Source organism: Mobula birostris, chromosome 8 (genome assembly GCF_030028105.1).
Source record: "Mobula birostris isolate sMobBir1 chromosome 8, sMobBir1.hap1, whole genome shotgun sequence".
NCBI lineage: Eukaryota > Metazoa > Chordata > Chondrichthyes > Myliobatiformes > Myliobatidae > Mobula > Mobula birostris.
The window spans coordinates 21,792,253-22,080,610 of record NC_092377.1 but is presented as its reverse complement, the minus strand read 5'-3'; the positions used below and the strand labels follow the sequence as shown (position 1 = coordinate 22,080,610).

The following is a 288,358-nucleotide window of genomic DNA, read 5'->3' as shown; positions in this document are numbered from 1 at the left end:
AAATATCATCTCTACAGGCTTCAGAGTACAGTGTCTGTTTCATTCCCTTGCTGTCTTCAGGCAGATGGCATCCGGTTTGACTGTGCTACCTTTACTACCTCATGGACATACGTAAAATTTGAAAAATACTGGTTTATTGATGAGAAAGTAATTGATTTATCATTATAGCCTAATTGTTGTTCTTGCTTTACTAGCGGCATTGCTATTGCTATGAATGTTCTAATGGTGTTTTTGATCTGAGAGTTCAAACGCATAATCAAAAGGAGTATTAGGAGGTTTATTAAATAAACAGTTACCTAATATTAGTACTTGGATTGTACTGACAATTACATAGTTGCAAAAGGTTATATGCATATTCAGCAATAACTTGGTGATAGAAACAGTGTTTTTTCTAAAACATGTTCAATGCCACTTTGAGGAGAGTCCAATCCAGGAAATCTTCATGGGAAAAGAAGTTAACCCCAAAAATGCTGGAGCTTAAGCAACAAGAGGCTTCTCAGAGGGAGAGTAAATTCATCAAGCTACATGAAAGCTGGAAACAGCAAGTTAGAGCTACACGTACCAAACTTAAGGATGAGTGCTCCAACCAAGACTTAGGGGACATGATGGATACTGCTGAAGGGCTGGAGACACAAGTGAGAGATGTGTATGAAAATATACGATCTCAATCAGCACCTTCTACTGAGATTAGAAGAAAGATGGATTCCTGCACAGCAGTAACAACAGATTTGATGGGGCTAATAAAAGTACATACGAGTGAAGTGGGGCAAGAGGAGTTTGATGCGAAGGCAGAAAACGCAAGACCTTGTATGGTGCTCGATAGAGAGTATGCCCAGTCAATATTTGGGACTACAATCTCCAAATCCACTGTTTCTAGCCACCACTCAAGCTGTTTATCAGAACAGCAGAGCATTACAGTGAAAACAGCAGAGTGTGCTGCACAGTTTGCTGCAAAGCAGGCTGAAATGGCGATGGAGGAGGTTATTGCTGTACAAAGGCAAGAACTTAAAAGACTGGAAAATCAGAGAGATCTTTAAGTAATCGCCACAAAGCTGAAGGCTTACTCTGAAGCTGACTCAGGTGAGGCCTTGGAATAGCAAGCAGTGAGCCGGCTAATTGTCCTCCAATACCTTATAGAGAAATTAAAGGGGAACAAACACATAAGAACAATAATAATGAACAAACAAACAATATTAGCAATGAAACATCATTAGTACAAACCCTACATGACACAATGGTTTTCACCAGACTTCCTACACCCGAGCCCTCAGTCTTCTCAAGACCCACTTAGGTTCTTAAGGCCAATTTACTTGTGTGTCAAATCGATGCTGTAGGTACGGCGTATCCTACATCATGCCCTACGCTGTAGCCTGAGGCACACCTCCCCAAAAATGTAACTGTGCGTCACGGCGATGCAGACCGCAACAACTGTGATTGGTCAGCTTGGTAGCATCGCATTTCCTCCTACGCTGCAACAGCTTCCCATTGGGCGACTGAAGGGCAGGGAAGGAACTCTGGCTGCAATGCTTTCCATAAAGCTTTACAGGCCTCCGAAATTATGGAGGACCCTGTGCTTGACGCCAGTTTGTAGCTAGCTGCTACAGCCTGTTGACTTCCACCTGAAGCTAAAACTCGAATGGTGATTGCCAGTCTCTGAGTATACTGTGTGTACACTGATGCGAAATAAATGGTTGAAGATGATGAACCAAATCGTCAAATCTGCCTGCCGACATGCTAAAATATTTGAAATGCACCTCTGCATCCATGTCTCTCAGTGGCTGGACAAGCACAGAAAATCCGCCCTCCTTCAGTTTCAGTCGCCATTGTTTGAAGTTTGAGTTTCTTCGTGTTGAGTTTCAACACGAAGAAACTCAACACAGTGGCATAGAAACCCCACCGCCAACTAAGTGTTTTGGCGGTGAATTGCAGAGCGACGCAGACACACCAACGCACAAGTATAAATGCTCAAAACGGCGTAGCCCACTTGCGTAGGCTACAGCGTAAGCTAGTACACACAAGTATAAATCAGCCTTTAGAGTGGAGCACAAGCTTTAAGGCATTGATGGAACGGCGATGCACAAGTCCAGCTGACAGGTTGTTCTACCTACAAAAATACATCAGTGGTGAGGCTCGATCTGTATCGAAAGGAAGCTTCTACAGAATGAATGATGAAGCCTACGACCAGGCATGGGAGGGTTTGAATGCTCGGTACGGCCACTCCTCTGTAATCCAGTGTGCATTTAGAGAAAAGCTGAATAACTGGCCAAAGATTGGCTCAAGGGAGTCAATTAAACTGAGACAATTCCGAGATTATCTGACGGCCTGCAGCAATGCCATGCCATATATCAAAGGGCTTCAGGTGTTAAATGACTGTGAAGAGAATCAAAAGAAACTCCAAAACCTCCCTGATTGGGTGACCTCTTGCTGGAACCATCATGTCACAAAGCAGTTGTGTCAAACGTAGGAATTCCCTGATTTCAAGGAGTGTGCTGATTTTGTGGCACCACGAGCAGAAATTGCATGCAATCCTGTAAAATACTTTCATGCCTTGAAGCCTACTGAAGAAAATTCATCTAAGGACATGAAGCACACAAAAGCTAACGCGTTCATCACAAATGTGAAAGCGTTGGATAAGTCAAGTATAGTTATCGAAACATACAGTGTCGTGGAGAACAGCTCAAAGGATTCAAACAGATGAAAGAAGGTAAACACTTTGTTTTCACCTTGAAACCCAGTCACAAGCATGTGCTGTGGGGAAAACCACCCCATCCACAAGTGCTAGAAGCTCGCCAAGAGCCTGCAGAGGACAAGCAAAGGTTCATATTGGACAATAACCTGTGCTTTGGTTGTCTTAGGAGAGGACACAATTCAAAGGATTGTAAGAGCAACACTACTCATGAAGACCGTCCTTCTGCTGCAGCAGACACATCTTCTCATGTTATGCAAGCGGAAGAAAACACATCTTCCCTTTCTTGCTGCGTAAACAGAGGTGATGGTGGGAGCACATCTATGATAGTGCCTGTATGGATTTCTTCAATCACCACCCCTAAAACAGAGACCTTAGTGTATGTCCTGCTGGATACACGTGGCCAAGTGGTTAAGGCATTGGACTAGCGACCTGAAGGTCGTGAGTTCCAGCCCCAGCCGAGGGAACATGTCGTGTCCTTGAGCAAGGCACTTAATCACATATTGCTCTGCGACAACACTGCTGCCAAGCTGTATGGGTCCTAATGCCCTTCCCTTGGACAACATTGGTGTCGTGGAGATGGGAGACTTGCAGCATGGGCAACTGCTGGTCCTCCATGCAACCTTGCCCAGGCCTGCACCCTGGAGAGTGAAGACCTTCCAGGCACAGATCCATGGTCTCGCAAGACTAACGGATGCCTTTGCTTTGCTTTACTGGATACACAGGGTTGCAACACTTTTGTAGACCAAGAAGTATGTGAGAAGATAGGGGCAGGATTAGAGCCAGTCAAGTTAAAGTTTACCACTATGATGGGAAAAGATTCCGTTGTTCAGAGTGGAAGAGTTAGTGGGCTTAGAGTTAGAGGGTTTTCCTCGCAAAGTTTTATCAACTTGCCACCTACCTATACCAGAGATTTCATCCCACTCGAATGTTCCCACATTCCGACCCCTGAAACGACCAAAAGGTGGAAACATCTGAATAGAATAGCACAAGAAATACCAGAGCTGATGCATTGCGAGGTCAGACTTCTGATAGGCTATGACTGCGGGAGAGCATTAGCACCATGGCATGTCATCACAGGAGGTGACGATGAGCTGTATGCCATCAAGACTGACCTGGGTTGGAACATTGTCGGCAGCTCACCACGGGTCACAAAGTCGACAGAAGCGACAGGTCTGTGCCATCGTGTATCTGTCAAGGAACTTCCACCATTGACACCAGCCACTGTCATTAGAGCCCTTGAATCAGACTTCAGAGAGACAAACCCTGGGGAAAAGAGCATATCACAAGATGACATACAGTTCGTGCAATTAATGAATGAAAGAATACACCGGAATGCAGATGGGCACCTGGAAATGCCCCTCCCCTTTAAGATATGCCCTCAACCGCCAGAAAATAAGCAGCTGGGTCTGGTGCGGCTGAAGCACCTGAAAGGGAAATTTGAGAAAAATCCCAAATTCAAGGATGACTACATTAAATTTATGGAAGGTGGCTTCAAGGATGGTGATGTGGAGAGAGCTGAAGATCAAACCAAAGCAGGAAATGTGTTGTATATTCCTCACCAAGGAGTCTATCACCCTAGAAAGCCAGGAAAAATTAGGGTTGTGTTTTACTGCTGTGCTAAGTACGATGGCACGGCTCTGAATGATCACTTACCAGCTGGACCTGATCTCACAACTGGGCTGACAGGAGTGCTCTGCAGATTCCGCAAACACCCTATCGCAGTCATCTGTGATGTAGGAAAAATGTTCCACAGGTTCCATGTAGGCCAAGAGGACAGAGATTACTTACGGTTCCTGTGGTGGGAAAATGACGATACAAATTCAGAGCAAAAAGAATATCGCATGAAGGTCCAGCTTTTTGGAGCAGCATCCTCCCCTGGCTGCGCAAATTATGGAATGAAGTATCTTGCGAGCCAAAATGAAGAAGAGTATCCAGCAGCAGCCAACTTCATCAGAAAAAATTTCTATGTCAATGATAGCCTCATCAGTGTCGTATCTGTGGACACAGCCATCAAACTAGTGAGAGAAGCGCAAAATGTATGTGCAAGAGGGAGATTACACCTCCACAGGTTCATCTCCAACAACAGAGAAGTCTCGGAGTCAATTCCGGACAGTGAACGAGTTAGTGGAGCTCAGGATTTGGATCTCAGTTATGATGAACTCCCAGTCCAGACCGTGTTGGGAGTAAAGTGGAGAGTAATCAGTGACACCTTCTCTTTTAAAGTCGCCCTAGATGAGAAACCAGCAACACAGCAGGGAATCCTCTCGACTGTAGCCTCTGTGTTTGACTCACTAGGCTTCCCAGCTCCCTTCCTCCTACTAGGAAAGAAGGTACTACAGGAAATTGGATGGGACGAACCACTGCCTGGGGAATTAAAGCCACGATGGGAGAGCTGGCTGAATGATCTAAAGAATCTACAAAAACTCTAGATTCCAAGATGCTTTGCTCCTGAAAACCTAGGGAAGGTCCAGAGAATTGAACTGTATCACTTTTGAGATGCGAGTAGCCATGGGTACGGTCAGTGCTCATATATCCGAGTACTGAGTGAAGACAAAGTGCATTGCTCCTTAGTCATAGGTAAGGCAAGGGTTGCATCCACAAGAGTTGTAATCACACCAAGGCTGGAGTTAACGGTTGCAGTGGTCTCCTCAGAGGTCAGCAGTATGCTAAAGGGGGAGCTGGAGCTCAAAATTGACCAAGGGTATTTTTGGACAGATTCCCAGGTAGTCTTGGGCTACATTAATAATGAAGCCCGAAGTTTTCACGTTTTCGTTGCAAATCGAGTCCAAAGAAACAGAGAAGCAACTGATCCGGCACAGTGGTATTATATCGACACTGATCAAAATCCAGTGGATGACGCTTCCAGAGGCCTCAAGATGGCAGAGCTGATTGGTACAAATTGGTTTACTGGACCCAAGTTTCTGTGGAAAAGAGAGATTGTCACATCCAGGTTAACTCCAGAGCTTCTGGCAGGCGATCCTGAAGTCAAAATGACACAAGTACTGCAAACAATGGTGGTAAAAGAGGACAATTTCTTGGAGAGACTTAAACGGTTCTCAAAATGGCATATGGCATTGAATGTGGTTGCCTAGATCCAGCAACTAGCAAAGAGAGCCAAAACAGCAAAACCCAGAAATGTCGAAGACAGAAGAAAGACCAGTCTTATGCTTGTAAAATTGGCACAAAGGGATGCTTTGAAAGAGGAAATGCGAATACTGAGGCATGGCAAACTGCCGCACAGCCATTCATTGTCCCAACTGGACCCAGTATTGCTAGATGGTGTTCTCAGGGTGGGAGACTGATTAAAGAAGGCTTCCTTACCTCTCGACTTGAAGCATCCAGTAATCCTACCAACAGACGTTGTCATCTATTCTTGGACGTTCTATTCATAAATCAATTGTACTTGTAGAAAACAACTAAAATGTGTTCTAATGGAACTAATTTCTAAACACCTACCTGTGTGGAGAGTTTAAAGTATCAGTCTTTATCTCAGAGTTTGTTGCAAATACCAATTATTTGGTTCTGGAAATTACTAGATTTATTCAAATATTTGTATAAAAGTTATCATAAATCTGGTGGGATTTGGTGGGAGTGTAACTGTCTCAGAGACATGTTTCATTGAGATGTTTATTTTATATGTTTTTGTCATTTATGATTTCTTAAATCTTAAAATAATACTTGATTAAAAATTTTGTGCTTTTTATGTAAGATTTTATTTAATGTAGAGTGTAACGGGTCACATGACCAGAGTTTAATAAGAGCGTGACTGTGGCATTATGGGTCAGAACCAACATGGAAGCAGAGAGGGACATATGGCCCTAAAATAACCTTATTCTGCATATGGTCCAAGAGGCGCACACAGTAATTGTTTTCATTTGTTTTATATTGTGTATAATGTTGTTGATGTGCCTTTACATGGACAGTGTGATACGTTTCTAGTGATTTTATTTGATTTCAGCACACTTCTGTTGTGCTGACATGTTTTGGGCCTGTTTATCGGCGGACACTAGCTTGTGAGACTTTAAAAGACTGAGAGATATATGTTTCAAACCTTTTATATCTTTTATTTTCTTGTAGTGGACCCGGATCTGGGCCATACCCTCCAAATATTCAGACCTACCTCTCAGTTTTTGTTTTGTACTACCTTACTTTCCCTTTTTTTTTCTATTTATGATTTATAATTTAAGTTTTTAATACTTACTATCAATTTGTAATCCAGCGAGCATGAAGCGCAGAATCAAATATCGCTGTGATGATTGTACATTCTAGTATCAATTGTTTGGCGACAATAAAGAAAAGTGTCTGCTGAAGAAAGAGAGAGAGGTAAAAATAAATCTTCGAGGACATCTGTATGATGCGTGGCCATTATTTCATTGGGCCAGTGCAGTTACAGGGACTGTTAGTCTGTTTTTCTCTCAGGGGTTTGAGTCTATGTAACTCTCCTCCTCGCAGGGAGGTGGAAGTGGAGTTTTCAATTGTTTTAAGGCAGAGGTGGAAGCATTCTTGATAGTCATTCGGATGTAAGGTTATGTTGGGTGGGCAGGAATGTGAAGTTGATATAATAACCAGATTACCTAGGATCGGTAGAATAGGTTTAAGGAGCCAAATGGCCTACTTCTGTTCCTAATTCATATATTTGGTGTACGTACTTCTTTCCCGAGTGCAGAGCTCCTAACCTTCATTATGTCATGGACCCCTACCATTAACCGATGGATCTGTGGAGCACAGGTTGGGAGTCCTCTCCCCTAATTCCTTGGGCAAATCTTTTACTAATCTGCCCTTGTACCACGATGATATTCTTGTGCATCAACTTAGACCATTTTGCCACAGAATATGTGCGAAATCAATAGACATTGTCCTACTTGTAGAGATAGGTTTCTGACTTAATGATATTGGTTAAGGGATAATTGTTGGTTGGTCACAGGGGAAAATTGCTTTATTCTTTCTTGAATAAGTACCATGGGATAGTTAATGGCCACCCAAGAGGGCAGGCACGTTCAATATCTCAATCAAAAGGCAGCCGTTCCAACAATGCAGAACTCCTTTGATACTACACAAGTCTCCAGTGTGTTGGTGTTTACTCTGGGGCACAAATGCTTCCACTGAAGGCAAGGCTGACACCTACTGACTGTTTACTTAAATCTGAGTGACTTTGTGTGCCAGCTCTTTGAGCTCATTATGCTGGAGATAAAATAATTAAGATTTCATAACATAAGTTTTGAGTAAAAAAACCACAACTGAGTGGACTATAATTGCAAGCCATGACATTATTTCCTGATATAGAAGCTAAAATGCTGGAAAAACTCAGCAGACCAGGTGATATCAGTGAAGAAACAGAGCAAGATTTACAGGATAACTCCCCTTATTAAATATAAGGTTTTCAATTGATACATTGACTCTGTTTCTCAGTCTGTAGGTGTTGAATATCTGCTGAATATATCCAGCATTATCTGATTATATTTCAGGTTTTCAGCATCTGCAATTATTTTTGCCATTTATTACTTCCTGGTTGCAATCAATTTTTTGTTCATCGAGCTAAAACTGTTGGTGTTGGAAATCTGAGATAAATACAGTAAATATTGGAAAAAAGCTCACTATTTCAGGTTGCAACTGTGGGAAGAATCACATTTAATATTTCAAGTCAAAAACCCTTCACCAGAACTCGGACCATAAGAAATGGGAGCAAAATTAGGCCATTTAGCCCATCAGGTATGCTGTACCATTGGATCATGTCTGAATGAGGAAAGGTGCAGCTGACTCATTTTGTTTCATATCGCTAAATCATATCGGTACCGGTCCGCTGCCCAGTGGTTGGGGACCACTGCCCTAGACTACATCCATGTCATCAGTGTGTTTTTGTACAAGTTCCAACTGATTATCTAAAATTATGAGAGGCATAGCTAGGCCAAGTGGTTAAGGTGTTGGTCTAGTGATCTGAAGGTCGCTAGTTCGAGCCTCAGCTGAGGCAACGTGTTGTGTCCTTGAGCAAGGCACTTAACCACACATTGCTCTGCGACGACACCGGTGCCAAGCTGTATCAGCCCTAGTGCCCTTCCCTTGGACAACATCGGTGGCGTGGAGAGGGGAGACTTGCAGCATGGGCAACTGCCAGTCTTCCACACAACCTTGCCCAGGCCTGCGCCCTGGAAACCTTCTAAGGCGCAAATCCATGGTCTCACAAGACTAACGGATTGCTATTAATTTCACTGGGTATATCTTGCTCTTAACTTCGAGAGTCTTGTAATCCTCCATGGACAATAGATTCACCTGAGTTCCGATATCAAGCTTGAATGGAATTACTGTCTCATTCACAGTCACTGGAACAATCCATTCTGTTTTACCAGCACCAGCAGTCTATAGGGAATCTACAAAGATTTTATCTATTTCTTCAGCAACTGTGTGCACCTTCCTCATGGTAGCCACAGTTTTGCAGCACTTTGCAAAATGTTCTTCTTCCCACAATTATTGCAGGACACATCTGTGGGATGTGCCTACCTTCACGTTTGGTGTTTGAACCTTCTTTTTTGCTCTGCCCTTGCTTTTGGAAATGCCTTCTGCTCTACCCTCTGCTTTCACGGCATGCATGTACTGTTGTTTCTGCTCTATGCAGCTCCTTAGCTTGAGATCGTGTTGTCTCTACTACCTTACACATATCCACAGCCTTTTCCAGAGTCAAATCTTTTTCGCAGAGCAGTCATTCTCTGAGCCCATTATTTGAAGTTCCTCAAACTGTTTTGTCTCTATCTGCTGAGTCTCTCAAATTTCCAAACTCACAGGACTTAGTGTGTGAAGCTCAGCTAAGTATTGGTCAAAGCTGACACCTCATTTTTGGTCTTAGGAAAAGAACACATGTCTATTAAACATGATGCTATACCTTAGGACAAAATACTTCTCAAATTTTGTCACCAGAGTGTCCCATGTCAAGGCTGTCTCACCAACTTGAAAGCTGTTCTAGCTGTCTGAAGCATCTTCACCAATTACACATAGAAAGATAGATGCTTTTAATTTTTTCTCCACCTCCTCACCTCTACTGGCTGCTAAATATATATTGAATCGCTGTTTGAAGCGTTTCCAGTTATCTATTAAATTGCCGATAAACTGCATAGATACAGGGGGACCAAGGTTATCCATTAAGGGGATTTTCAGCATCTCTCAGCTTAATCTCTTGGTGAACTTCTGGAACAATGTGCTGTGTCACCAAGCTGTCTGCCAATCTCACTTGCTTCTAGTGCAGTCTTTTTTCCTCCATTGGAACTAGAGTCTCTTTCTTAGTTGCTCGTGGTATTCATTTACGCTCCGTGTTTAGACCGCATGCTGACTTAGAAACATAGAACATAAAAACATAGAAAACATACAGCACAATACAGGCCCTTCCGCTCACAAAGCTGTGCCGAACATGTCCTTACCTTAGAAATTACCTAGGGTTACCCATAGCCCTCTATTTTTCTGAGCTCCATGTACCTGTCCAGGAGTCTCTTAGAAGACCCTATTGTTTCTGCCTCCACCACCATCGCAGGCAGACTTGTGACATCATGTTATGTTTCTTCTTGATAAAAGGCAGACAGCATGGGTACAAATGCTAACACATATTTATTTACAAGACAGGTTGGTAATGCTCTCTGCTCCACATGAGTGTGTGTGACCTGCTCCTGGCTTCAGCTTGACCCAAACACGTGCACCCAGTTCCCCAACGTCACTTCTGGTTCTGGTTGGGCCACCTGCATTGCACACTGGCAAACGAAGTTCACAATAATTACCACAGTAAACACAGCATTGAGTGCAGCAACAACGGAATGATGCAAAGTATATTAGTGCACACTTTGCACCATTCAGTTGTTTTTGTACTTGTTATAAAGAAGTGATGAAATCATGGCCATCGTTGGAGTGGACTGAGTCAGAGTGGGATGGCTTTGGCTCAACAGGCTTCGGCGAGAACAGGCAGAGGCCAGGGTAGGTTCCAGTAAGTTTTTTGTTCAGATTGTTTAGAGTAGAGAGAATGCCAGGCAGGATGTTGGAATGCTCCTCTTGCAGGATGTGGGAAGTCAGGGAGCCCTCTGGTGTCCCTGACAATGACACTTGCAAGAAGTGCATCCAGCTGCAGCTTCTAACAAACCACGTTAGGGAACTGGAGCAGGAGCTGGATGACCTGAGGATCATTCGGGAGAATGAGGAGATTATAGATAGTAGTTACAGGGAGGTACTCACACCAAAGGAGCAGAGGACAGGAAATTGGGTCACTGTCAGGCGAGGGAAGAGGAAAGAGCAGGCAGAGCAGGGTTCCCCTGTGGCCGTTCCCCTGTGGCCATTCCCCTCAAAAACAAGTATACCGCATTGGATACTGTTGGGGGGGATGACTTACCTGGGACAAGCTGCTGTAGCCGGATCTCTGGCACTGAGTCTGGCTCTGCAGTGCAGAAGGGAGGGTAGAAAAAGAGGAGAGTGGTAGTGATAGGGGACTCGATAGTTAGAGGTGCAGATAGGAGGTTCTGTGGTCGTGACAGAGAATCCAGGATGGTTTGTTGCCTCCCGGGTGCCAGGGTCAAGGATGTCTCTGATCGCTTGCATGACATTCTGAAGTGGGAGGGTGATCAGCCAGATGTCGTGGTGCACATCGGTACCAATGACATAGCAAGGAAGAGTGAGGAGGTCCTGGAGAGTGTGTATAGACAGCTTGGTAGGAAGTTGAAAAGCAGGACCTCAAGGTTGGTAATCTCAGGATTGCTACCTGTGCTATGTGCCAGTGAGGGTAAGAATAGGGTGCTCTGGAGGATGAACAAGTGGCTGAGGAACTGGTGTAGGGGGCAGGGTTTCAGATTTCAGGATAATTGGGACCTCTTCTGGAGCAGGTGGGACCTGTACAAGAGAGACGGGTTACGCTTGAACTACAGGGGGACCAATATCCTTTCAGGGAGGTTTGTTAGTGCTATTGGGGAGGCTTTAAACTAGATTTGCAGGGTGATGGGAACCAGAGTGCCAGAGCTGACAGTGTGGCTGGGGTGGAAATAAATGATGTTAAAAGTTCAAGCAAATCCTCTAATAGAAAGGCTGTGAGTGGTGGTAAAAATCTTCTGAGGTGTATATATTTCAATGCTAGGAGTATTGCGGGGAAGACGGACGAGTTGAGGGCGTGGATTGACACGTGGATTTATGACGTTATAGCAATTAGTGAAACTTGGCTACAGGAGGGGCAGGACTGGCAGCTTAATATTCCAGGGTTCCGATGTTTCAGATGTGATCGAGGCAGAGGAATGAAAGGTGGGGGAGTAGCATTGCTTGTTAGGGAAAATATTACAGCAGTGCTCAGGCAGGACAGATTAGCGGGCTTGTCTACTGAATCCTTCTGGGTGGAGCTGAGAAATGGGAAAGGTATGGCCACATTAGTGGGATTGTATTACAGACCACCCAATAGTCAACAAGAATTGGAAGAGCAAATCTGCAGAGAGATAGCAGGCAACTGCAGGAAACATAAAGTTGTGGTGGTAGGGGATTTTAATTTTCCATATATTGATTGGGACTTCCATACTGTTAGGGGTCTAGATGGTTTAGAGTTTGTAAAGTGTGTTCAGGAAAGTTTTCTAAATCAATATATAGAGGGACCAACGAGAGGGGATGCAATATTGGATCTCCTGTTAGGAAACAAGTAAGGACAAGTGACGGAAGTGTGTGTAGGGGAGCACTTTGGTTCCAGTGATCATAACACCATTAGTTTCAACTTGATCATGAACAAGGATAGATCTGGTCCTAGGGTTGAGGTTCTGAACTGGAAGAAGGCCAAATTTGAAGAAATGAGAAAGAATCTAAAAAGCGTGGATTGGGACAGGTTGTTCTCTGGCAGAAATATGATCGGTAGGTGGGAAGCCTTAAAAGGAGAAATTTTGAGAGTGTAGAGTTTGTATGTTCCTGTCAGGATTAAAGGCAAAGTGAATAGGAATAAGGAACTTTGGTTCTCAAGGGATATTGCAACTCTGAGAAAGAAGAAGAGGGAGTTGTATGACATGTATAGGAAACAGGGAGTAAATCAGGTGCTTGAGGAGTATAAGAAGTGTAAGAAAATACTTAAGAAAGAAATCAGGAGGGCTAAAAGAAGACACGAGGTTGCCTTGGCCCTCAAAATGAAGGATAATCCAAAGAGCTTTTACAGATATATTAAGAGCAAAAGGATTGTAAGGGATAAAATTGGTCCTCTTGAAGATCAGAGTGGTCGGCTATGTGCGGAACCAAAGGAAATGGAGGAGTTCTTAAATAGGTTTTTTACGTCTGTATTTACTAAGGAAACTGGCATGAAGTCTATGGAATTGAGGGAATCAAGTAGTGAGACCATGGAAACTGTACAGATTGAAAAGGAGGAGGTGCTTGCTGTCTTGAGGAAAATTAAAGTGGATAAACCCCTGGGACCTGATAGGGTGTTCCCTCGGACCTTGAAGGAGACTAGTGTTGAAATTGCAGGGGCCCTGGCAGAAATATTTAAAATGTCGCTGTCTACAGGTGAGGTGCCGGAGGATTGGAGAGTGGCTCATGTTGTTCTGTTGTTTAAAAGAGGATCCAAAAGTAATCCGGGAAATTATAGGCCGATAAGTTTAACGTCGGTAGTAGGTAAGTTATTGAAGGGAGTACTAAGAGTCAGAATCTACAAGCATTTGGATAGACAGGGACTTATTAGGAAGAGTCAACATGGCTTTGTGCATGGTAGGTCATGTTTGACCAATCTATTGGAGTTTTTCGAGGAGGTTACCAGGAAAGTGGATGAAGGGAAGGCAGTGGATATTGTCTACATGGACTTCAGTAAGGCCTTTGACAAGGTCCCGCATGGGAGGTTAGTTAGGAAAATTCAGTCGCTAGGTATACATGGAGAGGTGGTAAATTGGATTAGATATTGGCTCAATGGAAGAAGCCAAAGAGTGGTAGTAGAGAATTGCTTCTCCGAGTGGAGGTCTGTGACTAGTGGTGTGCCACAGGGATCAGTGCTGGGTCCATTGTTATTTGTCATCTATATCAATGATCTGGATGATAATGTAAATTGGATCAGCAAATTTGCTGATGATTCAAAGATTGGAGGTATAGTAGACAGTGAGGAAGGTTTTCAGAGCCTGCAGAGGGACTTGGACCAGCTGGGAAAATGTGCTGAAAAATGGCAGATGGAGTTTAATGCAGACAAGTGTGAGGTATTGCATGTTGGAAGGACAAACCAAGGTAGAACATACAGGGTTAATGGTAAGGCACTGAGGAGTGCAGTAGAACAGAGGGATCTGGGAATACAGATACAAAATTCCCTAAAAGTGGTGTCACAGGTAGATAGGGTCGTAAAGAGAGCTTTTGGTACATTGGCCTTTATTAATCGAAGTATTGAGTATAAGAGCTGGAATGTTATGATGAGGTTGTATAAGGCATTGGTGAGGCCGAATCTGGAGTATTGTGTTCAGTTTTGGTCACCAAATTACAGGAAGAATATAAATAAGGTTGAAAGAGTGCAGAGAAGGTTTACAAGGATGCTGCCGGGACTTGAGAAACTCAGTTACAGAGAAAGGTTGAATAGGTTAGGACTTTATTCCCTGGAGCGTAGAAGAATGAGGGGAGATTTGATAGAGGTATATAAAATTATGATGGGTATAGATACAGTGAATGCAAGCAGGCTTTTTCCACTGAGGCAAGGGGAGAAAAAAAACCAGAGGACATGGGTTAGGGGTGAGGGGCGAAAAGTTTAAAGGGAACATTGGGGGGGCTTCTTCACACAGAGAGTGGTGGGAGTATGGAATGAGCTGCCAGACGAGGTGGTAAATGCGGGTTCTTTTTTAACATTTAAGAATAAATTGGACAGATACATGGATGGGAGGTGTATGGACGGATATGGTCCGTGTGCAGGTCAGTGGGACTAGGCAGAAAATGGTTCGGCACAGCCAAGAAGGGCCAAAAGGCCTGTTTCTGTGCTGTAGTTTTTCTATGGTTTTCTATGGTTTCTATGGAATTCAGTAGGTACGTGGAATTTAGAAAAATAGAGGGGTATGGGTAACCTGAGGTAATTTCTGAAGTACTTGTTCAGCACAGCATTGTGGGCCATAGAGCCTGTGTTGTGCTGTAGGTTTTCTATGTTTCTATATTGAGGGCTATGGAGATATGATACAGATGAGATCATACTGAATGGCAAGCAAACCTGTGAAGGCAATAGACAATAGGTGCAGGAGTAGACCATTCGGCCCTTTGAACCAGCACTGCACGAGGGGCCTAACCATACTCCCACCCCCTCGTGTACTTATGTTCTGACAAATAATACCCAGACGACAAAATTAAGTCTGACTTGGATAAAGGAACATGATTTACGAATGACTTTATCCTGTTATTTGCTTTACCTACAAATTCCTCTTTGTCTCAGTCACTTGATACAAACTCTCACTGCATCAATCAAATGCATTCTTGAATTCTGTCTTAAGTGTAAAATGCCAAGCCATTTTTTTCCCCCAATGAATACTTCCATGGTCCTTGTTTAATCTTAATAATTAACTCATTTCGGCTCCCAATGTGTAAACTTAATGTGCAGGCTTATGTTAAGTGAAATCTTTTTTCTTCTAAGCATGTGTGTTATGTTATCTTCCACAAGTCTGCTGTCAGCAACTGACCTAATGGAAGGTAATCCTTTTTTTAAGAAAAATCAAAGAAGACATTGCATCTACTGTGAATACTGGTTGAGTTGTTATCCTGAAAGTACTTGGTTGCATACAAAAATAATTTAACGGAACATTCTTTTCTGGAGTTAAGACAAACTCAGTCTTCAATCCCAACATAGCTGTTAACATCCACTTGTATTTCCAGAGAACAAGTTAGGCAAACTTAGTCTAAAGTGGTGATTAACTGTGGTAAAAGATTCATGATTTATTTTTAATTTTGTACTTTGATTAGTGAAATGAAATCAGCTTAAATTCCAATCCGGTCTTGATTTCAAGCTGTTTGCACTCTGTAGTACTGAGATATGTGTAATTTGTGTGAATAATGTGAATGTTGTGGGCACAATTAGTAAGTCTGCAGATGACACAAATTCAGGTGAAGTTGTTGATAGTATAGTAGATAATCTTAGGCTGCAGAGAGATATTAATGTCTTGTTGAGATGGGCTGAAAAATGGCAGATGAAGATTAATCTGTAAGATAATGCATCTTGAGAGCACTAATGAGACTAGGAGATTCACCATGACTGGTGGGGTCTTAGGAACAGAGGGGGTCTTGGATTATAAAACCATAAGTCACTGAAGGTGGCAACACATGTAGATAATGTAGTTAGGAAACTATATGGGAACTGGCCTTCATTATGAGCTTTGACTAGAGAAGTCAGGAAATTAAACTGCAACTTTATAAATCCTAGTCAGACTTCAGCTGGAGTATTGTGTGCAGTTCTGGTCACCATGCCATAGGGAGGGTGTGATAGTGCTGAAGAGGGTGCAGGGGAGATTCAGAGATACTGCCTGGGATGGAGTAGTTTAGTTAGGAGAGACTGGAGAAGCTAGGTCCACATAGGTTGCAGAAGGTTCCCCATAGCTAAGGTAAACAAAACCTATATTCATAGAGTTCATAGATTTTGGGTAAGAGGGGAAGAATAGGGAATATGAGGGGGAACTTCTTCACCCAGAGAGTGGTAAGTACCTGAGAGAGTGGTTGACGCTGGGTAGCTGACAATATTTAAGGAATGCCGAGATGAGCAACTGCATTGCAGAGAAGTGGAGGCTTGGGCCAAGTGCTGGGAGAGTGGATCATTACAGAAAGTGTACAGTATTGGCATGGATGAATTGGGCTGAACAGCCTGTTTCCACCTTGCCTGATCCCATTACTCTGTTGGTGGACGATAAACCCTGGTACACATATAAAGCTTGTCCTCTTCTTCAGGTGGTTATCTAGCATCCTCCTCAACGTCCCTAAGCCATTTGTCTCAGTCACTCAGTTCGGTGGAGGTGTTGGTGGGTTTTCTTGGTCAGGACATCAACGTGGTTGAACAGGACAGGCTAGTGCTGATGTTCACTCTAGGAGCTTGAAACACTCGACCATCTCAATCTCAGCACAGCTGCACGTGCACTGCCCTCCTTTCTGAAGTCAATGACCGGCTCTTTTTTTTTTGCTGACATTGAGGGAAAGTTTGCTGTCATGACTAGGCTCTCCATCTCCTTCATGTACTCTGGCTCATCATTATTTAAGACGGGGTGGCCAACCTTTCATATTCCATGCGTCAATTTTTTCACTCATGAATTCAGATGTGCCATACAACTATTGTACCCCCATTCAATTCTTGTAAAAATATGTTAATATAGAACTCGTGTGAGAAAAAATCACATCTGAACTCGTGTGTGGAAAAATTGAAGCATGGAATATAAAAGGTTGGCCACCCCTGATTTAAGATGTGGCCCAACTGCAAGCCTGAAGACAGAGTTAGAGCAGAATCTGGTGACCACTCGTTGGTGAGTGTACAGGGAGCAGGGAGCAGAGGATGCAGTCCTGTGAGGTGCTAGTACTCAGAATAACGACGGTAGAAGCATTGCTGCCTATTCTTAATGATGTGGTCTGCTCATCAGAGAAATCAAGGAGCCAGTTGCAAAAGAAGGTGTTGAGGTTCAGGAGCTTGGAGATGAGTTTGCTTGGAATTAGTATTGAAGGCGGAGCTGTAGTTAATAAGCAATAATCGAATGACGGTGTCTTTACTGTCCAGCTGCTCCAAGGATGAGTGCCCCGCCAGGGAGATGGCCTCATCCTGCAGTTTCCTCCAGGCACTCCGGCTTTATCCCACATTCCAAAGACATATGAATTAGTAAGTGTTTCAGGAAGCTGATTGCACACTATGTTGGAGTCTGAAGCTTGGCAACACTTACTGGCTGTCCCCAGCCCATATTCAGACTGTGCTGGTCATTAAAGCAAGTGACAAATTTCCCTGTATGTTTCGATGTTTCAATGTACATGTGAAAAGAAAGCTAATCTTTATCTTGATTTATTTTCCTGAATTTTCATCCTATTTATGTTTCCTTTCCAGACATTTATACCTGTTCAGGTACCGAGCATCGGCAGCTCACTTTATTAGATTAGGCACTATACCAATGCTCGCTTGACTGTAGTTCTCCCTCCTCTTACACCACACTTTAAAACCTGTCCGTTACTCACTCATATTAGGCATACTTTAACTCTGTAGTGGAGACCACTGCTGGCAGCATGTCCTTAGGACATGTACTTAATGGACACAAAGCACTCACATCCACACTACATTGAATTAAATTTACCCTATTTTTATACACGGGGGAAAAAGTCATGGTTAAGCTCACAGCAAGCACATAAAATGCTGAGGAACTCAACAGATCAGGCAGAATCGACGGAAAAGATTAAACAGTCAACGTTTCGGGCTGAGACCGTTCATCAGGACATTTATGGTTAAGCTCACAACCTATTCCTCAGCTCTCTATACAACATTCCTCTGACCTTTTAACCTTGCCTTTAGTTGTTTCCCCCTGCGGGATCCCCATTTCTTCTCTCACTGATATGTACCCTTTGACCCTGCCCGTTCTCTCTTGCTCCCCACATTCAAAGCCCATTCTGTCTCTGCCATAGGAATATGTAAACTGGAGAGATGCTGCCCTCTGCTGTTGGTTAGCTCATGTTACAAGTACTGGCACCTGTTACAGAAGCAGTGCATTTGGTGCAGTTTATAAAATACAAAACAGGCTCATCGGGCTGCTTTGCACTGCTAACGAAGTGCTCAGTCTCTTACAGAACCCACCATGTCGCTCCAGCATGAGTGTGATAGCATTTTCTGAACGCTCATGCCTGCATATTGCAGTGTAAAAGTCTGGAGCATACCGGATGCCAGATCTGATGGAAAGTTAATTGAAGTGCTTTTTAAAATTTTATTTAAATTAATGCATTTAGTCCTTTTGTTCCTCATCAACAACTTTCATGACCTTGATTACTTATTTTTTAACTGTTTCTACTTGCCTATGATCATTAGAGATGTTTTAAATACCTTAAGCTGTAAGAAGCCTATCAAGCTGTGTTCCTAAGTGTCAGTTCCTACCACTTTTGCTGCCAACTTCATTCCTTGGTTGACCACAACAGTGATGTTGGTAGATTATTTGGAACCACAAGGCCACATGGTGTAAATGTGACTGCAGGACCTGGCATGGGAAAGCTGGGAGGGTGGGGAGGGTGCGGGGTTTGATTCAGCCCATTACTACTTCCTTGTAGTTATCCTGAAATCCTGTAGTTATACTACTTTCTTGGTAGCTTAATGCTTAGACTGAATGCAGAAAATTTAGCAAATTGAAATTTTCAATTTGATCTAAGAGTGGCTAATCAGAGCAATAAATCTGAGACCATTCTCAGAGGAGTAGCTACTTGTTATGTAAAATGCCAGACCTACCAAAGAAGCAATCGGTAATCTCATTAGACTCTGTCTGGGTTGCCTCATTTAACTGGTTTGGACCAGTCAGAGTGTAAAGATACAAATGCACAAGGAGTGGGCACAGCCATGAAACAATGTTGGCTGTAGCCGGGTACAATGACCAGCGAGAAGGTGATCCAGCTAGATCAGGTGACCTTGAGCCAATAGCTTGGAGATCCAACAGTTCGATTGATGATGAACAGTATAAGACTCGGGAGCTCCAAATACGCAGGGGCGATACCTTTCCAGAGTGCAACCATCACAGATAAGGAGGACCCCACGGACACGTGGAGATCGGGACCACGAGGAATGTCTGGCCAGCGTAGACTCCTTTCGTGGGTAATACTGTTTCTCTTCATCCACTCTTCATGCAGGGTCAGGGGTTCTAGAAGGGTAAACACAGGTAGATAGACGGTGAACCCACATACTTTTTAGTTGAGACAATAAAAGTTACTTGTTGGTAAATACAGATTCTCTGGTGCCTCACTGATCATTATTACAAGGGGTGATTCTTGTTTAAAAAAAAACAATTAATCTTCTAATCCTTATGCCTTTTGGAATTTGGGGGACAATTGGATCACACAAAGGAAATCCACACTGTCATAGGGAGAATGTGAAATCCCTCGCAGAGTGGCGGAATTGAACCTGGGTCGCAGATGATTTGATTAGATTATGAGGACACGCAGTCCTCTTTTATTGTCATTTAGTAATGCATGCATTAAGAAATGGTACAATGTTCCTCCAGTGTGATGTCACAGAAACACAAGACAGACCAAGACTGAAAAACTAACAAAGACCACATAATTATAACATATAGTTACACCAGTGCAAGCAAAACCATAATTTGATAGAAGAACAGACCATGGGCACAGTAAAAAAAAGTCTCAAAGTCTCTCGAAAGTTCCAACATCTCACGCAGATGGTAGAAGGAAGAAAACTCTCCCTGCCATGAGCTTCCAGCGCCGCAAACTTGCCTATACGGCATCCTGAAAGCACCTGACTACAGTCCGACTTTCAGTCTGTCTGAAAACTTCAAGCCTCCGACCAAACCCTCCGACACAAAGCACCGAGCACCATCTCTGCCCAGCACTTCAACCCCAGCCCCGGCCGCCAGCAACAGGCAAAGCCTAGGATTTGGAACCTTTCCCTCCGGAGACTCTTGATTGCACAGTAGCAGTGGCAGCGAAGCAGGCGTTTCAGAAGTTTCTCCAGATGTTCCTCTGTGCTTCTCACGTCCGTCTCCATCAAATCAGGATTGTGCACAGCCCCTATTTAACAAATATGATATCATTTCACCGGAGAGGCCGCACGCGCTGCGTCGCGCCACCATCTTCTCCCTCCCTCCCCTAGGTAGATGATATGCTACCTTGTAGTAAATAAACCTGGCAGGTATAAAATCAATAAATTCCTCTCGTCTTTTTTGTTTTGCTTTTGGCTTCCAGATAGATTCTATAAAAATGAAAGTTCACATTTCCTGTTGAATTATTGCCAACAAGCAAATAGAACAAGCTCTTTTGGGTGCAGTTCACCTCAGTGAAAATATCATTCCTCATTAGTCCACGTGGTGACATTACCAATACAACCATTCCTTTCTTTCCAGTATTAATTCGCAGTGAAATAAGAGGCAAAGGATGTAACAAATCAGGAATCGTACTTGAATCAAAGAGTTCCCACTGGAACATTGTTTCTTCTGTTAACACCAACACCTCAATAGTCTCTTTCATTTGCTGATCCTTTCACCAGAAGTGGCAGCGTTTCCGCCCTGTGTACCTCAATGTGAGAAGCTTCAATCTGATGTTCTGATGACCCTCTCAGACAACGAAGTTTGGGACCACACACGGCATGGGGCACCACTGCACCATTTCAGAATGTGAAGCTTCTGCAGAAGATCAGAACTCCATTTCCCCACCCCATCCCTAACATTCCTCCCTCTTCCTCATTATCATCTTATCAACAATTACATTAAGCTACTAAAAATATACTGTTATTATCAAAGGGCAATGGAAACAGAGTCATTTTTAGGACTAAATTGATATGCAACTGGGTGACAGGTTATTGCAAGTAGCAGAGTCTGAGCAGTTAAAATTTGCTAGGAAGACCTGTCTAATAACACTACGCAGTGTATGTGGCTGGGCGTCATTACCGACTACGTAGAGGAAAACAGCGCCAACTGTGCCAGTGACGCCTCCCTCCCTGACGCTTTGAGACATGCAGCATAACGCTGGCCATGAAAGATATTCCCCCCCCTCCCTAGGTAAGCGTGTTTTGTCAGTAACAGCAGCAAACCTGGGAAGGTCTCTGCAGAAGAGTCAACACCCCCTCGTAAGGCAGCCGGCCCAGACAACATCCCAGGCCGAGTACACAGGGAGCATGCACACAACTCACTGATATCTTCATGGACATCTTCAACACTTCACTCATCAGGCTGCTGTCCCCACATGCTTTAAATCAGCCACCATCATCCCTGTACCAAAGGACTCCACACCCTCAGAACTAAATGACTACCGCCCGGTGACGCTGACGCCAATCATCATGAAGTGCTTTGAACGTCTGGTAATGGCTCAATCACAAACTCCACTCCTGCCACTTTGGAGTCTCACCTGTACACTACTGACAGAACTGCTCTACAATAGCACCTGTTGTGTACCTGGCATGGCCCTGACACACCTAGAAAATGAGGACTCCTTTGTCAGGATTTCAGTTTGTTATTCAACATTATTGTCTCACAGACCTTGGTGATAAAACTCCTACTCTTCAATCGAAATACATCACTGTGCACCTGGTTGTTGGACTTCCTAACTAATAGATCTCAGATGATCAGGACGCACAACCACTCCTCCTGTCCCACCACCCTCGACATGAGTGCACCCCCCCGCCACTTTGCATACGTGTAATCTCATTGACAAGTTCACTGATGACATGTTAGTGCAGGGACTCATCATCAACACCAACAAATGAGGAGGCTGTCTACAGGAATGAGGTGTTAAAGCCTGGCAAATAACTTTTTTCTCAATGTCAGCAACACAAAGGAGATGGCTATCCAGTTCAGCGGAATTTGCACCACTCACAGCAGTGGAAACTGCAATCGTTTTCAAACTCCTGGGAGTGCAAATCACACACAAACTCTCATGGTCCCAGAACATATTCTACACAATTAGAGGATATATCACCATCAGTTCTATTTTCTGAGGCTGAAGAGAGCTGGACTATGCTCATCTATACTCATGGCATTCTACAGTCGCACAGTGAAGAGCAGCCTAACAAGCTTGGAATGGAAACTTCACTGCAGCAGACAGAAAGGCTCCATGATGGGTAACCAAAACTGCCCAATGCATCGCCAGCACCAACCTACCCACCATCAAGGTCATACATACAGCAAGTGTTCGATGGACTGTTGGGTCTGAAGGCTGATAAGTCTCCGGGACCTGATGGTCTGCATCCCAGGGTACTTAAGGAGGTGGCTTTAGAAATCGTGGACACATTGGTAATCATTTTCCAATGTTCTATATATTCAGGATCAGTTCCTGTGGATTGGAGGGTGGCTAATGTTGTCCCACTCTTCAAGAAAGGAGGGAGAGAGAAAACAGAGAATTATAGACCGATTAGCCTGATGTCAGTGGTGGGAAAGATGCTGGAGTCAATTATAAAAGATGAAATTACGGCACATTTGGATAGCAGTAACAGGATCGGTCCGAGTCAGCGTGGATTTACGAAGGGGAAATCGTGCTTGACTAATCTTCTGAAATTTTTTGAGGATGTAACTATGAAGATGGACAAGGGAGAGCCAGTGGATGTAGTGTACCTGAACTTTCAGAAAGCCTTTGATAAGGTCCCACATAGGAGGTTAGTGGGCAAAATTAGGGCACATGGTATTGGGGACAGAGTACTGACATGGATTGAAAATTGGCTGGCTGACAGGAAACAAAGAGTAACGATTAAGGGGTCCCTTTCGGAATGGCAGGCGGTGACCAGTGGGGTACTGCAGGGTTCAGTGCAGGGACCACAGCTGTTTATAATATACATTAATGATTTAAATGAAGGGATTAAAAATAACATTAGCAAATTTGCAGATGACACAAAGCTGGGTGGCAGTATGAAATGTGAGGAGGATGTTATGAGAATGCAGGGCGACTTGGACAGGCTGGGTGAGTGGGCGGATGCATGGCAGATGCAGTTTAATGTGGATAACTGCGAGGTTATCCACTTTGGTGGTAAGAACAGGAAGGCAGATTATTGTCTAAATGGAGTCAAGTTAGGAAAAGGGGAAGTACAACGAGATTTAGGTGTTCTTATGCATCAGTCACTGAAAGCAAGCATGCAGGTACAGCAGGCAGTGAAGAAAGCTAATGGCATGCTGGCCTTCATAACAAGAAGAATTGAGTATAGGAGCAAAGAGGTCCTTCTGCAGCTGTACAGGGCCCTGGTGAGACCACACCTGGAGTATTGTGTGCAGTTTTGGTCTCCAAATTTGAGGAAGGACTTTCTTGCTATTGAGGGAGTGCAGCGTAGGTTCACAAGGTTAATTCTTGGGATGGCAGGACTGTCATATGTCGAAAGATTGGAGCAACTAGGCTTGTATACACTGGAATTTAGAAGGATGAGGGGGATCTGATTGAAACATATATGATTATTAAGGGATTGGACACACTGGAGGCAGGAAGCATGTCCCCACTGATGGGTGAGTCCAGAACCAGAGGCCACAGTTTAAGAAAAAGGGGTAGGCCATTTAGAACGGAGTTGAGGAAAAACTTTTTCACCCAGAGAGTGGTGGATATTTGGAATGCTCTGCCCCAGAAGGCAGTGGAGGCCAAGTCTCTGGATGCTTTCAAGAAAGAGATGGATAGAGCTCTTAAAGATAGCGGAATCCAAGGTTATGGGGATAAGGCAGGAACGGGGTACTGATTGTGGATGATCAGCCATGATCACAGTGAATGGTGGTGCTGGCTTGAAGGGCCAAATGGCCTACTCCTGCACCTATTGTCTAAGTGCAGGAAAGTAGCCAGTAACATCATGAAGGATCTCACCCACCCTGCTCATGGACTATTTGTGCTATCAGAGAGGAGGCTACATAGCATCTATGCCAGGACCACCAGACGCAAAAACAAGCGGTTCTCCCCAAGAAGTAAGGCTGATCAACACCTCCACCCACTAACCCACCTCACCACACCCCCAATAACCACTATTTTATCATTTCCTGTCAGTCACCTTATGTACAGACATCACTTTATGGACATATAATCAATATATGTATGTAAACTATTTCATGTATTTATAATTATTGTGTTTTTTTAAAATATTGTGTTCTTTGTGTCTGTTTTGTTTTGCGTTGCAGCCGATCTAGACAGAAAATTATTTCGTTCTCCTTTACACTTGCGTACTGGAAATGACAAACAATTTTGAGATCAGTCATTCATTATCTTCCTAAATGACGGAGAGATCTCAGGGGCTAACTAGCTCGCTGCAACTTCGTAAAAACTCAAATGGCATTATCAGGAATATTTATCAATCAAACGTCACTAATTGGTTCCTTCTAGTCAGACAGCATCTATAGAAGGAGTAAACTGTCGATGTTCTTCATCTGTACTGGAAATCATCTGCAAAAGCTCCCGAGTTCTTGATTCTTCCCGCTTCTCTCAGCCGCTGGGGTAGGATTAGTTCTGGAGCGGTGTGACGTCACTTTTTATGCCCACAAAAAAGATGGCGATAGGGTGGCTTCAGGGTTGGCGATTTAGACGTGAATCGGCCAGCGCAGGATTTCACACGGTTAATCTCGCGAGGTTTCGTGCCTTTCAACCGGCGTGGACCTCTTGCCCCGGCGGGAGCTTTGGGAGTGAATTGGACGGTCGGCGGCATGAATAGACATTAGTTGACCGAAGTGGGGCACAGATTCGTCGGCATGATGATCTCCGGGTTAATGCGCGTGTGTCGCCCGAGGTGTTGCACAGATTTCGGTTCAAGGGTAAGGCGGCTTTGCGGCCCAGGCGGGCACCGGGTTTTAAAGGGGCGAACAGTGACTGCAGCAACAGTGGCCTTTTGCTGTTAACGTGTTGTTCAGCTTTCCATCAAATCGAATACAACCGTCTGAAACGATTCCTTTTATCCCAGTCGGCTAAGAAGCGCCTCCAGTTCCGAGGTTGAGTGAGGGTTGAACATCAGTCCTCAAGCTCCTCCAACATAATTCCTCATTTGCTGTTCTACCCGCTGTTCCCCTAGCAGGTTGTGTTTTGCTCCAGATTCCGGCATCTGCAGTTCCTTATATCCTAATCCTTCCTATGTTGTGTGTCAGTCTGGTTCCCCTTGTCAAGTTTGGGGATCAGTCTTGATTTAGTGGACAGTGCAGGAGGACATACCCAAAGCAGTTCGAACTAATTTATAAGTACATATGTGTCACCATATACAATTCCATAATATAATCAGTGAAAGACTGCACCCAACAGGACAGACAACAACCAGTATGCAAAACGAATCCAACAAAATATACAAAGTGCAAAAATAAAGAGAAAAAAGTAATAATACATAAATAAGCAATAAATATTGAGATCATAAGATGAAAAGTCCTTGGAAGTGAGTCCATAGTTTGTGGGAACAGTTTAGTGATGGGGCTAGTGAAGTTATTCCCTCTGGTTCAAGAACTTGATGGTCAAGGGTCATAACTGTTCTTGAAACTTCTTCCTGATGGCAGCAGTGAAAAGGGAGCATGGCCTGGCTGATAGGGGCCCTTGATGAATGCTGCTTTTCTGTGACAGTACTCCATGTAGATGTGCTTACTGGAGGGAAGGGCTTTCCCACGATGGACCGGACCATATCCACTACTTTTTGTAGGCTTTTCCGTACCAGGCTGTGATGCAACCAGTATTATACTCTTCCCCCACATCTGTAGAAGTTTGTCAAAGTTTTAGATGATATGCCAAATCATCGCAAACTTCTAAGAAACTAGAGCTGCTGCCATACTTTCTTCATAATGGCATTTACATGCTGGACCCAGGACAGTTCCTCTGAAATAATACTTATTTTACTTTTTATTTATTGAGATAGAGAGCAGAATAGGCCCTTTTGGTCCTTTGAGCTTCATCGCCCAGTATTCCCTGATTTAGTTCTAGCCTAATCGTGGGACAATTTACAATGACCAATTAACCTGCCAACTGGTACATCTTTGGACTGTGGGAGGAAACCGGAGCACCCGGAGGAAACCCACACAGTCTACAAACTCCTTACAGGCTGCGGTGGGAATTGAACCTAGGTCGTTGGTACTGTAAAGCATTGTGCTAAGCACTGCATTACCAGGCCACCCCATATTTAATGACGCTCTTAAAGAAGCTCCAGCAAAAGAACTGCATGTGCTAAATCGGTATGCAATAGACCAGCAATCTTAGAACCAGTGGGTCAGATGCAATCTCTGCAGTACTTCTACATATAATTGTAAAAGTTGTTTAACAACTGTTGAGATAAAGAGACTGAAAGACTATCTTGAACTGTAATTGGACCTAACACCATCCCCTCAGCATTTCTGGATGGATATTGCAGCAGTGTTTATCCAGAAATGTTGAGAGGATGGTCGATTTCAGCTTCTTCCTGACAGAATCAGAGTCAAGTTTATCTTCACTGACAGGTGTTGTGAAATTTGTTTTGTGGCAATAGTGTTGGGCAGTACATAAAATGTACAATAAATTACAATAAGAAATATGTATAAATGATTTCATTATATAAAATAAATTTTAAAGTATTAAGTACAGTAGTACAAAAAGAGATCAAAAATAGGTAGTGTTCGTGGATCATTATCCATTGGGGAGTCTGATGGTACAGGGGAAAAAGATATTTCTGAATCATTGAGTGTTTGTCTTCCGGCTCCTGTGCCTCTTCCTGATGGTAGCAATGAGAGAAGGACGTGTCCTGATTGGTGGGGGTCCTTAATGATGGATGCCATCTTATTGCGGTATTGAGTTTACAGTCCTCAGCAGCTTTTTCTGATCCTGTGCAGTGGCCCACTCCATACCTGTCTGTTGTCACAGAAGGTGGACTTAAGGCAATTCAGATCACTCCATGTGATTGTCAAGAAGCCCGTGAGGGCGATGGCTATGGGATCTGACTTCAACACCACTAAGGTATGGCACTGTCATCTGTTCAACAATGGTAGAGATTGCCCAGTTACATCCTGTCCCATCCAAAATAAAACAATCTGATTACTGTTTATTCCCAATTATCAACAAAGGAATTTAAATTGTCAGTAGTGCAATGCTCACTCAGTTTAGGTTTTGTCAGTTCAACTTGGTACATTATCTCATCATAATGTAAACCAAAGAGCAGAGTTCAAAAGATGAAGTGAAAAATGGTTGCCCTTTACGTCAAGGCAGCTTTTGCCTGATTGTGGCTCTAAGGGGCCTCTACTATTCAGTGGGCATGATTTTGCAAAACTCTGCTTTAATTGTGTAAGGTTGACTCCTACGGTTCTAGCTCATTATTCCAACTCTAGGATATTATTGCAATAGTTCCTTTGGCAATGTCCTAAGGACGCATGGAAATACTACGAACTTGGGATTCCCCTCCAAGTTATAACCCATTCTCCCTTTAAAAAAAATTCCATTTCTCCATCATCAGTGGGTCTGTATCCAGAATTCTGATAAGGGAACCTGCAGCAATTCTAGGAAATGGCTTACCACCAGCTTCTCAGGGCAAGTAAGAATTGAGCAATAAAGACTTCTAACCAAAGGGGTTACAGGCTTATTCTCTCTTGCTCATATACGACTGTGGTGTCTTCTCTGGGTTCTATCCTGCTGTTCGGACAGGACTTAATTAGGGATTGTAATGTGATCGGGTGTGATTCTGTGAGCATGATTATCTTTTCAGTTTATTTATAAATGGTTGTTCCTTTATTTTAATATTGTGATTCTAGATACCACAGCTAACGGAAACATATACTTGATATTCAAATTCATGAGTCTTGCAAGATTTTGGTGTTAATGACTCCTCCAGAGTTCAGAACAAGAGATTAAAAGCCTAATCATGGTCTGATCAGGGACAGTCAGCATGGACTCGTGAAAGGCAGATCGTGTCTAACAAGCCTGATAGAGTTCTTTGAGGAGGTGACCAGGCATATAGGTGAGGGTAGTGCAGTGGATGTGATCTATATGGATTTTAGTAAGGCATTTGACAAGGTTCCACACGGTAGGCTTATTCAGAAAGTTAGAAGGCATGGGATCCAGGGAAGTTTGGCCAGGTGGATTCAGAATTGGCTTGCCTGCTAAAGGCAGAGGGTGGTGGTGGAGGGAGTACATTCAGATTGGAGGATTGTGACTAGTGGTGTCCCACAAGGATCTGTTCTGGGACCTCTACTTTTTGTGATTTTTATTAACGACCTGGATGTGGGGGTAGAAGGGTGGGTTGGCAAGTTTGCAGATGACACAAAGGTTGGTGGTGTTGTAGATAGTGTAGAGGATTGTCAAAGATTGCAGAGAGACATTGATAGGATGCAGAAGTGGGCTGAGAAGTGGCAGATGGAGTTCAACCCGGAGAGGTGTGAGGTGGTACACTTTGGAAGGACAAACTCCAAGGCAGAGTACAAAGTAAATGGCAGGATACTTGGTAGTGTGGAGGAGCAGAGGGATCTTGGGGTACATGTCCACAGATCCTTGAAAGTTGCCTCACAGGTGGATAGGGTAGTTAAGAAAGCTTATGGGGTATTAGCTTTCATAAGTTGAGGGGTAGAGTTTAAGAGTCGCGATGTAATGATGCACCTCTATAAAACTCTGGTTAGGCCACACTTGGAGTATTGTGTCCAGTTCTAGTCACCTCACTATAGGAAGGATGTGGAAGAATTGGAAAGGGTACAGAGGAGATTTACCAGGATGCTGCCTGGTTTAGAAAGTATGCATTATGATCAGAGATTAAGGGAGCTAGGGCTTTACTCTTTGGAGAGAAGGAGGATGAGAGGAGACATGATAGAGGTGTACAAGATAATAAGAGGAATAGATAGAGTGGATAGCCAGCGCCTCTTCCCCAGGGCACCACTGCTCAATACAAGAGGACATGGCTTTAAGGTAAGAGATGGGAAGTTCAAGGAGGATATTAGAGGAAGGTTTTTTACTCAGAGAGTGGTTGGTGCGTGGAATGCACTGCCTGAGTCAGTAGTGGAGGCAGATACACTAGTGAAGTTTAAGAGACTACTAGACAGGTATATGGAGGAATCTAAGGTAGGGGCTTATATGGGAGGCAGGGTTTGAGGGTCAGCACAACATTGTGGGCCAAAAGGCCTGTACTGTGCTGTAGTATTCTATGTTCTATGCTGTATGTTCTAATCCATGGATTGAATCTCTCTTCATATATCAAACTAGTCATCCCTGAAATCGGTCTAGTCTTGCCAAGTTGTAGATGATTGCATTAAGAGATCATTACTTCTGTATTCAAATCCAGTTGTCTTCCAAATCACCTGCTAAAACCTGTGTGCTGATTTATTTCAGTACTTGTGTATCAATACACCAGTATCAGGATTCAAACATCAACATTTCCCAATTTTCTCTAACTAGAGAAAGGTGCTGCTTTTCCTATAGAAGTGGATAATCTCCAATTTTTCCACATTATATTCCACTGTAAATTGCATAATTTTTCTAGACCGCAAGCGAAGTGGTTATTTCTGAGATAGCTGTAGAAATTTGTTTTTTGCCTGTTGCAGTTGCTGCACTATGTGGAATTCTTTTCAAGCAACTTTTTCTCCATGTTCTTACATAAAAGCTTTTTGTTATTCCTTTTCATTGAGTGTATTAGTAATTTACTCATTTTATATGCTGTAATTTTGTTTTTCTTCTGTTCTGTCATTCTTCCTATCCGTACTATCAATTACTGCATTTTTTTGTATTTGTTAATTATTTTTCCAACTTTCCAATGATAATCACAGTTTCTTTGTAAGTTAAGTTATTAACAAAGAATGACTTTCTGTAAGGAACATGCTTTACAGAAAGTCAGCATGGATTTGTGAAAGGAAAATCATGTCTGACGAATCTCAAAGAATTTTTTGAGGATGTAACCAGTAGAGTGGATAGGGGAGAACCAGTAGATGTGGTATATTTGGATCTTCAAAAGGCTTTTGACAAGGTCCCACACAGGAGATTAGTGTGCAAACTTAAAGCACACGGTATTGGGGGTAAGGTATTGATGTGGATAGAGAATTGGTTAGCAGACAGGAAGCAAAGAGTGGGAATAAACGGGACCTTTTCAGAATGGCAGGCAGTGACTAGTGGGGTACCGCAAGGCTCAGTGCTGGGACCCCAGTTGTTTACAATATATATTAATGACTTGGATGAGGGAATTAAATCCAGCATCTCCAAGTTTGCGGATGACACGAAGCTGGGTGGCAGTGTTAGCTGTGAGGAGGATGCTAAGAGGATGCAGGGTGACTTGGATAGGTTGGGTGAGTGGGCAAATTCATGGCAGATGCAATTTAATGTGGATAAATGTGAAGTTATCCACTTTGGTGGCAAAAATAGGAAAACAGATTATTATCTGAATGGTGGCTGATTAGGAAAAGGGGAGGTGCAACGAGACCTGGGTGTCATTATACACCAGTCATTGAAAGTGGGCATGCAGGTACAGCAGGCGGTGAAAAAGGCGAATGGTATGCTGGCATTTATAGGGAGAGGATTCGAGTACAGGAGGAGGGAGGTACTACTGCAGTTGTACAAGGCCTTGGTGAGACCACACCTGGAGTATTGTGTGCAGTTTTGGTCCCCTAATCTGAGGAAAGACATCCTTGCCATAGAAGGAGTACAAAGAAGGTTCACCAGATTGATTCCTGGAATGGCAGGACTTTCATATGAAGAAAGACTGGATGAACTGGGCTTGTACTCGTTGGAATTTAGAAGATTGAGGGGGGATCTGATTGAAATGTATAAAATCCTAAAGGGATTGGACAGGCTAGATGCAGGAAGCTTGTTCCCGATGTTGGGGAAGTCCAGAACGAGGGGTCACAGTTTGAGGATAGAGGGGAAGCCTTTTAGGACCGAGATTAGGAAAAACTTCTTCACACAGAGAGTGGTGAATCTGTGGAATTCTCTGCCACAGGAAACAGTTGAGGCCAGTTCATTGGCTATATTTAAGAGGGAGTTAGATATGGCCCTTGTGGCTACGGGGATCAGGGGGTATGGAGGGAAGGCTGGTGCAGGGTTCTGAGTTGGATGATCAGCCATGATCATAATAAATGGCGGTGCAGGCTCGAAGGGCCGAATAGCCTACTCCTGCACCTATTTTCTATGTTTAATAGAACATCTTTCAAAACTTCTCAATTAGCAGTAACAGTATGCTCCAAAAGTAGAGATAACTGTGATGTGGAAAATTGCCAATTATTTTGCACAGAGAATCCCACAAATAACAAATAATATTGATCTGTTAATTTGCTTTATGATGCTCAGAGTGCAGATAAGAACTTCCTTACCTTTCAGATCTCCAGAGCTTCTACATCCACCTGAGAGATTAGGAGGAAGCTTGGTTCAAGATGTCACATGAGAGATGCATCTCTGCTGGTACATTAATTTCTCAGGAATGCATTTTAGTGTCGAGCCATATTTCCTTGCACGAGTATCAACATTGAGACCTAACCCACAATATTATGATCCTGGAAAAATTGCTACCTTTGAGCCGTAGATGACACTTACCACTACATCTGGGGATATGATTAATAGTATTTCTAAGATTCTCTTCCTGGATAATTAACCCATCCATCACGTTGCAGAGAAAATGTTTTGAGGCAGAGGATAAGATCTATGCTTATGCAAGCACAATTGGCTGTCTAGACCACTGAAATTTTGCTTTGTTTTAAATCACTATCAGGCATTTTGACTATACATTGTGAACGGTACAACATATCATCATATCTTCAAAGTTCAAAGTAAGTTTATTATCAAAATACACAAATGTCACCATATACAACCCTGAGGTTCATTTTCTTGCGTGTATGCTCAATAAATCCAATAACCATAACAGAATCAATGAATTTGGGCATTCAGCCCATGGTGCAAAAACCAACAAACTGTCCAAATACAAAAAGAAAGAAATAATAGCAATAAATAAATAATAAATATCGAGGGCATGAGATGAAGGGTCCTGAAAAAATTTCAGGATGTATATTGTATACATTTCTCTGAGACTAAATGTACCTATTGAAAGTGAGTTGCGGGAACATTTCAATGATGTGGCAAGTGAAACTGGGTGAAGTTATCCCCCTTGGTTCAAAAGCCTGCTGATTGAGGGGTAATAATTGCTCCTGAACCTGGTGGTGTGAGTCCTGGGGCTTCTGTACCACCTTCCTGATGGCAGAAGCAAGAAGCGAGCGTGGCCTGTGTGGTGTGGAGAGTCCCTGATGATGGATGCTGCTTTCCTGCGACAGTGTTTTCTGTGGATGTGCTCAATGGTGGGGGAGGGCTTTACCAGTGATGGACTGGGCCACTACCTTGTTTAGGATTTTCCGTTCAAGGGCATTGGTATTTTCATACCAGGCTGTGATGCAGCCAGTCAATATACACTCCACTGCACATTTATAGAGGTTCCTCAGAATTTCAGAAGCCATGCCGAATCTTCACAAATTCCTAAGGAAGTAGAGGCGCTGCTGTGCTTTCTTGTCTGCTGGGCCCACGACAGGTCCTCCGATACAATAACAGAGGAATTTAAAGTTGCAAACCTTCTCCACCTCCGATCCTCCAATAAGGCCTGACTTGTGGACTTCTGGTTTCCTTCTGAAGTCAATGATCAGCTCCTTGATTTTGCTGACATTGAGTGAGAGATTGTTATGGCAATTCATATTATTTTGAGTTACAACTATGTAAATTGACACATCTATTAACTTCAGCCTCTCTCCTTCCTTCTCGTGATTCTCATTTTTATGTAGGAGTAAACTCCCTCTGCTCCCCTTCCCCGAAAACCATTCTACACTATTAAACAATTTTAAATTTTATTCAGGATACCCAACTCTATCCAATGATATTCCATCTGAGTGAAATATAACCTCAATGTGAAAACCAATGATCAATTTAAACTCCTGTATCACATTATTATCATATCCAATCTCATCAAAATTAATGTTTTTGATTGCAATTGTTAGAATCAAAGATGGGCATTAGACAACTAGACAAATATTTTCTGTCGTATACAGTGGATTCTGCTTATTTGGTACAACTCTTAAAGAACAAAATCTAATTGAGAAAATAGCAAGGATTCCCTTCGTTTATTTGGGGCACTGTGCTGCTTAATTGGGACAGAAGACTGCTGCCGAACAGTTTCTAGTTACCATCATTTGTATGCACCTGTGCGGTTGTTAGACACCACACCGTGCTTAGAGCAAACAGTTTTTAAATAGTGTCAGTCGCACATGTATGTGTTCAAAAAGCAGTGATCTTTGTCACTGATAGTTGGCAAGAAATAAGCAGTAAGACTATTCACAACTGTTTTGTTCACTGTGGTTTCAAGCATTCACGTTTGAAGATGCCAGAAATGGTGGAAGTGAAAATGAAATAATTTCTCTATTCCGACAAGTTAGGAACTATGAAGATTTGGAGAATCCAGTCATCGATAGCATTGTATGAAGGCAGTCCATTATCTGCATTAGGTGTCTGTGTTGATTTTGTTCATTTACAGTCAATCAAAAGAACATGGCAGCATACAGTGGATGAATTCCTCCATCAATAACTGTTAGCAACTAATACGGTTTTATACTACTGTCATAGTGTTCTAACTTGTTCTGTATTTCATTTAAATACTTAATTTGTTACTCAGTTAAATAGTAGTTTGTCATTTTTATATCTTTTTAACTATTTCCATGAAACTGGCTAATTGAGTAGCTGCTTGATTGGGCCAGAATGTACTAGTCTCAATTAACTGGAATTCACTTTTTTCAAACATCTGTGTAATCCTTTCTGGATATTGACACTTTTTCTCTATATTTTAAAATGTATGATATTGAAAACATTTTGGAATAAAATTACTTAATATTCTTTAATGTTTGCTTTTAGTCAAAAGCAACCTTATTTTTAAACAGTTCAATAGAATATTGTATGTCTGATGACAGTGGGGTGATATTTGCATGTTTCTGCTGGTTTATTTGAAGATGTTCTTTTGTTCCTCTTGAAATAGTTGATGTCCATTCTATCTGGAGGAAATGATTTGCCATCAAATCTCCGTCTCCAAGCAAACTTATTTAAGATTGAGAAGAAAGGTATGCTGTTTAATGTTACTTGAGCTAATTAAACTTAAGCACATGGTCAGATGAATATTGAAAGCAAAATAACACATGACAAATCTCAGTTTGATGCTCCTTAATTTGTAAGAATCATCTGACTTCAGTTCTGTTCCTTCAGTTAGTGAGGAGAAAATTACAAGCATCATCATGGATAGAGACATTTGCCTGTCTTTGTCAGATGGTCCTAGGTTTCCATGGCTGTTCCTTCACTAAGTAAGTGCAGCTTGGTACAGAAATTCCATCAAGGTGCTTGATGCATGCATCCTTTTTGTTTCTGGTTCTAAAGTATGATTCACTTTCTCACAGAGGTGGAGTACTGTTCAACGGTGTGCAATTTGTATCTGGATTGTGTTTCCCTGAATTTTGTCTGTTCATGCTGTGGAGCACACAAAACAGGGTTCTCAAATCGGCAGGCTGTTCCCAGAGATGCTTACCTTGCTCCAATCTTGATGATCTTCCAATACAATGAGATGTTGCTGACTGGCACATTGCACACTACAGTGCTTGCTAAGGGATCCACTATATTGGGGCAGGCAATGCAGAGGCTTTGTGGAGGATTGCAGTCTAAGGTCCTTCTGTCACTGGATATTGAGAGGCTAAGCCCCATGTAGAAGCCACTCAACCACTGGAAATTTGTAGCATCCCAGGAAGCCTCTTGAGAGCTGATAATACTCTATGCAGTTTGTATAGAACTGGTAACACTATAATGTATTGACTGAACAACACTGAGTATAAAGAAAACCATGTACTTTGGTATTGGTTACATATATTTTTATGACTAAAGCTTAATTTTGAAATACAAAATTCTCTCTTAGATGTTCAAGATTCTGTTTTATTCTCATATTGATCTACTTCATCTTAACATTTTCAAGTTCCCAGAATTTCTAGGCCCATGCTTACAAAAAAAAAGGTCTGCTGCGTGCAATAAGTGATTGATAGGAAAAAGTTATTCAAGATGGTAATGAAGTGACAAATAAAATTGGCTTCTTGAAGACGAGGGTTTCTGATTACAGTAACTTGGTTCTTAGTCATTTATTGTGGATAAACTTACCAGCTAAAGCTTAATTACTAGGGTACACTGAGATCAGCCTGAGGCAATGTGTATTTTTTCAGGTTCTTTCTTTCAAGAATTATTACAAAGATCAATTATATTCGACAGATACTATGCATTCAAGAACAGGTGTGGGCAAGATTACTATCGTACTCATATTCCACCTAATGTATTTCAGAACCATCCCCAATTGATTCTGGGGCGCCTGTTTTGAGAAAGTGTGAAATTGCTATTCCTTCACATCTAAAGCCCAGTCAAGCTTGGCTGGAATCTCTGCGGGGCTATGATGCTGAGAACTTAGGTATCGTTGAATTACATCCTGATGTCTTTGCAGTACATCCAAGGTATTATAATTAATACTTTTTAAGATTATAATGGAAATGTTAATTGTTTATGATTATCTTCATGCTGTTCTTTCATCTTCTAATGATAATTTTATTGTTTTAGTAATATTAAAATAAGACTTGAGACAAAGGAATTTCTTCTTTGAGGGTTGGAAATCTCTGGAATTCTCTGCCCCACATAGCTGCGTCCTAAGCCATTAGGTATATTCAAGACTGACAATATCATTGGAATATAAGCAAATATGAGTAATCAGAGAAAAATGTAGATGATGCTAATAATCAGCCATGATTCTTAACTGTACGGCTGATAGTATGAAATATATTAATTTTTTTTTTAAAACCTTGCATCTTTTAAATTTTAAATATTTCAGACTGTTTCAGGTATAATTATATTTCTGGCAGATGTTTATATTATTTATTTAATCACGAGGGGATGGGTGAAGAGAAGTGGGGATTTTATTAAATGCAGTATCGTGGAAAGCTGAGGCTTCCTTTTACATTCTGTAGATGGTTTTCTTTATTCTGCTTGTTGTAAAAGGTTACACATTGGGATATGTTGCCTAAAATGGTTAATGATTTATTTCAGTGGATCCTGGACCTTGAATCCACTGTACAAGTGTTTTGCCATTTAAATACAGTTTGCTGTTGTCTGAGGAAAGTATATGCTTAGGCTAATTGAATATGTGCTGAACAAATCGCTTCCTCTGTCTTTGAAGCTTGGGAGGGGAAGAATATGATAGAAAAAGTTGTCAAGGCAGTTCCATGAAAAGTAATACCTTTGAATGCAAACCTTGGAAAATGTCTTGAACATTGTATCTGAAGTAGCACCCTACCTTATGTGAAGTAATGTTGATCATTGTGTATTTACTGTTGCTTTTTAAGAGAAATTGATACCGAGAATTTTTATGTGCTTTTAAACAGAATTGACATTCTACATGAAGTTGCAACTTGGCAGAAAAACTTTAAAAGAATAGTAAGTAGTGTGCTTTTAATTATTTTTGTAAAATGCTGACTGTTCTGTTCAAAATCAGATTTGATCTCAAGTTTAAAGTGCTTTAGAAATAGAGGTGGGTTATGTAGCTCCTTGAACACATTTCATTGTTTAATTAAATTATGATTGATCTGTTCACTAATGTTACCTACTGCCTTTCTTCATATAAAATGTAACGGGCTTATGCGGAAACGGGCGAGGAAGGCTTGGCATTCATTTTCTGTTGTTATTTGAGGAGAGGGGCAGTATGAGTGTGAGGGCAGTTTGCTGTTCTCGGTGTCGGATGTGGGAGGCCCTGGAGTCTCCAAGCCTCCCGGACGTCTACATCTGCGCCAAGTGCATCGAGATGCAGCTCCTAAGGGACAGCGTTACGGAATTGGAGCTGCAGATCAATGACCTTCGTCTGGTCAGGGAGAGTGAGGAGGTGATAGAGAGGAGTTGCAGGCAGGTGGTCACGCCGGGGCCACGGGAGGCAGACAAGTGGGTCACGGTTAGGAGGAGGAAGGGGAAAAGTCAGGTAATAGGGAGTACCCCGGTGGCTGTGCCCCTTAACAACAGGTACTCCTGTTTGAGTACTGTTGGGGGGGACGGCTTACCCGGGGGAAGCGACAGTGGCCGTGCCTCCGGCACAGAGTCCAGCCCTGTAGCTCAGAAGGGTAGGGCAAGGAAGAGGAGGGAAGTTGTGATAGGGGACTCGATAGTAAGGGGGTCAGATAGGCGATTCTGTGGATGCAGTCCAGAGACCCGGATGGTAGTTTGCCTCCCTGGTGCCAGGGTCCGGGATATTTCTGATCGTGTCCAAGATATCCTGAAGTGGGAGGGTGAGGAGCCAGAGGTCGTGGTACATATAGGTACCAATGACATAGGTAGGAAAAGGGAAGAGGTCCTGAAAGGAGAATATAGGGAGTTAGGAAGGGAGTTGAGAAAAAGGACCGCAAAGGTAGTAATCTCGGGATTACTGCCTGTGTCACGCGACAGTGTGAGTAGGAATGCGATGAGGTGGAGGATAAATGCGTGGCTGAGGGATTGGAGCAGGGGGCAGGGATTCAAGTTTTTGGATCATTGGGACCTCTTTTGGCGCAGGCGTGACCTGTACAAAAAGGACGGGTTACACTTGAATCCTAGGGGGAGCAATATCCTGGCAGGGAGATTAGCGAGGGCTACTGAGGTGACTTTAAACTAGAATGGTTGGGGGGGTGGGAATCAAATTAAAGAGGCTAGGCGTGAGGAGGTTAGTTCACAACAGGGGGATGGGAACCAGTGCAGAGAGACAGAGGGGTGTAAAGTGAGGGTAGAAACAAAAAGTACTATGGAGAAAAGTAAAAGCGGCAGGCCGACAAATCCAGGGCAAGCATTAAAAAGGGCCACTTTTCAGCATAATTGTATAAGGGCTAAGAGAGTTGTAAAAGAGCACCTGAAGGCTTTGTGTGTCAATGCAAGGAGCATTCGTAATAAGGTGGATGAATTGAAAGTGCAGATTGTTATTAATGATTATGATATAGTTGGGATCACAGAGACATGGCTCCAGGGTGACCAGGGATAGGAGCTCAACGTTCAGGGATATTCAATATTCAGGAGGGATAGACATGAAGGAAGGGGAGGTGGGGTGGCGTTGCTGGTTAAAGAAGAGATTAACGCAATAGAAAGGAAGGACATAAGCCGGGAAGATGTGGAATCGATATGGGTAGAGCTGCGTAACACTAAGGGGCAAAAGACGCTGGTGGGAGTTGTGTACAGGCCACCTAACAGTAGTAGTGAGGTCGGAGATGGTATTAAACAGGAAATTAGAAATGTGTGCAATAAAGGAACAGCAGTTATAATGGGTGACTTCAATCTACATGTAGATTGGGTGAACCAAATTGGTAAAGGTGCTGAGGAAGAGGATTTCTTGGAATGTATGCGGGATGGTTTTTTGAACCAACATGTCGAGGAACCAACCAGAGAGCAGGCTATTCTGGACTGGGTTTTGAGCAATGAGGAAGGGTTAATTAGCAATCTTGTCGTGAGAGGCCCCTTGGGTAAGAGTGACCATAATATGGTGGAATTCTTCATTAAGATGGAGAGTGACATAGTTAATTCAGAAACAAAGGTTCTGAACTTAAAGAGGGGTAACTTTGAAGGTATGAGACGTGAATTAGCTAAGATAGACTGGCAAATGACACTTAAAGGATTGACAGTGGATATGCAATGGCAAGCATTTAAAGGTTGCATGGATGAACTACAACAATTGTTCATCCCAGTTTGGCAAAAGAATAAATCAAGGAAGGTAGTGCACCCGTGGCTGACAAGAGAAATTAGGGATAGTATCAATTCCAAAGAAGAAGCATACAAATTAGCCAGAGAAAGTGGATCACCTGAGGACTGGGAGAAATTCAGAGTTCAGCAGAGGAGGACAAAGGGCTTAAGTAGGAAGGGGAAAAAAGATTATGAGAGAAAACTGGCAGGAAACATAAAAACGGACTGTAAAAGCTTTTATAGATATGTAAAAAGGAAAAGACTGGTAAAGACAAATGTAGGTCCCCTGCAGACAGAAACAGGTGAATTGATTATGGGGAGTAAGGACATGGCAGACCAATTGAATAATTACTTTGGTTCTGTCTTCACTAAGGAGGACATAAATAATCTTCCAGAAATAGTAGGGGACAGAGGGTCCAGTGAGATGGAGGAACTGAGCGAAATACATGTTAGTAGGGAAGTGGTGTTAGGTAAATTGAAGAGATTGAAGGCAGATAAATCCCCAGGGCCAGATGGTCTGCATCCCAGGGTGCTTAAGGAAGTAGCCCAAGAAATAGTGGATGCATTAGTGATAATTTTTCAAAACTCGTTAGATTCTGGACTAGTTCCTGAGGATTGGAGGGTGGCTAATGTAACTCCACTTTTTAAAAAAGGAGGGAGACAGAAACCGGGGAATTATAGACCGATTAGCCTAACGTCGGTGGTGGGGAAACTGCTGGAGTCAGTTATCAAGGATGTGATAACAGCACATTTGGAAAGCGGTGAAATGATCGGACAAAGTCAGCATGGATTTGTGAAAGGAAAATCATGTCTGACGAATCTCATAGAACTTTTTGAAGATGTAACTAGTAGAGTGGATAGGGGGGAACCAGTGGATGTGGTATATTTGGATTTTCAGAAGGCTTTTGACAAGGTCCCACACAGGAGATTAGTGTGCAAACTTAAAGCACACGGTATTGGGGTTAAGGTATTGGTGTGGGTGGAGAGTTGGTTAGCAGACAGGAAGCAAAGAGTGGGAATAAACGGGACCTTTTCAGAATGGCAGTCGGTGACTAGTGGGGTACCGCAAGGCTCAGTGCTGGGACCCCAGTTGTTTACAATATATATTAATGACTTGGATGAGGGAATTAAATGCAGCATCTCCAAGTTTGCGGATGACACGAAGCTGGGTGGCAGTGTTAGCTGTGAGGAGGATGCTAAGAGGATGCAGGGTGACTTGGATAGGTTGGGTGAGTGGGTAAATTCATGGCAGATGCAATTTAATGTGGATAAATGTGAAGTTATCCACTTTGGTGGCAAAAATAGGAAAACAGATTATTATCTGAATGGTGGCCGATTAGGAAAAGGGGAGGTGCAACGAGACCTGGGTGTCATTATACACCAGTCATTGAAAGTGGGCATGCAGGTACAGCAGGCGGTGAAAAAGGCGAATGGTATGCTGGCATTTATAGGGAGAGGATTCGAGTACAGGAGCAGGGAGGTACTACTGCAGTTGTACAAGGCCTTGGTGAGACCACACCTGGAGTATTGTGTGCAGTTTTGGTCCCCTAATCTGAGGAAAGACATCCTTGCCATAGAGGGAGTACAAAGAAGGTTCACCAGATTGATTCCTGGGATGGCAGGGCTTTCATATGAAGAAAGACTGGATGAACTGGGCTTGTACTCATTGGAATTTAGAAGATTGAGGGGGGGATCTGATTGAAACGTATAAGATCCTAAAGGGATTGGACAGGCTAGATGCAGGAAGATTGTTCCCGATGTTGGGGAAGTCCAGAACGAGGGGCCACAGTTTGAGGATAGAGGGGAAGCCTTTTAGGACCGAGATTAGGAAAAACTTCTTCACACAGAGAGTGGTGAATCTGTGGAATTCTCTGCCACAGGAAACAGTTGAGGCCAGTTCATTGGCTATATTTAAGAGGGAGTTAGATATGGCCCTTGTGGCTACGGGGGTCAGGGGGTATGGAGGGAAGGCTGGGGCGGTGTTCTGAGTTGGATGATCAGCCATGATCATAATAAATGGCGGTGCAGGCTCGAAGGGCTGAATGGCCTACTCCTGCACCTATTTTCTATGTTTCTATGTAAACTGTCTTTAAACATTCATTTGACCCAAATCCACATCCTAGAGTTCTGGGTATTCACAACCCTTTTTTGGAAATAATGTATCTGCATCTAATCCACCCAAATGGAACTTTAAATTCAAGTGGTTGTAAGTTGCTATCAAAATTTATCAATGATGTAAATGAGGACTAGACAAATATTGAGTGGGGATAAATAAGGTGTATTCCTGGCCTGTTTTAAAATTTGTAGAGTCATGCTAAAGTGAAGACTCGAGCTGAAGTAAGAGGAGGAGGCAAAAAGCCATGGCAGCAAAAAGGAAGTGGTAGAGCACGCCATGGAAGTATCCGATCACCAATATGGAGAGGAGGTAATCTTCTATTACTTTAAGCAATGATACAGGGGCTCCCCAGTTTACAACAGAGTTTTGCTCTCAAGGTGGTCATAAAATGAACAGTTAGAAATGCAGCTGCCTGGCAATATATTTAATTAAAATCATAAACCAACCAACACTACTGTGTCAAAGTCTTGGAATCCCTTATTAGCAACAATCTTGAGTTCCTTCATTGGAAATCTCGTAATGGTCCAAGGAGACAGCTCCATCATCAATTTCTCAAGGGTGGTATTTGATGGGCAATAGATACAACTTCACCAGTATTGCCTGCATCTGTTACATAAAATAAATAATCAACATTTACAACACTGATGTCTTTTTTCACCATTGTTTTCAAGGGTATCTATTTTTATGTGGACCATTTCTCACACCTCCTCCCTCTTTGGATCTCTGTTTTCAACTCAGGAGACAAACTGTCCACTGACATTTATTATAAATTCATCAACTCCCATATCTACCTGGACTATACTCTTCCCACCCTGTCGCTTGTACAGAATGCCATTCCTTTCTTCAATTTCTCTATGTCAGCTGCACGTGCTCTGAAGATGAGGCTTTCCATGCCAGGATGTCTTAAATGTCCTTTTTCAGGAAATGTGTCTATCTTTCTACGGTAGTTGATGGAGATGTGTCTCTCATTTTCTTCATTTCTCAGACTGCTGTTCTCACCCCATCTCCCTATTCCTCACTTTTCACCCTACTGGCCTCCACAATCAGTACACCATTCTTAATCTTTTTCTCCAGCTGTAACAAGATCCCACCACTAGCCACATCATCTCCTCCATCCCTTTCCACAGATAAGCAACTCTACAGTTCTCTGCTTTTTCCATTTCCATGTAAGTTCTTTTACCTTAAAATTTGTAACACTGTTATTTATATTAAAACAATTTACAGAGGTTGGGTGGGTGGTTTGGGAAAGAACTGAGTAAGTGATAAACTGGACAAAGATTTGCCCCAAGCATAATAAGCATTGTTTTTTTTTTCCATAGGCGGTATTTCCCATGGTCCTAGAGGGCCAACTAGTTATTATTACATGTTGCCCATGAAGGTTCGTGTACTGGGCATGAAAGTAGCTCTCACCATGAAGTTTGCACAGGTAAGTGCATTTTTCATATCCCGATTTACAAAATTTGCATCTGCTTCTTCACTTGACTGTTTGTATATCTGGTGCGCTCTTTCTTTCTAGCTGTGACGCGGAGGTATATTTAACCAGAGTGATAATATTTATAATTACATGTTGTAGAGTAGTTCTTCTTGTATCCTGCTCACCCACTTAATGTACTGTCATTCATGTAATGTGGATTAATTAAGAAAGCACCTGACTTAATTTATGATACAACTTTTTAATAAAGGTACTGTACTTTTTGAGATAAATAATTTATTTTGCAAATGTTCTATAATAGTGAGATCTGGATGCATGCATTTCTTCTAAAAAATTATTTCTAATCAAGTAAATAATTAGAATCTGCACCAAACAATTCCATACATTGCAGTGATTAGATTTCTGACTGAAAAAATTAAGCTATTAAAACATTTATTCTAATTTCATAGAAATTTATCCTGGGTGCCTAGGGGCAACTTGAGTAGCAGCAGTACTATCAATGGATACAATTAAATACTGTCATTTCAGCCTGATACGGCTAAAAAGCACAACTGCTTCAATGGTCGGGACAGGCAACAAAGATGTCTTAATGTGTTTTAATGAACTTTTGCTGTTTAGAACTGATGGAAACAACACTGATTGTGGATGGAAGCGTGTCCATATGATTCCACGGAGGAAGCATGGCTGTAGATCAGGGATACAAGTGCATTTAAGGAAACGGGGTTTTGAAACTACCAGTACCGAATATCTTGCTGGCAAACATGTAGTCTCAGTGAATAAAATCGATGATCTCAGAGCTAGGGTGCTGAATTAGAGGGACATTGGGACCGCGTGTGTTCTTTGTTTCACGGAATCCTGGTTAACCCCTTCCGTATGGGATGCAGCAATTCAGATCGATGGGTTTTCTGTACACCATCGGGATAGATCTATAGAGTCTCTCAAAAGCAGAGGTGGAGGAGTATGCCTCATGATCAACTCTTCTTGGTGCACAAATATATCAGTGCTTTCCCAATTCTGCTCACCAGACCTGGAATATCTAGCAGTAAAGTGCCTTCCTTTTTACCAAGTGGGAATCTCCGGGGTCTTTTTGGTAGCAGTCTACATTCCACCTTAGGCCAATGTCAATCAGGCTTTAGATGATTTGAGCAATGGTATCAACATGCATAAAACAGCGCACCCCAACACCTTCATCGTTTTAGGGGATTTTAACCAGGCCAGTCTGAAAAAAATCACTCAGCAATTGCCATCAACAGATCACTTGCAATACTAGAGTAAACAACACACTGGACCATTGCTACACCACCATAAAGAATTCCTACCGTGCTATACCACGCCCTCAGTTTGGGAAGTCTGATCACCTGGTTGTACTTCTACTCCCTGAGTATAAGCAGAGATTGAAGACTGCAGCATCAGTAGTGAGTACCAAGAAGGTATGGATAAGGGAAGCACAAGAGCACCTACAGGACTGCTTTAAATCAGTGGGCTGGACTGTATTCAGCAGTTCACTTCGAACCTGGATAAGTATGCTGCAGTTGTTACTGATTTCATTAAAACCTGTGTGGATGAGTGTGTGCCTACAAAGACGTGTTGTACATTTCCAAACCATAAACTGTGGATGAACCAAGAGGTACGTTGTCTGCTGAAGGCTACATCTGTGACATTCAAGTCTGGCGACCCAGACCTGTACCAGAAAACTAGGTATGATTTGTGGAGGGCTATCTCAAGGGCGAAGCGACAATTTCGAATGTGATTGGAGGCAACATCGGATGTACGAGGATTCTGGTAGGGTTTGCATGACATTACTTCCTACAAAGGGAACACAATAGCATGAATGGCAGTGGTGCTTCACTGCCAGATGAACTCAATGCCTTCTATGCCCACTTTGAAAGGGAGAATATAACTACAGCTGTGAAGACACCTGCTGCACCTGATGACCCTGTGATCTCCGTCTCAGAGATATCTTTAAAGAGAGTGAACCCTCGCAAGGCGGAAGGTCCTAACGGAGTACCTGGTAAGTCTCTGAAAACTTGTGCCAGCCAACTGGTGGTAGTATTCAAGGACATTTTCAACCTCTCACTGCTATGGGCGGAAGTTCTCACTTGCTTCAAAAAGGCAACAATTATACCAATGCCTAAGAAAAATAATGTGAGCTGCCTTAATGACTATCACCCAGTAGCACTCTCATCTACAGTGATGAAATGCTTTGAGAGGTTGGTTATGACTAGACTGAACTCCTGCCTCAGCAAGTACCTGGACCCATTGCAATTTGCCTATCGCCTTAAAAGGCCAACGGCAGATGCAATCTCAATGGCTCTTCACACGGCTTTAGACAACCTGGACAACATAAACATTTTTGTCAGGATGCTATTTGTCGACTATAGCTCAGCATTTAATGCCATCATTCCCACAATCCTGATAGAGAAGTTACAGTACCTGGGCCTCTCTACCTCCCTCTGCAATTTGATCATAGACTTCCAAGCCAGAAGACCACAATCTGAGAGGATTGATGATAACATCTCCTCCTCGCTGATGATCAACACTGGTGCACCTCAGGGGTGTGTGCGTAGCCCGTTGGTTCTTGACTTGACTAGGAGCTTTCAGCCATCACATTACCAGCTCCTGTCGCCCTCCCCCAATCGCTGAAAGACTTAAAGAAGTGGCCCACAGAGCGAAGACACCAGTGCGTGTGTTTGTTTAATATGTACTTGATGTTGCACTCCAAGAAGCACACGATACTTCACAAATCAACCAACTGATTCCAGTGGCATGGAAACCACAACGATAGGAGCTGATAGATGTGTTACAGCCTTCATCCGCCTTCACAGCCGTTGAGTTTGAAGTAACTTCGTCCGCCTGTTCCACCGTTGAGGTCTTGGTTGGATTGTTCTTTGTCAGGGACCTCACCCTCGACCTTACTGCCATGGGTGACCCTACCAGGAACATAGCTCCAGACAGCATTGCTCTCGGGATCACAGGACCACACAAGTTTCTCTGCTGCGACAAGGTGACAAACCACGGAGAAGGTACTTAGCCCACTGCTCTACTCTCTATATACCCATGACTGTGTGGCTAGGGATGGCTCAAATTCTATCTATAAATTTCCTGATGCAAGCATTGTTGGTATGTCAACATTGTTGGTGGTGATGAGAGGGCATACAGGAGCAAGATATGCCAACTAGTAGAGTGATGTCGCAACAACCTGGCACAACGTCATTAAGACGAAAGTGCTGATTGTGGACTCCCGGAAGGGTAAGACAAAGAAACACATACCAATCTTCATAGAGGGATCAGAAGTGGAGAGAGTGAGCAGTTTCAAGTTCCTGGGTGTCAAGATATCTAAGGATCTAACCTAGTTCCAACATATCAATGGAGTTATAAAGAAGGCAAGACAGCGGCTATATTTCACTAGGAGTTTGAAGAGATTTCTATGTCAACAAATACACTCAAAAACTTCTATAAATGTACCATGGAGAGCATTCTGACAGGCTGCATCACTGTCTGTATGGGTGGGGCGGGGGGTCTACTGCACAGGACCAAAAGAAGCTTGCAGAGGGTTGTAAATTTAGTTGGCTCCATCTTGGGTACTAGCCTACAAAGTATCCAGGATATCTTCAAGGAGCGGTGTCTCAGAAAGGCAGCATCCATTATTAAGGACCTCTGGCACCCAGGGCATGCCCTTCTCTCACTGTTACCATCAGGTAGGTGGTACAGAAGCCTGAAGGCACACATTCAGCGATTCAGGGACAGCTTCTTTTCCTCTGCCATCCAATTCCTAAATGGACATTGAACCCTTGGACACTACCTCACTTTTTAAATCTATATTATTTCTGTCTTTTTGCACCATTTTTAATCTATTCAATATACGTATACTGTAATTGATTTACTTATTATTATTATTTTGTTTTTTTCTCATATATTATGTATTGCATTGAACTGCTGCTGCTGTGTTAACAAATTTCATGTCACATGCCGGTGATAATAAACCTGATTCTGATCTATCTATTTAATGACCATATGCCAGCTACTAAGTGAGATATCTTTTTGTCTGATTTAAATTGGTCATGTTAAATAATTTTAAACTTTTTAACTACCTGCATGGCTTTAAGGAATAACTTTAGAAAATAAAGGAATTATTTGCTGGCATAACTGGACTTGTGCATCGTATTCTCAGTGTTTCACCAGTTCATTCGCCTTCTGTTTTTATTTTAAATAACATCCACCATCACAATTCCTGTTAACTACTTATAGTTTGGTTTTTAGGATTACCTTCATATTGTTGATTCTTTGGAGATGCCCAGCCCAGATCCTCAGTATCTTCGTGACTTGGTATCACATAGGCACTGGGGAGATTCTGTTCTTATTGTCCATGTGTGAGTACTTTTTTTTCTGTTCATGATGTGAAGGTTAAATCTTTTACAAGCTGGAAGTTAATTTTAAGTCTTGAGTATTGGTACAAGTGTTTTAATCATATGAAAATGTTTGAAGCTGACCCCTTCTATGTATACATGTGCCAGTATCTGATTCTTTCATTTTGCCCTACTCTAACCCTATTTTGTCATTCCCAGAACTCCTATCTTGAATCAGACCTCTGCCCTGCCACAGCACCCAAGTGTTGTTATCAAAGTAGCTAATGGGAAACTGTAACTTGCCTCCCCCTTATCTCTCAAACTATCTGTTGATTGATATTCTTGCAATTATTATGGTTATACAAAAGTTACTTATTTGAGGTACACAGAAGATTGCACGTGCTGGGAATTGCAGCAAAAATCAAACTGCTGGGTCGGGCAGCATTTACAAAGGGAGAGTCGATGTTGCAGGTTGGGACCCTGTATTAGAATAGGGTAATTTGCATCCTGTTGTTGTCCCTGCTAATCACCCCCCCAGCCTCTATCATTATCTTCACTCTTCCCTCTTCTCAATCCCTCCACTTCTTGATCTGGTGCTCTGCTTCCTATTCCTCTGCCAAACTAGTATAAACCTTTTGAGAAGCACTTAGAGCTTCTTTTGAGAACCTCCCAGCCAGGGTGCTGCTTCCCCTCCAGTTAAGATGCAACATGTTACTCTTGCACAGGTCGCCCCTGCCTCAGAAGAGATTACAGTTATCCAGGAACCTGAAACCCTGCCTCAGGCACCCATTCATCTGTTCTATCTTTCTATTCCTACCTTGGCCAGCATGTCTCACCGGGATTAATCCAGAGATTACTGCCTTCAAGATTCTGGCTATCAGCCTTTTTCCTAACTCCCTACACTCACCGCATACAACCACTTTCCCCCTTTCAATCTATGTCGTTGTTGCCAATGTGCTTACCACATTGAATTCCATAAGAATATTCTGTATCTACTCTGAGATGGCTTGGACCCTGGCATTATTCCCATTTTCCTGCAGAGGTCTATATTTCTTCATTTCACTGTCTGTTTTATGTTCCGATCCAAAATAAGTACTTTGCATCAGTATGTACTAAGACCACCATGGAAGATAGGGAGACTAGTGTGTAGTAACACACACAAAGTGTTGTAGAAACTTAGCCTGGCCTGCTGAGTTCCTCCAGCATTTTGTGTGTGTTGCTTTGGATTTACAGCATCTGCAGATTTTCTCATGTTAGAAATTAGTGTGGTGTGTGCTAATATGCTGGGGAATTTTGAGATCAAAGCAAGAGGCAGTGTTTGGTTTCTTAAAGAACATTTTTGGGTGAACAAATCCCCAAGGCATGATAGAATGTACTCTGGGTTATTGAGAGAGGCACAAGGTGAGTGTGCTGGGGCCTTGACGAATAAATATCACAGATGACTAGCAAGAGGCTGAAGTTTCATCATTCAAGAAGGGAAATGGGGATAAGCCTATAAGTTAGAGACCAGTGAGTTTCGTATCAGTGGTTAAGGAAGTTATGGGAGAGGATTCTTAGTGATAGGATTTATAAGCTATGGCCTAGTAGGGACAGTCAGCCTAGCCAGGCTTTGTGCAAGGCAAATCATGTTTTATTAACTTGAGTTTTTTGAGTTCATAAAAGTGATTGATGAAAATGGAGCTGTGAATGTTGGCACAGCCTTAGAATAAAGCAGGGGTTCCCAACCTTTTTAATGCCATGAACCCCTACCATCGAGGGATCCATGGACCCCCAGGTTGGGAACTCCTGGAATAGAGGGATGTCCATTTAGAACTGAGATCAGAAGGAATTTCTTTAGCCAGAAGGTGGTGAGTCTTTGGAATTGATTGCCATGGACAGCTGCAGAGGCCAAGATATTGAGTATATTTAAAGTTGAAAAGTTCTTGATTAGTCAAGGCATCAAATGCTACAGAGGGAAGAGAATGGGATTGAGAGGGATAATAAATCAGCCATGATGGAATGGTGGGGAAACTTGACAGGCTGAGTGGCCAAATTCTGCTCTTATTATTGTAGGCTTATCAAGAAGATTAAGATGCATGGGAACCATGGTGAAAATTGGCCATTTGGATTCAGAATTGGTTTGCCCATAGGAGACAAGAGTTAATGGGACTTATCCTGGCTGGAGGTCTCTGACTACTGGTGTTTGCAGGGATCTGTACTGGGATCTCTGTTATTTGTATGTGATGTGGATAGCATAGAAGACTGCTAAAGGATACAATGGGATATAGAACAGTTGCAGGTATGCACAAGAATTAACAGGTGGAGTTTAACTTGGCCAAAAATGTAAAGGGACATTACACTGTTAATGGCAAGTCCATTAATGGTGTTGATGTTCTGAGCTCCAAAAAGTTGCTACACAGGTTGATAGGATATAAAAGACAGCATATGGCATGCTTGCCTTTATTAGTTGAGAGAAACTGACTTCAAGAATTGGGAGGTTTAGTTAAAGCTTTATAAACTAGTTAGACTGCAGCTGAAGTATTGCATTCATTTCTGGTTTCCCCATTATATGAAAGATGTTGCAGTTTTGGAGAGGGTACATAAGAGGTTTACCAGGAGGCTGCATGGATTAGACAAATTTAGGTTGTTTTCTGTGGAGCAGCAGATGCTCAGGAGAGAGCTGATAGATGTTTATAATATTGAGCATAGATACAGTCGACAACCGATATCTTTTCCCCCAGAATTGAGATGTCTAGTACCAGAAGAGATGCATTTAAGGTGAGCTTGGGTAAGTTCAAAGGAGATGTACAAGTCAAATTTTTTTTTAAAACAAAGAAGCAAGTACAAATAGAGGCTCTTATATAGGCACATCAATGTGTAAGAAGTAGAATGATATGGACATTGTGTAGGCAGATTGAGTTCAGATGGGCATTTGACTGCTAATTCAATTTGTTCAGAACAACAATGTGGGCCACGGGCCTGTTCCTGCGCTCTGTAAATAATAGCCTTGAAAATGTCATACTTGGTTCTTGATCCGAAGAAACATGTTTTCCACCCCATTAATACACAGAGGAAATCTATATGTTTACCCAACCTATTATATTTTAAATTTAGATGAATCAATTAAATTTTCTATATATTGTGAAATGGGTTAACACTTGTTTATTCCTTTAGTAATGAAGAAATGCCAGAAAATATTTTGGAGGCAACAAAAAATTCCAAAACTATAACAGTGATGCCTGTCTTGGGTAAGATTGTTACTTTAGTATTAACGTTGTTTGGTAAAAGTAATTTTAATTTGTTTCAAAAAAGGTGCAGAGGGAAGAATAACATAACACAACAGCTACCATATTCAGAACTCTCTTGAAGCTGAATTATTGTTTCCCAAATTGCACATCATCAAAAACAATTCATATAACACTTTACTCCAATTTTTCAATATCCATTCTAATTCAAAAGTGAATGGCGTTTTTAATATGTTGCCATTCATGCAATTTATTTTCCTAATTCATTTTGCGTTAGGTTTTCATCAAATTTTTTATATGAACAGTGTTAAAAAGCCTGCATTGATAGGCTAAAGATATTATGAAATCAGATTGTTTCAAGCAAAACCACAGGCTATAAATTTCATTGCAACATAGAACATAGAAAACCTACAGCACAATACAGGCCCTTTGGCCCACAAAGCTGTGCCGAACATGTCCTTACCTTAGAAATTGCCTAGGCTTACCCATAGCCCTTTATGTTTTTAAGCTCCATGTACCTATCCAGGAGTCTCTTAAAAGACGCTATTGTTTCCGCCTCCACCAGCAGCCCATTCCATGCACTCACCACTCTGCGTTTTTTTTTAAAAAAAAACAACTTACCCCTGACATTTCCTCGGTACCTACTTCCAAGCACTTTAAAACAATGCCCTCTCATGCTAGCCAATTCAGCCCTGGGGAAAGCCTCTATCCACATGATCAATGATTATTTCAATACTAATTTCTGTAAAGGCCTAATATCTGAAACTACTATCCATTTCCAATCTCAATTTTGAAAAGGGAGTGAGGGGAAAACTCATCTTCCAACTAATGTTCCAATAAAGATCATCTCATGCCATTTTAGATGGTAATTATCTCTGGAACAGGTTCTATTAATTAAAGGAAATGTACAGAATTCATGGCAAGATTTTGATCATTAATAGCTATAGGCTACTCCTGTATTACAGCTATTCAGATTATAGAAATTTGTCCTTGCGCACTTCCAAAATCACAAGCTAAACTTTTGAGATATGGAAAAAAATCCTGTAAGGAATTTTTCATGGGGAAGTAAAACATAAACATTAATAGATAATTGATTTCTTTCAACTTGCATTTTTGACACATCTGCAGATGATATTTGCTTTACAGAAAGTTGTAACAATACAATCTAATCCCTTCCCTCCACATCCACCAAGTAACAAAATGGCACATAATTTGTTTCTCAATTTTTTTTTTAACTTTGTCCCTAGCAGTTTTTACCAATTTAAAAAAAAATTCTGGTTGGATCAACTAATCAGAATTGTATGTGAGTAATCACAAGTCTTGTTGGCCCTAATTCAAAAAGGTGCATTGACCAAAATGGTCAGATTTCAGTTGCCAGACTATATTATTCAAAACAAAATTGTTACACATTGCCGTGAGCCCCAGGAAGTGTAATCCTGAGTGAATTTGGTACATTGAGGAGTATTATGTATTAAAACTTTTGCAATCAAGTCTGTGGGTAAGTTGTATATTACTACAAATTATGGCTTTTAGCAGTGTAATGCAAATTATATTTGAATTTGAGGTAGTTCAGAAATACTTAGAGTTGCCTATTTTTCCATTAATGTTTAATAATAGCCATTATTCCTCACTGTGCCTTGTGACACAGCAGGCAGCAACCTTGCCATTTCATTAGCATTTTGTCTTTTTTTTTAACGAGGCTGAGTTGCTAGCATGATGGTCAATCCAGCATGGATGGAAAGTATGCAAGGAGCTGGTCACATTCGAACCCAGGATCACTTGCCTCCAAGCCCCATGCTGATGCCATTACACCATTGGCTGGCTTAATAATAGCCATAGCCTGATCTAATTCGTGGTAATTAATGTGGTCTAATTCATTTAGGAAAAAAAAGTATGAAGTCTTGCTAAATATTTGCTTGCCTTTGCACAATATGCAGAATATTCTATTCTTACTTTTTTCCTCTTGTGCTCGCCCATTGTTGCACAAAGTTCTAATTGATAATAGCAGCTCATTTACAGTATTAAATGCCTTCTAGGAAATGAGATGCAGAACTGATCAACGTGCACAAACTCTTGTGTGCACTCCTGTAGTAAGCTTAGGTCAACCTGTGATTTAAGTATTATTATTGTAACATTGATTTAGCATACGTTCATAGTTTTCTGAAATTCTGCTGCATTCTCTTTCAGCGCTGAATGTTTACAGCATGCTGAAACATGAGACCTTGGTTCTAACATTGGATGCAGTTGGTTTTCTAGAGAAGAAGCTTTTGTGGCACGATACCAGATTCTCCCCCATCTATCCATTCAAACTACCTTACAGTGACTTTTCTTGAGAATAAAGTATAAAATGGGTTTTAAAAATAAGCTTTTATTTTATTTCAATAAAATAATTGAATTGATTGTCTGCATTTGTGCTACAAGGAGCAGAAAAACTTCTGGGGAATGGTTCCATTTGCCAACTCGTGTCTAATCTGCCATCGTAATGCAGATCTTTTCTTGTCCGTTGGTACAATGTAGTTATTGGGAACATAAATATGTTGAGGTTTCTGAAAAGCAAAATTCAAGAAGTGTTAGGCTTTTGATAAAGTGCTAGTTATCTAGAAGCTTGTACAAAAGCCAAATTAGCAAAAAAGGACATTTATTATAAAGCACATCTATAATGTGATTTCAATTAAATAACTTGCCAAGTGATATTCAAACATCTTAGAGACATTGAAATGATTGTGATTAGAATTCTATTACTTATTTACCAGATTTTTAAATGATGTAAATCAAATTATGACGACAATCATGATTCAAGTAAATTTGTCCTCTAGCAGTGATTGTGGAAAAATGATGCGGCAAGGCAGTAGGAAAATTAAAATATTACATACCTGAGGTAGTTGACTTTTATAAAGCATTTGTTCCTAAGAAAGAAAATTTATAATTGAGGTTTATCCAATAGTGCTGATGTTTTAGATATTGCTATTTCCTTAAGTAGGTTACATACCCTTATACCCCATCGTAATTCTTTCCTATCCTTTTCTCCTGGTGTTTTGAAAGTTTCCCAGTTTCGCTTGTATTCAAAATATCTGACAATAAAAACAGTGAAATCTGCCAGTAAGATCCATGTTCAGAATAGTTATGAACATTAGCTCTTAAATTTGTCCCCAGTTTATTTAAAAACTCAACTGCAGCATCATAGTTACACAAAAAAATTGGGTCTAAAGTTTGTATGAGTGAAAATGATTTGGATGAAAATGTTCCAACTCTGAATTTTTTCTGGAATTCTTTAGTAACATCATACTTATAGTCATGGTAGTCAGAATCACACGTGGAATCAAGGTGATAAGTACCAGAACAAACTATGAATTAATTTTACTGCAAAGTATATTGCATTCTTATTTTTCACAACAGTGGCTGTATAGTTAACAAATTTAATTCTCTCACCTTATCTACATTCATTTTCCTTTTCCCTCAGAGTCCCCTAACAATCATCTTTCTTCTCCTTACCAAGAAAATGGTGAAAAAGCTAACCCCAATTTTCAAACTCTCAATAAACAGCAATTAAACTTGATCTTTCAACTGTGACAAGTCAGGGTCAATATTATTTAAAAGAAATAGAACGTCGTGGTACACAAGATTGTGCTTTGCCTTACAGCTGTAGCAGCCCATATTCACTGCTGATCCTGAGTGCCATCTATGAAGTTTAAACATTGGCTTTATGACAATGTATGTTCCTGGAGCTTTGCTTTCCTCTAACACCCCAAAAGCATACTGGTTGATAGATTAACTTTCATTATAAAATTATCCTCATGACTGGTAAGAGAATCAGACTAATGGAAGTGTGGAAAAATAGGAGGTTGATAAAGTAGCCTAAAATGATACAAGGAAATATACTGAGAATATGGATTAAGAGTTCTTTGGCAAAGTAGCTGTATTTGGTCTTGGACACAATGCATCTGAACTACTTCATGAGAATGTAAATGACAGAGTGATGTTGGTACATATAACAACTGTCAAAAAGAAACAAATTATCCTGAATTGAATTATACATGGAATAGAAATAATTAATGAAGCCAACACTCACTTTGCTACAGGATCAGTTTTCTTTAAGTTTCTTGTGTGAGGATGGTCCATTATTGGTCTTATAACTGCCAGACATTGATTTTGAAAAGGGTAAATAACAATGAGCATTTTGGTTAGAAAGTATGAGTTTCCATCACATACTAATATCTGAAAGCATAGGTAACAAATTACCAACCATTTAAAGGTTTATTCTAAGCAATCTCCAGTTCTCTCAGTCCTATAAACCAAGTTAAGAAATGTTTGAAGTTTAATGGGATCTTATGCCCAAATAGCACTTTTCCCACAGTTCAAAGCCTCACAAAAAAATAGGACCACTGGCAATACTGACCTCAGTGTGCTCAGGCTTACAGAGAAGTTAAAGCTGGAGTTTATTTTTATAGGAATGTTACCAAACACTATTACAACTTCTATAACAATAGTTCCATGGGTCAATGAATACACTATACAGTTGAGAGCCAGATTCAGGGTGCAAGCAAAGGCAATAGCCTTATGGAGTGAAAAATAAAGCAAAAAAATAGAAAACTAATTCAATGTTTCTGATTACCTTTAAATTTCAATAATACTTATAGAAAACATCTTTTGACAATTTGTGACAAACAGGAAAATCTGCAGAAATCCAAAGCAACACACACAAAATACTGGAGGAACTCAGCAAGTGGGACAGCATCTATGGAAAAAAGTAAACAGCTGACATTTTGGGCTGTACCCTTCTGCATGAAAGGAAGGGGGAAGGAGTAAGAAGGTGGGGGGTGGGGGATGAAGAAGTACAAGATGGTAGGTGATAGATGAAAATGGGTGAGTTGAGTATTTGATTGATGCAAGAGCTAAAAGGCTGGAGAAGAGGGAATCTGACAGAAGACCATGAAAGAAAGTGAAAGGGAAGGAACACCAGAGGGAGTTGATGGCAGGTAAGTAGATAGGTGAGAGAGGGAAACAGGAATGGGGAACCGTGAGGGGAGGCAATTACTGGAAGTTCGAGAAATTGACGTCCATGTTTTTGATTAAGTAATTTTTGTTTACAAAAATTCATTACAGACTATATGCAAAAGTATGTGAATGGCATACATCATCACACCACATCATATTTGCACACCTCCCTGAAAAGTAAAATGAAACTAATGTTATCCCAGTGCTATGTTTTTCTTTCAATTAGTTTTATGTTCTAGAGTTACAATACATAAAACGAATTCCGGCAATTACCGGAGGTTCAAGAAATCAACGTTCATGCTATCAGGTTGGAGGCTACCCAGCCAGAATACAAGGTGGCGTTACTCCAACCCGAGTGTGGCCTCATCATGGCAGTAGAGGCGGCCATGGACTGACATGTCAGAATGGGACTGAGGAAATAGAATTGAAATGGATGGTTATCCAGAAATCCCACTTTTTGTGGCGGACGAAGCAAAGGTGCTCAATGGCAGTATCTCAATCTACTTCGGGTCTCACCGACATACAGCAGGCCACACTGGGAGCACCGGACACAGTGAACGACTCGGAAAGATTTGTAGGTGAAGTATCACCTAACCTGATAGGACTGTTTGGAGCCCTGAATGGTAGCGAGGGAGGAGATGTAGGGGCAGGTGTGGCCTTGTCCTGCTTGCAAGGATAAGTACCAGGAGTGAGATCAGTGGGGAGGGACAAGGGAGACATCTTTTCTTCCCCCAACTTCGCTTTCTACAGGGATGTCTTCCTACATGACTAACCCTTTCTCTTTCACCAATCAACTTCCCAGCTCCTTACTTCACCCCCTTCCCCTCTCCCAGTTTCACCTATCACCTGCCAGCATGTACTTTCTCCTCCCCTCCCCCACCTTCTTAGTCTGACTCCTTCCTGGTTTTGAAGGCAGCTGGAAACATCAACTGTGTACTTTTCTCCCCCATAGATGTTGCCTGACCTGCTGAGTTCCTCCAGCATTTTGTGTGTGTTGCTTTTGAGAATTTGTACTTTGTATAAGATTGAAATGTGCTTAAATTAGAAGCTAATATAGAAAACATAAAATGTAATCACTCACATGACTTTGGTGCATTTGAGAGACAACTGTAGCCTTCACCTCCTATAAGTTTTTGGGTCCACTACAGCAGAAAGAAAAGTTTTTTTTTAAGTGACAAGGCTTGTTAGTATGGTCTCAGCAAGCCTTGGAAAATTAAGTTCTATCAGCACAAAGTTCCTTTACCATACAAGTTTAGTACTAAATATACAAACATTTGTACATCAAGTTAATTGGGGTTTGTCAATACACTCCATAATGTCTCTCGCATCTCAAAAGTTATTTTCCAATACTCTTATTTATTTCTATATTGAAAATATTAATGATTAAATGAACATTTATAAAGTACACAAAAGAATTTTATCTTGCTCAGCTATTAAATGTACTGACAAATAATGTCCTTTCCCAAAAAAAACAAGACACTTCAAATTATTTACCAGATCTTTTGTGAAGAAGGGCTGGGCAGAATTTGGTCGCCTTCCAAGCACGCTGCTGAATTCTTCACTTTCTGTGTCAGACTCTGCTATATTGCTGAGGGGCTGAAATCTGTTCTGTCCAAATTCACTGCCTGCATCTTTTAAAGAAAGTTCCAGAACAAAAGTTACTTTTGAATTGAATTAACTTTATTACTTACATGAGGAGTAAAAATCTTTACATTATGCCTCCATCTAAATGTGCAATTCATAGTAATTTGTAATATATAGCCTGGTGGAAGAAGTTGTCCCAGAGCCTGCAGGTCATTTATTTTATACTGCGCGACCGTTTCCCGGATGGCAGCAGCTGAAACAGTTTGTGGTTGGTGTGACTCGGGTCCCCAATGATCCTTCAGGCCCTTTTTACACACCTGTCTTTGTAAATGTCCTGAATAGTGGGAAGTTCAAATCTATAGTTGCACTGGGCTGTCTGCACCACTCTCTGCAGAGTCCTACGACTGAGGGGAAAACAGTTCCCAGACCAGGCAGTGATGCAGCCAATCAGGATGCTCTCAATTATACCCCTGTAGAAAGCTCTTAGGATTTGGGGGCCCAAACCAAACTTCTTCAACCATCTGTTGTGCTTTTTTCACCACACAGCCGGTATGTACAGACCACTCAACCCCAGATCCATTGATCTTAATAGGGATTAGCCTGTCTCCATTCCTCCTATAGTCCACAACCAGCTCCTTTGTTTTTGTGACATTGAGGGAGGTTGTTTTCTTGACACCACCGTGTCAGGGTGACGACTTCCTCTCTGTAGGCCGCCTTATTATTTGAGACTAGGCCAATCAATGTACAGTCGGCCCTCCTTATCTGTGAGGGATTGGTTCCGGGACCCCTCGCAGATCCCAAAGAACGCAGATGCTCAAGTCACTTATTCAACCTAGCTCAATGCGGTGGACCTTAGGACCCAGCGGAACCCGGGACCTTATTTAACCTGTCTCAGTGCGGTGGTCATTAGGACCTGGCGGCGGAGCTCTGAATCCGCAGTGTTTCTGTTCACAAAAATAATCACGTTCGTGATTTAAAATAAAGTGGAAATAATAAAGTGATCAGAAAGAGGAGAAACGCCATCAGTCATTGGAAAAGTGTTAGGCTACAGTCGGTCAACGACTGGAACAATTTTAAAGAATAAAATGAGAAAGGCCCTGCCCAATTAAAGCAACAATTATTACGCAGCAACGCAGTGGTTTAATTTTGGGGTTTTGGGTTTTTGATCCTCCACATCAACCCAGCAGGGATGGACAGCGCGCTCAGGAGAGATCTGTCACTGGATCGAACTTTGGAACCATCTGTCACTGGATCGAACTCAGGAACTTCCGTTCCCGAGCCCGGCGCTGAATCATACGTTTCTTAAGTATCTTATTTGCATAGAAAGGTAAAATATATACTATATACTAACACAAACGTTTGACTAACTGATGCTAACTAATACCGGATGTACCTGTTCCGACTTACTTAGTAAGAGAACTTTTGTTTTTTTTTGATCCTGATCCACGATAACCTACGCACATCCTGCCGTATACTTTAAATCATCTCTAGATTACTTATAATACCTAATACAATGTAAATGCTATGTATACAGTTGTAATACTGCATTGTTTAGGGAATAATGACAAGAAAAAAAAAGTCTACATTTTCGAACGACAAGTGCTGGAAGAGCACTTCCGGGTTTTCTCGATTCGCAGCTGGTTGAATTCGCGCATGCGGAACTCGCAGATAAGGAGGGCTGACTGTAGTATCATCAGCAAATTTAATTAGCCGATTGGAGCTGTGGGTGGCGACGCAGTCGGTGGTATACGGAGAGTAAAGGAGGGGAGTTAGGACACAGCCCTGAGGGGCACCTGTGTTGAGGGTCAGAAGGGCAGAGGCAAGGGAGCCCACTCTTGCCACTTGCTGGCATCTGACAGGAAGTCAGGATCTAGCTGCACAAGGCAGGGTGAAGGCTGAGGACTCTGAGCACACTGATTGGCACATGATCAGGGAGACTGCAACCGATGGTGACTCTACCAGCTTAGAGGAGTACACGGCATCAGTGACTAGCTGCATCAGCAAGTGCATCAATGATGTCACTGTGGCCAAGACCATCACTACATGCTCTAACCAGAAACCATGGATGACCACGGAGGTGCGTGCACTGCTGAGGACCCGTGACTCCGCCTTCACAGTAGGCGACAAGGCAGCCCTAACAACAGCGAGGGCCAAACTGTCCCGGGCCATCAGAGAGACAAAGCAGCAAACGCCCAGCGGATCCACAGCCACTTCCAGCACACACAGTGCAGGTGGAAAGGCATTCAGGACATCACCAACTACAAGACAACACCACCTGCCTATGCTAGTGATGCCTCCTTCCCAGACGCGTTGAACAATTTCGACGCTCATTTTGAGGCGGAAAATGACGTGGCGGCGAGGAAGACCACCCCTCCTCCAAATGACCAGGTGCTGTATCTTACCGTGGCCGATGTGAGGAGAACCCTGTGCAGGGTCAACCCACGGAAGACTGCTGGACCAGACAATATTTCTGGCAGAGTGCTTAGAGAATGTGCAGACCAGCTAGCAGAGATTCTCACTGACATCTTCAATATCTCCCTGAGCAGCATCGTCATTCCTACGTGCTTCAAGGCCGCCACCATCATCCCTGTGCCGAAGAAGTCTTCAGTGTTCTGCCTCAACAACTACCGTCCCATCGCACTCACATCCATCATTATGAAGTGTTTTGAGAGGCTCGTCATGAGGCACATCAAGACCCTGCTGCCCCCCCTCACTGGACCCCCTGCAGTTCGCGTACCATCCCAACCATTCAACAGACGACACCATTGCTACCACCCTCCAGCTGGCCCTAACCCACCTGGACAAAAAAGACACATACGTTCGAATGCTGTTCATAGACTTCAGTTCAGCATTCAACACAATCATACCTCAGAAACTGATTGGAAAGCTGAACCTACTGGGCCTGTACACCTCCCTCTACAACTGGATCCTAGACTTCCTGACTGGGAGACCTCAGTCAGTCCGGATCGGAAGCAGCATCTCCAACACCATCACACTGAGCATGGGGCCCCCCCAGGGCTTTGTGCTCAGTCCACTGCTGTTCACTCTGCTGACCCACGACTGTGCTGCAACACACAGCTCAAACCACATCATCAAGTTCGCCGATGACACAACCGTGATCATCAGCAAGAACGATGAGTCAGCATACAGCGAGGAGGTGCAGCGGCTAACGGACTGGTGCACAGCCAACAACCTGTCTCTGAATGTAAACAAAAGAGATGGTTGTTGACTTCAGGAAGACTCAGAGCGACCACTCTCCGCTGAACATCCACGACTCCTCCGTAGAGATCGTTAAGAGCACCAAATTTCTTGGTGTTCACCTGATGGAAAATCTCACCTGGTCCCTCAACACCAGCTCCATAGCAAAGAAAGCCCAACAGCGTCTCTACTTTCTGCGAAGGCTGAGAAAAGTCCATCTCCCACCGCCCATCCTCACCACATTCTACAGAGGTTGTATTGAGAGAATCCTGAGCAGCTGCATCACTGCCTGGTTCGGAAATTGCACCATCTCGGATTGCAAGACCCTGCAGCAGATAGTCAGGTCAGCTGAGGTCATCATCGGGGTAAATGCCATTACAGACATTTATACCACATGCTGCATCCGTAAAGCAAACCAGCATTGTGAAGGACCCCAAGCACCCCTCATACAAACTGTTCTCCCTCCTGCCATCTGGCAAAAGGCACCGAAGCATTCAGGCTCTCACGACCAGACTATGTAACAGTTTCTTCCCCCAAGCCATCAGACTCCTCAATACCCAGAACCTGGACTGACACCAACCTACTGCCCTCTACTGTACCTATTGTCTTGTTAATTATTTATTATAATGCCTGTACTGTTTTGTGCACTTTATGCAGTCCTGGGTAGGTCTGTAGTCTAGTGTAGTTTTTGTGTTGTTTTAACATAGTTCAGTGTAGTTTTTGTATTGTTTCATGTAGCACCATGGTCCTGAAAAACGCCTCGTTCTTACTGTGTACTGTACCAGCAGTTATAGTCGAAATGACAATAAGAAGTGACTTGACTTGACTTCTTGTCGAGCCTTGAGGGAATTATGGTGTTAAATGCTGAACTGTTGTCCAAGGGCATTCTCACATAAGCATCCTCCTCCAGATGTGTAAGGACAGTGTGTAGAGCTGTGGCTATTGCGTCATCTGTCAATCGGTTGTGTCTGTATGTCATGTTTATATTAAAAACAATGCAAAAGTTCTCCAATATTTTCATAACAGGATTATAACTGACTGTGAGCAATAGTGAAGAACTCAAATTCCTCATGTACATGAAAGATCAACAGATGGAGATTATCTTTCCCAAAGAACCACCAAATTTTGCCTTTTCACTCTTAAGTGTTTAAATCCAGGCTGTTCTCAACAGAACTGTTTCATGAATTAATGCTTTGCCTTACGTATCTATTGCAAATTATTTGATATGAGACTAAATACTGATGATCATGTTTTGTGGCTACTAGAATAGTAGATAATAAGGCAGATTCTTTTTAAGGTTCACATGTCTACAATATCTCATTCTCCTAAAGGTTGCATATTTCACCACTTATGGCTATTTATCTGGAGGTTGGAGCAGAGGCATGAGGAGTGGGTTGTGTGCAGAGATGTTTTTGTCTAAATGTCTGTGTGACCAAACAATTCCTTCTGTTATTAATAGACAAGCAAAATGAACACCTAGCACAAGACGCCCCTCATCTTGGACAAAAAACTGATAAAAACAAATCTGACCATGAGGTTTGAATGGCTCTAAGTGTAGTATCCAAATGAGGTGACTTCAGCTAGGCAACAGGTTTCAAACCTGTGACTGATTGCAATGCAATGATCTTCTCTTACATTTTTAAACTTTTAAACACAAGGCATTTATCATTCTAAAGATTACCAAGGAGCTTGTAACTCATTTCAAAGTTAATCCCAAATTAAGGATACGTACAACAAAACATCAAATCTCCTCTAAATAAACAATGATTGTCTGTTTCCAGAAGGCAGTTTGAAAACTGATTCACGCTTATTGGGAATAAAATCCTGCCCAAAGCGATAGTAGTGGACATATTTTTAATGCTATTCAGGACAAGCATGAGCATCTGGTTAAAAGAACTGATTGAAGTATAGCTGGTCTGATCCTGTGAATTTATACTGTTTTGACTCAAAATATCTACCTCATGTCAAAAGAAACCCATTCCTTTTAATATCTCACGTACATTTATCATTTCAGAACATAGACCGGTACAGCATATGAAAAGGTTATTGAATTAGTAATCAAATGGCCAACTAAACTGATCTCTTCTGCCTACACAATGTCGATATCCTTCCATTTTCCTCACATTCATGTGCCTATGTAAAAGTCCCTCACGTATCAGCCTCTACCACCAGCACATTCCAGTAACCCACCACGCTCTGTAAAAAAAATTTGCCCCTCACACCTCCTTTGAAATTACCCCCTCTCACCTTAATGCATGCCCTCTGGTATTAGACACTCCAAACCCTGGAAAGAGATGCTGTTTACTCTATACCTCTCATAATCATACAAACCTCTATCAGATATCCCCTCAGCTTCCACTCTTCTAGACAATGTGACCAAAGTTTGTCCAACTTCCCGCTTAAGCACATGCCCTCTAATCCAGGCAGCATCCTTGTAACCCTCTTCTGCACCCTCTCCATGCCTTGACATCATTCCTAATAATAAAGCAACCAGAACTGTTTGCAATACTCCAGATGTAACATAACTACAGTTCCATAAAGCTGCAACATAACTTCCTGACTTTTGAAGTCAATGCCTCAACTAGTAAAGGCAAGCATGCCACATGCCTTTTTAACCACCCTATCAACCTGTGTAGCCACTTTCAGGGAGCTACTGTATGAACTTGGACTCCAAGATTCCTTTGCTCACCAACACTGTAAAGATAACACAAATTGTTCTTTCTTCTTGGCTCAGTTCTATAGTCCAAAACAAATATTATTTTTATTATCATTGCTCTTGTATTGATTTATATACCATTATTCTATTAACAATTAGACACTCAGTTTATTTTTTTAGTGACACCAAGCAACACATTCAGCAGATGGAGAGGCTTAGTAGCTCTTTCACAAGGAAAATAACAGCTTAAGAGGCTTACAAGATGATTTGAACGACTGAATTACTATAGATCCAAGACTTGAATGACAAGCATACAGTACCTTATTTTGGGCAATCTGCCTAACAGATTAACCTGCACTATAATAATGAGAAAGGATATGTGTTCACCAAGGAGAGAGAATGCAACCAGCCCATGGCACTTACCAGACTCTGTTTCAGTGATTGTCGACTCATCATAAACATGAAACTGTCCATTTTTCTTCCTGCAATGAATTGCATGAACAGATACGGCAATGAGTTTTCTAAGTATTCAACAGAAGTAATTTCATCTAATTCATGCAAATGCAAACTGAAACTCATATACAAAAATGAGAAAATGATCAGTTTCCATATTTTCATACCATTTCCTTTATGAGCAAAATTCCTCACCCTATTCTTACATTTTGCAGATTTTTTTTGAGGATGGGGAGGGGAAAGGAGACAAAAAAGAGAGAAAAAAGCCAAAACCATTTAAATAATCCAGAAATGGTATTTATAACGTGAAATTATGTATAATGCACAGCAAAAATTGTTTCCCTTTTTATCAAAAAGTAGTTGCCAAAATATGTATATTGAGAGATGTATGTAAGGCTGGCATTAATCGAAATATGTACCCAATTGCAATGTTTAGTTACTTTATGGAACCGTATATATGAATAGCCAGAGAACTACACAAATCTAGAATTGTGTTAATACTTAATACATCTTCAAGAGATTTCTTCGATGAAGAAATTGATTAATTCATTTAATATACTGCTTACAGAAACAAAATCATGAAAATTTCTACATTTGCAGAACAACAGTACAATTAGGAAGATTCCAAGAACATTTTAACTATGGAAATGATATATAGCAAGTTTTTAATTTGGAGATTCACAAAGAATTTTGCAGTTTCTTAAGTTTTATATGCACTAACTTTGTAAATTATTTAAATTCTGATTATTTCAGTGCTTCAATTTAGTTGGAAAATGTTGTTGAAAATTGTGAATCCAATGGTATGAAAATTTAAATGTCAGTTAAATATAAGAAATTTAAATACAGATCAATAAATCTGTTTTCACAAAATCTTTAATCACCAACAAAAATTTAATTGTCAGCTTACATACCGCAATACTTTCCTCTTAATATTAGGTCTTCTGTTGCTTTCAGGGAGTGTTTCAGGGCTGCTTGTCCTGCTGTTCTCAGATTGCATCTGACTGCTGTTACTCTCCTGATCTGGGCTTTTCTGAATAATTAACTTAGATGGTGCTGATGTGCTTCTGCACAGATTCGGGGCAACTGTATACCGGCTGTATGAGTCGCTCTGATGAAATTTTGAAGGGTAACCATGGAAAATATCCCTTTTATATGAAAGCTACAAGCATTAGAGAAGAAGATACAAATTTAAAAATATAATTTATGCATAACTGCATCATAAGCAAGTCACTGTACTCAGGTTCTATGGATTAATTCAGATCTCAAGACATAATCTCAACAAGCTGGTGCATTTAGACAGTATTAATATATAGTGTATATCTGGCGAAGTAGGCCATTTGGTCCCTTGACCGTACTCTGCTATTTAACAAGTTCACGGCTGACCTGACTGCAATTTCAAATCGTCTAATTTGAAAATATTCAAGGAACCTGTTTTCATTGCCCTTTGATGGAATTCAAAAGACATTTTACTTCATCTCTCTTAAATGGACAACTCTTTCTCCCCGAAAGACTCCCAAAGTATATTACAATTTTATATTCAGTTTGCTGATTTTAACAAAATTAAATCTATGTTCTCTCTCCTGTTCTTTTTTGCAGAAAGCAATATTATACTCACCAGATTCTCTTTTTCAGAGCTGAAATCTTGTTGCGATGTACACTGGGTGGCTAAAATGGGCTGTTCCAAGGAACTATTTCTCAACTGTGAAACTTGATAAGAAGTTACCACATCACCTTTCCAAAATAAAAAAAAAGCAGCATCCTTTCTTCTGCATATCTTTACCACTTAGTGAATTTAAATACATTAAATTATTACATATTCTGTCATTAAATACAAAATGGAACATTTTCTGTTAGGGATGAAATCCTGCAGCCATATAACAAAAACTTAAGATTAGATACAAGGGACATCAAAATTTACAAGTAAATTGGTTTGATTAATTAAATCTTTGCTTCGAAGTTTTTTCTCGGGCAACTTTATCATATTTTAGAATGCTATCAGGAATGATTTAAACACTATTGTGTATTAATATAAAAACACTTTTTTGAAATTGATGTGAAATTGGCCAAGAAACACTGGATGTGCATGAACATTCCAGATTTTGAGGAAAGCATGATGAAACAACAGTTCTCCTATAGCAACTGCAGTTTTCACACATATGCACACAAATGTCACTCACATTGTCCTGCTTCCATTCAGGGTTTCTTATGAGGAATCTTTAAATTGAAATGGGTGCAAACAGCTTAATCCCATTCACTTCATTAAAAGTAATGACAATAATTAATGCCTTACTAAATGTATTATTTTTATTAAGCATTTTCAATATAAATTATTGAATTAATTAAAATAAAATGTTTGAAATGCACAGCAAGTCAAGCAACATCCATGGAAAGAGAAGCAGAGTAATGTTACAGATGAAAGGCCCCTAATCAAATATCGCTGTGATGATTGTACATTCTAGTATCAATTATTTGGCTTATAAAAAGTACTAAATCTAGCCGGTTTCCTGTTAAACAATTTATATTATAAAGAGGAGACACAAGGGACTATAGATATTGGTTTAAAAAAAGTGAGCTGCTGGAGGAATTCAGCATCTATAAAGGAAAATGGACAGTTGACATTTTGGATAGAAATGCTTAGCTGGACTGAAAGAAGGGTGATTCGTAGTATAAAGATGTGAGGGGAGGGGGAGGAAAGAACTGGTCAACAATAAATGGATCCAGGTGAGGAGGGATTGACTGATAGATGGAGTTAGGTTGGGGAGATACAGACGGAAATTACAAGATGCTGAGAGGTGACTGATGGAGGCAGCAAAGGGCTACAGATGATAAAACCTGACAAGAAAAGGTGATGAAGAGAAATTAAACACGGAGGTTTTCTTATCCACCTTACAAACTTGCATGGCAACTATGAGGGAATCTAAGGAGTTGGAGCACAAGATCCCTCTGTTCCTCCACACTGTTAAGGATCTTGCCATTAATTTTGTACTCTACCTTAAAGTTCAACTTTCCTAAGTGTATCACTTCACTCTTCTAGATTAATCGCCATCTGCCACTTCTTAGTACCGCTCTGCATCCTATCAATGCCCTGTTGCAACCTACATCAACCTTCTCCACTATCCATAACTCCACCAACTTCTGTGTCATCTGCAAACTTACTAAGCCATGCTTCCACTTCCTCATCCAAGTCATTTATAAAAATCACAAAGAGCAGGGGTCCCCGTGGAACAATGTAAGTCAAGGATCTTCATGCAGAAATATTCCATATACTACCACACTCTGCCTTCTGTGGACAAGCCAATGCCAAATCCACACAGCCAAGTTTCTCTGGATCCCATGCCCCCTGAATTTCTGAGTAAGCCTGCCATGTCGAATGCCTTACTAAAATCCACATTCACTACTCTACCATCAACCTCTTCAGTCACTTCCTTGAAAAAGTCAATCAGGCCAGCGAGGCATGACCTGCTCCTCACAAAGCCATGTTCACTATCTCTAACCAGACTATGCTTCTTCAAATGCCTTTAAATCCTGTCCTTAAAAATTCTCTCCAATAGTTTGCCCATTATTGATGTGATCAGGAGAGAGAAAAGGACTCGTGAAATGACAGCAGTGGTACTATGGTGCACTAGTACAACGCTGTCTCAATCTTTATCTTAGGTGCATTTGTGCACAGTTTGCACATTCCCCCTGTAACTATATGGTATCCTTTGGCTCCTCAGCTTCCTCCCACATCTCCACAATGTGTGGGGTTGGAAAGATAACCAGCACTACAAATTGCCCCTAGTATATAGCTGAGTAATAAAATGTGGATACAGTTGATGAGAATGAGGCCCAAACAAAAATAGGATGCATGTAGCATAAATGTGCAACTGATTTTATCAGTGTTGAAGAACAGGTTTCCACATTGTACATCTCCATGACTAAGTAGTGTTACAATCTGCAGAATTCTAACTCCCACTCCCTTCAAATTATGGAATAACATACTTACTAATATTTTAATAATTCCTATAATTGTAATACCTATCCAAAGCAAGGAATGTTGATGGCTCATAGAAGTCCTTCCAACTTTTGATACTCTCAAACACAAAATTAAATCTATATTTAAATACAAGTTGAGAAGAATTTTTCACTATTTACTTTTTACTTACTTTATCTCAATTTGATTGACAAATAACTTTTTAAAAATCAAAAATAGAGATAAATTATGATTTCAACAAAGTGAATTATGGCTTTACTTTACCACATGATTCTGAACTGGCATTACTGGAGCCTCGAGGCTTTGAATACTCATGTTTGATCAGTTCTTCCAGATCTGAGGAAACGAAACAGCAATAACACATTTAACTGTGGCAACAAATTTTCTCTCTCTCCTTTTTCTCCCTCTGTCCCTCTCACTATACTCCTTGTCCATCTTCTGGGCTTCCCCCCTCCTCCCTAGGCCTCCCGTCCCATGATGCTCTCATATTCCTTTTGCCAATTACCTGTCCAGCTCTTGGCTCCATCCCTCCCCCTTCCTGTCTTCTCCTATCATTTCGGATCTCCCCCTCCCCCTCCCACTTTCAAATCTCTTACTAGCTCTTCTTTCAGTTAGTCCTGACGAAGGGTCTTGGCCTGAAACAACAACTGTACCTCTTCCTAGAGATGCTGCCTGGCAAACTACATCTCGTAATTTCATCCAAATTAAAAGAGGCACTGAACCATCAGTTTCTTGAAAATTGGTGGTCAACCTGTACTACCATATCTTATTAGCCTTTAGCTAATTGGTGGCAGAGTGGCATACACACCAGACTTTGAGGCAAGTGGTCCCAGGGTCAAATTCGGCAGCTTTCCATTAGCACTGGGTTGAGCATTGAGCTAGCAACTTGGCCTTGTAAAAATGTCAAAAATGCTGAAGAAATGGCAAGGTTGCCACCCAATGTGAAACAAGGTACAGGAAGAAACAACAATCAACCTTAATAGCGCAAACCTTAATAGCCTTATTTTACCTTAAAGAAAGATATTCCAAAATTTGGTGGAGGAGAAAAGCTAGGAATATTAATCATAGCTGGCACTGAACTTAATGGAGCTCTTCAGTAACTTAATAGTTCACAATAGCTGTTATAGTATAACAAGCACATTCTCACAAGACGTACTGCATTGTGCTTGATCTTAGAATCAGTTAACAGCACCTCATATTCCACTTACCTAACCTTCTGCAGTCAGGTTTTAAGCTGAATTTTAAACACCAACACAAATGATCCATGCAGACTTGGAATGACAACTTCTACAAGATCATATAATCTGCCATATTCCACTAATTATCTCCTTATTCAGGCTAGAATTAAAATTAGAGACCATCTCTAATTCACCCAATGGTGAATTTCTAAGGGTGTAAAAAGATTACTCATGGGAACAAAGTTATTGTGTACAACTACTGTTCAGTGTAATATAACTAAATTACCTTTCCTGAACTCTCGAAGTTGACGTTGTGGGACATTGTGATAGCCCAACAAACTCAACTGCTCTTGAATATCTTGATCAGTGAAGTTAAGTGCAGCCATTACTGAAGAAGAAACAAATAAGTTTTGACTTATTAGTTTTAGTACTTTCAGAATTAGAATTCATATCACTGCCATATGTAGTGAAATTTGTTTTGTGGCAGCAGTACTTTGCAACACCTAATAAAAATACTATAAATTACAGTGTATATATACTGTATATAAAAGAGAATTAAAATTAGAGACCCATCTCTAATTCACCCAATGGTGAATTTCTAAGGGTATAGAGTACTCACGGGAATAAACAACTACTGCTCAATGTTATGTGACCTGGAGGATCAGAGGATTGGGGCAAAGTCAAATTCCTGAATAAATTTTAATTAAAACAAGAAACTTTGGAAACATCTGAAGGAAGAAACAGGGGTAACAGATGACGATGATGTAGTATTTACATTAGTAACCGTGCATAAATACCACTGATTAAATTTCCTGCAGCCGCTTGAGCTGCAGATCCATCCCTTCTTTTAAATTGTTTAAATTATTTTTAAAAGCGTCGATTGCGTCAAATACCCAATTCAATTCATTTCCATAAAGTGATGGAATGTTGTACATTACAGCTTAAAAATCCTTCAGACGTCCCAACACATCTGTTTAAAATATTCATAATGCAAGCTTCATATTTAGAGCAACAAAACTTTGATGTTTCGTGACTTTGTTTGGATAGCCACCAGTGCTGATTGTGGACATCAAGATTCTAAATCATACTAGAGTTTAGTTTTAGCATTCACTGATCATGTCCTGAAGACCGGTTTCGGCCCGAAACGTCGACTGTTTATTCATTTCCATTGATACTTCCTGATCCATTGAGTTCCTCCAGCACTTTGTGCGTGTTGCTTCGGTTTCCAGCATCTGCAGACTTTCTAGGGATTATATTTTAATCGCTTTAACACCATCACCAACTCACCTCCGCGCCCACCATCCCAACACGACCCTACATAGCCACTTCGACCGCCCACCCTTAATTATAAGCACCACCATTCCTCTCTCACCCACCCCATCAGTACCGTCATCGACCATTCCGGTGACCGGGCCACCGTCCGCTCGCTCACCCACCGACTCCCGCAGGTTGCCCGCGGCTTTTCCCTCCCCACAAGACCCCCTGGCGGCGCGGGCCCAGCCGCGGGAGGGCACCAACCGTTCAAACGCCGACCGTTGAAACGAACCCTACCGCCGGCCTGTGCGCATGCGCCGCTCCCGCAGCTGCGCGTGCGCGGATGTGTTGCCACCGGCAACCGGACGGGAACGATTCGGTGTTACCGGTCACATTAGCTCCAGGCAAGTCTCCGGTAAAAGCATCTCATTCTTAATACGAGTAAAAAAAAATGTTGTCTAGGTGGCAAATAACTTCCACGTAGCGGGGTCATACAGACAGCAACTAAGGTCCTCTATCAGCTCGCCACTGCCTCAGAATACCACCACCAACGTTACCTCTTTTCCTTATCTTGCAAGTCAAGTCTCAACGAAGCAGGCATACAGTATAACCATATAATTCAAGGTTGAAACCCCAATCGGTGGTTTCCAGCCACTGTTTTTGGGGAACAATTGTTGGATCAAACATCAGAAGTCCGCAACTTTTCAAAGAACGCTCTAGTACCTATCACCTTAATTTTATTTGTAAATTGGGAGTTTAAATAACTTTTCCAAGACGTGCAACCATTTAGAACGAGTAATCCTAGAGTAATGCAGAATGGAAACGGGTCCTTCAGCCCAACACGACCATGGTGCCCTGCAAACTAGCTCCATTTACCTTCATTTGGCATATAACCCTCTAAACACCTCCTATCCATGTACTTACCCAAATATTTAATTTCCTGTAAATGCCTGCAAGAAAACAAATCTCAAGGTGACATATCGTACTTTGATAATAAAATTACTTTGATCTTTGATATTGTACCTGCCTCAACCACTGTCTCTGGCAGCTCATTTCACATACAAAGTTGCCCTTTGGGTCCCTTTTAAACTTGACACTTCTCACCTTTTATTCTACTTCTGAGGGGAATGGGGATTCACCCTATCTATACCCCTCATGATTTTGTCACCTTTCCTGTGTTCCAAGGAATAAATTGCCAAGACCAACCTCTCCAGATAACTCAAGCTCTTGAGTCCTGGCAGTAGCCTTGTAAATCTCTGCACTCTCTCCAGTGTAGTGCCACCTTTCCTGTAACAAGGTGACCAAAACTGCACACAATATTTCAAATGCAGCCTCATACAACAAAAAGTGTTTTACAAAAATTACAAATTGCACTGGCCCAAATAGTCTGTGCTGTTCTCCTCCCTTTCATTTATAAAGATTAGCTTTATTTCTCACATATGCATCGAAATATACAGTGAAATGTCTTGTCATCATGGATAACACAGCCTGAAGATGTGCTGTGAGCAGACCACAGGTGTCATCATGCCTTGGACACCAACATAGCATTCCCACAACTTCCAAACCCTATATCCTTGGAATGTGGGATGAAACTGGAGCTTTCAGAGGAAACTCGTGGTCACAGGGAGAACATACAACTGCCTTACATATAGTGGCAGAAATTGAACCTTGGTGGCAAGAACAGGAAGGCAGATTACTATCTGAATGGTGTCAAGTTAGGAAAAGGGGATGTACGAGATCTAGGTGTCCTTGTTCATCAGTCACTGAAAGTAAGCATGCAGGTACAGCAGGCAGTGAAGAAAGCTAATGGCATGCTGGCCTTCATAACAAGGGGAATTGAGTATAGCAGCAAAGAGGTCCTTCTGCAGTTGTACAAGGCCCTGCTGAGACCACGCCTGGAATATTGTGTATAGTTTTGGTCTCCAAATTTGAGGAAGGACATTTTAGCTATTGAGGGAGTGCAACGTAGATTCACGAGGTTAATTCCCGGGATGGAGGGACTGTCATATGTTGAAAGATTGGAGCGACTGGGGTTGTATGCACTGGAATTTAGAAGGACGAGAGGGGATCTGATTGAAACATATAAGATTATTAAGGGATTGGACACGCTAGAGGCAGGAAACATGTTCCGGATGTTGGGGGAGTCTGGAACCAGAGGCCACAGTTTAAGAATAGAGGGTAGACCATTTAGAATGGAATTGAGAAAAACTTTTTCACACAGAGGGTTGTGGTTCTGTGGAATGCTGTCCCTCAGAAGGCAGTGGAGGCCAATTCTCTGGATTCTTTCAAAAAAGAGTTAGATAGCACTCTTAAAGATAGGGGAGTGAAGGGATATGGGGAGAAGGCAGGAAAAGGGTACTGATTGTGGATGATCAGCCATGATCACAGTGAATGGTGGTGCTGGCTCGTAGAGGGCTGAATGGCCTACTCCTGCACCTATTGTCTATTGATCTATCAATCACTGGCGCTGTAAAGTGGTATGCTAACTGTTATGCTACTGTGCCACCTGGATGGGCCTTACGCTAAATACTAGCAAAACTAAGGTCATCTATCAGCTCGCCACTGCCTCAGAATACCACCACCAACATTACCTCTTTCCATATCTTGCAAGCCAACTTTCAATGAAGCAGACATCAAGGATGAAATTTGTTGTTTCGGCACGCCAACAAAACCATTGCTGTCAGACAAAAGGGTGCATGCACATTATAACATCTTCTCCCAGGCTAGCAATGTCTGCATCAAGGCCTGAATTGCACTCACCAGGCTTTGATGTGTAAGTTATATCATCATATCCCTTACTCCTAAATATGTCAATTAGATTTGAGCTTAATTAATTATCAATAGAGAATACCAGAAGGACAGACAAAACAACTCATCAAAGTGTAAACATGAAAAAATGTAACACACCTCTGAATCATGGGAATCTCTGGTCTATGGCTGTGTTGTGTTGAAACTCAGTGAAAATGGTAGGAAGACCCATTGACTTGCTCAGTGAAAATGGTAGGAAGACCCACCCGCTTGCCTCTTGTGACAGGATTTGTGCACACTGGCCTCCCTAGCCATGTCAGATCCCATAATACCAAATTAAAGGATTAGATTTTTGTTCTGATGTTTTAGAAGTAGTAACCAAACACAATTTGGTAAAGGATGGTAGGAGAGGGGAGCAGAGCAGATTTCTTAAGAAAACAAAGCAAATTGTTTTTATTTGTGATGTACTCCATTACAATGTAGTAGGAACAGAGATGTTAGTAACTTGAAAGGGAAATTGAAATAGAAATCATACAGGGCTATGAGAAAGGCCTCCAAGAGGACCACAATCTTTTCATAGTTTGAAGGCTTGCATGCTTCAATGACTTGGAGAGCTATGTTGGCTGGAGTCAGGGCCTTGTGCTATGGCCCTTATAGAGTTACTCAGGCCAAACATGTCGAAGTGTAGAGAACAGACTAAGAGTGGTTCTCCAGGTTTAGGGGTTCAGCTCAGGTCTAACAACACAGGCTGGTAAAACAAAATTGTTAGGGAAACAGCAATGAAGAATCCTTCTACATCTAAGTGTGACAGTATTCCTGAGTATCCCTGCAGGACTTGCATGACGACAGTAGTGAAAACTAAGAAGATGCTACTGAAACAATGAAGGAAACACCACTAGTGATGGCGAACCTTCATTGCTGCTCTAAATGCCTGCAGCGTTAGAGGCAGTAAGTATGGAGAAAGAGCAATACAATGGGATTAATTTGAAAAGCTGTTTTTAAGCCAGCACAAATACAAAAGCTTTTATGCTGCAAGGTTCTCTAATTTTATAAAGTCTGGTTTTATCATAATTTTGAATACTGTAGTATAGTATATAATAGAATCTATTTGACAGAATAAATGACTTGTACAAAAAGCAGGTTATTAATTAAACCTACATGGTTCAGGGGCAATACCAGGAATTATATCAGTTCTGTCTGGAAATAAACAATCTACTTGTAAGATAATTATGAAGCAGCAATCAGTACAATGAAGATAGTTTGCAAATAAACTTTAGAGAAGAAAAATCTATCTTTGCTCAACACATCTGAAATATATAATTTGATTCGTGAATTACTTGCTGGATTCTTTTAATATCATTGAAAATATCCAGCAAGTAATTCACTGGTTATGCTGGATACCTTCAATGATATTGTAATTATCACAAATATATGTGAATTACAAATATTCACATATATCAAATTATTACAAAATATGAATTTTAGAGTTTTAGTAAAAGGAAGTGCCTCACTGTGTAATACATTGTATTAATATATAAAATGATCGTACCCAATTAAGGTCAGGTAGCATCTATGGAGGGGAATAAACAGTTCAGATCCTTCATCAGGACTGGAAAGGAAGGAGGTAGAAGCCAGAATATTAAGTTTGGGCAGGGGGAGGAGTACAAGCCAGCAAGTGGTAGGTAAGATCAGATGAGGGGGACGATAGGTACAGCCTCTCTACATCAGTGAGACCTGACACAGATTGGGGGACTGCTTTGTTGAGCACTTTCACTCTGTCTATCACAAAAGGCAGGATCTCCAGTGGCTACCCATTTCAACTTGATTTCTCATTGCCACAACATGTTTGTCATTCTTACTGCACTGATGAAGCCAAACTCAGGTTGGAGGAGAAACACTTCATATTCCATCTGGGTAGTCTCCAACCTGACGGCATGAGTGTTGATTTCTCTAGTTTCTGCTGATTACTCTCCTCTCCCTCTTCTTTCTTTTTTCCATTCCCATTGTGGTTCTTCTCTCATCACTGCCCATCATCTTTCCTTTCTCTCATCCTTCCCTTTCTTCCATGGACCACTGTCCTCTATGGGAGTCTTTCTTCTTCAGTCTTTTATTTCTTCTAACCATCAGCTCCAAGTTTCTTACTTCCCCCAACATATTACTGACTTCATCACCTTCAGAGATCTCCCATCTACAACCTCTAATCCCATAGTTCCACTGCCCACACAACCACAGTTTACTCTGAGGAAGAGTCCCAGCCCAAAATGTCAACAGTTTTCTTCCCTCCATAGATACTGCCGGACTTGGTGAATTCCTCCCGTATTCTGTGTGTTTCTCCAGATTTCCAGCAACTGCAGAATCTCTAGTGTCTACAACTCTATAAAGATTTTTCGTTGAATCCAGAGTCTGACTTTAAATCGTGAGCATTGTTGTTGCAGAACTGAGTCACTCTCCTGTCATGATCCTTGAAAATAGTCATAGTCATACTTTATTGATCCTGGGGGAAATTGGTTAAAACAAAATCATATCCATAAAATAACATTCAAGATTCCTTTGACATCATCCTTAGGTTGTCCAGCCTCAACCCCTACCTTCTTCAAATTGACTTAAGATCCTATGAAATCTTTTATCTTGAAAGGAAACTTGGAATAGAAAATCTCTGCTGAATTCTACTTGTCATTTGCTCATCAGTAATCAGTTTGGATTAGAATAAGGTTTAATATCAACTGGCACGTGTCTTGAAATTTGTTGTTTTGTGGCAGTATTAAGAACTATAAACTGCAATAGATATATAATTAAATAAGTAGTGCAAATAGAGAGCAAAAAAAGTAGTGAGGTAGTGTACATGGATTCATTGTCCATTCAGAAATCTGATGGCAGAAGGGAAGAAGCTGTTGCTAAAACGTTGAGTGTGTGACTTCAGGCTCCTTGATGGGAACATATATTTTTTTCTCTCTCCCCCCCCCCCAACCCTTTCGCGAATCGGCCTGGACGAATCAGCAGGGCTGTCACAGCTAACGGTTTAAAAAGTTTGTCTGTTTGGCAAGGTAAGTGGGTGAGTAGACACATTTTTCCTGTTTCATTCGTGTAGAATTAGATAGCATGCCTGCAGGGTTAGTGCTTTGTTCAGGGTGTCAGATGTGGGAATCCTGGGAGACTTCCAGCCTCCCTGATGGCCACATCTGCGCCAGGTGCACCAAGTTGCAGTTCCTCAGAGATCGTGTTAGGGATCTGCAGCTGCAGCTTGATGACCTAGTGCTTATCAGGGAAAGTGAAGAGGTGATAGACAGGAGCTACAGGGAGGTAGTCATCCCTAGGCTACAGGAGTCAGTAGTCATCCCTAGGCTACAGGAGTCAGAACACTGGGTCACTGTCAAGAGAGGGAAGGGAAATGCCCGGATAGTGGAGAGCACCCCTGTGGCTGTCCCCCTCAGCAACAAATATCTTGTTCTGGATGCTGTTGAGGGGGATGACCTGTCGGGGGACGCCCACGGTGACCGGGTCTCTGGCACTGAGCCTGGCGCTGTTGTGCAGGAGAGAAGGAGGGTGAAGAGAAATGCGGTAGTCGTGGGGGATTCCATAGTCAGGGGAACAGACAGGAGATTCTGTGAGCCTGACAGAGATACCCGCATGGTGTGTTGCCTCCCAGGTGCCAGGGTACGGGATGTCTCGGATCGGGTCCTGAATATTCTAAAGGGGGAGGGTGAGCAGCCAGTTGTCTTGGTACATGTTGGTACCAATGACATAGATAGGACAAAGGAGTAAGTCCTGAAGAGAGATTTCCAGGAGTTAGGAAGGAAGCTGAGAAGCAGGACCTCCAGGGTAGTAATCTCGGGATTGCTACCTGTGCTACATGCTAGCGAGGGCAAGAGTAGTCGGATCAGGCAGATGAATGCCTGGCTGAGAGACTGGTGTAGGGGGCAGGGCTTCAGATTCTTGGATAATTGGGATCTCTTCTGGGGGAAGTATGACCTGTTCAAAAAGGACAGGTTACACCTGAACCCAAAGGGGACCAATATCCTGGCGGGAAAGTTTAATAGAGCTGTTAGGGAGGGTTTAAACTAATTTGGCAGGGGGATGGGAACCGGAATGATAGAGCAGAGGAAGGGGAAAACAGAAATAAATCTAAGATAGTGAGCAGTAAAGATGTCAGGAAAGACAGGTAGGTGATGGGGCAAATGTGTAGCCATTGGGATGAGTTGCAGTGCAAAAAAGTTGCAGTGAAATTAAAGCAAAAAGTATCAAATACTGGTCTTAAGGTGTTGTACTTAAATGCATGCAGCATAAGAAATAAGGTGGATGATCTTGTTGTACAGCTACAGATTGGCAGGTATGATATTGTGGCCATCACTGAGACCTGGCTAAAGGATGCATGTCTCTGGGAGCTGAACGTCCAAGGATACACGGTGTATCGGAAGGATAGGAAGGTAGGCAGAGGGGGAGGCGTGGCTTTATTGGTAAGAAATGATATTAAATCATTAGAAAGAGGTGATATAGGATTGGAAGGTGCAGAATCTTTATGGGTTGAGCTAAGAAATAGCAGGAGTAAAAGGACCCTGATGGCAGTTATTTATAGGCCTCCAAACAGCTGCAGGGATGTGGACTACAAATTACAACAGGAAATAGAAAAGGCTTGTCAGAAGGGCAGTGTTACAATAATTGTGGGGGATTTTAACATGCGAGTGGATTGGGAAAATCAGGTCGGCACTGGATCTCGAGAGAGAGAATTTGTAGAATGTCTGCGAGATGGCTTTTTAGAACAGCTTGTTGTTGAGCCCACTAGGGGATCGGCTGTACTGGATTGGGTATTGTGTAATGAACCGGAGGTGATTGGAGAGATTGAGGTGAAGGAACCCTTAGGAGGCAGTGATCATAACATGATTGAGTTCACTGTGAAATTAGAAAAAGAGAAGCCGAAATCTGATGTGTCGGTGTTTCAGTGGAGTAAAGGAAACTACAGTGGCAATGAGAGAGGAACTGGCCAAAGTTGACTGGAAAGAGACACTGGCTGGAAAGACGGCAGAGCAGCAGTGGCTGGAGTTTATGCGAGAAATGAGGAATGTGCAAGACAGGTATATTCCAAAAAAGAAGAAATTTTCGAGTGGAAAAAGGATGCAACCATGGTTGACAAGAGAAGTCAAAGCCAAAGTTAAAGCTAAGGAGAGGGCATACAAGGAAGCAAAAATTAGTGGGAAGACAGAGGACTGGGAGGTCTTTAAAACCTTACAAAAGGAAACCAAGAAGGTCATTAAGAGAGAATAGATTAACTATGAAAGGAAACTAGCAAATATTATAGAAGAGGATACTGAAAGCTTTTTCAAGTATATAAAGAGTAAAAGACAGGTGAGAGTAGATATAGGACCGATAGAAAATGATATTGGAGAAATTGTAATGGGAGATGAGGAGATGGCAGAGGAACTGAACAAGTATTTTGCATCAGTCTTCACTGAGGAAGACATCAGCAGTATACCGGACACTCAAGGGTGGCAGGGAAGAGAAGTGTGCGCGGTCACAATTACGATAGAGAAAGTACTCAGGAAGCTGAATAGGCTGAAGGTTGATAAATCTCCTGGACCAGATGGAATGCACCCTTGTGTTCTGAAGGAAGTAGCTGTGGAGATTGCGGAGGCATTAGCGATGATCTTTCAAAAGTCGGTAGATTCTGGCATGGTTCCGGAGGACTGGAAGATTGCAAATGTCACTCTGCTATTTAAGAAGGGGGCAAGGAAGCAAAAGGGAAATTATAGACCTGTTAGCTTGACGTCGGTGGTTGGGAAGTTGTTGGAGTCGATTGTCAAGGATGAGGTTACAGAGTACCTGGAGGCATATGACAAGATAGGCAGAACTCAGCATGGATTCCTTAAAGGAAAATCCTGCCTGACAAACCTATTACAATTTTTTGAGGAAATTACCAGTAGGCTAGACAAGGGAGATGCAGTGGCAAATGAAATATAATGTTGGAAAGTGTATGGTTATGCACTTTGGCAGAAGAAATAAACGGGCAGACTATTATTTAAATGGGGAAAGAATTCAAAGTTCGGAGATGCAACGGGACTTGGGAGTCCTCATACAGGATACCCTTAAGGTTAACCTCCAGGTTGAGTCGGTAGTGAAGAAGGCAAATGCAATGCTGGCATTCATTTCTAGAGGAATAGAGTATAGGAGCAGGGATGTGATGTTGAGGCTCTATAAGGCGCTGGTGAGACCTCACTTGGAGTACTGTGGGCAGTTTTAGTCTCCTTATTTAAGAAAGGATGTGCTGACGTTGGAGAGGGTACAGAGAAGATTCACTAGAATGATTCCGGGAATGAGAGGGTTAACATATGAGGAACGTTTGTCCACTCTTGGACTGTATTCCTTGGAGTTTAGAAGAATGAGGAGAGACCTCAGAAACATTTCGAATGTTGAAAGGCATGGACAGAGTGGATGTGGCAAAGTTGTTTCCCATGATGGGGGAGTCTAGTACGAGAAGGCATGACTTCAGGATTGAAGGGCGCCCTTTCAGAACAGAAATGCGAAAAAATTTTTTTAGTCAGAGGGTGGTGAATCTATGGAATTTGTTGCCGCGGGCAGCAGTGGAGGCCAAGTCATTGGGTGTCTTTGAGGCAGAGATTGATAGGTATCTGAGTAGCCAGGGCATCAAAGGTTATGGAGAGAAGGCGGGGCAGTGGGACTAAATAGGATAAAATGGATCAGCTCATGATAAAATGGCGGAGCAGACTCGATGGGCCGAATGGCCTACTTCTGCTCCTTTGTCTTATGGTCTTATGTCCTGAATGACATGTTGTTACACCACAACAACTGGAACTTAAACCAAAGTACATATGTCATTATTCTGCCATGGATGGCCCAAAGCATGGGTACAAAAGGAGGAGGGTGGGCATGGAGCTAGCAACCCCTTCCCCTAAAAACCTAGACCTACAGAAACACCAACAGAAGTTCCAACAGCCTCATCCCTGGGAGAAGAAGGATACATATGAAGATGGGCTACATCTGAAATACTAGCCCTGGAATGAGCTGGTTTTGGTGTCGTATGTCCTAGTAGGGTGATGGGCTTAAGAACAAGATAGATACCATCCAAAAATGAACAAAAAAGCCAAATTTCATGGCATGATCTTCAACAATTTTCCTACCATTAACCATCTGAAAGGTCATCATTGATGAGAAACTCAACTGCTCCAGTAGAAACACACACAAAGTAATGGATTAACTCAGCAGATCATGAAGCGTCAGTGGAGAGAATGAACAGTCGATGTTTCAAGGCAAGGTCCCTTCTGAATGCATTGCCCTCTATTTTCTCCTTCCTAATCCCAATATTACCATCAAACTCACAGATAATGATGGTGCTGTTGTAGTCTAGCAGACTGACCTCTGACTTGCTGAGGACAGACAGCAGCTCTTGGACATCTCCTCTTTCCCCTGAACCAGGAATCCACTGAGAAGCTTCAAGCAATTGTCTACTACACATCACTCATCACTTCTCTCTGTAGCCTCCAACATCAGTTCCTCTGCCTCACTGCCTGTTTCTGTCCCAGTCCTGATGCAGGGTCTCAGCCCGAAATGCCAACAGTTCATTTCTTTCATAAATGCTGCCTGACTTGGTGAATTCCTCCAAGTGTGTCTTGCTCCATGTTTCCAGCATCTGAAGTCTCTTGTGTCACTACTACTGTAGAATTTGCTGAGAAAGCGGTCATTTGTCTTTGATATCTAATTAAAATATTATACATAAAAATTATAAATAAAAACATAAAATATTATACTAAATTAAAAGCACTAAACTTATGGATTTCATCAGAACTCCCTGTGCAACTGGATCCTTCATCTCCTCACTGGCAGACCCTAGTTAGCACTGATTGGCAACAACATCTCATCCACACTTACCACAAGGACAGGTACACCATAGGGTTGTGTGCTTAGCTCCCTGCCACACTCATTTTATACTTATGATTGTGTGGTTAAGTACAGCTCCAGTCCTATGAGGGGTGAATGATAAATTCGTGGCCTAAGATAGAAGGAGTCAATTTTAGAAAAACCTTTCACATTTATCTTTCAACCTAGTCCCCTCCTACATATACACACTTAGTCCAGCGGTCGTGGAGCATACGGATCCCTTCTTTGTAGAAGTCGGCATCTTGGACCTCCAGAAAGTGGTCCACAGCAGGGGTGATTGATAAGTTTGTGGCCTAAGGTAGAAGGAGATGAGTTATGCAGCTCTCGTTACATGCACATACAGTTCAACTCTTTGAGTGATTATGCAGAAAGTTTGAAGTTAATAACTCATTTCCTTCTACCTTTCCAGAGGCTGTACTTGATCTTGTATTGGGAAACGAACCTTGTCAGGTGTCAGATCTCTCAGTGGGAGAGCATTTTAGGGATAGTGATCACAATTCTATCTCCTTTACCATAGCATTGGAGAGGGATAGGAATAGACAAGTTAGGAAAGCGTTTAATTGGAGTAAGGGGAAGTATGAAGCTATCTGGCAGTAACTTGGAAGCATAAATTAGGAACAGATGTTCTCAGGGAAATGTATGGCAGAAATGTGGCAAATGTTGAGGTGATATTTGCGTGGCATTCTGAATAGGTGTGTTCCAATGAGACAGGGAAAGGATGGTAGGGTACAGGAACTATGGTGTACAAAGGCTGTCAAAAATCTAGTCAAGAAGAGAAGATAAGCTTATGAAAGGTTCAAAAAAACTAGATAATGATAAGAGATCTAGAAGATTATAAGGCTAGCAGGAAGGAGGTTAAGAATGAAATTGGGAGAGCCAGAAGGGGCCATGAGAAGGCCTTGGCAAGCAGGATTAAGAAAACCCCAAGGCATTCTACAAGTATGTGAAGAGCAAGAAGATAAGATGTGAGAGAATAGGACCAATCAAGTGTAACAGTGGAAAAGTGTGTATGGAACTGGAGGAGGGAGCAGAGATTATTAATGAATATTTTGCTTCAGTAGTCACTGTGGAAAAGGATCTTGGTGATTGTAAGGATGACTTACAGTGGATTGAAAAGCTTGAGCATGTAGACATTAAGAAAGAGGATGTGCTGGAGCTTTTGGAAAGCATCAAGTTGGATAAGTCTCTGGATGGAATGTACGCCAGGCTACTGTGGGAGGCATAGGAGGAGATTGCTGAGCCTCTGGCAGGACAGGAGAGGTTCCAGAGGACTGCATGGCTGCAGGTGTTAGTGTATATGGATTTCAGCAAGGTATTTGATAAGGTACCCCAAGCAAGGCTTATTGAGAAAGTAAGGAGGAATGGGATCCAAAGTGACCTTGCTTTGTGAATCCATAGTTGGCTTGCTCACAGAAGGCAAAGAGTGGCTGTAGTCAGGTCATATTCTGTGTGGAGGTCGGTGACCAGTAGTGTGCCTCAGGGATCTGTTCTGGCACCCCTTCTCTTCGTGATTTTTATAAGTGACCTGGATGAGGAAGTGGAGGGAGGGTTTAGTAAATTCGCTAATGACACAAAGGTTGGAGGTGTTGTGCATAGTGTGGAGGGCTGTTAGAGATTACAGTGGGACATTGATAGGATGCAAAACTGGGCTGAGAAGTGGCAGATGGAGTTCAACCCAGATAAGCGTGAGATGGTTCATTTTGGTAGGTCAAATATGATGGCAGAATATAGTATTAATGGTAAGACTCTTGGCAGTGTGGCGGATCAGAGGGATCTTGGGGTCCGAGTCCATCGGACACTCAAAGCTGTTGTGCAGGTTCATTGTGCTGTTAAGAATGCATATGGTGCATTGGCCTTCATCAACTGTGGGATTGAGTTTAAGAGCTGACAGTTAATGTTACAGCTATATAGGACCCTGATCAGGCCCTACTTGGAGTATTGTGCTCAGTTCTGGTCACCTCACTAAAGGAAGGATGTGGAAACTATAGAAAGGGTGCAGAGGAGATTTACAAGGATGTTGCCTGGATTGGGAAGCATGCCTTCAGAGAATAGGTTGAGTGAACTTGGCCTTTTTCCTTGGAGCGGCGGAGGATGAGGGGTGACCTGATAGAGGTGTATAAGATGATGAGAGGCATTGATCGCGTGAATAGTCAGAGGCTTTTTCCTCGGGCTGAAATGGCTAACATGAGAGGGCACAGCTTTAAGGTGCTTGGAAGTAGGTACAGAGGAGATGTCAGGGGTAAGTTTTTTTTTTTAAACGCATAGAGTGGTGAGTGCATGGAATGAGCTGCTGGCAACGGTGGTGGAGGTGGTACGATAGGGTCTTTTAAGAGACTCCTGGATACGTACATTGAGTTTAGAAAAAGAGAGGGTTATGGGTAAGCTTAGGTAACTTCTAAGTAAGTACATGTTCAGCACAGCATTGTGGGCTGAAGAGCCAGTATTGTGCTGTAGATTTTCTATGTTTCTATTGTTCGTTTTACCAAAATGCATTATCATACATTTCCCAAGTTCCATCTGCCACTTTTTTGACCATTCTTCTAATTTGTCTAAGTCCCACTGCAATCACATCGCTTCCTCAGCACTACCTACTCCTCCACCTATCTCAGATCATCCACAAACTTTGCCACAAGCCATCAATTCCATTATCTAAATCATTGACAAACAATGTGAAAAGTAGTGGTCTCAATACTGACCCCAGCAACTCCACTAGTCACCGGCAACCAACCAGAAAAGGCCCCTTTTATTCCCACTGATTGCCTCCTGCCAGTCAGCCATCCCTCTATCCATGCTAGTATCTTTCCTGTAATGCCAGGGTTTTACCTTGTTAAGCAGCTTCATGTGTGGCAGCTTACCAAATGCCTTCTGAAAATCCAAGTAAATGACATCCACTGCCTCTCCTTTGTCCACCCCGCTTGTTACTTCCTCAAAGAACTCTAACACATAACTAACTATATGCTCCAAAGGATATTTAGTGATTTGGAAATTTTCTTGCATCCATCTGCTGGCTTGTGCTTTTCGTGGAGTTGCTTGGAGTGTTCTTTTTTTTGTCTTCATGGTGTGGTTTTTGCCGCGGTTCTGACTCATCAGCCATTGGACCTTCCAGATACAGGTGTATTTTTACAACAATCAATTGAAACAGCTTAACTGCACACAGTGATCTCCATGTAAATAATTATGTTACCTAAAACCAATTGACTGCACCAGTGATGATTTGGTGTGTCATTTTAAAGGGGTTGAATATGATTTATACTATCAATTACTTTGTGTTTTATTAATTAATTCAGATCACTTTGTAGAGATTTATTTTTATTTTGACAAGAAAGTCATTTTCTGTTGATCAGTGTCAAGAAAGCCAAATTCAATCTACTGTGATTCAGTGTTGTAAAACAGTAAAACATGAAAACTTCCAAGAGGGGTGAATACTTTTTATAGGTATTGTATTGTGACAGAGAAGGTAGTAGGTATACAGGAAATATATGTAAGTTCTAAAATCATTGATGTACACTTTTATGACGTCAACAATTCAGCCTTTGAAGTCATCCAATCATCTGCACCTTCTCACTTTCTTTCATCTTATTTCTTAATTTATTCTGTAAACTACTTAATACCTTTGCTTCTCATGTAAGGTGCACTTTGATGGTTACATACTAAAGTATTCTGATGAGAATCACACAATGCATCACGCATGACTCATTCTTTTTCCTTCTAATTGTAATCTTTTCACTGTTGTCTCTAAAATCATAATTCAACAAATTATTGTCAAAATAATTGTAAAAAAATTATCAAAATTGTCAAAAAATGACTTACTTTAGTAAGTCACTGACTAATTTAAATGAAGATATGGATCATATGCAGTTGTCTTTGTTGTTGTAGGAGATTCATTTACAGATATTTTTGTTAAAAATTTATTTAGATTTTCTACTTTATGCATTACCCTCAAACAAAGAATACAAAAAAGTATGCTAAAATTGTAATTTGCATCCATAAAATATGTTGCAATCTTTATCAAAAATGTTTAAACCACATTAAGCAGCAACAAACTTTTATGTATGTTAGTGCAGACAAATATGTGTGTGTGTGTGTACACACACGTGTATGGGTGGGTGAGAGGGGGAAAAAGGGGCTTGTTTCCCTGTAGTTCTGTTGCTTTTGAGATGTTCTCCTGAACAATGTGGGTATGCCATGTGTGACAATATAGGTGGGCTGCCCCACTACATTCGTAGGTTGTGTTAGTTGTTAACGCAAATTATGTATTTCACTGTATGTTTCAATGTACATGATAAATAACTAAAGTTTTGGAACGATTTCAATCAAATGCCAAGTTTCTCATTTTATTAATAAGTTCTTAAAACCGTGGTTATTATCTTAAGTCTACACCCCATTTGTATTATTGTTTATTTAAGAAAATGAGGGAAGTTTAGCAACTGTTTATTTTAAAATAGTTCTTTGGAAAAGATGCATTGAATCAAGTCATTTGTCAAGGGAGGATACATGATGGGTGCTATTCTGACTCATACTTTGTTGAAAACTTAACAACTAGGTGATGTTTTTCAACTGCACAAATCTGTTGGTAGTATTTTTCATAATTGAATACTTACATTATTCAAAAAGAAAACATAATAAACCATGTAATATTTAAAACTTCTAATTTGTAAACATATGAGATTATTTAATTAAATACTTTATCCAGTAAAGACATCATTATAAAGGACAATAAAACTCTTGCAGAATTTAACATGAGGATAACATTAGCTTTTGCAGTAGTCCACCAAAAGCACATTTAAAAAACAGCAAATAACCCTACATGGCTACATGGCTATGGATTTGTACTGAGGTAAATAAAAATGCATTTCAACAAAATAATCAATTAATATGTTCAAATCACAAAAAAATCAATTAAGAATTTGAATTTTTAGTCAAAATTGGTATCAGGAAATGTTACCATCACTCTTGTAAAATACATCTGGTTCACCAACCCTTTTAAATTTCTGCCTCAAAAGGAAACTTCTTAGCTTTATCTCCTTCTCATCTTTGTGATCCAGAGAAATTCTTCACGAATGAGGTTCACACTAACTTTTCCTCTGAGCTACTCAATTATATTAGAGCACTAAATAGAAAATAGGATACTTACTTTCTTGGAATAATCTTTAAAAGTCTGTGATTATCTAGTTTGAGTTAGGAAGATCATATTCAGTGGCTTAGAGTGGTGACATCCTAAATATGGATTTCTGCATTGGAGGATATCCAATGTGCCCCAACTTTACTAGAAAAGAGGCAGAGAGAGACACACACAAAGAGAGGGAGAAAAAGAGAAAGAAAAATAAGCATGGAACTAACACCTGTTAGCTTAACATTAGTACATGGGAATGCTGGAATTTGTAATGAGGTATAAAATAACAGAATGCCTTGAAGGATTGAATAGAGGCCAGCTAGATTCAGGAAGGGAACATTGTGTTTGATTAATGCACTGGAATTCTTTGAGGACATGACTATCAGAGTATATTAAGAGAGAACTACTGGATGTGATGCACATGCATTTCCAGATATAGGAAATGACTATTTCTCAGCTACTTATTGTTGAAGGGCTTCGTGATGCAGTCTGAGCTGGTTGGAAGAAGACCTTTGTCTTGAAAGTAAGGTCCATCCTCTCCAATGCTTCAGTGAACAACCTGACCATAGAATGCTGCTTAGCCTCCAAATGGGCAAAAAAAAAAATGACCTATTTGCATATTACATTTGACTACTGACGTTCTGGTGACCTGGGATTCAGAGTCCAGCCCCAATCAAAATGTGTTTCCCATTTGTTCTGAAGATGAGCTCTATTCTTGTGGAAAAATTGTTGAAAATAAGGTTGCAACATTATGGTCATAGCGAGTCAAAACTCAGTATAACAACGATTCCGCCATTCCCATTTTACACTTTCTCAGGACAAGTCTTTTGTTATTTTCACTGTCTATTTATCACCTCCATTTCCCTTGCACTTCCATCATTTTGCCTTTTAATCTCTCCCACTTCCCATTATACAATTTGAAAATGCTGGAAGCATTTTACAGACCAAGGAAACATGATGTTTCAAATCCAGACCCATGTCTGAACTGGAAAAGAGAGAAATTAAGTTAAGTTTTCATCAGCAGACAAGTACTTTTATATACGTATATTTTCTCCTACCTTCCAGTCTGTCACAAGCTCATTTTTTATTCTTTCTGTTTATTCTCCTTGCTTTCTAGGATTTAAAATTTCTCAGTCGTTGTCATTGAAACATTAATTATCCCTCCATATATGTTGCCTGACCTGTTGATTATTTCTAACATAAGTTCAGAGGTTATATTTCTGCTGTGGGCTTCGGTACGAAGGATTTTGAGCCCAAGGGAACGCGCACATATATTGGGAAAAATCTGCTACATTGGTATTTCAACAAACAACAAAATATGAAACAAAATGACTTGCGACAAAGATTCAGAACAATCCTAACTAACATCAAGCTAATTCTTAGGGTTCGTTCATTGACGGGATAAATGGACGAAGAGTATGTGGGCGAATTCCGTCTCAAGGTAGATTATTGAAATAAATATCAACGAAGACGTAACGGAAACTATTTATGCTTAAATATTGAAATCGAAATATTTGCGAGGGCATTACTTTCGCTCGGTTTTATAATTCGAGTTGAAGCAACAGCGATAGTTCGTGAGCCTCATTATATTCACCTGAATGACATAACCATAGAGAGCGCGCCGCGCGTCCACCGGAGTACCTCTCGAGAACACATTGCGCTTCGCACGATGAAATCCCAGGAAGTGGAGCCCAGCTCATTTACGCAGTGCTCCACACCCCCACTCTCGCTTCATTTCACTTCCAGCAACGCTCGCAACCGGCCTCTAAAGATCGCTCGCATGGCGACTCTTGATTCACTGGACGTTCAAGTGTCTGAAGGTAATGTTCACCTGTGCTGCAGCTGTTGCTGTGTGTGTCACGGTTTGATTTTTATCTTTTTTTAAAAAAGAAGGATAATGTGCACTAGCTACGTTATATTTTGATGGTTATGGTCTTACCTTAAGTCTGATATTTCAGTCGCTTTCCTTTGTAAGGCGTTTATTGGTGCTTTCATTCCAATGCGTAGAAGCATAGAATGTGATCACATTTAATTTGTGCAACGATGTCATGTCAATCGTCGTCTGTTGGTGATTATGAAGAAAAAAATGTGTTTGATTTGATATCGCACTTCCCCATTATCCGTTCTTGCAAGGAGGTGTTTAGAAGGTCCTTGCTTTCCAGCACTTACTCTTCTAATTAAACTCCTGCTCTGATAGAATAGAAATAAATTCCACTTAATTGCAAACAAAGCTTTCTTTTTTTACTTTTACTAAGTACTTTTACTAATTATTTTATATTGCTGTTACAGGCAGTAATTAACCCAATATAAAACAAATGTAGCTGTTCCCCAAGTTAAATATTTTGAGAACTTTAGCTGCAATTAGAATGTTCAAGACAATTTTGATTACAGTATGACAGAAAGCCAAAAGTTTGGTGCAGAAATGATTTAGCAGAATACATTATAGGATGAGGGATTTCATTCACTTGGATAAACAGGAGAAACAGAGTAAGCTGTATCTGTTTGGCAGATTGGCTGAGAATGAGAGGGCACATTTTAAAAATGACCAAGAAATGAGCCAGGTGTCATGAATAAATAACTTAATGGCCTGCAAGGGAAGCAGATTTAATTGTTGCTTTCAAAAGGAAATTGGAAAGATGTTTGAAGACGACAAAAAAAACAGGGCTTGTTGTTAAAAGACTGACTGGTTTGCTCTTGCAGGAGACTGATCTGGGGTTGATGGAATGAGTAATGTTATCTTTCTTAGTGCAGATTTTGTTTGTAGTACTTTTTCCACAAACTATATCATGTGAAAGTGCTAGTTTTACCTGAATTTTGTAGCAAAACAGAGTTGCCTTAGAGCATTTTTGGTTTTCCTTGCAGAGGAAAATAGGTAGTGACTTTTGAGGACCAAATATAGATAATTTAGATGAAAAGATTAATTCTCTTAAAAAGCTGTTTTGACTGTCTAATACAATGTTCATAGCAGTAGGATGTTAGTGATTTATATGAGGAATTAAAATTGGAAAATCTGGACATATTCAGTGGCATTGAAGCATATCTGGCAGAGTTGCAGCCCCACAGCTCTAGATAAAGGGTCCTGTGAAGGGTCTCAGGCTGAAATGTCAATTGTTTATAGACTCTATATATGTGCTTCCTGACATGCTGAGTTCCTCCAGCTTTTCATGCGTGTTCTATCTCCAGTGACTCAGATTCCATCCTGCCTCTGGTGTTGTCTGTACAGAGTTTGCACATTCTTTCTATAATTGCGTAATTTTTCTCTGGATTCTCTAGTTTCTTCCCACACCCAAAAAAAAACATGAGGGTTAACAGGTTAATTAGCCAATGCTAATTGTCCCTAGTATGTAGTTGAATGGTACAATCTGAGGGAGGACTTGTGGGAATGTGGCATTAATGTAGGAATAGTGTAGATAGACACTAGAATGTCAGAATGCATTGGATTTTGCTTCTCTGGTGTCTGATTCCCAGACTCAACAGTGTCTTAACAATGAGTATTCCCAGCATCTAGTATTTGCATTTCAAATTTCCAGTAATATTATTTTGTCTCAAATATATTATTAAATTGCCCAGAATTTTCTTGGGTTTGGAACTTTTCAAGTTAGGAGATCTATGTAGTATGGCCAGGTGTAGTTACCTGAAATTTTTGTGACAGATAACCAACATCCTTTCAGACTGGTAGTCAAATCTGCCATAATGGTCAACGATAAGAGCATTCACAATTACATTGTATCATAGTAAATAAATGGAGCTGATTTAAAAAAAAAACACAGGCAAAATCTAAACAAAAGACTTTCTGCAGATGATCGAAATCCAGAGTAATGTACACAAAATGCTGGAGGAACTCAGCAAGTCAGACAGCATTTATGAAAAGGAATAAACAGTTGATATTTCGGGCCAAGAACCTTCTTCAGAATTGGAAAGGAAGGGGGAAGAAGCCAGAATAAGAAGGTGGGAAGAGGGGAATGAGTACAATCTATGTAGATGGAGATCGGGGGGGGGGGGCGGGAAAGAAGTGAGAAGCTGGGAGGTAATAGGTGGAAAAGGTAAGGGGCTAAAGTAGGAATCTGGTAGGAGAAGAGAGTGGACCATGGGAGAAAGGGAAGGAGGGCCACTTCAGGTAAGTGATAAGCAAGTGAGAAGATAGGCAGGAGCCAGAGTGGAGAATGGAAGAAGAGGGCAGGGGATGAAATTACCAGAAGTTAGAGAAATCTATATTCATGCCATCATGATGGAGGTGTTGCTTCTCCAACCTGAGCGTAGCCTCATTGTGGCTTATCTCTGCAAGCAGAGGATGTGCCTCATCTGCCAGTTCACCTCCATTCAGGACCCAAAACAGTCCTTCCAGGTTAGGCAACACTTCATCTGCAAGTCTGTTGGGGTTGTCCACTGTATCTGGTGCTCCCGATGAGGACTTCTCTGCATTGGTGAGACCCAATGTAATTTAGGGGACCGCTTTGTCAAGCACTTCCATGCTATCCGCAACAAGCAGGATTTACCAGTGGCCAACTATTTTCTTTCCAATTCTCATTCCCATTCTGACATGTTGGTCCATGGCCTCCTTTACTGCCGTGATGACACCATTCTCAAGTTGGAGGAACAACACCACATATTCCGTTTGGGTAGGCCCCAACTTGATGGCAAGAACATCAATTTCTTGAACTTCCGGTAATTTCTCCCCCTTCTCCTTACCTCTTCTTCCATTCAAATTTAAGTTAAATTGTCATTCAATCATACATGAATACAGCTAAATGAAATAGCATTCCTCCAGGGCCAAGGATCTCAATATCCAACAGTGTATAGCAATTGTAACAAAGACATTTTGTAAAAATGTTGGACTTGGAGAGCCACTGTGAACTCTATTACCTCTTCTTTTCTCCTCACCTGCCTATCACCTCCCTGTGAGTACCCTCTTCCTTTCCTTTTTCCCATGGTCCACTCCCTTCTCCTACCGGATTCCTTCTTCACCCATTTATCTTTTCCACTTATTACCTTCCAGCTTCTCACTTAATTCCCCCCCCCCATCCACCCACCTGACTTCACTGATTGCTTTGTAGCTTATACTCCTTCCACTCCCCCCACCTTCTTATTCAGGTTACTTTCCCCTTCCTTTCCAGTCGTGATGAAGGGTCTCGGCCTGAACTTTGACTATGCCTCTTCCCGCTCTGTCTCCTGTAAAAATGCTATTTTTTTCCTCAGATCTTTCATCTCTGCCACATCTGTTCCTAGGATGTGGCTTTCCATTCAGGACATCAGAGAGATCCTCCTCCTTCAAAGAACTGAATATCTCTTCCTCCACCATTGATACTGCTCTCACCCACATCTCCTCCATTTCCTGGACATTCACGCAAACCTCATCTTCCCACTGCCTTAACAGTGTTGGAGTTCCTCTTGTCTTTACCTCTATGTCATGAGCCTCTGCATTCAACACATCATTCTCTGCAAAGGTATCTTACTAGCAAACATATCTTTTTCTCCCCAACCCCTCCAATTCTGCAGGGCTCCTTCCTCCTTGATTCCTTCGTCCATTCATCCCTCTCCACTAACCTCCTTCCTGGCACATATTCCTGCAAGCGGCCAAAGTGCTGCACCTGCCCATTCACCTCCTCCCTCCTCTATTCAGGGGCTGCAAAGTCCTTCCAGGTGAGGCAACACTTTACCTAAGAATCTGCTAGGATTGTCTATTGCACCTGGTGCTCCTGATGCAGCCTCCCCTACATTGGTGAGACCCGTCGTAAATAGGGGGAACGCTTTGTAAAGCACCTCTGCTCCATCCACCAGAAGTGGAAATTCCTGGTGGCCAAACATTTTAATTCCGATTTCCATTACCATTCCGACACATCGGTCTATGGCCTCCTTTTGTGCCACAGATTCTGTCTGGGTAGCCTCCAACCTGATGGCATGTATATTGATTTCACCCTTCCAGTAAAAAAAATTCTCCTCCTCCTCTCTTCTCCTACTCCCCACTCTGGCCTCTTACCTCTTCTCACCTGCCACTGGTGCCCCTGCTCCTTCTGTTTCTCCTAAGGTCCACTCTCCTCTCCTATCAGATTCCTTTCTCTCCAGCCCTTCTCCCCACCTTTTTATTCTGGCATCTTCCCTCTTCCTTGCCAGTCCTGAAGAAGGGTCTTGACCCAAAACATCGACTGTTTATTCCTTTCCATAGATGCCGTCTGACCCACTGAGTTCTTCCAGCACTTTGTGTGTGTTACTTCAGGCAAAATCTACTCGAATAAACACGTCTGAGGGTAAGAGGGAATTGTCTTGCTGTGTTCCAATTCTATGCTGTAGACAACTCTGCACTCCATGTGCCTAAAATATTACATGGATGACAATGAGCCAGGGGCACAAGGAAACAAAAACAAAAGATCCAGTTCCTTAGTAGGATAACTTTATGAGAGTAATCACAGCTGCAAACCCATCTGAAGTTGCTGTTTATATAGCAGTAAGTAGCTGCACCTTTACCACCTTACTTGCCAACAGTAAGAAAGTAATTTTCTTTTGAACTATCCCCTACAGTAAAGCAAGAATGCTGAGCAAGTATTGCTGTCTCAACAGGATTTTACCAGAAGTTGGTAACTGTGCATTGAAATTGTCATAAAATGATTGTATCTTTATCTCAGTTATTTTAGTATCACTGAATAGTGCTTACGTCCATGAGTTTTATTTTTATTTAACGATACAGCTTGGAGTAAGCCCTTCCTGCCCTTTGAGTCACACCACTCCAGCAACCCCACCACCCTGATTAAACCAAAACTAATCAAGGGATCAATGACCAATAACCTACCCAGTACTTATTTGGACTGTGAGAGGAACCCAGAGCATCTGGGGAAAACCTATGCATTCCATGGGAAGAACATACAGAGACTCCTTATAGAATGGCATTGGCATTGAACTCCAAATTCTGGAACAGCCTGAGCTGTAATACTGTTGTTCTAGCTGCTATGCTACCATGGTGGCCCATTCAACCACATTTACCTCTGTGTCACACTTTTCTGGAAAATAATGGACACTTTTGCTTTTAATCTTTAATATAGTAACAACAGAAGGTCACTTAACACCCAAGCCTGCTAATTTAGTTAGATTGTTCTTTTTTTTATTTATTAATCTTATTTATCAAAGATGATTCCATGCCATTGTCTATTTGCCTGACCATTATGACAAAATTTGATCAGTGTGTAATTTGGCATTGCTAGCTGGAACTGTCCTTGGCACAGCCTTGATATTTTTCAACATTAACTGGCTCATTTCCCCCTGCCTTTCAGTGAGTAGTAAAGGTCTTTTCAGGACAATTTGGATTTACCCGGTTAAGTAGAAGCAAATCCAAAGTGTGTAGTCAAACATCGAAGTCTGGAACTTAATCAACAACAATGCAGAACTTGCTCAACAGTGCTGAGCAGTGGATCTGTCAATATACTCTACAAATGGTCTTCACTGAATCCAGTGGCAAATTTCAATTTTAAGGTAAGTTCATAAGATATTGGAGTAGAATTAGGTTATTTGGCCCCTTGAGTCTGCTGTGCCATTTTATCATGGGGGATCCATTTTTCTCTCAGCTCCAATCTCCTGCTTTCTCCCCGTATCCCTTCATGCTCTGACCAATAAAGAATCTATCAACCTCTGCCTTAACTATACTTAAAGACTTGGCCTCCACAGCCACCTGTGACAACAAATTCCACAGATTCACCACACTCTGGCTGAAGAAATTCCTCCTCAGCTCCAATCTAAAAGGACACCCCTCTATTCTGAGGCTGTATCCTCTGGTCTTGGACTCTCCCACCATAGGAAACATCTTCTCCACATCCACTACATCAAGGACTTTCACCTTTCAATAGGTTCCAATGAGGTCACCCCTCAATTTTCTGAATTCTAGTGAATACAGGCCCAGGGTCATCAAGTGCTCTTCATATGACAAGCCATTCAATCCTGATTTTTATGAACCTACTTTGAACCCTCTCCAGTGTCAGCACATCCTTTCTACAAACTGTAAGATAAGGAGCCCAAAACTGCTCACAATATTCCAAGTGAGGCCTCATCAATGCTTTATAAAGACTCAACATTCTTGCTTTTATATTCTAGTCCTCTTGAAATTTAGGACTTGTATACTTTGATAATAAGTGATCCTTTGAACCTTTGAACATCGCACTTGCCTTCCTCACCACCGACTCAATCTGCGAATTAACCTTTAGGGAATCCTGCACAAGAACTCCCAAGTCCCTCATATTTTTGAATTTTTTTTGTCCATTTAGAAAATAGTCAACCCTTTTATTTCTTCTACCAAAGTGTATCTGCCACTTTTTTGCCCATTCTCCGAAACTGTTTGTCTTTCTGTAAGCACGCAGATGAAGAAAAGATGGAGAGCAATGTGGGAGGGAAGAATTGGATTGATCTTGGAGTAGGTTAAAAAGTCGGCACAACTACATCAGACAAAGGTCCTGTACTGTGCTGTACTGTTCTATGGTCTATTATTACTGACAATGCAGTGACACATGTAGTAGTGTTGCTGCTTCACAGCTCCATTGACCTGGGTTCATTCCTGATCTCTAGTGCAGTTGTGTGGGGCTTGCACATCTTCTCGGTGATCATGTAGGTTTCCTTCAAATGTCTCAGTTTCCTCCCATGTCCTAAGGACAGGCAAATTGGTAAGTTAATTGCCCTCTGTAAAATGACCCTAGTATGTAGGTGAGTGATAGAATCTGCAGAGAGTTGAAGTGAATATGGGAGGCAGGAATAGGCAGAGCATTTGGAGATGATGATCGTAATAGCATAACGTCACTAAAGTGATGCTTTGTATTCGGCTGTGTCCGTCTGATTAGAAGCTGAGAGAATTTGATATCAGGTCATGCTCCTCAGTCTGTAGTGAAACACACTTGCAAAATGAATATTCTGCAGTGACTTAAGAATAGGAAGTGTTCAGTGAACATTTTGAATGCCTAGTAGAACATCCCTGCTCCTTGTCCAGCAATAGTTGTGGGGAAAATAAATTTCCTTTAACTTCTTCTAGTCAGGCCATACAACAATTAGGACTGCACCATGTAAAGTTTTCATGCCAGATTATGGCTGTGGGTTTTGTGTGATTGAGGGCTTGGAAACTATTAGCAGCCTTCATTTTGGCAATGGGTTAAAGCATAATTGTCATTTATTTGCAGTTGCATGCTATTTGCTTGCTGCTTCCAGCAATGAGGAGATCGGTGATTCTCGCATTGGTAGTCTGGCATTGTGATGGATAGCAGTAGTCGTGAAACTTGTGGCGTTTTTCTGTGACTGGCCGTGAGGTGTTTTATCAAGGATATTGTTTCCTGACCTTTAACCCCTTGTGTCAAACCTCTGTTGAATATTGGTGAGTTAATGGCATTGAGCAGTTCCACAATGGCTTCTCATACTTAAACTGAGGCACATCACTGAAACCAATCTCCTCTACATGGATTCAGTCTACATTTCTCACTGCATTGGTAAAACAACTAACATAATCAAAGATCCCTCTCACCCCTGACTTTCTCTCTTCTTCCTCCCCTTCCTCTGGGCCAAAGATACAAAAGCATGAAAGCATAAACCGCCAAGCTCAAGGGCAGCTTTTCTTCCAGTACTGTAAAACTATTGAATGGTCCCCTAAGATGGACTTTTGTCCTTATGTTCTACCTCTTTATGATCTTGCACCTCATTGATTACCTGCACAGCCTTTCTGTTACTGTAACACTTTATTCTGCATTATGTTATTGATTTCTCTTGTACTATATACCTGAATGCAATTTTGTAATGAATTAATCTGTGTGAACAGTATGGAAGATAAGTTTTTCACTGTACATCAGTAAGTACGTGTGACAATAATAAACCAATTTACCATGGTTGAGAGCTTATTGGATTTGAAAGCACGGGTTATTTTATCGGTTTTCTGTTGTGTATATGGATTTTAGTTAGGCATTCGACAAGATTCCCCATACTTGGCTCATTCAGGAGGCATGGTATCTGAGGAATTTTGACTGCATAGATTCGATTTGCCCACAGAAGGCAGAGAGTGGTAGTAGATGGAGCATTTCTGCCTGGAGGCCCATGACTGGCATTATTCCACAGGGATCTGTTCAGCAACCCCTAGTCCTTATGATGTTTATAAGCAAATTAGATGAAGAAGTGGAAGGGCAGATTTACAGATGACACAGAGTTTAGTCATGTAGTGGATAGTTTAGAAGCTTGTCGTAAATTTCAATGCAATATTAACAAGACACAGTGTGGGATTGAGAATAGAATAGAATGCTATCCAGGAATGTGTGAAGTGATACACTTTGGAAGGTTGAACTTGACAGCAGAGTACAAAGCTAATGGCATGGTTCTGTGTTGTGTCAAGGAACAGAGGGATGTTGGGGTAGGTTGAAAGGTCAGCTCAGCATCATTGACTGAAGGGCCTGTACTGTTCTATGTTTTTTCAGACAATTTTTCATCTTATATTTTAAGTGTAAACATTAATATGCTATAGTTACTGTTCCAGATGAATTTGCAAACAGAATTCCTCCAATAGATTTACTTAATTGCCAATAATCAGATATAGAATTTCTTCTATCCTTGCAGAATTACAAACTTGATGGTTGATATAGAAGTCCTACGTAATCAGAATGAGATTTATGATCATTGACATATGATAGGAACATAATTGTTTTGTGGCAGCTGTACAATGTAAAGACATAAAAACCTATATACTACAAAAATAAATAAATGGCATAAAATAAAGAACTGATTGAGGTATGAGTCATTTAGAAATCTGATGGGAGAGGGAAAGAGGCTGCTCCTGAATCAATGAGTATGAATCTTTAGGCTCCTATCCTAGCTCACGTAAGACCATTAGACATAGGAGAAGAATGAGGCCATTTGGCCCAGCAAGTCTGTTCTGCCATTTGATCATGGCTGATTTATTTTCCCTCTTAATCTCATTCTCCTACCTTCTCTCTGTAACCTTCTTACACCCTGATCAATCAAGTACCTATTAACTTCCACGTTAAATATACCAAATGGCTTGGCCACCACAGCCACATGTGACAATTAATTCCACAGATTCATCACCCTTTTTGCTCAAGAAATTCCTCTTCATCTCCATTCTAAAGGGATGTGTTTCTATTCTGAGGCTATGTCCTCTGATCCTACACTCTTTCTTGGCATTTCAATTTTTAATAGTTTTCAATGAGCACCCCTTCAATCTTCTAAACTCTGAGTACAGGTCCAGAGCAATCAAATACTCCTCACATGTTAATCTTTTCATTTCTGGAATCATTCTCATAAATTTCCTCTGGATCCAATGCCAGCACATCCTTTCTTAAATATAGGGCCCAAAACTGCTCACAAAACTCTAAATGTGGTCTGACCATTGTCTTTTAAACTCTCAGCATAAAATCATAGCTTTTATACTCCAGTCCTCTCGAAAAGAATGGTAACATTGTGTTTGACTTCCTTACTATAAACTCGACCCGGCTGGTGGCGTAGTGGCATCAGTGTTGGACTTCGGGACGAAAGGTCCTGAGTTCAAATCCAACTGGCTCCCCTGCCCACTTTCCATCCGTGCTGGGTTACGAGCTGGTAATCTCTTTGGAAACTCACCCAGAAGATGACAATGGCAAACCACTGCTGTAACTTGCCTCGTATGAGGTTCCCCACTATGTGGAGGGAAATTGTCCGTTAACCAGAGAAACTCCGGATGCAACGTACCTTTCCTTTACTCAACCTCCAAGTTAATTTTTAGGAAATCTTGCACCAGGACTCCGGTGTCCCTCTGTAACTCCTGTTTCTGAATTTGTTTCCTGTTTAGAAAATAGTCTATTCCTTTATTCCTTCTACCAAAGTGCATGATGATAGTAACAAAAAGAGGGTATATCCCAGATGAAGGTCCTTTATGGTGGATCCACGTTTTTGTGGTACTGCCACTTGAAGGTGGGTACCGTGGTAGTAAAGTGGTTAGTGTGATACTATTACAGCTCGGGATGTCAGAGTTTGGAATTCATAGAACATAGAAAACTTAGGGCGCAATACAGGCCCTTCAGCCCACAAAGCTGTGCCGAACATGTCCTTACCTTAGAAATTACCCAGGGTTGCCCAAGGCCCTCTATTTTTCTTAGCTCCATGTATGTCATAAGGGGGACGTTGGGAGTGGACCCAAATGCAAGACGCAGACACTGAAGTACTAGGCAAGCGGGACCAGGACAAGGAACTGGGAACTAGGAGCCTGGGCTTGGACTCCGAGCCAGAGACTGGACAAGGGCCCAGAACCTGGGTCTTGACTCGGACTCGGACCCTGGAACTAGGCGAGGACATGACGTGGCTACAGGAGTGGACGTGGCTACAAGAGTGGACGTGGCTTGGGTACTTCAAGGCGAGGGCATGACGAGGCTTGGGTTCTTCGAGGCGAGGGCATGACGAGGCTTCAGTTCGGACTCCGAGACAGAGACAGGACAAGGACCCAGAACCTGGGTCTTGACTCGGGCTTGAACTCTGGAACTAGGCGAAGACATGATGTGGTCTTAGGAGACAGGACTAGGTGAGGTTACAGGACAGAATGAGAGACTCCTGGGCAAGACGAGGGAACTTCAGTACAGGATGATGGAACTCCAGCACAGTATGAAGCACGTGGACAGGACAAGGCACCTGGACAGGACGAGAACACGAAGCCTTGACTTGGTCGAGGGAGACAAGAATGCAGAGCCAGGACCCCTCCTTGGGAACAGGACGTAGGGCCAGGAGTCATACACAGAATGCTGAACACGACAAGACAGTTCCCAACACTAGGTAGCGGCAAATAGCTGGACCTACCTAGCGAAAGCATGGACACAGAGACGGTTCCCAACACAAGGTAGTGGCAAACAGCCAGAACTACATATCAAAAGGCGTGGACGCGCAGAGACAGTTCCCGACAGAAGGTAGCGACAAATGGCCGGACCTACCTAGCGAAGGCGTGGACACAGAGACTGTTCCCAACAATGAAAGACAGTTCCTTATCTAGGTACAACAAAGCTCCGATCCTGCTCTGGCGGTAGAACTTGACAGCAATACAGGCGAGGATGCAGGCAAGTCTTCAGGCCAGGGCTTTAGGCAGAAGGTGAAGGGAACAGTCCAGCAAATGAAACTGTCTGTCTGTCTGTATCTTGTTTTACGGCGGTTGGCATCCAGCTTAATGGTGCATTACCGCCACCCTCTGCTCCAGAATGTGCACTAGACATACATTCTAAATCCCTTCACGCAATCGCGCGCGCGCACACACACACGCACAAACCTACACTTCACCCTCCCATCTTTGACCATCCTAGTATCCTATTCCTGTTTATTCGTCATATTCTATAAAAAACCCCTGTACCCCTTAAAAACGCTAAAAATACCCGGACTTGTGCTCTCTCACCCATGCCCAGCAACCCTTTTAGTGTGAATTCCTGCATCCCCAACTTCCTTAATTTAGTTCTCATCATCCCTCTCTGTATCCCATACTTCCTGCAACTCAGAACTACATGTTCTACTGACTCCTCTTCCTGACATTCCTCACACAATCCTGTCTGGTGTTTCTCTATCATTTTCAATGTTTTATTTAATGCACAATGCCCCAGCCTTAACCTAGTCCATACAATTTCCTCTCTTCTGTTTCCATTACCTACCCTAGTAACTGCAACACTCTTTTGTATTTGATATAAATGCCTCCCTTTCCCCTCCCTGTCCCACCTTTCTTGCCACATTCTGTTGACTTTTTCCCCAGATTACACACTTAACCTCTGCTTTACTGATACTAATGTGCATTTCCACATTTTCTTTCTTTAACGCCCTCTTTGCCAACTCATCCACCCTCTCATTCCCCTTCACCCCTACATGTGCTGGAACCCATAGAAATTTTACCTGACCTCCCTGATTTGCAATTCTTGTAACTAACTGAAGGACTTCATAAAGTACATCTTGCTGACTGTTTGTGTGAAAAGACCTTAAACTTGCTAGAACTGAGGATGAATCTGAACATATCAATGCTTTGGCTTGTCTGGCTTTCTGCACCAATTGCAACACAACCAACACTGCCAGCATCTCCACTGTAAACACCCCTAACTTATTAGATGTTCTTCTGCTGATTCCAATTTCTTTTGCTGGTATCACCACCCCAAACCCTGTCACTCCTGTTTCAGGTTCCTTCGCACCATCCGTATAAACGTGAGTATAATCACTATACTTTTCCATCACATGACAGTTAAATGCATTTACCAAATCTGTTTTATATCTTTCTTTCCTTTTTACCTCTAACAAATGCCAGTCTATGTCAGGCCATACAAGCTTCCATGGAGCTACAACCGGATAAACTACTGAAGGACTTATCCTCAGATCAAACACTCCACATTCTTTCGCGATATCATTCCCTGCCCGACTAAAGGTATCCCTCTGAAACCTCCCATTTTCCCAGCACTCCTGCAACACTCCTTTAGTAGGGTGAGAATCATTGTGCCCCTGCAAATTAGCCCAGTAGTTTGCCATCAGTTGCATCCTTCTTAGTTCCAAAGGCATTATTCCCATTTCTACCTGTAGTCCTGACACTGGTGACATTTTAAAAGCCCCACTGCACACTCTCAAGGCCTAGCTGCTGATCCATATACTATATTTCCATAATCTAATACAGATCTTACTAAAGCCACATACATTCTCTTCAAAGCTGAACAACTTGCTCCCCATTCCCTACCAGTCAAACATCTCATCACATTTATTACTTTTTTTACATTTCTCCTCAACTTTCCTGATATGGTCTGCCCATGTTAATCGTGAATCAAATATAACTCCCAGAAATTTAAATGATGCAACCCTTTCTAATTCAACCCCATACATTCTTAACTTCTTCCCTACCTCAACCCTTTTCCTGGTAAAAAATACAGTTTGCGTTTTATCTACTGAAAATCTACATCCCCAATCATAACCCCACTCCACCACTTCATCAATTGCTTCTTGTAGTTTCCTGATTATATGGTCCATGTTCCTGCCTCTTTTCCACAAGGCCCCATCATCCACAACCAGTGACCTACCTATATCCACTGGTACCTTTGTGAAGACATCATTGATCATAATGATGAAAAGTAACAGGCTAATCACACTACCTTGAGGTGTGCCATTTTCCACTATGTACTGTTTTGATAATTCTGATCCAATCCGAACTTGAATTTTTCTACCAAACAAAAAATCTTTAATCCAATTAAAAACTCTCCCACCAACCCCCATCTTGTGCAGTTTAATTAATAATCCTTCCTTCCACATCATATCATAGGCTTTTTCAATGTCAAAGAACACTGCCACTACTGACTCTTTATTTGCCTGGGCCTTCCTTATTTCAGTCTCTAACATAATCACTGAGTCCATGGAATTCCTTCCCTTTCTAAAACCACTCTGATAACTTGCCAGCATTTCCCTTTTCTCAAGCTCATATGATAACCTTTCTGTTATCATCCTTTCCATTATCTTACATATACGATGTTAATGCAATTGGTCTGTAGCTAGTAGGTTTTGACAGATCCTTGCCAGGCTTCCTTATTGGAATTACTACTGCTTCTTTCCATGCACTTGGTAATCTTCCCTCCTCCCACACTCTGTTATAAAAATGCAGCAACTTCAAGAGCGCTCCTTCTCCTAGATTTTTTAGCATCACAGAGCATATCAGATCTTTCCCTGGGGAGGTTGGTCTCGATCTCTTTATTGCTCTCACCATTTCTGCTAATGTAAATGGATCACCAATTATATCATCTGTTCCTTCCCTCCTGCTTAACACACCTGGGTGTTGGCTCATTATTCTTTCCCTTCTTCTTCTCCTCCCTTCTTCAGACAAATTTTCTGAACTGTGTATCAGTACAAATGACTTGGCCATGACCTCAGCCTTATTCCTACTGGAGACCGCAGTTTCCTCCTCAGATATCATTACTGGATATTCCCATTCCCCTCTATCTCCTCCCATCCTCTGAATCATTCCCCATATCTCTCCCACAGGTGTTGTTCTTCCTACCTTGTCACAACAGCAAATGAAACTGAACCCAGGAACTATTTATGTAGCCAGCCCAAAATGAGAATCAGGTGCCTCAATTAGAGCACCCAACAGAACACAGGGAAACTGAAAAACTTGGAATAAGGAACTATGGACTGGACCGTGAACCGGAATGCGAACTTCACGGACCAGACCATGACAATGTACCTATCCAGGGGTCACTGTCTCATATCTGCCTCCACCACCATCACTGCTAGACCATTCCACGCACTCACCACTCACTGTGTGAGGAGAAAAAAAAAAAAAAACTTACCCCTGACATCTCCTCTGTACCTACTTCCAAGTACCTTAAAGCTGTGCCCCCTCGCGTTAGCCATTTCAGCCCTGGAAAAAGCCTCTGACTATCCACATGATCAATGCCTTTCATCATCTTATACACCTCTATCAGGTCACCTCTCATCCTCCATTGCTCCAAGGAGAATAGGCGGAGTTCACTCAACCTGTCTTCATAAGGCATGTTCCCCAATCCAGGCAACATCCTTGTAAATCTCCTTTGCACTGTTTCTATGGTTTCTACATCCTTCCTGTAGTGTGGTGACCAGAACTGAGCACAGTACTCCAAGTGGGGTCTGACTAGGGTCCGATACAGCTGCAACATTACCACTCGGCTCCTAAACTCAATCCCACGATTGATGAGGGCCAATGCACCATATGCCTTCTTAACCACAGAGTCAACCTGCGCAGCAGCTTTGAGTGTCCTATGGACTCGGACCCAAAGATTGCTCTGATCCTCCACACTGCCAAGAGTCTTACCATTAATACTATATTCTTCAATTCCAGTGCAGTCTGTAAGGAGTTTGTATGTTCTCCCTGTGACACTGTTTTCTCCAGTTGCTCTGGTTAACACCCACAGTCCAACAACTTAGCAGTTAGTAGCTTAATTGGTCATTGTAGGTTGTCTTGTGAGACGGCTAGTGTTAAATAGGTGGGTTGCTGGACGGCACGGCTGGTGGACTGGAAGGGCATTGCATGCTGCATCTCCAAGTAAATAAATAAACACATTTCCTCGATGGTGGGGAGGGTTGTACTCCTAATGAAGCTGGCTCTGCCTATAGCACTCTGCATCCTTTTGGGATCCTGTGCATTGAAGGTTCCATACTTGGCTGTGATACAACTAGTCAGAATGCTCCCATTGTACATCTATAGAAATTTGTAAGAGTATTCAGTGACATACCAAATATCCTCAAACTCATAGAGTCATAGATTCTACAGCACAGAAACAGGCTCTTGGGCTCATCTAGCCCATGCTGAACTATTAATCTGACTAGTCCCATTGACCTGCACCCAGATCATAGCCCTCTATTCCCCTCCCATCCATGTACCTATCCAAACTCAAATGTTGAAATCAAACCCAAATCTACCACTTCCATTGGTCGCTCATTCCACACTCTCACCACCCTCTGAGTGAAAAAGTTTCCTCCTCATATACCCCTTAAACATTTCGCCTTTCACCCTTAACCCATGGCCCCTAGTTCTAGTCTCAGCTCAGTGGAAAAAGCCTGCCTGCATTTACCCTATCTACACCCCTCATAATCTTGTATATCCCTATCAAATCTCCCCTCGTTCTCCTATGCTTTAGGGAAAAAAGCCCTAACCTATTCAACCTTTCCCTATAACACTAGTCCTCAAGTTCTGCCAATGTCCTTGTAAATTTTCTCTGTACTCTTTCAATCTAATTGACATCTTTTCTGTAGGTAGATGACCAGAACTACACACAATACCCCAAATTAGGCCTCACTAACATCTTATATAACTTTAACATAACATCCCAACTGCTGAACTCAATATATTGATTTATGAAGGCTAATATGCCAAAAGCTCTGTTCACAGCCCTATCTATCTGTGACACCACTTTCAAGGAATTATGGCTCTGTACTCTCAGATCCCTGTGTTCTACCACACTCTTCAGTGCCCTGCCACTCATTGTGCAAGCCATACCCTCTGCAACATCTCATACTTCTCTGAATTAAATTCCATTTGCCTGCCCATTTTTCCAACTGGGGTCCAGATCCCACTACAAGCTTTGATGGACTTCCTTGCTGTTCACTATAGTCATAGTTGGTTACATTTGTATCCTAAATAATTAAATAGTATTAAAACCATAAATAAATAAATAGTAATACGTAAATTATGCCAGGAAATAAGTCCAGGACCAGCCTATTGGCTCGGGGTGTCTGACTTTCCAAGGGAAGAGTTGTAAAGTTTGATGGCCACAGGCAGGAATGACTTCCTATGACGCTCTGTGTTGCATCTCAGTGGAAGGAGTCTCTGGCTGAATGTACTCCTGTGCCCAACCAGTACATTATGTAGTGGATGGGAGACATTGTCCAAGATGGGATGCAACTTGGACAGCATCCTCTTTTCAGGCACCACCGTCAGAGAGTCCAGTTCCATCCACACAACATCACTGGCCTTACTAATGAGTTTGTTGAGTCCCCAATCTTGGTGTCATCCACAAATATGTTGATCCAGTTTACTACATTATCACCTAGATCATTGATATAGATGAGAAAACAACAGAACCAGCACAGAACCCTGCTGTACACCACTAAACACAGGCCTCCAGACATCTACTACTACTCTCTGTTTTTTTTTTTAATGTTTGCTTAAGACCATAAGACATAGGAGCAGAATAAGGCCATTTGGCCATCGAATCTGCTCCGCCATTCAATCATCCTCTCCTCAGCCCCACATCCTGAACTTCTCCCCATTACCTTTGTGCCATGTCCAAACAAGAACCTATGAAGCTCTGCCTTAAATACAGTCAATGAACTGTCCTCCACAGCTGCCTGTGGTAATAAATTCCATAAGTTCACCACCCTCTTGCTAAAGAAATTTCTCTGCATCTTTGTTTTAAATGAATGCCCTCTTGTCCTCACCTCCCCCACCATGGGAAACACCCTTTCCATATCTACCATGTTGAGGCCTTTCATCATTCGAAAGGTTTCAATGAGATGCCCCTGCATCCTTTTAAATTCCAGTGGGTCCAGACTCAGAGCTATCAAACATTCCTCATAAGATAACCCTTTCATTTCTGGAATCATCCTTGTGAACCTCCTCTGAACCCTCTCCAATGCCAGTACATCTTTTCTTAGATGAAGAGCCCAAAACTGTTCACAATGCTGAAGGTGAGGCCTCACCAGTGCCTTATAAATCCTCAGCATCACATCCTGCTCTTGTATCCTAGACCTCTTGAAATGAATGCTAACATTGCATTTGTCTTCCTCACCACCAAATCTGCCTGCAAGTTGTTCTGCACAAGGACTCCCAAATCCCTTTGCATCTCAGATTTTTGGATTTTCTGCCCATTTAGAAAATATCTACACATTTATTTCTTCTCCCAAAGTACATGGCCATGCATTTTCCAACATTGTATTTCATTTGCCACTTCCTTGCCCATTTTCCTAATCTGTTTAAGTCCTTCTGCAGCCTGCCTGTTTCCTCAACACTGCCTGCCCCTCCACTAATCTTTGTATCATCTGCAAGCTTGGCAACAAAGCCATCTATTCCATCATCTATATCATTGACATACAGCATGAAAAAAAGCAGTCCCAACACTGACCCCTGCAGAACACCACTAGTCAAAGGCAGCTACTCAGAAAAGGATCCTTTTATTCCCACTCGCTGCCTCCTACCAATCAGCTAATGCTCTAACCATGTTAGTAACTTCCCTGTAATACCATGGGCTCTTAACTTGGGAAGCAGCCTCATGTGTGGCACCTTGTCAAAGGCCTTCTGAGAATCCAAATATACAACATCCACTGCATCCCCTTTATCTATCCTACTTGTAATCTCCCAAAGAACTCAAACAGGTTTGTCAGGCAAGTTTTCTCATGCAAAACCAATGTTTAATGCAATTTATTACCTAGGCCGGATGGTGGTGTACTGGCATCAGCGCTGGACTTCGGGGCGAGAGGTCCCAAGTTCAATCCAGCCGGATCCTGGTAAGAGCTGATGATCTCTTTAAAGAAAACTCACCCAGCAGAAGGCAATGGCAAACCACTGCTGTAACTTGCCTCGTACGCGATTTCCCAGTACATCAGAGCGGTGTGGAAGGAAATCGTCTGCTAACTGGAAATAATTCCGGATGTGACATACCTATACCACCTCATGCGTGATTTGCCCACAACTCTATTCTCTCAACCTCCATGGCAGTGTGGCTAGAGACATCTCAAATATCATCTATAACTTTGGCAATGACACAACTATTGGTAGAATTTCAGATGTTGATGAGGTGGCGTACAGGAGTGAGATATATCAGCTGGTTGAGTGGTGTCACAACAACAATCTTGCGTTCAACATGAGTAAGACTAAGGAAGGGAAAGTTGAGGTAACACTCTCCAGTCCTCATTGAGGAATTAGCAGTGGAAAGGGTGCGCAGTTTCAAGTTCCTGGGTATCAACATTTCTGAAGATCTATGCTGGGCCCAGTGTATTGATGCAATTAGAAGAAGGCATGACAGCAGCTACATTTCATTCAGAGTGTGAGGAGAACTGATATGTCACTCAGACTTGCAAATTTCTACAGATGTACCGTGGAAAGTATTCTATCTGGTTGCATCTCCATCTGGTATGGAAGGGCCACTGTACAGGATCGGAAAAAGCTGAAGAAAGTTACAAACTCAGCCAGCGTCGTCATGGAAACCAGCCTCCCCAGCATTGAGGACATCTTCAAAAAGGTGGCATCTGTGATTAAGGTTCCATCACAGAGAACATGCTGTATTCTCATTGCTACCGTCAAAGAGGAGGTACAGGAGCCTGAAGGCACACACTAAATGTTTTCGGAACAACTTCTTTCCCACCGCTATCATATTTATTGATAGATAATGAACCCATGTTCACTACCTCACTATTTAAAAAAATTTGCTTTCTTTCTGCACAGATTATTTAAGTTTTAAATATAATGTAAATATTTAATATCGTATATATATTTCTTATTGTAATTTATAGTTTTTTATCATGTCTTGGAATATACTGCAGCTGAAAAACACCATATTTCACAACACATGCCAGTGATATTAAAACTGATTTTGATTCTGAATTCCCTACAAATGAACCTTCTTGACCAACATTCCCTACAGGACCTTGTCAAAAGCCTTATAAAATCCATGTGGACAACATGCACTGCCTTGCTTTCATCAACTTTCCTGGTAACATCCTCAAAAATACTTCATATGATTGGTGGTGTCTAACCAACCATGCACATAACCATGTTGACTGTTCCTAATCAGACTCTGTCTAGCCAAATACTTATATATCCGGTCCCTTAGAATACCTTCCAATAACTTATCCACTTGTTGCACTGTGCTCTGAACTCATTAGGATCACCGCCCTATAATTTCTTGGCTTATTTTTAGAGCAGTCGGTGTTATTGTTATCAGTAAGGATGACAAGGAACATCTCCAAAATCTCAAGACAGTGTTAAAAAGATGAGAAAATTATCGGCTTAGATCATGATACAACAAGTGTGAATTCTTCAAATCAAGCATCACTTACTGTGGTTGATTGATGCACGAGCATTAACCAAGTGTGCTGAGAAAACTGAAGTAATGGTGGATATCCCAAGGTCAAAGCATGTGTTGCAGTTGTGGCTGTTTTAGGATTTGTCAATTACTATATCAAGGGGTGTGCTCCACCCCTTGAACTCATGGCTACAGATCGGGAAGAACTGGCAATGGAAATGGACAAAGCAGTGTGAGGTGGCTTTCATAAAGATAAAGGAAATGCTCACATCAGACGCTGTTCTCATACATTATAATGCACATCATCCAGTGAAGCTTGGCGTAATGCCTCGCCTTATGGTATAGGTGCAGTCATGTCACATGGTATAAGTAACAGAAGTGAATGCACCATAGCTTTTTCATCACATTCCCCTATCGTCCCAGAGAAAAAATACACACTGGTTGACAGAGAGATGTTGAGTCTGGTTTGGGGTGTAAAATGTTTCAACCAGTACTTGTATGGGAGTAAGTTTACACTCATTACTGATCATCAACCATTAGTGTCCCTTTTCAATCCACAGAAGGATGTTCCACTGACAGCAGCAGCACAAATGCAGGGATGGGCTCTGTTTCTTGGAGGACACAATTACAAGATTGAATTCAAAAGGATGACTAATCTTGGAAATGCTGATGGATTGTCCCGTTTACCCTTGGAAAAGGAAATACCTGAACTATTTACAAAAAAGGACAGTCCACTTGGCATATTCTCCCCAGTGCAAATTCAAAGTCTCCCTATTATGGCAGAGATGATCCAAAGAGAAACCAGAAAAGACCACACACAATCTCAAGTCCACACAGGATTTCACAAATGGCTGGAATGTGCAGCAAAAATTCCAGTTTCCCCATTACCAACACTGGGATAAAATTACCCTTGGTGGAGGTTACTTTATGTGGAGATTGAGATTTGTTGTAACATCCAAGCTTAGAAATAAGGTATTGGAGGAACTTCATGCTGGTCATTTAGCCATGTTCAAAATGAAAGCATGGGCTCAAAGTTTTGCCTGGTGGCCCAAGGTAGGTCAGCAGATCGACCAGGTTGTCATGTACTGTTTGAACAAAACAGAAGAACATAAGATATAGAAGCAGGAGTAGGCCATCTGGACCGTCAGACCTGCTCAGCCATTCAATAAGATCATGGCTGGTCTGACCGTGGACTCATTTTCACCTTCCTGCCTTTTCCCCATAACCCTTAATTCCCCTACTATGAAAAATCTATCCAACCTTCTCTTAAATATATTTATTGAGGTAGCCATCACTGCTTCATTGGGCAGAGAATTCCACAGACTCACCTCTCTTTGGGAAAATTAGTTGGTCCTCATCTCCATCCTAAATATACTCCCCCGAATCTCTATTTGGAATGCCAACATGTACAGAAGATGCCAATGGTGGCACCTCTCCATCCCTGGGAATGGCCTGCAAAGCCCTCCCTGGCAGAGGATTCATGTGGCTTTTGCTGGACCATTCATGGGCACAAATTTCTTAGTAGTAGTGGATGCAGCGACAAAGACAAGAAAATCTTCAAATGCTGGAAATCAAAAGCAACACACACAAAATCCTGGGGGAGCTCAGCAGGCCAGACAGTATTTATGGAAAAGAGTAAACAGTCAATGTTTCGGGTTGAGACCCTTCATCAATGCTGTTGAAAGGTCTCGGCCCGAAACGTCAACTATAAGCTGTTTTCCATAGATGTAGCCTGGCCTGCTGAGTTGCTTCAGCATTTTGTGTGTGTTGTAGCTACAAAGTGGGCAGGGGTGTTCCCAATAGCCTCCACTACAGCCTCGCACACTGTGTTGAGAAGCTTCTTCTCAAGGGTTGGAGTTCCAGAACACTTAGTGATAATGGACCACGGTTTATGCAGAACAGGTTTCAGTCACTCTTGAAAACAAACTGTTGAGACATATTACATCTGCACTGTACAACCCAGCTACAAATGACTTGGTGGGAAGGTTTGTTTGGAGTCTAAAGAATACACTGCCTGCAATGTCAGCAGGACACACTATACTGACACTGAATCAGAAGCTCACCAATTTCCTCCTTGCATATCGCAATGCAACAAACTCCACAACCAAAACATGCTGTTCTTGGGTCATCCCTTGTGCTCATGCTTGGATCTCCTCAGACCTAGTCTCAGAAGGAATGTGCAGGACAAACAGCTGAGACAAACTGAGAGCTCCTCAAACAAGGAGACTCGATGTTTCACTCCTGGGCAACCAGTCCTGTCAGGGGAACTACAGAGGTGATCAAAAGTGCGTACTTGGCAGGATTAAAGATAGAACTGGACTACTCTTCTAAACAATGGAGATTGCATCTGATGTCATCTATAGACAACACATCAATCAACTGAGGAGAGCAAATTCAATTGCTAGAGAAGAAAGGTGCCCAGAGCTGTCAGAACCACTTCCTATAGTCCAAATCAACTCCTACAACCACCATGGAGGAAATCTCAGAACCTGAATTTGCTTCACAGCCACAAGTGTCACTTACCAAGCAGTGGCCCCAACCCTCATCATAAAAGGTATTATCTCACAACAGTAAGAAATCCTCACAGCGATTAATTCTTCAGGCCTGAATGGAACAATTTAAAATTTACTATGCCATGGCATAGTAGTTGTATTATATAGTATGCATTCTATACTGAGTTGGAGTTTATAGCTAACTAGGGGGGAGTGTTGTGTATTTAATATTTCAGTAATATTGAAAACATTATTTGAATAAGCTTGGTTGTTTAAATAATTCATTACATGTTATATGTAAAAGTATGTATGAATGGCATACGTCATTAAGCTGCCTCATTTTTTATGGATAGGGGAAATCAAGGGTAATGGGGACAAGGCAGGAACCGGGTATTGATAGTAGATGATCAGCCATGATCTCAGAATAGCAGTACAGGCTCGAAGGGCCGAATGGTCTACTTCTGCACCTATTGTCTATTGTCTATAAAGTAAAAGCAAAGTCTACACACATTGCTCAGGTTTCCTTATTTTTCTTTCGATTCATTTTATGTCTTGGAATTACAAAACATAACATTCTTCTCCTCTGTAATCTATATACAGTCCATGACTTCACTGCTGTTTTACCTCACTCCAATAGACTCTGTGTCTATCTTCAGAGTAAATACAGATGCAAAATTCTATTTAAGATCTCTGCATTGCTTCTGGCTTTATGCATATACAATATGACCAACCTGATCTTCAAGCGAACCAATTTTGTCCCTTGATATCCTTTTGCTCTTAACACTATATCTGTAGAAGCCATTGGGATTCTCCTTCACCTTGTCTGCCAGAACAACCTTATCCCTTTTCATCCTCCTGATTTCCTTCTTAAGTTTTCTTGCATTTTTGTACTCCTCAAATACCGTGTTTGTTCATTCCTGCCTCTACTTATTATGCACCTCCTTCTTCTTAACCAGGGCCTCAATATTTCTGAAAAACCAAGATTCCCTAAACATGTTATCCTTGCCTTTTATTCTGACAGGAACATACAAACCCTCTACTCTCAATATTTCACTTTTGAAGACCTCCAACTTACCAAGTATGCTTTTGTCAAAAGAACAACCTGTCCCACTCCACACTTACCAGATACTTTCTGATACCATCAAAATTCACTTTTTTCCAATTTAGAATCTCAGCCTGAGGATCAGACCTCTCCTTCTTAATTATATTGAAACAAATGGCATTATGACTATTAGATTCAAAGTGGTTCCCTACACAAACTTCTGTCTCATTCCATAATAGGAATACAGGTTTTCCCCGCCATCCAAAGGTAGAACATTCCTATGAAACGGTTCGTAAGCCGAAATGTTGTAAAGCAAAGAAGCAATCACCATTTATTTATATGGGAAAATTTTGTGAGTGTTCATGGACCCAAAAATAACCTAGCAAATCATGCCAAATAACACATAAAACCTAAAATAACAGTAACATAGTAAAAGCAGGAATGATATGATAAATACACAGCCTATATAAAGTAGAAATACTTTTCCACAATCATTACTGCACTGTTCTCCGTAGCGAAAATCTCACGCAAGCGCTGTTGGCAAGAATACGGTGCAAGCGCTCTCCAGTAACCTTTAAGCTATGAAGCTGCCAAATCATACCAAATAACACGTAAAAATACACAGCCTATATAAAGTAGAAACAATGTATGTACAGTGTAGTATCACTTACCGGAATCGGGAAAGCGCGGAGCACACTGACGGTGGTGTGTTAGACTGAGTCATTGGAGTTTGGGTGGTGCAGTGGACCCCACCCTCCGAGCAGCGACCGATAACGATTCGCGAAGCATGCAGCGGTAGCTGGGAGGCACACAGCACATCTTTAAGGAAAAAAGCCGAAATAAACATGCTAATTAATTAGGTGCCGCCTGACACATAATTGTCGGCCCAGACCGGTGCCGATTGCTGATTGCGTCGTCTCTGATCTGGGCTGACAATTATGTGCCAGGTGGCACCTAATTAATTAGCATGTTTATTTTGGCTTTTTTCTTAAAGATGTGCTGTGTGCCTCCCGGCTGCCGCTGTATTCTTCACGAATCACTATCGGTCTGCAGACTGGGTGTTGGGGTGGTGGGACACTGGGGTGTCATCTTGTTGTCTGCTTCCATTAGAGCAGGCTGCTCATCTTCTCCTATGTCTGCCTGCCTCAATGTCAAAGGTCGAGGTTTGTCGTCTGCTGTGGCTGGTGTGGAAGGCTTGCTTGACTGCTGAGCCTCGCGCATTTTTCTATCATACAGTTCTTTGTAAGGACTCAAACCATCTTGCAAATATCCCCTAAACCTATGTACCCTTTCAAAATTAAAGTTGTACTTTATCATTGCAGCGAAAATCTCACGCAGTTGCTTCACATTCAGTTCGCTACTGCATTCGGTTTCGATTGTTATCCTTTCTCCTTCCAATTGCATCAGCTCTTCATCTATCAGTTCTTGGTCATGGGATGGATGCCAAAACCTCTTCAACATCATATTCATCAGCTTCCACAAGCCAAACTCACTTTGTCCTTACTTCATTCACCATGATAGAAACGCTTAATTATGTCTAGTTTTACACTAAGTGTAACACCCTTACGAGCTCTTTCAAGCTTTTCCGATACCTTAGAACTCATCTTGCTAACGGCTAATCACAGGCACGTGTTTAAACAATGCCAGCGAGAATGCAGTTCCAAATCTGGGGGAGAGCGGCTGCTCAGAGCGGCGTTGCCTTTTATCACGCGCTGCCTTTCTCGTAACAGTGAAAACACCTTCTGAAAGTGAAAACAGGGAACTAATGTAGGTCTTTCGTAACAGTGAGGTTTCGTAAAGCGAGTGTTTGAAAAGCGGGGGACACCTGCATTGCATTCTCTCTATCTGGGATCTCTGTGTACTGTATAGATTAAGGAAACTCTCCTGAACAGCTTTGACAAACTCTCCTAATGAAGTTGAGCTGCTGCAGGCCTTCCTCATGACAAACATCAATATGTTGGACGCAGAATAGTGCTATGAGATATGACTCTAAGAAACTTGAAGCTGCTCACCCTTTCCACCACTGGTGTGTCTTCTTTCAACTCCCCCCTCCCCCCGAAGCCCACAATCAGTTCCTTGGCCTTGCTGATGTCGAGTGCAGGGTTGCTGTAGTGTCACCACTCAACCAGATGATTGATGTCACTCCTGTAAGCTTCCTCATCACCATCTGAGATTCTACCAACAACAGTGGTATCAGCAGTGAATTTAAAGATCACATTTGAGCTGTGCTTAGCCACAGTTATGAGTGTTGAGAGAGTAGGACATGGGCTAAACACTCATCCTTGAGATCCACCTGTGTTGATCAAAGGAAGAATGTAAATTATAAGAGCAGGCAGTTATAATAAGAATTCCATGGTAAATAGAATGCAAAGTTGGATTGGAGTTTACTGGAGCGTGATCAAAAGGGGACTGTTGGTTTCTTGAATGCAGGTTCTTTATAAAGGTTGTTAAAAGGTGTGTTAAGCAATGAATTACTGATGATATGGCTATAGAGCTGTATAATTATCTAATAGCATAATGACTAGCTATTTTTCTACAATATCTTATTACAATTTTTGGGAAGCGTTTTATATAATTTGAAATTAGCTTTATAATGGAACACACTTTTTTAATCATTCAATGTCCTCAAAGGTAGCTTACAGTGGAAAAATGTAAGTATCTTTTAAAAGTCTCGATTGAACAACATTATCTGGATCTGAGGCAATAAGTGGATTTGGCAAAGTCAATGCAATTACAGATAGTCAGAGTACATGCCTGCATATTCCATTTTGAAATTCTCCCTGAAGTAATTTTCAGTGTTGGAAGAAGATTGTCTTTAAATCCTGCAATCTGAAAATTATGTTGTTGTGGGCTTGAATCCATGAACCTAGTATTCAGTCTGCTTCTACAAACATAAAAGTATAGACCAAACAGCTAGCAGTAGCAACAATGTGTTTTGCCTTCAGGGCAGTGAATTAAAAATAACTTGCAAGGCCTTGTTCCTGAAACTTGGGATGCATTACACTTCCTTTGCATCACAGCACTGCCTTACTTGTACTCCATTTGAAGCCTATTATAATCTTTCTTCAATAGTACTTTTAGTCCAAATGTACCTGACAGGGTAGGGAAATCCTGTGCTGACCAACTGACTGGAGTATACAAGGACATCTTCAATATCTCACTGCTACAGCTGAAGATTCTCACCTGCATCAGAAGGACATCAAGAAGAGCCTGAGAAGAGTAGAGCGGCCTGCCTCAATGAGTATCACCCAGTACCGCTCACATTTACTGTGATGAAGTACTTTGAGACATTGCGCAAGGCAAGAATGAATTCCTGCCTGACCAAGGACCTGGACCGGCTGCATTTTGCCTACCTCCTCAACAGGTCTACAGCAGATGCAATCTCACTGGCTCTCCATTCGAATTTGGAGTACCTGGACAACAGAAGTAGATATGTTAGGCTGCTATTTATTGATTACAGCTCAACATTTAACACCATTGTCCCGTTAGTACTAAACAACAAGCTTCAAATCTTGGACTTTGTATCTCCCTCGGCAACTAAATCCTTGGCTTCCTCATCAGGAAAAAACAGCGCAGGTCGGTAATAGCATCTCCACGTCACTGAAAATCAACACAGGGACACCTCAAAAGTGCATACTTAGCCCACTGCTCTACTCGCTCTACACTCATGACTGTGTGGCTATGCATAGCTCATATGTGATCTATAAATTTGTCCATGACACACCACTGTTGTTGGCAGAATCTCAGATGGTGACGAGGTGTACAGGAGTGAGATAGATAAGCTGATCGAATGCTGCACAACAACAACCTTGCACTTAATGTGAGCAGGCCCAAAGAATTGGTTGTGAACTTCAGGAAGGGAAAGTCAGAACACAGTCCTCAATGAAGGGTCGGCAGTGTAAACGATGAGCAGCTTCAAGTTCCTGGGTGTCAATATACAAAGGCATCTATCCTGGGCCCAATACATTGTTGCAATCACGAAGAAAGACATGCCAGCAGCTATACTTCATTAGGAGCTTGGGGAGATTTGACATGATACCAAAGACTCCTGCAGGTTTCTACAGATGTACAGTAGACAGCATTCTGACTGGTTGAGTCACAGCCTGGTATGGAGGCTGACATATGCAGGATCGAAAGAGGCTGCAGAAGTTTGTAAACTCAGCCAGTTCCATCATAGATACAACCCTCTCCACCATAGAGGACATTTCCAAAAGGCCATGCCTCAGGAAAGCAGCATCCTATCATTAAAGACTCTCTCACCAACCAGGACATGCTCTCTTATCATTGCTACCATGGTGGAGGAAGTACAGGAGCTTGAAGACCTATAGTCAATATTTTAGGGACAGTTTCTTCCCCTCCCCCATCGTATTTCTGAACGGTCCATGAACAATTCCTTTTTTGCACCATTTATATATTTATCTATATGTTATTTATTTGTTGCAACTTAGAGTAATTTTTATGTCTCACACTGTATTGCTGCTGCAAAACAAGTTTCAAGACATATGTCAGTGATAATATACCTGATTCTCTAGGGTTTACATTATCAAGAGATTGGCTCAGCTAGGACTGAATAGTTGGTATCTAGAATGAGCTGTTGGGAGGAGATGGTGGAGGCAGGATCAATAACAACACTAAAGAGGCACCTGGACAGATACTAAAATAAGAGGGCCATAGAGCAGCATAGAATTAATACAGGCAATTGGGATTAGTATGGATAGGTATGATGGTCAGCATAGATGCTGTGGACTGAAGATCCTATGCTGTTTAATTCTATGAACTGCATAAGATTGCAAAACAGAATGTTTCAAACACAATTTTTGTGCTTTTTTATGATACGTCTTGCATCATAGGTTTTTGTATTAATTAATAGACGAATGAATTGAGTCAAAGCTGTTGCACATACAAAACTTGTCCAAAATTACTGTGTTAATCAAGAATCATGAAGGATTGTATCTAATTGGTGTGACTACTGCCCACAGGTAGAGAGCTGTAGCTAAATCATAGCCTGTGAAGTCATGTCTGAAGCACACTGGTAAGACTGGTTCAATGAGTTGCAGTGGCCATTACTTTTCACTGTCTTCGCAGTTTAGAATTTCCAAATGTTTCAGTTGCTACAAATCAGATTTTGACAGCATGCAGACCTAGGAGGGAAAAATACAACATTAAGACAACAGAGAACAGGAATATTACACAAACTATGGCACAAGCATAGCAAATAGATTTTGAATGAAGTTGTTGATTTATAGTGCATTGGCATATGAATTAGTACTGCTGCAGACAGTGCAGTAATGGACAAAACAATGAAACACAATGGATAGTGAGGCAGACATCCCACCTCTCCTGGAAGTTCCGGGAGTCTCCTGCAAATTAATAGTGGCTTCCTGATGCCAGCAAATTATATACAATGTCCCGGAAATTGGTTTTTTTGAGAGCGAGCGTGAGAGAGAGCGAGAGAGCACGTGCAAGAGCAAGAAAGCAAGCATGAGAGAGCATGAGAGCGAGAAAGCAAGTGTGAGAGAATGACCACGAGAGAGAGGGCGCGAGAGTGAGAGAGAGAAAGCAAATGCGCATGATAGAGAGAGAGCAAGAGCGAGAGAGTTCCAAAAAAAGTCAGAGTGGCAGAGTGTTCCAAAAAAAGAAAATATAAAATGTACGTCACCCCAGACTACACTAAAGTGTACCCCTGCCTAATAGGGGTCAAAAATAATGACAGTGTTGCTCGCTGCACTGTTTACAACAGTAACTTTTCTATTGCCCATGGTGGGTTAAGACTGTAAAAGACATGTTGAGGTGAGTTTAACAGGTGTCATTCGTTCATTAGCATAGCTAACGTTATTTAAGCTAGCTGGCTAGCTGCTAAGGAGCTACTCTATTGCAGACGTCCCACCTCTCCTGGAAGTCTCCCGCAAATTGATGGTGCTACCTCCCTGAAATGAGTTTTTGCAGGGTGGGATGTCTGGTGAGGGTAGCTACCCATCACTAAAGATTTATAATTCATCAACTTATAATGGGGCAACACAGTAGTGTGTGGTTAGCGTAATGCTTTACAGTACCAGAGACCAAGTTTTAATTCCCGCTGCTGCTGGTAAAGAGTCTATGTTCTCCACATGACTGCGTGGGTTTCCTCCGGGTAATCTGGCTTCCTTCTACAGTCCAAAAATATATCAATTGGTAGTTTATTTGGTCATTGTAAATTGTCCACATGATTTAAATCAGGGGATTACCAGGCAGGGCAGCTCAAAGGGCTGGAAGGACCTACTCTACATTGTACGTCAATAAATAAATAATGTTAATGGAGAAGGACTGGTTAAGCCAATTCAAATTAGATTGGATTCTATGCTGTTTAATTCTATGATCTACATAGGCTTGCAAAACAATACGCTTTAAACACAATTTTTGTGCCTTTTTATGGTACATCTTGCATCATAGGTTTGTGTGTTGGTTAATAGACAAATGAATTGAGTCAAAGCTGTTGAACATACAAAACTTGTCCAAAATTACTGTGTTAATCAAAATAACATCCCAGACGTCTCAGAGATGCCTCAAAGATACTTTTAGCACATTGTTGGAAATGATTACGCTTAACGACAGCAGTACTGAAATAATAGGATACAATGCGTGCATTTGCATCAGATCAGTTACAAACCCACTCTAGGGCAATTCCAGACAAGCCCCAGATGCCTTAAAGAGTAAAACTGAGAAGCAACTGGATAATGTTTAACAAAAGAAAGTGCTTGAGAAGACTGTTGAGAATGAGTGGGCCATGCCACAAATAGTTACACCAAAGACCTTCGAAATCATGTGGTCATAGATGAGAAATTCTGCTGTTCACATTGTAAAATTTTTACATTGAATTTCCAAGACAAAAAAAATCTGCAGAGTAAACAGGATGAAACATATTAAAAATATTAGAGTTCTCCCAAGTACCGTATAATATCAACGATGATGGTCAGGGAGCAGGACCATCATTTTATACAAAGGTTACTCTGTATTATTTTTCACATAAGGATGGATATAATCTTGCAAGGAGTGAATCATAGCTTTTCTAATTAAAGCAGTGATTTACTCTGTGTAGTTCTGTGTTGGTAGTCCTCTGTAATATATGTTATCTGTATTTGATCCTCTACTTATTTGGGATGGAATGAAGCAAGCCATGACTCATAGAACAGTGTAACGCAGAACTTTTTTTAAAAAAAAGCTTACTGAATTGAACTTACACTGCAATGAGTATAATGTAAAACTTAGTAAATACTATAACAACAACACACATCAAAGTTGCTGGTGAACACAGCAGGCCAAGCAGCATCTGTAGGAAGAGGTGCAGTTAGTCCTGACGAAGGGTCTCGGCCTGAAACGTCGACTGCACCTCTTCCTAGAGATGCTGCCTGGCCTGCTGCGTTCACCAGCAACTTTGATGTGTGTTGCTTGAATTTCCAGCGTCTGCAGAATTCCTGTTGTTTGCGTTAAAAATACTATAACAATGTATTTCAAGAAGTACAAAAGAATTATAAGATAAAGGGTTCTATGATTGTTTTAATTACAAGATATAATAAAGTGCCATATACTGCTGTAATTTTGGTATGCAGTCTTCTAACTCTTAACTGGTTGTAATTTCAACTCCTATCTAATTAGCCGTAACTCTGATTTATAGATGCAATTTACCATAGTGTTAATTGTTGTAAATTGCTCATGTTTTCCCCTGAATGTTAACTTTCAAGATACAAAACAATCAGACCTGTGATAAAAATTAACTCAATCCCCTGCTTTTGTGATTGTCTCCCAACACCTGAATTCCATTTATTCCTTGTAACTGCTAGCATTTTGACCAGTTACTCGTGTGCCATCAATATTAATGAAATTCTGTCCCCCTTGATTCCATACTTTCCCACCTACTGTATACCCGCAACACTTCTCACGCTCTCGATCTCCTCACTAGCTTTCAATTCCCTACCACTGACTGCCTCATTTTCAGCATGGTGGTCTATTCCCTATACACTTCTATTCCTCCATCAAGGAGGCCTTTAAGCTCTCTGCTTCTTCCTCAATAAAAGACCCAATGAGTCCCCTCCTCCACCACCCTTCTCTGTCTGGCAGAACTGGTCCTCACCCACAATAATTTCTCCTTTGGCTCCTCCCACTTTCTTCATACTCGAGGGGTAGCTATGGTCCTTAGCTATGCCTGTCTTTTCATTGGCTACGTAGAACAGTCCATGTTCCAAGCCATTTCCGATAGTGCTCCCTAACTCTTCCTCTGCTACATTGATTACTGCATTGGTGTTGCTTCATGCACTAATAGTAAGCCTGTCAATTTCAACAACTTTGCTTTCAACTTCCACTCTGCCCTTCAATTCACTTAGTGCATTTCTGGTACCTCTCTCCCTTTCTCAACTGCTTTGTCTCCATCTCTGGAGACAAGCTGTCCACCAACATCTTTTTAAATCTACCGATTACCATGGCTTTCTTGACAATACCTCCTCTCACCCTGTCTCCTGTAAAATTGCTATTCCCTTTTCACAGTTCCTTTGTCATTGCCATATCTGTTCCCACAATAAGGTCTTCCTTTCTAGGACATCAGAGATGTCCTCCTCCTTCAAATAATAGGGTTTCCCTTCCTCCCCCATTGATATTGCCCTCACCTGCATCTTATCCATTTCCTGGCCATCTGCACTCACCCCATCTTCCCACTGGCTTAACAGTGATAGAGTTCCTCTTGTCCTTACCTACCACCCCATAAGCCTCCGTGTCCAACACATCATTCTCCATAAGTCCCACCATCTCCAAAGGGATCCTACCATCAAACACATCTTTACTTATTCTGCCCCCCCCCACTCTCTGCTTTCCACAAGGATCACTCCCTCCATGATTCCCTTGTCCATTCATTCCTCCCCACTAATCTCCCTCCAGGGACTTACTTTTACAGTGGCCAAAATGCTCCACCTGTCCATTCACCTCCTCCCTCACCTCCATTCAAGGACCCAAACAATCCTTCCAGGTGAGGTAACACTTCACCTGCAAATCTGCTGGGGTTCCCTATTCTATCTGGTGCTCCCGATGTGGCCTCCTCTACACTGGTAAGATCTATTGCAATAATGTAACTCGTGAAGAACCTCCACTCCATCCACCAAAAATGGGCTTTCCTGGTGGCCAAACATTTTAGTTCCAATTCCCATTCCTATTCTGACATGTCGATCCATAGCCTCCTCTTGTGTCATGATGAGGTCACCATCAGGATGGAGGAGCAACACTTTATATTCCACCTCGGTAGCCTCCAGCCTGATAGCATGAATATCGTTTTCTCCATCCAGTTTAAAAAAATCTTTCCTCCTCCGCTCTTCCTTTGTTCCCCACACTGGCCTCTTACGTCTTCTCACCTACCACCAACTCTCCCAGGTGCTCCTCCCCCTTCTTTTCTCTTATGATCCACTCTCCTCTCTGATCAGATTCCTTCCTCTCCAGCCCTTTACCTTTCCCACCCACCTTGCTTCACCTATCTTCCTCTCGTTACTTGCTCCCCCTCCCCCACCTTTTTATTCTGGCGTCTTCCCCCTTCCTTTCCAGTCCTGAGGAAGAGACATAGCTTCAAGATTCAGGGGAGTAGATTTAGGACAGAGATAAGAAGGAACTGCTTTTCCCAGAGAGTGGCGAATCTGTGGAATTCTCTGCCCAATGAGGCAGTGGAGGCTACCTCAGTAAATATAATTTAGAGAAAATTGGATAGATTTTTGCATAGTAAGGGATTTAAGGGTAATGGGGAAAAGACAGGTCGGTGGAGATGAGTCCATGGCCAAATCAGCCATGATATTATTGAATGGCGAAGTAGGCTCGAAGGGCCAGATGGCCTACTCCTGCTCCTACTTCTTATGTTCTTATGTATCTCCCCCTTCTTAACCAGGGCTTCAATATCTGCAATGACCAGCATTTCCTAAACCTGTTATCCTTTCCTTTTATTCTGACAGATACAAACTCTGTACTCTCAAAATTCACAAGTACACTTTTGTCAAAAGACTTCTGACACCTGCCCTGTCTCCTTCCCAAATAGGAGATCTACGTTTGTAGTATTACACTCTCTTTAGTTGGGACTCCTATGAACTGATTACAGAAACTTTACTGAATACATTAGACAAACTCTTTACCATCCAGCTCTTTTACAGTATGGGAGTCCCAGTGAATATGTGGAAAGTTAAAATCACCAACTATAACAACCTAATGTTTCTTGCAACAGTCTGCAACCTCGCTACAAATTTGCTCCTCTAGATCCTGCAGACTGTTGGGTGGTCTATAATATAATCCCATTAATTTAGTTATACCTTCTTATTCCTCAGTTCTACCCAAAAAGCCTCACTTTTTGAGCACTGCTGTGACAATTGCCCTGATTAGTAATGCATCCCTTCCCCTTTAATCCCTTCCACTCTATCACATCAAAAACAACAAAACCCCAGAACACTGAGCTTCGAGTCCTGCCCCTTCTGCAACCAAGTCTCACTAATGGCTACTATGTTATAATTCCATGTGCTGATCCATGCCCTAAGCTCATCCACCTTTCCTACAATACTTCTTGCATTGAAATACACACAGTTCAAAACATTAGTCCCACCATGCTCAACCTTTTGATTCCTGACCTTGTATGTAGGCTTAACAATATCTTTGTCCACAACCACTCTACTATCTGTTCCAGCACTCTGGTTCCCATCCTCCTGCAACTCTAGTTTAACCCCCCTATCCCCTATGCAGCAATAACAAACCTTCCCACTAGGATGTTAGGCCCCCTCCAGTTCAGTTGCAAACCGTCCCTTCTGTACAGGTCTGCCTTCCCCTGGAAGAGAGATCCAAAACTCTGAAGCCCTCCTTCCTGCACCAACTCTTTAGCCACATGTGAAACTGTATAATCTTCCTATTTCTGGCCTCACTAGCTTGTGGCTCAGGCAGCAATTCTGAGATCACAACCCTGGAGGTTCTCCCTTTAACTTAGCATCTAACTCCCTGAACTCACTTTGCAGTACCTTGTCACCTATCCTACTCATGTCATTGATACCGACATGGACCACGACCTCTGGCTCCTCACGCTCCCACTTAAGAACGCTGTGGATTTGTTCTGAGCTGTCCTTGGCTTTCACACCCAGGAGGCAACAAACCAACTGGGAATCTTGTTCTCATCCACAGAGCCTCCTTTCTGTTCCCCTAACCAATAGATCTTCTGTCGCTACAGCTTGCCTCTTCTCCCACTTTCCATTCTGAGCCACAGATTCAGACTCAGTGCCAGAGCATACTTGGTAGGTCTCCCCTCCCATCTCCTCCTTCCACTGCCCGGCCCCGAAATATTATCCAAAGTTGTATACTTATTATTGAGGGGAATGGCCATGAGGTACTCTGCAGTGACTGCCTATTCCTTTTCCGTCTCCTATCAGTCACCCAGGTAGCTGCCTCCTGCAGTTTAGGAGTGACTACTATCACTGTCTCCTGTATGAGCTGAAGGTCATTGAGCTGAAGCTCAAGTTCCTTAACACGGTCTCTAAGGAACTACAGCTCAATGCACTTTATGAGAGGTGGTTATCAAGCAGACTGGAGGTCTCCCAATGTTCTCACATAGCTCACAAAGAACATAGCACTAACTCTGGACCTATTCTCAGCACACTTGCGTGTTACTGACAGAAAAAGAAAACTTACTGGAAACTTACTTCGAGTTCTTGTTTGTACTTGTCCAAGCCTGTTGAGCCAAAGCCGGATCACTCTAATACTGCCTCACTCCAACAATGCACTCCACTTACACCTTCTTTCTTTTTATTTACTCAAACAATGACTTACTCTCGATGAGACTTGCAGTTTTCAAATGGCTCCCGTATTTGGAAGCCATTTGAAAACTGTAAGTCTCATATTACAGACTTCTATTTAAAGCATTACATTAAGGAAACAGAGAAACATAGAAAACCTACAGCACAATACAGGCCCTTCGGCCCACAAAGCTTATGCCGAACATGTCCTTACCTGAGAAATTACCTAGGGTGACCCATAGCCCTCTATTTTTCCAAGCTCCATGTACCTATCCAGGAGTCTCTTAAAAGACCCTATCGTATCCGCCTCCACCACCATTGCCAGCAGCTCATTCCACACACTCGTCGCTCTCTGTATGAAAAACATACCCCTGACATCTCCTCTGTACCTACTTCCAAGCACCTTAAAACTGTGCCTTCTTGTGCTAGCCATTTTAGCCCTGGGAAAAAGCCTCTGACTATCCACACAATCAATGCCTCTCATCATCTTATACACCTCTATCAGGTCACCTCTCATCCTCTGTTTCTCCAAGGAGAAAAGGCCGAATTCACTCAACCTATTCTCATAAGCCATGCCTCCCAATCTAGACAACATCCTTGTAACTCTCCTCTGCACCTTTTCCATGGTTTCCACATCCTGCCTGTAGTGAGGCGACCAGAACTGAGCACAGTACTCCAAGTGGGGTCTGACTAGGGGCCTATATAGCTGCGACATTACCTCTCTGCTCCTAAACTCAATCCATGATTGATGAAGGCCAATGCATTGTATTAACCACAGAGTCAACCTGCACGGCAACTTTGACTGCCCTATGGACTTGGACCCCAAGATCCCTCTGATCCTCCACACTGCCAAGAGTCTTACCATTAATACTATATTCTGCCATCATATTTGAGCTACCAAAATGAACCACTTCACATTTATCGGGGTTGAACTCCATATGCCATTTCTCAGCCCGATTTTGCGTCCTATCAATGTCCCACTGTAACCTCTGACTGTCCTCCACACTATCCACAACACCTCTAACCTTTGTGTCATCAGCACATTTACTAACCCATCCCTCCACTTTCTCATCCAGGTCACTAATAAAAATCATGAAAAATAGGGGTCCCAGAACAGATCCCTAAGGCACACCACTGGTCACCAGCCTCCATGCAGAATATGACCCGTCTACAACCACTCTTTGCCTTCTGTGGGCAAGTCTGTTCTGGATCCACAAAGCAATGTCCCCTTGGATCCCATGCCTCCTTACTTTCTCAGTAAGAGTGTACCTTATTGCATAGGGTACCTTATCAAATGCCCTGCTGAAATCCATATACACTATAATCACTGGAATACCTTCAATGTGTTCAGTCACATCATCAAAAAATTCAATCAGGCTCATAAGGAATGACCTGCCTTTGACAAAGCCATGCTGACTATTCCTAATCATATTATGTCTCTCCAATCTGGCCCTTAACGCCCAGAAGACCAAGGAGGTCATTGTGGACTTCAGGCATGCCAGGAGTCACATTCACATCCCCACTTACATCAACAGAACTGAAGTGGAGCATGTATCAAGCTTCAAATTCCTTGGGGTCCACATTTCCGAGGATCTCACCTGGTCCCTGAACTCCTCCATCCTGATCAAAAAGGCGCAATAGCACCTTTATTTCCTGCGGAGCATGAAGAAAGCTCACCTCTGTCCCAGGATACTGACGGACTTTTACCGCTGTACCATTGAGAGAATACTCACCAACTGCATCTCAGTGTGGTATGGCAATTGTCCCGTATGGGACTGCAAAGGTTCACCAGATTGATTCCTGGGATGGCAGGACTTTCATATGATGAAAGACTGGATCGACTAGGGTTATACTCTCTGGAATTTAGAAGATTGAGGGGGGATCTTATTGGAATGTATAAAATCCTAAAGGGATTGGACAGGCTAGATGCAGGAAGATTGTTTCCGATGTTGGGGAAGTCCAGAACAAGGGGTCACAGTTTGAGGATAAAGGGGAAGCCTTTTAGGACTGAGATTAGAAAAAACTTCTTCACACAGAGAGTGGTGAGTCTGTGGAATTCTCTGCCACAGAAAACAGTTGAGGCCCGTTCATTGGCTATAATTAAGAGGGAGTTAGATATGGCCCTTGTGGCTAAAGGGATCGGGGGTATGGAGGGAAGGCTGGTACAGGTTTCTGAGTTGGATGATCAGCCATGATCATACTGAATGGCGGTGCAGGCTCGAAGGGCCAAATGGCCTACTCCTGCACCTATTTTCTATGTTTCTATGTTTTTAAAGCGCTCCAGCGTGTGGTGAAAACTGCCCAGCAGATTATCGACACCCAATTGCCCACCATTGAGAACATCTACAATAAACGCTGCCTGGCAGGGCAAAAAGCATTAACAGGGATGCATCTCACCCTAACCATGGACTTTTTACTCTCCCTCCATCCGGTAGGCGCTACAGGAGCCTCTGCTCCAGCACCAGCAGGCACAGGAAGAGCTTCTTCTCTGAGGCTGTGACACTGCTGAACCTCTCATCACAGTGCTAAGCAGTATTGCACCCGTATTGTACTGTCTCAGTACTTTTATATTTGTGTGCTGTAGCACTTTTTTATTCACAGTTATTTTGTAAACACTATTCTTTGCATTTCTGGTCAGATGCTAAATGCATTTCATTGGCTTTGTGTCTGTACTTGGCACAATGACAATAAAGTTGAATCTAATCTAATCTAATCTAATAAATCCTGCCTCTCAGGATCTTCTCCATCAACCTACCAACCACTGAAGTAAGACTCACTGGTCTATAATTTCCTGGACTATCTCTACTCCCTTCCTTGAATAAGAGAACATCCGCAACCCTCCAATCTGCCGGAACCTCTCCCGTCCCTATTGATGATGCAAAGATGATCACCAGAGGCTCAGCAATCTCTTCCCTTGCCTCCCACAGTAACCTGGGGTACATCTCGTCCGGTCCCAGTGACTTATCCAACTTGATGCTTTCCAGCTTCAGCATATCTTCTTTCTTAATATCGACATGCTCAAGCTTTTCAGTCCACTGTAAGTCATCCCTACAATCGCCAAGATCCTTTTCCGTAGTGAATACTGAAGCAAAGTATTCATTAAGTACTTCTGTGACCTCCTCCAGTTCCATACACACTTTTCCACAGTCACACTTGATTGGTCCTATTCTCTCACGTCTTATCCTCTTGCTCTTCACATACTTGCAGAATGCCTTGGGGTCTTCCTTAATCCTGTCCGCCAAGGCCTTCTCACGTCCTCTTCTGACTCTCCTAATTTCATTCTTAAACTCCTGCCTGCTAACCTTATAATCTGCTAGATCCCTTTCATTACCTAGTTTTTTGAACCAATCATAAGCTTTTCTTTTCTTTTTCTTTGTAATTTATTTTTTATTGAAGTTCATCATCAAACAAACATTTCCATAAGATGTATTTCAGATACTGTACATATATATCATATAATCATATTTGTCACAAATCTCCACATAATATTTATCTGAGGTATACACTTACAGAAAAGAGAGGTAAAGAAGAACAATCGAAAGAAGAAAACTATGTACAAAGTAGGGAGTGTTTTTTTTTTACAACATGTTCATTGACTTGTGAGAATAAAATCAGGCCTATGCGGTGTTATGTAGTTAAACCATTTTTCCCAGTATGAATCAAATTGTTCCAACTTATGATTAACAGATGCTGTTATCTTGTAAATATCCATTGTAATTTCCATCCATATATTTAAAGTTGGGCTCTCCTGTGATAACCATTTCCTGGTAAGGGTCTTTTTACCAGCCACCAGCAGTTTATTCATTAAATATTTATCTCTTTTCAACCATTCTTGAGGTATATACCCAAAATATATGGTCTTACTCTCTAAGGGTAGTTCACATTTAAAGATGTCTTGTAGGGCATTATGTATCCCACTCCAATTGTCTTTGATAACGGGTCATTCCCAGAAAATATGATAATTGCTTGCATTTTGATTTCCACAATTTCTCCAGCAAGCGGGGGAGTTACTATTATAGTGGGATTTCTGAGAAGGTGTAATAAAATATCTCATCAAGTTTTTCCATCTGAACTCCCTCCATTTCTGTGAACTGGAACACTTCCATTGATACCCCCATATTATTGTCCATTCTTCCTCAGATATTATGATCCCTCCTTCCTTCTCCTATTTTGTTTTAATGTATGAAGTCGAATGTGTTTTAAGATTTGACAAACCCTTATACATGCTTGAAATTATTCTACTACCGTTGTCCGAATTATATGCTTTTCTAAGTAGCTCTATCAGACATGTACTTGCCTTAGTTACATTTTTAACAGTCCTATTAACATGCTGTCGCATCTGTAAATACCGATAAAAGTCTTGTTTTTCTAATGTGTTTCTCTTTGAGCAGTTCAAAACAGAACAGTGTTCCTTCTTTCATTTTATTGCAAATAGCTGTTATTCCTTTAGCTGTCCAGTCCTTAAATCTAGCATCCAGTTTATTCGGCGTAAAATCCGAGTCATATGCACACCATTTAAGAATTGCAATATCTCTCTCTAGTTTATATTCTTTTATAGTAGTTTTCCATATTTTAAGAATCCATTTCACCCACGGGTTATCAATAGTATTTAAGTAACTTTGTAGGTTGTTATCAACCAAAATTGCCTATATGAGGATGGGAGGTATCCTGTGGTAAACCATGTATATAGGTTGTAACTGGGTTACCTGTCTGGACATGTCTGGACATGCCCCTCTGCTAACTGCTGTGGCTCCTCCCACAGACCCCTGAATAAAGGCGATTGTGTCACTGCTCCTCCCACAATTCAGGACAGACATACAGCATGGATGTGGATCCATTTTACTGTTAATAAAAGCCTTTCAGTATTTACTCTACTTCCAGTCTTTTGGAGTAATTGATAGTGCACCAATTTTATTAATAGTAATTTTAAGGCATGGAACACGTCCTGAGACCCGACAAGTTAGACCTCGACCCGCAAACACCTGAAGCCAGAAACACTTTCGAACTCTGGCTAGCCTGCTTCAAATCATACCTGGAGGAGATTGAAGTGACCAAGTCCGTTGCGAAGTGCAGAGTTCTCCTCTCCAGGGTCCGTCCACGGGTCTACTCAATGATTAGAGACCAGCTGAGCTATGACGGCACGATGAGCGCCCTCAGAAGACAATACCTGCGGCTGGTCAACACCGTCTATGCGCAACATCGCTTAGCAGCAGCGGCCCGGAGAGTCGAGCGCTGAGTTCATCCGGGCCCTACAGACACTCGTGCGGGCCTGTGATTGCCGAGGACTGACGGCCGAACAGCATGTGGAGCTGCTAGTAAGAGGTGCCTTCGTCACGGGGACCAGATCAGTGTATGCGCGCCAGCAGCTGCTGGAACACGTCGATCTTACGTTCGGTGATTAAGCTGGCCTACACGCTGGAGGCCGCTCTGCACAACTCTGATGCTCTCCAGGCACGCAATCTCCCGACAGCCTCGTGGACGCCACAGACCCCGCAACCCGCCGGAGAATCGACCATGGCTGCTGCCAGTCGCGAGTCCACGAAGTGTTACTTCTGCGGACTCGAGAAGCACCCCCGGTAATGCTGCCTGGCCCGAAAAGCTACCTGCTCCAGCTGTGGAAAGAAGGGCGACTTTGCCAAAGCCTGTAAGTCCAAACCGCGAGCGGGATTGAGCAGCGCCACGTGCAGGGCATGGGGGTCGCCATCTTGGCCGTCACCATCTTGCCTGTATGCCGCCACCATGTGCATGACATTGGGGAGGCCATCTTGGTCGGCGCCACCTTGCACTACCTACGACCAACAGGTGCTCACGGGGCGCCCCACCGCGCCGGACTAAGACAGCGACTCAACACTGGCCTCCATGACCCTTGACCAAAGCGCTCCCCACCAGCTCACAAGGTCAATGATGGACATCCTGGTGGAGGGGCGCAGGACAAGCTGCCTGTTTGACACAGGCAGCACGGAGAGTTTTATCCACCCGGCCACGGTGCAGTGTTGCAGACTCGTGATACGGCCAGTAAGCCAGAGGGTCACCACGGCTTTCGGGTCGCATACAACAGACATCTGGGGGAGGTTGTGTAGCGACGCTAGTGGTGCAGGGCACAGAATATCAAGACTTTACATTACTGGTCATGCCTTAACTGTGTGCCCCTGTGCTATTGGGGCTCGACTTCCAGAGCCACCTGAAAAGCATGACAATGGAGTATAATGGGCCCCTCCCACCAATCACTGTAGTAAATCCCCAGTTTTGTAGGAATATGTCACATACCCCGCTACTGACTACCCCCACACATCAACCCGTACATCCCACCCAACACCATGCCAACAGCCGCACTACCGACACCATCTGTGGCCTCTCCACCCTCAAGATCCCTCCCCCACTGCTGTTCGCCAACCTGACCCCCGACTGTAAACCTGTGGCAACTAAAAGCAGGAAGTACAACGTGGGGGACAGAGCTTTCATTAAGTCGGAGGTGCAGTGGCTGCTCAGGGAAGGGATCATTGAGGCAAGCACAAGTCCTTGGAGGGCCCAGGTGGTCGTTGTTTGGAATGGGGAGAAAAATAGGATGGTCGTGGACTATAGCCAGACCATCAATAGGTTCACGCAGCTCGACGCATACCCTCTACCCCGCATCGCGGATGTGATCGATCAGATAGCACAGTACAAGGTGTACTCGACCATAGACCTAAAATCCGCTTACCATCAGCTCCCCATCCACCGGGAGGACCGTTCTTACACTGCCATCGAGGCAGACGGCAGGCTTTCTCACTTCCTGCGCGTCCCCTTCGGTGTCACGAATGGTGTACCTGTCTTCCAGAGGGAAATGGACCAGATGGTGGACCAGTGCCAACTGAAGGCCACATTCTCATATCTGGATAACATCTCCATCTGCGGTCACGACCGACAGGATCACGACAACAACCTCCAAAAATTTCTCCAAGCGGCCAAAGTTTTCAATCTCACTTATAAAAAGGACAAGTGTGTGTTCAGAACCACCCGACTTGCTATCCTTGGGTGTGTCATGGAGAACGGAGTCATTGGCTCTGACCCGGACTGTATGCGCCCCCTGTTGGAACTCCCTCTTCCCAACACCCTCAGAGCCCTCAAAAGGTGCCTGGGCTTCTTTTCATATTACGCCCAATGGGTCCCTAACTATGCAGACAAGGCCCGCCCCCTGGTCAAGTCCACCACGTTTCCCCTCTCAGCCGAGGCCGGCGCAGCCTTTAGCCACACTAAAGGGGACATTGCCAAAGCAGCAATGCATGCGGTGGACGAGGCCATTCTCTTCCAAGTAGAGAGTGACGCCTCCGATTACGCGCTGGCTGCTACCCTCAACCAGGCGGGAAGACCAGTGGCGTTTTTCCCCCGTACCCTTCAAGGCCCTGAAATTCCGCACTCCGCGGTGGAGAAAGAGGCCCAGGCCATAGTGGAAGCTATTAGGCACTGGGGGCACTATCTCGCCGGCAAAATCATGGTCTGATCAGGGACCATCAGCATGGCTTTATGAAGGGCAGATCGTGTCTAACAGGCCTGATAGAGTTCTTTGAGGAGGTGACCAGGCATATAGATGGGGGTAGTACAGTGGATATGATCTACATGGATTTTAGTAAGGCATTTGACAAGGTTCCACACGGTAGGCTTATTCAGAAAGTCAGAAGGTATAGGATACAGGGAAGTTTGGCCAGGTGGATTCAGAATTGGCTTGCCTGCAGAAGGCAGAGGGTTGTGGTGGAGGGAATACATTCAGATTGGAGGGTTGTGACTAGTGGTGTCGCACAAGGATCTGTTCTGGGACCTCTACTTTTCGTGATTTTTATTAATGACCTGGATGTGGGGGTAGAAGGGTGGGTTGGCAAGTTTGCAGATGACACAAAGGTTGGTGGTGTTGTAGATAGTGTAGAGGATTTTCAAAGATTGCAGAGACATTGATAGGATGCAGAAGTGGGCTGAGATGTGGCAGATGGAGTTCAACCCGGAGAAGTGTGAGATGGTACACTTTGGAAGGACAAACTCCGAGTACAAAGTAAATGGCAGGATACTCGGTAGTGTGGAGGAGCAGAGGGACCTGGGGTACATGTCCTCAAATCTCTGAAAGTTGCCTCACAGGTAGATAGGGTAGTTAAGAAAGCTTATGGGGTGTTAGCTTTCATAATTTGAGGGATAAAGTTTAAGAGTTGCGAGGTAATGATGCAGCTATACAAAACTCTGGTTAGGCCACACTTGGAGTACTGTGTCCAGTTCTGGGTGCCTCACTATAGGAAGGATGTGGAAGCATTGGAAAGGGTACAGAGGAGATTTACCAGGATGCTGCCTGGTTTAGAGAGTATGCATTATAATCAGAGATTAAGGGAGCTAGGGCTTTACTGTTTGGAGAGGAGGAGGATAAGAGGAGACATGATAGAGGTGTACAAGATAATAAGAGGAATAGATAGAGTGGATAGCCAGCGCCACTTCCCCAGGGCACCCCTGCTCAATACAAGAGGACATGGCTTTAAGATAAGGGGTGGGAAGTTCAAGGGGGATATTAGAGGAAGGTTTTTTACTCAGAGAGTGGTTGGTGCGTGGAATGCACTGCTTAAGTCAGTGGTGAAGGCAGATACACTAGTGAAGTTTAAAAGTCTGCTGGACAGGTATATGGAGGGATTTAAGGTGGGGGGTAATATGGGAGGCAGGGTTTGAGGGTCAGCACAATATTGTGGGTCGAAGGGCCTGTAATGTGCTGTACTATTCTATGTAAGATTTCACCCTGCTGACTGACCAGCGCTCAGTTGCATTCATGTTTAGCAACCAACAGCGGGGCAAAATCAAAAATGATAAAATTCTGAGGTGGAGAATCGAACTCTCCACCTACAACTATGACATCATGTACAGGCCCGGGAAGCTCAATGAGCCCTCTGATGCCCTATCCCAGGGAACGTGCGCCAGCGCGCAGATCGACCGGCTATACGCCCTACGTGCAGATCTTTGCCACCCGGGGGTCACCCGGCTTTTCCACTTCGTGAAAGCCCGGAACCTGCCCTACTCCCTTGAGGAGATCAGGACGATGACCAGGGACTGCCAAGTCTACGCAGAGTGCAAACCGCACTTCTACCGACCCGAAAAGGCACAGCTAATTTCAGGCCACCTGCCCCATTGAGTGACTGAGTGTTGACTTTAAGGGCCCCCTTCCCTCCATCGACCGCAATGTGTACTTTCTTAACGTAATCGATGAGTACTCACGGTTCCCCTTCGCCATCCCCTGCCCGGACACCACTACCATGTCAGTCATAAAAGCCCTGCGCAAGCTCTTCACTCTACTTGGATACCCATGCTATATCCACAGTGACAGAGGGTCCTCGTTTATGAGTGACGATCTGCGCCAATACCTACTGGCTAGGGGAATTGCAACTAGTAGGACCATGAGCTATAATCCCCGGGGAATAGACAGGTGGAGAAGGAGAATGCCACTGTGTGGAAAGCCACACTCTTAGCCCTCAGGTCAAAGGGACTGCCGGTTTCCCGCTGGCAGGAGGTCCTTCCCGAGGCACTCCACTCCATCTGCTCCCTGTAATGCACATCCACCAATGCCACCCCTCATGACCGACTCTTTTCTTCTCCGAGGAAGTCGACCACCGGGACCACCCTACCAACTTGGCTGACGTCCGCGGGGCCAGTGCTGCTCTGGAAACATGCAAGGAGCAATAAATACTCCCCGATGGTCGCGAGGGTTCACTTACTTCATGTGAACCCCCAGCATGCCTATGTGGTTTTACCTGTTGGGTGGGAGGACACGGTCTCTATCCGCGACCTGGCGCCCGCAGGACCGGGCCCCTACCCTGAACACTCCATGGTGACTATTAACCCCGTATCCACTGATATATATACCCATGAGACACCGCGCACTCCAGGCCCTACACAGACACCACACGACAGTCCCATACCGGGCACGACGTACACACATGAGGGATTACCGACGCCTAACGTGCTGGCACCTCAAGTCAGGCCGAAACCAGTACAACCACCGTCGCCAGTGCAATCACCACCGGTGCTAAGTAGATCATAGTGATGGACTCGACCGCCTGACAGACTTGACCTGTAAATATACTTGTTTTAAATATTGTCAGTTACTTCACCCTGCGGGACTCTTTTTTTATAAAAAAAAAAAAAAAGTGGGGGTGAATGTGGTAAACCATGTAACTGGGTTACCTGTCTGGATGTGCCTGGACACGCCCCTCTGCTGACTGCTGTGGTTCCTCCCACAGACCCCTGAATAAAGGCGATTGTATCACTGCTCCTCCCACAGTCCAGGACAGATATTCAGCATGAACGTGGATCCATTTTACTGTTAATAAAAGCCTTTCAGTATTTACTCTACTTCCAGTCTTTTGGAGTAACTGATAGTGCATCATATCCCCTCCTCAATGTTTTTCCACTGAGCGTCATATGATCCCATCAACCCATCATATGACAGCTGTCAACTGTGCTGCAGAATAATAATCTCTAAGAGAAGATAGGCCCCATCCCCCCCTTTTCCTCGGCTAGTTGCAAAGTTTTGAGACGAACTCTAGGCCTTTTACCTTGCCATATATATCTTGATAGCATCTTGTTCCATTCATTGAATTGATTTTGGTTAATCTCTATTGGTAGGGTCTGAAAGAGATATAGTAGTCTGGGCAGTATATTCATTTTAATAGATTCAATCCTTGAACTGAGACCAAGAAAAGGAATTAGGTTCCATCTTGTTATATCTTCCTTAATATTTTTATATATACACTGATAATTGCATTCTGATCATTTATAACCATATAACAACTACAGCACAGAAACAGACCATCTCGGCCCTTCTAGTCCATGCCGAACTCTTACTCTCACCTAGTCCCACCAAGCTGCACTCACCCCATAACCCTCCATTCCTTTCTTGTCCGTATAGTTGTCCAATTTAACTTTAAACGACAACATTGAACCAGCCTCAACCACTTCTGCTGGAAGCTCATTCCACACAGCTACCACTCTCTGAGTAAAGAAGTTCCCCCTCATGTTATGCCTAAACTTTTGCCCTTTAACTCTCAACTCATGTCCTCTTGTTTGAATCTCCCCCACTCACAATGGAAAAAGCCTATCCACATCAACTCTATCTATCCCCCTCATAATTTTAAATACCTCTATCAAGTCCCCCCTCAACTTTCTACGTTCCAAAGAATAAAGACCCAACTTGTTCAACCTTTGTCTGTAACTTAGGTGATAAAACCCGAGTAACATTCTAGTAAATCTTCTCTGTACTTTCTCTATTTTGTTGACATCTTTCCTATAATTCGGTGACCAAAACTGTACACAGTACTCCAAATTTGGCCTCACCAATGCCTTGTACAATTTCAACATTACATCCCAACTCCTATACTCAATGCTCTGATTTATAAAGGCCAGCATACCAAAAGCTTTCTTCACCACCCTATCCACATAAGATTCCACCTTCAGGGAACTATGCACCATTATTCCTAGATCCCTCTGTTCTACTGCATTCTTCAATGCCCTACCATTTACCATATATGTCCTATTTTGATTAGTCCTACCAAACTGTAACACCTCACATTTATCAGCATTAAACTCCATCTGCCATCTTTTAGCCCACTCTTCTAACCGGCCTAAATCTCTCTGCAAGCTTTGAAAACCTACTTCATTATCCACAACTCCACCTATCTTCGTATCATCTGCATACTTACTCATCCAATTTACCACCCCATCATCCAGATCATTAATGTATATGACAAATAACTTTGGACCCAGTACAGATCCCTGAGGCACACCACTAGTCACCGACCTCCAATCTCTGGCGTCTCCCATCCAGCCACTGCTGAATCCATTTTACTACTTCAATGTTAATACCTAATGATCGAACCTTCCTAACCAACCTTCTGTGTGGGATCTTGTCAAAGGCCTTACTGAAGTCCATATAGACAACATCCACCACTTTACCCTCGTCAACTTTCCTAGTAACTTCTTCAAAAAATTCAATAAGATTTGTCAAACATGACCTTCCATGCACAAATCCATGTTGACTGTTCCTAATCAGACCCTGTCTACCCAGATAATTACATCTACCATCCCTAAGAAAACTTTCCATCAATTTACCCACCACTGACGTCAAACTCACAGGCCAATAATTGCTAGGTTTACTCTTAGAACCCTTTTAAAACAATGGAATAACATGAGCAATACACCAATCCTCCGGCACCATGCCCGTTTCTAAAGACATTCGAAATATTTCTGTCAGAGCTCCTGCTATTTCCACACTAACTTCCCTCAAGGTTCTAGGGAATATCCTGTCAGGACCCGGAGACTTATCCACTTTTATATTCCTTAAAAGCTCCAGTACTTCCTCTTCTTTAATTATCATAGTTTCTATAACTTCCCTACCTGTTTTTCTTATCTTACCCAATTCAATATCCTTCTCCTTAGTGAATACCGAAGAAGAAATCATAATGATGCCCAAATATTTGACAGAGTATGTTCGCCATGCCCAAGGATATCTACTCTCAATTTCTCTTGGTGGGCTATAGTTATATGAAAGTAGTTGGGTTTTATCTATGTTGATCTTGTATCCTGATAATTGGCCATATTGTTCAAAGGATTGCCTCAATTTAGGTAAAGAGTATGTTGGTTGCCCTAGATAGATCAAAATGTCATCCGTGTAACAGGCCAATTTATGTTCTGCCCCTTTAATAGTAATTCCCCTGATATCTTCATTTTTTCTGATGTATTGAGCTAATGGTTCCAGATATAATGCGAAGAGTAGCGGTGACCATGCACAACCCTGTCTCGTGCCCCTTTCTAGGGTAAAACTATTAGATAAATATCCATTGATTTTAATCCTCGCAATAGGATTGTTATATAGTGCCTGTATAGTTTTAACAATTGTGTCATGTAGACCAAATCTATGTAAAATTCTGTAAAGAAAATTCCAATCAACCGAATCAAATGCCTTTTCAGCATCCACGCTTATCACTATTGCTTCAATTCCATTTTTTAAATATGATCCATAATGTGAAGTGTCCTTTGTATATTGTCTTGTGTTTGGCGTTGTTGTATAAAACCTGTCTGATCATTATGTATCAGTGTGGGTAGAAACTCTTCTAATGGTTTGGCTATGGTTCTATAATCCACATTCTATAATCCAATAAACAGATATTGGTCTAAATGACCCACATTCCATTTTATCCTTGCCTTCTTTCGGTATAGCTGAGATTATCACCTCATTCCAGCTGGGTGGCATTTGCGCCTTTCTTAGAGCCCAGTTCAGTGTTGGAAGTAAAACAGGAATTAACTGATTTCTAAATTCTTTATACCACTCTGTCGTATATTCATCTGATCCTGGTGACTTACTTAATTTAAGCCTACTGATTGCAGTTTTTAGTTTAGCTTCAGTTATGTCAGCAGTCATCGTCCTATTTTGTTCTTTGCTTAAAGTGGGTAACTCTAAAGAATTCAGGAAGGTGTCAATTTTGGTTATGCTTCCCCCTGGAACTTTGGAATATAGAGTTTTGTAAAATATTTCAAAAGCTTCTTGAATTTCACTTAATTTATTTTTTTTATCACTTTTGTTCTTGGATCCTTAATTCTATGAATTGTATTTTCTCCTTTTTTTTTTTCAGTTTCCACGCCAGTATTTCCATAGATTTAGATCCACTTTCACAGTGTCTCTGTTTCAGAAACGTTAAATTTTTTCTAATTTCTTGTGTAGCCAAACTATTAATTTCATTCCTAATTTTTAAAATTTCCTTTAGTGTATCCTGTGCCAAACTCAGTTTGTGTTTTTTTCTAGTTCCTTCAGCTTATTTTGTAATTCCTCTAATGTTTTATTCCTTTTTTTTTCTTATATGAAAATATCGCTATAATTTTCCCTCTTAAGACAGCCTTCTGAGTATCCCATAGAATGGGAGGTGAAACCTCTCCATTATCATTGAATTATAAGTAAAGACCAATTTCTTTTTTAATTTGTTCCTTAAGATAGGGATCATTGAGTAGACTTGAATTTAGTTTCCAAATAGTATTCTTTGGTTGTAGGTCAAAACCAACAGATAAATATATAGGTGCATGGTCACTTACATCTATTGTCCCAATTCCACAGGTGATTATTTTGTCTTTATCTTTTCCAAATGTTATTAAATAGTCTATTCTTGTACATATGGAATGGGGGCAGAATAATGAGTGTAATCCCTTCTGTCACAGTAAAGGTCCCTCCATATATCAATTAGACCAACATCCTCAAAAAGAGTGTTAACTTTCTTATGTAAGGACTTTGTTTCATAAGTTTTTCTATTGGAAGAGTCTAACTTTGGTTGTGATTGTAAATTTAAGTCTCCCCCACACATCAAGAGACCTTCTGTTTCCGTTACCATAATATTAGTAATTTTCTGGAAGAAACTAATATCACTTCCTGGGGGTGCGTTTATCTTCTTCTTAGGCATCCACTAGTCTTGCGAGACCATGGATCTGCGCCTGGAAATTCTTCACTCTCCAGGGCGCAGGCCTGGGCAAGGTTGTATGGAAGACCAGCTGCAAGTCTCCCCTCTCCACAATGTCCAAGGAAAGGGCATTAGGACCCATACAGCTTGGCACCAGTGTCGTCGCAGAGCAATGTGTGATTAAGTGCTTTGCTCAAGGACACAACATGTTCCCTCGGCTGGGGCTCGAACTCACGACCTTCAGGTCGCTAGTCCAATGCCTTAACCACTTGGCCACGTGCCCACACACGTGGGGGCGTATATATTCAATAAAGTAACTGGATTTCCATCTATGTTCCCCGTTACCGGAATATATCTGCCCTCCTTATCTTTTTCAAAACTTCTTCAAAATTTAGCTTGCTTGAGATGAAAATAGAAACTCCTCTTCTATGTCCTGATTTATATGAGGAGAAAACTAAATTAGTGAGCCCATTCCCTTTAATTTTCCATGCTCATTATCACTTAAGTGAGCTTCCTGTAAATATACTACATGGGCTTGTTCTTTTTTTCATTTTTGACAGAATTCTACTGCATTTGATTGGATTTAACAGCCCATTGACATTAAAAGAAATGAATTTACTTTGTCCTTAGCCATTTGTATTTATCTGTTAGTATATCATTGAAATTTGCAGAATATAACTTAATCGATCTACTCCCTGAACTAATAATAGCCAAGATATGCAAATAATAAAAAAAAGGTAACAAAGGTGTGATTCCGAGGCTGGGGTCTCTAGATGACCCTGCGTTGAGCTAGAAGAAATGTCTAGCTGTGGGGGATAGCCCCTCCTACCTGTGAGTTGAGGGCCTCCGCTGCAGTACTTATAAAACTAAGTAAAAAAATCTTATGTCCATTACACAGAAGTGATTTCCCTGTGTATTCCTCCCATGTATATCTTCTCATTTAGGTGGGGAAGAAGGAGTGAATGAATGAATAAAAAAAATTGAGTAATATAAAATCCACATTACAATACCTATTTCTCGAGATAGGTATATCACCATCCATTTTTGCTTCTGTTTAGTTTATCAGCACTTTTAAAGTTAGCCACACCTTATGGCTCATATTGGGGAGGTGAGGGCCCCCCCTCGGAGAACTCACAGTCTCTTTCTAATATCCTTCTCTCGTCCTCCTCCCATCCCCTGCTTTCTCGGTTCTCTTACTATTTCCCAAGCAGATCGGGATAACTGCTCAGCTAGGCTTTCCCTCGATCTGACTACGCTAATGGGCAACCCTCTGTTGTTCATGTCTGTAGTCGCCTCTTTCACTGTCTGATGTAGCTGTATCCCTCCTTCATAAAACACCCTCAGTTTAGCAGGGAATTTGAAAATGTAAACAACAGGAATTCTGCAGATGCTGTAAATTTAAGCAACACACATCAAAGTTGCTGGTGAACGCAGCAGGCCAGACAGCATCTCTAGGAAGAGGTGCAGTCGACGTTTCAGGCTCAGACCCTTCGTCAGGACTAACTGAAGGAAGAGTGAGTAAGAGATTTGAAAGTGGGAGGGGGAGGGGGAGGGGGAGATCCAAAATGATAGGAGAAGACAGGAGGGGGAGGGATGGAAGGACAGGTGATTGGCAAAAGGGATACGAGAGGATCATGGGACAGGAGGTCTGGGAAGACAAGGGGGGGGGAATCCAGAGGATGGGCAAGGGGTATATTCAGAGGGAGAAAAAGGAGAGTGAGAGAAAGAATGTGTGTATAAAAATAAGTAACAGATGGGGTACGAGGGGGAGGTGGGGCATTACCGGAAGTTAGAGAAGTCGATGTTCACGCCATCAGGTTGGAGGCTACCCAGACAGAATATAAGGTGTTGTTCCTCCAACCTGAGTGTGGCTTCATCTCTACAGCAGAGGAGGCCGAGGATAGACATGTCAGAATGGGAATGGGATGTGGAACTAAAATGTGTGGCCACTGGGAGATCCTGCCTTCTCTGGCGGACAGAGCGTAGGTGTTCAGCAAAGCGGTTCCCCAGTCTGCGTCGGGTCTCGCCAATATATAAGAGGCCACATCGGGAGCACCGGACGCAGTATATCACCCCGGCCGACTCACAGGTGAAGCGTCACCTCACCTGGAAGGACTGTTTGGGGCCCTGAATGGTGGTAAGGGAGGAAGTGTAAGGGCATGTCTCCCGAGGCCCTGGTGTGACTACCTGCCTGTAGCTCCTCTCTATCATCTTCTCACTCTCCCTGACCAGACGAAGGTCATGGAGCTGCATCTCCAGTTCCCTAATGCGGTCCCCAAGGAGCTGCAGCTCGACGCACCTGACGCAGATGTGGCTGTCCGGGAGACTGAGAGAAAGTTCTTGTGATATCTCTGAACATGTAGGATAAGACTTTGATCAATTTTTGGTTTTGTTTGTTAAATCAGACAGCTCAAAGTTTGCTGCTAATATAACCAAGATAACCTGTTGATTGCCATGAGCACAAAAGAAGAAAATCTTTTTAATACAGAGTGCAATATGAAGTTGAAGTGAAGCAAATGTGTATTATACATAGAGGAGCATATCTTGATTTGAGGGTTGATGCCATTTTATCTGTCACCATAAGCAAGAAAGCCCTTTGGAGAAAGGTCTTTGAAGAGCGTAGATTCCCTTTGCACAGCAAGGGCTGGAGCTGTTTGACATATGGAGACAAGATGAGGATGTAATTGAAGGAAGTAAACCACACACCAACTAGGGGAAATTACTTTACTAAGTTCAAAGTATCATTGGTTGATAGCTTGTAGTTTCTATTGACTTTTAACAGCTGTATTATGGATGGTGATTAACCATGAAATTAAGGAATTTGAGCAAATGGTTAATATCTATAAATGCTAGTCAATTCTATATAAAGTTGGCATTCCTCTGTTCAAATTCAGAACAGTGTGGTGACAAGGACAATTTTGTTCTCCTTGTGCACGAGTATATAAAGTGTGATTGAGGAATGGTGCAAATTTTCAGAGTTCAATTTTTTGGTGATTAATTTAAAGCTGGCAGATGGTGCACCAATTTATAAACCATAAAACTAAACAGTTAAACCCAAGTGCTTTTGCTTGCGCTGTCAAAGGAGCAAATGAAATTACGTAGGAGGAAGCACTTGGAGGAGTAATGGTAGCCGTCAAGAAATCCTGCTTTTACTAGGCAAATCCTTTGTCCAGATGGTAGGTTAGGGTGATGTTACTTGACTACATGTGTGGTGGCTTAATCTGCTCAGTCAATGTTTGGCTTGGATATTTTACTGCACACAAAGCCAAAGGTGTTGTGTGCAGTAGAATTTTTTTTTCTGAGGTCCTCTATCATTGTTAATAGTAGATTGTTGAAAGATGAGAGGTAAAATGGCATTCAACCAGAAACTCAAAATGGACATTGTGGATAGAGCATAAGTGCTCCAGAAAACAGTCGCCCATTCTACTGTTAGATTGTCCATTTGTAGAAGATGCATGTACCAAACACAGTAGATAAGTTTGGAAGAGGTGCAGTTGAATGTCTGTTTCACTTGCTCACTTGGAGGGCCTTTTAGGGCAATGTGTGGTACTCAGGAGGAGCGAAGGGACATGATTTACATCCCCTATGATGGAAGGGGAAAGTGGCAAGGGGTGGGAGAGATGTGCAGACTAGGGATTCACAAGGAGAGCAGTCCCAGTGAAAAGCAGAGGGGAGTGGGGTTGGGTGGAGATGTGACTGAGGACCAAGAGAACTCTTCTGTATCTTCAGAGCAGCATTAAACTGTAGATACTGGAATGAGTTACAGAGCCCATGGTTACCTCTTTAATTTCTGGAAAGCAGGAGGAATAAAAATTGTTGATAATGAGAACAAGTTCTGTTAAGGGGATGTGTGTTAATGGAGGGGAACTGGTTGGATCTTTGGTTAAGAACAAAACCTCATGCCCTAAGACCTTCCTGATGGGGTGTAGAGTTTATAGACTGGATATCCATGGAAAGGATTAGTCAGATGGAACTAGAGATTGGAAGTTATTGGAGGGCATGAGAGGTGCCCTGGAAAAAGTACATGCCAAAGTTATAGAAACAGGCCATCAGAAAGCTTTTGCAGTCATGGAATGGATATTTTCAGAGAGTATATATTTGTGAATAAAGGAATGACTATTTTCTAATACTAATCAATAGTTATTTATAGGGAATTGAAATGAAGCACATGAATCAAGTACAATGAAAGAATGTACAATAGATAGGTTAAAATCTATGTGCATGTTGTGGTTTGCCTGAAGAGCTTGTTTTTGACAATGACTGTCAGGTTCAATCTACTCTACACAAACCATGAAATTAAAAATATTGGGATACATTCTCATACGTTTATATCATTGGGCTTCAAATGGAGAGGCTAAGAGATCAGTCGAAATGGTTATGGATGCTCTTGAGAAGCCAGAAGATTAAAAGTCATCTCTCACGTTAAGTAGAAGTGTGAATTATTAACACAAGAAATTGTGCAGAATCCAAAGCAACACATACAAAATGTTGGAGGAACTCAGCAGGTCAGGCAGCATCCATGGAAATTAACGAACAGTTGACATTTCGGACTGAGATCCTTCTTTAGGACTGACGATGATGCCTGACCTGCTGAGTTCCTCCAGCATTTTGTGTATATTGCTAAAAGTGTAAATTACTAGGCTTTTTCATTGCCTCCCTTCTGCATTACTTGCTCTTTAAGAAGACTTTTAAAAATAATTGATCCATCAATCATTGTACTGCTCAAAGAATTCTGCCACATCAATTTAGGTTGGATTAGATCATCCTAAATTATTGCCCGAATTAAGGTCCTGTTCAGGTACTATAGCCAAAAGTCTTTTAGATTGTTCATGTACATTATGTAATTAATAACAAGGGTTTTAAATTCTGTAGCATTTAGTTTTCTTCAGGCTTGTGACAGAGAAAATGTACATTTTGATACTATAAAGGTGATACAGTATTTGATGAGCTTGCACTCAAGATAATTCAAGTCAAGCAAACACATTTCTTCACAGCTCATGTTCCTCACTTCAAAGATTTTGACTTGTGGAAACCTGCTTAGCAAAAGCTTTCAACTGCAGCATGTTAATCCATATAGTGCAGTTAGAACATGAATAAAGCCATGAGCACCTTTCTTATCCTTTTATAAAATGCATTTATACAATCAGTCTTAATTGATGGTGAGAAATATGTTTCATGATCAAAGATTAGGTCGTTTTCTCTCATCTGTTTTCATCTCTGCCCTAACCTTACAAGATACTGCAACATTTATGTCACAGTTTCCTTTCCTTTCCTTTTGATGATCATTCTTATTACCCAGATTTGTTGGAAAAGAAGTAATGTGAATATTAGACGAAGAGGTTTGGCCTTCCTTATGATGTCCTTTATGGATAAAGCATCTGCTAACAAGGTTAATTAATGAGTCATTATCTATAGGATAAGGAAAACAGTTAATTAATAGAAAAGAAGTGTACCAGCAAACACCTTGAATATACAATGAAAATGACCAATGTCTTGCAATCTCTTGAAAAAATTTTTAGCAATGACATAGGAGTTTATTTATTTGCCTTAATTTAAAATGCACCCCAGGGGATTTTCCAGATAGGACAGGAGCAGACATTGAATAATTTTGCAAGGATCAATGAAAATAGCTCTGTCACTTGCAATATGCAGTTATTAAATTTACATTGAAGACCAAAATAGTTTAGGAATGGCTAAATTCATATATACAAAAAGTTTTCATAAGTAACTAAAGCAAAACAGAAATTGCAGAAACAATCCGCAAGTCAACTAGCATAAGTGAAAAAATAAACTTATTTAGCATTTCAGATCAAAATTCCTTTGTCAGATCTGGGGAAGAGAGAAAAGTTAGAATCTCTTGTATTTAAGTTAGCTTTAAGTTGCAGAGAAGGTGGCAAAGAAATAGATAGCACAGACCTGTGGCCAGGGTTGCCATGTGGTTAGATTAAATAATGGTTGATAGATTAATGAGGAAAGTTAGAGCGAAAAAGTGAGTGAGAGTGAGAGGTAGTGCAGTTAGAGAGAGAAGGTAAGAATAATGGAACATAGAAGCTGCAAAGTGCAGAGCTGTAACTTAGTTCCTCTGCAAAATGTTCAGCAGAAACACCTAGAAAGGATTCTATCATTAACTGCTAGTTAATTGCTCAATTAAATGCCACAGATTCTAACACCTGTTATGCTAGCAAATCTCATTAAGATCCATGCAATCATCTGCTTAGATTTGATCCAAAGGATGAATTAACTTGGAAAAATTGAACATAATACCTATAAACAAGCTACTAAACTCTTAACAATCTCTTTATGTAACAAATAATACAGAAGACAGAAAAAACAGCAAATCCTGAATTAACATGTGTATCTTCCTTTAAAACCCAGATAAGACCTACATATGAAATGAAGTAAAACTTGTATTTAATATGTCTGTGTATTTTATGACATTAAGTGAAAACAGACAGCAAATGCAGCAGCCATATTGCACACAAAGGTATTCTCAAGTTTAAGTTCAAGTTTATCGTCAGCTGACTGTACAAGTATGCTTAGAACAAAACGGTTCTCTGAACCACAGTGCACCCACAAAACATATATCACACACAGCATATAAACCAAAATATTACTATAAATAAGTTAATAAAATATAATTCAAAATGCATTGAGTGTGCGGTACAGGTAAGCAGTTGAACATCCCACTGTCCCATTTTCAACCTCTCACTGCTATGGGCAACAATTCTCACACTTGCTTCAAAAAGACAAAAATTATACCAGTGCCCAAGTAGAATAATGTGAGCTGCTTTAATGACTATCGTCTGGTAGCACTCACATCGACAGTGATGAAATGCTTTGAGAGTTTGGTCATGACTAGACTGAACTCCTGCCTCAGCAAGGACCTGGAGCCATTGCAATTTGCCTATCACCACAATAGGTCAATGGCTCTCCACACAACTTTAGACCACCTGGACAACACAAACTCCTATGTCAGGATGCTGTTCATCGACTATAGCTAATCATTTAATACCATCATTCCCACAATCCTGATTGACAAGTTGCAGAACCTGGGCCTCCCTTGGATCCTTAACTTCCTAACTGGAAGCCCACTGTCTGTGTGGATTGGACATATCCTCCTCGCTGACAATCAACACTGGTGCACCTCAGGGGTGTGTGCTTAGCCCACTGCTCTACTCTCTATATATCCATGACTGTGTGGTTAGGCATAGCTCAAATACCATCTATAAATTTGCTGATGATACAACCATTGTTGGTAGAATCTCAGGTGGTGATGAGAGAGCGAGATATGCCAACTAGTGTAGTGGTGCCGCAGCAACAACCTGGCACCCAACGTCATTAAGACGAAAGAGCTGATTGTGGACTTCAGAAATGGTAAGACGAAGGAACACATACCAATCATCATAGAGGGATCAGAAGTGGAGAGAGTGAGCAGTTTCAAGTGCCTGGGTTTCAAGATCTCTGATGATCTAATCTGGTCCCAACATATTGATGAAATGAAATGAAATATCTTTATTGTCATTGCATAGTACAATTTGTCATGCACCAATACAGTGAAAATGAGTTTGCAACTCTCATACTCAATGCTATAAAATAACAAATAAAATAAATAAACAATAAATAAAATCAAGTAACCAGCCAGTACAAGCAATGTCCAGCAGTACAAAAGTGCAACTCAGATGCATGACAGCCATAAAACCAGTATTAAAGTAGCAATATAACAATTTATGGATGATGCTTGATTGCTTGGTTCAGAGCAATTATAGCTCTGGGGAAAAAACTACTTTTCAGTCTGGAAGTGCGGCATAGAAAATCTTATAACGTCTGCCAGATGGAGGAAGTTCAAACAGATGATTACATGGGTGTCTATTGTCCTTACAGATGCTTGTAGCTTTCCTTGGGCAGCGTAAGCTGCAGGTGTCCTCCAGGGCTGGGAGCTGTGTTCCGATGATCTTCTGTGCGCTAGAGACGACCCGCTGATGTGCTTTCCTATCAGCTGCTGTACAACTGAGATACCACACAGAGATGCAGTGTGTTAAGGTGCTGTCTATGGTGCAGTGGGTAAAAGGTCACCAGCACCTGTTCAGGTAGACCAGCTTTCTTCAGCGTCCTGAGGAAAAACAAGCTTTGCTGTGCTTTCTTAACTATGGTTGTGGTATTAGTGGACCATGTAAGGTCTTCTGAGATGTGTATTCCCAGAAACCTGAAACTGGACACTCTCTCCACTATGTCTGCATTAATGTAGACTGGAGTGTACTCGTCATCCCGTGACTTTCCAAAGTTGATAATTAGCTCCTTAGTCTTTGCTGTATTAAGAGACAGGTCATTCTCTGAGCACCAGCTCACTAAGTTCTGTACCTCCGCTCTGTACGCTGATTCGTCTCTGCTGGAGATCAACCCGATCACTGTTGTGTCGTCTGCAAATTTGATGATGGTATTGGTGTTAAATGCAGGTACACAGTCGTAAGTGAAGAGGGAGTAGAGTAAGGGACTCAATACACAGCCTTGTAGTATACCAGTGTTCAGGATAGTAGTGGAGGACAGGTGAGGGCTCAGTCTCACTGCCTGTGAACGCTCTGACAAGAAATTCAGGACCCAGTTGCAGAGTGATGAGCCGAGGCCTAGCTGGTGGAGTTTGGAGATGAGCTTGCTGGGGATGACAGTAAGAAGGCAAGACGGCGTCTATACTTCGTTAAGAGTTTGAAGAGATTTGGCATGTCAACAAATGTACTCAGAAACCTCTATGGATGTACCACGGAGAGCATTCTGATGGGCTGCATCACTGTCTGGTATGGGGGTGGGGGGAGGGCTACTGCACAGGACTGAAAGAAGCTGCAAAGGGTTGTAAATCTAGTCAGCTCCATCTTGGGTACTAACCTACAAAATACCCAGGAAATCTTCAGGGAACGGTGTCTCAGAAAGGCACCATCCATTATTAAGGACCTCCAGCACCCAGGGCCTGCTCTTTTCTCATTGTTACCATCAGGTAGGAGGTACAGAAGCCTGAAGGCACACACTCAATGATTCAGGAACAGCTTTTTCCCTTCTGCCATCAGATTCCTGAATGGACATTGAACCCTTGGACACTACCTCACTTTTTTTAATATACAGTATTTTTGCTTTTTTGCACCTTTTTAAATCTATTCAATGTACATATACTGTAATTGATTTGCTTTATTCATCATTATTATTATTTTTTCAGTTATTATTTAATTTTTTCTATATTATGCATTGCATTGAACTACTGCTGCTAAGTTAACAAATTTTACATCACATGCCAGTGATAATAAACCTGATTCTCATGTGACCTTGATGGTGGCAGGGTATTCATTAGTCTCACAGCCTGAGAGAAGAAGCTTTTACCCAGTCTGGCAGTCCTAGTCCTGAGGCTTCTGTACCTTCTTCCTGGTGGTAGTGAGTCAAATAGATTGTGGGATGGGTTGAGATTCTGGTCAATGCCGTGGGCCCTTTGTCTGCCATGCTCCCAGTAAATGTTACAAATAGGAGGAAAGAGACCCCAGTGATCCACTTGATGGTTTTTACTGTCCTCTGTAGGGTCTTGCATTCTGATGCCTTGCAGCTTCCACCACACAATGATATTACCAGAGAGGACACTCTTGATGGTGCTCCTGTAGAAAGTTGTTAGAGAATCGGGGCAGGAAGCCTTGCACACCTCAATCTCCTCAGAAAGTGTAGAGATTGCTGTGCCTTCTTTAGTAGTGATGTTGTTGTAAGTCCAGGTTAGATCATCTGTTACGTGCACACCAACAATCTTCATGCTTTTCACTCTGTCCACAGCAGAGCCATGGATGTGCAATGGAGACTGGCCGACCTGTGCCTTCCTGAAGTCCACAATCAACTCTACTGTCTTGTCTGCGTTGAGACTCAGGTTGTTGTTCTCACACCCCTTGACAAGCCTCCCAGCCTCCTCTCATTTTTGCCGATGAGGCCAACCACTTTATTTGGTTCTACAAAAAAAAAATAAAAACATAAAATGGAATAGGCCAAGCAGTAGGACCATGGCTGATCTTTTATCTCAACAGCACCTAAATACATTAATCCTATATGCTTTGATTCCCTTTATTTCTGAATATCCATCACTCTTTAATTTGAATACATCCAGCGGTTTTTAATAAATGGTGATGAATGTTTACTATCAAATAACCATTATAGAGAAGTGATTGCAAAATGACCAAAGTTGCAAAGTAAGTTACCTCAAGATTATAAACTTGCAAGTTATATAATCTGTAGTATCGAATCTTTGTAACAGATAACAGAGGTATATAGGAAGAGAAAGTAGATCTGATAGTTAAGAATGGGCAAACACAGTAGAGCGTAAGGATCAGAAGATTAGATGTGGAGTCAAATTGAATGGTGTTGATGAACATCAAAGAGCATAAATAGGACCACCCTAATAGATGGGAAATGAAGGGCATGGTGTAATCAAGACATGAGGAGTTTGTGTGCTGAGGGTAATAAAATACCTTAACTTGCATATCTATTGAACAAAACAAATTAGTAGTAATTGTTTGAAGGATAAACTCAAAGAGTTTTTCTCAATCACTATGCCAATGTACAAGTTATTTTAGAAGTACACAACAAGAAAGGATGTATGAATAATCTAACTGCCAAAATAACTGCAGATGCTGGAAATCCAGGGCAATAGCAGAATGTGTTGAAGGTACTCAAAAAGTCAGACAATATCTTTAGAGATTAAAATAGAAATAAGATTTAAGGTTGATGATATGTCATCTAAACTGGAAAACTGAGAAAGCAAGCATACTTCAGGTTGATGAGAGGGAAGTAGAATAGAGAGGACAAAGGAATATCTGTGACAGAGTGGGAAAAATGCTGTTGACACCATTAAGAGAGGGAGAGGGTGTACTTGTTAACCATCTTTCTGAAGAATTGTGAGTAGAGGGAGAGGTGATGAAGTAACTGATGGAAATCCAATATAAAGTAGAATGCTGTAAATACTCATCAAATCATACAGCATCTTTGCAGAGAGGAAAACTGAGTTAATGTTACAAATAGAATACTTTACACCAGAACTAGCTAGCTGTAACACAAACAGGAAAGGTCAGTTATCTGAAATAATTGAACTTTATGTTGAGTTCTGAGGTCTGCAATGCACCCAGGTGAAAGATGTGCTGTTGTTTGTTGAGCATGAGTTGGGCTTCGTTGAAAAGTGTAGGAGATCAATGTTTTCTCAAAGCAATGGCTTATTGCAAAGTTGTTACCCAATGCATTAAGCTTCTCAAATGTAGAGGAAACCACATCATGAACACCAAATGAAATTCACCAAATTAAAATATGTGCAAATGAACTGCTGCTTCATTGGAAGAACTAGTTGCATTCTTGATATGCTGTTTGGAAGATTGATTGGCCAATATAGAATTGCCCCTAGTAAACAAGTAATCTGGGAAGAATTGAATAAAAATAATGGGATTAGAATGGAATTACTGTGACTGGGTGCTTGATAGTGTGACCTTGTAGGCCGAAAGGTAGTTTAATGCTTCATCTCTTTTTATGATTCATACGCGCCCAATGCATGAAATGGGATTAGAATAGGTCGGCATCATGGTCAGTATAGATTGAAGAGCCTGTTTCTGTGCTGTACTATGATTTTGTGATTCTAGATATAGATCATGATCATTCCCTGAAATGGAGATAAAGATGTCAGTGAAGGGAAAAGAAGATTCAGGTATGTACGAGAATTGGCAGGAAAATAGTTGAGAAACCTTGAGTTGAGGGGCTTTTAAGGAAGAATGATCTTAACATGATAAAACTTTTATATAAAATTGAGAAGATATGTCAATAAGTAAGTACATATAGCTAACCCTCAGAGAATTATTACATAATTTAAAAGTACTATATATCCTTTAGAGCATAAAAACCATCAGGGAAAATGATCTAACAATGGAAGTTAAAACTTGTATTCTATCAAAGAAAAGGGTGAGCAAGAGGGAGAGAGAGAGATAGAGAGAGAGAGACCATCACACACAGAGCAAGCAAGAGGGAAAGAGAGCCTATCACATGCAGACACCTTCCTTTGGCAGCTGGAAGACGGTGCTGAACCCCCACCTCAATGATTTCACACTTTAATTGGTGAGAACAGTGAGAAATGGAGTCAATCATGGGCTCATGCTCCATCTCTAGGCTTCTTGGCTTCGAAGTCCCATGCTTCACTTGAAACCTCACGGAGCTCTCTCAAAGACGGCAAAGCACCAGATCGCTCAGTTGGCCCAAAAACACACTACAGAAAATGTAGATCACAAGGTCCAACAGTAGCAGAAACACACTTGAAAGAAAAAGAAGATGTAAAAGAAATGAAAGAAGTAATTTCGTGAATCATCTGGAGGATGTTGCCCTTGGTCGCGTTGTTCTCTCATCTTCTTTAGTTTACATATTGTTTGAGAGGTGCATATGGTAAAATGGAGCTGAAGCAGCAACTCCAAGTTTTTGTTTTATATTAGCAACCCTGGGTCTCGGCCTGAAACGTCGACTGTACCTCTTCCTAGAGATGCTGCCTGGCCTGCTGCGTTCACCAGCAACTTTGATGTGTGTTGCTTGAATTTCCAGCATCTGCAGAATTCCTGTTGTTTTTGTTTTATATTTTTAAGTACATACACACACACACACACACACACACACACACACACACACACACACAGACACACAGAAATATACTTGTCTAATGAATTATCAAATCATATATTTTTCTCTTGCCTCCACCACTCAGATTTAATTAGGATTGTGGTGCTCACCTACTCAGGTCATTAGCACTTGTACTAAAGCATCTATATGAACTCTTCTCTCAAGAGGTATTCATCTCAAACTGAGTTTGTAAACTCTGAATTAAATAGGGAGACATCAATGTTTTTTTTAAGTAAAGAATTTGTCAAGGAGTGTAGTTCAAATGGTATAAATGGTGCTCCTAGCACACTGCAGTGCACAGATCAGCTTGTTCCTATCATTGATGCCTTTTAATTGTAACACGGAAGTTGTGAAAGAAGCAGGACATGACTACATTGAGCTGTAGGATTGAATGCACTTTGTTTCTGGGTCGTCAGTGATGCACACAGCTATTTTATTTCACTTCATGTTTTGACTTTCTGCAGATGTGGTTTACTTATTTTAGAAAATACTGGGATTTGTGTGGGTGTAAGTTGATCAAAGTAATGTAAGACTTGAACAAATTAAAAATAGAATCATTTTGAAGGACTAGTATTCTTGCAAGTCCTGCAATGGCAGAAATAGGACATTTTTTTGCTGAAGTGTTGATCTACTGAGTAGTTTAACTCCAACTGCTTGCAAGATGACTACTCAATTTGCATGCATTTTCAAGTAATTATTGGGCCTGTTTCTGACATAGGAGATGGATATATGATTAGGGATTAGTTCTTCCATCTCCTATACCAAAAATGTCCTGTTCCTCTGGTGTGTTCTGTGTATTGAGTGCACTGCAGTATGTAATCAAATTCACCTTAAAATATCATCTAAGAAGAACAATATACAGTGCCTATAAAAAGTATTCACCCCACCTTGGGGTTTTCATGTTTTATCGTTTTACAATGTTGAATCACAGTGGATTTAATTTGCTTTTTTTGACACTGAAAATAGATCTCTATAAAGTGATCTAATTTAATTACAAATGTACAACACAAAATATTTGATTATTAAGTATTCACGTCCTTCAAGTCAGTATTTAGTAGATGCACCTTTGGCTGCAATTACAGCCTTGAGTCTGTGTGGATAGATCTCTATCAGCTTTGCACATCTGGACATGGCAATTTTTCCCCATTCTTCTTTACAAAATTGCCCAGGCTCTGTCAGATTGCATGGGGATTGTGAGTGAACAGGCCCTTTCAAGACCAGCCAAAAATTCTCATTTGGATTGAGGTCTGGACTCTGACTTGGCCACTCCAGGTCAGAGATTTCTGTATGTAGCAGGAGATTGGTGTGCTCTTTGACCAGGTTTTCACACAGTTTTTGAAACATTCTTGAGTGAACTGATCTTTGTTTAATAAAGTTAACCACTTTTTTACCATCATCCAGAACATTTTCATTTCATCCCCAAGAGTTTTTGACATTAGCACATCTCTCTGAAGAAAGCAGTGTGTTGTGGCGACATCAGGATTTTCTTTTTTTATAAGAGAAACTAAACCTGTCATGGAGCCAGCCATTCATTGATGGGGCACCATCATTTCAGATGCCAACATATTCCTCCAAGACAGACTTTTGTTTCCTGATATGAAGACAGAACATTAAATATATCTTGGCCTTTGCTTGTTTAGGGCAGCTGTTTGCAACGGAAAAAGTTTTCTTGAATTTCAGCATCATTTACAAATGCTATTTTTCAGTTTAGCACACAAAACCTCTTCAGCATCATGTGACATGTCATCAATACATCGACTTATGTGGTACTGTTTGAGAGTGAGGCCTCAATAAATAACTAAATGAGAAAACAGCAAAAAATACAAAAACTTAATAATGCAATTCACTTCTAACCTACACAATTCACCTTTTGCAAAATTAATAAGAACAGCAAAGTGGCAGGCCAGCAGCTGAGCTGCAAAGCGTAAAATTTCCTTCTTTAGAATGTAAATTTCCATCCAATTTTCTACTACACCAGTAGAGTTTGTTTGCTGCCATAAGTCAATAAGGGGAAGTTGGGGGAAGTAATTTGGGAGTGAGAGGCTGACATCACAGCCCAAGTTGGGTGAGTCTATTCAATGCTTGGAAAACGCACTTCACACTCCTCATCAGCCTACCGTCCTCCCCTCCATGCAATACAGCGCTCACCAATTATGAAGTACTTGCATCAAAAACTGAGAATAAACATGGTCCTATTGCACACTGCCATACTGGGCTGAGAGACCTCTAATGAGATTGCTAAAGGGGCTGCTTGGTCACTGCCCACCACTGTCAGTGCTAGCATTGTGCGATGCATGAAGTACAAAAAATTATGTTTATTTTTTTTTAACCACAGTCTCTCGTGGAACCCCTAGAGACCTCTTACGGAACCCCGGTTGGGAAACCCTGGTATAGAGTATAAAAATAGAAAGATTTTTATACTTCTGGTGTACTCTGTACAATTTTCATCTCAAAGTTTTAATACGTGTTTGCACTGGAAGTAGTGCAGAGAAGATTCACCAGGTTGACTCTTGTGATGAAAGGGTTGATTTGTGAAGATGGATTGAGTAGACTGGACCTACACTCAATAGAGTATAAAAGAATGAGAGATAATCTTATTGAAACATATATGGTCCTGAGGGGGGATTAATTGGATAGCTGCTGAGACAATGCAATGAGGGCTTCTAGAAGAAGGTATGCCCGTATCAGATTAATTTCTTTTTTAAGAGACTGACAAATCTTTGAAATTCATTACCCCAAATAGTATAGGAAAAATGTCGGAAAGTGGTGCTGAATCAACCTTCATTTTATTGAATGGGAGAGCAAGCTTAAGAGGCCAGTTGCATTGCTCGTTTTTCTGATGTTCTTGTATTCTAAATTCTTCATGTTTTCTATGATAATTAACCGTGCCAGCTTCCTACTTTTCTCCAAGTCCACTGCGCAAATTTGTAACTTTCCTGATCAAGCACCATTATGACTACCAGGTCTGCAAGGGGATTTATTTTGATTTTGTAACTCTGTTAAAACTTGAAATTTTATTTGTACAGGATTATCTCCAAACATGCACACTCTATTCACTGTTTTGGATGGTTTATATCATGAAATATCGGATTTTCTAGCTACTGTCATGTAAATTCCATGTATAATATTAATATTTTTATCTGGCCCAAAAATTTCTTGAATATACATGCAGGAAGTTGGTCCGAAGAGGCAGATTCTTATTCAGTGTAATAAATTTCATTAATTGTTCAATAAAATTATCTGTAATATGCTCACTTGTAGAATGGATCAAAGAAAAGTATTTGTTTCAATGTCTTAAAAATTTGTTGTGAACAAATTTTGTTTTTAGAAACACAGGCTGAGAATACCAATGAGAGTTAGCTGTATTTACTTTTCAGCCAGTGGACTGGAAATTTGGACACATGGTGCAGTGTTTTTTTCAGCAGTATACATTTAGAACATAGAACATAGAAAAACTACAGTACAATACAGGCCTTTCGGCCCACAAAGCTGTGCTGAACATGTCCTTACCTTAGAACTACCTAGGCTTGCCCATAGCCCTCTATTTTTCTAAGCTCCATGTACCTATCCAGGAGTCTCTTAAAAGACCCTATCGTTTCCACCTCCACCACCGTCACAGCAGCCCATTCCACGCACTCACCACTCTCTGCATTAAAAAAAACTTAGCCTTGTCATCTCCTCTGTACCTACTTCCAAGCACCTTAAAACTATGCCCTCTCATGCTAGCCATAAATTGTTTGAAAAATTTCTCTCTCCCCCCAGCCACTGATCAAAACTGTTAGCAAACATTTTGAAATATGGCACACTGGAAATTTGAAGGCACATACTGTCAGAGTTCATGTATCTGATGTAATTTCCATCACAGACACACATTAAATAATATCATGCATCCTTTAAAATATCTCTGGAAATATCAGTCAATATTGTCTCAGGATAATGTATCATTGGGCATTCATGGACAATCACTTTTTAACAATGATATTGTCTGAGTGCCTGCTTAGGTATGTTTAGAGTCATGCAGCATAGAAACAGGTCTTTTGGCCCAGCTGTCCCATGGAAAGCAACATTCCCATATCACTCTAAACCTTTCCTACCTATGTACCTGTCCCAGTGTCTTTTCAATGTTGTTAATGTACTGCCTCAATGAATTGCTCTGGCAGCTCGTTCTATAAATGTGCCACCCTTTGTGGACGAAGTTGCCCCTCGAGTTCCTATTAAATCTCTCTCCTTTCATCTTAAGCAACCCTTCATTCTTTTCACTATCAGGTCCAATCACCCGGGAATGTTATGTGGTTTGGAAGAATCAGGGCATGCATCAAGAAATGGGTGGAATGGATAGCCAAGGTAAAGCAGAAACAGGGGATATGAGAGTAGTGTTCTTTTTCATTTACAGGAAAGAACAAGGTCATTTGGTGCCAGCTGATCTACTTGTTACTGTACAGAGTCTAAGTATGCACTGTTGCCTGATTTTGTACATCAGCAATCACTCTTTCCATTTCCACTGGAGATCAATAATGGCTCATGTTTGTAGAAATGAAGTATACCCACCCTTGCTCTCATTCAGATGTATAGCTACACCAGGCTGTGTGTAGAGTCTCAGCACATAAATACCAAATATCATGACATGCTGAAGTTCTTTTTATTAAGGATGGATCTTCTGTATTACAATGGATTGCTCCAGTCCATTGAACCATTCATAACATCTGTCCTTTGTAGAAAACTTTAAGCAGTACAGCATGTTGACTGCAAGTCTGTACACTGCATGAAAAATCCCTAAGGCTGTGGGTGTAAAGAAATGGTGGATCCTGTCAGTTGGAACCCTGAACAGATTGCCAAAATCATTTGGTGGAGCTTGGAAAGAAAGGCCCTCCCTTTCTTATATTTAACAGCAAAGGATAAAAATTTAAGTTGAGGTTTACCTACATTAGGCTAGTTCCTCGTGCCAAGTTCTACAGGACTGGAACCTGCTCAGCTGGTGTCCTTAAGGTTTTATTGAAGCAAGTTCTCATTTGTTGTGAAAGCCAGCTCCTGCACAAGTACCTACAAACTATGCAAGGCATAAATGAAGTTTAATTGAAAGCCATGCCCTACACCTCTGAACATCTGCAGGAACTTGAAGCACCTTCAATTCCTCCAAAAGACTGAGGTTTGGTAAAACACTGAAAGGCTTTTATTCGCTGTACAATACGACCTCCACAGTGAGTGTCTGCCCCCGGACTGAGGGGGAGGGGCAAGGTGAACACCTTTATACAGGACTCTGTGGGAGGAGCCACAGGGGCAGACAGCAGAGGGGTGTGTCCAGACAGGTAACCGAGTTACAACATATATACATGGTTTACCACAGAACTAGAGAAGGATCAGTCTTAAATTTGACTTAGATATCTATTCCTTGCCTTTGTATCTGCCACGTTTCTATGAGCAAGCAACTTTTATTACAGTGGCCGTTAATTTTGATGGTCTAATTAATTTTCTTTTACTTTAAGTTATCATTTAATTGGTAGCGCACCCATATTGAAAAATGGCTAGACAGTGAGCTCTGGGAGTGGGAAACGCTGTCATAAAGAATCGCAGTTTGAGTGCAGCTGTAGATCACGGACTCCAACAGAACCCATCAATCTTGAAAAGGAACAAGGGGACATTAAAGAGAAAAAATTAAAGCTGCTTTGCAAATCAGCTTGAAGAAGCCACCTTCTGGCGACATCTTATCTCCGTCTTTCTGGATTAACACAAGCCTGCATTGAACAAATCAAATATAAAGTTGGCTGTAATGTGTGGATCTATTTCTTTTGGAGCAATAATACTTCTCCCCCCCCCCCTTCCTGCTTAGCACTATGTATGGATTGTTGTCTGTGTATGCACATCATTCTCTCTCTCTCTCTCTCTCTCTCTCTTTCTCTCTCTCTCTCTATCTCTATCTCTATCTCTCTCTCTCGCGCTACAGTGTGAATATATCAGTTAAAGCCAGAGAAATAATAACGGGCGACAAGAGCATGGCATATGAACTGAATGAGTATCTTGCATTAGTCTTCACTGTGAAAGACACGAGCAGTATGCCAGGTGTTGAAGGTGTGAGGGAAAAGAAGTGAGTGCAATTACTGTTACAAGGGAGAAGGTGCTCAAAAAGCTGAAAGACCTAAGGGTTCATAAGTCACCCAGGCCAGATGAGCTGCACCCCGGGTTCTGAAATAGGTAGCAATAGAGATTGTGGCTAAGTATGCCCGCAGAAAAGGAATCTTGGAGTTGTATATGGTGACATGGACGTACTCTAATAATAAATTTTACTTTGAACTTTGAACTTTGACAGCTTCAGTTCAGAATCTTTAAAATGGCATTCAAATTCATTTAATGGAATGGCTGAAACAGCTGAACCAGTGTCCAATTTCATTTCAATTAATGTGCAATTCACTTCTTGTATAAGCCATATTGCTTGTCTTTTGTTAGTTTTCACATTGTATATCTCAAGGCTTACCAGTCCTAAGTTACTGATATCACTATCAGAGTTTTCATCTGCACTGTGTAGGTTAATGCTCTTTTTGAAACTGCAACTTGACTTTATATCTTTTTCTCTTTTCTGTGCAGTCCATTTATTTTTATCTGCCCTACATACTCTTTGTATATATTCTATTTTGTTGCATTTTCTGCAAGTATCACCTTTAAGCCTGCATTGGTCTGGTGTACATGAGCTGCTGCCACAACAGTAACACAATTTGTTCACCCATATCAGTTTCTGTTTTGATGTTGCAATTTTGTTCATGCTCTCTTTCATTCCTGACTGCAATTCAATTGTGTCTTTGTCTGCTGTTTCCACTGATATATCAGTTTCAACTGTTCTTTTAAATGTGAGTTGTGCTTCAGTTTGGAGCCATTTTTGAATCCTCTCTTGTAAGATTCCACAAACTAAATGATCTCTCAGTGCATCATTAACCCCATCACTGAGCTAACAATGTTCAGACAACTTCAATTCAGCTACATATACTGAAATGGACTCCCTTTCCTTTTGATTCCGCTTATGAAATCTGAAGTATTCCGCAATCAACAATGATTTCAGTTCTAAATCTTTCTACATTACTATCATGATATCAGTAAAGCTCATTTCATCTGGTTTGGTTGGAGCAGTCAGAGGTCAAAGCAAGCTGTATGTTCTTCCATTCAATGCACTCAGCAAAACGGACACTCTCTTTTCACTGGCTATTTCACTTGCTTCAAAATACTGCTCAATCTGCTCAGTCTATACTATCCAGTTATCCCTTGTGCAATTGAATACATCTGTCTTTCCAATATAGCCACCATTTCTGCTTTTTATTGAAGTTGCAAAGTTTAATTAAGCTGCGTTCACCAGCATTTTTTGTGTGTGTTGCTTGAATTTCCAGAATCTGCAGATTATCTTGAATTTGTGACATATGTCAATGTTGTTTTGCAGCAGCAGCCTAGTGTAATATATAAAATTACTATAAGTTACAACAATAAATAAATAGTGCAAAAGACAAATAATGAGGGAGTGTTTCTGGACTGTTCAGAAATCTGATGGTAAAGAGATAGAAGAAAATGTTGTGTGGGGGTCTTCAGGTTATTGTAGCTCTTACCTAATAAAAGTAAGGCAAAGAGGGCATGAGGGTCTTTAATCATGAATGCCACCTTCATGAGGCACTGCCTTTTGAAAATGTGCTCAGTGGTGTGGATTTTTGTGCCAACAATGGAACTGGCTGAGTCTCCATTCTTCTGCAATCTCTTTTGATATCCTGTGCATGGAGGTTTCCATACCAGTCGCCAGGCAGTACTGCCAAGTCTGATGTTCTACTTTTACACTATCACCAGTCTTACAAATTTTGCCATGTATTCTGGTTTAAAACAAAATCTTTTTAATGCAAAATTTTCCTTCTCTACTTCTATGGAAGAACTCTGGTTTTCTTCACTATCATCTGGTCAAGATTGTGCAAACCTGATGTCTCCGCCAAGATTGAGGCCTAGACTTAGTTGTTTTAACTTCATAGGAGTGGTTGTATGTTTCAATGTACATGTGATAAATAAGTCTAAATCTGAAATCTGCAATTTACCTTCTACAAGTATATGCCTGAAATTCATTAAAATTAATTTCAGCACATTACATTGAAGGAGAGATAGTAAATTTATGTGCTTATTTTGTTACAACTTTCACCATTGTGATGTCTTGTATTTATAAAAATTATTCTTTTTGATGAATTGCTTGCTATTTTGTCTTTGACAGAAATTCCCCGAATCGCTGTTGAGGATACAGATCCTAGTGCCCCTTCAGAAAAGGTATGGCTGATGTATACATCATGAACTTTATCAGGACTTGCCCATTTTTAATATGTGGTGGATTTGGTGGATAACATGGTGGACTTTGCTTAATTCATTCATGAATGGACTCTTGGCCTCACAGTCTACGTCACTATGATCTTGCACTTTATCATTTAACTTCACTGCACTAGATTTTGTGGTAACTTCTACATTCTATTCTGCATTGTTACTTTTTTTCTACATTAGCTAGTTCAATGTACTGTGTAATGATTTGATCTGTATGAATAGTATGCAAGACAAGTTTTTCACCGTACAAATCTTCGTACATGTGTCAATAATAAACTATGCCAATACTATTTAATTACCTTGATGTCAAATTTGGTCCTGGGTATGATTCTAAACTGCAACCGGTGATGAGGCTCTGATTGGGGGCTTTCAGAGCTTTGGGGAAAGTGGAGTTACCCCTTAGTCAGTCATTGCTCCCAGGGCCGCTCTGACCCGGAACGGTAGCACCTGCAAGGGTTCTTGCTCAGGATACAAGCGAAGGCCAACGGCAAATCCGGCAGGTTCAGTAACTGAACTTATGACGAAGAAGGCGGATGAGCTATGACCTCAAATGTCAACGGCTATAGTACTTGCGGATGAACATTTGGGAAGAGAAATGGCGATTTCAGCAAACCACCGTTGCTAGACACTAGGTTTCCTAGAATCTATTTGCTAAGAAGACCATGGTCAAACTCACAAAATGTATTCCACAACAACAGCGTCAAGGGGATCTTCAAGACAATTCTGAAGATGCTTCGCTCGGTAGAATTGATTCTGGTCAGCAGGGGATCCCCGACTGTCATCAAGCTACTGCTCATAAGGTTAAAGTAACACAAAAGAAAATTATTGCCACTTGGAATGTAAGAACCCTATATCAAGCAGGAAGATTGGACAATGTGATAAATGAAATGGAAAGACTAAAGATTAACATAATGGGAAAATTAGCGAAGTTCATTGGATAGGTACTGGAACATGTCAGAATAGAAATAAAACACTAATTTATTCTTGTGGAACATCCCATACTAATGGAGTAGGAATTCTTATGGATGAAAACATGGCAAAAAGTGTTTTAGGACATTGGGCGATATCAGAAAGAGTGCTCCTTGTTAGATTCAGAGGACAACCATTTGATTTAGCAATTATACAGGTATATGCACCAACAACAGGTGGAATAAATGAGGATATAGATAAATAAAATGAGGAGGTTGAACAAGCAAAGAATGGATGCAAATCTCAAGATATTGTTATTGTCATGGGAGATCTAAATGCTAAAGTAGGACAAGGTGCTGATGGAAATACCATAGGAAAATTGGGACTAGGGGAAAGAAATGAAAGAGGTGAGAAATGGGTAGAATGGTGCAAGATGAATAATCAGGTCATTATGAATACCTACTTTAAAAACCATCCAAGATGCTTGTGGACTTGGAAAAGTCCAGGTGATAACTCTAGAAATCAAATTGACTTTATTACTATAAAACAAAAATTTAGAAACTCAGTGACTCAATGCAAAACATATCCAGGTGCAGACTATAATAGTGACCATAACACAGTAGTATGTCATGTAAAAGTAAATCTTAAGAAACTAAAGAAGCAAAAACCTGAACAATCCCTTGATTACTTGCAATTAATTAAAGAAGAAAACTTAAGACAAAAATTTACAATTGAAGTAGGGAATAGATTTCAAAGTCTAGAAATAGAATCTGTTGAAGATGACATTTATGAGACTGGAATAAATACCAGAAGAGATGAAAAAATCAGTATTTATCACTCTCCCTAAGAAACCTGGAGCAATAAAATGTGAATTACGTAGGACCATAAGTTTAATGAGTTATATCACCAAGATACTTCTAAGAATTTTGAAGAGCTAAAAGTAAGATACAAGCTGAAATGGGTAAAGAACAATGTGGTTTTGTGAAAGACAAAGGTACAAGAAACACAATATTGATGTTAAGGATACTATCAGAACGAGCTATTCAAGTGCAAAAAGATTTGTTTGTTTGTTTTATTGACTACACAAAAGCATTTGATAAAGTGAAGCACAATAAGTTATTTGAAATATTACAGAAAACTCTAGATCTAGATTTAAAAGACCTCCGCCTAATTTGAAATCTGTACTGGGAACAAATTGCCGCTGTAAGAATAGATGGAGAAGTGAGTCAGTTTATGAAAATCAAGAGAGGCGTTAGACAAGGGTACGTTTTCTCCCCTGATTTATTTAATGTGTACAGTGAAACAATATTACAAAAAATAAGAGACATCTTGGGAATCAAAGTTGGCGGTGAAAACATCAATAATTTCAGATATGCAGATGACACTGTATTAATTGCAAGTATGGAGGAAGAACTACAAAACTTAATTGATATAGTTGTTGAAGAAAGTGCAAAAATGAGTCTATCTATCAATTGCGAAAAGACAGAATATATGGTGATATCCAAAAAGAAGGAGAATTCTATCTACAGGCTGAAAATAAACGGGGAAGACATAAAACAAATACAGAACTTTTGCTACTTAGGAAGCTGGGTGAGATCAGGTAGCAGGTGTGATGTGGACATCAAAAGAAAAATAGGGATGGCAAAGGACACCTTTATGAGAATGAAGAGTATACTGACCAATACTAAACTAGGCATGACGACCCGCCTCAGAGTACTGAAATGTTTCATTTATCCAGTTACGTTATATGGCTCAGAGTGTTGGACAATATCTGGTAACATGGGGAAACAAATTGAAGCAGCAGAGATGTGGTTTTTGAGGAGGATACAAAGAATATCATGGATGAAACGAATATCTAACGAGGATGTCATGAATAGAGCAAACACAAAAAGGGAAATAATGTATGGGATCATGAAAAGGCAATGTAACTTCATTGGACATATGATTAGGAAAGAGGAGTTAGAATGCATGATAATTATGGGAAAGATTGAAGGGAAGAAAGCAAGAGGAAGACAAAGACAAATGATGATGGAGATGGCAGCCAGAGAATTGGGGAAATGAATACAAATGAATTGATCCACTTGACCCGAAACAGGAGTGTGTGGGCCATGGCAGTCAAAGCTCAAACTGGGCATGGCACCTGATGATGATGATGATGTCAAATTGTCAGCTTCCATAATGCTTGTAAAATTTTGAAAAATTCTTTCGGATCTATAAATTATATTGATCCGCACAACTCCTGTTGCCTCCAAATTCAGAGACTGATCATGTTTACCCAGACAGTCATTGAACTCACTGCTAAAGCCCAAACAAAGATAGAGTTTTAAACAATGTGATAGGGTGATGTAGATCAGAGTGAGTTCTGACCACAAAGCTATTCTGGAAGACCTTTGACAGCTGACATCCCAAATTTTGCTATCTATCAAGGTGTTAAAAATTTACAATGTTTACAAATGGCTCTATAGAATGTTGAACACCACAGGAATGTTGTGCAATGTTGTGCCGATCCACATTGCTAAATCAAAAAAGTCCCAAAAAAAATCTCTCCTACCTGCACAAAGTCCATCTTCCTCATATTCATGTGTCCATCTCAGGGTCTCTTAAAAGCCTCTAATATATTTACCTCTACCACCATACCAGGCAGGACATTCCAGGCATCCACCACTATGAGTAAAGAACACCCCCCTCACATCCCCTTTGAACGTACCCCCTCTCACCTTCAATGCATGCCCTCTGGTATTGGGCATTTCTATTTTGAGAAAAAGATACTTCCTATCTACTCTATCTATTCCTCTCATAATCTTATAAATCCCTATCAGATCTCTGCTCAGCCTTCGTCACTTCGAACAAAACAACACAAGATTGTCCAGCCTCTCATGATAGCACATGCCCTCTAAACCAGGCAGCGTCCTGGTAAACCTCTTCTGAACCCTCTCCAAAGCCTCAATATCCTTCCTATAGTGGAGTGACCAGAAATGTATGCAATACTCCAGATGTAGCCTAACATAACCTCTTGATGTTTGAACTCAGTGCCTTGTCTAATAAAAGCAAGCATTCCATAAGCCTTATTAGTCACCCTATTAACCTGTGTAGCCATTTTCATGGAACTATGTACCTGGACCCCAAGATCTCTCAGCTCAGCAACACTATTAAGGGTTTTGCCTTTAACAGTGTACTGTCTCCTTGCATTTGCCTTACCAAAGTGCAACACCTTACACATTTATCTGGATTTAACTCTATCTGCCATTTCTCTGCCCATGTCTGCAAATGATCTATATCGCACTGTATTCATTACTAGTCTTCTACAATATCCTCAACTCCATCAATCTTGGTGTCATCCACAAATTTACTAACCCTCTACATTGTCATCCAGGTCATTTATAAACATACAAACAGCAGAGGTCACAGCATAGATCCCTGTGGAACACCACTAATTACAGACCTCCAGCTTGAATAAGTCCCTTTAACCACTACCCTCTGTCTTCTATGTGCTTGGCACTGGCCAAGAACTTTTCATGGTCCCTCCTGGCTTTCCAAATTCCCTTATTTAGTTCTTTTCTGGCTTCTCTATCTTCCTCATATGCTCTGTCTGATGCCAACTTCCGAAGCTTTACTTACTTTTTCTTTTTCCTTCTTGACTAACTTCATCGCCTCTGTGGACATCTAAGGTTCTCTTATATTTCCATCACTATCCTTCCTTCTAACAGAACATACCTTCCCTGTACTCTGTGCAATTGATCTTTAAACACACTCCACATGACTGATGCTGAAAAATAGTAAGGGGAGTGTGATCAGGACTCGACAGTTATTGGCACCTATGTTGAAAAATGACAGCAACATCCAGCAAAGTCCAAACAATTATAGCAATGATAGTTTGTCTTAAAAGTACTTATTCAGGTGTGAACCAGTGGTAAGGATGACATCTCTGCAAAACTGTTATTTGTCAACATCTACAGTGCAGAATTCTGTGCAAGCATCTTAATACATGATGTATTACTAGGTTATGAATGTTAACAGTCCATAACTGGACACTGTTAAATGGAGGAAAAGATACTGTCCAGAACTTAATGGAAGTTTTTGTGCACTGTTTTGTTGCCTGATTTGCAAAGCAACAATGGTGGCGCTTTAAAGGTAATTTGTTGTTTGGGGAAAACATATTCATGGTATGAAAAGTGCCATATTAATACACCTTCTTCATTGCCACACTACAAAATAATGTCAGTGACTTGCACCTTGTATTTAGGGAATTTACCAATTACTTCGATTCTTGAAATATCTTCTTTCACAGGCTATGTTGCATGCTTGCTACTTTGAGCACTGTCCCATTTGGTAATTGATTTAATATTGCCACATGTATCATGAAACAATAAAAAGTTTTTGTTTGCATGTCATCTAGACAGATCATTCAATACATAAGTACATCAAAGTAGCTTTAAAGGAAAACAAAAACAAAAGGCAGGCACTCTGTGAGCCACATGGAGAGGATATTGATGGGCTCACAGAGTGCATCACTGATTACATCAACTTCTGTGCGGACCGCAATGTTCCAACAAGAACCGTCCTTTGTTATTCAAATAACAAGCCATGGGTGACAAAGGGCATTAAGGACATCCTGAACGCTAAAAAGAAGGTGTTTAGAGATGGAAATAGGGAGGAGTGAGGGCAATACAGAGTGACCTGAAAGCCAGGATCAGGGAGGCTAAAGACAGGTACAGGAGGAAGCTTGAGTGGAAACTCCAGCAGAACAACATGAGAGAGGTCTGGAGGGGGATGAGGACCATCACTGGGTTCCGGCAAACTAGCAACAGAGGAGCGGAAGGCAGTGTGGACAGGGCCAATGAACTTAACCTGTTCTTTAACAGATTTGACAGTGTGGCCCCTGCCCATCCCACACATGAGCCATCTGTTGTCGGCCCCCAACCAACACATATTCCACTCTCCGCTCCTACCCCTCCTCACAGTCCCCCACCCTGCTCTCATGACTATATCCCTTCCCCACACGAAACCACCACGGTGGGCTTCACAGCTCTACAGGTGAGAAGACAGCTGAAACGTCTCAACCCAAGCAAGGCTGCAGGACCGGATGGTGTCAGTACCAGGGTGCTCAAAGCTTGTGCCCCTCAGCTATGTGGAGTACTTCGCCATGTATTCAACCTGAGCCTGAGGCTCCGGAAGGTTCCTGTATTGTGGAAGACGTCCTGTCTCGTACTTGTGCCGAAGACACCGCGCCCCAGCGGCCTCAATGACTACAGACCGGTGGCATTGACCTCCCACATCATGAAGACCCTGGAGAGACTTGTTCTGGAGCTGTTCCGGCCTATGGTCAGGCCACACTTAGATCCCCTCCAGCTCGCCTACCAGCCCCAACTAGGAGTTGAGGATGCCATCGTCTTCCTGCTGAACTGTGTCTACACCCACTAATCTTGTCATCTTCAGAAGTTTTCTGATGACTCTGCCATAGTTGGATGCATTAGCAAGTGAGAAGAGGCTGAGTACAGGGCTACGGTAGGAAACTTTGTCACATGGTGTGAGCAGAGTTATCTGCAGCTTAATGTGGAAAAGACTAAGGAGCTGGTGGTAGACCTGAGGAGAGCTAAGGTACCGGTGACCCCTGTTTCCATCCAGGGGGTCAGTGTGGACATGGTGGAGTATTACAAATACCTGGGGATACGAATTGACAATAAACTGGACTGGTCAAAGAACACTGAGACTGTCTACAAGAAGGGTCAGAGCCGTCTCTATTTCCTGAGGAGACTGAGGTCCTTTAACATCTGCTGGACGATGCTGAGGATGTTCTACGAGTCTGTGGTGGCCAGTGCTATCATGTTTGCTGTTGTGTGCTGGGGCAGCAGGCTGAGGGTGGCAGACACCAACAGAATCAACAAACTCATTCGTAAGGCTGGTGATGTTGTGAGGATGGAACTGGACTCTCTGACGGTGGTGTCTGAAAAGAGGATGCTGTCTAAGTTGCATGCCATCTTGGTCAATGTCTCCCATCCACTAAATAATGTACTGGGTGGGCACAGGAGTACATTCAGCCAGAGACTCATTCCACTGAGATGCAGCACTGAGCGTCATAGGAAGTTATTCCTGCCAGTGGCCATCAAACTTTACAACTCCTCCCTCGGAGGGTCAGACATCCTGAGCCAATAGGCTGGTCCTGGACTTATTTCATAACTTACTGGCATAACTTACATATTACTATTTAACTATTTATGGTTCTATTACTATTTATTATTTATGGAGCAACTGTAACGAAAACCAATTTCCCCTGGGATTAATAAAGTATGACTATGACTATGACTATGAATGCAATATTCAAAGTTCAAAGTAAATTTATTACCAAAGTATGTACTGTGTATTAGTGTTACAGTGATAGGGAAGGTGCAGTGCAAGTGGATCAATAAAGTAGAAGGGCCATGATGATGCAGATTCTGAGATCAAGATTTCATTTCTTGCATACAACTGTTCATGGGTGTTATAACAGCTGGATAGAAGTTCTCCTTGAGCCTTTTGTATCTTCTGGCCGATGGAAAGGGGTGGGGGGGGTCGTGAAGAAAGAATGTTGAGAGGGATTCTTGTTGATGCTGGCTGTTTTTCTGAGGCGGGGAAAATCAATAGATGAGAGGCTGTTTTCCATCTAAATCAGACTGCATTTACAACTCTGAAATTTCTTGCAGTCTTGTGTATAGCAGTTATCATACCAAGATCTGATACATCTTGATAGGTTTCTATGGCACATCCATAAAAATTGGTGAGGGCCATCAACGATATACAAAATTTTTTCAGCTTTCTGAGGAAGTAGAGGTGCTAGTATGTTTTCTTGGCATAGCATCCACAGTGACAGACCAGGACAAACTGTTGGAGATATTTACACCAAGGAACTTGAAGGTCTCAATCATCTCCACCTCAGCACCATTGATACAGACAGGGGTGTTCAGAATGCAATGTTGCTGGTAGTTTTATTAATTCTACTGGAGCGAAGCACTTTACTACTCAGGGTAAAAGAGAGGCAAAACTGAGCAGGCATGTGACGTCAGCCAGTAGAGCGGGACAAGTTTAAAAAAAAGACCGCCATATCCAGTGGGCAGAGGAGTGAAAGGTGGCACAGTGATAGGGCTTTGGCTCAATGGGCTTAGGCGGTGATGAGGTGAGGTAGGTTTACCTGTGTTAATTGCGGAAAAGAAGTAGAGTGTGTGTGAGGCGGGTTTTCTGTGCTCGGTGTCGGATGTGGGAGGTCCTGGAGTCTCCCAGCCTCCCAGATGATCATATCTGTACCCGGTGCGTCGAGCTGCAGCTCCTAAGGGACCGTGTTAGGGAACTGGAGATGCAGCTCGATGACCTTCGTCTGGTCGGGGAGAGCGAGGAGTTGATAGAAAGAAGTTATAGACAGGTGGTCATACCAGGGCCAGACAAGTGGGTCACAGTCAAGAGAGGGAAGGGGAAGTGTCAGGTACTAGAGAGTACCCCTGTGGCTGTACCCCTTGACAATAAGTACTCCTGTTTGAGTACTGTTGGGGGAGACAGCCTACTTGGGGGAAGCAACAGTGGCTGTGCCTCTGGCACAGAGTCCGGCCCTGTGGCTCAGAAGGGTAGGGAAAGGAAGAGGAAGGCAGTAGTGATAGGGAACTCTATAGTGAGGGGGTCAGATAGGTGATTCTGTGGATGCCGGAAAGAAACTCGTATAGTAGTTTGCCTCCCAGGTGCCAGGGTCCAGGATGTTTCAGATCGCGTTCACAATATCCTGCAGTGGGAGGGAGAACAGCCTGAAGTCGTGGTACATATTGGTACCAACGACATAGGTAGGAAAAGGGAAGAGATCCTGAAAAAAGACTACAGGGAGTTAGGAAGGAAGTTGAGAAGCAGGACCTCAAAGGTAGTCACCTCGGGATTGTTGCCTGTGCCACGCGACAGTGCACATAGGAATAGAATGAGGGAGAGGATAAATGCGTGGCTGAGGGATTGGAGCAGGGGGCAGGGATTCAGATTTCTGGATTATTGGGACCTCTTTTTGGGGCAGGTGTGACCTGTACAAAGAGGACAGGTTGCACTTGAATCCCGGGGGACCAATATCCTGGTGGGGAGGTTAGCTAAGGCTATTGGGGAGAGTTTAAACTAGAATTGTTGGGGGGTGGGAACCGAACTGAAGAGACTGGGGAAGAGGCGGTTGGCTCACAAATAGAGAAAGCTTGGAGACAGTGTGTGAGGGAGGATAGGCAGGTGACAGAGAAGGGACGTGCTCAGACGGTAGGTTTGAGATATGTCTATTTTAATTCAAGGAGTATTATGAACAAAGCAGATGAGCTTAGAACGTGGATCAGTACTTGGAGCTATGATGTGGTGGCCATTACAGAGACTTGGATGGCTCAGAGACAGGAATGGTTACTTCAAGTGCTGGGTTTTAGATGTTTCAGAAAGGACAGGGAGGGAGGCAAAAGAGGTGGGGGTATGGCACTGTTGATCAGAGATAGTGTCACAGCTGCAGAAAAGGTGGACATCATGGAGTGATTGTCTACCGGGTCTCTGTGTGTGGAGGTTAGGAACAGGAAGGGGTCAATAACTTTACTGGGTGTTTTTTATAGGCCGCCCAATATTAACAGGGAAAAAGAGGAGCAGATAGGGAAACAGATCCTGGAAAGGTGTAATAATAACAGAGTTGTCGTGATGGGAGATTTTAAATTCCCAAATATTGATTGGCATCTCCTTAGAGCAAGGGGTTTAGATGGGGTGGAGTTTGTTAGGTGTGTTCAGGAAGGTTTCTTGACACAATATGTAGATAAGCCTACAAGAGAAGAGGCTGTACTTGATTTGGTATTGGGAAATGAACCTGGTCAGGTGTCAGATCTCTCAGTGGGAGAGCATTTTGGAGATGGTGATCATAATTGTATCTCCTTTACAATAGCATTAGAGGGAGATAGGAACAGACAAGTTAGAAAAGCGTTTCATTGGAGTATGGGGAATTATGAAGCTATCAGGCAGGAAATTGGAAGCCTAAATTGGGAATAGATGTTCTCGGGGAAAAGTACGGAAGGAATGTGCCAAATGTTCAGGGGATATTTTTGTGGAGTTCTGCATAGGTACATTCCAATGAGACAGGGAAGTTATGGGAGGGTACAAGAACCGTGGTATACATGGGCTGTAATAAATCTAGTCAAGAAGAAAAGAAAAGCTTACAAAAGGTTCAGAGAGCTAGGTAATGTTAGAGATCTAGAAGATTATAAGGCTAACAGGAAGGAGCTTAAAAGGAAATTAGGAGAGCCAGACGGGGCCATGAGAAGGCCTTGGCGGGCAGGATTAAGGAAAACCCCAAGGCATTCTACAAGTATGTGAAGAGCAAGAGGACAAGACGTGAAAGAATAGGACCTATCAAGTGTGACAGTGGGGAAGCATGTATGGAACTGAAGGAAATAGCAGAGGTACTTAATGAATACTTCAGTATTCACTGTGGAAAAGGATCTTGGTGATTGTAGTGATGACTTGCAGCAGACTGAAAAGCTTGAGCATGTTGATATTAAGAAAGAGGATGTGCTGGAGCTTTTGGAAAGCATCAAGTTGGATAAGTCACTGGGACCGGATGAGATGTACCCCTGGCTACTGTGGGAGGCGAGGGAGGAGGTTGCTGAGCCTCTGGCGATTATCTTTGATTCATCAATGGGGACAAGAGAGGTCCCGGAGGATTGGGGGGTTGCGGATGTTGTTCCTGTATTGAAGAAAGGGAGTAGAGATAGCCTGGGAAATTGTAGACCAGTGAGTCTTACTTCAGTGGTTGGTAAGTTGATGGAGAAGATCCTGAGGGGCAGGACTTATGAACATTTGGAGAGGTATAATATGATTAGGAATAGTCAGCATGGCTTTGTCAGGGCAGGTCATGCCTTACGAGCCTGATTGAACTTTTTGAGGATGTGACTAAACACTTTGATGAAGGAAGAGCAGTAGATGTAGTGTATATGGATTTCAGCAAGGCATTTGATGAGGTACCCTATGCAATAAGGTACCCTCTTATTGAGAAAGTAAGGAGGCATGGGTTCCAAGGAGACATTGCTTTGTGGATCCAGAACTGGCTTTCCCACAGAAGACAAAGAGTGGTAGTAGATGGGTCATGTTCTGCATGAAGGTCGGTGACCAGTGGTGTGCCTCAGGGATCTGTTCCGGGACCCTTACTCTTCGTGATTTTTATAAATGACCTGGATGAGGAAGTGGAGGGATGGGTTAGTAAGTTTGCTGATGACACAAAGGTTGGAGGTGTTGTGGATAGTGTGGAGGGCTGTCAGAGCTTACAGCGGGACATTGATAGGATGCAAAACTGGGCTGAGAAGTGGCAGATGGAGTTCAACCCAGATAAGTGTGAAGTGGTTCATTTTGGTAGGTCAAATATGATGGCAGAATATAGTATTAATGGTAAGACTCTTGGCAGTGTGGAGGATCAGAGGGATCTTGGGGTCCGAATCCATAGGATGCTCAAAGCAGCTGCACAGGTTGACTCTGTGGTTAAGAGGTCATACGGTGTATTGGCCTTCATTAATCGTGGAATTGAACTTAGGAGTCGAGAAGTACGGTAATGTTGCAGCTATATAGGACCCTGGTCAGACCCCACTTGGAGTACTGTGCTCAATTCTGGTCACCTCACTACAGGAAGGATGTGGAAGCCATAGAAAGGGTGCAGAGGAGATTTACAAGGATGTTGCCTGGATTGGGGAGCATGCATTATGAGAATAGGTTGAGTGAACTCCGCCTTTTCTCCTTGGGGCGATGGAGGATGAGAGGTGACCTGATAGAGGTGTACAAGATGATGAGAGGCATTGATTGTGTGGATAGTCAGAGGCTTTTTCCCAGGGCTGAAATGGTTGCCACAAGAGGACACAGGTTTAAGGTGCTGGGGAGTAGGTACAGAGGAGATGTCAGGGGTATGTTTTTTACTCAGAGAGTGGTGAGTGCATGGAATGGGCTGCTGGCAATGGTGGTGGAGGCAGATGTGATAGGGTCTTTTAAGAGACTTTTGGATAGGTACATGGAGCTTAGAAAAATAGAGGGCTATGGGTAAGCCTAGTAATTTCTAAGGTAGGGAAATGTTTGGCATGACTTTTAGGGCCGAAGGGCCTGTATTGTGCTGTAGGTTTTCTATGTTTCTATGTTTCATTCAAATGTTTTCTATATGCTCCATGCACATGCATAGTGTTTTTTGGGCCACATACCAGTGACACGTGCTGTTAAAATAAATGTGAGGACAAGAATATAGCCAGCAATTTTCTGATAGACTGTAAATATTTATATTAATACATTTATCCTTCTCTATCCACAGATTGAAAAATACCCTATTCAAGCAACAGATCACAGTGTTTGCATCAAAGGTATCTTCACTAAAAAACACATCTGCAATTCTCACCCAGCATAATAATATAATCGCAATGTGTTTTACATAAAATTCAGATTGTCATTTTTTTGCATAATCAGCATGTTTGAATATCATTATATTATATCAGCAGCAATGTCAAACTTAATGCTAGCTGAAAATCCTAGGACAAAGAAATGTACCACTTTAAAATCATTCATCTTGAAATTGTGCTGTGATATTAGTTTAGTTAACAATATTTTAAAATAAAGACATTAACCTATTAAATAAATCTTTGATTTAAAATAAATGAGTCAGGACCTTGATAATGAGGGAAGAAGTTTCATGATTCGACTGATAAGCTTATTTAAAATAATGTGCTATCAGTGCTGCTTGAGTTTTCTTCCTCACTGTTGCACAATTGATGGAGGACCTGTTTTATGTTCAGATAGCTTTTCAGGTTTTACTTTTGATAATATGTGTTGTGTATTCCATGATTCTCTGATAATATGAAGCGGGACAGAGACATCATATATAGAACTAGACAGTGCATTATCAAGGACATTAATAGAATTTAATTTTTCAAAAGGGAAATTGTACATTTTCCCAAACAAATCTGGAAATACATGTTAAGTTCAGAATTGTTTTGCTAAACAATCAGAGTATTAATTTGGAGGTTAAAAATTACATAAAGCTAACGAGATTCTGAGTTCCCAACTGAAAGAAAATCTTGCATTTATTTTTCACCTTTGTGACCTACAGAAATCCCTAGTGTAGGTAATGTAGCAGTAAACTTGCTTACAACAACCCCTGCAACGAATTATGCAATAATAGCAAGAAAAGCTATTCTATGAGATATCTTGACAGAGTGATAAATACTGACCAAGAATTACATCACCACACTTCACCAAAATTATTCCAGTATATTTTATGTCCCTCTGAAAGGAAAGGCAAAACCTCAGTTTATTTCTTCATCCAAGTGGCACCCTGCCCAGTGTTATAGACTATATGACCATAAGATATAGGAGCGGATTTAAGCCATTTGACCCAGCGAGTTTGCTCCACCATTTCATTATGGCTGATTCATTTTCCCTCTCAGCCCCAATCTCCTGCCTTCTCCCTGTATGGCTTCATGCCCTGACCAATCAAGCATCTATCAACCTCGGTCTTAAATATACATAAAGACTTGGCCTCCTCTGCCACGTGTGGTAACAAATTCCACAGACTCGCCATTTTCTGGCTAATGAAATTCCTCCTCATCGCCCTTACAAAAGGACAGCCCTCTATTCTGAGGCTCTGTCCTCTTCACATCCATTCTGTCAAGGCCTTTCAACATTGAATAGGTTTTAATTGGATTACTTCTTATTCTTCTGAATTCCAGTGAATACAGGCCCTTAGCCATCAAACACTCTTCATGTAACAAGCCTTTCAATCCTGAATTCATTCTTGTGAACCTCTTTTGAACTCTCTCCAGTGTCGGCACATCTTTTCTAAGGTAAGGCGCCCAGAACTGCTCACAATACTCCAAGTGAGGCCTCATTAGTGCTTCAAAAAGCCTCAACATTACATTCTTGCTTTTATATTCTAGTCTCTTGAAATGAATACAAACATCGCATTTGCCTTTCTCACTACCAACTCAACCTGCAAATTAACCTTTTGGGAATCGTGCACAAGGATTCCCTTTACGCTCAGACTTTTGAATTTTTTTCTCCACTTAGAAAATAGTCTATCTTTTTATTTTTTTCTACCAAAATGCATGGCCATACACTTCCCAACACTATATTCCATCTGCCAAATGTTTGCCCATTCTCCTATTCTGTCTAAGTCTTTCTGTATCATCTGTTCTTCCTCAAAACTACCTGCCCCTCCACCTGTCTTCGTATTATCTGCAAACTTTGCAGCAAAGCCATCAATTCCATCATCCAGGTCATTAACATTTAACACAAAAATAAGTCCCAACACAGAACCCTGTGGAATACAGTCACCAGCAGCCAACCCGAAAAGGCTCCCTTTATTCCCACTCATTGCCTCCTGCAAGTCAGCCATTGCTCTATCCCTGCTGGTACCTTTCCTGTAGTACCATGGGCTCTTAACTTGTTAAGCCGCCTCATGTGTGGCAGCTAGTTAAAGGCCTTCTGAAAATCCAAGTACACAACATCCACCAATTCTCCTTTGTCTATCCTGCTTGTTGTTTCTTTAAAGAATTCCAACAGATTTGTTAGGCAAGATTTCCCTTGAGGAAACAATGCCGTCTACAGCCTATTTTATCGTGTGCCTCCAAGTACCCTGAGACCTCCTTAGTAATCAACATCTTCCCAACCACTGAGGTCAGACTAACTGGCCTATAATTTCCTTTCTTCTGCCTCTCCCCCTTCTTGAAGAGTGGAGTGACATTTGCAATTTTCCAGTCCTCTGGAACCATTCCAGAATCTAATGATCCTTGAAATATCATTACTAATGCCTCCACAATCTCTTTCACCATCTCTTTTTGAACCCTGGGGTGTACACCATCTGGTCCAGATGACTTATCTATCTTCAGACCTTCCTGTTTCCCAAGAACCTTCTCTCTAGTAATGGCAATTTCACACACTTCTGATCCCAGACACCTTTGAACTTCCAGCATACTGCTTATGTCTTACACAATGAAGACTGATGCAAAATACTTGTTCAGTTCATCTGCCATTCCCTTGTCCCCATGATTACCTCTCCAACATCATTTTCTAGTGGTCCAATATCCACTCTTTCCTTTCTTGTACACTTTATGTATCTGAAGAAACTTTTGGTATCCTCTTTAGTATTATTGTCTAGTTTATTTTTGTGTTCCATTTTTTCCTTCTTAATGACTTTTTTAGGTGTCTCCTGTTGCCTTTTAAAAGCTTCCCAATCCTCTAACTTCCCAATCCTCTAACTTCCCACTAATTTTTGCTTTATTATATGCCCTCTTTTTGGCTTTGACTTATCTGTTAGCCACAGTCGTGTCATCTTTCCTTTAGAATACTTCTTCCTCTTTGGGATGTATATATCTTGTGCCATCCAAATTGCTTCCAAAAGTTCCAGCCATTGCTGCTCTGCCGTCATCCCTGTCGGTGCTCTTTTCCAATCAGTTCTGGTCAACTCCTTTCTCGTGCCTCTGTAATTTCCTTTACTCCACTATAAAACTGATATATCTGACTTTACCTTCTCCTTCTCAAATTCAAAGACGTATCCAATCAAATTATGATCACTTGCCCCTAAGGGTTCTTTTACATTAAGCTCTCTACCCAATTTTATTTCAGTGCACAAAACCCAATCCAGAGTAGCTGATCCTTAGTAGGCTCAACCACGAGCTGCTCTAAAAAGCCATCTCACAGGCATTCTAGAAGTTCCTACTCTTGGGATCCAGCACCAATTTGATTTTCCCAAACTACCTGCGTATTGAAATCCCCCATGACTATTGTAACATTGCCCTTTTGCCATGCGTTTTCTATCTCCTATTATAATTTGTAGACCACATCCTTACTAGTTTGGGGATCTGTATATATCAATCCCATCAGGGTCTTTTTACCCTTGAAGTTTCTTAGCTGCACCCACAACGATTTAACACCTTCTGCCCCATGTCTCCTCTTTTTAATGATTTGACTTCATTTTTTACCAACAGAGCCACACCATCTCCTCTGCCTTCCTGCTTGTCCTTTTGATATAATGTGTATCCTTGGACATTAAGCATCCAGCTATAATCTTCTTTTATCCATGATTCAGTGAGTCCCATTACATCAGGCATTCCAATCTGTAACTATGCTACAAGTTTATCTAACTTATACTGTATACTGAGTGCAGTCAGATATAACTCTTTCAGTCCTGTATTCACCCTTTTCAATTTTGTCTGCCTTTTATATTGCAACTCATCCTGTTGACTGCAATTTTGCCCTATCATCAGCCTCTCCTTGCCAGGAGTCTCACTACACATTGCTTCTGTTTGTAAACTAACTAACTCATCCTCAGCACTACCACTTCAGTTTTCATCCCCCTACCAAATTAGTTTAAACCCTCATTATAGCACACGCTCTTCGATTGAACTTAAAAATAAGCCCACCAGTGTTTCTCTTACATAAAGGAGATAGAGAGCCCAGTGACGTGGTGTCATGACCAACCTCTCCCTCAAAGTCAGCAAAACAAAGCGCTAATCATTGATTTCAGGAATGGTAGTGCACAAGCTCCTGTTTACAACAATGGTGCTGAAGTCAAGGAGTTTCTTGGAGTTAACATCACTAATACTGTCCTAGTTCCACGATGTTGATGCTAATGCCAGGAAAGCTCACCAGTGCTTCTACTTCTACTGGAGGTGAAAAAACTTTGATATGACCCCTTTAACCCTCACCAATGTTTATCTACGTGCTGTAGAGTGCATCCTATATGGCCAAGTTTTAATGAGTGAGGCAATATACAGTATAGAGGACCCTTTTCAGAATGATGCAACATTGGATCTCTTTGAGAATGGGGCAGGGTAAAAAGGGGCAGATAGGGAGTACTTTGGCTCTAGTGACTATAATTGTATTAGTTTTAAGATGGTATTGGTAAAGGATTGGTCAGGTCCACAGGAACAACATTGGAGTGAAAGCATGCTTAGGGAACTTGGCTGATGAAAGATATTGAAGCTCTGGTCAAGAAAAAGAAGGGAGCATACATAGAGTTTAGGAAGTCAGAATCAAGCAAATGACTATAAAAAGATTAGGAATACTCTTAAGAAGGATATCTGGAGGGCATAGGGCGTTTGAGATGGGTCTGGCAGGTAAAGTTAAGGAAAATCCAAGGAAGTTCCACATCTGTGTTAAGAGTAAAAGGGTGGTTAGAGAGAGAGAGAACAGGTCCTCTTCGAGATCAGCAATGTCCTGATCCACAGGGGATGTATGGGACCTCTTATAAATATTTCTCCTCTGTGTTTACTGAGGAGAAAATCATGGCTGTTCAAGAGATAAGGAAAACAAGTGGCTCCATGTTTTGGAGCCTATTCATATACCAGGAAGAGGCATCTGCAGCCTTACAGCACATTGAGGGGGTAAACCCACAGGACTTGACCAACTGCATCCTTGCACTTTGTGGAAAGCTAGAAAGGAAGTTGGGGAGGTCTGTGCAGAGCAGTTTGCTTCATCATTAGCCACTGCTGAACTTCTGAAAGATTAGAAGGTGTCTAATGTTGTTCCATTGTTTAAAAAGGATAACAAGGACATGTCAGGGAACAACAGACCAGTCAACCTGTCATCAGTAGTGGACAAGTTTTTGGAGGGCATTGTGAGGGTTAGAAGGAGTCTGATTAGGAGTCGGCATAGCTTCTTGTGTGAAAAACTGAACCTTTCAGAAGTTTTTTTTGAAAGGTAACCAAAAAATCAGGATAGAACAATTTTGATCACTGGGCCAAGGAGTGGCAAATGGATTTCAATGCAGATAAATATGGGATGATACATTTTGAAAAATCAAATCAGCAAAGACCTATTTATGAATGATAGGGAACTGGGGAGTATCATGGAACAGAGGGACTTAGGAGGACAGGTACACAGTTTATTGAAAGCAGTGTCACAGGGAGACAATCTGGTGAAAAAGCAATTTCATCAGTTAGGGCAGTGAGTATTGGAATTATGCTGCAGTTGCATAATTCATTGATGAGACTGCACTTTGAGCACTATGTACAGATTTGTTCGCCATGTTATAGAATGGTGTGGTTAAATTAGAAAGAGTGCAGAAAAGATGTACAAAGATGGGGCCAGGACTAAAGAGTCTGAGTGTTAGGGAGTTGCAGACCTGGCTGGGTCTTTATAACTTTGAATATAGGAGAATGAAGTGTGACCTTACAGAAATATTTACAATTATGAAAAGCAAAAATAAGGTGGAAGGTAACAGTCTTTTCCCTGGGGTAAGGGAGTGAAATACTAAGGGGCATAGATTTAGGGAGAGAGGGCAAAAATTTTAAAGGGCACTGGGAGACAACTTTTTGTCACAGAGGGCGGTGAACATATGGAACAAGCTGCCAGAAGAAATGTTTGAGGCAGGTCCAATAGTGTCATTTAGGAGCACTTGGATAGGTACATGGAGGGGCAAAGCTTAGACGAATATGGGGCAAACACAGGAAATCGAGGCTGGATGGGTGGGCACTGAGGTTGACACAGACAGGTAGGGAGGTAGGGACTGTATCCGTGCTGTATTACTCAATGACCCTATAGCACTAAAATAGAACAGATGGTGAGATATGAAATCTACAACAAGTTCTAGATTCCTTTCCCACCTGTAATGAACCATCATTCATTATTTCTTATCATCTGTATTAATTTTGTCAGGCTTTGTCAATGTGCAAAACTGAATGCACTAGCCTGCATGCTGTCGCATTGTAGTGCAAGATATTGGAGCCCTACACTCCCCAATGCTCTGTCACCATATCATCTGCTTAGCAAAGATGTGTAAAATATAGCTCAATAATGTCATGGCAGTGTTTCTGGATTTTACTAAGAGAGGTGCATCAAGAAATATTTATTCCCTGTGTAATATATCTGAAGTTAGATGATGGTGAGGGGGGTGGATGTATTTCATTCTGAAGTTATTACAGTTTTGAGTAATGCCATCTTTCAGCATTTACTAATGCTCAATTAATATCATTGACAGATGCTTCAGATCTCCCAGTACAGGATACAACAACTGTTAACCTGGAGCATTTAGTTGCAACGCCTTGGACAAGACGGGTAGAGACAAGTTTATCTCTGCTTTATTACCTTCTAAGTTAAAAGCTTATGCAAAGATTAAATTTCAAAGCATTCTGCCCTCAGCTTAGCCAGCATGTTGAAAAGATGCATTAATTCGAGTCTGCTCCACCATTCGATCAAGGCTGACCTATTTTCCCTCTCAACCCCATTCACCTGCCTTTTCCCTATAACCTTTCCTTACGAATCAAAACGCTATCAATCTCCACTTTAAATATACCCAATGATTTGGCCTCTACAGCCATCCGTAGAAATTAATTCCACAGATTCACCACACTCTGGCTAAAGAAATTCTTTTTCATCTCCGTACTCTGTACCCCAGTCAGATTAGATTGACAACATCTCCTACGCAATCCCCATCAGCACAGGTACACCACAAGGTTTGTGCTTCACCCCCTTCTCTACTCACTTTACATGTATGACTATGTGGCTAAGAAAGCACCAATGAAATATTCAAGTTTGCTGACGATACCACTGTCATTGGTCGAATCAAAGGTGGTGTCAAATCAGCATATAAGACAGAGTTTGAAGATTCGGTTGAGAGGTGCCACAACAGCAATTTCTTATTCAATGTGAGCAAGACCAAGGAGCTGTTTATTGACTTCAGGATGAGGAAACCAGTGGTCCACGAGCCAGTCCTCATTGGAGGTTCCAAGGTTGACAATTCAGCAACTTTAAATTTCTTGGTGTTATCAGTTCAGAGGACCTGTCCTGGTCCCAGCATGTACAGCAGCGCCTCTACTTCCTTAGGAATTTGTGAAGAGTTGGCATGACATCTAAAACTTCAACAAACTTCTATAGATGTGTATTGGAGAATACGCTGACTGGCTGCATCACAGCCTGGTATGGAAACACCAATGCCCTCGAACAGAAAATCCAATAAAAAGTGGCGGATGAGGCTCAGTCCACCCCAGCGTCGAGCACACCTATATGGAGTGTTGTCGCAGGAGAGCAGCAACCCTCATCAAGGACCTTCACCAACCAGGTCATTCTCTCTTCTCTCTGTTGTCATCAGGAAGAAGGTACAGGAGCCACAGAGGGGCAGAGAAATGACCTTGATAAGGAGGAAGGAGCACCTTTTGTTCCTCATACAAAAATCTAATAGCAAACTAGTGTTTACACTGCCCTAACAATGGAAAACGTTGCCTAAGGATCCTTACATTACAGAAAATAAAGAAAATCTCTCACAGGAAACATGGGAGATCTTCCATTTTGATAAGTATAAACTTTCCATTGACACTTGAAAATGGCATTTGGCTACAATGCTGAGCAGTAAAAACACCTATGTTAGACTTTTGTTTATTGGCTACACTGCCTACTTTATTGCTATAACTTTAAACAAATTCGTCTCCAAATTCCTAGACCTGGGACTCAATACCTCTCTTTGCAACTAGATCCTTGACTTCCTGACCCACAGAATGCAGTCAGTAAGCTTACGCAGCAACACCACCATGGTTATTCTCAGCACTGATGCCCCACCTTGGTTGTGTCCTTGGCTCCCTACTTTCACAACTGTGTGGCCAGATTCTGCTCTTACAAGTTTGTAGATGATACCACCACACAGGGCCTCAACTCAAATGACAATGAGTCAGAGTACAGGAAGGAGATAGAGAACCTACTGTCATGACAACAACCTTTCCAACAATGTCAACAAAACATAAGGTCTGGTCATTGACTTCAGGAAAGGGCAACGGTACACATGCTCCAAATTCGGTTTGTCACCATCAACCCCTACCAATTTTTATCAAAGCATCATAGGAAGCATCCTATCTGAATGCATTGTGGCTTGGTATGGCAACTGCTCTGCCTGGGACCACAGGAACTGCAGAGTTGTGAACACAACTCAGCTCAGCATGTCATGAAAACCAGTTTCCCATCTATGTACTGTGTGCTTGGTAAAGCAGCCAGCATAATCAAAGCCACCCCAGTCATTTTCCCTTCTGCCACCTCCCATCAGGCAGAAGTTAAAAAACCCTGAGAACATGTGCCATCAGGCTCAAGGGCAGCTTCTGTCCTAGTGTTATAAGACTATTAAACTGTTTCCTAGTATGATAAAATGGACTCTTGTCTTTAATATATCTCATAATAGCCTTGCACTTTATTGTCTACCTGCACTGCAGTTTGTCTGCAACAGTAGCACTTTATTCTGCACTTTTTTAAAACCTTGTATGACCTCAATGCACTGTTTTAATGAAATGATCTCTGTGAAAGATATCTAAGTCAAGTTTTTTATTGCGGTACATATGCCAATAAGATTAAACCAATCAATTTACCATTCTGACAACTTCCTTCCTTGTGTACCAATCTGTTTCTCAAATTTCTTTCCTTTTTTCTCTTAATTTTCACCTGATGAAAATGAAACCACTTTTGCTTTGCAGGATTTTGACTACTTAATTTTGACTGGGAATATGAGGGATTGTGGTTACTCATACCCATAATTTGGGTCAATCAAAGCTGAATAGAAAGCACAGGAACAGGTCCTTTGACCCAGAATGTTGTGCCAACCTAACTGAATTAGTATTCAAATGCCCACCAAACATCCCTTCTGCCTACAAAATGTCTATATCCTTTCATTTCATGCACATTCATGTGCCTATGAGCTATGTTCTTTGATCCCAAGATCCCTCTGCTCATTAGCACTGTTAAGGGTCTTTCCATTAACAAAGTACTGTCTTCTTATTTGATCTCCCAAAGTGGGAATTTGATCAGGTTAAACTATCTGCCATCTCTACGCCCATATCTGTAACTGATCTATGTTTCGCTGTTTGGCAGAGAGTTGTGGAGTATTTTCCATATGACTGTGGGAGAGATGTTTCTGGTCCTTTAATGTTCATTCTGAGTTATGAGTGTGATTATAAACTGATTCTTCCATGAATGAACAGCAACAGTTGAGATTCAGATCAATGTAGTTAAAAATCATACCAGAAACTAACTTGGATTTTATGCAATTGTCAACTGAGTCAGCTGAAAGTAATAAAAACAGCACAGGGTGTGTAAAATTATTGCACTATATTGTCTATATGTTATTAATAAGTGTTGTTAACTCATTCAGAAATGGCTCCCTTCAAATTTGTGAACAGCATTTTTGCCAGAATAACATTAGTATTTTGACTGCTCCACAGAATTTCTAAGTCCATAGGTTTTTGCAGTTCAGTATTTGTCCCCAGATTACAGATCCATGTTGTACATGCTTACCATAATACTAACTTAATTGTTCTATAATTTCATGCAGCCTGAAGAGAATGAGAGTCTGCACATCGAAGGAGACTGTTTATCAGAAGAAGGTAAAAGAACCATTTTTTTACAATTCCATGGCCTTAAATATTAAATCTGTTTTTATTCAGGTTGTAATCAAGTGTCAAATTATCAATTATAATTTGACAAACATTGCACTAAAAATATAAACCAAGTTTTGGTTAAACTACCAGTTACCGTCAATATTTCTTCTGCATTTTTTATTTTTTAATTTTTTATTTGTAGCTACCTAATTATTGGGTGGCTTGACTAATTTTTTGTATCATTCTCTGCATCCAAAGTTATAAACAAACTAGAGAGGACCATGGGTATAAAGTCTTAACCCCTTGTCCTGGAGTTGTGGAGAAACTTCTCCCTCAAGCAATGATTTTAGATGCCACTGGGGAGGTAGAACACAGTAATCTTTGGGGGAATAACAATACATATTTGTTTCCAAATAACTAGGATATTTTCAAGTGTGCTCACTAAGACCTTTCATACATCATGTGATGCATGTTTATTTCCGCCAACATTGGAAGCACAAGCACAGTCGCCCATCCATGTCAGGCAGGTATCTTGATGAACTGCCTCAATGACAGACATGCATATACAAATGGAGGCCATGCCAAAACCATGTTGTAACTCCGAGGCCTTTGACAACCAGTAACATTCATATTCATAGAAACCTCTGGGTCTGGAAAACATGTGATGCATTTTGGATTATAGTAGGGTGAATGTAATCAGGTCTATCTACAGATTATTTTAGTTACTATTGTTGCCATTGATGAAATATAAAGCACAAGAATTAGGAGCAGAATTAAGATTATACTGACACATTCAGATTCCTTATCCCATTTGAGCTCCTGTATGCATTTGCAATCCAAGAGACCTGAAAAAGCAGTCATGATAAAGTGGGTGAGAACTAAAAATATTTAGTTATATATTTTTTTACTTTTACTGTAATTGATTTTTTCTCCTTTGCTTTCTGTTCTCTGCAGCTGCTAACTATCCCCTCAACAGATACAGTACATTGGGTGGAGTATTCAGAATCAGAATCAGGTTTAATATTATTGGCATGTGTCATGAAATTTGTTGTTTTGTGGCAGCAGCACACTGAAGTATATGGTAATAAAAACTATAAATTACATAAGCAGTATATACAAAAAATAAATTGAGTAAGTAGTGCAAAAAGAGAGTGAAAAATACTGAGGAACTGTTCGTGGGTTAATTGTCCATTCAGAAATCCGATGACAGAGCAGAAGAAGCTGTTCCTGAAACACTGAGTGTGTTTCGTCAGGCTCTTGTACCTCCTCCTTGCCGATAGCATAGTCTGTAATTTTCGATGTCAGTGTTTTTTAAAAAAACTGAGAGGAACTTTGTGCAGGTAGAATTTCTTGTTGAACTGCCTCAAAGTATAATAGGTCCAAATATTTCGGAAACTTTTTGGAATTATGAGAAGGCATCTATTTGCCACAATGAATGTGGGATAAGGGAAAGAAGGTTGGAACTTGGGAAAAGATCTAGACCCAGCAAACTCTCTTTCTGGTCCGTTGGAATTTTCAGAGAGTAAGCTCTGAATATGAGAGCGGGGAATATGCCAGAACTATAAGGCTTGTTAGATTGAAGCTTGAGTATTGTATGTAGTTCTGCTCTCTGTGTTACAACATAGATGTGATTATACTAGAAGGGTTGCAGAAGAGATTTAGGAAGATGTTGCCAGAACTGGTAAACTGTAGCTATAAGGAAAGATTAGATAAGCTAGAGCAGAGATGAAGAAAACCTTGTTCAGACAGCAAATAGCATGAGTCTGAAACTCACTGTCCTAACTGAGTGACAGAAAAAGCTGTGAATTTCTAAAATACGTGATCATGAAGTAGCAACTATTCGACAGCAGATTGCCAGAATGCTAAGAATGTTTTACCAAAACCAAGAGGAGCACCAGAAAAGCTAAGAATAACCCTGTGGTTTAGGTTATGTTGTTGTGATCTGAAAATCTCTCCCAAAACCCAGCAGCATGTGTTTAGCAGGTGTCCCATGAACTATTATCTATATTCAAGCCTAAATATTAAGTGCCTGTTTGAGGCGTTTTTCAGAAATCATTTTATTTTGTTTTCAGTGAATGACTTGATGCACACTTTTCATATGTTGTTTTCAGTGATAAATGTAGGTACTAGGAAATGTTGTGATGAGCAGTTTTCTAAAGCTATTCTTTACTTCTCACTTGCAGATATGAAAGACAGTAAATCATGCAAATATTGTCTAGAAACACGCAGGAACTCATTGTTAACTTCAACATGCATTACTCCTCCTTGCATTGGTGACATGATGAATGATGAAGATTTGTTATACACATTGAGGTTAAAGCTGGATCCACACCACCCAACCATCAAAAACTGGAGGAACTTTGCCAGCAAATGGGGCATGACCTATGATGAACTGTGTTTCTTGGAGCAGAAGCAACAAAGTCCAACTTTAGAATTCTTGCTGAAGAATAGCGACCGAACTGTAGCACAGTTGATAGAACTCTGCAGGTTTTATAAGAGGGTGGATGTATTGAAAGTGCTGGAGGCATGGGTAGAGAGAGAGTGGCCTAAACAGTGGCATACAAAATAAAACAAAGGTAAAAGTTTTTCTGCCAATTTGTGTCAATCATATATAGACAGATCTCTGATGTTTTGGTGCTTTTTAATGCTCAGTGCTAAAACTTTCACAAAGTGATCATTAGAATTGAGGAGCATTAGGAAGGGTGAAAGAATTGTGTGCACTTAAGTGTCTGCCTATTCATCTGCAACTCTGACTGTTCCTTTACCCTCTAAAAATGTAGTTCATTTTACATTGGAAACTTCAGGACAATCCAGACACGCTGAATTTCTGGTAAGGCTGAATGTGTTTGTTTAGGTCTGAGAAACTTTGAAAATATTTTAAAATCATAATGGATTAAATGCTACTTTTCTGCATAAAACGTTGTTTTGCTGCTTGTTTTAAGCTATAACTTGAAATACCGAGGGTGCTCGTTTGCTGTCATTTTTCAGTTAACGCATAAAGCTTTAGAAACACATCAACACCATAACTTACAGTAACTTAAAGCCCATCAAAGGAATTCTTGATAATCTAAAAATCTAACATTTGAATCCAATGAAAGTAGGATGGTAGTGAACATTCTGTGTACTTGTTGCAAAGATTATGGCAGAAATATATAATGTGAATGACCCTTCCAAACTGCCCATTTTCAGTCTAACATTAATCTCCTGCTTGAATTAGAAAAAAAATGTCATTGCAACCCTCATTTTCATAACAATTTCCATGAAATAATAGATCAGTGAGTTCAGAACAAAATTTAAAGAAAAACCTTTATATTATCCATTTAAGAATGTACAGATAAAGTGCTGGCAACATATTAAAACTGAGTTGCAAAATTTGATCATCAAAGAGACCAATTTAAAGCTAATTATCCCACACGTAGTTGATATAATATTCCCATAAATATCATTATTACATGGTTACTTCAATAAAAATGGAGTCTTTTACTTTAGAATAAAGCAATAACATTTAACACATAGGACTGACATTTCAAGAAATATTTAATATATTTCAAAGTTTACATTTTCAAAACTTTAAAGAAACTATTTTATACATCAAATTTGATATTGAAGAATTAAGAAAACGCTGTACAATCCTGATCACGCTCTCTCTCTCTCTCTCTCTCTCTCTCTCTCTAATATATACTGTATATACTTAAATATTTTAAACAGATATCTTTAGCTTATTCCATATATCACCTAGTATGGTCATTTGTATTACATGTAAGTTTGATGAATGAAGTTTTGCGCAAGATTGACAAATAAGTGATTATATAATTTTAGACTTTATCATGTCACTAAAATAACTTGCAGATTTTTAGGAGTCTGTGAAAATTGAGGTATGTTTTTAAGCAGGGTCCTAGTTTAGAAGTATCACCTTCAAAGAATGTCAGAATTGATTTGATTGTTTTGTGGTTTTAATTTTTAAAAAATTTTTGCCAAAGTTTTATTCTGATGGATATCTAGCATCCTTTGAAGGAGTCTATGACACATCTCTTTGGAGTCTGTATGTTTTTCAGGGGGATCTACATATCTATCACAAAAAAAAATGGTAAAAGTTAGAATAAGCCAAGGATCCAAGGGAAAAGAAAAGACTGAAAAAGACCTAATCTCAAAAAATAAGGTTGGAAGTAGGCAATCAGTATTATTCCAGAAGCAATCTTTTTGCACGAAGTATTCTTCCAGAAGGTTACCTTTATGCTTAGGTTCATTTATTAAACTTCATTTCATGGAAGTCCCATACTCTAGCACATCAAAAAGCTAGAATTAGTCATTGAAGAGGACGGTTTGGCCCACCAAAATAGCACAGAGCTTCCATTTTATTCTCCCTGCATTCTCATCAACTCACTAGTCTACACGAGAGAAAACAGAGAGTAGCCAATTAACCTGCCAGCCTGCATGTAGGAGGAAACCTGGTCAACCCAAAGGAAAACGTGGTCACAGGGAAAGGTTGCAATTTCTAAACAGTGCAAGGTTATGACTGGCCCAGGCTCATTATTGCTGTGAGGAAGCAGCTCTAGCAGCTGAATCACTATGTCTGCTACAGACTTCGAATGTGGATCCATGAAAAAGTCAGTATTCCAGAATAGCCTAACTTACTGCTATTCTGAATTTAATAATGTTCCTGCTTTTTATTAAGTCTGGCTGAATACAATACATCAAAGATGATTTCTTTTGCTGAGGCTGATTTAAAAGGATTATATATCTGTTACTGAAATCAACCATGCTTTAATAATCATTACCTTCAGTTATTAGACACAGAAAACTCAAGCTCTGGGAATATAGATTTTGTTGTAAATCTCCCAGAAGAATTTGCTTCCCTGGCCTTTGTGAAATCAACTGATCCCTTTGATTTATGATTAAAATTGAATAATTTTGAGAATTTGAACTTACTTTTTTTACTCATGGAATCGGCATTGACATTCATTGTGCTGGAAGATTTTGCTTGTAAATTAGCATTGTATTTTCCCTGTGCAGTTGCATCATCAAGGTCAGATACAGATGATGACCTTATTTTAAATGTTTCTCTTGAAAATTTATTCTCATCTGTACTTAGTCTAACTTTGGGAACATTTATTTGAGCAGAAGGATTTGGTATGTTCACATCAACACCAACTTCACGAAACTCGCCGTTCAAATTTGGAGAACTAACACTATTTTTTGTATGCTTGGCACCTATGCTTGCACCTTTCAGTTTTCTTTCAGACATGTCAATACCTGCACCTCCTTTTATATGCGCAGTAGGTAGGTTGAGATCTACATTTCCTGGAGACATGTTAAGTGAAGGCTTCTTCAAACCCGAGCCTTTTGCACTTATATCAGGAACTTCAAGGTTCATGTCAGGCATATCAAAACCTATACCATTTTTAGGATTTTTAAGGTCCATATCTCCCTTAAGGGATGGAGCATGTATTTCAGCCTTAGGAACATTCAAATTACCACCTACATTTAGGGAAGGCTGTTCCATTCCTGAAATTTCCACATTAGGTTTTTTGAAAGTTGGAACCTTCAATTTTGCATCTACATCACTTGTCACAGTTGGTGTTTTCAAACTGAAGTTAGTATCTGGACTTGACCACTTTGTGCTAGGCATTTTAATATCCATGTTTCCATTTGAACCTTGCATTCCAAAATCTGGAGTTTCATAATTACCCTTAATATTAGGACTTGACACACCAATGCTAGGCAAAGAACCACCAACATCCAGATCAGGTGCTTTGGGACCAGACATTCGGAAAGAAGGCAATTCAACCTTTGGCATTTTAAACTTTCCTTTTGCATTAGGGACATCAACATTAGGACCATTGATGTCAACATTTGGGCCTTTGAGATCAACTCTTGGACCTCTGATATCCCCCTGAATGTCTGGGGCAGAAAGATCTATCTGACCTTTTGGTAGGCTCAGCCCATTATCAGGACCTGACAATGACAATTTATTACTTGGCCACTTCACTCCTGGTAATTTAAACTTCCCTCCTGTAAATTCTGCATCTGGCAAATTTGCATCTATTTCCCCTTCAGGAAGTTTCATGTCAACATCTGGAGTTTCAAAATTTCCCTTAACATTAGGACCCAACGCATCAAAACTGGGACCATCAAAATCAACATCTGGGCCTTTGGGACCAGATAGACCAAAGGAAGGCATCTTTAAGCTTGGCATTTTGAACTTTCCCTTTGCATCAGGGCCTTCAATGTTAGGACCATTGATGTCAACATTTGGGCCTTTGAGATCAAAGCTTGGACCTCTGATATCCCCCTGAATGTCAGGAGCAGAAAGATCTATCTGACCTTCTGGTAAGTTCAGCCCCTTATCAGGACCTGACAATGACAGTTTATTACCTGGCCATTTTACTCCAGGTAATTTAAACTTTCCTCCCTTAAGTTCTGCATCTGGCAAGTTTGCATCTATTTTCCCTTTGGGAAGTTTCAAGTCAATGTCTGGAGTTTCAAAATTTCCCTTAACATTTGGACCTGACACATCAACACTGGGAGCATTTATTGAACCATTAAAATCAACATCTGGGCCTTTGGGACCAGATAGACCAAAGGAAGGCATCTTTAAGCTTGGCATTTTGAACTTCCCTTGTGCATCAGGGACATCAACATTAGGGCCATTGATGTCAAGATTTGGGCCTTTGAGATCAAAGCTTGGACCTCTGATATCCCCCTGAAAGTTGGGAGCAGAAAGATCTATCTGACCTTCTGGTAGGTTCAGCCCTTTATCAGGACCTGACAATGACAATTTATTATTTGGCCATTTTACTCCAGGTAATTTAAACTTTCCTCCTTTAAGTTCTGCATCTGGAAGGTCTGCATCTATTTCCCCTTTGAGAAGTTTCAAATCAACATCTGGACCTTCAAAATTTCCCTTAACATTTGGACCTGACACATCAATACCGGGCGCTTTTAATGAACCATCAAAATCCACATTGGGTCCTTTGGGTCCAGATAGTCCGAAGGAGGGCATTTTCCATTTCCCTTTCGCGTCAGGAAGATCCACACCTCCTTTAAGGTCCACATCAGGAGTTTTTATATCTGCCTTCACATCTGGTATAGACATGTCCAGTTCAGGCCCTTTTGGTTTATTTCCAGAGAGGGAAAATGTAGGTTTTTTGAATTTTGGGAACTTAAATTTACCTTCTGTGCCAAAGCCATCCACTTTTGGAGCATTTATGTCAACATTTGGACCTTTGAAATCTCCTTCTATTTTTGGAGTAGAGAGATCTAACTTTGGTGTTGATAAGTTTAGGTCCACATCTGGAACAGAAACCTTTCCTCCAGACATATTGAATGAAGGTTTCTTTATGCTTGGGCCTTTCAACTTTACTTCAGGAACTTCAAGATTCAAATCAGGCATATCATAATCTGTGCTTAACTCAGGCTTATTAAAACCTATACCAGCAGATCGGATTCCTGCTTTAAGATCTGGAGCTGAAATATCAGCATCAGGAATTTTAAGATTACCACCTAGGTTCATATCAGGTCCTTCAATTCCAGTTATGTTTAAATTGGGTTTCTTCAGCTTTGCATCTAAATCTCCTGTCATTTTTGGTGCTTTTAAGTTGAGGCTTGTGTCTGGAGTTGACAAATTAGCACTTGGCATCCTAAACTCTGGCATTTTAAATTTTGGTTTATTAATCTCTGCTTTGGGGATGTTGATATCAATGTCTCCTTTTGGAAGATTTAAGTCAACATTTGGAGTGTCAAAATTTCCTTTAATATTCGGACCAGACACATCAATACCAGGGCCTTTCAAGGAACCATCAACATCCAAATCCAGTGTTTTGGGTCCAGATAGACCAAAGGAAGGCATCTTTAAGCTTGGCATTTTAAACTTTCCCTTTGCATCAGGCACATCAACATTAGGACCGTTGATGTCAATATTTGGACCTTTCACATCAAGGTTAGGACCTTTGATATCTCCCTGAAAGTTGGGGGCAGAAAGATCTAGCTGACCTTCTGGTAGGTTCAGCCCTTTATCAGGACCTGACAATGACAATTTATTATTTGGCCATTTTACTCCAGGTAATTTAAACTTTCCTCCTTTAAGTTCTGCATCTGGAAGGTCTGCATCTATTTCCCCTTTGGGAAGTTTCAAATCAACATCTGGACCTTCAAAATTTCCCTTAACATTTGGACCTGACACATCAATACCGGGCGCTTTTAATGAACCATCAAAATCCACATTGGGTCCTTTGGGTCCAGATAGTCCGAAGGAGGGCATTTTCCATTTCCCTTTCATGTCAGGAAGATCCACACCTCCTTTAAGGTCCACATCAGGAGTTTTTACATCTGCCTTCACATCTGGTATAGACATGTCCAGTTCAGGCCCTTTCGGTTTATTTCCAGAGAGGGAAAATGTAGGTTTTTTGAATTTTGGGAACTTAAATTTACCTTCTGTACCAAAGCCATCCACTTTTGGAGCATTTATGTCAATGCTTGGACCTTTGAAATCTCCTTCTACTTTTGGAGTAGAGAGATCTAACTTTGGTGTTGATAAGTTTAGGTCCACATCTGGAACAGAAACATTTCCTCCAGACATATTAAATGAAGGTTTCTTTATGCTTGGGCCTTTCAGCTTTACCTCAGGAACTTCAAGATTCATATCAGGCATATCATAATCTGTGTTTAACTGTGGTTTATTAAAGCCTATGCCAGGAGTTCGGATTCCTGCTTTAAGATCTGGAGCTGAAATATCAGCATCAGGTAGTTTAAGATTACCACCTAGGTTCACATCAGGTCCTTCAATTCCAGTAACATTTAAATTGGGTTTCTTCAGTTTTGCATCTAAATCTCCTGTCACTTCTGGTGCTTTTAAGTTGAGGCTTATGTCTGGAGTTGACAAGTTTGCACTTGGCATCTTAAACACTGGCATTTTAAATTTTGGTTTATTAATTTCTGCTTTGGGGATGTTGATATCAATGTCTCCTTTTGGAAGATTTAAGTCAACATTTGGAGTGTCAAAATTCCCTTTAATATTTGGACCAGACACATCGATACCAGGGCCTTTCAAGGAACCATCAACATCCAGATCTGGTGTGTTGGGTCCAGATAGACCAAAGGAAGGCATCTTTAAGCTTGGCATTTTAAACTTTCCCTTTGCATCAGGCACATCAACATTAGGACCGTTGATGTCAATATTTGGACCCTTCACATCAAGGTTAGGACCTTTGATATCTCCCTGAAAGTTGGGGGCAGAAAGATCTATCTGACCTTCTGGTAGGTTCAGCCCTTTATCAGGACCTGACAATGACAATTTATTATTTGGCCATTTTACTCCAGGTAATTTAAACTTTCCTCCTTTAAGTTCTGCATCTGGAAGGTCTGCATCTATTTCCCCTTTGAGAAGTTTCAAATCAACATCTGGACCTTCAAAATTTCCCTTAACATTTGGACCTGACACATCAATACTGGGCGCTTTTAATGAACCATCGAAATCCACATTGGGTCCTTTGGGTCCAGATAGTCCAAAGGAGGGCATTTTCCATTTCCCTTTCGCGTCAGGAAGATCCACACTTCCTTTAAGGTCCACATCAGGAGTTTTTATATCAGCCTTTACATCTGGTATAGACATGTCCAGTTCAGGCCCTTTCGATTTATTTCCAGAGAGGGTAAATGTAGGTTTTTTAAATTTTGGGAACCTCATTTTGCCTTCTGCACCAAAGTTGTCAGTTTCAATGCTTGGAGCTTCAAGATCAATATTTGGTGTTGATAAATTCAGGTCAACATCTGAAATGGAAATAATTTTCACATGTTAATTAAAGATATTTTTAATAATATGACTTCGTTTTTCACTTAAAGTGTCATGTTTCTTTGTCTTTATTGCACCATTTGCACTCATCCCATTTCTTGAAATATCCATGTCAGTAGATCTTTTCTCTGCCGAACACATGTTGGTATACTATCCATTACTGAATATTTGCTAATTTGTTCACTTTATCCTGAGATTAAATTTGGAACTGTTAGTTTGCATCTGTTACTTAAAGATTAGGAGCAATTTTATTTCTTCTTAACTTTTGAGGTACATTTAATTTTAGGAATATTTTATATTGCAGTTTTTATGTATTGATTAAGATGTTAATGATCATTTTGCCCCCAGTAAATAAAATGTTTGCTGGATGATGAATTTGCAGGTTAGTAAATTTTTGTTACTCGCTCGTATTATCAAACTGCACTCGTCTGGAAGGCTTCTCCATAACTCAGCCTGCTAAATCCAATTTTCCTCACAGGAAGATGGAATATTGAAATTCCCTTAAATCTATCATCTATGATATTAATCACTATACCTCTTTTTGGGCCAGATTATCAATAGGTGTTGTGTTTATGACATCTTGCACATCATTAAACATTGTAACACACATATTAGTTTTGGTCATTTTTATTGTAGTATTGAAAATCTGCAAGTTCTCCTGATCATAAATTTCATCTTCCACCATGAATCTATGAGCTCTAGTTCTAGCGTCACGCAACTTCAGCAAAAATGCCTACTTCCCTTTACCCTGTCTATACACATCACAACTTTATACCTCTCTCAAAACTCCCTTAATTCTCCCACGTTCAAGGGAATAAAGGTCTAATCTATTCATTATTTCCTTATAACTCAGGTCCTCAAATTCTGGCAATACCTTTATATATTTTCTCTGCATTCTTTTAAGCTTATTGATACCTTTCTTGCAGGTAGGTGACCAGAACTGCACATAATACTCCAAATTTGGCCTCACTGATGTCTTATACCACTTCAACATAACATCCCACTCTTGTACTACATTTTTCTGATTTATGAAGTCAAATGTGCCAAAAGCTCCCTTTATGGTCCTTTCTGTGACACCACTTTCAGGGAATTATGGATCTGTATTCTCAGATCTTTCTGTTCTACAGCACTCCTCAGTGATCAACTGCTCATCATGTAAGTCCTACCTTGGTTTGTCCTCCCAAAGTGCAACACCTCACACTTGCCTGAATTAAATTCCATATGCCATTTTTCAACCCATTTTTTCCAGCTGTTTCAGATCCTACTGCAAGTCTTCCTTGCTTTCCACTTTGCTCCCAATCTTGCTGTCATCCACAAATTTGCTGATCCAGTTTACCACATGATCATCGAAAACATTAATATGGATGACAAACAGTAACAGGCACAGTACCAGTCCCTGCAGCTCACCCCTAGTTACTGGCCTCCAGTCAAAAGGCAACCATCTGGCTTCTCCTGCTGAGCTAATTTTGAATCCAGTTTACTACATCCTCAATGAAAGTGACTGAAATTTCTGGACCAGGCCCCCATGGTGGGACTTTGTCAAACTCTTGCTGAAGTCCATGTAGACAAAATTCATTGCCTTTTTCTCATCAACTTTCTGCTAGCCTCCTTGAAAAACCCTAAGATTGGTTAGACGCAACCAACCATCTTGACTATCCTAATCCTGTAAATCCATAAGACGTAGGAGCAGAATTAGGCTATTCCGCCCTTCAAGTCCGCTCTGCCATTTCATCATGGCTGATCCCGGATCCCACTCAACCCCATACACCTGCCTTCTCGCTATATCCTTTGATGCCCTGACCAATCAGGAAACGATCAACTTCTGCCTTAAATATACCCACGGACTTGGCCTTCACTGTAGTCTTCAGCAGAACATTCCACTGATTCACTATGGCTAAAAAAAAATTTCTCCTTACCTCTGTTCTAAAAGGTCATCCCTCAATTTTGAGGCTGTGCCCTCTAGTTTTGGATACCCCCATCTGAGGAAACATCTTCTCCACATCCACCCTATCTAGTCCTTTCAATATTTGGCAACTTTGAATGAGATCCTCTCTCGTTCTAAATTCCAGTGAGTACAGTGCCAAAACTGCCAAATGCTCCTCATATGTTAACTCCTTCATTACCAGGATCATTCTTGTGAACCTCCTCTGGACTCTCTTCAATGACAACACATCCTTTCTGAGATATGGGGCCCAAAATTGTTGACAATACTCCAAGTGTGGCCTGACTAGTGTTTTATAAAGCTTCAGCATTACCTCCTTGTTTTTTTATATTCTATTCCCCTTGAAATAAATGCAAACATTGTACTTGCCTCCTTTACCACAGACTCAACCTGTAAATTAACCTTCTGGAAGTCTTGCACAAGGAGGTCCTTCTGCACCTCTGATGTTTGAACTTTCTCCCCATTTAGATAATAGTCCGCACTGTTGTTCCTTTTACCAAAATGCATTATCATACATTTCCCAACACTCTATTTCATCAGACACTTTTTTACCCATTCTTCCAATTTGTCTAATTCCCGCTTTCATTGCATTCCTTCCTCAGCACCACCTACTCCTCCACCTATCTTCGTATCATCCGCAAACTTTGCCACAAAACCAGTAATTCCATTATCCAAATCATTGACAAAACAATGTGAAAAGTAGGGGTCCCAATACTGACCTCTGAGGAAAACCACTAGTTACTGGCAGCCAACCAGAAAAGGCCCCCTTTATTCCCGCGCATTGCCTCCTGCCAGTCAGCCATTCCTCTATCCATGCCAGTATGTTTATCTTGTTAAGCAGCCTCATGTGTGACACCCTATCAAACACCTTTTATTCTAGCAGGAACATACTCTCAATATTTCACTTCAGAAGGCCTCCCAATTATACCTTTGCCAGAAAACAACCTGTTCCAAACCACACCTGTCAGATCCTTTCAGATGCCATCAAAATTGGCCTTTCTGCAATTTAGAATCTCAACCTGAGGACAACTATCCTTCTCCATAAATATCTTGAAACTTATGGATTTATGATCACTAGATCCAAAGTGTTCCCCCCGTCACATGCCTCAGTCTCATTCCCTAATAGGAGATCCAGTATCACATTCTCTGTAGTTGGGATCTAATAGGAGATCCAGTATCACACTCTCTCTAGTTGGGATCTCTATAAGATTAAGTTTAAGGAAAGTTTCCTGAACACATTTGATGAACCCTATCCCATCCAGTCCCATCCAGTCCCTTCATAGTATGGGAGTCTCAGTAAATATGTGAAAAGTTAAAATCACTTACTATCACAACCTTATTTTTCTTACCACTATCTACCATCTCTTCATAAATTTGTCCCTCTAATTTCCACTGATTATTGGGAGGTCTATAATATAATCCCATAGTAGCCTCAGTAGACGATTCCTCCTGTTTGTTCTGTCTGAGTACTGCCACCCCTCCTCCTTTAATCCTTCCTCCTCTATCATACTTAAAACCACAGAATCCCAGAACATCTATATGATTGGTTGATAAATTTGCATGTTTGGTTCAGTTTAAGTAGGTGGTTTCGATGTTTCAGATCCAATTGGTAACAGAAAAATCAATTTGGAAACCTAATATTGAATAGGTATTTACTCCTTAAAGTTCAAAGTTTACCTAAACCCCTGATACTGTAGGTTAGTTTTTTGTACAAATGAAGTTTTTAAAAAAAAATTACCTATTCCGAATCAACAATTTCAAAATCTAAATTATATTCTGTGCCTTACTTTGGACTTCAGAAATTTGTCTTCATGGATGCACATTTTTCAAGTGGTGTGCAACTAGCTTTCCCTACAGTATTATATGTTTAGCTGTACTGACTAATGGCAAATTCTAAGCATTTATTTAGCTGTATTTCCCATGTTACATGTATTTAATTCAAAATAGGAATGCTAAGACATTTTTTTTAATCTGGAGAAAATTCATTGTTACCTTTGACTTTCGGTGCTTTCATGTTAATGCCTGTATCAAGTGCTGAGATACTTGGTCCATGTAAGTTGGCTGACGGAGTTTCAAACTTTGGGGCTTGAAAATCTGCATTTGGCATATTGACATCAAAACCCCCTTTTGGAGATTTAATCTTAATCCCAGGAGCTTTTACGTCAGTCTTCAAATTTGATGATGGCATTTCAAAACTCGGATCTTTGAATTCCATATCAGGCATCTTAATTGCCCCCTTTGGTGATTTAATATCAAACTCAGAGTTTATCGATCCTGTTCCAGGCTTCGGAGTTGAAGCTTTAACATCAGTCAGTTGTATTTTACCTTGTGGACCACTGATATCAAAGCTAGGTGTTTTCACATCGATAGTTGGTGAAGCTTGTAGTTTTGCATTAAAGTCAGAAGAAATCTTCGGTCTACTTACGTCAATCGAAGGTGTTTTTCCATTGATATCTAGGCCACCCACACCGGTACCTGTGTTTGCTAGCTTAAGGTGGGGCTTGATCTTGCTGTTGTACAACTTTAAGTAAGCTTGATCACAAATTCCCTGTAATTTAAATTTGATTTTAATGTAAGCATACATAATTTTGATATGCTTAACCATATAAACTGAATATATTATAGATCAAAAGCAAATAACACTTTTTACCATATAAGAATTTTGTAATCCATAATCTGCACCTTTTGCATTAAATTTCAGACTTTTTTTGTATGGGTCAGCGTATTTCAGTATTTTGCCAACTTCTTCACTACTTAGGTTGTCAAAATGTATTGTTACTGCATTCAGTTGATCACCTACAAAATAACAATAGTAAGTTTTGTTTAACATGTACAACCTCTCTCTAAATTATAACATCTTGAAATATATTTATTAATTATATTTGTTCAAAATATTAATTCAGAAACAAAAACACCAGCATTTCCATCATAAACACAAGCTGGAAATCCAAAGTAACACACACAAAATGCTGGAGGAACTCAGCAGGTTAGGCAGCAACTATCGAGAGAAATAATGAGTCGATGTTTCAGGCTGAAACCCTGTCAGGACATTACATAAGATAAAGCTTATCGAGCAAATGTAATTGTCTTTCATTTAAAAAAGCATTGAAGTTAATGCAGTGACTAGAAAATGACAGTGGAAAGCTGAAGGTAATTCAAAAGAAAGGGATTGCTATATTAATTATTCTGGTTTTATATATGGCTATAGTCCCTTTCAATCAAGGCTTGCAGAAAAGTTAGTAACATTACCTAGAAATTGACAGTTAATTGATAGGTTTCAAACATTTATTGTGTTAAGTAGGAGCATACACCATTACTGTTGTCACCCCATGAACCGTCTCTCTTGCCGGTAGAGATCCCAGGGTTGGGAGATATTGCCAAAGTAACCTGTGCAAATACACCCTCTGTATTTTGTAGGGGGTGCACACTGCAGTTACTGTGTGCTAGTGGAGGAAATAAATATCCAAGGTGGTGGACCTCATGCCAATTGGTGGATTGCTTTGCCCCAGATGTTGTTCGGCTTCTTAAGAATTGTTAGCAGTGCATTCAGTCAAGTAATTGGAGAGTATTCCATCACTCCTTCCTTGTGCAGAGAGGCCTTGGAAAATCAAAAGGCAAGACACCTGCTGCAGGATATCCAGCCTTATCATTGGAGTATTTATATGCCTGCTCCTTTTGAGTTATTTTTCTCTTACGGTTGATTTATTTTTGTAATATCAAGCAATGGCTATGGAGACAAGAACTGAAGATAACCACTGAAGAACTGACTGCATTTCTGGCTAGTTGTTCCAGTGCAGTAACAACACAGAGATTTACCCAACCCTGAGTGGAATCAGATATATCCTGTTCAAACACATATGCCACTGGCATATAGGGCAGCAATGAAGGTCCTCTATCTGTCTGTCCATGGCCAAAAAAACAATTTTGGTCTTGGTCTTGGCAGTGTTCAGGGTTTCCTTCATTGTGTCCCTAGCTTCCTTTCAGTTTTCACTACTGTCAGCCATACAAGTCCTGAGAGGAGACTCAGGAATACCTTCACACAAAGATGGCAAAAGATTCTTCATTGCTGTTTCCAAAACAGTTTTGTTTGACCAGTCAGGATTGTTGACTCTGAGCTGAACTCCTGAACCTGGAGGACTATTGGGCCATGCGTAGCCTGGCCTCTACCCTCTGACCTGTCTGGCACAGGGGACCCTACCAAGAGCCAACACATAAGGCTGTGACTCCAACCAGCATAGCTCTCTGGGACATGAGACACACAAAACCTCAAAACCAGGACAAGGTTGTGGCCCTTTTGGAGGTCTTGCTTGCGGAATGCATGACAAATTCAGTCCAGCTAATGACCTGGTCTACTGTCACTCACCAGCAAGGCCACGGACGGCATGACTGATAAAGGTATCAAGTTGCAGTTACTCAACAATCATCTCCTTACAGATCCTCGTTTAGTTTTAGTTTGACTACTTGCCTCCAGACCTCATTTCACCCTTGGTCCAAACATGTACCAAGGAGCTGAAAGCTAAAAAGTATGGTGACATCAAGGCTGCATTCAGCTGAATGTGACATTAAGATGCCCTAGTAACTCTCAACACCAATGGGGGAAAATGCAGTGGCTCAAATCACAGCTGAAGTTCCTCAAGGCAGTGCCCTGGGATCAGTCATCTTTAGTATCTTCATCAATGACCTTCCTTCCATCAGAGTGTTCAGTTTCATTCGTAAATCCACAGATCAACCGAAGCAGTGCATGCCTGTGCAGTATAGTTCAGGCATGGCTGATAAAAGACAAGTAACAAATGTGCCCAGCAGTCACCATCTCCAGTAAGAAAGAGTCTACACACCTAACCTCAATAACCAAAAATGTTATCACTATTAAGTCCAAATTCATCAAGATCCTGAAGGTCACCATCGACCAGAAGCTGAACTGGATCAGCAGATTCATCTCCTGTATCCAAAGCCTTTCCACCATAGAAATACAACAATATGATGATAGGGAGAACACGAAGGGATGAATACATGCCATGGAACATGGAGAAGGGGCTGTGTGTACCTCTCTGCCATACATATTGAACACAAGCAGGCACACCATCCACAAATTAATAAATCTAGTGTGTTTTTCATCTGGATGTTTTGTTCCCATTGTAATGATTTAGTTTTGTTTAGTAGGTTACCTCACAACTTGTATTTCCAATTTAATGTTACACATTTAAAAATAATTACCTTTCTTCAGGGTACCAATTCTTGCAACTGCGGAGTCTTTCTGTATGTCTCTGATTATCACACCTCCACTGGGTGAATCAGTAAGGGTAAGTTCATTAGAGAGATTTCCTCCACCCCTTGGCAGAACAACTGCTGTGCCAGAGTCCATACTGAAATTCTAGTTGAAGAAAAAAGATCAGATGTTAAATGCTTGCAGTGATCCATTTAAAGTTGTTCATTTATGATCAGTAAAATTATTATTTTTTTGCTCATGGTGCACAGTTCAAAACAGATGTAATCCCCCTTCCCCCAGCCCCACTCCAAATCTCATTTCATGGTATCAATGCTAATGAAGGTTGGAGTGGAGGGATAGGAAGGGGAGGTGATATACCAAATGCCTACCCCCATTCCCACCACATCCATCATTTTGCCTGTATTACAAGAAAGAAGAAACCTGCATCTCATTCTGTTGATTATATTTGTACCTCTTAGCTTAACACACACAAAATGTGGAGGGCCCTGCAGCTGAGGTGACATCTATGGAAAAGAGCAAATAGTCATCATTTCGGGCTTCGGACTGTAAAGGATGGGGGAAGATGCCCAAATAAAAAGGTGGGGGGGAGAGGAAAGAGGAAGGTGATAGATGAAGCCAGGTGGGTGGGAAAAGTCAAGGGCTGGAGAAGAAAGAATCTGATAGGAGAAGAGAGTGGACAGTAGACAAAATGGAAGAAAGAGCCGGTGGGGGTGGGGGATGGGGGGAGTAATAGGCAGAAGTGGGGAATAGAGGAGGGGATTGTTCAACTGAAGGAGAAATTGATATTCATGCCATCAGCTTCCCAGAGGGAATATAAGATGTTACTCCTCCATCCTGAGGGTAGCCCCATCTAGGCACTAGAGGAAGCCATGGATTGACACGTCAGAACAGGAATGGGAGTTAAAATGTTTGGCCAGCGGGAAGTCCCACTTGTGGCAGATGGCGTGGAGGCATTTTCATTGCTTTGGGTACTTTTGACCCTATCAAGCATGAAGCCGGTATTAAAGCTTCTATTCAAAATGGCGTATTCTTTGTACGGGAGATCACAAAGCAGTACATCTGCCTTGCATCAACTTCCCTTTCCCTGCTCCTAGACCAACCGTTTGGGAGTTGTGCTCCATACAGCCTTCACAAATTACTGCAATGAGTTAAATATATAGAACAAGTAACTTAGCCGAGGCATGCCAGTGAAGGAGGACTCTCATATTGTGACCTCCATTTGCTGAGAGACATCTACCATTAATATATAGGTGAAAATATATATCAAAAGAAGTTTTGCCAAAAAAAACCAGAGGCTGTGAATGTATGGTCAACAGAAAGTAACAGACCTTATATCCTCAGTAATATTTCAGTTGTTACCTTGTAAATGATACATACCATTTTAGTATCACAATCACTTCTCTTCCAACCTAAATCCTGGAAGACAGAGAGACGGAATGAATATTTGTCCATTACATCACACCTTACTTACTGTTTCTCTACTCCTCCCTATTTTTCTGCAGCTTCTCATTTGTTTCCACAAACATCAGTTGCCTTTGGCAACTTTGTGGCTTTTCTTCAAAGGTAAGCTAAATATTGATTACATATGAGCTACTGTATTTGCATGTTGGCGATATCACACGCAAATCTTACACAAACCCGCAGTTAGATCACATTAAGTTTGCTGTAAATTCATCCTCTCAATTAAAAGATGTCCAGCTTCTGGATTTCCTGCACACAGATTAATTTTAAATCACCATATTTCAGTTGAATGAGGTACAGATGGTGTGGATAGCCAGCACTTTTTCCTAGGGCGGCAATGGCTAGTACCAGAAGAGATCCCATGAAGGTAAGTGGAGGAAAGTGATAAGGCCTGGATTGCTCTGCTGGGGGAGTAGTTTAGGCTCATAAATTAGGGACATTTAAGAGTCTCTTAGATAGGTAAGAAAAATAGAGGGTTATGGGCTATGTAGTGAGGGAAGGGTTAGTTTGATTGTGGAGTAGGTTAAAAGTTCAGCTCATCACGGGCAAAAGAGGCCCATACTGTGCTGTACTTCTCTATGTTCCATGTCCTGAGTCAACCGTTCAATTCAAGATAACTTTTAGTATCCATTTCTCATGGATTATGACAGTTCTGCAGTGCGTATTAAGACCTCTGATTTTGGTTTCATTATTAACGATTTAAATTCTATGAAGTACAGTTTAGGAGTTTGTAAAGGAAACCTTAGGTTTACATTAACTTTGCTCCCATTAACCCATTCCTGTCCAAGGTCATGCCGTATTTAATAATGGTATACAAATCTGATAACAGAGCATTCCTTACTCCCTCCATCCACAGAGAGAAACAATTTAAGTTTGATGGAAGCAGAGGTAACTCTGGATTATAGCTATCACTTTGGGAATATCAGTTCACTAAGGAACAGTGAATTCTGATGAATGGTAAGTACCGATCCCAAGAAGAACAGGGTGAGTTGCGCCAACAAATATCGCCCAGTAGCACTCACACCTACTGTGATGAAGTGCTTCGAGAGGCTAGAGTTAACTCCTGTCAGTGCAAGGACCAGGATCGACTGTAATATGCCCACTGCCACAGCCAGTCTGCTTTGGACACAATCTCACTGACTTTCCACTCTGCTCTGGAGCACCTTGACAACAGCAAAACGTAGGTGAGACTACTTGGCATTCAACCCCCTCAGCCCCTCAGTGTTAATTAACAAGCTTCAAAACCTGGGCCTTTGTACCTCCCTCTGCAACAGGATCCATGACTTCCTTAGTGCAGAAAGGTAATAACATCCCCTCCTCGCTGACAGTCAACAGAGGCACACCTCAGGGATGCATGCTTAGCCCACTGCTCTACTCCCTCTACATTAATGACTATGTGTCTAAGCACAGCTCAAACGTCATCTATAAATTCAACAGTGATACTACAGTTGTTAGTAGAAGGTGACAAAAAAGCACACAGGAGTGAGACAGATTTGCTAGTTGACTGGTGTTGCATTCAATGTCAGCAAGACCAAGGAGTTGATTGTGGACTTCAGGAAGTGGAAGTCAGGAGGACACACAGCAATCCTCATTGAGTGGTCAGTAATGGAAAGCATGCAGACTTCAAGTTTCTGGGCATCAATATCTTGAAGGATCTATCCTGGGCCCAACACCTGAAAGCAGGTCATGCAGCATCTATGGAGCAGAATTAACCATTGATGTTTTGGGCTGAGACCCCTCATCAGGACTCCTGATGAGGTTTCATGAGTGCTAATGAAGAGTCTTAACCTAAAACGTTGATTGTTTATTCCTCTCCATAGGTGCTGCCTGATCTAACTCCGATTCATCTTGGACTCTCTGCCTCTGTGTTATACTTCATGGTCCACTAGGTGGCAGTATTACATTGATAATGACTTGCTGGCGATTAAATATAAATGCACAGGTTCACAATAGTTTGAGACTTGAGATGTGCTGATTATGATGACATTTTGTACTAGACAGTGCACATATATCCTTATCAGTTTTAAATGATTCCATAATGTAAAAAATGACCACTTTTACCTGTTCAATGTACATCACATGGGACATGGTGAAAAGGTAAATGAAATTGGTGGATTTATATAAAATCTTTCACTTGCTTATCACAATGTTCAAAGCACATCACTGACTGTCCCCAGGTTACAAACACCCGACCTATGGGGGTCTTCAGGTGAATGAGCTCCTAGAATAGTATATTCAGAAGTCCAACATTAGGTACCCTAATAAAGTGGCTACTCAAGCAACACACACAAATGTTGCTGGTGAACGCAGCAGGCCAGGCAGCATCTCTAGGAAGAGGTACAGTCGCCGTTTCGGGCCGAGGCCCTTCGTCAGTAGCTAAAGTGGCGACTCTGTGTATTTCAGCATGTTTGTGGTCTCCTGCTGCTGTAGCCCCCGCACTTCAAGATTCAATGTGTTACGCATTCGGAGATGCTCTTCTGCACGCCACTGTTGTAACGTGTGATTACTTAAGCTACTGTTGTCTTCCTGTCAGTTTGAACCAAAATGGTCATTGTCTCGTTACCTCTCTAATTAACAAGGCATTTTTGCCCACAGAACTGCTGCTCACTGGATTTTTAAAAAAACTTTTTGCACCATTCTCTGTAAACTCTAGATATATTGTGCATGAAAATCCCAGGACATCAGCAGTTTTGGGATATAAAAACCATCCTGTCTGGTACCAACAATCATTCCATTGTCAAAGTCATTTAGATCACATTTCTCCCCCATTCTGATGTTCGGTCCGAACAACAACTGAACCTCTTGACCATGTCTACATGCTTTTATGCATTGAGTTGCTGCCACTTGATTGGCTGATGAGCAGGTGTACAGGAGTACCTAATAAAGTGCTCACTGAGTCTACGTAAGTATCTTTGTTCCTATGAATAACTGAACTAGTTTCCTCTCGCCATTTCCAGTAATTGTACTTTCATATCAATCTAGTGTGTTTTTGGTGTCATCCACTGCAATACTGCGGAAATATGGTCTCCGTACCAAGTAATTTTTGTCTATTTCCCCACTTTCAGACAAAATCGGCTTATGGATTCCTGTAAAAACGGAACCTATTTACCTAGTATATCTGTATATCTAAACCAGTTATTGTTGCGAACTTGGAGTTGCAGCAGTCCACAATAAGCTGCCACAAATGGAAATGAAATAGTTACCAGATATTCTATTTTATGGAGTGAATATTGGTCAGGCCTTCTGAAAACGCCTCTTACTTAAACACAGTGCCATGGGTTTTTCAGAAACAGTGAAGCATGAACGGTCCACTCAGCCCTCAATGTTATGTTAATGATACCTAAGGCTGAGAGAGCAAACAGGACGATGGTTTCACTCCAATTCAAAACATCCTAAAAGGAAAGGAGGTGGCTGTTGAAAAAGCAGATGAGAGAGGAAATTAATCCTGTGCAGAACTGGACAATGCACGTCATGAAAGCTCTGATATTGATCCCAACCCTGAGATTTGTAATGAGATATGAGATATGACTGACAACCTGAAATATTAACTGTTCCCCTCTCAACAGAAACTACCTGATCTGCTGAGTCCTTAAACTTAAACATTAAATTCCTCATTGTTATTAGTTTGGGGGACCAGCACATAAGTACAATTAGGAAGAAAGCATGGCCGAGCCTCTCTTTCCTTAGGAGCTTGTGAAGATTCGGCATGATATCCAAAACTTTGACAAACTTCTACAGATGTGCGGTCTATAGTATATTGACTGGCTGCATCACAGCCTGGTATGGAAACACCCAATGCCCTTGAACAGAAAATCCTTCAAACGATAGTGGATATGGCCCAGTCCTTCGTGGGTAAAGTTCTCCTTACGCAAACTGTTGTCACAGGAAAGCAGTAACTATCATCAGAGTTCCCTACCACCCAGGCCATGCACTCTTCCTGCTGCTGCCATCAAGAACAAGGTGCAGGAGCCTCAGGATTCACACTAGCAAAAGTTATTACTCCTCAACCATCAGGCTCTTGAACCAAAGAGGGTAACTTCATTCAGATTCACTTGCCCCATCACTGAACAGTTCCCACAACCTATGGACTCACTTTCAGGGACTCTTCATCTCACCTTCTCGATACTTATTTCTTGTTTGTTTATTTTGTTTTGTGTTTGCAGTTTGTTGTCTTCCACACACTGGTTGAACACCCAAGCTGGTGCGGTCTTTCATTGATTCTATTATGAGTTTTTGAGTATGCTCACAAGAAAATAAATCTCAGGGTTGTATATGGAAATGGAATGAAACAGGGCTGGGATTGGAAAGGTGAACCAAGAGAGAAAAAGAAGGAATCCATGTGGAGAGGTATGAGAACGATGGGGTGGAATAAATCAGATGGGGGAGGGTGAAGGGATGGAAAAGGAGAGGGAACCTGCGTGAACAGGTGGGATTGAGAAAGGAACAGCATTGGGTTTGGGTTATTTAAAATAAGAAAATTTGGTCTTCCTACCACACTGTATCTACACCTACCTACACTAATCCCATTTTCCTGCATTTAGCCCAAATCCCTCTCTTCTGTTTTTATCTGTGTACCTGTCCAAGTGTTTTTTCTTAAAGTTCTGTTTGAACCTGCTTTGCCGCTTCCTCTGGTGGCTTGTTCCATACACCCATCACCTGTGTATGGGTAAGTTTGCCCCTCATATCTCATTTAAATATTTCCCTCTCATCTTAAACCTATGCCCTCTAGTTTAACACTCCCCTATTCTCAGGAAGAGAATGACCACACTTTCATGCCCCTTGTGATTTTACAAACCACTTTAAGGTCACCCTTTAACCTCTTGTGCTTCAGTGAGAACAACCCCAGCCTATCCACCTTCTCCTCATAAATAAACCTTCCAATCCAAGATACATCCTGGTAAATCTCTGCTGCATTTTTCTAAAGTTACTGATTTCATCTGTTTAAGTCATCACTCAGTTTTTGTGACCCACTATCCATGTACCTAGTATCAGTTAATGTAAAGTCAAAAAATAGGGAAAAGTTCGAAGTAGATTTATTTTCAAAGTACATATATGTCGCCATATACAATCCCGAGATTCATTTTCTTGCAGGCATACTCAATAATTCATAATAGAATAAGAACCATAATAGAATCAATGAAAGACGGCACCAACCAGAGTGTAAAAGACAACAAACTGTGCAAGTACAAAAAGAAAGAATAAATAATCATGATAAACAAATAAATAATAAATATCGAGAGCAAGAGATGAGGAGTCCTTGAAGGTGAGTCCATTGGTTGTGGTAACAATTCAGTGATGGGCAAGTGAAGTTACCTCCTTTGGTTCAAGAGCCTGATGGTTGAGGGAGGGGTAGTAACCGTACCTAATCCTGGTAGTGTGAGTCACGAGGCTCCTGTACCTTATTCCTGATAGCAGCGGTGAGAAATGAATATGACCTGGGGGTGGGGGTCCCCGGTGATGGATGCTGCTTTCTTGTGACAATGTTCCATGTAAGTGTGCACAATGGAGAACTTTATTCATGATGGACTGGGCTGTGTCCACTACTCCTTCTGTTCAAGGGCATTGGTGTCCCCATACCAGGCTGTGATGCTGTTACGCAAACCAGTTTATGGAAACACAAGGAAAAATTGTGGCTGTTTGCATTCAACCATAGGAGCATAAGAATGTCCAAAGTGTGACCCGTTTACCATCCCAGCCCATGGGCTTCCTTCTTCTGACTGCTATCCTCAATCCCTCAATCGATATCTCGCTTAATATCTCCTTCTGCTCACTTTCCTAAAAACAAAGCAAAGAAGTGATGCAGTCAATCCAGCTCACTTCTAGATAGCAATAAATCAATGACTTTCCTGAGGAATCTGTTTCATGGACCATCTTTCCACCAAGGAGGATGGTTTTATGTGACTGAAGTTCACTTATTTCTCGACAAGAAAGCTTATTATTGAACAATAATAATAATGTTTCCATAGGTGACTGTGGAGGCCAAGTCTTTGGGTATATTTAAGGCAGGGGTTGATAGATTCTTGATTAGTCAGGACATGAAGGGATACGGGGGAAGGCAAGAGAATGGAGCTGAGAGGAAAATTGGATCAGCCAATCGGCAGAGCAGACTCAATGGGCCAAATCGCCGAATTCTGCTCCTATATCTTATGGTCTTATGGTCTGAATACTAGAAGTTAATAATAGAATAAACGGCCCTATCTTTCACATTACATTAAGGAAACTATTAACCATTTCAATGTAATCTAGAATCAAAGACTCTGCTCTTTAATTAATCCTGAGGTCCATAATTTCAAGTACAATTATTAATCCTAAATCTTTGAATTAAATTAAGTTTCTTTTCATACAATGAAAATAAATTAGAGAATGCTTTAAATGGAATAGATCCGTAACCTAGCATAAATGCACACGATGAGAAAGAAAACTGGGGAAAAAGTGATGGACATAGATCCTATCAAAGAAAACTATTAATAATCTACTGCAAAACCTATCAAATCTTTACAATCAACACATATCCTCAGCTTCAAGGACTGCCTACAGAGAAGAAGAAAAATAATAATTGGTGCACAGTCCAGTGCTGCTGAAAGGGATCTGCGATTGTTTGTTAAGCGGAGAAGAATGTTGCCTGTGTAGTGGGATTTACAACATTCTTTCCTGCCCTACATCAACATGCAGAGTAAATCTTACTTGTTTTGTTTGGAAGCCTTATCAAATAACAGAGTCTGAAAGACCTGATTGTACCGTACAGTGGCATTTTGCTACTTGGCTGGACTCTCCTTGGAGTTCAAATAAAGGATGCAGCAATTCAAGGATTAGCAAAGACTACTCAACTATAGAAATTCACTTGTTTAATAAACCAAATCTCCATTGTATCAATTAGCCAAATGCCTTTATTTTATTACTTCACTGGCAGGTCATTGTCTTCAATGAGTAAAGAACTTTTCTCGAGTATCAGTTCTAAACTTACGAGTTGCTGGTTTCAACTTGCACCCAATGGTCTCACTTTCTGTTTCCATTTGGAACTAATAACCAGGGTTCACATTATCCACATATTGGATAATTCTTTGTAAACTTCATTAAATTTTCCTAAAACTACCACATTTTAGCCTCAGACCTGGAACTTCTTTAATCAGTTGATGGCATTCTAGCCAAAGCTGAAGATTCTGAGGCAAACACCTACAGTGATACTTCAGTGCAGTAGTGGAGGAATACCGCTGTCTCAGGGGAGCCATATCTTGGATCTGGCATTAGTTTGTGGCCCTGCCTGCTCCGTCTCAAGTAGATGGAAAAGATCCCACAACACCACTTTGAAGAATTCAAACATTCGAAGTACAAAGTATGCATGCTGTACACAACCCTGAGATTTGGCTTCGAACGGACGGACAAAGAAAACCCTGGAACCCACTCAAAGAAAAATATCAACCCTTCCCCCACCATCACCACCAACACGGGAAAAAAGGCAAGTCTCACAAATGGCAAATAAATAAGAGGAAAACACAGAATACAAAACACAAAGACTAGGGAGCCTAGGTTTATTCAATTCAGCTCAGTTCAGTTTAATCATTATCCACAAGCCGCCCAATCAAAAACCCAAAACAGCAACAAAAAAAAGGAGTGGCCAGGAACCAGGAATGCATCATAACGTGGACTACAGAGTCCAGTCCACAACCCGCATTGTCCAAACCTTGCCCGAGACCCAGGACTTGAGTGGAGTTATCCTTAGTGCTCCAGCCAGCATTTAACCCTCAATCAACTTCACTAAAATTGAAATCCAGATTAATTGGGAGTTCACTGTGCATGAGTTGCCTGCCAGGTCTCCCCATTCACAAATTTAAAGTTCAGTTGATCAAATGTCAGAAGTGTTGGGACATTCAGTGAGGACTGTAAAGGGGCAGGTACAATTACATGTCCTTGTTCTCCATCTTCTTTTTTCCTGAATCCATTCTAATTCAAGGAAATCTGGTGCGCCAGAGGGCAACCCTTAAGGATTTACCACTTTGTGGACACTGGTAACTGCCAGCATTGACACATTTAAAGAAACAAAATTCATTATGGAAAGTGATGTTTGGGAGGGGTGATGGGAGAACGACTTGTTTTCCTAAAGCAGGTAGATGTAATTACCATTATAGATATTTACTTTGTGCAAAGAACATGGCTGTTCAGCATATGGCCAGCTGGAGTAGGAGACTGGGAAAACACAAAGTAATTCTGTAAAGGTTTGTACTCCTTATGCACCTTTGGAGAAGCTGGTATGCATCAGATTCTTGGCTGTACTGGCCATAAGTTCTCAGGATGCAGTCCTTCAGATTTCTGGTAATGATATCCTGAGATAATTGGCTCTGAACAACCAAACTCTCTATTTTGTTAGGTCAGTGAATAGTCTTCAAACTTCCAATATTTCTTGCAACCCCCCCCCCCACTAACCCCACCACTTCAGTCTTCACCAAAATTCTCATAGGTTTAATTTTTACTAGGATTCTGAAAACCACACTCAGTGAAAAAGCGCAAACATGAAGAAATCTGCAGATGCTGGAATTTCAAGCAACACACACAAAATGCTGGTGGACGCAGCAGGCCAGGCAGCATCTCTAGGAAGGGGTACAGTCGACGTTTCGGGCCGAGACCCTTCGTCAGGACTAACTGAAGGAAGAGCTAGTAAGAGATTTGAGAGTGGGAGGGGGAGGGGGAGATCGAGATGATAGGAGAAGACAGGAGGGGGAGGGATGGAGCCAAGAGCTGGACAGGTGATAGGCAAAAGGGATACCAGAGGATCATGGGACAGGAGGCCTAGGGAGAAGGAAAACGGGGAAGGTGGAAAAAAACACAGAGGATGGGCAAGGGGTATAGTGAGAGGGACAGAGGGAGAAAAAGGAGAGGGTGAAAAAGAATGTGTGTATATAAATAAATAACGGATGGGGTACGAGAGGGAGGTGGTGCATTAGCGGAAGTTTGAGAAGTCAATGTTCATGCCGTCAGCTGTGTCGCTCAGAGAAAAAGGCTGCCTCTGGGAACTCTCATATTCATGATATATGACCAAGTTTTACGCAGTGGCAGAAAACTTATTTCAAGTAGTCAGGGGTAATTGTGATCTTTTTGCTCTCTTTGTTGTTGCAGAAAGGTAAGGGTGTATTCTCAAATGGAAAGCAGCATAACATAACTCTATTTTGTTGGTTTTGTTAAAAATAATCATTTAGTATTATAGGTTGGGTGGCAGGGTGGAGATGTAAGGGCACTCCTTTCCTCCACTAGCCTGCAGGTCACCCTTGGGTAAGATGTGGCAGCCGCATAGCCCCTCCTCCCCCTCCCCCCGGATCAGGCTTATGTGAAGCCACGGGAGCAGGTGGTGGATGGTCGTATGAGCAGTTGGTGTACATCACAATTCTTGGTTATGCGACCACTGATGCCAGGCAGACAATCTCTGAAGAGTATTGACAATGGCTGGAGTCACCCATCCTGTAAAGACACTGCCCGAAAGAAGGAAATGGCAAACCAGTTCTGTAGAAAAATTTGCCAAGAATAATCGTGGTCAAAGACTATGATCATACGACACGGCACATAAAGATGATGATGTGTGTTATATTTTACTTTAAGATATTAAATGTGGTACAAACAGCAAATCATTGTGGACTAGGGTACAGTTACTCAGCTGCCTGTTACAAAACTAATAATCAGAGACACAAGTGTATGCCCCACTGTTGCAGCTGGGAAATCTAATCACAAAGGGTTAGCAATTTGCTTTAAAGCTGGATTCCAGCATTACTCTTCTGTCACACATTATAGCAAGTCGAAACACTGGGAGGATGTTTGAATTCCACGAAAGATGACCAAGAAAATATAAAACTGACAGGTAAATTGGCAAAAGTTTCCATGGGTGTCTAAACAGGAACTTGAAGCAAAGTTAAACTTGGGTTTCTTATATGCAGAGGCAAGAGAAATTAAAATAGGGAATAAAGAGATTAACCATGATTTGTAATTGTCTACATGGTAGAAGACAAAAAAAAAACAAAATTGTGGAGAACCAAGAGTATGCTTAGTGTTAGGAAAGGAAATGGTTCTGCAGAGGTAAATGAGACTGAAATCTACAAATCCTCAGAACTCTTTCTGACAATCTTTCAAAAAGAAGCAGCCAAAACAATGTGGATGAATTCCTTATGGTCCTGCTGAATTTCTCAGGTACCTGAACAATTACTGTATCACAGTTCGGAAGATGGTAACATTATCCAGCTACTTAAGAGATAGAATAGGCCAGTTGGGCAGGCTCCTAAGAAAGGTGAGAATGGCTTGAATTTATGAAAAATGAGCTGCTAATCCAATCCAGGATGTCCCAAAGGACTTGGTAATTTATGAAGTACCTTGAATTGAAATCACTGAGACAGTATTAGAGCACAGAGCTTCTGCAAAAAGCATTGTGTTGGATATTTAATATTTTAGTTGTATTTGAGTAATTTTGTATATACATTGGTGATTAAGCATTCGTGTTCTTTAAATAATTCATTATAAGTTATATGTAAAAATACATGAATTGCATAGGTCATCACGCTACCACATGATATGTGCATGCCTCACTTAAAGTAAACTCGAAGTTACACCCACTTTTTGGACTCCTGTATCTTCCTTTGAATTAATTTAATGTTTTGAAGTTACAAAACCATATCACATTGTGTTTATAATGAAATTATCTTTTAGTAATTTTGCCTGAGGAGACAATATTGGCCTAAACATCAGGGAGATCTTCCCTATTCTTCAAAATTGTGCTATGTTCTTATTTTACATTCATCTTAGTTATTAACAGTGTCTCAATGTAATGTCTCACCCAAAAGACAGAACTGCAAACAGTGCAGCAATTGCTTAATATTTCACCAGAGTGGCGTCTAGTTCTTTAAACTCGTGTATGTGGAATTGGATTTGAATCTAAGGAGTGCTACCAAAGTTGACACATGTCAATTTCAGATTAAAGGCAGGAATCTTTCATCGGAGGACTGATAATAGAGCACCTGGTGAGTCATAATAATGTTGAGCAAAGTCAACAGACAATGTGCCGGAGGACCTCAGTGTGCCATGCAGATTTGTGGGAGAAAAGAAATTGTCAACAATTTGGATCCAAACCCTGCCTCAGGACTGCTTTTTTTTTTTTGGTAATTCATATTGATTTAAAACAGCTTGAGAACAATTTCATTGAAGTGTAGATTTAAACTAACCAGGTCCTGACGTTAAGACGAGGTTAATATTGGTTAGTGAAAGGAAATTGTGTTTGATGCCTGCTAGAATTTTTTGAGGTTGAGACTGCCAGGGTAGACAACGAAATGTATTTATATTTAAAATAAAGATTTTACACAATGCTGGAGGTCTTATTGTGGACGGGGATTATTGGTGAATGGCTGATTTCCAGACTGGACAAAAATGAATAATAACATTTTCTAAATGATTGGTGCTTGGGTTTTTGATCTATGTTAATGACCTAGTCTTTGGATTGCAAGCCACAATTTCTGCATTTATGGATGTTATAAAACTTGCCAGATTTTGTGAAAATAACAGTAATAAATTACAGTAGGATTTAAGTGGTCAAACACATATCAGGTGAACTTTGATGTGGAAAAATGCAAGGTGTTGCATTTTGGTAGGAAGAATGAGGGGAGGCAATATAGAATAAAGTTTACAGTTCTTGAAATGCTGCAGGAGCAGAAGGACCTGGGGTATATATGCAGAAAATATAGTGGCTGATCAGGTCAAGGAAGAATAAAAAAGGCATGCATAACTATTTAATAATATAAACATGTGGATAAAAGCAGGAAAGTCATGCTGAACCTTAATAAAACATTGGGTCCTGTGTCAGCATTTGAGATGGATGATGTGAAGCAGCGGAGTGGGCCAGAGGAGATTTACGAGAATGGTTTGTAAAATGAAGGATTGTCGTTAAAAGCATTGATTAGAGAGTCTGTGTCTGGTTTCTTTGAGAGGAGGAGGCTAAAGGAGATTTAATAGAAGTACTCTATATAAAATAGCGATGGGTCTAGACAGAGAGGGACTATTCCTTTTGGTGGATGAGGTCAAGGACCAGAGATGACAGTTATAAATTAGAATTAATAGTGACATGAGGGAATGCTTTTTCTCAGCAGTGTGTATTGTAATCTGGAGTGCACCCTCTGCAGATGATGTACCATTATGGAGGAAAATTTGCAAGGGTACAGAGAAAGGAACTGGAGAGTTGATCTGGAAGAGAGCAAATCTGTTCATGATAAGACAAATAGCTCAAATGGCTTTCAACTGTGCAATAACCATTCTGTGATCCTTTGTCTCCATGGAAGTCTTAGTGTAAGGGGCTTAACACACAGGACCGTGACAAAGAGAGGAGCCTTAACTCAAACGATTGTGAATCCTTTGAATTTTTTAGAAAATGCCATTGTCAATTTTTGGTCATCGAGCATACTAGGGAGAAAGTGAACAACAGGTTATTTAATCCGTGGAAACCAAGGAATATGGGGAATTTAGAGGAAGTAGTGCTGAAGTGAAATATAATTGTTCTTATTGAATAAAGATGCAGTCTCAATCGGTCTAAATGGCCCACTTGCTTCTATTTCATATCTACTTGTATCAAGGTTGGGCACGTGGCCAAGTGGTTAAGGTGTTCGTCTGGTGATCTGAAGGTTGCTAGTTCGAGCCTCAGCTGTGGCAGTGTATTGTGTCCTTGAGCAAGGCACTTAATCACACATTGCTCTAGTCTGTGCGAGGAGTGGTGCCCCACACAGACTTCCAATCTGCGCCTTGTAAGGCATGAAAATGCCCGACACAGGCCTCTCATGGTCTGAGTCGACATTCCCTCCGTCCTGTATCAAGGTTCAGTTTGTCATCCTTACTTAAGTCAAAAAAGAAAGAGAATTGATAAAATATACCCCAATATCCTAGGGGTTACATGGTCACAGCTCAACTCCCTGCCTAAAGGTTACAAGTTTGCAAATCAGTTACAGGAGCATCTCTTGCACAGTTCAGTTATGCATTATTGTTCCACCAGCTGAAAATGCTGAATGCTTCCACTCTGAAAACATTCCAGGTTGAGGTGTGGACAGAGGGTGGAGAGAAAGAAATATCATCAAACTGACTCAGTCCTCCATTAGCAAACAATTATGCTATAACATATAACATACCTACAGCATCAATCATAGCTTGGAAAAATAAATTTTAAAAGCACAATTTAAAAGAAGTATTTTACTCATACATGAGCTCTCAAAATGCTTTAACTTTGTACTTTGGCATGATACTGTTTTCCCCTCTACAGCCATTAATACATCGAGCATTCAGATCACACTTCCTAAATAATCTGAGGTATTTGGAATTATAGGCTAGATGAAAAGGTAAATAATGGCTGGAAGCTCCCTTCTGATTCAATCAGCATTCAGATTCAGATTCAGATACAGATTCATTTATCACATGTATATTGAAACATATACATCGAAATGTTAACAACCAACCCCAGGACAGGACAGGATGGAAATCAACCTTTTCACCCCACCAAGCATCTGGTTTGAATTCCAAAATCTGCATTGACATTGACATGCAATAATGTCAGAAGTGCTGTATTTTGGATTCGACTTTAAACCAAGTCCTCCAGGTAAACATATAAAAAATTCCCAATGCACTTTTTCACAGCGTGCTATCCCTGTAATACTCTTCAATCAACAATAACAATGTATTCCTTAGGAGCTTTGGAAATTGACTGTCATATTGGTAACTTATACTTTAAAAAGTATTGTAAAGTCCTTCATGATAGCTCAAGGCCTTGATAGGCACCATATAAATGACCATCACAAACAAGAGAAAATCTGCCGTTGCTAGAAATCCAAGCAACACACACAAAATGCTGGAGGAAATCAACAAGCCAGGTGGCATCTGTGGAAGAGAGTACAGTGGGCATTTCGGACCGAGACCCTTCATCAGGACTAGAGATCGCCAGCCCCGATGAAGGGTCTTGGCCTGAAACATCGACTATACTCTTTTCCATAGATGCTGCCTGGCTTGCTGAGTTCCTCTAGCTTTTTGTGTGTGTTGCCTATATATGCCCATTATTGTTTTTATGCTTTGATCTTCATCATTCTGCTCCTCTCAGTTATTGGAAGTAATCCCAAGGTACCAAGGAAACCCAATCATGAGTGATTTAAAACACAGTGATCAAATCATGCCTTATTTTCATTTTTCTTGATTTATCAAATTTACATCACTATTTTGTATCAATTTATCCCAGATACCATCCTAGTAAATCTATCGCCTGACCACCCTTTCAGTTCTGTGATGCACACCGGTTTCAGTTCCAGCTGTAGCGAGCTTGAAAGCGTTTTTTTTTAAATCAATACAACTTATAGTCATCTTTTGTCTCAGTAGTTCTTTTTTTCTGGCAGTCTAATTGGCACCTGCCATTTTTTGGCAATTTCCCTATTCTCTTGGTCACGTGCTCATCCACGGTCTCCAAGATCATTTACAAAGGCTGTTGTTTTGACATTGCCTGGAGGTTTGGATCCCATTAGACCCCATTGCCAACTACACAAGAAAACCAGAATCTTGTTTAATATCACTGGGTTATGTTGTGAAACTTGGTGTTTTGTGGCAGCAATGCATAATAATAAAAAATTCTAAAGAGATCCATGTATATAATTAAAATTAGGTAAGTCGTGCAAAGGAGAGCAATAAAGTAGTGAAATAGTGTTCACGGGTTCATTGTCCATTGAGAAATCTGATGGTGGAGGGGAAGAAGCAGCTTCTGAAACATTCACTGTGTGTCTTCAGGCTCCCGTACCTCCTCCCTGATGGTAGCAATGAGGAGAGGGCATGTCCTGGGTGATGGGAGTTCTTAATGATGGTTGCTGCCTTCCTGAGGCATTGCCTTTTGAAGATGTCCTCGATGCTGGGGAGGCTATTGCCAGTGGTGGAGCTGACCGAGTTAGCAATGCTTTGCAGCTTTTTCCGATCCTGGGGAGTGGCCCGTCCAGTCCAGACGGTGATGCAACCAGTTAGAATGCTCTCCGTGGTACATCTGTAGAAACTTGTGGAAGTCTTTGGTGACATGACAAGACTTCTAGAGAAATATAGGTTCTGTCATGTCTTCTTTGTAATTGCATCAATATGTTGCACCCAATATAGATCTTCAGAGATGTTGACACCAAGGAACCTGAAGCTGCTCACCCTTTCCACTGCTGATCTTTAAAGGAGGTCTGGTGTGTGTTCCCTCGATTTCCCCTTCCTGAAGTCCACAGTCAATTCCTAGGTCATACCGACTTTGATTGCAAGGTTGTTTTTGTGATACCACTCAACCAGCTGATCTATCACATTCCAGTATGCCTCCTTGCCACCACCCTTTGTTCCAGCTTTGTTTTCTACCTTCAAACTGTTCACTCGCCTGCAGTAGCCTCCTGTATGATACAGAGTAAAAGGTTTTCCATCCCTATATTCATCTCATTAATCAGACAAATTCTGTAGATTGACCCTCCATCCAATGATAGCACAGTTCCTACAAAAGGCTCCTTACCCTGTCACCTAAAGTTTTAACATAAACCATCTGAATATTATAAGGATCAAGGATCAACTTCATTCGCCATTTTAGGAATTTACTGACACATGCAAAGAAAACAATAAAAAAGAATTACAGTAAATAAAAACAAAGTTAGAGTTTAAAGCACGGATATGGAATAAAATGTACATACATACATGAAGATCGGCATGTGGCACATACCACAGTGTTAAAACACAGTTACAACCTTATTATTAAAATTACTTTTGCTAGAGGATTGCAATTTAAAAAAAGAGAATGATAAGGAGAAGAAATTTCCCCATTGTCAATAGCAGATGATATGCATCATAACAGCAGCTGAGCATTCTACCTTGCTTACAAAAGTGAAGGAAACTGAAACGTCGAAGGACATGTAGCACGTCAGACAAAGATTGTGTTCCTGACCAGTCCTGCTAATCTCCAAACAAGTGAGAAATCCATTTACAATAGTATTCTCTATCTATCTATCTCATGTATATTTATAATTGTGTACAGTATATGCATTGGGAAGTCAGCATACAGGTTACAGGGCAATTGTCCCTCGTATTTGTTATTCTCCTTACCCAAGGTTATTAGCCGCAGTTTGATCTGCCCCCAAGTCTTCATACCCTTAATCCAATTCTGCTTGCCTTTATCTAAACAATCTTTTGATTCCAAACGATTGGTTTATTGATCATTACAGAATGTCTCTCTGGTGTTTCCCTCTCCCTCATATCTCCCATCCCCTTTTCCCAACCCTGATTCCTCTGCCCCTGTCCCTTCCCACTCTCAGTCCACAATGGAGACCCATATCAGAATCAGGTCTATCATCACTCACATGTCATGAAATTTGTTTAATTTTTGCATCAGCAGTACAGTGCAATACATAAAATTACTACAATCTGTGCAAAAGTCTTGGGCACCCTAGCTATATATGTTCCGAAAACTTTTGCCCAATACTCTACGTGAAATAATTATATTTGTGTCATCCCTTTAAAACTAGAAGAAGAAGATGAAACCTGTCCTGCCCGAAAACTATTTCCACAGACTTTGGTATTGCAGATTAGATCAATATTCTCTTGTTGAAACCAAGGCATACTAGGTTATTTGCATTCTGTCTTTCTGTCTAAATAACTAATTTCTGTTCGGACAGTTCACCACTGTAACTTGCACATATTAAATCCTCGCCCGTGTTTTGGCAGAAGAGTCAAATTGATCGACCTGGTTAATATATAGGTAGTGCACCTGATGAATAGATATTCAACAGATCTGGTACTGAGCCCAGGTCAGAAATAAAAATAGTCCAAAGTTAAGATTGAAAACTATCCATGTATACACTCATACGAGAAACCTTTTACCTGCCAGCCATGACACATTTCTTTAGTAGGGGTCAACATTCACCTAAGTTACAAGATCTCTTTGAGCAGAGTGAAGTCTCTTACCTGTCGCGATCCCAACTCTGCTGTGTGGTGTTGTTCCCTCCCAATACTGCAGGTGAACTGGGGCAGTTATACTCTTTACCTGCCGTCTCTAGCAACTTCAAAAGTCACCAGACAGGTTTATCAGAAAGTACACTGAGTAGGTGTGTTTTAAAATCACCTCAAGGAGGGGCCTGGACCCACACACACAGATACACGTGCTCTGGTTTAGTCATTAAAGAATTCAACGTAACAGGCAATTACTGAAAGCAACCATTTATTTGTCTTTTCTCACTGGACAGCAAGATTGTTCTTTCACATATTACAGTTCACTTCGAGAAAGCTTTACCAGGTCTGGAATAACATTACCTGAGAGTACACTTCACAAAGCACCTGGAATGGAAATCTCTGACCTGAAGCATTTGTTACATTTAAATAAACAACCATCTCTACACTCCTTCACAGAAGGGAAAACAAGCCCAACAAGGTCTCAGACTCAATCATAGGGTGAAAAAAATCAGGTGGGACGTCTATTTGGAATCAAAAATGCCAGTGTTTATTGCAGCAATGTGGGGCTGAGTTAAAAGATTAACTATGTTCTTAATGAATCAGAGAATGGCCTGAAGTATGCTTTCTGATAAAGGTATTCCCGAGTCCTTGAAAGCCAACAGAAGTGAGCTGATTTTTTTTATATATGGGGCGGTGCTGGCAGTAACTTCCTGGCTGCCTGACCTATAGAGAACTTATCACTCACCCTCAACACCTGAAAGGTAGCTCTGTCTCCCTCTCTGCAAGTATTAAACACCATTACCAGAAGATTTTGAGTGAATGATTTCTATTTGCAAATTTTAATTACTGCTTACGAAAGCCCAAGTCCGGAGTCAGGTTGATTACAAACTAAGAGGCCCTGCACAACAACATACAATTACATCTCAGGTGGTGAACGTAAAGATCTCACAGAATCTCAGGAATTATCCACTTCAGAGCTAGGTCTGTGGGGGCAAGTTAAGATTTAAGATTGTTTAATGTCATTTCCAGTACACTAAGTGTAAAGGAGACTTACTCCAGAATATATGCAGCACATTAAATGCAATAAGGTAAAGAAAAAAATAAAAAAACATAAATAAATATAAATTCATAAGGTAGTTTATATACAAAGATTGATTGTACGTTCATATAGTGATGCTAGCCACAGGAGTGTCCGAAAAACATGGTAACTGACAGGAAATCATAAAGTAGTGGTGATTGGGGATGTGGAGGGGTGGGTTAGTGGGTGGAGCTGTTGATCAGCCTTACTGCTTGGGGAAAGGAACCGTTTTTAATTCTGGTGGTCCAGACATGGATGTTACTTAGCCTCCTCCCTGATGGGAGTGGGACAAATAGTCCATGAGTAAGGTAGGTGGGATCCTTCATGATGTTACTGGCCCTTTTACCAGCACATTTCTGTATATATGTCCTTGATGGCAGGTAGACTGGTGCTGGTGATGTGTTGGGCAGCCTTGACTGCTTATTACAGAGTTTTCCTGTCCGCCACAGTGCAGTATCTGTACCTTGCAGGATGCAGCGTGTCAGGGTGCTCTCTAGATTAGATTAGATTAGATTATGAGGACACGCAGTCCTCTTTTATTGTCATTTAGTAATGCAGAACAGGCCATGGCATAGTAAAAAAGTTCAAAGTCTCTCGAATGTCCCACATCTCATGCAGACGGGAGAAGGAAGAAAACTCTCCCTGCCATACCCGACCACAGTCCAACTCTGAGTCATCCGAAAACTTCGAGCCTCCGATCAGCCCTCTGACACTGAGTACCGAGCATCATCTCTATCCGAACGCTTCGACCTCAGCCTTGGTCGCCAGCAGCAGGCAAAGCCAGGGATTTTGGGGCCTTCCCTCCGGAAGATTCTCGATCGCGCAGTAGCAGCGGCAGCGAACCAGTGTTTCAGAAATTTCTCCAGATCTTCCTCTGCTTCTCACGTCTGTCTCCATCAAACCAGAATTGTCCACGGCCCCTATTTAACAGATACATCATTTCATCGGAGAACTATGCACGCTGTGTCGCGCTGCCATCTTCTCCTCCTGTCTACTGCGCATCTGTAGAAAGTTGAGAATATAGATGTGTATACCTCAGCTCTCTTCAGTCTTCTCAGAAAGCAGAGATTTTACTGAGATTCCTTGTCTGGGTAGATGTGTTCCGATACCACGAGAGGTTGTGCGAGATGTGCACCCCCAGGAGTTTCCACTGCTGTGCCACCGGCCTAAAGAGGGGTGTGAGTGGTTCGAGTTCTCCTGAGGTCGATAACCATCTCCTTTGCCTTGTTGACATTGAGGAAGAGGTTGCTTGCCTGGCACCGGGCCTCGAGCTCTTTCACTTCCTCTCTGTCGGCAGTCTCGTCATTGTTGGTGATGAGTCCCACTAACGCCATGTCATCGGTGAACTTGACAATGTGATCACTCGGGTACGAAGAAACAGCTGAGTTTTTGAAAGATCAGCGAATTAAGGGCTATCAGGAACAGACACAGAAGAGCAGATGAGTCCTAGGGTAAAACGAACATGACTATATTGAATGGCACAACAGACTTGGGGGTGGGGGTCAAGGAATCTACTCCTCTTATTTTCTTATGAAAGCTGAAGTGAAACCCCAACCCAATACAAATTTGATTGTTTTTATTTGTTGTGATCCAGTTATGTCCTCTCATCCTATATATAAGTAACATTCTTCTGTTGTCATGGAAACAGATGGGCAAGAACATGCAACAAGGCCACATTTATTCACAAGCCGTTCTGTTTTCAAGCCTTTCTTTTATTTAACATCTCTTCTCAGGAGACACAAAGCTCATTCAACCATTCCGGACAGATGTTACTCAGATAACATTCTGCACATCTAATAGACCCTCTTAATCCCTCGAATCCTAGATATAATTTGGCAACCAGCAAAGTACATTGTACATACTGTAAGTTAACCAAGGTTTGATATACTTAGTGTAGTAACTTCTACTTTGAAAAAGGCACACTTGACAACTTCATGCCCAAGAAACAACTTTATCTCGAATGTCAAAAACGATATGTATATACAGAGGCTTTCACAACCCGTACGACATGGCAGGGACACACTATACAGACACCACCGGAAGTAAAAGAAATGGAAGTAAAACCCCCCCCCCCCATTATCCTAATTATTATTAACTTACTTTTAATAATGCTCACATTACAACACTTCTCCTTCTTTAAAATCCAACCCAGTCATAGTCATAGTCATACTTTATTGATCCCGGGGGAAATTGGTTTTCGTTACAGTTGCACCATAAATAATTAAATAGTAATAAAACCATAAATAGTTAAATAGTAATACGTAAATTATGCCAGGAAATAAGTCCAGGACCAGCCTATTGGCTCAGGGTGTCTGACCCTCCAAGGGAGGAGTTGTAAAGTTTGATGGCCACAGGCAGGAATGACTTCCTATGACGCTCTGTGTTGCATCTCGGTGGAATGAGTCTCTGGCTGAATGTACTCCTGTGCCCACCCAGTACATTATGTAGTGCATGGGAGACATTGACCAAGATGGCATGCAACTTAGACAACATCCTCTTTTCAGACACCACCGTCAGAGAGTCCAGTTTCATCCCCACAACATCACTAGCCTTACGAATGAGTTTGTTGATTCTGTTGGTGTCTGCTACCCTCAGCCTGCTGCCCCAGCACACAACAGAAAACATGATAGCAGGTCCAATCTTGACTTGAACCTACGCCCCATCAGCATCTCTGCTGGAGTGCGGGCAGTCGTAGTCTGTGTCGTGAGGCAGTATTTAAACAGGAAATGTGAAAGCCGAATGCTAAGAGAGTCCCCTGTCATCCACTTCAGGCCTTCCTTCACTGTGAACAGCCCGCTCAGCCAAACCATTGGAGGCTGGGTGGAAAGGGGCTGTCCGAATGTGATGAATGCCATTCTGCTGCATGAACTCACTGAACAGCTCACTAGTGAACATCAGGCCATTATCAGTGACCAGAGTGTCAGGCAACCCGTGGACTGCAAACACTTGCCTGAGTTTGTCTATGGTTGAGGGGGCTGTGATGTTGCTCATGATGTGAGCTTCGATCCATTTAGAATGCTCATCTACCATTTCAAGAAACATCTGCCCCATAAATGGGCCAGCAAAGTCCAAATGTAGCCTAGACCAGGGGTGGTCTGGTCACTCCCATGGGTGCAAAGGAGCTGGTGGTGACATATTCTGATTAGTCTGACATTGTGTGCATGATTTTACCTTGTTCTCCAGATCCTGATCCATTCTTGGCCACCAAATGTAGGATCTTGCAAGGCTTTTCATTCGAGACACTCCTGGGTGAGCCTCATGAATTTCCTCCACAATCTGTGAACGGCCAGGGGAAGGCACAATGGCCCTCACCCACCCCAGAAAATGCAGCCATCCCACAGACTGAGATCAGTCTTGCATTTGGCATAAGGCCTCAGTTCCTCTCCTTCCACAACTCTGGGCCAACCTTGTAAAAGAAAAGTCTTGACTTGGGACAGGACTGGGTCCCTCTCTGTCCACTGCTTGATCTCAGTGGCCTTTACAGGTGTTTCTGACAGCCTGACCAATGAAAACACAGTTTCTGGAGGCACATGTGTAGCAGCAGGTGTCTCAGGTAAAGGTAGTCGACTCAGTGTATCAGCATTTGCATTTTTCCCACCCGCTCTGTGCACTATAGTATACTGGTAGGCTGACAATGTAAGAGCCCAACGCTGTATCCTGGCTGAGGCTAGCAGTGGGATGCATCTAGTCTCACTGAACAGGCTCATTAGTGGTTTGTGGTCCGTATAAATTGTAAATATGTGTCCATAAAGGTACTGATGAAAGCGTTTGACTGCAAAAACAATGGCTAGACCTTCTTTGTGTAGCTGTGAATATCCCTTCTCAGCAGCTGTCAGGGTACGTGAAGCAAAACCAATAGGCTTCTCTGAACGGTCCTCCATTACATGCGAGAGAACTGCCCCGACTCCATAGGGCGAGGCATCGCATGCCAGGGTGATCTCCTTGTCTGGGTCATAGTGAACAAGCAGCTTTGCTGAGTGGAGGAGTTCTTTCACTTCCTTGAAAGCTTTCTCCTGCTCTTCACTCCACTGCCACTTAGTGTCATTGTGAAGCAGCTTATACAGTGAGGTCAAAACCCTTGAGAGGTCAGGAAGAAACTTGCCATAATAATTCACCATGCCCAAAAATGATCTGAGTTCCATGACGGTCTTAGGGCTTGGGGCCTCCTTAATAGCTCTCACTTTGTCCTCCACAGGGCAAAGCCCCTCAGCTGTGATCTTATGTCCCAGGTAAGTCACACTCGATGCCAGAAACACACATTTTCTGCATTTCAACCACAGCCCTGCGTCCGAGAGCCTCTTCAGCACCCGTTCTAAATTAGCCAGATGCTCCCCCTCGGTAGCTCCTGTGATCAAAATATTATCAAGGTACACTGCTACGTGTGGAATCCCCTGCAGCAAGGTGTCCATTGTCTTTTGGAAAATGGCAGGGCTGGACGCCACTCCAAACACCAGGCAATTGTACTTGAATAATCCCTTGTGCATATTAATTGTGACGTACTCCTTTGAATCCTCGTCGAGCAGCAGCTGTTGGTAGGCGTGGATCGTGTCCAGCTTTGTGAACAGCTTACCCCCAACAGGGTCGCAAACAGGTCATCCACCCATGGCAATGAGTACTCCTCCAGCCGAGAGACCCGATTCACGGTGAGCTTATAATCCCCACATCTCCTCACCATTTTGTCTGCCTTCAAAACTGGAACAATGGGAGCTGCCCACCTTGAAAACTGGATGGGCTCAATAATGCCCAGCCTCTGTAAACGTTCCAGCTCCTCCTCGACTTTGCCTTTCATGGCATAGGGCACCGACCTGGGCTTAAAAAAACGAGGTGTAGCCTCAGGGTCGACATGGAGGTTCACTGTCACACCCCTTAGTGTTCCTAGCTCGTCCCTGAAAACGTCACTGTACCGCTGCAGAATGTCCTCCATCATGTGCGCATACTTAATTTCATGCCAGTTTAGCCGGATTTTGCAAAGCCAATCGCGACCCTAAAGACTGGGCCCCTGGCCCTTAGCTATCACTAGCCTGGCTTCAGCCTTCTGACCCCTGGCTGAAATGTCCACACATAACACCCCTAAATGAGGTATGGGCTGCCCCGTATAGGTTCTGACTTTGAGCCTTGACGGTCTAATGGGAGGCAGTTTGGACGCCCATGTCCTCCTGTAGGTCTCCTCACTGATGACCGATGCAGTAGCCCCTGAATCAATCTCAAACTTAATGTCCTTTCCCCTGACAGTGACTGTGGCATAATATGGTTCAGGTGGTTCCTCATCTGCTTCCATTCAAACATGTTGTGGGCGCGCACTGCCTCTTCATCTGCTTCTTCTAGATGGTGTGTGGTTGCCTGAGCCTGTTGAGCTTTCCCCTGCCCAGGCTTAATCTTACCCTTTGAACTTCTGCACTTTTGAGCTAAATGTCCCTTTTTGCTACAAGCATGGCAGACAGTGTCTTTGAATTTGCAATCATTTGCATAACGTGTCCCTCCACACCGGAAACATTCCACCCGTTTTGCCTGTTTACCAGTCTCCCTCCTGACTTGGTGCACTGCCGCCGACTGTGACCCCCCATGTCCTTTCTGGATATCCTTGACATTATTAGCAGCCACCTCCATGCCTTGGGTAATCTCTGAGGCTTTCTTGAAAGTCAACGGTGGGGTTTCCCCTAACAGGCGGCGTTGTATGCCGTCATTATTAATGCCGCATACCAATCTGTCACGGAGCATGTCATCCAACACCGCTCCGAAATCACAATGCTCCGACAGCTGCTGAAGCTCGGCCACGGACTGACCTGGCTTCCTGAAACGGCTGTGAAACTTGCACCATTGGACTATCACAGAAGGTTTCGGATTGTAGTGGTTCCCCATGAGCTTGACCAGTTCGTCATATGGAATGTCCCCCGGTTTCCGCTGTGTGGCTAAATTCCTTATTAGCTTGTAAGTCTTCGCCCAACACACGCTCAAGAGAATAGAGCACTTCTTAGCTTCCTCAGTAATTCCATTAGCACAGAAAAAGTGTCCCAGCCCTTCCTCACACTCCGGCCAGTCCTCGTTTCCTTCCAGAAATTCACTGATAGTTCCAAACATCGCCATCTGAAACGCGAAGCTCCCGTTCGAAAAACGTGCCAATACGTTCACAAAACTAGTTCCCCTTGTCACCAAAAATATGTAGTTCTACTTTGAAAAAGGCATACTTGACAACTTCATGCCCAAGAAACAACTTCATCTCGAACTTCAAAACCGTTATTATATACAGAGGCTTTCACAGCCTGTACGGCATGGCAGGCACACTATATACAAAGCCCACCGAAGTAAAAGAAACGGAAGTAAAACCCCCCATTATCCTAATTAGTATTAACTTACTTTTAATAATGCTCACATTACAACACTTAGTTTAGCTGGGGAGCAGCCAATACCCACCAAAAGAACATCTGCAGGCATTCTGACCTCTGCAAGGGACTGGCAGCCTCGAAGGGCAGCTGAAGTTCCCCAACCATATCGCAGCCACCACCCTGCGACCAGACATTGTCCTAGTGTCTGAGTCTACTAAGCAAGTGGTGCTGCTGAAGCTGACAGTTCCATAGGAAGATAGCTTGGAAGAGGCCTTTGAAAGGAAGCTCTCCAAGTACGCAGGACTGGTCAGCAACTGTCAGCAGGCTGGATGCAGAGCGAGGTGTCTCCCAGTGGAGGTTGGTTGTAGGGGATTCACAGCCCGTTCCTCAGCTAGAGGCTTCAGCATTTTGGGCATCGAGGGAGAGAGGAAGAGGAGAGCCATCCGCAGTACCACCGATGCGGCAGAGAGGGCCTCAAGATGGCTGTGGCTCAAAAGAGGGGAGTCATGGAGTCATAAGCAGCTAGCCATCTGGACACAAGCTGGGGTCTGATCAGCCCCGGCTGGGTCACCTGGAGGAGGTTGTATGATGTTGAAAGACCCGAAACACCCGATGATTCCAGGAACATCACTGAAGATGTGTCCAGGAGCATCAATAGATGTATGTGCACAGCAGTGTTTTTCATTCTCTCTTCTCCCCACTCCTGTTGGGCAGAAGAGACAGAAGCCTGAAGGCATGTACCACCAAGGCTGTTGACAGCTTCTATTCCACTGTTATTGGGCTCTTAAATGGACCTCTTGTGTGATAAGATGGACTCTTGGCCTCACGATGTACCTTGTTACGATCTTCCACTTGGTTGTTTCCCTGCACTACGCACTTGCAGTAGTTTTTACACTATGTTCTGTATTATAGAACATTAAACAGCACTTCCTCTTTTGCTTCTTACGCCACTGGCATTTAGGGCAGCAATGAAGATCCTCCATCTCTGGTGGCGTTCACGGCTCCCTTCGTCGTGGCAGTAGCTCTTTCTCGGTTTACTGTCACTTATGCAAGTCCTGGGTGGAGACTCGGGAATGCCATCGCACTCAGAAGTAGAAGGATTCTTCATTACCACCTCGATCAGGCTTGTTAGCCTTGAGCTGGAGGATTGGTAGACCACTCTTAGTCTGGCCTCTACCCTTTGACCTGTTTTGCATAGGTGGCCCTACCAAGAGCCAAAGCATAAGGCCCTGACTCCAGCCAATACTCGCAAGGAAGTTTTGGAGTCAATGTGCAGCTGACTTCAAGCCTGCCAAACCCGCAACTGGGCCAACACTGTTCGTCAGAACATGGAAGCCGTCATGTGACCAGATCTCAGGTGTGTGCTAAAGACCCTCACTTACATTTCTTCTTAAGTTATTGACATGGAAACACTTTGTGATGTTTCTCAGAGTCCTGCGATTGAGGGAAGTACAGTTCCCATACCAGGCAGTGATGCAGCCAGTCAGGGTGCTCTCAATTGTGCCCCTGTAAAAAGTTCTTAGGATTTGGGGGCTCATACCAAACTTCCTCAACTGTCTGAGGTGAAATAGGCACTGTTGTGCATTTTTCACCACACAGCTGGTGTGTACAGACCACATGAGGTCCGTGGTGATGTGGATGCCAAAGAACTTGAAGCTGTTTACCCTCTCAACCCCAGATCCATTGATGTCAATAGGGATTAGCCCGTCTCCTTTCCTCCTGTAATCCACAACTAGCTCCTTTGTTTTTGTGACATTGAGGGGGAGGTTGCTTTCTTGACACCACTGTGTCAGAGAGATGACTTCTTCGCTGTAGGCCACCTATTATTGTTTGCGATAAGGCCAATCAACGCAGTGTCATTGGCAAATTTAATTAGCTGATTAGAGCTGTGGGTGGTGATACGGTCATGGGTATACAGAAAGTAAAGGAGGAGACTTAGTACACAGCCCTGAGGGCTCCTGTATTGAGAGTCAGAGGGGTGGAGGTGAGGGAGCCCACTCTTACCACCTGCTGGCGATCTGACAGGAAGTCCAGGATCCAGCTGCACAAGGCAAGGTCAAGGCTGAGGTCCCTGAGCTTCTTGTCGGGCCTGGACGGAGTTATGGTGTTGAATGCTGAACTAACGTGTGTAGAGCAGTGGCTATTGCGTCATCTGTCAATCAGCTGTGTTGGTTGGCGAATTATAGTGGGTCCAGTCTGGGTGGTAGCAAGCTGCAGATGTAGTCATTGACCAACCCCTCAAAGCATTTGCTTATTATTGAGGTGAGAGCGACAGGACGCCAGTGTTCAGGCATGTTACCTTGGTCTTTTTTGGTACAGGGACAATGGTGGATAATTTGAAGCAGGGGGACTCTATACACTGGGAGAGGGAGAGACTAAAAATGTCAGTAAACACACCTGCCAGTTGTGCTGCGCACATCCTAAGTACTCACCCTGGGATGCCGTCCGGTTCCGCAGCCTTGCAACTGTCCACTCGTTGGAAACATCTACATACCTCAGCCTCAGAGATGACCAGGTTGCAGGTTGTAGCGGTGGCTTTCCTCGGAGGCTCAGAGTTAGCGACATCAAGCCGAGCATAAAAGGGATTGAGCTCAACTGGGAGAGAGGCCGCGATGTTAGCATCGCCACAACGTTCAGCTTTGAAGTCTGCAATGGTATGCAGCTCTCGCCACAAGTCACGTGTGCTATTCGTGCATAAAAGACTCAATCTTCTCCCTATATTGTTGTTTTGCAGCCTTGATAGCTTTGCGCAGATCATAGCTGCTTTTCTCAAGCTCTAGCTGATCGCCGGCGATGTAAGCTCAATGTAAGTGCTGCTCGCACGAACTATTGATCCAGGGTTTCTGGTTCAGGAAGACCCTGACCAACTTTTTGGGGACAACATCATCGATGCGCTTCCGGATGAAGCAGGTGACTCCATCCGTGAACTTGGAGACATCCTCATCATGGAAGACATTCCAGTTGACGTCATCGAAGCAGTCCTGCAGCATGGATACCGAGTGGTCGGACCAACAGTGGACAATTTTAATTATGGCCCCCTCTTGTTTCAGCTTCTGCCTGTACATCAGCAAAAGCAGGATCGAAGAGTGAACTGACTTTCCAAAAGCTGGGCGAAGGAGAGCTTTGTCACATGCAAGTGACAAAGTCACTGCAAGTCACATTGCAGAAGGAAGTGTAACAGTGGTCAAGTGTGTTATCTCCACGAGTGCTCACCTCGACGTGCTGAAGGAATTTGTTGAAGAAATTATTGTTTTTCACTTCCACCCTCACAAAAGTCCCTGATGCTCATACCAACCAATTTAGTGCCATCCACAATTTAGAAATTGTGATTTGATTCCGTTACATTATTTCGATGCAACCCTGATGTTTGGTCCCACTTTACACTTTTCCCAAGTCACTGGTCACTCTTTACTGTTTTCTTAATTCTTTCTTTCTAGTGCTTGATCCAGGTCTCTGTATTTAGTTGCCCCTCGTCAAAGGTCTTTTTGATTTCTAGGGTAAATTATATCCACACAATACTCTAATCTGATCTGTTTTACTGCTGACAATAATTCAATAGGGTCGATCGAGCAAGAATTTACTTTTGAAATCAATGAAAGATGTTCATTATTGTATTTTGATTACAAATATTTATCCATTTATCCTTTAAGTTATAAGTTCTAAAGTTCACAGAACATATTATATTCCTCACCTGCCTAATTCTACATCTTCTTCTAAACAATTATTAGGCACAAATAAAGGTTCTGTTATTTCTGTTAAATCGGTGCTGGTCAGCCACCTGCCAAATAACGTTTTCCCTACCTAGGATCAAAAGGCACTACCTCTAATTACATAATCTTTGTTTGACACGGGTAAAGTACCTTACCACTGCCCATACCAAGTCATAAACATACACCACTCCTCATAGATCTGCGGTATAAATCTTGCGGTTAAACGGAATGTGTATCTCCGCAACCTACCAGCAATGACCCACCCTGCCGAATTCTTTTCACGCCGTCTGTTCACTTCAGTACTGTGGAATGTTCTTTGTCCGTCTCACAATAGGCATGGGTCTAACACTAAACTGATGCAAGCATATCTTCCCATGGCTTTCCTGGGGAAGACGGTGAGAGCTTGTAAGGCAATCCTGTAATTATAGGTTGTGTGAGCAAGATTCTGCTGATGGCTGTGCACTGAAATTCTCCATTCTGCAGGCCAGGGATGCCAATCACTAGTTGTTGAAATTTATATGAGAACTTTGAAGGACAGTTCTGATAATTATCTCAGTGGTACCTTGCAAATTCCAAGAATTATATGTACCGCATGTCCACGATGGAGTTTCCCTTCCTGGGAGTCTCACTTGCAATGCACGCTGCACTCTGGATAGAATGGGGCAATTGTCTACCTCTTTCTGCTCTGTGCATTTGTAAACCTTAGGAAGTGTATGCAAGAAGCCTTGTTGACGATCATCCTGAAAAGCTCGTAACAAATCTAATCTGATTTATGCACTGTTTCCTAACCCTAATCCAAAACCGAAAAAACAACAGATCATAAGACCAAAAGATATAAGTGCAGAATTAGGCCATTTGGCCCAACAAGTCTGCTCTGCCATTTCATCATGGCTTATCCAATTTTACTCTCAGCCCCAATCCCTTGGTTCATGCCGTGACCAAAAGAGAATCTATCATCCTCTACATAAGACTTGGCCTCCACAGCTGACTGTGGCAACAAATTTCACAGATTCACCACTCTCAGGCTAAAGAAATTCCTCCTCATCTCTGTTCTAAAAGGACGTCCTTCTATTGTGAGACTATGTCCTCTGGTCTTAGACTCTCCCACCATAGGAAACATCCTCTCCCCAGCCACCCTATCAAGGCCTTTCACCATTCGATAGGTTTCAATTAGGTCACCATTCATTCTTCTAAGTTCCAGTGAATACAGGCCCAGAGCCATCAAACGCTCTTCATATGACAAGCCATTCAATCCTGGGGTAATTTTCGTGAACCTCCATTGAACCCTCTCTAGTTTCAGCACATCTTTTCTAAGATAAGGGGCCCCAAACTACTCACAATACTCCAAGTAAGGCCTCACCAGTACTCCAAGTGAGGTCTCACAAGTCTCAATATTACATCCTCGCTTTTATATTCTAGTCCTCTTGAAATGAATGCTAACATTGCATTTGCCTTCCTCACCACAGACTCAACCTACAAATTAACCTTCAGGGAATCCTGCACAAGGTCTCCCAAAAGTCTTTGCGTCTCAGAATTATGCATTTTCTCTTCATTTACAAAATATTCAACCCTTTCATTTCGTCTACCAAAGTGCATGACCATGCACTTCCCAATACTGTATTCCTTCTGCCAATTCTTTGGCCATTCTCCTAATCTGTCTAAGTCCTTCTGTAGCCTCTCTGTCCCTCCACTTATCTTCCTAGCATTTGCAAACTTTGCAACAAATCATTGATGTATAATGTAGAAAGAATTGGTACCAATACAGACCACTGTGGAACACCTCTAGTCACTGGCAACCAAACAGATAAGGCTCCCTTTATTCCCACTCTTTGCTGCATGCCAGTCAGCCATTGCTTTATCCATGCTAGAGTCTTTCTTGTAATACAATGGGCTTATAGCTTGTTAAGCAACCTCATGTGTGGCGCCTTGTCAAGGGCCTTCTGAAAACTCATGAATTGGTTCAGTGCAGAATTAAACTATTTGGCCCAACAAGTCTGCTCCGCCATTTCATCATGGCTTATCCAATTTTACTCTCAGCCCCAATCCCTTGGTTCATGCCATGACCAAAAGAGAATCTCTCATCCTCTACATAAGACTTGGCCTCCACAGCTGACTGTGGCAACAAATTTCACAGATTCACCACTCTCAGGCTAAAGAAATTCCTCCTCATCTCTGTTCTAAAAGGACGTCCTTCTATGTGAGACTATGTCCTCTGGTCTTAGACTCTCCCACCATACGAAACATCCTCTCCCCAGCCACCCTATCAAGGCCTTTCACCATTCGATAGGTTTCAATTAGGCCACCATTCATTCTTCTAAATTCCAGTGAATACAGGCACCGAAAATTCACATCAACCGATTCTCCTTTGTCTATCCTACTTGTTATTTCTTCAAAGAATTCCAACAGATTTGTCAGACAAGATTTTCCTTTGAAGAAGCCATGCTGACTACAGCCTATTTTATCATGTCTCTCCAAGTACCCTGAACCACGTCCTTAACAATCAACTCCAACATCTTCCCACCACTGAGGTCAGGGTACCTGGCCTATAATTTCTTTTCTTCTGCCTCACTCTCTTCTTGAAGAGTGAAGTGACATTTTCAATTTTCCAGTCTTTCGGAACCATTCCAGAATCCCGTGATCTTTGAAAGATCATTACTAATGCTGCCACAATCTCTTCAGCCACCTCTTTCAGAAAGCTAGGGTGTACACCATTTCTCCTGGTGACTTACCTACCTTCAGACCTTTCAGCTTCCCCAAAAACCTTCTCTCTAGTTATGACAACTTCACACACTTCATGACCCCTGACACCTGGAACTTCCACCGTACTGCTAGTGTCTTCCACAGTGAAGAGTGATGCAAAATACCTATTCAATTCATCTGCTGTTTCATTGTCCCCTATTACTACTTCTCCAGCATTGTTTCCCAGTGGTCCAGTATCCACTCTCTTCTCTCTTTTACATTTCATGTATCTGAAGAAGCTTTTGGTATCCTTATAACCATATAACCATATAACAATTACAGCACGGAAACAGGCCGTCTCGGCCCTTCTAGTCCGTGCCGAACTCTTACCCTATCCTATTCCCACCGACCTGCACTCAGCCTATAACCCTCCATTCCTTTCCTGTCCATATATCTATCCAATTTAACTTTAAACGACAACATAGAACCTGCCTCAACCACTTCTGCTGGAAGCTCGTTCCACACAGCCACCACTCTCTGAATAAAGAAGTTCCCCCTCATGTTACTCCTAAACTTATGTCCTCTAATTCTCAACCTGTGCCCTCTTGTTTGAATCTTCCCCACTCACAATGGAAAAAGTCTAACCACGTCAACTCTATCAATCCCCCTCATAATTTTAAACACCTCTATCAAGTCCCCCCTCGACCTTCTATGTTCCAAAGAATAAAGATCTAATTTGTTCAACCTTTCTCTGTAACTTAGGAGATGAAACCCAGGCAACATTTTAGTAAACCTCCTCTGTACTCTCTCAATTTTATTGACATCCTTCCTATAATTCGGTGACCAGAACTGTACACAATACTCCAGATTTGGCCTTACCAATGCCTTATACAAATTCAACATTACATCCCAACTCCTATACTCAATCCTCTTTAATATTATTAGTTAGCTTACTTTCAAATTCCATCTTTACCTTCTTAATCTTTTTTAGTTACCTTCTATTGGTATTTAAAAGCTTCCCAATCTTCTAACTTCCCACTATTTGTTGCTCTATTATTTGCCCTCTCTATGGCTTTTACATTGGCTTTGACTTCCCTTGTTAGCCACTGTTGTGACATTTTGCCTTCAGAATACCTCTTCCTTTTTGGGGTCTATTTATCCTGTGCCTTCCGAACTGCGTCCAGAGATTCCTGTGTTTGCTGCTCTGCTGTCATCCCTGTTAGTGTGCTTTTCAAATCAATTTTGACCAACCCCTCTCTCGTCCCTTTACTCCACTGTAATACTGAAATATCTGAATTCAGGTTCTCTTTTCAGGGTGAATTCAATCATATTATGGTCACTTGCCTTGAAGGGTTCTTTTACCTTAAGCTCTCTAATCAATTCTGCTTCATTGCAATCCAGAATAACTGTTCCTCTAGTGGGTCAACCACGAGCTGCTCTAAAAAGCCATCTTGTAAGCACTCTAGAAATTCTCCCTCTTGGAATCCCACACCAATCTGATTTTCCCAGTCTACCTGCATATTGAAATCCCACACGAATATTGTAACATTGCCTTTTAGGCATGCATTTTCTATCTCCCATTGTAAATTGTAAACCACATCCTTACTACTGTTTGGGGATCTGTATATAACCCCCATCAGAATCTTTTTACCCTTGCAGTTCCTTAGCTCTATCCACAATGATTCAACACCTTCCAACCCTATATCACCTCTTCCTAATGATTTAATTTCATTTTTTACCAACAGAGCCACACCCCACCCCCACCTTCTTGCCTATCCTTTCAATACAATGTGTATCCTTGGACATTAAGCTCCCAGCTATAATCTTCTATCAGCCATGATTCAGTGATGCCTATGACATCATACCTGTCAATCTGTAACTGTGCTACAAGTTCACTGACCTTATTCTGTATACTGCATGTATTCAACTATAATACCTTTAGTCCTGTATTCACCTTTTTCAATTTTGTCCACCCTTTACATTGCAACTCATCCTGTTGACTGCAATTTTGCCCTATCATCAGCCTCTCCTCACTACACATTGCCTCTGTTTGTCAACCAACTACCTCATCTTCAGCACCATCACTCCAGTTCCCATCCTCCTACCAAATTGGTTTTTGACACTGCTGGAAGATCATCATCTTGGTGAAAGACACACTTTTGGTTGGCTCGAAATTTGGTCTCCCAGTACAAGATGTCTTTAAGGAAATGCTACCACTTGTACATACAGACAGTAGGAGTTTGTGTCCATGGACACCTGGTACAGCTGAGATAAAGGCTTTACAGATAAGGACTGCAATCTCAGGTCCTGGTGCCACAAGACCACCAATTGGCTGAGTTTCGTGTGACAACCTTTCAAATAGTTGAAGGATGCATTATTCAAAGAACCCTCATAAATATCATTGGTGAAATCTGTTGTTTTCAGTCAGCAGAACATGGCAGAGACATAAAAGTGAAAAAAAGAAAAATTGAGATAGTGTTCATGGTTTCATAGAAATTCAGAAATATAATGATAGAGGGGAAGAAGTTGTTCCTATATCATTGAGTGGGGTCTCCAGGCTGCTGTACCTCCTCCCTGATGTAGTAACAAGGAAAGGACAAGATGAAGATCCTTAGTGATGAATGCCATCTTCTTGAGGCACTGCAGCTTGAAGATGTCCTCAGTGATGGGGGAATTGTGTCTGTGATGGAACTATCTGAGTCTACAGCCCTCTGCAGCCTCTTGCAATCCTGCACATTGGAGCCTCCACACCAGGCAGTGACTCTTATCTGTCAGAATGCTCTGCACCGTACATCTATAGAGACCTTTAAAAAATCTTTGACAGCATACCAAATCTCCCCACAGTAGACCTGCTGGCATGTCTCCTTCATGATTGCATCAATGCATTGAGCCCAGCATGTATCTTCTGAGATGTTGAAGTCCAGGGACTTGACGCTGTTCACCAATCCACAGCTGGTTACGCAATGAGAACTGGTGTGTTTTCTCCTGACCTCCACTTCCTAAGACCACAATCAGTTCCTTGGTCTTTCTGATGATGAGTGTGAGCTGTTCTTGTGATGTCACTCAACCAGCCAATCTGTTTCACTGCCGTATCCCTGCTTCTCGCCTTCTGAGATTTTACCAATAATAGTGGTGTCATCAGTAAATATATAGATTGCATTTGAGCTGCACTTAGCCATATCTTCATGAGTGTTGAGCAAGTAGAGCAATTGGCTAAGCTCACATCCTTGTCATTGAGAATGCTTACTCTTTCTTCTCGGGCACTGGAATGATCGCTGCCTTTTTGAAGGCGTTGTAAACCTCAGATCATAGCAGTGAGAAGTTGTACATTAAATGCACGACCTTGATGACAGTACAGGTGAATAAAACAGACAACACCTTTAGTGTATGGACAGCCATAAGCTGATCTGTATTCATAAACAAACACAAGAAATAAAGTACATTTTTGGGAAAAAAACTATTAGCATTTCCTTTGTTTTCTGCAATGGAATGAATCCAAAACAAAAAAGAAAACACAGGGCTTCCGTGAGTTACTGTTAACCCAAAAAGAACTCATTATAATGCTGGTTAAAATTTTCCATTGAAAAGAAGAAAAACATCAAGGGATATCAGAAAAGGACAACTCAGAATGAAGGAATCGGATCTGAAAAAGAGATAGAATCAAGAGTAAAATAGAGATAACTGGTGTTGGCTTATTATTGTCACGTGTATCATGATACAGTGAAAAGTTTATCTTGCATACTGGTTTTACAGATCAAATCATTATACAATGCATTGAGTTAGAATAAGGTAATACAATAACGATGCAGAATAGAGAGTAAAAGCTACCAAAAGGGTGCAGTGCAGGTAAGAAATAACATGCAAGATAAGCGTAGTAAGCTAGATAGTGAGGCCAAGAGTCAATCTTATCATACGAGAGGTCTATCTGAGGCAACAGTGGAATAGAAGCTGTCTTTGAGCATGGTGGTGCATGCATTCATGCTTTTGTATCTTTTGGCTGATGGGAGAAGGGAGATGGGAGGATATCTGGGGTGGGCAGGGTCTTTGATTATGCTGTCTGCTTTACCGAGGCAACAAGAAGCCCAGATAGGGGAGGCTGGTTCTTGTGACGTGCGGTAAGAGAGACGGATGCGAGAGGTACATCATACATGAACTGACTCCCAGTGAAATGCCACCAGTGTTGTAAAGGATCTACGAGCAGGGATGTGGCTGTTACAATAGCTATATTACATAATGAGCTTGGAATCTAAATGATAGCCAAGGAGCTTCCCTCTACTGACATTCCTTCAATTTTAAAACTCTTCTGATTAAATGAATCCACTTATTCACTTCTGATTAATGAATCCATTTAGTCACTGATGATTAATGGATTCACTTTAGAAGAGATAAGTGAGTAATTCTGAGAGGTTAAAAAAAAGTCTACATATTTCTCCAAAGCAAATGGGGCAAAAATTCATTTGAGCACATTCTGTTACTATAAATGAAATTGCAAACTATTGCCACGCCTAACAACCACAGCACAGCAGAGAATCCTAAACATGATTACTGTTACACAATGCACCTGTAATGACAGAAATGTTACCCATCAAAGGTGCTGCAAGAAAATGATCGCCAAACAACATTGCAACAAATAAATTGCATTGGCAACTGACACTTGAAACCATGACAAAATAGAGCCAGTTTTATTTTTCTAAACAACAAACCAGGATTACAGAATTTGCTAAGCAGACGACAGGGTTTATTTGACCAATGGGGTTACTAGTTGAGATTCGTAAGATCCACTGAATCATTGACACTGGTGTTCGTTCCACGATTTCTTTGGTGGGCCCTCAGTTTCTGGTCTGAGAGGGGAGGAAGAAGCAACTATTCAAGTGGGATTCAGCCAGTAAGTAAGAGCATAATGTTGTTGTCTCCACTAAAGACTGAATCTAATATCAGTGGAAAGCCTAAAATGTTGAGTGTGGGTCTTCAGGCTCCTGTATCTCTTCCCCAATGAGAAGAGGGCAAGTCCTGGATGGTAAGGGTCCTTAGTGATGGGTCCTGCAATCCTGAGGCACTGCCTCAGCAAGATATCCTCGATGGTGGGCTGTGCCTGTGATAGAGCCCAAGGAGTCTACAACAGTCTGCAGCCTCTTTTGATCCTGCACACTGGAAACTCTATACCGGGGGGTAATGAAACCAAACTTCTGCAAGTTTCCAATGAATTATAGCCACTGGTTTGTCTTTTTTGTGACTGCATTAATGTGCTGTGTCCAGGACAGTTTCTCTGAGATGTTGAAGCCCAGGGATTTGAAGTTGCTCATTCTTTCCACCACTGACCCCTCAATGAGGACTGGCGTGTGTTTCCCCCAACTTCCTCATCCTGAAGTCCACAACCTGTTCCTTGGTCTTACCTGATGTTGAGTGCAGATTTGTTGTTTCATCAGCATTTAACCAAACGATCTATCTCACTCCAGAATGCCTCCCCGTCATTGTCTGTGATTCTGCCAACAGAAGTGAAATGGGTAGATTTACAGACGCTGCTTGAGTGCAGAGAGAGCAGAGCAGTGGGCTGAGCATGTACCATTGAGGTGTGCCAGTGTTGATTGTCAGCGAGGTGGAGATGTTATTATTGATCTGCACTGACTGTGGTTTTTCAATAATGAAGTCAAGGATTCATTACAGAGGCTGGGCTTTCAAAGCTTGTTTATTAGTACTGACACTTAATAATATAAAGATTGATACCAAATGATATTTGAAGAGCATATGCAAAATTGTCAAAGAGGTGCATCAAAGACCCAAAGAGTATAAAGAGATGAAAATCTCCAGAAAGGAAACTTGAGTACTTGGGGCCCGGAAAAGTAAATAGACTGCTGCCAACGATTCAGTGCTGAGCAAATAATATCTTGTTTGTTTTACAGTACGTTGCCTAGGTCAAGGTACAAGAATGAAGCAAATGGATTGGTAAACCAGAGTCAAACATACCTTAAGACTGACCTGTGAATACGCAAAAAAAGTTTTCTATTTTATGTGGAACATACGCTTCAGGTTGCTCGAATACATTTACTGTCAATGAAGTGTTTTTTTAAATATTTGTCACTGTAGCTGGAAGTGTACCAGTTTGCACAGAGTACCCTCTGAATGGCAAAATGATAATGATTAGATGTTTACTACATGCTGTTAATTGAGGGATAATATTGACCAGGAAACTGACAAAACTTCCTCCTTTTCCTTTAGGTAATGCCGGCTGTCCTTGCATCCAACCAAGAAGTAAAGGGAGCTTTGACTAAACAAATAACACTTTCTACTCTTCTTGATTGTAATCATCCTAGATACTTATAGTCAATTCATTACACTGGCAATCCTGAACCCAGAACCTTATGACTGAGAAGTAAATGCACTCTCAGCTCAACTGTAAGATCATAGGCTGATCTTCCAAGTTCCAGTAAAGTTCTGCTCTTGTTGTGAATTTGATAATAAAAACTTTGAAGAACAGAAATCCCAAGGGCCTGAAGTAACAAATAACGATACCAACTGAATGTCACAAACATTTTTGCCGAGTTGCAGTCTCCAGCCAAGGCTGCACATTGGCAAGCTCTTGCTGCATCTGTGTCAACTTGTGCTGGTGTCTTCAGGTTTCAAAATTCAGCATAAACCCCTTCCTAAACTGCAGACTGATTCAGAACAATTTCATCTTTGCCTAAGATGCAAAAGACCATAAGACCATAAGATAAAGGAGCAGAATTAAGCATCTGGCCTATCGAACCTGCTCTGCTATTTCATCATGACGCTCTCAGCCCCAATCTCCTGCCTTCTCCCTGTATCCCTTCATGCTCTGACCAATCAAGAAGCTATCAACCTCCACCTTAAATATACCCAATAACTTGGCCTGCACAGCCACCTGTAGCAACAAATTCCATAGATTCACCACTCTTCTTCATCTTCTCCATTCTACATGCACATCCCTCTTTTCATCAAACGCTTCTCATATGATAATTTCAATCCTGGAATCATTTTTGAGAACTGCCTTTGAACCCTCTCCAATGTCAGCACATCCTTTCTTAGATAAGGGGCCCAAAACTGCTCACAATACTCCAAGTGAGGCCTCACCAGTGCTTTATAAATACTCAACATTATATCTTTGCTTGTATATTCTAGTCCTCTCGAAATGAATGCTAACATTGCACTTACCTTCCTCACAGCTGACTCAACCTGCAAATTAACCCTTAGGGAATCCTGCACAAGAACTCCCAAGTTCCCTTGCAGCTCAGTTTTTTGTATTAGATTAGATTATGAGGACAGGTAGCATTCTTAATTAAAGATGCGATCAGGGTGATAGTGAGAGATGATATAAGATCTAAGGAGCAGAATGTTGAATCCATCTGTAGAGATTAGGAATAGTAAAGGGGAAAAAGTCATTGGTGGGAGTTGTCTATCAGCCACTGAGTAATAACATTATGGTGGCACAGGCAATAAACAGAGAAATATCTGAGGCATGTAAGAATGGAACAGCAGTTATCATGGGGAACTTTAATTTACACATAGATTGGGTGAATCAAGTTGGTCGAGGCAGTCTTGAGGAGGACTTCACAGAATGCAACCATGATGGTTTTCTTGAACAGCATGTTACTGAACCTACAAGGGAACATGCTATCTTAGATCTGGTCCGGTGCAATGAGAAAGGTAAAATTAGTGATCTTGTAGTTAGGGATCCTCTTGGAAAGAGCGTTCACAATATGATTAAATTTCATATACAAATGGAGGGTGCAATAGTTCAATCTAAAACCAATGTTATATGACTAAACAATGGAGACTACAATGGGATGAGGGAGGATTTAGGTAATGTAAACTGGGAACAGAGGCTATCTGGTGGGACAGTTGAGAAACAGTGGAAGACTTTCAAAGAGATTTTTCACGGTGCTCAGCAAAAGTATATTCCAGTTAAAAGCTAGGACAGTAAGGGTGGGGAGAGCCAGCCTTGGATAACAAAGGAAATAAAAGAAGGCACCAAACTAAAAGCTCATGCGTACAAAGTCGCCAAGAGTAGTGGGAAACTGGAAGATTAGGAAGACTTTAAAAAACAAGAAAGAATCACAAAGCAAGCAATAAAAAAGGGAAGATAGATTATGGAAATAAACTTGCACAAAATATAAAAGCGGATAGTAAAAGTTTTAAAAAATTATATAAAGTGGAAAGGGGTGACTAAAGTGAATATAGGTCCCTTGGAGGATGAGAAGGGGGAGTTTATATTGGGTAATGAGGAAATGGCCGAGGCTTTGAATGCCTGTTTTGTGTTGGTCTTCACAATGGAGGACGCATCTAACGTGCCAAAGAGAGATGTTATGGATGCAATGTGAGGTGAGGACCTTGATACAACAGCTATCACTAAAGAGGGAGTGCTGAGCAAACTTGTGGGCCTGAAGATAGGTAAGTCCCCTGATCCTGATGGAATGCATCCCAGGGTACTGAAAGAAATGGCAAAAGCTACAGTAATTGGTGATTATTTACTAAAATTCTCTGGTCTCTGGCAGGTCCCAGTGGATTAGAAGATAGCAAATGTCACACCACTATTCAAAAAAGGATGAAGGCAAAAGGCAGGTAACTATAGGCCAGTTAGGTTAACATCTGTAGTTGGGAAAATGCTAGAAGCTATCACTAAAAAAGAAATAACAGGGCATCTGGAAAGAAATGGATCCATCAGTCAGATACAGCATGGATTCAGCAAACGAAGGTCCTGCTTGACAAACCTACTGGAGTTCTTTGAGGATATAACAAGCGCAGTGGATAGAGGGGAACAGACGGATGTTTTTTACTTGGATTTCCAGAAGGCGTTCGATAAGGTGCCACATAAAAGACTTATCCATTAGATAAGGATGCATAGATTTGGAGTGATGTATTAGCATGGATAGAGGATTGGTTAACTAATAGAAAGCAGAGAGTTGGGATACATGGGTGTTAGTCTGGATGGCAATCAGTGTTGGGCAGTGTGCCACAGGGGTCAGTGCTGGGCCCGCAACTGTTCACGATATACATTAATGATCTGGAAGAGTGTAGTGTATCTCAGTTTGCTGAGGATACTAAATTGATTGGAAAAGCAAATTGTGCAGAAGATACGGAGAGCCTGCAGAGAGATATAGATAGGTTAAGTGAGTGGGCAAAGGTCCGGCAGATGGAATACAATGCTGGTAAATGCGAGGTCATCCACTTTGGAAGGAAAAATGAAAGAACAGATTATTACTTAAATGGCAACAAATTGCAGCATGCTGCTGTGCAGAGGGATCTGAGAGTGCTTGTCCATGAATCACAAAAGGTTGGTTTGCAGGGGCAGCAGGCTATCAAGAAGGCAAATCTCTTACTAGCTCTTCCTTCAGTTAGTCCTGATGAAGGGTCTCCACCCAAAACATCGACTGTACCTCTTCCTAGAGATGCTGCCTGGCCTGCTGCGTCCACCAGCAACTTTGATGTGTGAGGCAAATGGAATGTTGTCTTTCATTGCTAGAGGGATTGAATTTAAGAGCAGGGAGGTTATGCTGTAACTGTATAGGGTACTGGTGAGGCCGCACCTGGAGTACTGCGTGCAGTTCTGGTCTCCATACTTGAGGAAGGATATACTGGCTTTGGAGGCAGTGCAGAGGAGGTTCACCAGGTTGATTCCAGAGATGAAGGGGTTAGACTGTGATGAGAGATTGAGTCACCTGGGACTGCACTCACTGGAATTCAGAAAAATGAGATGAGGTCTTTTAGAAACATTTCAAGTTATCAATGGGATAGATAAAACAGAGGCAGGAAAGTTGTTTCCACTGGTAGGTGAAACTAGAACTAAGGGACATAGCCTCAAGATTCAGGGGAGTAGAGTTAGGATGGAGATGAGGAGGAACTGCTTTTCCCAGAGGATGGTGAATTTGTGGCCAATGAAGCAGTGGAGGCTACCTCAATAAATATATTTAAAACAAGGTTGGATAGATTTTTGCATAGTAGGGTAATTAAGGGTTATGAGGAAAAGGCAGGTAGGTGGAGATGAGTCCATGGCCAGATCAGCCATGATCTTACTGAACGGTGGAGCAGGCTTGTTGGCCAGATAACCTACTCCTGCTCCTTTTTCTTATGTTCTAAGAAAAAGTCAAGCAAGGATAAGATATGCATAGTAAATGGTAGCGCCCTAGGAAGTGTTGATGAACAGAGGGACCATAATTCCTGGTAGTCACATCACAGGTAGTTCCAATGGTGAAGAAGGCATGAGGGATTCTTGTCTTCATTAACATGGCACAAAAGATAAGAACAAGGGTTTCTTTTTACAACCTAATAAAACCATGGTGAGGCCACGCCTGGTATTTTGCATGCAGTTCTGTCAGCAACACTATGTGAAGAATGTAATTGCAGTGTGGAAGAATGCAGTCAAGATCACCAGAAAGTTGCCCGAATTGGAACACTACAGTTATAAAGAGAGGTTTGATTGGTTGGGATTTTTGTTTTCCCCTGGAGCTGAGAAGGCTGAAGTGTAGAGTGATAAATCCATACAACATTTAATGCATGGAATAGATGGGGTAGAATTCTTTACCCTTTTAGGGAAGTTGAGGTGTAATTTGAGAGGGTAACCCTCCCAATCATTGAGCACATCTGCATGAAATGTTGCTGTAGGAAAGCAGCTTCCATCATCAGAGGTCCTCAGCACCCAGACCATGCCCTCTTCTCTCTGCTGCCATCGGGGAGAAGGTACAGGTGACCCAGGACTCGCATCACCAGCTTCAAGGACAGTTACTACCCCTCAGCCAAAAGGGACAAAAGTGGATTTTTTAAGGACTCCATTATATTGTTATTTCATGCTCGTTATTTATTGCTAGTGTTGGCACGTGGCCAAGTGGTTAAGGCGTTCGCCTAGTGATCTGAAGGTCGCTAGTTCGAGCCTTGGCTGAGGCAGCGTGTGTGTCCTTGAGCAAGGCAATTAATCACACATTGCTCTGCGACGACACCGGTGCCAAGCTGTATGGGTCCTAATGCCCTTCCCTTGAACAACATTGGTGACGTGGAGAGGGGAGACTTGCAGCATGGGCAACTGCTGGTCTTCCATACAACATTGCCCAGGCCTGCGCCCTGGAAACCTTCCAAGGTGCAAATCCATGGTCTCATGAGACTAACGGATGCCTTTTATTATTATACTTATCACTACTTACCTATATCTGCATTTGCACAGTTTGTTTACAATTAACAATTCCTGACATTTACCGTTTACAGTTACTGTTCTATAAATTTGCTGAAGTATGCCAGCAGAAAAAGAATCTCAGGGTTGTATATGGTGACATGTAGGTACTCTAATAAGAAGTTTCACTTTGAACTTTGAACATTGAAGGTGAGAGGGGATATGAGAAGGTACGTTCTCACAAGGGAAGTGTCTGGAAGCTGGAAGGCATTACCTGGGAGGAGGCAGTGGAGGCAGGTGCTTCCCAATATTTAAGAAGCATCGGAACAAGCACTGGAATCACCAAGACATAGGTGGCTACAGACCAAACCAGATAATTGCAACTGGTGTAGATAAGTACAATGGTTGGCATGGACACATTGGGCCAAAGTCGCTAATTCTGTTCTATATGACTCAATGATCTCTGACATTGCTGGATGTTTGGCACCTCCCATTCTCCTCGCCTGAGCAACAGGAAGCAAATTGCTCAACAAATGACAACGGCTAATATGGGTCAACAGGATTACAACTGCACAGATATGGGTGTTCCCGAAATGCTCCCGAGTTCCTGTCATCTTTCTCAGACATGACTCATGCACTGAGAAAATTAATGCAATCTTTGGCACAGCTACCTGAAAAACTGCAGTGAGTAAATCGAGGCTGTTTTAGATAGGACGAGGTGGAATGGGAGGAGTGTGATCAGCCCGCCAGCCCACAGCATAGTGTCACCACTTGTGCTGTACAGAAACCTGAGCTCTGTCAGCTTAACCTTAGAGCCCCTTAAAGTGCATTAGCTCTCCTGCTGCTTGTGAAGAGTTCCACATTCCAGCCGCTCTCAGTAACAGCTTCTAAGTTCCTTGCTAGATTAATTAGTGACTTTTATAGATTTAAAACCTCCATTCTGATGTTTTCCTACCAGTGTGGCTTGATGGGAGCACTGAAGCCAGCCAGTTGGCCAACGAAATAGTAAGGTATTTAATTTTTGGCTGACATAAATCAGAAATTAGATACAATTGTTACAAGGTTTCTCATTCCAAAAAGTGTTTCTGGGAGTGGTTCACTGATGGATGCCAGAAATGCTTTTGTTCTCTTTGGTAACTAGAGGAGATGCCTTAAACATTTGTTCACCTGAGATTGTACCCACAGCAGAAACCTTACAGCCAAGCCAGTTTCGCCATAAAAAAAAACGGAAGGAGTTTGACGTGTGGAATATTTAAGCAGCTATTATCAGTAATGTATTCACAAAATAACTCATCAAGGTTATTGATGTGTAGGGTTCCCCAAAACACATCAATCTAACAGTGGTCTTTGTATCTGTTTAGTCTGCACCCAAGCATTCATTCATCCATAAGAAACCAAAAGAGTGATCTAGATCTCACAGACGCTTTTGAAGCCGTATGGTTATTGAACATTGTAGCACAGAAACAGACCTTTTAGAGGCATTGATCATGTGGATAGCCAGAGGCTTTTTCACAGGGCTGAAGTGGCTAACACGAGGGGTCATAGTTTTAAGGTGCTTGGAAGCAGGTACAGAGGGGATGTCAGAGGTAAGTTTTTCACACAGAAAAATATGGAAGTCATTGCCAGAGAAGGTGGTGGAGGCGGATAAAATAGGGTCTCTTAAGAGACTCTTAGATAGGGGCAAGGAGCTTAGAAAAATAGAGGTCTATGCAGTAGAGAAATTCTAGGCAATTTCTAGAGTAGGTTACAGGTCTATGTTTCTATAAGCTTCCTAAAAGTCATGACATGGTATGGTATGGAAGCACCAATGCCCAGCAATGGAAAAGACTAAAGAAAGTATGGAAACGGCCCAGTCCATCCCAGGTTAAGCCCTCCCCACCACAAGAAAGTAACATCCTGTGGTGAGGGTTCCAAAACCTGGGATCATTTCCAAATGCAGATCCATAAGCGCCTAATTGATTTGCACAGCCTTTCAGTACTTGCCCTACTTCAGTCTTTTGGAGTTATTGAAGGTGCTGGGTCTCACTAATATAGAGGAGGCTGCACGGCAAGCACCAGATGCAATAAATGATCCCGACAGACTCACAGCAAAGCACTTCCTCACCTGGAAGGACTACTTGGGGCCCTGAATGGTGGTGAGGGCGTAGTACTTAGTGCAGTTGCACCAATAAGTGTTAGAAGGCAGAACTGTGGGGAGCAATGGGTGGACAAGGGAGCTGCAGAGATGATGAGAATGTGAGGGATGGTGGGGTTTGGTCAGGTGTGGTGCAGGGAAAGTATTATGCCTGGTGGTGGGATCCTTTTGGAGATTCCAGAGTTTTGGTGAACACAGATGTTCTCGATGAGGACAAAGGGAAATCTATCCCTGTAATGTTTGTGGTGGGGGGATGTGCAGGAGATGGTGGAGATACGGGTGAGGACAGCATCTATATTGGTGGAAAGGAAACTGCGTTTTCTAAAAAAAAGGACATATCAAATGTCCCAGAATGGAATGTCTCATCCTGAGAACAGATGCGGCAGACATGGATAAATTGAGGGAGGAGAACAGCATTTTTACAGGTGACAGGGTTTTATTTAAGCGTGTCATACCAGACATTCAGCTATTCTTGTCTGGCACGTGGTGTCAGGATTAACTGGGTCACGTTATGAACGTTCCTGACTCGACCCTTGTATTTTTTACAAGGCCAAGTGGCTAGCTCGACACTCAACCCAGCATGGATGGAAAGCATGCTTGGGGGTGGCCCGACCTGGATTCGAATTCAGGAACCTTCGCTCCAGAGTCCGGCGTTGATCTCACTGCGCCACCAGTCGGCCAGCGACAGGATGGAAAGGGTATAGTCAATATAACTTTTGGAGTCATTGGGTGTTTTAAAGACGTCAGTAGATAACCTTTCTCTGAAGATGGAGACCGAGACTTCAAGGAGGGGAGGTGTCAGAGACAGACAAAATATATTTGAGGGCAAGGTGGAAATTGGAGGAAATTGACGAGCTCAGCTTGGGTGAAGGAAGCAGCACTAATGCAGTCATCAATGCAATGGAGAATCCTGTCTTTTTATTTTGGCTGCTGTCGCTTCCTCTCCAGTCTTGATAAAGGGTGTCAGCCTGAGACGTCGACTGTTTATTTCCCTCAGCTGCCTGACCTGCTGAGCACTTTGGGAATCCCTTCTCACCAGCAGAAATGCACCAGTTCAAGGGATCACCTCATCAAAAATATAAATGCAACTCTTTTCCTCTCTGCACCAACTATTGTTTTAATTATGACGCAAAATAAGAGAATACAATGGGAGTCACCTGACACGAAGGAATTCTGATCTCCCATTATTTTTTGTTGTCAAGCTGAGAAACAGGCAGTAAATAATGATTGATTGTTTCTAAACTTGGTGTGCAGCTAATCACTTATGATACCTAAGTAACTCCTTTTTGCCTCATGTACAAAAATGAGTCAGAGTGACTCCTAATTCTTTAAAAGACTAGATATATCACAGCTTACATGTGCTGGGTGTAGCACCACCTCTGTTTCATCTGTATTTCAAAACTTTCGGAGGCTGGGCAAGACTAAAGGGGAAATGGCCTTCAGTTACCTTCTTCGTTGACCATCCTCCTCAATAATTGCATGTTTCCTGGCTCAAACTTACAGATATGGATCTGAGTGATTCAATCTGCTCTATGTCCCACAGGAAACAGAACACTAAGCTAAGTCCCACAGAATTTAGATCGTTGCATAAAAATTATGTGATTAGGATACCTATTATCACAAGGACAAAATTTTCCCACTTCTCCAGTGTACAACACATTGTTGGAGCAGGTCCTAAAAAAATAGGCAATGTTTCTTTGAGATTCTCTGTTTGCCCTGTGTTTTGGCCACAGCTGACAGGCTCATGATGTCAAATTATATGCAGAACTAGATTTACTTGAATTTCCATCAGTACTCAAGCCTGTCTGCGTCAAATTTGCTCATACGTATTTTAAGTCCTAAAGAGGAAAAAGTAAAATGCTTGCGTTGACATGGCACCCATTGCAACCCTGATTTGAAGGCAATGATGAGCTTTAAAGCATGGTAAACATGGGAACTATGCATGCAATTTACACAGAGCAAATTCCTAAAGCAGCAAGTCTAGTTAATCCAGATTGAGGATAAATAATAACTAGCACACCCAAGGTAAACTCCCAGTTCCTCTTTGAAATAATGTCACGTGAGAGAACTGGCTGACTAGAACCTGATTGAACTAATCATCCAAAAGATGGCAGCCCTAGATTCTGGAGTAAAATTTGAATTTAGCATCTCAACAATTTTCAAATAAGCAACAGCTGACAAACACACACAAGGAGCATACAAGTTCTATTTGAAAATAGAATAGATTAGATTAGATTAGATTATGAGGACACGCAGACCTCTTTTATTGTCAGTTGGTAATGCATGCATTAAGAAATGATACAATGTTCCTCCAGTATGATATCACAGAAACACAAGACAGACTAAGACTGAAAAACTGACAAAAACCACATAATTATAACATATAGTTACAACAGTGCAAAGCAATACTGTAATTTGATAAAGAACAGACCATGGGCACGGTAAAAAAAAGTCTCAAGGTCTCTGGAAAGCTCCATCATCTCACACAGATGGTAGAAGGAAGAAAAACTCTCCCTGCCATGAGCTTCCAGCGCCGCAAACTTGCCGATGCAGCACCCTGGAAACACCCGACCACAGCCGACTCTTGAGTCTGTCCGAAAACTTCGAGCCTCCAACCAGCCCTCCGACACCGAGCACCGAGCACCATCTCTGCCGAGCACTTCGACCCTGTCCCTGGCTGCCAAGCAATAGGCAAAGCCGAGGACTTGGGGCCTTCCCCTCCGGAGATTTCTCGCTCGCACAGTAGCAGCGGCAGCGAAGCGGGCATTTCAGAAGTTTCTCCTGATGTTCCTCTGTGCTTCTCATGTCTGTCTCCATCAAATCAGGATTGTGCACGGTACCTACTTAACAAATACGATATCATTCCAGAGCGGCCGCGTGTGCTGCGTCACGCCGCCATCTTCTCCTCCCCTAGGAGGAGAAGATACTGAAAAAAATATTTTATTGATGTGAGCTACATATTGGAAATGTGGCATCTGTCGCCATGCAGTATCAGCTACCGGATAGAAACAGAGCTCCTGGGCAGGCATAACATAGAGCTAACTTTTGGGAAAAACACAGACACTATAAGACCATAAGACATAGGAGCAGAATTAGATCATTCGGCCCATCGATACAATTAAGAAAAATAACTCAGGGAATATGGTCGGTCCGGGTTTACAGGTGTATATTCTCAATGTTGCAAGCAACACTAAACATTACAGTAGAACAACACTAAAACCACACTGATCACTGCACTAAAATTAACTTCTTAAATTTGAATTGAGTTCCGACTTGTAAAAACGGTGGATAGTTTATGGTTAATTTATGTCCTTTTTGTGAACACTACTTCAGTGATGCTATGCGCCTGTGATGCTGCTGCAAGTAATGTTTTCTTTGCACCTGTGCACACATGTACTTGTTCACATGACCATGAACTTGAACTGTACTCTAGACTTCACTTCAATTTCAACAACAGATCTGATGTATAATTTTTTCCTACATTTATACTGTTTGAAGTCCCTTTTGGAACTATTCAAATAGGTGGAAATAGTATTGCCTTTAGCCATTTAGATGGTTATCAGCTGATTCATTGTAAATTCAGATTTATGGCGGTGAAGAAGAAGCTGTTCCTGAGTCACTGAGTGTGTGGCTTCAGGCTCCTGTACCTCCTCCTTGATGGTAGCAATGAGAAGGGGGCATGTCCTGGGTGATGGGGTGGGGGTCCTTAATGATGAATGCTACATGTTTGAGACATTTGAAGATGTCCTTGATGCTGGGAAGCTGGTGCCCATGATGGAGTTGGCTGAGTTGATCATTTTCTGCAGCTTTTTCCAATCCCGTACACTGGCCCCTCCATATCAGACAGTGATGTAACCTGTTAGAATGTTCTCCACGGTGCATCTGTAGAAATTTGCCAAAGTCTTTGGTGACATACCAAGTTTTCTCAAACCTCTTTCTTCTTTTCAAATCTTTTTATTGTTATATAAGAAAGAATAACATGAGTACGTTGAAGTAACAACACTTACAATGTCTCAAAAAAGACATTATCTTAAAGATTGAAAAAAAACTTTGTGATAACAAAAAAAACCTACTAAGCTGAAAAGTGAGAAAAAAAAAGAATCCATTAGGTGTACAACCCCGGAGCCATGCATCATACAAAAAGCTTCTAAAAATAAACATCAAACCGCCAGCAAGAAAAGAAAATATACTAAAAAAATTTACAATTAGATAGTGGAAAAATTATATCAATTAACTCAAATGATAATAACGAGCAAATGAGCCCGTTATTCTCAAACTCCTAATGAGCTATAGCCACTATTATACCTTATTTGTAATTGCGTCAATATATTGGGTGCAGGATAGATCTTCAGAGACGTTGGCACCCAGGAAACACTTCACCCTTCCCGTTGCGGATCCCCCAATGAGGACTGGTGTGTGTTTCCTCAACTTCCCCTTCCTGAAGTCTACAATCAACTCCTTGGTCTTACTGACATTGAGAGCAAAGTTGTTGTTTGGACACCACTCAATCAGTTGATCTATCTGACTTTTAAACGCCTCCTCATCACCATCTGAAATTCTGCCAACACTAGTTGTATCATCAGCAAATTCATAGATTGCAGTTGAGCTGTGCCTAGCCACACAGTCGTGAGTGTAGAGAGAGCAGAGCAAGGGCTGATTGATTGTCAACAAGGAGCAGGTGTTATTTCCAATCTTCACTGACTGTGGTCTCCCAATGAGGATGTCAAGGATCCAGTTGCAGAGGGAGGTACAGGGCCCAGGCTTAGTAGCTTGTTGATCAGTACTGAAGGTATGATTGTGTTGAATGTTGAACTATAATCAATAAACAAGAGCCTGACGTAGGTATTACTATTGTCCAGGTGGTCCAAGGCCGTGTGTTGAGCCAGTGAGATTGCATCTGCTGTGGACCTATTGTGGCGATAGATAAACAGAGAGGGTCCAGGTCCTTGCTTAGGCAGGAATTGATTGTGGCCATGACCAGCCTCTCAAAGCACTTCATCACAGTAGGTCTGAGTGCAACTGGGTGATAGTCATTGAGGCAGCTCATCTTGCTCTTCTCTTCTATGATTGTCACCCTTTTGAAGCAGGTAAGGACCTCTGACTGTAGCAGTGAAAGAGTGAAGATGTCCTTGGACACTCCCAACAGTTGGTTGATGCAGGTTATCTGTGCCCTCCAAATACATCATCAGGGAAAGGGTTTGCCCTCATGAGAGAGGTTGGCCTCCAAGACAGAGATTACCGTGTCACCAGATGCTGCAGGGATTCGCACAGGTGTAATTTTATTTTCCCTTTTAAAGCATGCATAAAAGGCATTGAGCTCATCTGGGAGTGAACCATCTCAGCCATTCATGATGTTAGGTTTCATCTTGTGGGAAGTAATGGCCTGAAAACCCTGCCACTGCAAACGTGCATCCAATTCCGTGTGAGCTGGATCATGTCTGATTAATGTATCAGATTCTCTTTCAGAATCACTATTATGCACAATGGGGTGAAGTGAGTTGGCAGGTGGATTGTGGGTGACTGCTAATGTTTCTTCATGGGCTTTAAGCAAATGCTTGATGAGGTTCTGCACATGATCATTATGAATTAAGATTTTAGAAGCCGACAAAGGGACTTCCGGGTCATCAAGGGAATGGCGGCGTAAGGAAAAGGTCTCTCGACAAAAAAGAAGGTAAACTGCCCCATAATCGAATTTAGACAAATACTTAATATTGCATAACTATATTAATAAAAGGGGCAAGGATGATGTCTAAGAACAAGATTAAAAAGTCCGTTTCGAAGGCTGATAAACACAAAGAGACGCAGGAAGGCAACAGGCCTAGCTCCCCCACGGCAAGCCAGGACGGAGATAATGAGGGGGAATCGGTGACTCTGTCCTTGATTCTCGGAGAGATTCACGAGTTCCGACAAGATAACAGCAAACAGCTGGAAGATATTAAAGGAGAAATAGTAAAAACTAACTCGTGGATAAATGAAACCGAAGCGAGAATTGTTGGAATTGAAGAGAAGCTACAAAACGCAGAGGAGGTGATAGCAGAAATGCTGAAGCTGCAAGACCAGCTCCAGTGGAAACTAATAGATCAAGAAGGCCGCTCGAGAAGGGAAAATGTGAGAATTTACGGAGTTCCCGAAGGAACTGAAGGTAAACCCGGATTGATGATTCCCTTCATGGAGAAGCTACTTAGAGAGAACCTTGATATACCGGCCGCAAAAGACCTACAGATAGAAAGAGCTCACCGCGCGTTGGCACCACAGCCTCCAGCAGGCGCCCAGCCCAGATCAATTCTGGTCAGATTTCTCAGTTACAGAACGAAGGAAGAGGTGCTTAAAAGGGCATGGCAAAAGAAAGGTTTCATGTGGAACAACTGTAAAATCAGTTTAGACCACGACTACGCACCGGGGATTCTTGCCAGACGGAAGGAATATATGGAAACACGGAGAGTCCTGAAGGAAAACAACATCAAATTCCAGACCCTGTATCCAGCTCGGCTGAGAGTCTTTTACGACGAAGGGACAAAAACTTACGCTGCGGTGGAGGAGGCAACGTTGGACCTGGCGGACCAGGGACTCCCTATTAAAGTTATCACCCAACCGGAGTCGCTACTGGAGAGGATTCGGCAGAAGTCGTGGCAGTTAGTGCGGCGAGGTCGCTCCACACGAACCAGAGTGTCAAACTACAAGGAAAAGCTGCAAATATTCAGACGCGAATGTACAGAGAACACAGATTAATTAAGAGAAATGACTGAAAAGAGTAAATCGGACTTAAAGGTAAAATGAAAACTAGTAACTGAAAATAAACTAGGCGGAATAACTTGAATGATAGCAATATGGTCGAGACATAAATAGGAGAAAATTCTCTATGATTATTCAAACTGCTGAGGGCCCTCTAACACAGGGTGAAGATAGAGGTTATCCCTCTGAACTGAGGCGGGTCGGTGCTCAGGCCTCACTGTGGGAAGTCGGGAAAAATTTTCAAATGTTACACGTTCAAAAATGTCTAGGGTGTGGTTATATGTCTTGGTTTACTGTTGAGAAGGGATTGCTTACTGTTTGGTTAGAAAAGGAGAGTTTTTTTTTCTACTAGAGAAAAATGCAAACTGAATTGGTAAAAATAATTTCCTATAATGTTAATGGGGTTTTGAATCCAATTAAAAGAAATAAGATTATGTCTAAATTGAAAAAAGAGAGGGCACAAATAGCTTTCCTCCAGGAAACACATATGAGCCAATCTGAACATGGAAAATTAAAAAGAATGGGCTTTAAGCATGTATTTTATTCATCATATAAATTGAGTCACAAAAGAGGGGTAGCTACTTTAATATCAAGTACTCTTAATTATGAACATATTTCAGAGACTAGAGACAAAGAAGGACGGTTCGTAAAAACCACAGGAAGAATAGAAGGTACAGAAATAACATTGCTGAATGTTTATGCTCCTCCAGGTTGTGAATGGTCATTTTATAGACACATTTTTGACCTAATGGTCAGTTCTCAAGGGGTAGTAGTTTGTGGAGGGGATTTTAATATTAGATTAAATCCTATATTAGATTCTTCAAGAATAGTTACTCAGAATAAACCTCTGACTCGGAAAGTGAATTCATCGATGGAGGAGTTGGGAATTATAGATGTCTGGAGGGAATTACACCCTACTAGTAAAGATTATACATATTACTCTTTCCCTCATTCAGCCTATTCAAGGATAGACTATTTCTTTATCTTTAATACAGATAGACTCAGGATAAAAAACTGTAATATTGCAACAATTGATCTGTCAGATCATAGCCCAGTCTCTATGTCTCTAATCCTGGAAAGGAAAATGAGGAAAACACTATGGAGGCTAAACTCACATATACTCAATAACCGGAAAGTAATGGAGAGATTAAGGGGAGAAATCAAAGAATATCTAGACCTTAATGACATGGGAGAAACATCACCAGTGATCTTATGAAATACATTGAAAGCTGTACTGAGAGGGAAAATTATTTCCATTACCACTCACATGAAAAAAATCAATGCACAAAAATTAGCAGACCTTCAAGGAAAATTAAAACAACTTCAAGTTGTAGATAGCAACAAAAGTAATTCAAATCGAAAACAGGAAATTAGGAAATTGCAAAGTGAAATTGACGATATTTATATGTTGGAAACTCAAAGAAATTTTCTTTACCTGAGACAAAAGAATTATGAAGTAGGAGGTAAATCAGCTAGATTATTAGCATATAAATTACGAAAACAACAAGCAGACAATACAATTCATAAAATAAAGAATCCAAAGACAAAGCTTGTGGGGAGTACAATAGGGAAAATTCAAGAGAGTTTTGAAACATATTATCGAGAACTGTACTCCCAACCCCGGGCCCCCAATGAGCCCTATATAGACAGTGTATTGAATTTCTTAGATCTACCTAAACTTACAGATTTACAAAATGAAAGTTTATTAGAACCAGTAACTGTCAAAGAACTGAACGTGGCCATCTCTAGGTTAAAGGTTGGAAAGTCCCCAGGTTCTGATGGGTTTACCTCAGAGTGGTACAAGTCCCTGAAGACACAGTTAGCCCCATTACTACTTAACACCTTTAATTGGATCTTGCCAAGAGGAGAAACTCCACCTTCCTGGAGAGAAGCGATTATTTCAGTTATTCCTAAAGAGGGTAAAGATAAACTAGAATGTGGCAATTATCGGCCAATTAGTGTTCTTAATTTAGATTACAAACTATTTACATCTATATTAGCGCGCAGATTGGAAAAGCTTTTACCTGGCCTAATCCACTTAGACCAGACTGGATTTATTCAACAAAGACAAACACAGGACAACATAAGGAGAACTCTGCACATATTAGAACAGGTTAATAAGAATGAGACAGAGACAATGGTAGTAGGATTGGACGCTGAGAAAGCTTTTGATTCGGTTAGTTGGGCATTCCTATACAGAGAGTTAGGAAGATTCGGCTTTCAAGAAAAGTTTATTAAAGTAATTCAGACTCTATATGACAGCCCTACAGCCCGAATTAAGATAAATGGGGACCTCTCTGACTCCTTCATCTTAGAGAGAGGCACTAGACAGGGATGCCCAATTTCTCCTCTCCTTTTTGCGCTATATATTGAACCGCTTGCCCAACTAATAAGACAGAGCAAAATCGTAAAAGGTATCAAGGTGGCAGGGATTGAACAGAAAGTGGCGTTATTCACAGATGATGTTTTGGTCTATCTGAGTGAACCAGAAAAATCATTTATAGGATTGTTTACACTGTTGGATGACTTTGGGAAAATATCAGGTTATAAAATAAATGTAAAGAAAACGTGGGTTATGTCCCTAAATTATACACCATCCAAAAAATTGCAGGATACATATGATCTTAAGTGGGAAGCTAGATTATTAAAATATTTAGGAATAACCCTGCCGAAGGATCTTTCAACACTGTCACAGGTAAATTATGGGCCATTAATCTCAGAGATAAAAGCAGATATGCATAGATGGAATCTTATCCCCTTTTTAAGTTTAAATTCAAGGATAAATACTATAAAAATGAATATTCTTCCTCGGTTATTGTATCTTTTCCGTACTTTACCGGTGGAGGTGGATGATAATCAATTCAGGGAATGGGACAAATGGATTTCCTGCTTCATTTGGCAAGGAAAGAAACCTAGAATTCAAAATAACACCTTACAGTTAGGGAAGGAAGGAGGAGGTATGGTTCTTCCTTGCCTGAGAAATTATTTTTATGCCTCACAGATAACCCCTCTGTTAAATTGGTGTAATAGGGAATATAAGGCTAGATGGAAGGAAATAGAATTTGGATTAGTTGACAGTTTTCCTCTTCAGGCCTCAATAGCTGACAAAGGATTGATGGCCCAGTTGGAAAAATTTAAATACGCTTGGATAAATCTTACATTAAAAGTATGGCAGAAGGTGGTTAATTCATGTGGAATTAATAACATGTTAAAACTCTTTAGATGGTGTGCATATGATACCGAATTCCTTCCCAACAGAGGAGATAAAAGATTTGAGCTATGGATAAAGAAAGGTCTTACAACCTGCCTCTCATTTATAGATAAAAGAGTATTACAAAGTTTCCAAATCCTGCAGGACAAACATGGCCTAGAACATAATGACTTTTTTAGGTACCTTCAAGTACGAAACTATGTTAACCAGAGTTGTAGATATATAGACCTATCAACAGTAGAATTAGAATTTTTCAAGATTCTGAATTCGGCTTGCAGTTCAATACCTAGTAAATCAGTTTCTCGATTATATAATGCACTCTCCCATGCTAAAAATGTAAATACACTGTATATTAAAGAGAAGTGGGAGAAAGAAGCGGGGTTGGTACTTTCAGAGGAGGTTTGGGGGAAAATCTGCAGCTTTCAATGGTCCTCGACTAATTCTTTGACTTGGAGAGAACGTTGTTGGAAAAACATTATAAGATACTTCAAGACCCCATATCAGGAAAAATATAAAGATACAAATGTGATGTGTTGGAGAAGGTGCGGCTCCAAGGAGGCAAATCATTTTCATATTTTTTGGGATTGCCCTAAATTAAGTCTATTTTGGGAAGGTATTCATAGAACATTAGTTAAGGTACTTAGGTCCCAGATACCTCTGAACTTTGAGACGCTCTATTTGGGGCATGTATTGTTTCTTGAACAGAAGGAAGATATAAAGATGCTGCAGGCCCTCTTAGCGGCAAGTAAGGAATCAATCACTAGAAAATGGCTAAATTCAATACCACCTACATTAGAAGATTGGTACGAAATTATCTTGGAAATATTTAAAATGGAAAAGTCGATTTACTCCCTGAGAACTCAAAAAGAAAAATTTTATCAAATCTGGAATAAATGGATTGAATATATAACCCCAATGCGAGCAGACTTTAGATGACTCTCCTAATGATCTATACTGCTCTTCTCATCAACACAGTAATATTGCTAACGTAAGCACCCCTAGTCTAAATGCTTGTTTTTTTTGTTTTCTTTTGGAAAATAGAGAATTAACACAAGTAAAGGGAAAGATTTGGGAAAGGGATAAAAAAATGAAAAAATTAAGTAAATAAGTACATAGGGATTGGATAATTATGTCTGCGGGCAGGAGCAAGCATGAACAAATTAGGATATAAACACCTACAATAGTTGATACATAGGCTTATATACAACATTTTGGACCAGTTATTACCATTTTTCTTAACAACTAATTCCGTTACTTAGCCTAATAGGTTAGATTTACCACAGTACATAATTATCTATTTAAATGTTTATTTTCCTTTTATATCATCTCAATGTGTACTTAAGAATGTATAAATAATTGTAGTTTTATACATATAAAAAAATGGAAAAGGTTATATGTGTGAAAAAAGTACATGATATTTGTGAATTCCTTATCCAAATAAAAATAAAATTAAAAAAAAAGATTTTAGAAGCCAACAGAAGGCAACTAAAGAAGTAATAAAGAAGGAAAAGATGGAATACGAAGGTAAGCTAGCCAATAATATCAAAGAGGATATCAAAAGTTTCTTTGTATATATAAACTGTGAAAGAGATGTGAGAGTAGATATTGGACTGCTGGAAAATGATGCTGGAGAGGTAGTATTGGGAGGCAAGGAAATAGTGAATGAATTGAATAAGTATTTTGCATCAGTCAACACTGTGGAAGACACTAGCTGTATGCCGGAAGTTTAAGAGTGTCAGAGGACAGAGGCGAGTGAAGTGGCCATTGCTAGGGAGAAGGTTCTTTGGAAACTGAAAGATCTGAAGGTAGATAAGTTACCTGGACCGGATGGTGTACACCCCAGGGTGCTGAAGAGATTGTGGAGGCATTAGTAACAATGATCACTAGATTCTGGAATAGTTTTAGGAGACTGAAAAATTGCAAATGCACACCACTCTTCAAGGAGGGAGTAAAGCAGAAGAAAGGAAACTACAGGCCCGTTAGTCTGACCTCAGTGGCTGGGAAGATGGAGTTGATTGTTCAGGATGAGGTCTCAGAGTACTTGGAGGCACATGGTAATGTAGACCTAAGTCAGTATGGTTTCCTTAAGGGAAAATCTTACCTGACAAATCTGTTAGAATTCTTTGAAGCGATAACAAGCAGGACAGATAAAGGAGAATCAGTGGATGTCGTGTACTTGGATTTTCAGAAGGCCTTTGATGAAGTGCCACATGAGGCTACTTAACAAGATAAGTCTCCATGGTCTTACAGGAAAGATACTAGCATGGGCAGAGTATTGGCTGATTGGCAGGGGGCAAAGGGTGGAAATAAAGGGACCCTTTTCTGGTTGGCTGCCAGAGACTAGAAATGTTCCACAGGGGTCTGTGCTGGGACCGCCTCCAGTCAAGATGGCTCCTGTGTACAATGCTCCTTTGGTCGACATCTTCTGGAAAGTTCATGCAACCATATATTTCACGTAGTTTATGTCTTTTGCTTTTCTTTTTCGTCTTGGATATGATTCAGGAACTATTGGAGCCTGTGATACGCCGTTTGGAGGTCGGTCGGGTGTTCCAGTGCTCTGGAGACAAAGGCAGTGTGTGAGGACCTCATAGTGAACAGGCTGCAGGACGGGGTGCAAGCCAATGCTTGACTCCATTTCGCCAATTAAAGCATCCATCGATCGCCGATTAAAGCGACAAGGAAGACTGAAACATTGAGGTGAATGCAGAAGTTTCGAGATTGTTTGTGTGCTTCAGAGCTCTGCAGTCTCACGGGGATTCTGGGAGAAGGGGCAGTGCGTACGAATCTCATGGTGATCAGGCTGCAGGATGGGGTGCAAGCCAATGCTTGACTCTATTTCGCTGATTAAAGCTCCCACTGTGCACTGATTAAAGTGATGAGGGAGATTGAAATATAGAGGTGATTGCAGAAGGTGAGCGTTGGGCTGCCTACCTTCTGATCGCTCTGCTACTGGAGAGGGGAGAGCCTGCTGCTGTACCCAGAGAATGCTACCCAGGTTCTCTGCATTTTGGATGTGGACTTGGACTATAGACTTTTTTCAGTCATATAGTTTTTCATGTTCTGTTTTTTGCCCAAACTTTCTCTTTTTGTTGCGCAGGGGAGGGGGATTTGGGAGTTTATGTATTTGTTCCATTTTGTCCGTATTTTTTGTGTGGGGAGGTGGGATTTGGGAGTTGATGATCGTGCTGCCTTTCTTTTCTTTCTGGGTTTCATGGCTACCCGGAGAAGAATAATTTCAGAGTTGTATATTTTGATAACAAATGAACCTTTGAACATTTTTACATTATATGTCAATGATTTGGATGGAGGAACTGATGGCTTTGTGGCCAAGTTTGCGGACGATACAAAGATACAATGTAGGAAAGTGTATTGGTAAAAGAAATAAAAGCACAGACAATTTTGTAAATGGAGAAAAAGTTCAAAAACCTGAGGAGCAAAGAGACTTGGGAGTCCTCGTGCAGGATTCCCTAAAGGTTAGTCTGCAGGTTGAGTTGTAGTGAGGAAAATAAATGCAATGTTAGCATTCATTTTGAGAGGATTGGAAAATAAAGCCAAGGACATAATGGTAAGGCTTTATAAGGCACTGGTGAGATCTCACTTGGAGTATTGTGAGCAGTTTTGGGCCCCTTATCTTAGAAAGAATGTACTGACGTTGGAGAGGATTCAAAGGAGGTTCATGAAGATGAATCCGAGATTGAAAGACTTATCATATGAGAAGCATTTGATGGTTCTGGGCCTGTACTCACTGGAACTCAGAAACCTATTGAATATTGAAAGGCCTTGATAGAATAGATATGGAGAGGATGTTTCCTATGGTGGGGGAGTCTAAGAGCAGAGGTCACAGCCTCAGAATAGAGGGATGTTCTTTCAGAATGGAGATGAGGAGGAATTTCTTTAGGCAGAGAGTGGAGAATCTGTGGAATTCATTGCCACAGGTGGCTGCAGAGGCCAAGTGATTGGGTACATTTAAGGCAGAGGTTGATTGATTCATGATTAGTCTGCACAGGGAGAAAGCAGGAGACTGGGGGTGAGAGGGAAATGGATCAGCCATGATGAAATGGATCAGAATTGATGAAATGGATCAACCTTGATGAAATGGATCAACCATGATGAAATGGAGCAGACTTGATGAAATGGAGTAGACTTGATGGCCCAAGTGACCTAATTCAGCTCCTGCATCTTAGGTCTTATGGAAAAGGGAGAGGACATGGAATAGGAGGAAACCTTGTGACATGGTCATTTTCTAGACTGAGAATACCGATCCATTTCCTGGAGCCATTGAGACTGTTTGCCACTCATCAAGATCAGGGCTGATCTCTTACCCCAGTGTCACTTTCCAGCCCCGCCTCCATATCTCTTGGTCCCCTTAATACTCAGAAAACCAGTGATTCCCACTTGAGTGAAAATGACAACTGAGTTTCCACAGTCACCCAGGCCGAGAATTTCCAAAGCTTCACGATCCTGAGTAAGGAATATTTTTCTTGACCAAGCTCCTAGCCTCTTCTGTCAAGGGAAACAACCTCCCTGCAATTAACCTGTCAAGACCTTTGAGATTTTTTTTATGATTTAATAGAATCTCCTCTCATTCTTCTAAATTCTAGAGAATACAGTTCTCATAATCTCCCCTCATAAGGCAAACCTGAAGACAGTCTAATCCAGGGGTCGGCAACCTTTTTGCCTCTGTGGACCAGATCATGTATTAATGAGCGGATGGTGGGCCAGATAAATGCCATAAAAGACTTGAAATATGGGAATTATCCATTTAAATACATCTAGTTACGTTTTGCCTCAAATTAATGAATAACGCATGCTAGAAAATCATTTGTGCTTAACCAAGGATGCCAATTAGTAATCAAAGAACTCAGTTTAGTTGCAATTTATTTCAGTCAAGGCATCTTTTGAATCTATTAAAAGGACACAAAGAATCAGGCACTGACACATCTTCAGAATGAAATTGCAATCTCAATATGTCGTCACACCACATCTCAGTCAATTCCATTTGAAAAATTTCTGATGCAGTGTCCACTTTTGGAGACAATACGTTTTGAGACTTCGTAGCTGGCACGGGTATTTCCTTCATTTTCACTGCTTTTCTTGGCAAAAAGTGACATTTGTTTTCCAAAACTAGCCTTCATTTGCTCAACTTCATCTTTCCTTGCTTGCCCAGTAAACTTGTTGAAATTTCCATTACGGCGGGTCTCGTAATGTCGCCTGATATTCGCCACCTTTTTCACAGCAACATTTTCTAGGCAAATGAGACAAACTGGTTTATAGCTTGCTCGATGAAGGAGTAATCTAGTGTCCAAGGGTCTTGGAAATTTCAGCACTCAGTGTCTACCTTCCTGCGTTTTGCATTCATTGGAATTTTTTTCTTTGATTTTATTTCAAAACACGAGTTATTCAACAAGTATTGTAGCACATGTAAATATCTGGATATTTAGCATGGATTTCTTGTTAAAACACAGTGACACTGTTTCTGTTTACAAATTTGAACGATCCCATCTGAAAACCTGTGCGTGCACGGAGAGTATCTAATACATATTGATAAGGTAGTCTGCCTTCCCGTCATTCGTATATACCAGTGTTTGGTTTGGAACAAATCGGAACCTGGGGCCAGTGTAACAAGATGCCATGCATGTCCATCAGTGTGCTTGCGTCAAGCACTCAGAATAAGGAAAAATCGCTCGTGGGCTGGATAACCATAGTATTGTATCCTAATATTTGCTCGCAGGCCGGATCTGGTCCGCGGGCCGTAGGTTGCCTACCCCTGGTCTAATCAATCTTGCTGCATTGCCTCTTATGGAAAGTATATGTTTCTTAGGTGAGGAGAACAAAATTATTCACAGAATGCAGATGACACAAAGCTGGGTGGCAGTGTGAAATGCGAAGAGGATGTTATGAGAATGCAGGGTGACTTGGACAGGCTGGGTGAGTGGGCGGATGCATGGTAGATGCAGCTTAATGTGGATAAATGTGAGGTTATCCACTTTGGTGGTAAGAACAGGAAGGCAGATGATTATCTAAATGGAGTCAAGTTAGGAAAAGGAGAAGCACAACAAGATCTAGGTGTTCTTGTACATCAGTCACTGAAAGCACGCATGCAGGTACAGCAGGCAGTGAAGAAAGCTGATGGCATGCTGGCCTTCATAACAAGGGGAATTGCGTATAGGAGCAAAGAGGTCCTTCTGCAGCTGTACAGGGCTCTGGTGAGACCACACCTGGAGCATTGTGGGCAGTTTTGATCTCCAAATTTGAGGAAGGACATTCTTGGTATTGAAGGAGTGCAGCGTATGTTCACAAGGTTAACTCTTGGGTTGGCAGGACTGTCATATGTTGAAAGATTGGAGCGACTGGGCTTGTATACACTGGAATTGAGAAGGATGAGAGGGGATCTGATTGAAACATATAAGATTATTAAGGGATTGGACATGCTGGAGGTAGGAAGCATGTTCCCGCTGATGGGTGAGTCCAGAACCAGAGGCCACAGTTTAAGAATAAGGGGTAGGCCATTTAGAATGTTGAGGAAAAATTTTATCACCCAGAGAGTGGTGGATATGTGGAATGCTCTGCCCCAGAAGGCAGTGGAGGCCAAGTCTCTGGATGCTTTCAAAAAAGAGATGGATAGAGCTCTTAAATATAGCGGAATCAAAGGTTATGGGGATAAGGCAAGAACTGTATACTGATTGTGGATGATCAGCCATGATCACAGTGAATGGTGGTGCTGGCTTGAAGGGCCAAATGGCCTACTCCTGCACCTATTGTCTATTGTCTATTGGCATTTCTCAGGCCAGACTGGGTAAAAATGGTAGATTACCAGTCCTGAAGAACGTTGGTGAAACAGATCATTTTAACAACAATCTGATCATTTATGTGATTATCATTAATAATACCAGTAGTTAATCCCTTTGCAGGTTCTTTAATGAATTTAAATTTCACAGATGGCATGGTAGAAGTTACATCAGATCTTTCCATATTTACTGGCAACTCTGTAATACTCGGTAACATAACTGCTGCACATCTACAACGCCTGCAGTTTATTCTATACAAACCGCACTTTTAAACAAAAGAAACACAACTTCACTAGATTCCACTTACCATCTGCTTATCACCTAGGCATCTCATTATCCAGGCGCGCAGAGTCTGGATAATGACATTAAAATGACAGTTGAGTGAGAAATAGTGCATATTAAGTAGACCTCATTAAATCACGTCTGAATAACAAAATCTAATGAATGACATGAAACAAACATAGGAATTTCTCAAGTAATATTATCGTTTACACTCAGTGGTCATTTTATCCAGTACAGGTGCCTCCTGTACCTGGTAATGTGGCCACTCAGCGTATGTCCATCGTTTTCTGCTGCTGTAGCCCATGCACTTTGAGCTTTGACATGTTGTGTGCTCAGAGATGCTCTCCTGCACACCACTGTTATAACGTGTGGTTATTTGAGTTCACCTTCCTGTCAGCTTGAAATAGTTTGCCCGTTCTCCTCTGGTCCCTCTTATTAACAAGTCGTCGCCACCCACAGAACTGCCACTCACTGGACCTTTTTTTTGTTTTCCGCACCATTCCCTGGAAACCCTTGCGCATGAAAATCCCAGGAGCAGCAGTCTCTGAGATACTCAAACTACCCTGTCTGGCACTGACAGTTAAAATTACTGAGAGCGCATTTGTCCCCATTCTGCTGTTTGGTCTGACAACTCGTGACCATGCCTGCATGCTTGTAGGCACTGAGCTGCTGACACATGATTGGCTGATTAGATACTTGCATTAATGAGCAGGCGTACAAGTGTACCTAATAAAGCAGCCACTAAGTGTACTCGTACCTAGATGCACTTACTAGAAACGAAGAAATGCATTTTGCCACCATCTGAGGTTTATGAAGAAATTCCTTACTCTTAATACCACTGAGAAATTTTTCACTGCAAATTATAATTGCAGTTTAAAGTTTCAATAGCTAAGTCATTGGAAGTGCAGAGAGCAGAAGAGAGGCCACCTTTATGGAGTCCTTTATTGCACTATGAATCTACTGCTACTGATTGTGAGACACGGGTAGATGAACATATTTTGTCTGACACTGGTCACCCTCTTCAAACTCAGTCATACTTAGATGAAGATAAACTGTTTCGCGACATTCTCTAAACAAGTTTCAAGTTTCTGTGTGATACTGATCAGAAATTCGGCTCAGAAGCCAGGCATAAGCAGGCAAATAGGTTGGATTACTGTAATTCCAGACATACTTGTCTTCGTACACATAACACAATTCAAGCAGGAATGTTGTAATATGCAGGTACAGTGTAGACTGAAAAGTAAGGGGTATGATAAAGAAATCTGAAGATAATAGAAGGAGAAAATAAAAGCAGCTGTGTGGCTGACAGTGAGGAGGGAAGTTTTAGGCTGGAGGTTTCGTGAATTGGGCAGAGAAGTGGTAAAATGCAGAGAATTGTGAAGCAATGGGGAGCCTAAGAGAGAACTTCTTCACTCAGAGGACGTGGAGAGTGTGGAACGAGCTGCCAGAGCAAGTGGTGGACGTGGGTTCGATTTCAACATTAAGAGAAGTTTGGACAGGCACGTGTATGTGAGGGGTATGGAGGGCTCTAGTCCAGGTGCACACCGATGGGTCTAGGCAGAATAGCAGTTCAGTATGGACTAGATGGGCCGAACAGCCTGTTTCAGGTCTGCAGTGCCCTATGATTCTATAATGCATTTGAAGAGATGCAACAAAGCAAGTGGATGTACAATAAGTTGGAAGGCATTAGGAGGGATAGAAAAGCAAAGGGAATGTCCGCAGATTCTTAAATATAGAACTGGTCAATGAGGTGATTAAAAAGGCACTTCGGATGTTCTTCCTTATTGGCCACAGCACAGAATACAAGAGCAAAGAGCCTATGTTAAAATATTATGTAATACTAGCTAGACCATTGCTGGAATACTGCTCACGTTTCTGGTCACTGCATAACATGATGCATGTGATTACATTGGGGAGGGTGCAGAAATTTACAAACATGCTCCCAGGACTGGAAAATTTTAGCTATAAGGAAGGATTGGATAGTGTAGCATTGTTTTCTTTGATAAAGAGGAGGTCGATGTAATGCTTAATTCAACTGGACTAAATTGCAAGGGACCGAGATAGAGTTTGTAAGGGGGTCTCGTCTTTTATGTTACTGCAGAGGCTACTTAAAGTGGCTTCTTTGTTATGTTATACTGGGGAATGCTTCTTTGTTATGTTAAATGCTGAGAAGGTCTCCAGCTAGACATTTGCTTGGGTTAATACAGACAGCAGGGTGCTATTAACCAATTGGGATAGTTGTTATGATTTTGGTGTATCTGGAAGATTTGTATTCGCAGGGTTTTTGGGGGAGAAGACAGGAGAGCGAGACAGAGGATGAACCAGGTGCTGTGAGTCTGCTAACAGGGTCGGACCCCGAGCAGGGCGTTCGGTGAGGAGACGGAGATGGACTCATGTGGAGTGTCTGGTCGACAGCCGTTGTTGGTCCCAGGCGGCCGGTCGAGGTGGTCCAAGGGGTCGCAGGGTGAAGAAGAAGAGTCCTGAGCTCCAACTGTTTTGTGCACAAAGAGATTGAACTTTGATAAGTGTGGCGCCTTTTATTTTCCTTTTATATTTTATTCTCTATTAATTATATAGTTCCAGTAATATCTATAAACTGTAAATCATTTAATCGTATCTGGTGTATTGTCTGTTATTTGGGCGGGGTGGGGTACATCACACAGCATCCACACAAACTGATTACCCAGTTTGGCGAGGCCGAGGGCTGTTTCCCTAGACGACAGCGAGCCAAGCGACCCTGAAGCTGGCCAGGGGGGCTACAAGTAAATCAGTAGAAATTCTCTCCCTGAGCAAAAGGTCCAAACAAAAACACAGGGAGGGATAAATGTTAAGTAATTGGTAAAATTACAGGACCTGTGAGGCAGCATTGCCAACTATTGTGCTGGCAAGTCCTTTCCCACTCCCCACCAGTTTTTTCAGCATGCAACTAGGGAGCCAGCTATCAGAGGGACCAGCATAAAGAAAGCTACATTCTCTCTCTGCCACTTGGGAGACTGAATGGATAATGGTAGGGGATGAAAGTGCTCAGAGGAACTTAAAGAAGCAAGTGAAGGACTGTACCTGCACAAAACAGCTCTATGATTCGAAGCCACATTCTTTGCACATTGGGTCCATAGTTATCATGTAATGCCACAGATAAATGTCTCTGTGAGAACATGAAGGCACAACTCCTAGACCACGGGCTGATGCCCCTCCATGCTCCAGTAGGCCAAAGGAAGAATAGACAGGGAGAGAGTGATGGGGATATGCAAGCTAGAGCAGGGAATAGTATAGGTGGGTTTCGTCTGTTATGGAGCCATCCAGCACCTGTTTCCATGCTGCGTGACTTCATGACCTCGCTAACGAAGCAGCAAATTAAAGTGAGGCAGAGATCACAACTGGCAAGTGGAATAGTCTCCGGGCCTAAGTGGTGAGAGTAGTCATGACCTCCAAGGGCAAAGCATCAATTCAAATGCAAGGTGTACTTGAAGTTATGAGATGTCAGATCTCAAGGCGATAAATAATGCAGATGAATATTGTCCCCATAAAAGCAAGGATGTAATGCTGAGGCTTTATAAGGCATTGGTCAGATTACATTTTGGAGTATGTGAGCAGCTTTCAGCCCCATATTTAAGAAAAGATATACTGCCGCTGGTGAGGGTCCAGAGGAGGTTAATGAAAATAATTCCAGTGATGAAAAGGTTAACATACGAGGCGTGTTTGATGGCTCTGGACTTGTACTCGCTGGAGTACAAAATATTCATTCATTCATAGCTTGTCACACGAGACAGTCAGCCATTCTTGTCTGGCATGTAATGTCGGGATTAGTTTCCTTTTGGATTAACTGGGTCGCAGTATGAACGTTCCTGACTCGACCCTCGTTTTTTTTAACGAGGCCGAGTGGCTAGCTCAACGCTCAACCCGGCACGTATGGAAATCGTGCCCGGGGGGTGGGGGGAGCGATTGGGTTCGAACTCAGGAGCCTTCACTCTGAAGTCCGGCACTGATGCCACTGTGCCACCAGCCGTCTCTTACCAAATATTGAAAAGCTTGGATAAAGTGGACATGGAGAGGATTTTTCCAATAATGAGAGGGTCTAGGACAAGAGGACACAGCCTCAGAACAGAAGGAGGAACTTATTTAGCCAGAGGGTGGTGAACCTGTGGTATTCGTTGTCACAGAAGCTGTGGAGGCCAAGTTGTTTGGGTTGGTATGTAATTAATTAGTAAGGGTGTCAAAAATTATGGCAGGAGAATGGGTTGAGAAGGAAAACAAATCAGCTGTGAGCGAACATGGAGCAGATTTGATTGGCCATATGGTCTAATTCTATTCCTTAGTCAAAAGGACAGATATATTCAACAATTGTATTCAACAATTTCTGATGGGAAACTCTGGCCCAGTTCTGCTTCAGGTTAGAAATGCATTAGTGAACAGAAACTTTTCTTTGCCAAGTGTCAAAACACAATACGCTTACTAAAGAACTCCTTTACAACGCTCTCTGGTTATAGAGAAGGCTCCAAAACAAACAAAAAAAACAGTTGCAGTTTCTGAAAATGAAATTTATTGTGATTCAAATAAAGGCCATATTCATTTTCTTAAAGCTCTTGTATTTATAGAAATCCAATATGTCCACATATTCTGACAACACGCTTATAAACAAACCAGACAGGTTTCAGCTACATTGAAACCAGCGATCCCCCCAGAGAATAATACCTGGCAAAGTTTGTGAACTATGCCATGTAATGAAGTATTCTTGTTGATAGTATTTTCTTTTCTTTTCCAATATTTTTATTGATTAATTTACATATAAGAATACAGAGTACAGGAAAAAAATATATATATCAATACTTTATACTAAATCACATATAAAGACTCCTTACCCTATATTCATTGAAGTTAATTAATTCATAACATTAAAATATAGTTGTCATCGTGGCTATCCCTCGAGGTCGAGGATGATGGTCTTTGTTCTGTTGATCTACTTATGGGCTCACAAGTGGCTTATGAGTCCAATCTTGGCTTTCAAAGTTCCTCCGCATTCAGGACAGGTAGTTCCAGATGGCAGATCGGGCTTTGGTTGTTGCTGCCTCTCTTTCAATTTTCTTCTCTTTTCTTCTAATTCTGCACATCTGTTGGCTTCGAAAGCTGCTGTTCCTTCTCGGATGATGGCTTGCCAGAGTTTCCTGTCCTTGGCATTGGTTTCCCAATTGTTGATGTCGATGTTACATTTCTTCATGTTGGCTTTAGTTGGTTCTTAGTTGGTTCTTGATGATGTAGGCTTCAATGCTTGTTGTTTTTGCTTCATTTAGCGCACTGACTTTGATTCTTCTATCTTCCCAGCTGATATTTAAGATGTTTCCAAGACAGCGTTGATGGAACTTTTCAAGTGCTTTCAGATGTCGTCGGTATGTTGTCCAGGTTTCTGATGCATACAGGAGTGTTGGGATTACCACTGCTTTGTACACTAACATTTTGGTGTCTGTTCGGATGTCACGATCATGAAAGACTCTTGTTCAGAGAAGTCCAAAAGCTGTTCCAGTGCATTTAAGAAGATGTTGGATCTCATCATTAAGGTCGACATTGGAGGAGAGGTGACTTCCAAGGTACGGAAAGTGGTCATGTTTTCCAGGGTTGTTTCGCCACATTGAATTGATGGTTCTATCTGATTTGTCTCAATTGGTGACGGTTGATAGATGATCTGAGTCTTCTTGGAATTGATGGTAAGTCCAAGTTTCGTGTATGCACAGTTGAAGGCAGTCGGAATCTGTTGTAGGTGGTTTTCTGAAAGAGCTGCGACACTGTTGTCATCTGCGTATTGGAACTCGATGAGGGAACTCGTGGATGTCTTCATTTTGGACTTGAGACGGGCAAGATTGAGACGGACTGGTGAGGAAGGAGGAGATGATGGCGGCGCGATGCAGCGCGCGCGGCCGTTACATATTGATATGTGTAACCAGGGGGCCATGCACAATCTGGATTTGATGGGGACAGCCATGAGAAAGCACAGAGGAACATCTGGAGAAACTTCTGAAATGTCTGCTTCGCTGCCACTACTACTGTGTGATCGAGAATCTCCGGAGATGAAGACCCCAAATCCTCCGCCTTGCGTATCGCCTGTTGCCGGGGCCGGGGTTGAAACACTTGGCAGGGATGGTGCTCGGTGCTCGGTGTCAAAGAGCTGGTCAGAGGCTCGGAGTTTTTAGACGGACTCAGATTCGGACTGTGGTCGGATGCTTCCGGGATGCTGCATTGGCAAGTTGGCGGCGCTGGAGGTTTACCGTCTGCGTGAGATGATGGGACTTTCGAGAGACTTTGAGACTTTTACTGTGCCATGGTCTGTTCTTATCAAATTACGGTATTGCTTTGCACTGTTGTAACTATATGTTGTAATTATGTAGGTTTTGTTTGTTTTTAAGTGGGTTTGTCATGTGTTTTCGTGATATCATTCTGGAAAAACATTTTTATCATTTCTTAATGCATGCATTACTAAATGACAATAAAAGGGGACTGTGTGTCCTCATAATCATAATAATAATAATAAGATTGAAAAGTCTGCCATCTGTTCTGTAGACAATTTCGATTCCTGGGGGTAGGTCGTCCTTGATAATGTGGGTGATTGTTGCAATGAAGATGGTGAACAAAGTTGGGGCAATCACGCATCCCTGTTTTACTCCTGATCTAACTTGAAAAGGCTCACAGTTACTATTGCTGACCATGACTGTGGCAAGCATGCCATCGTGGAGGAGTCTCAGGATTCGAATGTACTTTTCAGGGCATCGATAGGTGGATAGGACATCCCATAGGAGTTCCCTTGATACCAAGTCAAAGGCTTTGGTGAGGTCGATGAATGCCATGTACAAAGGTTGAAGTTGTTCATGATATTTTTCTTGTAGTTGTCGCACTGTGAAGATCATGTCGATTGCTCCACATGATGGTCTAAAACCGACTTGTGTCTCCAGAAGGATCTTCTCAGCTAAAGGCTTGAGCTGGTTGTTCATGATGCGGGTGAGGATCTTTCCTGCTGTTGCCAACAGGGAAATTCCACGATAGTTTCCACATTCGGATTGATCGCCTTTCCTTTTGTAGATGGTAAAGATTGCTGAGTCTCTAAGGTCCGCTGGTACGTCTTCATTTATTCAGATCTTGATGGGAAGTTGATGCAGTTGATAATGAAGCAGGTTACCTCCAATTTTGTAGACCTCGGCTGGTATTCCATCGAGTCCAGTGGCCTTGTTGTTTCTCAAGGTTTTGATGGCTTCCATGACTTCTTTAAGTGTTGGTATTTTGCTTAGGGAGTCATCAACAGGCTGTTTTGGAATGTCGTTAATCATATTCCTGTCAAATGAGACGGTTTGATATAGAAGATCTTCAAAGTGCTCCCTCCATCTAGAATTGATGTCAGCATTGCTCTTCAGGATGGTTGAACCATCTTTGCCTTTGAGAGGGGCTTGACCGTGAGGGGATGGGCCAAAAATAGCTTTTGTTGCATTGAAAAAGCCTCGTGTGTCATTGTCGTCTGCTAGTTGTTGGATTTCCGGAGCTTTCTTCCTCCACCATTGGTTTTTCAGGTTTCGGGTACTCTTCTGGACTGTAGCCTTGCATTCCTGATAGTATTTCCTTTTGGTAGCCGATTATAGACAATAGACAATAGGCACAGGAGTAGACCATTCGGCCCTTCGAGCCAGCGCCACCATTCACTGTGATCATGGCTGATCATCCACAATCAGTATCCAGTTCCTGCCTTATCCCCATAACCTTTGATTCCACTATCTTTAAGAGCTCTATCCATCTCTTTCTTGAAAGCATCCAGAGACTTGGCCTCCACTGTTTCTGGGGCAGAGCATTCCATATATCCACCACTCTCTGGGTGAAAAAGTTTTTCCTCAACTCTGTTCTAAATGGCCTACCCCTTATTCTTAAACTGTGGCCTCTGGTTCTGGACTCACCCATCAACGGGAACATGCTTCCTGCCTCCAGCGTGTCCAATCCCTTAATAATATATGTTTCAATCAGACCCCCTCTCATCCTTCTAAATTCCAGTGTATACAAGCCCAGTCGCTCTAATCGTTCAACTTATGACAGTCCCACCATCCCAAGAATTAAACTCATGACCCTACGCTGCACTCCCTCAATAGCAAGAATGTCCTTCCTCAAATTTGGAGAGCAGACTTGTTGGTCATTTTGTAAGGTAATGAAAACTTTACTCTTTTCGTCGCTGAGTTGTTGGAGTAGTTTGTTGTTATCATCGAACCAATCCTGATGTTTTTTCATCTTGAACCCAATTGTTTCTTTGCAGGAGGTGATGATAGCATTCCAGTGTTCCATTGTTCCAGTGTTCTTCTACAGATGGTGGGATTTGTTGAGGCATTTGTTCTTGAAGATTTTGTTGGAACTTCTGTACATGGCTGATGTCTTGAAGGATGTCAACATTAAATTTCTTAATAGTGTTCTGGTTTTGGTGTTTCCTTTTTGGCCGAATCTTCATTCTCATGATGGATGAGATGAGTCAATGGTCTGTCCAGTCAGCACCAGTAACAACTCTTATTATCAGTACATCTTGTTGGTCCCGAGATCGTACGATGACGTAGTCGATGAGGTGCCAGTGTTTGGAGCATAGATGCTGCCAGGAGACTTTGTGCCTGTTTTTCTGGTGAAATAGGGTGTTTGTAATCACCAGGTTGTGTTCAGCACATTTGGTGAGGAGGAGTGTTCCATTGGCGTTGACCTTGCCAACTCTTTCCTTGCTTATTATTCCAGTCCAGAGCTTATGATCTTTCCTGACTCTGGCATTGAAGTCTCCCAAGAGAATAATCTTGTTGTTGTTGGGAACAGAGGAAAGGACGTGGTCAAGTTGGGCGTAGAAGTTCATCTTTACTTCATCTTCAGTGTCCAGAGTTGGAGCATAGGCGCTGATGATGGTGGTGTGTTGGTTCTTGACAGGTTGGATTCGCAGAGTCATGAGACGTTCGTTGATTCCCAGTGGTTGCTCTGTCAGCTTCTGAAGTAGGCTGTTTTGGATGGCAAAACCTACTCCATGGACCCTCGGTTGTTCAGGATCAAGTCCTTTCCAGAAAAAGGGATATTGACCTTGCTCTTCCTTTAGTTGCCCTTCTCCAGCTCTGCAGGTCTCACTCAGAGCAACAATGTCAAAGTTGAATTTTTGAAGTTCCTGGGCAACAAGGGCAGTTCTCCTCTCTGGTCAGTCTGATTTTGGGTTATCCATCAGAGTTCATATATTCAAAGTTCCAAATTTCATAGTTTCATTTCTCGATGTTTTTTGACCGCATAATGGTGATCCCTCTGGACACGGCTTTCCAGACAGGATGGGGTGAAGCAGACTATTTTTAGAGCACCTTTTCTAGCCCCTTCCCAGTTCAGGGTGAGCAGAGTAGATCCTAAATAGGGCTGCTCAGGTGTGAATACTGCTGCCGAACAACTTTCCTGCTTCTGTCCAAAAGTTGGGCCACTGAATCAAGTATTCACCACTTTTGTGCCAGTTCTTGACTAGGAGCTTCCAACCATCACGTTGCCTGCTCCCGTCACCCTCCCTCGATCGCTGAAAGACTTGAAGAAGTGGCCCACAGAGCAAAGATGCCTGTGCGTGTATTTGTTTAACGTGTACTTGATGTTGCACTCCAAGAAGCATACGATACTTCACAAATCAACCAACTGATTCCAGTGGCATGGAAACCACGACGATTGGAGCTGATGGATTTGTTACAGCCTTCATCCGCCTTCACAGCCATTGAGTTCGAAGTAACTTCATCCGCCTGTTCCACCGTTGAGGTCTTGGTTGGATTGTTCTTTGTCAGGGACCTCACCCTCGACCTTACCGCCTTGGGTGACTCTACCAGGAGCATAGCTCCAGACAGCATCGCTCTCAGGATCTCAGGACCACACAAGCTTCTCCACCGCAACAAGGTGACAATCCACGGAGAAATTATTAAAATATAGTAATTTTATTATATAAAAAAATCTAACCAACTACCAAGACCGAAGCTGATTAGTAAAGAAAAAGAAGAAAAAAAAATGATTAGTCATCATCTGTCCTTTAACAGCAAATCAAAGGTTTGAAAATAATTCAGAAAAGGTCCCCACAATGTTTGAAAGTCTTGACTAGAGTCAGAGATTGAACATCAAATCTTCTCTAAATTTAAACATGACGTCACATCACGTAACCAATGGGCATGAATAGGATCTTTCCGTTTAAGCAAGAGTGTCCTTCTGGCCATAAGAGAAATAAAGCCAAAATTTGCAAGTCAGATGACTCCAAAATAATATCCTTTCCTCCAACAATACCAAATAAAGCAGTCAAAGGATTAGGCTTAAAGTTTACTTTAAAAAGTATCGAGAAAGTTTGAAATACTTCTTTCCAATATTTTCCAAGACTCGGACATGTCCAAAACATACGAATGAGTGAAGCTTCTCCATTATTACATTTATCACAATACGGAGATATATCTAAATAAAAACAAGACAACTTATCCTTAGTCATATGGGCCCTATGGGCTACTTTAAATTGTAGGAGAGAGTGACGAACACATAACGATGAAGTGTTAACCAATTTAAAAATTTGATTCCAAGTTTCCTCAGAAATTGAAGTCTGTATATCTTGTTCCCAAAGAATTTTTATTTCATCTAAATGAACACTTCTCAGTCCCAGCAGCACATTATAAATAATAGATATAGATCCATTATAAAAAGGTTACAAATTAAAAATTACATCTGGTAGATTCTTATCAGGACTTTTCTGATAGCATTTTCTGAAATACAGTAGTAGATAATTTACCTTGAGAAGAAAGCTACTGATGAATCTTCCTTCACAAAGTTGCATCGTCTAATGCCATAGTAAAATAGTGATTACGTTATCAACTGGCATCCCAGAGCCTCAACAAATGGGATATTTAAATCCAAATGCTTACATAAATCTACAGTTTAAAAAAACTGGCATCAGATGTGGCAACCATGAGACTATCAGATTATCCAACATCCATCTGGTTCACCAACACTGTTCAGGGAAGGAAGCCTCACTTGATCTGTTCTGTATGTGATCTCCATTAACACTGATTGTGATGACTCCGAAAATCTTCCCTGAAATGGCACACTGGGCTACTCAGTTCATTTTAGAGTAGCAAATATGTGTGTTGCCATCATTGCCCACGCTCTGTGATTGAATGAGAAAAATAAGCAAAGGAAGTTGGGGCCCCCACCACCCAGGTCATGCTCTCTTCTCACTGCTGCCATTGTGATGAAGGTCCAGGAGTTTCTGGATCCACGCCACCAGGTTCAGGAACAGTTATTACCCCTCAACCATCAGGCTCTTGAACCAGAGAGAATAACTTCACTCAACTTCACTTGCTCCATCACTGAAATGTTCCCACAACCTATGGACACACTTTCAATGACTCTTCATCTCATGTTCTCGATATTTATTGCTTATTTATTATTATTATTATTATTATAGAAATTTTTTTTTCAACTCAAGCTGGTAAAACCTGAGGAACGGGCATAGCCAAGCATGCTCATTTCTCATTTGCTAGGAATTTCCCGCCTATTCTGATGGCTTATAAACTCTTCTCAGGCTTCCAGCCAGGTACAGATATCGATTATAACTGACGTTTCAATGACAGACTCCACCATCTTCATCAGGGATGATGCCTGGGCATGTCTATTCTGGTGGTATTTGTATCACAAAAGCCACTGGTGCAGCACGGTGGTTTTATGCCATCAAGGTCAATCCTATGGCCATTGTGAATGCAATGTTCTGCTACCACTGATTTCTCTGGGCAACTCAAACGGATTCACATTCTGTGCTCTTTGATGCAGGTTTCCACCGTGCGTTTCATCTGGCCGATATTGACTTTGATGGCACAGAACTATAGTGCTGCGCTGGTGGCTTTTGAGTCTGCCTGGTAAAGGAAGCCATTGAAATAAAACTAGAGGAAAAGAATGTTAACAAATATGAAGGTCTCGCTCTAAGTAAGAATTGGAGTTTGATTGTAAACGAGGTGGGAGAATGGATATGTGATTGGATGAGAACTAACCAATCAGGAGGGATGGATGACAGGGGTCTAAATACCATTGGACTAGACATGCCCAGGCATTATCCCTGATGAAGGTGGTAGAGTTTGTCATCAAAAAGTCGGTTAAAATCGATCCTTTACCCAGATGGAAGCCCAAGAAGAGATTATTTGTCATACATGCCGGAAAAGCACTAGATCTCTCTAATCCTGACCACAGTTTACATTCTACCAGCGACCAAATATAATCAAGTCCTTGAGATACAGCATGATGCCGTTTCCAAAGAAGAAACATCCTGATGCATTTCAAACCATAATCAGGGATGTCAACCCGGTTTGAAGAAAACACTGCCCAATTACCATCAGCATATAACCTGTAGAACCAGAGGTCCCACTGGAATACTCAGATAAGGAATGCCTACCGTTTCATGACTAGCCCACACTTAAGTAAATTAGATCACTTGGTGGTCCTTCTCCTACCTTGCGTACAGGCAGAGGCTAAAGAGCAAAGCTCCAGAGATTAGGACAACAAAGGGATGGTTGCAGGAGGCAGAGGAGTGGCTACCGGATGGATTTGAGTTGAGGCACTGGGCCATGTTCAAGAACTCATCTGTTGATCTGAATGAATTCACCATGGTTGGCATGGATTTTATTAAAACAGTTGTAAACATGTGTGTCCCCACAAAATCATTCAGAGCCTGAGGCTGATGTGTGAGCAGCCTTCAAGTGGGTGAACCATGAAAAGCATCTGGCCAAGTAGTAAAGACCTGTGCTGATCAGCTGGCTGGAGTGGTCACCAAGATCTTTAACCTCACGCTTTGGCAGTCTGAGGTACCAACCTGCTTCAAGCAGGCTTCAATTATACCGATGCCAAAGAACGTGGTAACATGCCTCAATGACTATCATCCAGTCGTGCTTACAGTGATGAGGTGGTGAAGCATTTTGAGAGGTTGGTGATGAAACATATCAACTCCTGCCTGAGAAACAACTTGGATCCACTCTGATTCGCCTACTGGAGCAACGGGTTCACAGCAGATGTTGTCGCTTTGACACTTCACTCAACCCAGGAACATCTGGACAGCAAAGATACATACATCAGTATGCTCTTTATCAACTACAGCTCAGCATTCAACACTATCATCCCCTCAAAACTAATCAATAAGCTTCATGACCTTGGCCTCAATACCTCTCTCTGTAATTGGATCCTGGATTTATTCACTTACAACATCTGCTCCACGATGTCCATCACCACAGGTGCACAACAAGGTTGTGTACCTAGCCATCCGCTCTACTCACTTTACATAAGAACATAGAAATAGGAGCAGGAATAGATCATATGGCCTGTCGAGCCTGCTCTGCCATTCAATAAGAACATGGCTGATCTGGCCATGGACACATCTCCATCTACCTGCCCATAGCCCTTAATTCCCCTACAATGCAAAAATCTATCCAAGCTTGTCTTAAGTATAATTACTGAGGTAACCTCCACTGCTTCATTGGGCAGAGAATTTCACAGATTCACCACTCTCTGGGAAAAGCAGTTCCTCCTCATCTCCGTCCTAAATCTACTCCCCTGAATCTTGAGGCTATGTCCCTTAGTTCTAGTCTCACCTACTAGTAGAAACAACTTTCTTGCCTCTCTTATCTATTCCTTTCATAATTTTGTTTCTGTAAGATCTCCTCTCATTCTTCTGAATTCCAGTAAGAACAGCCCCAGGCAACTCAAACTCTCTTCATAATCTAGCCCTCTCATCTCAGGAATCAACCTGGTGAACCTCCTCTGCACCACCTCCAAAGTCAGTATAATCCTTTCTCAAGTATGGAGACCAGAACTGCACGCAGTACTCCAGGTGCGGCCTCACCAGTAGCCTATACAGTTGCAGCTTAAACTCACTGCTCTTAAATTTGATCCTTCTAGCAATGAAGGCCAACATTCCATTTGTCTTCTTGATAGCCTGCTGCACCTGCAATAGAACTCCCATCCCTCTGCACAGCAACATGCTACAATTCTTTACCATTTAAGTAACAATCTGACCTTCCATTTTTCCTTCCAAAGTGGATGACCTTGCATTTACCAACAATGTACTCCATCTGCCAGACCCTTGCCCGCACAATTAACCTATCTATATCTCTCTGCAGACTCTCAGTATCCTCAGCACAATTTGCTTTTCCACTCAATTTAGTATCACCAGCAAACTTAGATACACTACACAGTGTTAGCTGTGAGGAGTATGCTAAGAGGATGCAGGGTGACTTGGATAGGTTAGGTGAGTGGGCAAATTCATGGCAGATGCAATTTAATGTGGATAAACGTGAGGTTATTCACTTTGGTGGCAAAAACAGGAAAACAGATTATTATCTGAATGGTGGCCGATTAGGAAAAGGGGAGGTGCAACGAGACCTGGGTGTCATTATACAACAGTCATTGAAAGTGGACATGCAGGTACAGCAGGCGGTGAAAAAGGTGAATGGTATGCTGGCATTCATAGCAAGAGGATTCGAGTACAGGAGCAGGGAGGTACTATAGCAGTTGTACAAGGCCTTGGTGAGACCACACCTGGAGTATTGTGTGCAGTTTTGGTCCCCTAATCTGAGGAAAGACATTCTTGCCATAGAGGGAGTACAAAGAAGGTTCACCAGATTGATTCCTGGGATGGCAGGACTTTCATATGATGAAAGACTGGATCGGCTAGGCTTATACTCATTGGAATTTAGAAGATTGAGGGGGAATCTTATCGAAATGCATAAAATCCTAAAGGGATTGGACAGGCTGATACAGGAAGATTGTTCCCGATGTTGGGGAAGTCCAGAACGAGGGGTCACAGTTTGAGGATAAAGGGGAAGCCTTTCAGCACCGAGATGAGGAAAAGCTTCTTCACACAGAGAGTGGTGAATCTGTGGAATTCTCTGCCACAGGAAACAGTTGAGGCCAGTTCATTAGCTATATTTAAGAGGGAGTTAGATATGGCCCTTGTGGCTAAGGAGATCGGGGGTATGGAGAGAAGGGTATGGAGTGCAGGTACAGGGTTCTGAGTTGGATGATCAGCCATGATCATACTGAATGGTGGTGCAGGCTCGAAGAGCCGAATGGCCTACCCCTGCACCTATTTTCTATGTTTCTATGTTTCTATGTTTACACTTGGTCCCCTCTTCCAGATCTTTAATGTACATCGCAAACAGTTGCGGGCCCAGCACCAACCCCTGCAGCACATCTCTCACCACTGATTGCCAACCAGAATAACACCCATGTATCCCAACTCTCTGCTTTCTATTGGTTAGCCAATCCTCTATCCATGCTAATACATCACCCCCAACTCTATGCATCCTTATCTTATGGATAAGTCTTTTATGTGGCACCTAATCGGACACCTTCTGGAAATCCAAGTAAATAACGTCCATCTGTTCCCCTCTATCCACTGCGCTCATTATATCCTCAAAGAACTCCAGTAAGTTTGTCAAACAGGACCTTCTTTTGCTGAATTCATGCTGTGTCTGCCTGGTGGATCCATTTCTTTCCAGATGCCTCGTTATTTATTCTTAAATGATAGCTTCAAGCATTTTCCCAACTACCGATGTTAAACAAACTGGTCTATAGTTACCTCTTTTTGCCTACATCCTTTTTTGAGAAGTGGTGTGACATTTGCCATCTTCCAAAACACCAGGACCTGTCCAGAGTCCAGAGAATTTTGGTAAATTATCACCAAAGCTTCTACTGGAACTTCTGTCATTTCTTTCAGTACCCTGGGATGCAATCCATCAGGACCAGGGAACTTATTTATCTTCAGGCCCACAAGTATGTTCAGCACAGCTCCAGTGCCATTTTCAAGTTGGCTGTAATTGGCCGGATCAAAGGTGGTGACAAATCAGCATATGGGAGGCAGATTGAACATCTGGCTGAGTGCTGCCATAACAACAACCTCTTACTCAATGTCAGCAAGACTGAGGAGCTGATTATGGACTTAAGGAGGAGGAAACCAGGGGTCCATGAGCCAGTCCTCATCGGAGGATCAGCAGTGGAGAAGTTCAGCAACTTTAAATTCCTCAGTTTTAGTATTTCGGAGGACCTGCCCTGAGCCTACTAAGAAAGTACGGCTGCACCTCTGCTTCCTTAGGAGTTCGCAGAGATTCAGCGTGACATCTAAAACTTTGACAAACTTCTGTAGATGTGTAGTGGAGATTATATTGTCTGTTTGCATCATGGCCTAGTATGGGAACATCATTGCCCTTGAATGGAAAATCCTACAAAAAGTAGTGGATACGTCCCAGTCCATCACGGGTAAAGCCCTCCCTACCATTGAGCACATCTGCATGCCGTGTTGTCACAGGAAAGCAGCATCCATCATCAGGGACCCCCACCACCCAGGACATGTTCTCTTCTCGCTGCTGCCATTAGGAAGAAGGTACAGGAGGCTCAGGACCTGCACCAAGCAGTTCAGGAACAGTTACTGCCCCTCAACCACCAGGCTGTTGAACCAAAGGGTATAACTTCACTCAAATTCACTTGCCTGATCATTGAAATGTTCCCACAACCTACAGATTCACTTCCAAGGACTCTTCATTTCATCATCTTGATATTTGTTGCTTATTTATTTATTATTATTACTTTTTTTGTATTTGCATGATTTGTTGTCTTTTGAACACTGGTTGAATGCCCAAGTTGGCATAGTCTTTCATTGATTCTATTACGGATGTTATTCTATTATGGACTTATTGAGAAAGCCTGCAAGAAAATGAATCTCAGGGATGTGTATGGTAACAAACATGTACTTTGATAATAAATTTACTTCGTGGTTTATTCAGTATTTAAATAGCTGTAGCTCGATATTTGTTGTGCATTATTAGCTTTTAAAACTTGCTTTGTTAATTTTACATTCCATATACTATAGGTCAGTCATTTACCTGAAAGAACAATGTCAAGTCTTGCCAAAGTGCTGTCAAATTTGTTAAAAAATATTTCCTTAGTGTTGTGCCTTTTATGATTGAAAAGGAATAAATGAGCAGTATCTAATGATACTCATTCTTGTAGTTTCTGTGGGTTTGTAGCATGCACTGTCATTCAGATGACACAAAGCTAGCAACAGAACAATCTTTTAAAGAATAACACAGATATAATGCATCATACCACCTGTATACTTGGTTCTTAAATGTACATTCACACTTGAGTGGGATATACAGTGCCTTGTAGAAGTACAGTATTCAGGCCCTTGTTCACATAAATAAGTATTACAACCAGTGATTTTTATCAATTTAACTGAGAATTTTTATTTGTGAATCACATGCTACTTTTTTCACAGTAGAACCCCAAAAAAACAGGAAAAATTGTAAAGCAGGAAAAACTAAAAGTTCAAAAACTTAAATGTCAGCAGTTCAAAAGTATTCAGCCCCCGTTTGCTCAGTAATTAGTTCTCACAGCTATTACAACCAGTAGTCTTTTTGGATAAGTCTCCGTTAGCTTTGCACAATGTGATGAGCAAGGTTTTCCCATTCTTCCTTGCAAAATTGTTCAAGCCCTGCCAGGTTAGTTGGGGAGTGACAGCGGACAGCAATCTTGAGGTTTTGCCAGAGAGGTCAGGACTCTGACTGGGCCACACAAGGACATAAATTTTCTTCATTTGAAGCCACAGCTTGGTTGCTCTGGCAGGGTGCCTTGGGTCATTGTCATGCTGAAAGACAGACTTCCTCCCCAGTTTTAGCTTTCTGCCAGAGGCTAGCAGGATTTTTATCCAGGATCTCTCTTTATTTAGCAGCATTCATCTTCCTGTCAATCCTGACCAGTTTTCCAGTCCCTGCTGCTGAAAAGCATCCACATAGCATGATGTTACCTCCACCATACTTTGCAGTAGGGATGGAGTTACCTGGCTGATGCCCAGCATTAAATTTATGCCATGCCCACCTCTAAAATAAAACATATCCTTGCCCGCAAAGGCTTTGCAAAGTGTTATTTGGAAGATACTGCAAAGATGTGAAAGAATGTCTTGTGGTCAGATGAGACTAAAGTAGAACATTTTGGCCTCAAAACTAAGTGGTACATGTAGCATAAATTGAATCTTGGCTATGTTTCACTGGGGCATCATACAATTGGACCAAAATTTTTCTCTTGTAACATATTTTGAAAATAATAGTGAATGCTAACGTACTAATGTTATATACCTTTGTGACTTGTGAACTTGTAAGTTTCAATAATTCAAGTCCAAGGACTCTCTTGTCCCTTCGAACACCAACACCTTCCAATCACTTATCATTCTGCATTTTTTTTTCCTATCAGTCTGGATTACCTCACATTACATTCTATCTGCCACATCTCCACCTATTTATTTAGTCTGTCTGTATCCAAAGCCTCTCACAGCCGACTGTCACCTGATCTTCATAGCCCCAGAGCACAGAAACAGGCCCTCAGACTTCGATTAGGCCTCAGGTTTGCGCATGCTGTTTCATCCCTGCTGCTTAGGAAGAATGATGGATGGAGAATGGGTTGCAGCAATGCCAACAGAGGCAGTGTGAAATAGAGAAATGTTCACCAGTGGTGAAAAACAGGATCATTTTCATCGGAGATAAGTAAATGAATACATGGGTTTGGTAAAAGCTATTTTTCTCCTCCTATTGAGCAAGAAATGCAGCTCAGAGTCTTCTATTTCTTCCTCTTCACCCTGCTTTGTTTTCACTGTGATTTTATGCAATGTATAATAGACAATAGACAATAGACAACAGGTGCAGGAGTAGGTCATTCAGCCCTTTGAGCCAGCACCACCATTCACTGTGATCATGGCTGATCATCCACAATCAGTATCCAGTTCCTGCCTTCTCCCCATATCCCTTCACTCCGCTATCTTTAAGAGCTCTATGTAACTCTTTCTTGAAAATTAGCAATTACTTTGAAACATTTGATAAACGACAACAAAACACATCACCTTCAACAATGATTTGTCTTCTCAGTATTGTGGTTCACCTTAATTCTGTCGCAAGCTTATATTTATGTTCTGCTGCTGTTTGAGGGTTTTTCAGGAACCGTAGCAGAGTGGGGTGCTTCCCACATAATTGTACCAACTTGTTTTTATAGATATTCTATGCCCTGTTCTCCTTCTGACAGGGAAAACAAAGTTGTCCTCACAGTTGTAGCACTGTCATTTGCTGCCTGTAAATTGAAAAGTTTATTGGGTGGAGTGTGAAACAAGCTGCCAAAATGCTTTCACTTCCTTTGGGTTGCCCCTAAGTTGAATTTCACCAGCTAGGAATCAAGTAGATTGTTTACTTCATGATCTTCCATGCTAATGATCTCAAAGAGGACTACAACCTTGTTGTGGTTTGGAGGCTTGCATGCCTCAAAAACCCGGGGAACTATGTTGGCTGGAGACAGGGCTTTGTGCATTGGCTCTTAGTAGGGTCGCCCACGCCAAATAGGTCAAAGGGTAGAGGACAGACTAAGGGTGGTCCACCAGTCCTCTGGGTTTGAGGGTTCAGATCAGGTCTAACAACCTTGACAGGTAAAACAAAATTGTTACAGGGACGGCAATAAGGAATCCTTCTACATCTGAGTGCAACGGTATTCCTGAGTTTCCACCTGGGACTTGCGTGCCTGACAGTAGTGAAAACCAAGCAGAAACTACTGACATGATGAAGAAAGCTCTGAACACCACCAGAGATGGCGAACACCACTGGTGTTACAGGCAGGTGCCGTGCCTTCTATGCAAAGGGTGCTATATGAGAATGAAAAGACTGAGCAATCAACAGTATCCGAATAACATTTTAAATTTTTATATAGGCACTTATGATACAGTTGCACAATAGATTCATTTGATAGATTCTGATTACTATTTTATAGCACTTTATACTGGCTCTGCTATCTGCCACTCCCAGAATTACTCAGTACTAAAGCACCTGGTAATAAAAAAGATACTATTTAAGATCTGCAACACACATAAAAGTTGCTGGTGAACGCAGCAGGCCAGGCAGCATCTCTAGGAAGAGGTGCAGTCGACGTTTCAGGCCGAGACCCTTCGTCAGGACCAACTGAAGGAAGAGCTGAAACGTCGACTGCACCTCTTCCTGGAGATGCTGCCTGGCCTGCTGCGTTCACCAGCAACTTTTATGTGTGTTGCTTCAATTTCCAGCATCTGCAGAATTCCTGTTGTTTGTATTTAAGATCTGGCAAGGCCAAAAGAAAATGCAAATCTATGAGAATAACTGTACTGCTTTCAAAGAGCCAGCTCAGCAAAACTGGGAGAATTTGTATGTTTTTTTATTATCTTATCCCTCATCTGTGTACTGTTCCCACAAGGTTGCAAATAGAAAATAACATTAGTATAGTCAGTACAGCAATGAACTTGATTACACCAACACACTGGACCCAGTCTACTACCTTAATTCATTTGGAGTGATCTGACCGTTGATATTAACTCATTCCAGAAATAGAAGACTGACCAATCTAACCCTCTGCAATTGGGAGCCACTTATAAATTTTACCTCATCTTAAAATACTAGAAATAAATTACATGAGATTTTAACTTATTTTGAACTTTCAACATTTGTTTTTTTTTTGTTTAAAATGGGTAGCAAGGACAAGTCAGGGAATTACAGGCTGGTCATCATCACGATAGCAATGGAGGAAGTTCTGAGGGGCAAGATCTATCAGCACTTGGATAGACAGGGTTTGATTAGGAGGAATCAGCTTGGTATTATGTATATAAAATCGTGTTTGAAGAAACATTTGGATATTTTTGAAGAGGTAAGAAAAAAGGTAAATCAGTATAGGGCAGTGGCTGTTGTCTGTTTGGACTTTAGCAACACCTTCCATAGAGTCCCACATGATAGGCTGGCCTGGAAGGTTAGGTCCTATGGAACCCAAGGAGGGCTAGTCACGTGGATTAGGAAGCAGAGGTGGTGTTGAAAGTTGTTCCTGGGAATGGAGGCCGGTCTTGGGACACTTGCTTGTTCACTATTTATAGAAATGACTTCGATGCAAGTGCATAAGGCTTGATCAGTAAGTTTACAGATACCATGAAATTAGGGGGTCCTGTTGATGGTGAAGGTTATCTACCTACCTGATCAATTAGGGGAAGTGGACCGTGGATTGGCAAAGGATTGCAATGCCAGTAAGTGTGAGATAATGCGTTTTGCAAAATCAGACTGGTGCAGGACATAGACTATTAATGATAGGGCACTGGGGAGTGTAATGCAACAGAGGAACATGTGCATAGTTTGCTGAAGGTGGTGTTACGAAAAAAGCAGGGTGGTGAGACAATATGGTTAGCATGCTGGCCTTCAACAGACAAGGCACAGATTATAGTAGCTGGGACATCAAGTTGCAGTTATATAGGTCACTGCTGAGGTCAGCCTTGGAGCACCTCATTCTGCTTTGTTCATCCTATCATAGGAAAAATGTGGTTAAACAGGGAGGAGTGCAGAAAAGATTTACAAGAATATTGTCAGGACTAGGATGCCTGAGTTAAGTGAGAAGTTGTCAGGCTAGGTCTTTATTCCTTGGTGTGTAGGAGAATGAGGTATGACCTTATACAGGTTTATGAGATCATGAGGGGCATGGATAAGGTGGAGGGCAAGTCTTTTTCCCAGGGTACAGGTGTCCAAAACAAGGGTTCAGGGTGAGAAGGGAAAGATTTAAAATTGAATTCAGGGGCAACTTTTCCTTGCAGAGGCTGGTGAGTACATGGAATGAGCTGCCAGAGGAAGTGGTTAAGGTGACAACAATACTATTATTTAAGAAGCACTTGGTTAGTTACATGGAGGGGTGGGGCTTGGAGGGATATGGTCTGAATGCAGAAAACTGGGATTAGATGGGTGGGTACCATTGTGGCATGGACTCATTGGGCCTGTACCTGTGCTATACTAATTTACAATTCTAACATTTTACTTTAGTGAATTAAAATCATTTGAATTCTTTTAAACATGTCTGATGGCAGTAAATGGTGAAAAGTCCAAAAGAGCCATCTGGTTAAAGCACTTGTGCCTATTCCAATTAAATTAAAACATTGGCATTAATCCATGGACAAATTAACTGGATTTAGTTAAAACTAAACATATACAGAAGATTATGTAGCATTTGCAGAGAGAGAAAAACAGTGTTAATGCTTCTAGAATCTATAAAGACTGAGGGAGCAAATGTGGCTGCGATAGGGTGTAACAGACTAACACTCTGTCAATAGTTCAGATGCTATGACATCATCTGTTCTTATTTGCAGTCAAATCTGGAGAATGACCTGGTGACTTACTCTCTCCCCAACTTCCCCAACAATCTGTTCTTCACTATTGTTTGGTTCTATCTTCACAATACCTTTATTACTGTAGAAAGCATTCTTCTACAGTAATAAACCTGGTATGGAAGTTGTCCTGTCCAAGACCGAAAGAAACTGCAGAAGATCGTGAACACGGCGCAGAACATCACACAAACCCATCTTCCATCCGTGGACTCACTTTACACCGCACGCTGTCGGAACAGTGCTCCTGGATAATCAAGGACATGACCCACCCAGCCAACACACTTTCTGGCCCTCTTCCCTCTGGGAGAAGGTTCAGGAGCTTGAAGACTCGTATGGCCAGATTTGGGAACAGCTTCTTTCCAACTGTGATAAGACTGCTGAACAGATCCTGACCCGGATCTGGGCCGTACCCTCCAAATATCCGGACCTGCCTCTTGGTTTTTTTTGCACTACCTTACTTCCCATTTTTCTATTTACGATTTATAATTTAAATTTTTAATATTTACTAATTTTAACTATTTTTAATATTTAATATTGTAATCCAGGGAGTGTGAAGCGCAGAATCAAATATCGCTGCAATGATTGTACGTTCTAGTACCAATTGTTCGGCGACAATAAAGTATAAAGTATTAATCCTATTTTTGATTGACCATATTAAAAAACATCTAACCCAGGAGATGAGGCAGAGTTTCTACAGTCCAAGTATTAGGAATATCATCCCACTGTCTATGGTCCCTCAGCACCAGATTTGTTCTCCACCAAAGCTTCACTCCCTGCCCAGAGCCCATAACTCACCCAGAGGCACTTTTTTTAAAAAATGAGGATTTGGACATCACGAATAAGGCTGGCACTTATTACCTACCCTTAATTACCCTGGAGGAGGTGGTGGTAAGCCTTCCTGTTGAACCATTGCAATCTGAAGACACTCAGAACTACTGAGTGGGGAAGTCCAGAGGCAGTGAGAGACTGATGATTGACTACTCCAAATCAGGATAGTTCACGATTTGAAGATGAACATGCAGGTGGTGCCTTCACCATTCTTAATGGCACGGTTCACAGGTTTGGAAAGTAACTTGAGTAAGTAACTGCAGTTCATTTTATAGGTGGTGCACTGTCCAGTCATTGTGCACAGTGGTGGAAGGCAGACCATCCGCCACTAGCATGATTTCCTAGTGACTAAACATTTTAATTCCCATTCCCATTCCGACGTGTCAGTCCATGGCCTCCTCTTCTGCCAAGATGAGGCTACACTCACAGTGCAGGAGCAACACCTTATACTCTAGCATAGAACATAGAACATAGAATAGTACAGCACAGTACAGGCCCTTCGGCCCACAATGTTGTGCTGACCCTCAAACCCTGCCTCCCATATAACCCCCCACCTTAAATTCCTCCATATACCTGTCTAGTAGTCTCTTAAGTTTCACTAGTGTATCTGCCTCTGCCACTGACTCAGGCAGTGCAATCCACGCACCAGCCACTCTCTGAGTAAAAAAAACCTTCCTCTAATATCCCCCTTGAACTTCCCACCCCTTAACTTAAAACCATGTCCTCTTGTATTGAGCAGGGGTGCCCTGGGGAAGAGGCGCTGGCTATCCACTCTATCTATTCATCTTAATATCTTGTATACCTCTATCATGTCTCCTCTCATCCTCCTTCTCTCCAAAGAGTAAAGCCCTAGCTCCCTTAATCTCTGATCATAATGCATACTCTCTAAACCAGGCAGCATCCTGGTAAATCTCCTCTGTACCCTTTCCAATGCTTCCACATCCTTCCTATAGTGAGGCGACCAGAACTGGACACAGTACTCCAAGTGTGGCCGAACCAGAGTTTTATAGAGCTGCATCTTTACCTCGCGACTCTTAAACTCTATCCCTCGACTTATGAAAGCTAACACCCCATAAGCTTTCTTAACTACCCTATCCACCTGTGAGGTAACTTTCAGGGATCTGTGGACATGTACCCCCAGATCCCTCTGCTCCTCCACACCACCAAGTATCCTGCCATTTACTTTGTACTCTGCCTTGGAGTTTGTCCTTCCAAAGTGTACCACCTCACACTTCTCCGGGTTGAACTCCATCTGCCACTTCTCAGCCCACTTCTGCATCCTATCAGTGTCTCTCTGCAATCTTCGATAATCCTCTGCACTATCCAGAACACCACCAACCTTTGTGTCATCTGCAAACTTGCCAACCCACCCTTCTATCCCCACATCCAGGTCGTTAATAAAAATCACGAAAAGTAGAGGTCCCAGAACAGATCCTTGTGGGACACCACTAGTCACAATCCTCCAATCTGAATGTACTCCCTCCACCACCACCCTCTGCCCTCTGCAGGCAAGCCAATCCTAAATCCACCTGGCCAAACTTCCCTGGATCTTGTGCCTTCTGACTTTCTGAATAAGCCAACCATGTGGAAACTTGTCAAATGCCTTACTAAGATCCATGTAGATCACATCCACTGCACTCCCTGGTCACCTCCTCAAAGAACTCTATCAGGCTTGTTAGACACGATCTGCCCTTCACAAAGCCATGCTGACTGTCCCTGATCAGACCATGATTCTCTAAATGCCCATAGATCCTATCTCTAAGAATCTTTTCCAACAGCTTTCCCACCACAGACGTAAGGCTCACTGGTCTATAATCACCAAGTTCCCTCTCACTGGTGAATACGGAAAAGAAGTATTCATTGAGGACCTTGCTCACTTCCACAGCCTCCAGGCACATCTTCCTACCTTCATCTCTAATCAATTCTACCTTCACTCCTATCATCCTTTTGTTCTTCACATAACTGAAGAATGTCTTGGGGTTTTCTTTTACCCTACTCACCAAGGCCTTCTCATGCCCCCTTCTTGCTCTCCCCAGTCCCTTCTTAAGCTCCTTTCTTGCTACCCTATATTCCTCAATAGACCCATCTGATCCTTGCTTCCTAAACCTCATGTATGCTGCCTTCTTCCACCTGACTAGATTTTCCACCTCACTTGTCACCCTTGGCTCCTTCACCCTACCATCCTTTATCTTCCTCACCAGGACAAATTTATCCCTAACATCCTGCAAGAGATCCCTAAACATCGACCACATGTCCATAGTACATTTCCCTGCAAAAACATCATCCCAATTCACACCTGCAAGTTCTAACCTTATACCCCTCATAATTTGCCCTTCCCCAATGAAAAATTTTCCTGTCCTCTCTGATTCTATCCTTTTCCATGATAATACTAATGGCCAGGGAGTGGTGGTCACTAACCCCCAGATGCTCATCCACTGAGAGATTTATGACCTGACTTGGTTCGTTAACTAATACTAAATCTAGTATGGCATTCCCCCTAGTCCGCCTGTCAACAGACTGTGACAGGAATTCGTCCTGGACACACTTAACAAACTCTGTCCCATCTGAACCATTGAAGCTAATCAGGTGCCAATCAATATTAGGGAAGTTAAAGTCACCCATGATAACAACCCTGTTATTTTTGCACCTTTCCAAAATCTGCCTCCCATCTGCTTCTCGGTATCTCTGCTGCTACCAGGGGGCCTATAGAATACTCCCAATATGAGGAGGTGGCATAACTTCCTGTTGTGGTTCAGATTACTTTAACGACATCCACCTTCCCTACCTAAGATTCATTAAAGTCATTACTACTTGTCTTCACTGTCTTAAATGCAGAACAACTCCATAACATTCAATTCCAAGAAAGAATGGGGCTCTCTGCACTGCCCCGGACTTGGTTCTGATGGAAGACAATCTTGACTAATGTCTCTTATTGTATTTGGTAGCATTCCATGAAATACTATGTTAAAGGTAAATGCAGGTTGCTATTTCAAAGTTAACATACTGCCTCAGGAATGGTGCCTACCCTGAACCTGTCAACATTATCTTTTTTAGGAATCCAAAACACATTGGCAAGTGGTTCTTTAGACTTGCTTGTTGTCCTGGTGTTTATTGACCTCTAGCAACCACCCTTGAAAAGAAAATCAAACCTGCTTGATCGAGTATTGTGCAGGTTGATGGTTGCATCCAACACCTGCAAAACCTGAAGATAAAACTTGGCAGTTTCTGTGCAGTTTATTCCATCTTCCCCCTTCCCTCTCTCCCCACCCACACAACCATTCATAAGTATGTTCAAATATTAGAAATGAAGGAATGACAATATTTGCAACAACAATGCAAATTCATTGAGTAAAGCTTACATACAGACAGACTGAAACATGTTAAAGGAGAGTTAGCATATTAACATCAAAAGGAAAAGAATGATTTTATAGACATACAGTAGGCCAGTTACACCTCCAATGGGAAGGTGATGTCTGGCTAATTCAGCATGTCTTGTTGATGCTGCCTGGCTGGTGATTAAATTGAATTCAAACTTGTATTTTCCATAATTTTACTCTTTATTATTATTTTGTCTCAGCTCAGGCTGGTAAAACCTGAGGTAGGGGCATAGACAAGCATGGTCATTTGTCAATTACTAGGAACTTTTGGACTATTCTAGTGGTGTTTATTATTGCGGCTTTCTGAAGATTCTGTGTAATATCCCAATTGTTTAATGTTGTTGTGTGTGCCTTTGGGATGACGTCAGTTGTAGATGTTACTATCAGGACAATGTATACCTGGTTTATGTTCTAAAGTCTCTCAATTTCCTCTTCTAACTCAGCTTATTTATGGTGCTTTTTACTTATTGATTTCCGTAAGTTTTGTGTGTTTAGAATGACTGTATTTATTAAACAAGTTGTTCCTGCTTGTTTATTCTGCATTATTATATACAGACGGTGTTATGGATTGTCCTAACTGTAATAACTGATTGGTCATAATATAATTTGTCGCATTTCAACTGTAAAACTGGATCAGGCTTGTATTTATAGCAAGGGATGTTAGTGGAAATAGAAGTCGTCAAGGGGCATTGACGATTCTTGGGAGGGTGGACACAGGAAACAGCACCCTAACATGAGACCTGACTGACCATTAGTAGAGCAGACACTTCCAAAGAAAAAAAAAGGATGAGGCACTGGAACACAGGGAGGACCATAGCTCTGCAAGCAGTGGGCACTCGTCAATGCGTCCAAAACTCAGAAATCTCATCCAACCTTACCAACCAAACAGACATTATTAGGGATGCATAATTAGCAACTAGGGTGCCCAACAGTTTCTCTTGACTTGCGGCCCAGAACAAGCTCATGCAATTTAACAGTTGGTAAGTCAGGTACACCCTCTCAACTTTCTCTACAGATCTACGGAAAACAGATCGTGCAACGATACAATGCTGTCTGGCCAGAACCAAGTGGTGAAATAAGACCATAAGACCATAAGACAAAGGAGCAGAAGTCGGCCATTCAGCCCATCGAGTCTGCTCCGCCATTTTATCATGAGCTGATCCATTCTCCCATTTAGTCCCACTCCCCCGCCTTCTCACCATAACCTTTGATGCCCTGGCTACTCAGATACCTATCAATCTCTGCCTTAAATACACCCAATGACTTGGCCTCCACTGCTGCCCGTGGCAACAAGTTCCATAGATTCACCACTCTCTGACTAAAAAATTTTCTTCGCATTTCTGTTCTGAATGGGCGCCCTTCAATCCTTAAGTTATGCCCTCTCGTACTAGACTCTCCCATCATGGGAAACAACTTTGCCACATCTACTCTGTCCATGCCTTTCAACATTCGAAATGTTTCTATGAGGTCTCCCCCATTCTTCTAAACTCCAAGGAATACGGTCCAAGAGCAGACAAATGTTCCTCGTATGTTAACCCTCTCATTCCTGGAATTATTGTAGTGAATCTACTCTGCACCCTCTCCAATGTCAGCACATCCTTTCTTAAATAAGGAAACCAAAACTGCCCACAGTACTCCAAGTGAGGTCTTACCAGTGCCTTATAGAGCCTCAACATCACATCCCTGCTCCTATACTCTATTCCTCTAGAAATGAATGCCAACATTGCATTTGCCTTCTTCACCACCAACTCAACCTGGAGGTTAACCTTAAGGGTATCCTGTATGAGGACTCCTAAGTCCCGTTGCATCTCTGAACTTTGAATTCTTTCCCTATTTAAATAATAGTCTGCCCGTTTATTTCTTCTGCCAAAGTGCATAACCATACACTTTCCAACATTGTATTTCATTTGCCACTTCTTTGCCCATTCCTCCAATCTATCCAAGTCTCTCTGCAGACTCTCAGTTTCCTCAGCACTACCGGCCCCTCCACCTATCTTTGTATCATCAGCAAACTTAGCCACAAAGCCATCTATTCCATAATCCAAATCGTTGATGTACAATGTAAAAAGAAGCAGCCCCAACACAGACCCCTGTGGAACACCACTGGTAACCGGCAACCAACCAGAATAGGATCCCTTTATTCCCACTCTGTTTCCTGCCAATCAGCCAACACTCTATCCACATATATAACTTTCCCATAATTCCATGGGCTCTTATCTTGTTAAGTAGCCTCATGTGTGGCACCTTGTCAAAGGCCTTCTGAAAATCCAAATATACAACATCCACTGCATCTTCCTTGACTAGCCTACTGGTAATTTCTTCAAAAAATTGTAATAGGTTTGTCAGGCAGGATTTTCCTTTAAGGAATCCATGCTGAGTTCTGCTTATCTTGTCATATGCCTCCAGGTACTCTGTAACCTCATCCTTGACAATCGACTCCAACAACTTCCCAACCACCGATGTCAAGCTAACAGGTCTATAATTTCCTTTTTGCTTCCTTGCCCCCTTCTTAAATAGCGGAGTGACATTTGCAATCTTCCAGTCCTCTGGAACCATGCCAGAATCTATCGACTTTTGAAAGATCATTGCTAATGCCTCCACAATCTCCACAGCTACTTCCTTCAGAACATGAGGGTGCATTCCATCTGGTCCAGGAGATTTATCTACCTTTAGACTATTCAGTACTTTCTCTGTCATAATTGTGACTGTGCACACTTCTCTTCCCTGCCACCCTTGAGTGTCCGGTATACTGCTGATGTCTTCCTCAGTGAAGACTGATGCAAAATACTTATTCAGTTCCTCTGCCATCTCCTTATCTCCCATTACAATTTCTCCAACATCATTTTCTATCGGTCCAATATCTACTCTCACCTGTCTTTTACTCTTTATATACTTGAAAAAGCTTTTAGTATCCTCTTTGATATTATTTGCTAGCTTCCTTTCATAGTTAATATTTTCCCTCTTAATGACCTTTTTGGTTTCCTTTTGTAAGGTTTTAAAAACTTCC

General features: G+C 41.8%; 4 protein-coding genes across 8 annotated transcripts; 2 read left to right on the top strand and 2 right to left on the bottom strand.

Moving 5' to 3' along the window:
* Positions 1-24,852: 24,852 nt before the first annotated feature.
* mrpl4 (mitochondrial ribosomal protein L4) lies at positions 24,853-52,699 on the top strand. The gene is made up of 9 exons (XM_072264889.1): positions 24,853-25,044; positions 34,197-34,278; positions 35,532-35,697; positions 36,619-36,670; positions 41,231-41,348; positions 42,359-42,465; positions 46,732-46,841; positions 49,971-50,044; positions 52,229-52,699. Exons 1-9 carry the CDS (start codon positions 24,982-24,984, stop codon positions 52,372-52,374), a joined length of 918 nt encoding a protein of 305 aa, XP_072120990.1. The 5' UTR covers positions 24,853-24,981; the 3' UTR covers positions 52,375-52,699.
* hyls1 (HYLS1 centriolar and ciliogenesis associated) lies at positions 52,390-69,664 on the bottom strand. Of its 5 annotated transcripts, none has more exons than XM_072264888.1 (12): positions 69,597-69,664; positions 68,365-68,466; positions 67,165-67,236; positions 64,543-64,658; positions 63,839-64,086; positions 62,898-62,956; positions 56,531-56,667; positions 56,118-56,178; positions 54,111-54,174; positions 53,031-53,112; positions 52,915-52,947; positions 52,390-52,587 (listed from the first exon to the last, which is right to left on the bottom strand). In XM_072264888.1, exons 2-12 carry the CDS (start codon positions 68,462-68,464, stop codon positions 52,456-52,458), a joined length of 1,104 nt encoding a protein of 367 aa, XP_072120989.1. In that variant the 5' UTR covers positions 68,465-68,466; positions 69,597-69,664; the 3' UTR covers positions 52,390-52,455. The 5 variants fall into 5 exon arrangements, with proteins under 5 accessions (XP_072120989.1, XP_072120988.1, XP_072120986.1 ...); XM_072264887.1 differs by having other exon boundaries at positions 64,543-64,634; positions 69,466-69,634; XM_072264885.1 differs by having other exon boundaries at positions 69,455-69,633.
* Positions 69,665-86,834: 17,170 nt separating this feature from the next.
* edaradd (EDAR-associated death domain) lies at positions 86,835-182,243 on the top strand. The gene is made up of 6 exons (XM_072264882.1): positions 86,835-86,900; positions 157,187-157,239; positions 169,496-169,544; positions 176,156-176,232; positions 179,483-179,534; positions 181,712-182,243. Exons 1-6 carry the CDS (start codon positions 86,861-86,863, stop codon positions 182,095-182,097), a joined length of 657 nt encoding a protein of 218 aa, XP_072120983.1. The 5' UTR covers positions 86,835-86,860; the 3' UTR covers positions 182,098-182,243.
* Positions 182,244-183,478: 1,235 nt separating this feature from the next.
* On the bottom strand, positions 183,479-214,997 carry LOC140201182 (neuroblast differentiation-associated protein AHNAK). Its single transcript, XM_072264881.1, has 6 exons — positions 214,899-214,997; positions 197,862-197,900; positions 196,472-196,628; positions 193,908-194,053; positions 193,250-193,805; positions 183,479-189,293 (listed from the first exon to the last, which is right to left on the bottom strand). The coding sequence occupies exons 2-6, from the start codon at positions 197,862-197,864 to the stop codon at positions 184,309-184,311; spliced, it is 5,847 nt and encodes a 1,948-aa protein (XP_072120982.1). The 5' UTR covers positions 197,865-197,900; positions 214,899-214,997; the 3' UTR covers positions 183,479-184,308.
* Between the last annotated feature and the right edge of the window lie 73,361 nt (positions 214,998-288,358).

Coding starts and splice junctions, on each gene's coding strand:
- LOC140201182 (XM_072264881.1), bottom strand. Junction 193,806..193,907: donor GATTACAAAATTCTTATATG/GTAAAAAGTGTT, acceptor TTTAAATTACAG/GGAATTTGTGATCAAGCTTA. Junction 189,294..193,249: donor GAAAGCACCGAAAGTCAAAG/GTAACAATGAAT, acceptor TTTCCATTTCAG/ATGTTGACCTGAATTTATCA.
- mrpl4 (XM_072264889.1), top strand. CDS start 24,982: ATGATGATCTCCGGGTTAATGCGCGTGTGTCGCCCGAGGTGTTGCACA. Junction 25,045..34,196: donor GCACAGATTTCGGTTCAAGG/GTAAGGCGGCTT, acceptor CTCTTGAAATAG/TTGATGTCCATTCTATCTGG. Junction 46,842..49,970: donor TCTGTTCTTATTGTCCATGT/GTGAGTACTTTT, acceptor TTATTCCTTTAG/TAATGAAGAAATGCCAGAAA.
- edaradd (XM_072264882.1), top strand. CDS start 86,861: ATGGCGACTCTTGATTCACTGGACGTTCAAGTGTCTGAAG. Junction 157,240..169,495: donor CTAGTGCCCCTTCAGAAAAG/GTATGGCTGATG, acceptor CTCTATCCACAG/ATTGAAAAATACCCTATTCA. Junction 169,545..176,155: donor TCACAGTGTTTGCATCAAAG/GTATCTTCACTA, acceptor TATCATTGACAG/ATGCTTCAGATCTCCCAGTA.
- hyls1 (XM_072264884.1), bottom strand. Junction 56,668..62,897: donor AATCACTGAAACAGAGTCTG/GTAAGTGCCATG, acceptor TTTCTTTAAAAG/ATGCAGGCAGTGAATTTGGA. Junction 54,175..56,117: donor CTCAAATGCACCAAAGTCAT/GTGAGTGATTAC, acceptor AATGTCTGGCAG/TTATAAGACCAATAATGGAC.